The sequence below is a fragment of the Balaenoptera musculus genome, chromosome 4 (assembly GCF_009873245.2).
Source record: "Balaenoptera musculus isolate JJ_BM4_2016_0621 chromosome 4, mBalMus1.pri.v3, whole genome shotgun sequence".
In the NCBI taxonomy this organism is placed as follows: domain Eukaryota; kingdom Metazoa; phylum Chordata; class Mammalia; order Artiodactyla; family Balaenopteridae; genus Balaenoptera; species Balaenoptera musculus.
Genome location: NC_045788.1, coordinates 141535945 through 141789993, shown reverse-complemented (window position 1 = coordinate 141789993; position 254049 = coordinate 141535945). Strand labels below are relative to the sequence as shown.

Sequence of the window (254049 nt, the reverse complement as noted above, 5' to 3'; positions counted from 1 at the left end):
GGCTCATTCTGCATTCAGAATAGTAATCATCCCATAAGTATTTGGCCGACTAGGCTGCTGTCCAGTTACTCCATCCCTGAGCCAGCAGACCCTGCCTCTACCCTGCCCCCAGGAGCCGAGGTTCCATCCTTCATCAGCGCCGCCCTTGCTGTGTGTCGGTGCTGTTCTAGGCCCCGGGGAATTAAGTGGAGAATAAACAGAAATCCCTGGCCTGGAGGAGCCGGCATTTTAGTGGGAAACAGATGAGACGGTGTAAATAAGTGCAACATGTAGCACATTGGATAATAATTAGTGCAAAGGAGAAAAGTCACGTGGGGAGAGGGGTGTGCCATGGAGTGTGCAGAGCTGACGTGGGCAGGGTGGCTGGGCAGGAATGCACAGGGGCAGAGAGGGAGCAGGGGCCCCGCGTCCATGGGAGGAAAGAGCCTTCCAGCAAAGGGAGCAGCCTCAGGCCGAGGCCCCTCCCACAGGAGAGGAGGGCGGGGGCGGTACGGGGGGGCGCCTGCAGGGGGTGTGGGTCAGAGAGGTGAGGGGTGGCAGGGCCGTACCAGGGACGTGGTTCCACCCTTTCAGATGGAGCCACGCAGAAGGCTGAGCAGAGGAGAGACGCGGCCCCCTCGGGTTCAGCCGCTGCTGGGTGGGGATGCCCTAATGGGAGGGGTGGCGGGAGACCAGGAAGAGCTGCCCCCATAATCTTTGCGAAGAATGACAGTGGTTTGGGCTACTGGGGCAAGGAGAGGTTGGATTCTGCATCAGATTTGGAGATCGTTTGGCTGTTTCATTAAGGCTCAGTGCCTACGGTGACATTATTTCTGCGTTTTGCTCCCCTTCCCTTCCGCAGAGTGGGGTTCTGCCTAAATTCGTGCTCCTGCATCCTGGACGGCCCCTGGGGTTAGGCTCCAGCAGCTACCCCTCCCCTCTGCCTGCACCACATCAGCCCAGAGGCTCCCTGGCGTCCTTGACCTGCATTCCTGATCCTGGCTTGGCCACCAGAATTGCAGCCAATGTAAGTTCCCAGAACCAAGATAAAGCGGAAGGAAACTGCCTGCTTCTGCCAGGTGGGCTGGGGCCGGGATGACGCGCCCGGGTGCGGCAGGAGGCCTGGGGCCTTGTGGCAACTTGGCCACTGAGTTCAGAGCCCTGAGGGGTTCCAGGGGGCGAAGTTTCCAGCTGTCTGGGGTGTCAGGGTGTGAAACCCTGCCTGAATCTCGCGGGGCCGGGGCGGAGGTGAAGGAGCTCAGGGAAGTGCACAGCCAGCCCCTTGGGGGCTTCAGCCTCGGTCTTCGGCCTCCATGTGGGCTGAAACTTCTCCTGCTGCCGTCCGGCCTGCACACGCGCTCACCCCTGCATGCCGAGCTCACCCTTTAATTGCCATAAAGACCTCATCAGGGAAGAATTTCAAATCAAGAAATCAGAGCCAAATTGCAGAACGGAAGGGCCGAGACTGTGGCCTGAGGAGCTGGATGCTGTGTTCCCGGGTCCCACACCAGCTCTTCATCCCTGGCAAGAAGGAGCAAAGCCACGACGAGGAGGAAGAGAAGGGGCTGCCCTGCGCCCCCAGAGTGGGCGGCCTCCAGCAAGGATGCAGAGATGGGGAAGGGAGTTCTGGGTACTCAGGAAAAGTCCAGAGGCTGTATCTGTCGGTGGGAAGAGGCGTCCGTCGGGAGTGGCCGGGCCGGGCCGGGTGGAGCATCTTCCCCGCCCCCCCCCCCCCCCCCCCGCCTGCAGCGCCCCCGGACGGGGTGGGCCAGTGGGTCTGCAGGCTGATCCAGCCCCGAGGGCGTCCTCTGCCTAGTCTGTCTTGGGTCTAACTGGGGTTTTTGATGACTCTTCTGAAAATAATCCAGTTGCTTCCTGTGCTAATTCTTCTGACCTGTGGGGCGGGGGGCGGGTACCACAAAATGAATTTGTCGGACAAGCAAAATGTATTAGCGCCTACTGCATACAAGGCACTGAGCAGGCCTTGTTAGGGGGGATTGGAGTAGGTTAAAGGGGGTCTGGCAACACCACGGGAGAGGATTAACATTAACGAACTGGTCAGAGGTGAGATGCTTTATGTTCTGAAAGTTTTACCATCGGCCTCTTGGAGGAATCAGCCTGCTTTGTGCATTTATAACAAACCGAACACCCCATAAACTGCTCTAACCTTCTGGGAAAACCATCTGCCAGGAGGCACCAAGAAGGAGAGAAAGGGTGTGCCCTTTGGCCCATCTGCCCCAAGCTTTCGTGCAAGGGCAGTGTCAGTTTTAGTGGTACAATATTTGATTTATACACACATCAACTTACTTCTTTTTATGGCTTTGGTAATTACAAAATTATTACTAGTTGTAAATATTTCAAACAATGCAGAAAAAGGCACAGTCCCATCCAGGTCAGAAGGTGGAGACCCACCCCTTCTTAATGGTCATCCAAGGGGGTCGCGGAGATACATGTGTTCTTACCTGCTCTTACCTATTTATCAGGTTCCCTATATGCTGGGCATTGAGATTTCCCTCATCACTGATTTCTACTGGCTCCTTTTATATTGTACAAAGGATAGTAACCCTTTGACTGTCGTATATTTTACAAATATATTCTATAAGTCAGTGGCTTATCTTTTAATTTCATTCGCGGCATTACACACTGAAGTAATCAAAACTCTACCTCTTTTCTTGTCAGCTTTCTGGATTTCTTGTTGGCTTAGAAAGGAGATATCATTTATAATAGAAAAATTTAAAAAGAAATAAAGAAAGATGTGACCTGGATTTCCAAAGATTGGGACTGCTAATTAAATTGTGGCACGTTTGCCGGAGGGAATATCAAGGACGATGATTACGACGGGTTTATGGAGGCCGAGGGAAGTTACAACCCCGCCAGTGACAGAGCAGAATCCGCACAGGCATTTACGCCCTGGCCATTCATTCCCGCCCTGACCCGTTTGTCAGCAAGTGCCCCAGGCCAGGCGACGCAGGTCTGGCTGTGGACAGAACCAGGCCCTGCTTGACGGGTTTACATGTTAGGCTCTGTGAAACCTGGCGGAGAGTTGAACCGATTTAGGAAGAGAAAATGAAGTGGTTGGTTTAGGTTGGTAGGGTTCTAGGCATTTTATAAAAAACATTTTTTCTGACGCTGTGATGTTATTTTTGCCGTAAAACGGGGAAAAGGGGAAGAGTTAAAGTGATAAACAAGTAGTGTGCACGAAGCAACGGCCTCCTGCCTTCTTGGAAGTGGCTGGATAGGGAAGAACGGATCTGCTTCACAGATGTGGTGCCGTGAGCCTTCCAGACCCAGACAGGCACTCGAGTCTGCTGATGGCGGTGGCGTGCAGTCACGCTGCTTGCCAGGGCCCTCAGCTGGCCCCCCTTGTCCCCTTCTCGTGGACGGTGACTCCCTTTCTGGGCGGCTGGTGGGTCAAGACATTCTTCCGTCTTCTCTCGGTCCATTTTTGTGGCCTTCTCCCTGCCTCTCCTCCCTCCCCCCATCCTTCGTGAGTGTGCGTCCCTAGATCGTCCTATTGGGCCCATCTGCCCCTGTCATTTCCCTGGCTGGCCTCCTTGGGGACCTCCTGTCACCTCCAGTGTGACACACCTGGGGTCTACTGTCTGTCCTGTCCTTCTCCGTCCCCATCCCCCGAAGACAGCACTCTGCTGTGACGTTCGTGACTTTGCTCCTCGTTTCATCCGAGAATAATGTCCCTCCCTCTTTCCTCCCCTCGATCACCTCTTCCTTAAGATCCATTCAGATGTCATTTACACGGTGCCATCTTCCTGAACCCCCAGATCTCTGGACCAGGGTGGGGAGCTCCTCCCTGGGTCCCTGAAGCCTGGCATCCTGTGTGATTCCCGCCATGTAGCCCCGGATGATTTGCATGTCCTCCCAAACTTGACTCCTCGTTGATCAAAGGGGGTGACAACAGCTGGCCCGAGGTGTCCTGGAGATTGATGGGAGCGGGTGATAATGCGTGAACATGCGTTAGCCCGGGCCTGGTGCACCGTCGGAGCTCGGGGCTGTCTTGTTGTCCGGTTTGGAAGAGCAGCATTTCTGTAACCCTCACTCACCCTGTGCGTGCTCGCTGCCGCCGTGTCCCCACGAAATGATGCCCTTGCGAGGGAAAGACGGAATTGTGGGCGGGCTTCAACAGGGGTGGCCCTCCCCCTGGAGCTGAGTGGACGTCGAACAACCATCAGCAGGTGAATGCCTTTCTGTGACTGGGCAGCCCCCATTCCTCTGTACAAAGCTGATGACCTGTGCTGAATTTTTGACCTTGGCTTAATTAGCATTAAAAGCGGTACGAAGAGCCAACCGTGCATTCCCTGCCCCTTGGCTGAAATGGCTTTTCTGAGTTTCTGAGGAGGAAAGTGCTGCCTCGGGCCGACCCCGGGAGACCTCTGCCCCATCCGGCCCGTGAGAACCTGTTTCTCCGCTGCACGCCGCCGGAAGCTGGATCCCTGCACAGCCCGCGTGGGTCGAGGGCCACGGCCCAGCAGCCAGCTGTGCAGTGCCGGGGACCTGGCTCAGCCCCCCGGGGCACAGGGAGAGCCTCTGGGGCCAGGGCGCTGAGGCTGGGCCCTCCCGTCCCCTCTCATGGTGCCACGCCACTTGCCGTCTCTAACTCATCTCCCGCAGGGACTGTGGCTGCTGTCATTTCTGGACCTCTAATTGTTCTCCCACCTGCTGGCCCCTCAGGTCACTCACCTGGTAGGGGCTCCCAAGAACTGGTATCTGGGAGTGAGTGACACACACCCTGGGGGGCTCAGGCGCTGTAGCTGCACAAGGACCCCGGCTCTCTCTGGACCACGTTCCCTGCGCTCAGATGGGTGTCAGAGCCCGCGAGCTCATCCCGATGCACGGAGCTGCCCTAACTGGGAGCGGAACAGAGTGACATCATCAGAGCTAAGGAGGCTCCAATAGGGCGAAGTGGGGTGAGGCGGGGGTTGGTGTGCTTTGGGCCCAGTCACCTGGGGGTTGACGCTAAGACCTGCCACCGGCAGTGGCCGCTCACCAAGTAGCCCTCGTTCCTGTAATAATCTCGCTTTCTCCTGTCACCCCAAGTTCTTTGGCGAGGGGGGATGGCCGTCCACCAGACGCCAACTCGACAGGCTGGTTTTTTTTTGTTTGGGCCTCTGGGTGAGTGTTGGAGTCTGTTCTCAGCCTCCCCTGCATTCAGGAGTCCCAGGGTGACTGCCCCAGCAGGTGCAGGAATCTAAGTCATTGCCTAGCTGATCCCAGGACCCAGATGACCCCCTGGCTCTGGCTCGACTCAGTAGTAAGTGTGCCGTTGTGAGTAGAATCCACTGCAAACTGATGATCTCGTTTCCAGAACTAGGACACAACAGCCTAATTCGTAGGCAGACCTGTACGTGATTATCCATAACAGCTTATATCTGTAGATCCTGGCGTTCCGACTTAATTGCAAGCTCTTTAAAGAAGAGGATAGTGTCCTATTTATTTTGAGTGGCTTCCGCAGTGCCTAGGAATGCTTTAAAAAATATTCCGAATGTTAGTTTAGGGGCCAGAGCTGGTATATCCTTCAGTGAAAGAAACTCTTCTGTAAACTCAAAGTTGGACCGTGGTCATGCCTCTTGTAAATCTGTGGCTAATTTCCAAAGCACCCACCTGTGCAAATCAGCAGGAAGTTCCCTGTCCTGTATCCCGAGAGTGTCCTTCTCCCTCCCAAGTGTCCCAAACCCCAAGGGTTTACGAAGGTCAAAGGGAGGGGCCACTGAATCCTTCCCCTGGGGAGAGGGCAAGGCCCCGATCAGCCCATTTCTTCTTCTATTGCTTCCCAAGAAAGCAAGCAAATAAACCAAAAGTGCCCCTCCTCCAACGTGGGAGAAAGATTAGATTTTGAAAATTGCAGGATGATGGAAGAGAGAGATCTTAACAGCTGGAGATTCCTGTTTATCTTTTTAAAAAATTTCTTAGCAGTTGAGCCGTGACTAATATTTGCTCATTTAAATAATTTGGGTCTGATGCTCCAGGCATCCCCCTGACGGCGGCTTTAGGGAGCAGGGTCCCGGGAGACCCCGCTGTCGGCTGCCTCCCCTCAGACGGGTCCCCTCATCCGTGGAGACAGGAGACCGGCTCTCCCCACAATCCACGGCCTCTACGACCTCCCCCCTCCTCCTCTCTTCTCTCCTTCTTTTGGTTTAGTTCTTTAAACTCCATCTAACCTGTGGATTTCCCTGTTTTGCTCCTCCCCTTCCTCTGGCCCTGGGGAAAGTCTGTGGAATTCAGTCCCAGACCCTCCGGGCCCCTGGCCTTTGGGGTGAGCCCATTCTCAACACCATGACACCCTTAAATGAGGGAAAGCACTTTTCTTGAACACAGAAAAGGCTGAGTTCTAAAAAAGAAGCTTCTGCTAAGAAAAAAGGATTTGCCAAAGTTTGGAAACATGAACTTGCGATGGCCTGTTTCTGATCAGAACTTCTTAAAGGCCAACCTCAAAGCAAATGGACGGGCAGGACCTGTCAGGCCTCCCAACCTCTGAGCCCGGCCCAAATTCAGACAACTGCAAATAAACACTCACTGAGCTCAGATGAGGGTGAAGCACTGCGCCTGGAGCGGGGAGTTGGGAGCTGGGAGCAGGGATTGGGGCAAAGATATATGTGGCTGGGCCCTGCTCTCTGACAAGCTTATAGACAGACAGTGGAGGAAGATTTGTAAGCAAGAGATAGTGCCCATCTCCCCTCACCCCCACCCTGCACATACACGCAGTGTGATAAGTCCCATCTCCAGTAGACATTTGCAAAAAGCTCTATCAGTTAACAAGACAGGCAGAATTCTACCAACCTGGGACTTATATTCTAGTGGGGAGACAGACAACAAACACCTACCTGGGACTCATACTCTGGTGGGGAGATAGATAATAAACAAACAGTAGATGTATAATTCCAGCACAAAGATAAGACTTATCAAGGAAAAAATAAAGCCAAGAAGGAGGATAGAGGATTCCTCGGGCTGCTGTTTTAGATATTGTGGTCAGGGAAGGCATCATGGAGGGGGTGACATTTGAGCAGAGACACAAATCAAGTGAAGGACTTGTTTGAAGGGAGAGCTGTCGAAGAGGAGGGAACAGAAGCAGGGAAGGCCGGAGGCAGCTGGGGCTGGGGCAGGGAGGTGGTGGGGCAGAGGCAGGACAGCTGGGGATCAGAGCGGGCTGGCGTTGCAGGCTTTGGGGTTTTACTCTAGGTGTAACCAAAGCCACAAGAGGATCGAAAGCCGTGAAGTGACCCGAGTGACTTGGATGCAGGTGACATGCATGCAAGGAGGCCAGGCAGGGCCAGCAGGCCCTGGGATGTGGTCAGTTGGTGTTTGAGTCCAGCTCTTACTTGTTGGGCAACCCTGGATAGATTGCTTACCCTTCCTGAACCTCAGTTTTCTTCTCTGTGAAATGGGCGCAAGGATTGATGGTATAAAGCATGCAAAGCACTTAGCCCCACATAGCATGACTTTATCCACGCCTTTTTTCTTCCTCGTACTTCTCTGTTCTGCTTTCTGTATAACAAGCACTAGATCACTGTTGCCATGGCAGTTGTAATTTTTTTCACTTGGGAGTGTAGGTTTAAGAACTGCCGAAGAGGCCCCTTCAGAGCGTTGAACACTCTAAAGAAAACTTCTGCTCCCACATCAGGGCGGTTGGCAATCGTTTTCCTTCCTGAGATGCTCCAGGTGACGGCATCCAGCAGTGGGGAGGGATGTCCGGAGCAGCGAAGACCTTTAATGGCAATCACCTGTGGCCTCCCCTTCTCCATCTTTCCTTGCTGCCTTCCAGGAATGGATCCGGTCCTGCTGACCATCAACCAAAGCATGTGTGGGATGCTGTGCGCGCCCAGAACCACCTACTTCAAGGCTATCTCCCTGGCGACGAGCTGTCCCCATTCACACCACATTTGTACAGCAGCAGCTCTGTACCTGTGGTGATGAAACACAGCTGGGGAGTCGCTGCCGTTGCTGTTTCACATACATTTGCTGCCCCTTCCTTCTTTTAAGTGCAAAGGTAGGAGTGGCTCTAACAGCCTACCAGCAAAACTTCAAATTGCCATCATCTCAGGAAAAGCTGGTCCTGAGCCACGTAATGAACAGGGGGAAAGAACACGGGTGCTCAGGCACTGCGTGCAGGAAAGTTTGGTGCTTCGGAGGAAAATAGATTTGAGGCTTTTCATCTGTGAGGTGTCCCATAAAAACATTAATTTTTGATGATGTAAGATACGGTTCCCCAAATTTCTTTTCTTTCTAAAACGTAGGGCCAGCGAAACATGGATTACATCCAGGGCTCATTAGATGCTTCATTTGCAAGTGACAGAATCTCAACTCAAATAAATGTAAGCAAAGGCTACGCTTTGAGACTCAGAAACGAAAAGTCCAGGGGTCGATCTGGAGTTAGAGGCACGTGGGTCCGGGGTCTCCGTCCACATCCGTCTGTCTGTCTGCCCCCAACCCACAGCCACCGCAGTGGGCTTTCCCCATGTGGCCAGTGTCGTGGCTGCCTTGCTGCCCGGAGCTCACATCCTACCGGCACCGTCACCCAAGTAGAACGAGAACTTGGTGGGAACTGAGCTGGAGGGAGAACCCCATGGGGCCAAACTGGGTCCAGCATGAGTCATTTCAGCAGGGAGCCGGGCGCTCTGACTGAGGTGCCTGGTCACTTCACAACAACATCCATGAGTCACAAGCTTAATATGCTCATTATATTGTTTTAAATAAAATTTTACTTTCGATCTGTTTTAAATTTACAGAGAGATGACAAAGATAGTATGCAGAGTTCTCGTGGACCCTGCACCAGTTTCCCCCGCGATCAGCATCTTACCTTAGCGGGCTACACTTATCAGAATTAATGAACAGGTATGGATACGTTATTCTTTTTAAAAAAAATTTATTGAAGTCTAGTTGATTTACAATATTGTGTTTAATTTTTGTTATACAGCAAGTGACTCAGTAATACATATATATATTCTTTTCCATTATGGTTTATCTCAGGATATTGACTCCGGTTCCCTGTGCTCTACAGCAGGACTTTGTTGTTCATCCTTTCTGTACGTAATAGTTTGCATCTGCTAATCCCAAACTCCCACTCCATCCCTCCCCTCCCCCATACCACTGGGTAACCACAAGTCTGTTCTCTATGTCTGTGAGTCTGTTTCTGTTTCATAGATATGTTCATTTGTGTCGTGTTTTAGATTCCACATATAAGTGATATCATATGGTATTTGTCTTTCTCTTCCTGACTTACTTTGCTTAGTATGAAAATCTCTAGGTCTATCTGTGTTGCTGCAAATGGCATTACTTCATTCTTTTTTATGGCTGAGTAGTATTCCATTGCGTATATATAGACGACATCTTCTTTATCCATTCATCTGTTGATGGACATTTAGGTTGTTTCCATGTCTTGGCTATTGTGAATAGTGCTGCTATGAACATAAAGGTGCGTGTATCTTTTGGAATTGTAGTTTTGTCTGGGTATATGACCAGGAGTGGGATTGCTGGATCATATGGTAGTTCTATTTTTAGTTTTTTGAGGAACCTCCATACTGTTTTCCATAGTGGCTACACCAATTTACATTCCCACTAACAGATATTGATACATTATTCTTACCTAAAATTTGTGCTTTATTCTTGTTTTCTTTTTTCCTAATCGTTTTTTCTGTTCCAAGATCCCAGCCAGGAAACCACATAACATCAGTCATCCTGTCTCCTAGGGATCCTCTGGGCTGTGACAGCTTCTCAGACTTTCCTGGGTTTTGTTGCCCTTGAGAGTTTCGAGGAGGACTGGTCAGCTATTTTACAGGATGTCTCTCACTTGGGATCTGTCTGACGTGTTTCTGATGGAATTGGATGGGGTGTGGGTTCTGGGAGGGGGACCACGGAGGTGAAGGGCCGTGCTCATCACCTCTTACCCGGCATCCGTGCATCAACATGACGCATCCCTGCTGGTGTTTATGGTGACCCCTGGTGGAGGTGGGGCTGTCAGGTTTCTCCCCTGAGAAGTTACTCTATTTCCCCCTCCCCATGCTGCCCTCTGTGGGAGGACATCCCCGTGCACAGCCTGCCCCTTAGGAAAGGGGAGGTGTTCTCCTTCCCCCAGGGCAGAGGACCTGCATAAACCCTTCTGAATTCTTCTGCAGGGAAAATCTTCTCTTCTCACCCTGTGTATTTGTTTATTCAACCATTTATTTATCTGGACTCATGGATATTTATTTTACTCTTTGTGCTGTAATCCTTTACTACTTTGTTTTTTTGCTCAAATTGTCCCATTTTGGCCACTGGGGGCTCTTTCAGTGGGGTCCTGTGTGCCTTTGACGTTCCTCCATGCGCTATTTCTTTCCTTCTTTCTTTTATTTTTTTTCCCAGCACTTCTTTACTTTCTGAGACCACAAGACGTTGCAGCTCATCCTGTATATTTTCTGCCCTGGTCCTAGAATCAGCCATCTCTCCAAGGCACCCTGGTTCTTTTCACTGGAGAATGGTATTAAGAACCAACGTCTGGTCGAGTGTGCTCATTGCTGCTGGAGCTGCTGCAAGGGTCAGCTGTCCCTTACCGCTGACCGAGCAAGAAAATATATGTGAATCCACTGAGCCATGTATATGCGCGAATCTATAAATACATCCACGTAGAACCTCGGTATCTATGTTAAGTCGAACGTGACCGTATTGGTATCTCCCGCTCGAGTCCATTACCACGTGGATTGTTGCTGCCCCTCTTCTTGCTCATCTGTTACCTCCCACTCCCACAGTGAGAAAGCCACCGCCTACCACCCATTACTTGTTCAACTCCAGTATCTATGTGTTCGGTGTTTGCAGGGCCTGTCAGGGGTGGGCAGGCTCTCAGGGCCTGGCCATCTGGATGCAGAGGTGAGGAAGGGCTGGGGGGGGTTTCTGTCTGGCTGGGAACCCAGTCTACCCTGTGAGCTGCCTGCTCCCAGCTCCATGACCGTGGTCACCGAGCAATCCAGGCCCCCCAGGCTGGAGGCTGAGGCCCAGCAGTGTTGCAGGAGTTTATCGTCTGCTGTGGAATTCACAGATGACTGAGCTGCTTCTCTGCAGAGCGTTCGATAAGGGGCCTGGACAGATGCTCATTTCTTCCTCCCAGCCCGGGCAGAATGCGGTGGCTACAGAAAGAAAGAGGTGATAGGAAGGAGGTTTTGATGAGCGCTCACACGTGGGGGGCAGGAAGCATGCACAGCTCGGCAAAACGTCCAGGGCTGGAGGCCATAAATACAGATGCTGGGAAGGGACCTATCCGATGACCCGGAGACAATCTTAAACCCAGGAAGGATGCATAAGGAATGAGGAGTCTCCAACAAAAAAAGACCTACTGTATAGCACATGTAACTGTACTCAATACTTTTCCCTCAATAAGGGAAAAGAATCTGAAAAAGAATAGATTTATATAAATGTATAACTGAATCACTGTGCTGTACACCTGAACTAACACGACATTCTAAATCAACTATACTTCAATTAAAAGAATAAAAATAAATTAAAAAAAGACTCTCCATGTGCTGGAAGAGGAAGAACAGGAGTTAATTTTGAACTAAGCAGTGAATCTCTTGATGAGAAGCCCGAGGTTGCAATGGCAACTTCACAGCAAAATGTTGAAAGGTAGTCTTTCATCCAGAGGGACCTCCCCTTTGAAAAGTCCCCAATCCAGACCCAGGTAGCATGGGCAGGGCCTCCAGGAGCCCACCTGATGAGACTGATGGTTTCATAAGGGTTCAGCATGGGGTCTGCTCCTGGAACAGGGCTCTACTGGGGTTGGGGTTGAAGCCCTTCCTGTCACTTTGCCCTCCTTGGAGGGCATCTGAGTTTGGGGCAAGTTACCTGCCGGCTGTGGTCATCCCACGCCATGGCCAGGAGCCCCTCTGTCTGTGCTTTGTGGGTCAGCAGAGCTAGCCTGAATATTTTGCTCAAAAGTAGCGCAACACTGTCAGTGGACCCAGGAAGTCCCCTGTAACCTGACCCTGAGGACGGGTTTTTTGTAGACATTTGTAGATTGCCAAGAGAGTGAAGAAAACTTCATCTTCTCTGTTCCCCTGACACCACCCCAAATGTAGCCGGGACATTACATCAACGTCACGTGTTCCTTTCTCCATCTCTGAGACGTTGATTCTCATCAGAATTTGCAAGGGAGGTCACGGAGCTCAGAGCTCGATGGTTCTGGGAAGCAGGCGTGGGCTGTCAGGCAGCTTTCCCCCAGTGTGTGCTTGTGTGTGCGTGTGTGCCTGTGTGTGTGCCTGTGTGCCTGTGTGTGCATGTGTGCCTGTGTGTGTGCCTGTGTGTGCATGTGTGCCTGTGTGTGCGTGTGTACCTGTGTGTGTGCCTGTGTGCCTGTGTGTGCGTGTGCCTGTGTGTGTGCATGTGTGCCTGTGTGTGTGCCTGTGTGTGCGTGTGTGCCTGTGTGTGTGCGTGTGCCTGTGTGTGTGCCTGTGTGCCTGTGTGTGCGTGTGTGCCTGTGTGTGTGCCTGTGTGTGCATGTGTGCCTGTGTGTGCCTGTGTGTGTGCCTGTGTGCATGTGTACCTGTGTGTGCCTGTGTGTGTGCCTGCGTGTGCATGTGCTTTGTGTGTGTGCCTGTGTGTGCATGTGCTTTGTGTGTGTGCGTGTGTACCTGTGTGTGCCTGTGTGTGTGCCTGTGTGTGCATGTGTGCATGTGTGCCTGTGTGTGCGTGTGTGCCTGTGTGTGTGCCTGTGTGCATGTGTGCCTGTGTGTGTGCTTGTGTGTGTGCCTGTGTGCATGTGCTTTGTGTGTGTGTCTGTGTGTGTGTGTGCCTGTGTGTGCCTGTGTGTGTGCCTGTGTGTGCCTGTGTGTCTGTGTGCCTGTGTGTGTGCGCGTGCTTTGTGTGTGTGCAGGAACTCTGTAAAATTCTATTCATGAGCCAAACTCCACACGAATCCCTCTCAGGTGTGTGCTGGTTAATCTAAGCCCACCCACAAAACACAGAGCACCTCCAAGGCCAATTCCATGAAACCTCATCACGGCAGCTGACGAAAACACACAGTCTTTCGGTTTTCTAGAAATAGTCATTTTTATCATTTTGCAATCCGGATGGATTCTTTGAAGAGATGTTGTTCTCAGGCACGTGGGTTTGATGTAATTGTGTTCGTGGTAACAAAAACAACACCAACCCAGGAGCTCCCAAAATGCTATTAACCTCCCTGTTTGTCAGGAGGTTTTACACACTGGCCTTCCACCCACTTTCTAGCTTTAAAAAAGAAAAGAAAATGGTGTACAAAATGGCATAAAACTGGAAAAGGCAGACCTCTTTGGAAGCACTCCTCCGCCGAGCTGCGGCATCTGTAGGGCTTTGTTATGATACTGGTATCACCATCCACGTCAGGGGAAGAGCTAGTCAGATTGAGGATTTTTTATCACGTGTGGAATCAGTATCCAGTTGTCTGACTGCATGTAAATCTTTCCCATGATGATTTGACGTTCGGTGACAGACCTTTAATGAATTATCGTTAAATCTATTTAGCTGCCTCACAGAGAAAGGAAAAACGCTATCTCTGCGTAAACACAATGAAAACCAGAGTTCTCTGAGTTCCATTCTTTGCTTTAATTTGGGGGGAAATAAGAAAAACGGCGACAGTCAGCCAGGGCTTCCCTGCCCACCCCGTGTGGGTGTGAAAACGTCCGCCTTGGGCCCTCCGTCACTGGGAGAGCTCTTCTGCATTGGTGAGGAGGTGAGCTGTGGTGACCTTAGAGCAGGCAAAGCGCTCTCTGTCCATGGCATTTACATCTCAGGGTCACTGTGTGTGTTTCAACACGTTATCTCCGGGAAAAGAAGCCAGGGGAGGAGTTAAAGTGAGGTTACTGTCCTAAGCCACGGGCACTGGGTGGAGAGATGCTGGCGCTGAAGGAGACAGCAGAATATATCTTAAGTGGATGAATGGACAGATGGATGTTTGGACATACGAATGTATTGATATCGTGGATTCTTAGATGAATGCATGGATGGGTGGATGGATGGATGCTTGGATATATGTATGGATGACTGATGGATGGATGGATGGACGCATGGAAGCTTAGATGTATGGATGGATGAATTAATACATAAGATGCTTGGTTTGGGTTGGGCAAATGTCAGCACATTCACTCACAAGTCTAGTAGGCAGGTGGACACACACTCACTGAGCACCTGTTTTGTGACAGGCGCTGCTCCAGGTGTTGGGGGCACATGGTTCCTGCCTGCATGTGGCTTGCCTTCTAAGGAGTGGGGACAACGGGGATCTAAGAGAGTCAGCAAGGCCTCTGAGGAGGTGGCACTGACCTGGGCCCAGATGAAGAAGGGCCAGCCCTGAGCAGGTGGGGCTCGGCCTTCCAGCACAGGGGACAGCCTTGTGATGGTGGAGGGCATCACACAGGGCTGCAGGGCGGCAACACTGTGCTGTGGGCCCCGCCCCTGCAGGTCCCCTCTCCATCCTTCTCTTTGCCTGTCCTGGGCCTGACCCACGTGGGTACAGCACCAGGCCCCTATCCTCTGGCTTCTGTTGGGTTCCGCCAACAGGGAGTCCTGGCGGGAGCTTGGTGGGGGGAGGAGAGCCTCTGGCTGTTGTCTCCCTTGACTGAAGGTCACCGCTCTGCTCATGGCGGCCTGCTATCTGTGGGCTTCTTTCAGGTTCCTGGTGAGTGCTCACCCACCCACCCCATGGGCCCAGGGTGGAAACAGCTCCACCACGATGATCTCCAGATTTCCATCTCTGAGGCTCCCCTGTACCCTGCCCACACCTTTATAAAGAATCCCCCCAATCCTGACTGATAAGGTAGTCAGTACAAGGGGTGACCCAGAAAACAGATGCTCAGAGCGGGGGCTGGGATCGGGTTGGTCATAGATGCAAGGTAACCTCCTGGCCGGGGAAGCAGACCACAGGTAAACACGGGTATCACAGCATCTTGATGATTCCCATAATCAAGGGCCCAGCGTGGAAGGAGGCAAAGCGCTAGGGGAGAAGCCGGGTTGTCATGGTTTCCTAGTGGAGATGGAAGAGAGTTTAGCCTCCGGGCTTCCTCTTAACCTACACAGGAAACAAGGAAAATTCCAATTACTGGATAAGCAAGGAAGACCCAGAGGGGCAGCTGTGAAGGACCCCCGTGGCCCCTGCAGCCTCAGGACCGGGACTGGGGTCTGGCTGTGAGGCCGCCGAGTGAAAGCTCTTGAGCGTGGCCAGGTCTCTGAAGCCAAGCACAAGTGTGTTCACAACCGGGGCCATGTCACCCCCCAGGGGAAGGTTGGCAAAGTCTGAGGATATTTGGGGTTGTCACAACTGGGAAGGGTACTATCGGCATCTAGTGGGTAGAGGCCAGGGATGCAAACAGGACGGCCCCCCAGCAAAGAATGATCTGGCCCAACATCAACAGCACAGAGGCAGCTGGCATAAGGGCCCTGGGGGTAAAGACAGGGACCCTGAGACGGGGGATGAGGCCAGGTGAGTGGAACATTTTGAGCTTCCGAGTTCCCTGAGCCTCCTTCCCCCGCAGAGATAGTCTCCATCCTTGATTATTTCCCAGACCCAGGATACAGAGGGGGAATGAATGTGCTTAGCAACTGGCTGAATGCCCATCGTGGTAGAAGGGGCCGAGGAAGCCCTGGAGCCTCCACACCACAGCCCCGTGAAATAATGAACCAAGCCCAACACTGCATCCTGGGAGAAAGCAGCAGACACTGGAGAGGTGTTGGGGCAGAGATTCATACCATAAGCCCATGTGACTCACCTGTTGCTCAGGTGCAAACATCCGAAGGACCCCAGAGCATGACAGTGGGTTTTCACGAAGCTAATCAGTGGTCCAGAGGTTGCATCCTTACTGGAGGAGGTCAGCGCAGCCCCGGCAGTGGCTACGCGGCTATTGCCCGGAGAAAGCCTCTTCTCCATCCTGATCAGGAAGGAGAGGCATAAGCTGCCTGCTTTTGCAGGGCGGAGGGTCTGCACTACCTGGTCCACGTGGTCTCCCTTCCACCAAAGCCCGCCTGGCTCTCCCACCACTGAGTGCCACCCTGGACCACTGCCGAGTCACCTGTGTCCACTCGTGGGGCGGGCTGACTTCCTGGTGGCCGGAGAATTACAGTAGCCCCGTCACTCACGGGGCAGCACTCTGTCCTCACGGGGATGAATAGGTTTCCCTTCCTGCCCTTGGTCCTCCACCAGCACCACATTCTTGTACTTACAGGATCTCCTCCATCACCGTGGTCTTCACACTGCATCACCCCCGAAAGCTAAGACATTTCATAGCAAGGAAGTGCAGCCACCCCTAAAAGAGGTCTCTGGAGACCACGTGGCCCCAACCATGATACTGGAGATGCACAATGGAATTCCACAGCAGACGGAAGTTTTCGTAGGACGACCAGGCCAGAGCAGCCTGGAAGGCACTGGGAAACTGTCTGAGCAGGGAGCTAGGGCCCTGTGGTCCCGTCTGCTCCATCTCCACCTCTTCCTCAGCCCAAGCCTGGGGCCCCTTAATGGAGCAGGAGACGCATGGGCCTGGTAAAGAGAAGGTTCTGTGCATTTTGCTGCCACCAGCTGGGAGTCGTGGCCGGTGCGCTGCCATCAAAGTGTCACTGGAGGACCCTGGTGAAGGGATGCTCCCAGTGGGCAGAGCTCCGAAAGGCACAGCCAGCCGTCGTCCACCTCCTGCGAGTGTAGCGCTGGCCGGGGAGCAGATCTCGGTTGATTCATGGTGGGTGGCAAAAGGGTTAGCCTTTCGGCCAGAGACGTGGCAGGAACACAGGTGGAAAACTGGTGACGAGGTGGGCCTTAGGGAGACACTGGTGGATCTCGTGGATGGGCACGTGGAAGATGTTTGTGGCCCATGTCAATACCCACAGGGGGCGTGGGCCTGGGTGTCTCAGTATTCAGGGGACCAAGGGTGGCCCATCTTACGGATACCAGCCAGTCTTTTTCTTCAACCACCCCAGTGCTTGCTCGCTGGATCCATGTAAAAGAGGCAACATTTTTAAAAAATCAAAATTAAATTGAAAAAATGCACCATCAACAAAATATCAACATTTAAAATAAAAACCAGCGCAGCACCAAACCTTATTGAAGTGTGAGCAGGGCAGGGGGGCTGGGGGCATTGGGAGGGGACGTGAAACCTTGGTGTATTAGTTTCTTGGAGTTGCTGTGACAATTTATCACAAACTGGGTGGCTTAGAGCAAGAGGAGTGTATTCTCTCCCAGCCTGGAGGACAGAAGTGTGAACTCAAGGTGTGGGCAGGGCCGGTCCTTCTGAAGTCTCGTGAGTCCCTCCCAGCTCCTAGCTGGTGTCCTCGTGTGTCTCCTCCCCTTCTTGTCTTTTATAAAGACACTTGTCATTGGCTTCAGGGCCCACCCTAGTCTGGGACGACCTCACACTGAGACCCTAACTTGGTTACACCTCCAGAGGCACTTACTCTAAACAAGGTCACATGCATGGGTTCCGGATGGAACACCTTTTGGGCGTGTGGGGACCACCACTCAATGCACTACACCTGGCTTGCATGGAAGCGGACTTAATAATATTTTCAAAAACTACTGGTTTGCTTATCTTATTTTTTAGATTTATTATTTTTATTAAGACTTGATTTTTTTAGAGAAGTGTAAGGTTCACAGCAAAATTGAGGGGAAAATACAGCAATTTCCCACATCCCCTCTACCCCTACACATGCACAGCTCTCTCCCCCATTAACGACATCCCCTACCTGAGTGGCTCATTTGTCATAGTTGGTGACCCTACATGGATGTGTCATAATCACCCAAGTCTGTGATTTACCTTACAGCTCACTTTTGGTGTCGTATAGTCTTTGGTTCAGACTATTCTTATTTTTACTTAAGAGTTTCCATGTCTGACAGTTTTTCTTATCCAAGTAATTATCTTAAATAATTTTAAATTAACTTAAGTTGAAGTAAAATTATAATTAATTCTGTTTTGATATAAATAAAATAGTGTTGTAAGTTTTAATACATCTACTTTGTGGCTTTTTATCTTTGCAACTATTTTAATGCTCTGGCAAGGGCATGACCATATAAAACTACATAAAACAGGTGAATCGGGGTGCACATTTTTCCTTTTGTCTCAGGCTCCACTTTGGTTGGTACAACACTGCTCAGCTATCAAAATGCAGGTGGGGCAGCAGGAAATCAGGCTGGGGTCCCCAAGGGAAGGATGCCTTGAGGGGGCAAAGGGAGGTGGGTGTTGAAAGATGGAGGGAAGGAAAAGTGCCCACCTCACTGAGAAGGCGTCTTGACACCGAAAAACGAGGCAGGCAGCTACATCTAATCAATGGATCGGTTTACTATTAGGTAATTTACTGGCAGGGTGGATCGGGCAGGCAATGATGCGTATTCACAGCTGCACTCTGCACCCCTGAGGGGCCATTGGGACAGCTTTACAGTTAACCTAGGGCATGGGGGTGCATGCTTGGAAATAGGACGTGCATTCCTAAGTTAAGAAGATTGAATGGTCAGCCACTCCTCATGCTGGGAATACATCAGCATTCATCATTGTCTGGGGACTAACAAAGCATAGAAGCCACCTGGTCCTAATAATTATCAAACGATATCTATTAACCTCAGAGCCTTTGATGACAGAGAAGGATTTTCTGCACAGTACAGTCCTGGGTAGAGTCAGCGGAAGGACAGGAGGGACCTAGCGGGCCCAAGATGGCGTCACTTACGCCAACAGCCGGCGGGTGCTGGCACTGAACACGTCTGTCCGTGACCCCCAGAGTTGCAATTTGGATGAGAGGTTCAACCCCTGCTGCCCCTGGTCCAGGCGCCTCTCACAGTTTTGGTGTCTTCACTGCAGCTGGGGCACCTGATAAAGACTTCCCAGCTTGGACATCAACATGGAATCAGGATCTCAGTGCAGTCCAGGGCTTCAGGGGCTGTAGCAACAGGCTCAGTCGCCCGACTGATTCCTTGTGGCCCCGGTGGATCCCACATCGAACACACAGTGAGGCCCGGCTGTGCTCTCCGATGGACAAGCCAACACTTCCTGGGCAAGGTCCTCGGAATATCATACAGACAAGGGAGCACGTCACGGTCCTCGGTGGGGAAGGAACACGGACAATTTTACATAAAGACATGCCGGGGTGATATAATCTGAAGAACTTTCAAGTGTTCTCTGAGCTGAGTCTCTGCTGGATTTGTAAAGGCTGCTGGGTGAGTGCTTCCTTCCTGATTTTATAAACTGGGACCCAGGTGTCAGCATGAAAAGATCCTGGAAAGTGGAATAGTGCAGGTGGGGCCGGGGACCCTGCTGTGGTGATGTGCCCTGGGGTCCCCTGACTCTGGGGAAGGCCAGATTTCCGGTGGACGTTTGTCCCCCGTGACCTCACCCCCTCCCTGGGAGAGCAGGGCCCAAGGACAGGTTCAGCGTTTGGCGGCTGAATGGAACAGGAACTCCAGTCCAGTGCTCTGTGCTTGAGCATCATGAGGATTGGAGATCACGCGTATGATTCATGTGGCCCCAGGAAGAAGCACGTGTTGGGCTGGGGTGGGGTGGGGACCTGGTGTGGAGGAAGCAAGGGGAGCGCTGTCTCCTGAAGGGTCTGGGACAGAGGAGCAGAGGGTCAGCCGATGCAGGGAGGGCTGTGTGCAAGCTGGGAGGCACCACGCAGAGCTGAGGCCAGGGAGGGGCGGATGAGGAGATGGCAGAGAGATGGGCAAGCAGAGAAGTGACTTCCTGAGTCCCGATTCTCCGAGGTTAAAAGCGCCTTGCAAGACCCCCTCCAGGCCAGCAGGAACTTCACAAAGCGCCCTGGTCAGAGCACACTTGCAATTTAACAAATGTCGTAGACGGCTGGCTTCTGTCTGCCTTTTCCCTCTTGTGTTAAATGTGAGTTTTGGCACTCTCAAGGTTGGATTTTGTACAGAAAACATAACTCAGAAATTGGCTTTGGTTTTAAAAAATACTTTTCATGTTATCTAAGTTGAGAATTTGAATAACTAGTTCTTCCTTGTATTTAAGATCAGCTCATATTTATAATTTTGGTAACTGGAAGCAGTTCCATTTTTTTAAAAATAGGCTTTGATCAATGGAAGCAAATGTTAAACCCCTCTGAATATTTTAAACTGTGTGTGTAAGTTTAGCAAAGTTAATTTTCTTGGTGAGGGCTTCAGTTATTTGATTAACAAATCAAACTTTACCATTGATCTCATTAACTGAGAAATTAACTTTCTAAACATGGCGACTTCTCTTGTATGTTTCAAAACTGAAAATAAATTTAGTAAAATTTCTATTTCACATCCCAAGTCCAAATCAATTACACCTATATTAATTGAAAGGAGAAACCAGGAAGGGCTTTTATTGCAATGAACCTAATTATGAGCAGATAAAACTTCAACTGTCCATAAATTCCTTAACTTGAAAATACTATAGGCTATGAGTTTGATTTTCTTAAAATTTCTGTACCTAATTCCAAATATTTCTGATGTTGAAAGGTCCTAAGAAGTGAACCCTAAAAGGCCACTATGGAAACAATGGCTTATCCCCAAACCACCTGGGGGCAGTGGAGTCTTGTCCTGCTGCAGTTGTGTGTGACTGTCTACACTGGCCAGGATGCTAAGTGAATTATTTTTGACAGCACATTTGGACATATAGAGCCCCACTAAGTCTATAAAAGGGGGTGGTTTCATAATACAAATCCCTTCTTTTAAATCCTTGTTTTCACATCCCAAAGATTTAAGTTGTGTATGACCCAAGTTTTCTGTACACTCACAGAGTCATCAGTTCCCACCAAGACTGTTAGACCCCCTCCAGGCTTCAAGGGGACTTGCCTCTTCTTGGTGCTCAAGATATTATAATCATGAAAATTTCCAAATATGCACAAAGTAGAGAGAACAATGAACCCTCTGTTTCTACCTTTAATTTCCATTCATGTAAGATATTTAAATATTTTTTCATCTCTTTGCACTGACCTTTAACATTATGGAATCCTGCATTTTTTCACAATCTTTCTCCTTTTTCTCTTATAGATATTAAAGTGATATACAAGTCATTTCTGGATTTCCCTCCTGTTTTTTTTTTTTTTTTCCTATTTGGTTACAAATTCTACAATGAGGGGAGGAAATGATCATAGAAAATACCGGAAAAGTCTTAAAGAAGACAAGAAAGGAGAGAAAATGGTATATAAATAGTGGACACAAGGAAAACAAATAGTGCGATGGTTGTCACAGCCCAAATATATTAGAATTTATTGAATAAGGTGAAAAAATGTGTAAAAAGTTAACAGGGAAAGCGTGCATCCTATGGGCATGATGAAAACCTAAAGACAGTTTCTGCTTCCTGCTCCCCGGCAACCTGCCCTTTGGCTTTGGGCCGGTCCTTCCTCTTTGCAAACCAGCACTGTTCTCTGTGGGGAGAGCGTGGGAGGCTCGCCCGTCCGTTTCAGATGCCAGTCTGTCTAGACTGAGCTGGGAGATGCCCAAAGTGAGGCAGACACAGAGTGGCCCCGGGTACCGGAGAGGCAGGCGCAGGGCGTGGAGCCCTTTGATTGGAGCATTAGGAAGAGAAGAGCATCAGTGCGGAAAGCGTGTCTACACGTCTGTTCTTCCTAGCAACACCTGTCCAATCACATGGCACCAAAGAAGTAAAAGATGAGCCAGGAGAGCTGGAAAAAGCCGGCTCTCGTCTGTGGTCAGCTTCAGGGGAAAGTGCAGCCCAGCTCGAGGGGCCTCTTCGCAGAAACCCCACCCGAGGCCACAGCAGCAGACATCCTCCTCCAACCCACTCATGCTCATGGAGGCCAGATGGGGACACTTTTCCCTGTGTCTCCTTTTCAGAAAAGCTCTCGGGTTTCATAGATTCTCAGCAGCACCTACCTCTAGACCATGACTTTTAAAACTCACATTTCATTGCAGGGACCTTTTAAATAAGATGGGAGGGACTTCCCTGGTGGTCCAGTGGTTAAGACTCTGTGCTCCCAATGCAGGGGGCCCGGGTTCGATCCCTGGTCAGGGAACTAGATCCTGCATGTCGCAACTAAAGATCCCACATGCGGCAACGAAGATCCCGTGTGCTGCAACTAAGACCCAGCGCAGCCAAATAAATAAAATTAAAAAAAAAAAAGATGGGAAAGTTGACTGTGTCAGCCTTTCAGGAACACGAGATGGACAAGGCTGCCACCTGCATAAAGATAAAATCGCTCACTTTTGATAAAATCCTGCAGAGATTGAAAAAGCCTCTTTTGGAAGATTGTCCTTTGCTGCTGTTGTCCTGCGTTTCTTCCACATGGACCGTCAGACTCCAGGTTCTGAGTGGACAGAGACTTGTCAGCCTCCTTCGCTGCTGGATGCTGCCGCTTAAACAGTGCTGACTCAGTAAATCCTGGTTGAGTAACTGAACACATAAAATAAAAATAAATGAATAATTCAACGATCCTAGAAAGCAAAGTACAGCTCTAATGGAAACCGTGGCTCTACAGAGCAGAGGGCCACGTCCCCTGTCCCTCTCACTGGGGGATCCATGGCACACGTGACTCCCTCTGTCATCATCCCTCACTTGTCAGTATCCCTCATCTCTCAGCATCCCTCACCTGGCGTGGGGGAGAGGGAGCTGGCTCCAGGAAGGAGATGCCTGTGGGTGGAGTTCCCCCTCCTGGAACTGATGATGACCACACTTGCTCCACCCTTGGGCCCCAACTGTGTCACCATAAAAGGTGCCGAATTTGCTCCCCTCTCAGGAGCCCTCTTGACCCCTCATCCGTCTGTCTATCTGTGAGTCAGATGTCAGTTGGGCCCAGTATGGCCAGGCTGTTGAGTTTTGCAGGTGGTGGGGTGATAATACCAGAAAGGTAGCTGGAGCCAGACCTGGGGAAGCCTGAATCACCTGCCCGATGACCTTGACCTCACTAAGTAGTGAGGAGAACCATTGGCAGGAAGAGAGTAACATGGTTGGGGTGGATCTTCGTCTGCTGGGGCTGCCTTAACAAAATACCACAGGCTTAGACGACTTGAACAACAGCAGTTGATTTTCTCACAGTTCTGGAGGCTGGACGTCTGAGTTTAAGGCACCAGAAAATTCAGTTTCTGGTGAGGCTTCACTTTCTGGCTTGTAGATGGATGCTTTCCTGCTGTATCCCTGTGTCTTCATGTGGCCTTTCCTTGGTTCATATACTCAGTGGGGAGGTGTGTGGTAGAGAGAAAGTAGAAAGAAAGAAAGAAAGAAAGAAAGAAAGAAAGAAAGAAAGAAAGAAAGAAAGAAAGAAAGAAAGAAAGAAAGAAAGAAAGAAAGAAAGAGAAAGAAAGAAAGAAGGAAAGAAAGAAAGGAAGGAAGGAAGAAAGAAAGAAAGAAAGGAGGGAAGGAAGGAAGAAAGAAAGAAAGGAAGAAAGAAAGAGAGAAAGATGTAGAGAACAAATGTATAGACACCAAGGGGGGAAAGTGGGGTCTGGGAGTGGGAGGTGGGATGAACTGGGAGATTGGGATTGACATATATACACTAATATATATAAAGTAGATAACTAATGAGAACCTGCTGTATAGCACAGGAAACTCTACTCCACTTTGCTGTACAGTAGAAACTAGCACAACATTGTAAAACAACTATACCCCAATTTAAAAAAAAATGAAATAGAGACATATTTTATGATTGCAATACTCACCTTCCAAAGTAATAAGCTAACCATTATCTAAATGGTTTTATTTTCTAAATCATCATTTATTTTTATTTTCTGAAAATGATGTGAATAAATGTCATTTAAAAAAAGAAAGAAAGGAAGTAAGAAAGAGTTCGAGAGAGCGAGCTCTGGGGTCTCCTCTGATAAGGGCACTAATCCCACCAGACCAACGCCCCAGCCTGATGACCTCATTTAACCCTAATTACTTCCTTACCCCAACTACAGCCACGCTGGGGAGTTAAGGCTTCAAACTATGAATCTAGGGGGTGGACACAGCAGGGTGGTTGTTTAGGAAGATTCACTGGGGTGGCAGCGAGGGGAGCTGATGGAGAAGGAAACACATTTTTCGAGTACCTATTATATACCTGTCCGCATTAGGGATTTTATGTACCTTTCAAACCTCATCCTCCTTTACAGTCAGGGGACCGGAGGCCAGGAAGTGAAAGAACTGCCCACAGGTACACAGCCCTGGGGGTGGGACAGGAGGGGTCCTGCCCCTGAGCCCAGGCCTGGCTCTGTGGAGGCTGGGGGAAGGGTGCCTGGAGGGGAAGTGAAGGGGGCAGATGAGCTTGGAGATGCTTTGGGCTCCTGGGCACAAGGGAAGAGAAACTCTGAGAATCCCTCGAGTTCAGGGGGGCTACTTAAGGGCATGCCTATGGGGTCTGTGGGAGAACACAAGTCGGAGAGAAGGCACAGACTGAACCGGTCAGCAGTTGCCTAACAAGCCTCTGTCTGCTGGGACCAGGGCCCCAACCCGGGCCTGGGAGGGAGGAGCCTTGTGGTCCGAGCGTGGACCTGGAGCAGGACGGGGTGCAGAGGTCCTCGCAGGGGCTCTGGGGGTAGCAAGTGCTGCGGTTGACACCTCTTTACCAAAGAGGATGTGTTGGGGTGACGTCAGGGCTCCGGGGAGGGGGTGACTTTGGCAGGAGGGAAGGTACCAGGCAGAGGCGGCTGCAAGCTTCCGTGTGGGAGAGGAAGGAGAGTGAGGTGCTGCACGTGCAGAAGTGGGGCCACGGGGTGGGGGCCAGCCTTCCCCTCTGGTCTAGGGGAAGGCGCCTCAGCCTTTGAGTTGCTCTGAGCTACAGTGGGAGAGGGAGGGTGGGCTGCCCTCCGAGGCCCACCGGCTGCATTTAGGAGAAAGCGCTTCCCGAGGAGATGCAGGCAGCTCTCTCTGAGCCCAGCGGAGGAGTTTCCTTCCCTTCTCAACACAGATGTGTATTTTCAAACAAACACACACACACACACATTCCAACCCTGCTCCTCCTGGATGGGGTGGGAGGACCAGTCATTGCCCAGGGGACATCTCCCGTCCAATCACACTCTTGGGCCACAGCGACCTGCTTCCCTAGCATCTCCTGATGTACAGGGTTAAGTGCGTGACCGGGACATAGGTGTAAATTCTGCGTGGGAAGCGGGGCTGTGCAGGCAGCCCCTCAAGGCTACCCACCTTGCCTCCGCCCAGGGAGGCTGTCCAGCCCTGCGAGTGGCCACAATCACAACCTGTTTTATTCCCTTCCCTCATCCCTCCCCCACCTCTTGAAGGCGGCGGAACAGATACTCCACAGCAGGGGCGGCTCTTCGTTCGTCACCTTCGGGCTCTTCTTGCCTTTCAGGACGGGGTTGACTGGGGATCCCCTGCCCTGGACTCACTCTTGTGTGTCACACCGTGTCGGCTGGGCGCTCGGCTGCCCTGGGTTTCTGTCCCGATGGCCCCAGAGATGGGCAATTCCCCGGGCAGTCTTTCTGTCCTTGGTTGGGTCTGTTTTGTTGACGGTCCATGAAGGCTGAGCTGGAGAAGTGGAGGTGCTCCTGCGGTCCCCCCACCTGGCGCCAATCCACTTAGACTCCCGAGAGGGAGTGGGTGCGACAGCTGCTTCCAGATGAGGACCTTCTGCTCCTTCACGTGCAGCAAGAGAGACAGACGGGCCCCTTGGGATCCCACCCTGCGTGGGGTCCTCTTCAGAGGGTGCAGGGCAGACTCAGGGCACAGACACACTGGACGGAATCCCGGCGGGGTGGCCGGACTCGTCAGGGTTCTCCAGAGAACCAGATACATATAAACTTATTCTAAGGAGCTGACTTCCATGATGAGGGAGACTGAGAAGTCCTAGGACCCGCCGTCTGCAAACTGGAGGCCCGGGACGGCCGGCGGGCAGTCCCGTCTGAGAATTGGGGAAGCCAATGGTGCAAATCCCAGCCCGAGGGCAGGAGGAGACCGAGGCCCCAGCTGCACGGTCAGGCCGAGTCCCCGCCTCTAGTTCTGTTCCCGCTCCAACAGACTCAGGAGTCTAGACTCGCTGCTGGAGGTCAAGGGCGCCCCTTTGCAGTGTCCTGTGCCGACTCTGTGACCACACCAGGAGATGAGCTGGGTTTCAGCCCCACTCAGCCCTCTGGCGGCACCGCTGTGGACAGCATGACCACCTTGGTCTACACAGCAAGCCTGGTTGTGTTGCTGTGGACGAGGGGAGAGTGGGTGGGGGTGGTGCTCCCCAGAGCATACCATGTGAAGCAGGAGTTTAATGGGCGCTTCTGGAAGATGCAGGAGTTACGGAATTTCCCTCCAGGTGGCAGCTGCATGTAAAGTGGAGAAGCTCTAACAGTGAAGGGAAGAGGTTGGGGTGTTAGCACCACAATAACTGTCCGAGAGCCCGAAGGGGACGGGAGGGAATGGAAGCCGGTGTCCGAGGTCGGGATGGGGCAGCCAGTCTGCGGGAGCAACTGTCAGCTCTCTTCCTTTGGGGTCAAGTGCTGTCCGGGGAGGATGATGGGAAGGGAGGTGTGGTGGCCTTGGCAGTAGGGTCTCTGCGGGGCACGGGGTGTCTGTGCTGGGGACCTGTCCTTAGGTAACGTGGTTCGGCTTTCCTCTCCCTCTGGGTCAACCTGTGACCAGTGCCACGATCATAATGAAGGTTGACCATTATCCATGAATAACATCAACCAAAAAAAGAAAGAATAGAAACAAATAATTAGGGGGCATGGAGAAGTCTTCTCCTGGGGTAGAAGGGAATATCTCAGTCTTAGCGCCAAAAATGGCCATGATGCAAGCATCAGCGGCCTTCCAGGTTGAATACATGGTCCAGCTCAGCTCGAAGACGTGACATCGACTCCTTTCCGCTTCAAGGCCCGGCCTTGTCTGTGCTAGGAAAGTTGTGAACGTCACAGCAGCTTCTCCGCCGTGGGACTGAGGCTGTGCTGGTCTGTGTCTTGCCTCCTTGCAGAACTGGAAGGCCTGATCCTCAGATCAGGTGTCTGCAGGGTCTGTAGGAGCTTAGACCACAGTGGGTACAAGCCAGGCTCCTCTGATGCGGCAGGGGGCTGTGGAGCGTAAGTCCGACAATTACCACGTCCTGGACCCCGGCTCTGGGGAGGAATGTAGTTTCAGGTTAATTTTATGACTAGTATGGGTGTCTGTTTTACACAAAATTTCACCTTATAAATCGGTAGATACGAAAAACAGCCATTTTACTCCATTGTTTTGGAAAAGAAATAATAGCTTCTCATGTGAAATAGGCTAAAGCAGTTCAAGAATTTCAGAAGTCACTACTTTAATTCAAGCAAAGACGCTTTGAGGGATGTGCTCCAGAGCTGGGTACAAGCCAAGTCCCGGAGAAAGAAGACCCTTTGTTAGGGCTCCGAGTCCTCAGGGTAGAAAAGTTCTTCCAGCCGAGCGGGGTTCTCAACTCTGGGTGCCCTTGGGTATCTGCTGAGGAGTTTTTAAAAATGCTGATGACTGAGCCCACCCTAGACTAAGGGAATCAGCATCTCTGAGGGTGGGCCTGGGCAGATGTATTTTTAAAACAGCACCTGGGTGGGTGCTGAGAACTATTGTGCAGAGTTTCCTGATTGCCGCAAAGTCAGAATCCAACTGTTGTGGCGCCAAGGGTTTTGTGGCTGGGATTGGCTGGTGCCGGGGGCGGGGTGGGTGCTGCTGGTGAGGAAATGCGGGCCCAGTGTCCACAGCCAGGCTCCGTGGGAGGCCCCCATCCTCTTTGCCTCTTGACCAGGATCATCCAGGGGGCTGACAACCGCAGGCGAGGGTATGTGATGGGCACACAGGGAGGTTATAAGGTGGACGGATGCGCCCCATCTCGACAGCTCCTCCAGCAGGCAAGCTCTCGTCAGTTCTTCTTCTACATGAGTCGCCCTCCAGTTGCCCCTAAATTAGTCTGCGCATCTCCACGCGCATCGCAGGGAGGCAGTGACTGACAGCTTGTCCCAAAGTGGAAATGCAGATGACAGATGCTTAATCAAAATAGAATAGATAGTACTTTTAAGACCCCACACGTTGAGGCATGGCTTGCACGGGGAATGCAGTCGACGTGAACTTGAGTCAGTGAGTTGAGCCGTGGGGACGTGACTCAGCAGGGCCGAGGGGAGGCGTTGAGCCTCAGGACTTCCCCCTGCGGTGTCCCCGACTCCAGTCACGTCCCATCCCCAGGGGGCTGTACACTCCTCCAGGGCTGGGACTATGTCTCATTCACCTCGGTCATCTGCATGGCAGCCAGCGTGATGTCAGACACATAATAGAAATACTTTTCCTCTCTTTTTTTTTTGAGGAATGAGTGAGTAAAGGCAGTGACGTCTGGGAGGTAGAAGACGAAACCAGCTTCCACAAGGTGACAGGAGGCACATCTCACTGGGGACTGAGATTCCTCCTGCCCCAGGACGACCAGGGAGACAGGAAGATGCCAGCTGGTGTTTCCAACAGGGCGGTGACCCGTCCTGTTCTGAGTCCAGGCGTTGGACTCAGAATGGGTTTGGGGGAGGCGTGGAGGGGAGTCACGTCTTCAAGTCCATCAGGAGCGGGCATGTCATGGTGGCTGAACCCTGCACCCGAGACCTGTGGGCAATGCTCTCGTGAAGGGCGACAGCAAGCAGGCCAGGGCACCATTTATACGCCCATGCCTTCATCCCGCAGTGTTATTTTGAGCGTCATGATGTTGTGGGCTCTGAGCTGGGCCCCAGAGACCCAGGCTGAGGGACCACAGCTTGCCTCATAGAGTCACCGCCCAGTGTGGAGACAGCCTCTGACACAAACAATTTCAACTGCATTCGAGGGCTGGAGATGGCGCCTGGGGACCAGAGGGGCTCCGAGGAGAAGTACAGCCCCTGCCTGGAGGGAGAGCAGCCCGCTTGTCGTGGGCATTGCGGATCCAGGGGAGCTGGGGCAAAGGCGGGAGCAGGCTTCCTGCTCTCTGGTTTTCTGACCACTTAACATTCTGGGTTAACGGTGCTGATTTTGGGAGAGTGGGAAGAAGGCCTGGGGTGGGGTGTGCGTGTGTGTGTGTGTGTGTGTGTGTGTGCGCACCTTTGGAGCATCTGTGCAGAACCCCAAAGCATAGAATTGTCAAACAAGAGTATTGGAGTCTGAGTTTACGGTGAAGTAGGATAAAATGTGTACCTTCTACAAAACTCCTCAGAATGCTGTTAAACCAGTCGTCTTTGGTGACAAGAACAAGTGGTTTTGCTGATGGTCAAGTATAGAGTGAGCTGAGGATGTCGGAGTGGGTCTTTCATGACCAATTTAGTCACCTTTGTTCCCTAACCGTGTCTTGTTTACATTAAGCTCCCAGTAAATTGCTGGCGAACAATAAAAGGATGAGCTTAATACCCACGCGCATGCCCGCCCTGCATGGGGACGGTTGCAGTCGCCTTTTTAAACGTCTTTGTGTCTTAATGGTAGACATTTTCCTATTTTTAGCTTTTAATTGCGTTCATTGCAATACTAATACAAAAGAGACGGTTTACATTTCTGGACGTGCTCTCACTTGTCCATATGGAAGATAGTGTGCTTTGGAACAGATGTTTACATTTATGCCTGAGATCTGCTATTTCTACCCGTTTTCTGCTGCCAGAGCCAGTGCCTTGTAATCTTTCTGAAGTAGGGATGGAGATCAGATTTTTCGTTAGCGTTACACAGAACAGGAAAGTACTGGGATGAGAAAAGAGGATTCAGCTCAAAGGGCCCAGCTGTGCGCTCGGGCGCCATTTTCCAGGTAGCTGTGAGTTAACTCAAGTCTACTCAAGTTGGCAATTATTCCAGTGAGCATGGCCTCGTCCATCTTCACCTTTAGATGCCTGTGGACAAAGGTGGAGACTTTCTAGAATACCTGCTTGGCATGAATCCCACTCACGTTGGGTGTTCCCACCGCAGGCACCCCTGGGACAAGTTAAGTCTCAGCAGAGATGTTAAGAGAGCAGTGGACGGGGTGTCCTGCTGGCAGCGGGGACGAGGCAGGCGCCACTCCTCACAGGACAAGGGGCAGAATTTTCCAGTTTTAGAAGTCTGAGAGAGGGACTTCCCTGGTGGTCCAGTGGTTAAGACTTCGCCTTCCAAGGCAGGGGGTGAGGGTTCAATCCCTGGTTGGGGAGCTAAGATCCCACATGCCTTGCGGCCAAAAAACCAAAACATAAAACAGAAGCAATATTGTAACAAATTCAATAAAGAGTTTAAAAAATGGTCCACATCAAAAAAAAATCTTTATAAAAAAAAAAAAATCGGAAAGACAAAATGGGCCCATTTGTGATTTTTGCTCTGTGCCCTCCTGAATTCTCGATGAGGTCCTGTCTGGGTACGAGGCCCTGCTCTTTGAAGACAACCACTTAACCTAAAATGTTTGTTTTTCTGGACCCACCATGACAAGAAGGGAAGTGAGCACACGAGGGGGTTGCTGTCTGATGTGAAGGGCACCCTGGTCCCTGTGGGAGGGGTCGGTGGCCTGGGGACCCTATAGAGAGACTCCCCAGGGTGATACCCAGTTAAATCAGCCACTAACTCCTTAAGTCTCCTTTGCGACAGTTTTTCAAGAGGTAATATCTGTGGCAAACATGCGAGCCTTGGTCCCAGGATCCACCAGAGGGTGGGAGCTGCAGGGGGTCGTGAGCAGGGTGACAGTTTGTGTGTGGAAAGCAGTTCAGACACTGTCTGACCCTCCCCTTTTAGCAGACGCTGTCAGCTTCCCTCTTTCTTTGTTTTTTGTTTTTTGGCCGCACCATGTGGCCTGTGGGACCTTAGTTCCCCTACCAGGGATTGAACCCGCGCCCTCAGCAGTGAAAGCGCGGAGTCCTAACCACTGGATCACCAGGGAGTTCCCCAGTTTCCCTCTTTCTGATGAGAAAAATAATCCACCACAAGAAGGCTCCTACGTGCCAAATTTCTCTTTAATAAATGCACTGAAGGGTCAAAGATATTCACGGTGATCTTCTGGTTGGGCTGCAGCCTGGAAAGAAAAACAGAGCCAATTACTTCAGACGTCAGCAAGAACATCTGTGGTTAAAAGAGTGTGTGCTGTTGCGGGACCTGCCTGGAGTTCCAATCGTGGGTACCAGCCTGGATTCTTGTTTTGAAACAATAGAAACCCACCCTCACTGAATAATCAATGTGCACGGAATCGAGGAGAAGCTGGAGAGATGGGCTCAGAACGGGCCGGGGCCGGGCAGGGAGCGAGCAGGGCTGGCAGCTGGGAGCACAGTCAGATGATCCTTCAGACGTTGGCCCTCGTGGCAGAGCCGCCTCTGGACACACCTCTGTCCACCTCAGCACACAGGTGTAGGTAGCCAGCTCAGTGAGGCCAGCCGGTCATCCTTGAGGGTCACCATCCCCTCACCAGGCTGCGTTCGCTGTGCTTGTCTATTGACCATTTGAACTGGACATAGGAGAACAAAGATGCCCCAGGGGATTAGGTGGGTACCAAACACATTTTTACATGTCACCAGCCCTACAGCTACACGATGATCAAGGTCAGTTATCCTGGCCGGCATGGTGATACCTTTCTCTGCCCGTTGGTCTGTTGGTGTGAGGAGCCCGAGTGCTGTTGCCACCCTGCCTGTTCTTCCTGGACCCTCTTTCCTACAATTGCCAGGAAGCCCCGGGCTGAAAGAGCCTGCCCACCATCTGCCCCGTCCTACAGAGGCCGGCCACCACGGACCACTGGGATCCCCATTCTGGGTGCATTTCCAGGATACCTAGAAAAAAATCAACAACTATGGCAAAAACTTGTCAATGTTTGCAATGTGGGCAATGTCAAGAGCTTTTCAGATCCAGTGGACAAACTATACAGAGACAGGGCGAAGGCTGGGAATAAGGAATCCACTGGGACCTACGTGCACTGATGGGCATGTGAAGACATCCTCCATCGCACCAGGAATCCCATCCTTTACCTACCAAATTGGCAAAGATTAAAGAGAAGTTTGGAAACTTGGAGTTTGCAGTTGGCTTAGAAGCTTTTGAGTATATTTCCTGCTCTCACCTTTCTGTGCCGCGCTTCTGTTTCATCTTGGTCCCTCTGTTACTTTAACTGCCATCATTCAGGGAGCTTTGCTGCTTCTTGTTCACAAAACAGCTTTCATTTCATCTGGGCACTCATAATGCGTGGTGGCCAGTATTACACCCTTGATCGTGCTGCAGAGTAGGATATCATACCTGGCAGGAGGAAGATAACATTCCTGATCAAAATGATACATATTGGTGGAGCTGGAAAAATGGTTAGTGAACAATGCAGAGTTGAACTTGGCCGCGGACGAGTGTGTGTATGTGTGCACGTGTGTGTGAGAGCGATCACACCCAGCCTTGGGATGGCGAGGAGGCTAGGTGGGCTGGAGGGGGTAGAGCAGTGGATGGCGGGAAGTCTTGTCCTGGCTCTGCTCCCAGCTTCCTTGGGATTCTGAGCAAATCATTTAATCAGCTTCTGCATCTGAAGCCCCTAAAATCCCTTTCAGCTCGGGTCTTAGTTCTGTTACCTTCAGGGATGGGTCAGCGTTGGGACAAGCTTTGCCACAGAAGGGCTGTTCTGGGGGTACCTACAGAGCCTGCCCCTCGTGGGACCCCATAGGTCATGCTGGCCAGATTAGACCTCAGATGAAGTCCAAAGCAAGGTCAGTCATGAGGCCATGCCCGCTGGGAAGCACAGGCACGGTCACTGCGTACGTGGCCTCTGTCCACATGACGTCTTCCATTCTCCTAGAGTTTGCCATGTCGTTTTCAAAAACCAAACTGTTAGGGAGTAAACTCTGCCCAGACCTGCAGTGGGCCATGAATGTCAAATGTCCCCTCATCCCTGGAAAGCCTAGAGAAGTCCCTTTGGAAAAAAATATTCCAAGTTTTGCTGTCCAAAAATAGCCCCTTTGTGAATGTGGTTTTCTACTACAGACACTTTGATCAGACACCCTGTAAACCATAAGAACAGGGTTTGCAGAGAAATGCACGCAGTGCTGTAGAGCTGTCGGGGGAGGGCCCTGGGCGGCAGCCGTGACCTGCGGGGAGGCTGGCTTCCAGGAGCCTCGTTCCTTTACCTGTAAATGGGGAAAAGCCACGCTGACCATGTAGGGGGTAGGGGCCAAGCTTGGCCATCAGGAAAGAGTTGTAAACCACTCAGGTGCTCCAATGACCCTCCACCTGCTTACAGCGTGAGCTCCTCTTGTGGTTGCAACAAAAGTAGGTAGGTTTTCTGTTTTCTAGAAAAACTGAGCACAACAGAATTGTCCACTAAATAAAGCATAGGCAACCGAAACCTGCCAGGAATAAAAGCTTGATTTTGATTTGTTTTTAAACTGATAATAATAAGAAACCACCCCCCCCAAAAGCCCAGCAGCAACACTGTAGCATGTAAACCAAATTTGATTCAGTCAAGGCAAAAACCTAAAAAATGTGACTCCAGATAATCCCAGCCTTACAGATGCCCGGTTTATTAACACAAATAGCTCCAGAAGCCTCAGGGCGGCCCCTGACCTCTCCCATTCTCTGTCTCCCTGTCACTGGTCCCCTTTGATACAAGGCAGACACTGCTCTGCCCTGGAGCAGCTGAAAAAATATCCAGACTTGGAATATCCCTAGGATTCAGAATTGGAGGGAGAGAAAGTGCTGGAAAAGTAGGACCTAATTAAGGGAATTGAATAGTTGAAGTAGAGGCACCTCAGTGACTGTCTCTCCTATTGTCTCCCCCCCAGATAATTTCTCCAACTTTCTCTGCAGGTGTCCTGTCCACTCTGTTACCTCCGCTGCCTGAGATGACAGAGTCATGTGTTACAACAGGTGCCTCTTTACAAACTTGGAAGTAGTCTGAGCGGATTCCTCCCTCTGTCAGCTATGAGCTGAGACGGCCTGCAAAGGAGGAGTTTGAGATTTTATGATGAGGGAAAATGATGAGATGAATTGGGAGCGTGGAGCAGGATGGGTGGGAGACAGGATGGGTGAGGCTCTCCAGTGCGCACTGGGGACCCCAGGAAGGCACAGGGCACTGGGGACCCCAGGAAGGCACAGGGTGCTTGGAGGCTGGGTGCTCAGAACACAGAGAGGTGGGCAAACACCAAAGGCAGAGTGAGCCTATTAAACATCTTCTCCTGGGCTCACCTCCTACTTGGCAGACAGGGAGGCGGTCCCATCTTTGACTCCTGTAGTTTTCCTCCCATCTGCATCTCTGACCCTGTGACACAGAATTCATGAGGCCTCAGTGGCTCAGCCCCACGTCGGGGCTCTTGTGGGCTGGCTGTCCTACATGGGAACACACACTCTGAAATCTAGACAACCCACTGACAGGTGAACTTTGAAATGCAACCTATTCAGAATTCTAGGTCAGCTTGTCCTCAAGCTTCTGAACTTTGTACAAAGTTTGACTGCATTTTTTTCCCCATTTGTATTCAGAGTATAGAATGATGTAGTCAGGCTGACAAAGTGAGCATATTTGAAGCTTTGATCTCTTGGTGTCAGAAGACTGAATTGTTAAATTTATGCTGAGAACAACAGTGTAAAGACTTGTGCTTCCAGGAATACTGACCTAAGCAATTTGGACCAACCATCCCTCTGAGGACAACAAGATATATTTGAACAAAATATCTGAAAAAAATTCTTGACTACGATGGACTAAAAAGATAGTGAAAACCACGAGGCCAACATCAGGGAGAAGATCAATATTTGGAAAGATGAACCTAGCTTCTGGGGCAATTTTTCCACTAAGAGTGTTTGCCAATCATGGAAGAGGCCACTGAGGAGTTGAGCAGTGACTTTTGCCATCCCATAGGAAGAGAGGATGACATTTAGAGTTCAAGGTCCTCCAAGTTTGGGGGTCTTAGCCTTCTTCTTTGGGTTGGGACCCCAAAGTGTTGCACCTAAGGAAAAAAGTGAATTGGAAATAAACAAGCCCTCACGAAAAGTTCAGTCCAGTTTTCAGACATTAGGATGTCTCAGAAAATCTCACTTATTACAATTAGATAAAAATGATTCCAGATTGCTAATATAACCAGGAGCCTGGCAGTCACAAAAAGTTCTCAGAGAAAAATATTTTCATCAATTATTTCTATAAAATATTTTTTCTCCAAGTGCAATGTCCAGTACGCAATCTAGAATAACCGAACACACTAAGAGAAAAGATAGTATTGACAAGAACCAGCAGAAACAAAGGACAGTGAAATTAGACAGACCATCAGGCGCTCTAGATATTGGAATTAACCAGGCAAAATGTTAAAGTGAGTGAGAATTGAAAACTATAAAAAATGATATAACATAAATGAAAATAACCAAATACAAATTTGAGAACAGCAACATACAATTATTGAAATAAAAGCTCAATGTATTGGTTTAACAGAATGCTAGATTACCTGATGAGAAAATGAGTGAGTTTGAAACAGGTTAAAAGCAAACATCCAGAATAAAGCAAGGAGAGACACAGGACTGAACATACAAAATAGGGGGTAAAAGACATAAAGGTTACTGTGAGAAGATTTTTGTAAATATTTACAGGAGTCTGAAAAGAAAAGGGAAAAAAAGAATTGGCAGAAGCAATATTGAAGAAATATTGGCTAACAATTTTTCTCATTGATGAAAGGCATTTAAGACCCAAAATGTTTCTCTAGACACTGCTTTGTTGCATCCCATAGTATCTAAAAAGTAAGGATAAAAATGGCTTAAAACAAAATAATGAAAAAAAAAATGCCACGCAAATAGAAAAAGAAAACTAGTGTATATATACTAATTTCAGACAAAATTGACTTCAAGGTTAAAATCACTAGAAACACACATTTTCGAATGACAAAGGGGGCTACTTTGATTCACCAGGAAGACATAGCAATTCTAAATTTGTATGCACTTAATAACATGTTACCAAAATATATTTTAAAAATTGACGGAATGAAAATAAGTAGAAAAATCTACAAATGCAACGATAGTGGGAGACGTTAACACACCTGGCTGGAATGCATAAACTGTGAAAGCCCCAAACCTACGAGATGCTTCTTTTCCTTGAGAAGCCCTGCAGGTCACACCATTAACAATAGGCACGTGAAATGCGTTGGTGAGACGAGAACCAGCCTCATGAAGAAGTCAGTAGCGACCTCGTCTGTGGAACAGGCTCACGGGAGGAGGGGCCATGAGAACCAGGATCTCCAAGAGCAACAGAGACAAAGACATGAGAACCACAAGATCAGGTGTGGGTGGGGACCCGTCAGAACTCAGGTGGACAGAATCATTGCAGAGAGCAGAAAGGTCGGTGTGGCAACCTGCAGAGCTCTGAAATGGTTAATAGAGCATAGCATCCTCAGGGGCAAAATGTACATGCAGCCAACAAGGGGACCACTCAACGCAGACCGTGAGACAAAAGCAAGGATGGATATCTGGAGGGTAAAAACAGCTGCCCCATTAAAGAGTCATGATCCTTTGCCCTCTTTCCAGACCTGAGAAGCCTGGGTCCCCAGGAGAACGGACCATGTAACATGCGAGCTTGTTACAATGACTTGCAGCCATTCCCTTGGTGGGGGGCGTCTCCAAACATTTTAAGGATCGCTAGACATAGGTTAGAGTTTACTTTGGTACCTAAGGACCCAGAGCTTCACAGTGGCCTCCTGTGGAGGTGGAGGTATATAGAAGCCAGGTAGTAAGTATAGGTGGTCATGGCCAAGGACTGGCTTACAGTGGGTCCACTGGGTCCCTGACCCCCTATGGTCACGTCCCCCAACCCCAGATTATAATTAGGACAGACAAACTTGGAGCAAGCTCGCTTTGGGTCTTTAGCCTGTGGAGTAAAAACAGTCACAGTGGGACATGACAGGTGGAAGCCTCTAGAAACGCCCCTGACCCTGGTCAAGATAGTAAATTAAAAACACTCCCGGTGAGCAGATACAGGAGCAGAAGCCCCGCCCGGTCCAGGGATGCGTCCATTCCAGCCAAGACAGCACGGCTGCCACACGACAGCCTCTCTCAGGTTGCTTTAGGGAGAGTGAGGAGGGAAAATTCTCCCCATGGGCAGAGCTTTGGGCCCACCTGGTCCTCCGCTCTGCGTGGAAGGAGAAGCAGCCCCAAGGTTAGAAGGTGCTGGAATTCATGAGCGATGGGGCAGGACTTGGCCAGCTGAACAGAGGTGGGGAGGGGGGACGCGAGGGGAAGGAACAAGGAGGTGTAAGTGGAGGCGCTGGTGGGTAGACACGAGTGCGCAGGAAGCGGAGGCTTTCTGGGCAGCACGGAGCATCACCAAGGGGGAGGCAACCGGCAGCCCAGCAGGAGGACAAGGCCCGCCGTCCTGGACCTGAGGGCCGCTCTCGCTCAGATCTCCGCCCGGGCGCCCAAGGCTGTGGTCTGGTCTGCACAGCAGCTGAAGCCATGTCCTTCTCTGCCCCTCCTTTCCACCACGGCTTCGATCCCAAGGGGACTCCTGACAAACGTCCTGCGTGCTCAGCTCCAACTCAGGGTCTGCTCCCTGGGAGCCCGGCTGGACGCCTAGTGGAGAGAACCGAGGTCGTTGTGAGCAGCACGAAGGCCCACGCATCCGCTCCACTGCCCAAGGTTCCCTCTCCTCGCATTTGAAATAGCTCTGCCCTCACCACCCCCAGTTCCTGTTCAGTCCTGGACAAAGCTCTCCGGCTCTCTGGGTGGTGTGTGTGTGTGTGGGGGGTCTCTGCATTGGAGGTGATGCCCAGTGGTTCCCATGGGGTCAGAGATCTGGATGAAAAGGCAAATTATCCCGTCCACATTCAATATAAAATGTGGGAGCTGGGCTGGTCCTCACACCCATTGGAAAGGGGCAGGAGGACAGGCACACAGGAGTCACAGATCCGCGCCATCCTGGAATCCCGGTGGGGTGGGAAGAGCCCGTCCACCACGCTCTGGCTGTGGCTCTGCCCCTCGGGTGTTTTCCCTTTGCTGTTGCTGTCTTCAGCCACGTCTGAACTGGACATGGGGGAACCGCCCTCCTGGGGGCTGAGCTGCTTTCCTAGCCCGTCTGCTCCTATGAGAACAGGGTATGTTTAAGTTCCCATCAGTCTCAACCACAGCTGGTCCTGGTTATTTGCGGATTCTGTTTTTAAATTCATCTACTGGAGAAAATTTATTTGTAACCTCGAATCAATACTCGAGGAATTTAGGGGCCTTTTCTGACACGCACAGGGGGGCAAAGGATCTGAGTGGCCGGACGTGCACGTCCCCAGCTGAGGGCGACAGGGTGACTCTGCCTGCTTGTTTCAGCTCGTGCTGCGAACCAGCATCCTTTCCAGGGCCTATTTAGTGCCATGTTTTTCACATTTTTGTGCTTTTTGCTGGTGATTTTGCTTTTTAAATGGCCCCAAGCACAGCGGGAAGGGCTGTCTAGTGTCCTAAGTGCAAGAAGGCTGGGACGTGCCTCCCCGGAGAAAACACATGTTTCAGATGAGCTTCGTTACAGGAGTGAGTTATGGGGCTGCTGGCGTGGGTTCAGTGTTAAAGAATCAACAACACGTATGAAATTAGCCGTCTTTGCGCAGAAACACACACCAAACAGGCTCGTTGACTGATGAAAATGTAGTGACCAGAGGCTCGCAGGACCCTGACCCTGTGTTTTTTCCCTTTGGAGCAATGGCTCAGATTTCACTAAGTCTGGGTTCACAGCGACTTCGTGCAGTGTAACTACTGCAAATGATAAGCAATGGCTGTTTTCCTCCTGGTTTGTAGTCTCTTTGGGGGATCATCCTCTTACCCCGACGGTGGAGAGATGGCTGTGGTCTGTGAGCCTAAGAGCCGACATGGGGGACACGACCTTCTCTTTGCTTGCGTCCACCTGGAATGACTCCCTGGGAGTCGCCTTGACCCACGGAGAGGGACGTTTTAGGAATGGACGCAAGGCCGTGCCCTGATCTCACCCTCAGAAACGGCTGAGGTTCACGCAGCTGCTGCTTCAGGCATTTCTCGGTTTCACCACTTTGCCGTTGGGGTTTGAGAATCAGTAGCTTCTTTCCAATCCTGCGAGTTCCTGAATGTGTTAACTCTCTGCCTTTCATCCTGCTTACAAACCAGAGAATATTTTCCAAGCTCATCTTTTTATATAATGTCTTTCCAACAGCAACTAAACCCACACACGCTAAAATCCAATTTCCAACCGTGTCCCCTAGAGCTACGGTGCCCTAAGGTGGAGGACCTGCTTCCCACGTGTCACAGGTGACATTTTCCCTAAATGAGTGACCAAGCGCACCAGGAATGACCCTCTTCTCGCCTCTGAAGACGGCCTCTGAACGGCCCTCCTGCTAGCCCCTCAGCTGTGTAGGTTGCGCAGCGGGGAACTCGCCCCGGGGCTGTCAGGGGCTCTGCTCACATCTAAGCCAGGCTCACAGAGTAGCCGGCATCTCAATGTCACCTGCCACAAGGGCAGAGGGAAAACTGCTCTGGAGGGTCACACTCGGGCAGTTAAATGCTTCAGCCCAGAAGGGACACGCGTCACCCCTCTCACAGCACGTTGGCCGAACAGGCAGGGGGCTGGGAGCACAGCGGCTGCCTGCGCTTGGAAGGGGCGAGAATACTTGGTAGAAAATGCGAATGACTGCCACAGAGGACTGAAGAAACAGGAGGACTTTTAGGGACTCCAGGGGAACAGATGCATTACAAGCCTGCTTGATGTAACTTCAGGGCTGGGAGGACGGGCTCCGCAGGGCGGGCTTGCCAGGGTGGTTGGGGTGGGCACACAGGGTTTCATGGTCCAGCCCCTGCTCCGGGTCGTCCTGGCCGCACACAGGGCGGTGTCTGAGGTGTGGTGACTCAGCTCTCGGGGTTGGGTAACCCCCGGCACACACCCGGCATTATACCTGAAAGCCCTTTGGGGGTCCCTCCACGGGCCCTAGCTCAGGGAACAGGCCTGAAGTTTTGCTCCCACTTGACTCGGGGGCCCTAGAAGTACTGAGCCACCGCTGTTCCTCACGCTGCAGTTGCTTTGGTGGAGAGAGAGCCGATCTTTCCCGGAGGATGTCATTAACACCATCAATTTTTTGCTGAATTGCAAGCCCTCCAGTGGTTCCCGGTCCTGATCAAATCCCGCCCCCAGGCTCCTCTGAGTCATGGGTACTTGGATGGTTTCCTGGCATTTCATATGATTTGGAGGCATCGATTTATCATTTCCCCTACTTGGTATTCTAGAGACACTCATTTTTCATTTCATGCTGCAGTTTCTAAAAATGAACTTAGTGGTATCTTGAGTTTCTTACTCATTTCTCTTCCTTTTCAACCCCAGGCGATTGGGTTTATGAAATCCTGTGGCCGAGGAGGCGAGTGGAGGACCCAGTTACTCGGCACATGTGTGTCACCCTTCTGCTTCGGTCCGGGTGGCACATGTGTGATCACCTGCAGAGGTGACACCACGTCGGTGGGGCTCGCTCCTTGCCCTTGGGGTCAGGTCACCAGCAGGACCCGTGTCCCCAGGGCTCCCAGCTCTGAATCTTGTGGACGTGCTGTGGGAAGTTGCTCAGGCTCTCGGGCCGTCAGTGACTTTGTCTGGACAGTGGAGATCAGCGTCTGGTCTTTGCTCCTACAGAAGAGAGCTGAGCAAATGGCTGGTGAAGCCAGTGAAGGTGTTTGCGTGCAATGATAGGATTCCAGATTTTACCTAAAGATACGTAACATTATAAGAGGAAGATGAAAATGCAAAGGCGAAGAGGAAACAGGAAACGCGCCGGGATGGCTGTTGAGGCCGGGGACGGGAGTGTGGAGCTTATTACGTTGTCTTGTCAATTTCATGTAGGCATGAAAATTCCCTTAATAAGAAGTATTTAAAAAAAAAAACCCATAAAACAAAATCACAAGGATTTTGCTGGTTTGCTCCGGCCTCTCTGGGGAAGGACAGACGGACGGTGAGCTGCGGGCAGACACGTGGATGGTAGCCTGGCCCAGGGAGCTCGAGCAGTCAACCTGTCCAGACCTCGGCCCCTTCGTTATTTTATTAAACGAAGGGGAAGACGGGGCCTCACAAGTGTTGGGAGGAGGGGGTGGTGACTGAACGTGATGGAGCGTCCCCCCCGCGGTGGAGCTGAGCTTGACAAGGTCGGTGCCTCCCCTGGCCCCATCCCCCTGCCTCCCAGGCCCCCCTCCGCCCCCCTCCCCCGGCTGCACTGGGCCCACCCCCTCCCCGCCGCCTGCAGGTCCAACTTTCCCCTTGCCAGCCTGGCCATCTGACACACGGCGCCTGCCCTTCGGTTTCTTGTACCACATTAAATGTGACAGCGGAGCAAAGGGACCCTCTGAAAACCCAGCCCTTGAGGGAAGCCTGGGGGGTTGGCTGGGGGCCCAGGGAGCCCCTGCAGAGGAGCCCCCCAGGGACGTGGCCGTCCTTCCCCAGGTCCTTCTGTGACTCAGCGCAGGGAGGCCCTCTGGTGGCAGCAAAAGATTTGGGTTCTATTAAATCAGAACAAAAGAAAACACGTAACAGGGGTCTTGGCCTTTCAGACCCTCAGGCTTGCGGGTCCCGTGAGCCCTCCAGCCCCTTGGCTGAGGGGGAGTCACTGGTGGTCTGTCAGTGGCCGGGACCCCTGGAGCGTGGGCGGTCCCATGGGTTGGGAGGCATGAGTCACGGTAGCCGGAAGGAGCGCTGTAAAGACAAGGGCGTCTCCAGGGGTACTGGCGATCAGAGGTCAGCTGGACTCGGCATTTATAAGGGACGGTGGGCAAAGCTCAGACCAGTGGCCGGCAGGCCTGGGCTGGTCTCCATGGGGCCTCTCTTTGGGTCTCAGTGTCCTCAGTCGTCATGCGACCTCTGTCAGCTCTGAGCTTGTGATCTGTGCCCACATTGAGCCTGCTACTCTTCACGCACATCGGCTTTCCGTCTGGCCCCTCCGTCTCTAACCCTTGTCTCCCGATCAGCAACTGCCCAGCTTGGCCCGCCTCCCCCCACGTCAGCCCCCGTTTCCGCCATCACAACCTCAGCCTTGCTGTGGCCAGCCCCTTCCCGCCTCCCCCTGCACCTCCATCCCTCCCTTCCCTGGCCCTGCCAGTCCTGGTTAAGGCGGCGTCCACTGTGGATGGTGCCCGCTGGCCGTCCTGCCAGCTTGCCCGGGTCCCTGGATGGTTCACTCCGTCCCGTCACTGAGTCCTCTGCTCAGCTACCCCTTCCTCAAAGACGGCCATCCGATGTAAAATAACCTCTTCCCTCCCGTCCCCTCACGCTGGTTTAGTTTCTCCTAGGACTGGCCCCCTGACGCAGCACTGCTGGTCTGTCTGCAGCTCTGGTCTATGTCCCACAGAATCAACCCCACGGGGCAGGGGCTGCACTCACCCTGCGTGTCACTGGTCTTCTCCAGCACCGGGAGACACGTGTGTTGGATGAAAGAATGACACCAGTCTACCGATTGGGTTTGAAGTCATGACTCCAGGCACCCAAGAGGTTTCTTCACGGGTGTGGCTTTCCGGCCGGGGGTTCTGAACGTAGCGCTTGTGCAGTTGGTGACATCTGATGTCCCTGAGGGTGTGGCAGGGTCCTAGGCTCCACAGCCCTCCTGTTGCAGCCCCTGGGAGAACGTGCTGAAACACAACTGGCCCGGGAGACCACAACCCACAACAGTGGTCTTTACTTTCTCTCTAGTGTTACCCCTACTTTCAAAATTAACTTTATTACTTGTTCTGAATATAAAAATAAGACATGTCCCCTTAAAACCTGAAGACAATAGAGGAAGACATTGTACAAGTCAGGGTTCCAACAGACACACAGAACCAGTAGGGCACTACACATGCACACCCACACACAGACACACACAGACACACACCAGCCAAGCGGAAAACCAACCATCAGAGATGGGGACCAGCTCCAGGAGGTACTCTGCCAGACAGAAAGAAAAAGGCCAGCAGCCCAACAGGAAAACGGGCAAAAGCTCTCAAGAGGCTGGCGCAGGTGCCCGGGGGCCGCTGACACACGACAGGAAACACACCCTCACTCGCTGCAGTACAGGAAAACTAGTAAGGTCAGAATAATGTTGACTTTCAAGGGCAGGGAGGCCCGGGGCCCTTTCCAGGGTAGGGGTAACCTTCTACCTTTTGCCCTGGATCCCGGCTACATGGCTGTGAAGTTACAATCATTGATCAGTTGTACATGAAGGGGTGAGGGGCTCCCCTGAAACGGGGCTGGTTCTCGCTTAGGGGGTAGAGGGGAGGAAGTACTGGCCTCAGCCTTTTGGGGTCAGACACGTTTGTGGAGAGAATGCTGTAGCCCTTGCCCTCTGGAGCAAGCCACCTGCTTCTCCTGCGGCCCCCAAAGCACCCGGCTTTTCTGGTGCAAATGCAACCCACGTGGGGACCTCAGTCACATGGACTTCGACACACAAAGATATGTTTTGGCCAGGGTTATCTGTTTTTGGTTGTAAGTTTAGTTTGACTCAAAGTAGCAAAAATAGTTGTCTAAATAGATCTAGTTTCAACACTGGTGGACCCGTGCACACTTACACGCATGTGTGATGTGTCCCGGCCGGACAGTAAACCATTTGGTGCTATTGGGAAATCATCGATAAGTAAAACCAATGGGAAGAGGAGAGGAAATGGTGTTTAGGACACAGGTACCGAGGCATCCGACTGAAAAGGAAAGGGGGGACGAGCCCATCAAAAGGGGCAAACCTCTAGCAGCCTTGCCCGCCTTCTGAGCTGCGGGACACAGCCCGGCTCTGCCTGAGGGGTACCCCCTGCAATGGCTCAGCGGGGCCAGGACCCTCCGTCAAGATGTCACAAGGTCCCCAGTTGGCTCGCATTGAGTCTGGAGGAGACGCCCCTGCCCTGTCACAGAAGCATCTCAGTTGGGGTGGTGACTCACCAGTTTCAGGGTCAGGCTTTGTGCGGGTCTAGGGTGCCAGCTCCTGTGCTTTATTCGGGGTGTGGGGAAGTCCGGCTCCTGGCGTGGAACCCCTTCCCCGTGGCGGTGTCACTGCCCTTGGAGCCCCGCTCCCATGGGCCTTGGTAAAGTGGCCCTGGTCGGTTAGCACCCTCGGCAGTGGCCGGGTGGGAACAGGCCGGGGATGGGGGCACTTAACCACGCTTCCTTAGCAGCATATCAGGAAGTCTGAGCCTTCAGGGGACAGTGACACCAGGCTGACTTGGAAGGAACCGACTGGCTCAGCTGGAGAGCCAGGCCGGCCCAGGACCTGGAAGGCTGGGACCCGGGACCCTTTGCTGCAGGGCTGGCACCTGGACAAACGTCTTCTCAAGCAACAAAATACAAAGAAACTATAAGGGACTAAAAATAACTGCGTGCACGCACAGCTGGGGCAAATTAATGACAGCAAGGTACAAAAAGACCAAAACCCAACTGCCACTTCTGAAGAGCCAGGAGCAAAAGCAGGGCACTGCGCATGCCCCCTGCACCCCACACCCCCTAAAGGGTGGGCAAAGCACCTAAGCCGCCCCTCCGGCCCGACCCCTGGACACACCCCTGCCCTCACCCCATGTAAGGAGCCAGCTCGCCCCCCTCAGGGAGCGATCAAGCAAGGGGACCTGTGGTTTGTTCCCGATGCCGCCTGCTGCAGCAGGGGCCCCAGTAAAGCCCCGCCTGAATTTCTTGTCTGGCCTCTGATCAACTTCTATTGGTTAAGGAGGCCAAGAACCCTGGTCGGTAACAGGACGAGCCCAGAACCCGTGTCCGTTCCTGTGGGTGGGGGGGACATTTCAGACACCCTAGAGGAGGACGCCCACAGGCCACCCTAACCCGAACGGGCTGCATGACGTGCGGGGGCCGCACGGCGGCAGGGAGATCACGCGAGCCCCCTCCGGCTGACTCTGGCCCCGGGCCCCTTAGGACCAGCGGGCTCCCAGTCCGGCCTGCAGGTCCTGTCTAAGCCTGGGAGGAGCAGCGGCGTCGCCGCCACTGTCAGGGGCCCTGTGCTGGGGATTACTGCTCTGCCGTTGCCGTGTTCAGTCCTGCAGGGTGTTCTCTCCGGAGCTGTGGTCTGCAGTGAAGTCCGGCGGGGCAGTGTTAAGGGGCTGTAGGACTGGATCCTCAGCGGTCCCGTGATCCTGTCTCCTACCGCCCCTTCCCAGGGAAGAGGGAAAACGTTTTATATTCTAGGACTTTGAACAGCACTTTTTTCTGACTTTTGAACACGGGGCCCATGTGTTCGTTTGACACTGGGCTCTGGCTGGAGAAACAGAAGCCCGCCAGCCCGGCCAGCCAGCAGAGGAGCTGCCGGCGCTTCCCAGCCTGGCGGACCTGGGGCGCCCTGGAAGCCAGGCTGCTGAGGCTCCTTGGGGACACTCCAGGTGGCACACAGTGGGGCTCACTCACAGCAGCCCCTGCACCCCCACAGCCAGCCTCCAGCCTCCAGCCATCCACCCTGGAGCCCCCATCCCCCGGGGGGGCCACCAGCCACACCGCCACGCAGCTCCGTCCCCTGCAAGTTTCCCTCCTATTCCAGGTGTGTCTGGTGGGTCCCTGGTCACAGTTCACGGTAAGATGAGCAGATTTCGAAAACAAATGGATGGTTACCGAAGGGGAAACGTGGGTTGGGGGTGGGGGGAGGGATGAATTAGGAGTTTGGGATTCACATACACGCACTACTATATATAAAATAGATAGCCAACAAGGTCCTACTGCAGAGCACAGGAAGCTCTACTCAATACTCTGTAATAACCTATATGGGAAAAGAACCTGAAGAAGCATGAATGTATGTGTATGTATAACCGAATCACTTTGCTGTACACCTGAAACTAACGCAACGTTGTAAATCAACTCTACTCCAATAAAATTTTTTAAAAAGTGTAAGCAGAGAGGGGCGTAAGCAGTCACAAACGTCTACAGCAATGTGGCAGAGTGGTTGTATGTGTATTGAATCTAATGGTAAAAAATTATGACTTGTATTCTTTTTTCCAGTTCATTTTTTCTAGTAATTTATTTTTATTGGATTTTACAAGCTGGTGATCCGAGGGGGTTCTGGTTTTTGACTTTGAGGGGGTTCTTTATTATGGCGAGTTTCTAGGACCAGTTTCTCTTTCCTTTGTGATTGGAGGGCTGTAGCCCCGCCCTTGGCTCCTTCACTGCCCCTGTCACAAGCTTGCATTTCAATCATCCTGGGCATTTTTTATGGATTTGAATAGGAAAACCTTACTGACATATAAATTAAAGAAGGGCAAAGTTACATTTCCATATGAATACAAGCAGGCAGGCACCACGGCTGGCTATTTGCAGAAGGATAGTATCCCAGCTACTGCGCGGGATGAAACGATGATGTATTTTTATACTGAAATCATATACTTTTTTCCTTAAAAGTCAGGATGAAATCTTCCATTCATGGATAGAGAATGCTTCAGCCAAGGTGCTTTAAAAAATAGCCGTGTGTGAGCCTCCTTTTCTAAAGGGGTCCACTCTCCCCTTCAAGGGCGTTGTTTGCTGTCCCTCTGCAGGCTCAGGACGGCTGCCCCTCTTCCTCTGTGGGTTGTGGAAGATTTTCTTCTAATACCTTAGTGCCCTGGGTTGGGAAAAACAACGATCACCTCCTAAAAAGCTTTCTGTTGCTGAACCACAACAGAGGGTAGCTATTCTTCGGGGAAGGTGCAGAACTGAATTGGGTCAACTCAAGACCTCACCTGGGCATCTGACCAGCTCAGGCCCCAGACAGAACTGCGCTCTGAGGCGGGAGCTCTGAGTCTTTTCCTGCCCTGGTTGATGCAATTTAGTAACGAAAGAAGGACAGAGGCTGTATGGTAGCAAGGGGGCCACAGCCTGCAGGGCAAAGACAAACTCAGGCCACCGCGATCCCTGGGGGCCAGGAGAGAAGGATGCTTACAGCCAAGGGCAGGGAGGGAGAATGAGAAGGACGTGTGGGCCAGAGGCAGAGGATGAAACACAGGACGCCAGAGGGACAGAAGAATGAGGCTGAGTGAACCGTGTGTGCGAAACTGTATGGAATCCACTTAACATCGATGGAAATTTTATCTTTAGTAGGAGGAAACTTTCTAAGTGTGTCAGTAACTTTGGTTAATAAAAAAGCAAGCTCCCTGTGAAGACCACCATGTTCAAAAGAGCCTGCACCTCGCCTGCCCTCCCCTGGAGAGCGGGGACGACAGGACGACCGTGATCTACGGCCACACCCTGACCACGGCCCCGGGGACAGCCTTCCTTTCAGCGCACAGGTGTCAACACTCGGCACCCTGTCTGACAAAGACGTGTGTCATCTTAGAAGACGTCTGTTCTAAGAAGGACGTCTGAAAGCCTGCCCTGAACTGTGCAGTTTTCAAGGGCAGCCCCGCTCCTCCCGGTGTGTGACATTTCATCGTCAAGGACAAACCTTGGGGTGTTCCTTGCATCACATGATTTACAAAACATCCAGCCGCTGGGTTTGCTGGGGCCTGGGCACGACCTTCTGTGTAGACTGGGGACTTGTCTGCAAGCAGGTGACACCCTCTCTGCTGGAAACGGTCTCTGCTTCCAGCTGCAAAACCACGGACTGTGTCCGACCCCGAGAAAGCCAAGAGCACGGGGCTCTATTTGGAAGTTTTCTTTTTTGAACGTAATGGAGACGTGAGCAGAAATAACCAACATTCTGCCTGAGTTTCTTGTTTTTAAACATTTTATTTCAAAGATCAACAACCGAGAGGCAACACCCAAGGCAACAAGTGGCTAGAGAACAATCGGAGTTTGTCTGAATCAATAACAAGATGCCACGTATGTTCCCTAAGCTCCGGTAACACATTACCCATTTCAATAAATAAATCCGCTCCACTGCTGTGTCACCAAGGACAGGCCCTGGTCTGTGCGTGGCGTCATGGGGGAGACAGAGGGCTGGGCTGGGGGCCCGGCCTCGCCGTGTCCTCCCCACCACCCCACCCGGGGCCAGTGGCTTCGGGGCCCTTGGGGCTCCGGTGACGGGAACCCCCGGGGTTCCGGGGCGGCCGTCTGTCCTCCAGACTGTCCACAGGCTTTGACGGCTTCATCGCAGTCCACCCTGGACCGTTTCCGGTTGGGTGCAGAGCAGGGGGAAGGGCTGGGGACATCTTTTGGGTGACACGATGGGTCTGAGCTCTGTCTTGGTTTTGATGCAGGTGTCGGCTCTGTCCTTGCAGAGGCGTCTCTGCTGTCCGCACCCCGACCGCCTGCAGCATCCTGACTGGCCCCCGGCATGTTCCTGCCACCTGAGCTCCACCCGCTCCGACATCCCGCGCTGAAATACCTGAGAGAGACCGAAGTTCCCCTGGGCGCCGCACACCAGTCCCGGCCGCTGTCGCTCAGGATGCAGAGGGGCCACCCGGCGCCCCAAGGTGCCAGCTCGTGGGGCTCAGCGGGCGGCAGCCGGCACTGCCCACGAGCTGCTCCACCACTGCCGGAGCTCCACGGGCCGGCTGACATAGAACCAGGATTTCTCAAGGTGGCTTGTGTGTCTTTCCCAGGTGAATGTGCAAAAGGCAAGGGTAAATCACTCTTTTCAACACAGGATCCTTTATTTGAACTCTTCCTTGAAAGACAGTTTGTGAAGGACTGGCCCAGCCTCCCTCCACGGGACTCGAGGGGTCAGTGCTCCTTAAACCTGCAAGAGGAGGATGAAACAGCAGCTGGTACCCAGCCTGCAGCGCTCAATTCATGCCCAAAGCGCAGAGCCTGGAACTTCTCCCTTCCTGCCCTGAGGCCCTGGGGACAGAAAAGGGGAGAGGACGCAGGAAGGGGGAGCAGAGCCAGGCTGAGCCTGGGAGCTGCTGTGTTTGTCCGAAAGCTGCAGCTCAAAGAGCAGAGCAAAGGAGGCAAATTCCCCGCACGTTTTTTCACTCCATTTTGAGGAGAGATTGCCGGGATCGTATCCACACCAGGTATTTATTAGGAAAGGAAAAATGAGCGTGCATGAGGCGTGCAGTGCCAGGGACCACGGGGGAGGTGTGGTCTTTTAGGAGAAGCAGGCCTGGCAGCAGACAGGCCGGGCTGGCGCTCAGAGGCTGAGGGGCGCAGGGGGCAGGGCGCACTTACAGAGCTTGGTTTCCCGTCGCCGACCCCGGGCAGCTCAGCTCCTTGTGTATGAGGCGGAGTAGGAACTGCACCCAGAGCAAAGACAAGGCCACGGTTACTGCCAGGAGACCCTGGGGGTGGTGCCCTGCTGTCACCGGGAAGATGCCGGCGCAGCCCCGCCCCCCGGGAGCCCAACCCAGCTGGCGCTCGAGTTCCCTGTGTCTGCGGCTCTCCCGTGGGGCACTGGGGAGGCGGCTGCCCACGGAGGGGCCTCTTCCTCAGAACGTAAAGAACTTAAAAGCCTCAAGCAGAGTGGCGGGAGTGCCCCGCACAGCCGCCCAGGGGCCAGGTCCTGGGGCAGGGCTGCTGGGCACCGAGTCCCGTGTGTCCCTGCGGAGGCCGTGCTCCTGGGAATAAAGCCCTTAGGACAGATTCCAGCCAGAAGGATGTCTGTTTAAAATGAAACCAGTCCAATCATAAAGTGTCCAAATGGGAAAAAGACCGAGAGCGAGGACAAGGTGACCCATGGTCACGGAGACACCGGGGGAGATAGGGTGACTGAGGACCCGGCGAGTGTCCGCAGCCAGCGGCACCGGAGGCTGCCCGGCCATCCTGTGAGCAGCCCTGTTTCACGGGGCGGCTTCTGCGAGAGCCCCGGCCCTGCCGCCTCAGGGCCTGCTGGTCGCCCCACCAACTGCTCAGACGTGACAAAAGCGGCCGTCTGTGTGCACTGCCCAGCAGGGACAGGGCCTCTTGGCCCCAGAGCCCGCCCAGGTGGCTGCAGCCCCGTGTGACAGGGGTCAGAGGGAGAGGGGAAGGCCCGGGGCTCGGAGAGCAGGCCCCCAGGCGTGATCACAGCCGGACAGTCCGCAGGCCCCCAGGGTCACCTGCGGGTTCGTGGAGGTCCAGCCTCAGACGTGGAAGGAGGTGAAACTGGCCTACTGACCCCAGAAGAGAAGAGGCGTGTCTGGTCTTTAAGGCTGAAAAGACTGTCCTCAGTGGAACCACCGAGCCGTCTGCAGACCGTCCTTCTCGCTCTCTCTCCTGCAGCGATTTTGGCTGTAGCCTCTCATCTAATCTAGCCAGTCCCTCGGCCTCGCAGTTATTGGTTCCCTGTTACGTGTTTTCCCTTTCTTTCCCTTTCGTCCTTTCTGACATTTCAGGTGTGCTTCCTGTAAGTAACTGGAGTCACGGTTTCCAAGCTGGTCCGCCGTCCGCCGGTGACTGCAGATCCGTCTGGATCCTCTCCCACGCCCCTCACACCCAGCTCTTTTCTCTTCAACGACTGCTTCGACCTCAGGTCCTCCAGTTTCTTCCTCTGGGGCTCCTCCTGGACGGTGCTGGGCCGTCTCATCTGAACCTCCAATCTCTATCTGCTCCCTAGTATTTTCCATCTTTCTCTTTCTGGGCTGCATTCTGGATGATTTCCTTATACCTGTATCTCACCAGCTCTGTCTTTTTTAGTTCTTGTTCTTTGCTCATGAATTCAGTTCCTTTGCCATCTTTGGTAATTTTTTTTTCATCTGTTTTTAATTGGAGTCTAGTTGATTTACAAGGTGGTGCCAATCTCTGCTGTACAGCAAAGTGACTCAGTTATACACATATAGACAATCTTTTTTTATATTCTTTTCCATTATGGTTTATCCCTGGAGATTGGATATAGTTCCCTGTGCGCTACAGTAGGTCCTTGTTGCTTATCCATTCTCTGTATAATAGTTGGCATCTGCTGACCCCAAACTCCCAATCCTTCCCTCCCCCACTCCCCCTCCCCCTTGGCAACTACAGTCTGTTCTCTATGTCTGTGAGTTTATTTCTGTTTTGCAGATAGGTTCATCTGTGCCATATTTTAGATTCCATATATATAGGTGATATCATACGGTATTTGTCTTTCCCTTTCTGACTTACTTCCCTCAGTATGGTCATCTTAGTAATGTTACAAGTGTTTATTTTTACAGTTTATCCGATAACCCTTTTACCTGCCGTTTGGGGGTCTGTTTGTTGTGCCTGTCACTCCATCACAGCGGGCCATTTCCTGCCGTTTCCTGATTTGGGAGTGTGAGCTCAGCTGCAGCTGGGTGTTAGAGACCCCATGCAGCGGGGGGGGGGGGGGGGGGGTGAGGTCTGTCCCGCTCACGTGGTTTGGGATTTGCTTCTGCCGAAGAACCAGGTATATCACCGCCCCAGACCCAGCTTTACTTAATTTTCTGTGGGTGTTATGTAATATTTACATAATGTTAAGTTAAAAAACTGAAGGTTACTGTAAGCAGGTCCATGGCTACAAGTTCTCAGGGAAGACTTCCCCCCAGTCCGGTGAGTGGGCTGAGATGGCACAGATCCTGGGTGTCTTCTGTACCAGTGTGCAGACGTACATGCTTTCACTACACGCAGGGACCCCCGACGGTCCGGGCTTGATGAGGGGTCTCCACTTCCAGCTCCGCATCCTGGGCCCGCCCAGCACCTCGCCTCTGAGTCCCAGGGCTGTGGGAGGGGAGGTATGACCACCCAGCCCCTCAATTCCTGAGGCTGACGACTCACCCTGGCCGCTCCAGCATCAGCTTGGGTGCTTAGTTTAGTTATCTTTACATCCTGGGGTCCTGGGGATATCCTTTCCTTCCTTACGAGTTTAGCTGTGCTTTAAAAGGAAGTTTAGTGTATATATTACCTGGTATTTCTGAAATTGAAGTGTTTTCAGTCTTAAACAGCCATAATGATGGAAGTTTCACTGCTACTTGGTGGAAATGATCTGGGGACTTAATTGAGGAACTGCTTTTAACACCTAACAGGTTCCCAAGTTGAGAGTCGGTATTTGATTCTGTATGAAATGGGGGGAGCTGTGTCTTAGGCCTTCCGGGAATGAAAATATAAAAGTTTCATTTAATTGATGGAGTTGATATTTCCAAGATCCTCAACTCATTTGTACTGGGATCAACATTCGGTTTTCCGGGTGACGCGAGAGGAGACGGTGGCTTCAGGTCTGGGCCCCTGCGCGGGGTGACCAGTCGGGGGGCGCGGTGGCCACTCTTGCAGGTGGCAACTGCAGGGCTGTGCCGTCGGGACCGGCCTTCTCCAGCCCGGGGAAAGCCTCCGACCTTCGCATGCAGGAGGGGACAGACGCGGGGCGCAGAGACCGGAGTGCTCAGCGCTGCGTGGGCGGCCCCGGCTCCTCTTCTGAACTCCAGCCCTTTGGGTGCGGGAACCAGCTGCTTCCCCAGTGCGGCCGACTGGGGGCAGGAGGGGCGTGGGAACAGTCGTGGCACCGGGTGGGAGGCCAGCTCGGTGCACCGTTCCCTTTAATCCCCACGGTAACCCCGTCCCTGGTGCTGTTATTCTGCCCACTTCACAGGTGGACGTTTCGGAGCAGCGGGGCTCAAGAACCCGCCCGAGGCACACACGAGCCCCCTCTCAGCCTCTCCCCCATCCTGCTGGAAACCACCTGCTGCTGCTTCGGACATCTGTTTAAGCCAGAGAAAGGGCCTAGGACCACGAACATTTAGGGGTCTGTCACCAGCCCAAACTCCGCCAAGAGCCGCAGGAGTCCGTAGGAAAAAGCGCCACCGGTGTTTGGCTGACAGCCACAGAGACACTCGTGAAAGCTGCTTGGGTGAAAAGCAGGATGACTCACCACTAAGGCACAGGCGTCTGCAAACATCAGCATGTAGAACACGTTGTTCCATCCCGACGGGGAGAGGAGCCCGGCCAGCAGTGGGCCCAGCGCTGCTCCTGGAACGAGGCAAAGGGACACGCGTGTTGCCGTGTGCAGAAAACTCTGGAACGTGACTACCCAAAATACCCAGGCCCAGTAAATATAGAGGAAGGGGCTCAACACCTTACTCCTAACTTAAAAAAAGCACGTTAAGGGGACTTCCCTGGCGGTCCAGTGGTTAAGACGCCAAGCTTCCTCTTCAGGGGGCATGGGTTCGATCCTTGGTTGGGGAACTAAGATCCCGCAAGCCACGGAGCATGGCCAGAAAAAAGAAAACCACATTAAACACTAAAATTTCACTCTCACCTGTCAGATTGATAAGGGATAAAAAAGCCTGGTACTTGTACTGGTGAGGGCAGGATTGGTACAAGCTTTTTTTGGAAGCAAATCTAAAAATATGTCTTCACTTTACAATATCCATTCTTTTGACCCAACAATCCCATTAAAAATTATTATAAAGTAGTCAGAACCTAATGCACAACCTTAGATATTCTTATGCTATAAAAATATTTGGTTAAATATGAATAAGGTTTGTAGATGTTAATACTGTATCACTGTTAACTTCCTGATTCTGACCATTGTACTGTGGTTATACCAGGAATTCCTTGTTTTGGGGGAATACACGCTGAATACATAGCTATTGGTAAAAGGGGCAGCATGTCTGCAATTTACTCTTAAGTGGTTTGGGAAAAAACATTCACGTGTATATTCATAAGTATACACGCATGTGTGTATACATATGCGCCCATTTGTGGGTGTGTATGCATAGAGAGAGACAGAGAAAAGCGAGAGACAGGGAGGGAAGAAGAGGGAATGATAAAGCAAATGTGATTTCTTTGTACTATTTTTGAAACCTTTTGTAAGTCTCAAATTACGTCAAAATAATTTTTTAAAAAACGATAAAACAAAAGAAAGCAAATATTCCTCAAAATATCCAAAGATATCTGTTTAAGAATGTTTGTTGCAGCAGTTGTTTATTTTCCTAAGAGAGACTGGAATAAGTTATGAAACGCGTGTAGGATGGTTCAGTGGCTTGGAACAGGAAGAAGCATGGAGAATTCACACCAAGTTACTGACTGAGATTTAACCTCTGACAGAGGATGATGAGGGTCTTTCCTACATTAGACGTGCTAATGTTGTTTTAAGTGTCCACAAAGAGTGCTTACTACTTTTATAATCGGAGAAGCAATTGTGTCTTTTTAAAGTCACAGAAGGACTCCAGGTAGACGTGGTGGATTGTTCACACGTGCTTATCTCTTCCCTCCCGAACACCCCAGGATGAACCATAACTGAGTTAAAAAAAATTAAAACCCACAAGGAGACGGGTGGATGAGAGAAGGCACTGCTTTTGAGGATGGGATTTAAAGGGTGTGACTGGCACGGTTTTCCTTGCTCACGAGAAGGGGCCGGGGACTCCCAGCTCAGAGCCAGACTGCCCAAGTGCACGAGGCAGGGGAGGGGGGGGGCAGTAGGAGAAGACGGGATCTGGCTGAGACTCTTCTATAATGAACTGTTAGATACGACCCTCCAGCCCCTCTGATCCCAGGATTCTCCTCCTCAGCGTCACTACTCAGTGATCACTCCCCACACCCACCCCCCAGGAGAGCAGAAGCTTAATCTTGCCTCCCAGTGGCAAGAATGCTGGCAGTGAGGTCACACCCCTGTGGGTACTGGGGGGGGTGGGGTCTCCTCCTCCAGACCCCAGTCGGACCCCAAAGACCAGCAGTTGACATGCCCCCCATGCAGAAAGGGCTTCTGACGAGTTCTTAGTGGCTCCGTCTTAAATATGAATATATGATGGGATGGCCAAGGTTCACCCGTGTCAGAGGAAAGCCTCAACGTGAAAGCAAACAAGCTGGGAGGAGGGGGAATCTGGAGGAAATAAAGAAACTGTGGAGAAGAACATTCCCAGGAAAATGTCATACCCTCCGAGAACTAACAGAAAAAGAAGTTGAATCATGCGAAACTCCCACTTTTGTGTCTGAAAACCATCCAACGTCAGCAATTTCACAGGATTCAATCTCACAACACTGCATCCAAGAAGTAAGAACAGGATGCACTGAAAGGGCAGAACGACACTAATGAATATAGCATTGTGATGCCTGAAATAAAAAGTTCAGTACGGAAGTTGGAAAGGAAAGCCAAGAACATCTCTGAGAAAGTAGAGGAAAACAACGAAGACATCGTCAGGCAAGGACAAAAGAAAATTGAAGGATGAATCCAGAAAGTTAAACATCCAATGGGTTTTCTAGGAAGACAAAAACAGTAGAGGGGACTTGTCAAAGAGAAAACACAGCACACTTCCCCAGGGAGGCAGGGCATGTGTTTCCAGACTGGGTGGGCCCCAGGTGCTCAGGGCATGGGGGATGAAAAGAGGCTGCAGAGGTAAAGGGAGCCCGGGGGCCTCCAAGAGGAACGACCAGAGGTCAGAGGTGGAGGCCTGGGCTAAGGGTGACAACGGGCTTCTCTGTGGTGACAACGGGAGCTAGAAGACACCAGAATTCTGGAGAAAAAGGACTCTCAGCTAGAATTCTATACCCAGACAGACTATCCCTCAAGGGAGAGAACTGAATCCAGACCCCACAGACTCCCGAGCTCTCAAATCTGCCTCCTGCGAACTATTCCTTGGAAGCTACTAGGAGACGTTTTCCACCAAAGAGGAGAAGTAAACACGGGATCAAGGAAACAGGGGTCCACCGTGGGCAAGACATGAAAGGGGCTTGCAGGAGGGCAGTACAAGCAGCTCTGGGATGAGAGCCGTGTCCTAGGCAGAGCACAGGGGTCACGTGTCTGCAGGGCCCCTTGCAGGCTGCCGGCCATGCTGGAGAGGAAGGAACAGCCGAGACAGAAATGTAAACAAAAGGGAAAACGGGACATTTGTTACTTTGGGGAAAAACAAAAATGTGCATATTAAGGAGGTATATAGTTAAAGTTTATTTCTGGGCTCAGGAGTGAGTGATGTTAAGCAGTCAGGATGGTTGGGGAGGATGAGAGGAGGGGCTGTGGGGAGCAGGGTCCCCAGCTTCCTCACCAGGAGGACAGGAGAGAAGGTCAAAAGGTGATGGATCAAGAAACGTGTAAATGCGTATGTGGGGAAGACCGGAAAGAATGGTCAAAAGTGATGGCTTCTAGAAAGAGGGGGCGGAAGGGGCATGGGCAGGTGACTGTCATTTTGCATTATAATAAGTTTCTAAGACTACTATCTGGTTTCTAAAGTAACACTGTGTGTTACTTTGAGAAAATAAAAATTAACTTGAAGAAACTCAGGGCTCTATTTTTTTTTTTTTTTTTTTTTTTTTTTTTTTTTTTAACAATTGATCTGAGGTCAGCAATTAATTAAGAACTCAGATCTGTCTGATTCCAAAGATCCAGCTCTTTTTAATTTATTTATTTATTTATTTATTTATTTATTATTTTTAGCTGTTGGGTCTTCGTTTCTGTGCGAGGGCTTTCTCTAGTTGTGGCAAGCGGGGGCCACTCTTCATCGCGGTGCGCGGGCCTCTCACTATCGTGGCCTCTCTTGTTGCGGAGCACAGGCTCCAGACGCGCAGGCTCAGCAATTGCGGCTCACGGGCCTAGCCGCTCCGCGGCATGTGGGATCCTCCCAGACCAGGGCTCGAACCCGTGTCCCCTGCATTGGCAGGCAGATTCTCAACCACTGCGCCACCAGGGAAGCCCTCAGGGCTCTATTTAATCGCTCTGCATAAACATATAGAAACAGCCAGCCTTGCAGCCCACTGGGATGCAGTTCTCAACCCTGTGAACGCACCAAACACATGAACTGGTGTCCCTGCAACCGTCTGGCTCTGGTGAATTGCGAGAAGGCACCAGCTTGTTCACAATTAGTCAAGCTCTGTCTCCGTCGGAACCAACATTTACAACATTTAATAAATACATCAGGGTAAACGCCCTTGTGAACAGAATTTCTGCTGGAACCGTGTGAATTTCCACTTGAGCCTTGTTTGCTTCCATCTACTTGGGCAGCACTTAAGCAGAGAAACAGTGGGGGAGACACAGTGGTGGACGCGCCTGCATGCCGTTTCCATGGCGACCACCTCCTCTGTCCCGGGATGGTCTGAGTTAGCCTCTGCCCTCCTTCTGTGAGGGGTGGCAGGTGTTCAGAGCTGGGCTTTGGTTCCTCCTGCAGCTCAGAGCCTGCCCCCGATTAGAGACGCAGAGTCTCTACCCTGGGCCGAGGACTTCTGCTTTCCTCTTGCTTTGAGAAGGATATCAAGAAAAATGTGTTCTTTAGGCTACTTCATAGTTTCCTTCTTTTTAACCCCCCATCTTCTGCTTTAAAATGCAATCAGGGCTGCCGGCCAAGCTCCCAATTTGCTGTCAGAAAAGGGTGTCACAGTGGGCGCTGGACCGACTCAGACAGAGGCCTCTGTGGACAGAAGGCGGAGAGGAGGCTGCCGGGTCACACAGCCCCTCAGACCCGTGCTCAGCCCAGGAGTCCCCCGACGGCGCACCTTCCAGGCCGTGGGAAACTTCTCAGGGGCCATGTGAGCCCGGGGGGGCGTGCTGGCAGGCCGCGGACACCCGTCACACGGCACGGCCCCCTGCTCTACCTCCCTAACCCCAGACCTGTACCCCGGTTCCCAAGAGGTGCCCCCGAGGGGATGGTCTCACCGAGAACACCAGAGTGGCGGCCGCTATCATGGTGCAGCACGAGCAGGGACCGGGGAGGCCCCGTCCCAGTGAGCCGTGCGGGCTGAGGGGGGCCCGGGGCCTCTGCTACCCGGCCCCTCATCTTCGAACCCGACAGCCTGGATGGGAGACCGCCCGGCCCGCCTGCGATCTCCTGTCTTACAGCCACCGGGCAATTCCTTCCTCACCCACTTACTGAGTGCCTGCTTCGTTCCAGGCACCGTCTCGGGGCTCAGAGTACAACCGAGAACGAAACAAACTCCTGTCCTCCTGGGGCTTCCATTCAGGTGCAGGGAGAGAGGACCGTATAGACAGGTGGACGGTGCTCCAGAGGAGGGCGGGCCAGCGGGGAGAGGCCCTGAGCCTGGGCAGGGAGGGCTCCGCACGCCCCAGACAGGGTGGACCGAGGAGGGCCCACGGAGAGGCCAGTATTGGGTGGAACTGTGCTTACAGAGCCGCTTTGGTCCGGCAAGCGCTTGGTTTACTGCTACAGGGGTGTTCCAGACGCCCCAGGGCCCCTCCCCAGCTGGCCTGCCCTCTCTCTCATTGTCCCCCTACTTCAGGGGCCTGGGGCGGTAGGTGACACATCAGGATGCAACCGAGATCCTCCGCAGCAGCCGTGGGGGCCACTCCAGCCCACCTCCCAGCTTCAGTTCCCGCGTCTCCAGAAAGGGGCCCTCGCCGACGCAGGAGCCCGGGGCAGGCAGCTCTGGGGTCTTGGCAGGAGGGGTCCCGGTCTGTGTGCTCCTCCCAAGAGGCTCAACAAAGGTCAAGGACGTTGCTGTCAGCCTTCTGACTCACGGATCCGGACAGGCTTGCTGTTTACCAGCTCCTATCCGCCCAGCTCAGAGCGGTGAGTTGTTTATTTTGCTCCTCTTTCCCTCCAGAACATGCTACTGCATTCTCCCCAAGATCCTTAACGGGGCTGGTAACACTCGGAGTCTTGTGTGCCGTGGGACCCACCGGTTCACCTGTCATTTACATTGAAATAAGATTCTATCTCCCTTGAAACGACGGTGATAAACAGTCAGTGGCCCAGCGGCCCGTGGGCCATAGTCTGCCCACCACCGGCTTGGAAGAAAACCTGGGCCCACCTCCTTTCAGACCGAGGAAACCTTGTTTTGCCAGCCACATGCGCAGGTCTCCTCTGGAACCATCCGACCAAAGAGGACAGGCAGGGCCAGCTGCCTGTTTGCTCTGGGTTTGCACGTGCTTTTGATCTGCTCACATTTTAAGAAGGCCAGCTGATCCTGATATCACCAAGGCAACTGGAATCCTGGGCGTCTGTTAACTAGGATGTGACGATGTGTCTCCCCTAGGGCCACAATGACGGGCTAAAAGCATCCACGTACCTACAGACCCAGTTCCGTCAATGATGGCGGTCACGGTGGCCAGGGCGTGGGAGTTTCCCTTCAGACTTTTATGAGTCCCCTAGAAGAGAGGGAAACACAAATGTGAAACATGTCCCAGCAACAGCAGAGGCAGAAATAAACCTACACCTCCTATATGACAATTCACCCAAATCACTTTGCAAAGCAAAATGTGGGGCATTTCCATCAGAAAATTTAAGTTCTATTCCATCCCAAACTCACCTTGGAAAAAGGTGCAAAGTTTCAAGTGCTTTTAATAGTAAGAACTCATCAGAAATACCTGTCCAAATATATTCTAGTTTGAAAAAGTTCTTAAAATTCTCTTCAATAAACAAATCTTCCCTCGGCACAATCACCGAGGCACCGTATTGGCCAGTGTGGAAAATGAAAAGATGAATGGTGTTCATCTGGTCCCTAAGCTGTGCCACTGCTAATGCCCACGTCCATGTGTCTGCCTGGGGCTTTCTGTGCCGTGGGTGAGACGGCTCTGCAGTATCTAATTAATGGCAAATGCCTGGGGATGGGTAAGAGGGCAGGACCCAAGAAACCAATGTAGGGGGCACAAGTCCTAAATGAAAAACCAACAGGACCTCCGGTTTTCAAAAAGCCACACATATAAGTTTTGGGGAAAAAAATCACAAACTGAGGACAATAAAAGGAAAAAATAAAGCAGGAAAAATAGTGCCTGGAAACCTAAAACTATACAAATAAACCAAAGCTTGTAAAATACAAGTGCTTGTGTGTGTATACATACATCTATAGTATAAAATAAAGCACACACACGAAGAGTTAATCCCCCAGAATCCACGTTTTCCGGAATCTGTGAAAGTCCCTCCTCCGCCCTCTAACTCCATGAGGGCAAACACGCTGCTGGTCTGGTGTACACCCTTCCAGAATGTTCTGTGCTCACACAGACAGGAGCTTGGACACGCTTTGTAAAGGCAGTTTTAGGAGCAGTCTGTCAACGTGAGGGTGGGCCAGAGCCCTCGTGGGGACGTGGAAGAGAAAAGCACCCCCGCCCACTCCTCTCTCCTCTTCTGCTCTCGGCTGACCTGTCAGGGCAGGACTTCTGGTTCTGCCCGGAAGAAAAGAGCCTGGGATGCCGAAGACAGTGCAGAGGGCAGGCTGCTGGCTCTAAGAGGGCCGAGGGCCAGGCAGACGCACTGCCCGCGGCCCTAAGAGAAGGGGACACGGGAGCAGGCGTGGGGACTGCAGGGGCATGGGCTTGCTGTGGTTTCCAAACAGCGGAGTGAGCTGGCGGCTGGTGGGTTCTGGGTCTGGTGCAGAAAGGAGCTGAGAGATGCCAAAGTGAAGAGGGGGCCACTGGAGCTGGCAGGAAAGTTCGAGGGCGCTCGGGAGCTGGCTGGGGGAGGGGATGCAGGACCAGATGGCTGGGAGGCCCGGCCGCCCCGCCCACAAGTCTGTAAACCACTTCTGGGGAACTGCTCATGATTTTAAATAAGCTTTTAATTTTAGAATAGTCTTAGAGTCACGGAAAATTTGCAAAGAGAGAGCAGAGTGTGGTAAACCCTGCCCCCACTTGCCCCTGTGTTAACATCTTACTCCTTTATGCTGTGTTTATCACGATGAATGACCCACTACCGACGCAGTACTCACGAAAGTCTACACTGTATTCAGACCCCCTGGGTTTTTACCTAGTGTCTAATTTAATCTCTCTCTGTCCCAGGATCCCACCCAGGACACTGAATAAGATTTAGTCATTGTGTCTCCTGGGGCTCCTCTTGGCTGTGACAGCTTCTCAGACTTTATTTCTGGGACTTTCCTTGTTTCTTGTGATTGGATGGGGTGTGGGTTCTGGGAGGGGGACCACGGAGGTGAAGGGCCGTGCTCATCACCTCTTACCCGGCATCCGTGCATCAACATGACGCATCCCTGCTGGTGTTGATGGTGACCCCTGGTGGAGGTGGGGCTGTCAGGTTTCTCCCCTGAGAAGTTACTCTATTTCCCCCTCCCCACACTGCCCCTCTGTGGGAGGACATCCCTGTGCACAGCCTGCCCCTTAGGAAAGGGGGGGTGTTCTCCCTCCCCCAGGGCAGAGGACCTGCATAAACCCTTCTGTGCAGGACACTTGCCTCTCCTCTCCCGTTTATTTATGGAAACTACCTTCTAACAGGGGATTTTGTATTTCAGTGCAGTGCGTCCTTCAGATGTCTGCACGTGGCCACTGCACGAAATGACTGTCTTTCCTATCAGGTGGATGAGACAGCCCTGCTCTATCAGGGTCCCTAAGGGCAAGAGTCAAATGTCATCTGTAAGAAGCCTCCCCTCCAGGGAGAACTGGTCAGGAGCCCCCGTGGATTCCAAGGCCCTGGGTGGCCCTGCCGTGGCATTCACCACCCTGTACATGAACCATTTCTTTACCATGTTGGCCTCCTACCTGGAGTATGTCCTCCCAGGGCCAGGACCCCACCGGGCTTGTCCCTGAAGTCCCCAAGACCAGCAGGGGGTTGGGCACAGAGGGGGCACCAGGGGTGGGCTGGACTCTGCTGAGGCCCCGAGGGGGGGCTCTGGGGCACACGGCCACCAGCCTCCGGGGCTGCCAGGGCAGCTCAGAGGAGCGAGCTAGATACTGGCTTCGGACCTCGGGCCTCAGACCATCTCGGCCCACTCGTTTATGGGACGGGACTGCCATGTCCCCTTATTTGCTTCAGAAGACTCCTGGCATCCTTACTGGTCATCTGCAAAAGAGTGCTTATAGAAACAGACCATCTTACTAACAGAGACCACTGCGTCATGATGGAAGGGGTGGCCACCCCGGGCAGCATGTGGCCCCGGCTCTGCGCTGAGCTGCCCGCACTCACCAGGTCGGCGGAGACGGCGGTCGTGATCAGTGCGTACGGCCCGCTGACCAGGGCCCCGCTGAGGAGCAGCATGGCTGTGGGAAACGGAAACCGGGAGGGGGATTCAGCGGGAGAGCCTCTACCGTCTTAGCTACTCCCTAGGTGGGCATCCCGGCATCACACACGGGTCGGCGCGCAGGCCGGTGCGGGGAGTGGCCACTGCTGGGGCAAGCGTCACAAACATCTTCCTTCGAACTTGCCCTGAGATGTCTCTAAGTCCAATCACACTTTCCCAAAGATCCAAGCTCTGCTCAGAGGACCTGGTCCCCGCCTGCTCAAACCTGATGGGCAGCAGCTGTTGTCAAAAGCCAAGAGGAACTGAGAGCCCCGGAGCCCGGGCACAGACGGGACCACAGACGTGACGCGGGGGAGCGCCTGGACGCCACCACCAGCCACAGCCTCGCCTGCAGCAGACAGGGCTTCCTCTCTGCACCCAAGCTGCACAGCCCAGCTCCGCACGGACGGGACCACCGAGCTCATAACCTGTCCCCTGGGCTCCCTTTCCCGGACCATCCTCTGGTTCACATTCCTCTGTGCGGAAGCTTCTGGACCGAGGGGTCCCAGGAAACTCCATGGTCTCCTTGAATCATGAACCTGCCTTCTGGATAACTTTTAATGGGATCCCTACCAAGCCCCACTGCTGTCACGGGACAACAGAAGAAGTATTTACTCAGTGTCAGAGCCATAATTTGATAGCGCTCCTTGCAGGAAGTTAAAAATAGCGACTGTGCCCAGAATGGCAGCTGACAGAGCAGCTAAGAGGGGACAGTGCCCCTGGGCTGGTGATGCTGGAGGTGCAGGTCTCCGCAGCCCCGCCTGCTGCCTTCCGGGGGATGTGCGGCTTCTCTGAGTGCCTCCTGCACTGGGCACCCAGAGCTTCTCACCGCCCCAGCCCAGGGGCCTGCACCCTCCCACGCTGGCCCTTAAACCTGAGGCCTCAGGTCCGGGAGCAGGAGTCACTATGGGCCCCTCCCATCTGCCCCCCCATCCCCCAAAGAGGGACACGGGGAAAATTTTAGCCACATAGCACAAACTGCATGCTTCTTTGTTGATTTTTAAATTTCATTTCACAAAGCTGTGTGGACAAAAAAGAAAAATGTGTGTGAAAGAAAAGAAAGGCCTCATAGACTCACCGATGGTGGCTTCTAGACCCATTTTGCTGATGGCAGAGAACATGTAGAGCTGTGAACGGTGTCAAAACCAGAGAAAGACAAAGGTTTACCATGACTAGCTGAGAGATTACCCAGGAACCTGTATTTCTGAAAAGTGATTCTCAGGCAGCCAACCAGACAGTGGAAACCCCTAGAAAGGAAGGAAGGCCACGCCGCCCTGGCAGGCTACCCAAAGACAGGCATCCAGAGTGCTCGGCAAACTGTCCCCAGGATTGTCCCAGACACACAGGGTCTGATCACCCTGTGAGCTGGGAACCCAGGGGGGATGTCCCCACTCTGAGCTCCCAGGGGAGGGGCCTGGGTTTGGGGCAGCTCCCCCTGAGCTCTGTGTCCCCTCCCAGGCTGTCTGTCCCGAACACCAGGGCCTGGGTGGCGAGGGGGCCACACTCAGCACTTCTGAGTCAAGGTTCTTTGAGGGTCTGTGCTGGGCAGTGTCCAAGGCCCCAGGACGGCTGAAGACTGGGCTTTGTTCTGGGGACGGTCGCAGCCCAGTGGAGTGGCAGATGGGCAAATAATTAGAGTGCAGGTTGACAAGTAATAATACTATGTATGATGTTGCTGTTTGTGAAAACAGTGATGGTATAACGATGCTCCCCTTGATCCTCACGTTCACACTGTGAGGTGGTGCTACTGTCATCCTCATTTTTCAGATGAGGAAACTGAGGCTCAGAGGGAAGTCACCCGCCCAAGGTCATGCACTACTAAACGCTCGAAAAGCAGTGGAACCTGTATTATGACGGGAGGGTTGACGCTGCCTGGGGAGGCAGGTAGGGCAGCTGCAGCAGGGACCCTAAAAATGAGCAGGAGCCTGTTGGGGGAGGGGGAGGGAAAGGGGGAAGGGTGTCCCAAAGGGAACAGTCCACACGGCACACGTGAAGCCAGGGATGAGTGAGAAGCAGCGTTGTTGCACGTGTGCAGTGTGCAGGGAGAGTGTGCAGAGTGCAGGGGGGAGTGGGCAGGGGGGCAGTGTGCAGTGAGCAGGGAGAGTGAGCGGTGTGCAGGGACCAGTGTTCAGGGAGAGTGTGCAGTGTGCAGTGAGCAGGGAGAGTGTGCAGTGTGCAGGGAGTGTGCAGGGAGCAGTGAGCAGTGTGCAGGGAGCAGTGTGTAGGGAGAGTGTGCAGTGTGAAGGGAGAGTGTGCAGTGTGCAGTGAGCAGTGTGTAGGGAGAGTGTGCAGTGTGAAGGGAGAGTATGCAGTGTGCAGGGAGCAGTGTGCAGGGAGAGTGTGCAGTGTGCAGGGAGAGTGTGCAGTGTGCAGGGAGAGTGTGCAGTGTGCAGTGAGCAGTGTGCAGGGAGTGTGCAGTGTGAAGGGAGAGTATGCAGTGCGCAGGGAGCAGTGTGCAGGGAGAGTGTGCAGTGTGCAGTGAGCAGTGTGCAGGGAGTGTGCAGTGTGCAGGGAGACTGTGCAGTGCGCAGGGAGCAGTGTGCAGGGAGCGTGCAGTGTGCAGTGAGCCGTGTGCCGGGAGCAATGTGCAGTGTGCATGGGGGAGGGGGAGAGTGAGAGGGGGCGGGGGGCACTGATTGGGGTTGAGGTGATGCCACTTCCCAGGAACCAGAGCCCTGAGAGGAGGGGGCCCAGGCAGCTGGCGTGTGTGCTGGGGGGAGACAGACAAGCTGTTTCCGGAGGTGCAGGGGCCCTGCGAGGTGGGGGCTGGTCTCACCGTCGGGGCTGCGAGCAGCAGCATCAGGCCGCAGGTGGAGGCCCTTTTCTCCAGTCGATCGGAGATCACACCCGCCAGGATCCCACCTGCCAGGGAGAGGGAGGGTCCTGAGGGGCGTGTGTGTGGCCAGGGCAGGACCCCGTGGAGAGGAAGCAGGACCCGCGCTGCAGCAGCGGCAAGAAGGGAACGACCTCCTCTCCAGACCCGTTTCCGCAGCCCGTGAGCAGGAAGCTGCCCCAGCGCTGCCGACCCGCGACCCGAGGGCACCTAGGTCTAGGGGTCGGCCCTCAGGCTGGCCTCAAAGCCCCTTTGCCTGTGAGGTCCGCCCGTCTGTCGCCCACGTGAGGGGTGTCCTGGTCCCCAGGGAGCACCAGCTCACGGCCCAGGAGGGGGAGGGACCTGCCCTCAGAGGCCCGGCTCGGGGGCCTCCCAGTTGGAAGTCCACGCAAAGGGCGTGCGGGCCACGGGCGTTCACGCAGTGCCGTGGTGGCGAAGGTCTTAGTCAAAGTAGAACAAAAATGAACTCACCGAAGATCCCGCCCACATCAAACAAGGTGGAGAGCTCCCCGGCCTTCTTGACGTCAAGGTGATCTATTAACGTGACAGCAGAGCGTCACCGCAAGCAAGTCGCAGCAGCCTGTGAGCCGCACGCGACGTTCTTTTGTTTCAGAAGCATGATTTAAACCAAGCAGCAGTTATTAGATCCGTTATCGGATTAGTATCAAGGCAGTAATTCTCAGAGGAGAAGGAGGAAAAGGAGTCCACTCTGCGGGCAGACACACAGAGAGGATGGAAACCGAACGCTCCCAACCGAAAGGTGAGGGTTCCCCCGGCTCAGTCTAAGCACCGCCCCGCCTTTGCTCTGTGGCCCCCTCGGGGCAGCCGTGAAGTCAGACACGGCCCGAAGGCGAGGCAGGGCCTGTGGGGCACCACCTGGGGAAGGGGCTGGCCCGCAAGAGCACCCTGGACACGGACCATACGACCCCCAGCTTTCAGGCCGGGGAGGGGCTGGAACCTTCTCCTCCAGAGGAGGGGACCGAGGTCTCCTCACGCTCAGCTCAGGATCCGTCGCTGGACTTAGCACAAACCCTGAGCTTTAAGCTGGATTCCGGCTGGCCAGCGCCTGGAGGTTTGGGAGCCTCCGGACTGTGAATCAGGTCCTGCCCTTCCTAGAGGCCCGAATGGCACAGACCGGGAACTCGGCTCTTTTCAAACAATCCCTCAGATGGTAAATGCTGGTAACTCATGATGTGAGCCCTTCGCAGTCACAGGAGACCGCTGGGGTGGAAGGTGCCGGGCCGGCCTATCAAGGGCCCACCTGTCTACGCTGAGTGCGCCTTGCCTGCGGTAATGAGTGGAGGTCGCTAGCCCGGGAAAGAAGCTCCGAAGCCCCGCCTAGACCGGGTCCCTGCTAACATAGGGTGGTCCCCTCACCGCCTCCTCAACCTCCATCCCCAAGAAACTCAGCCCTCCGGCCTGGAGCTCCCATCCACCTCTGCTGGTCCTACGTCACTGCCAGGAATTACTGGTCTGTACTCTGGAGCCCCCGTGTCCCAAATGTCTCCTCTTTCCACGTTCGCTACAGCCCGCTCCTCCCGGGGACCCTGGTTTCTTTGCTTTGTCCTCACAATCCCTGACCCCGGGGCCCAGAGCTCGGGGCCCTCCTTGACCATCCCTGTCCCTTTAGCCGCGGCTGCAGCCCCTGCACAGGACCCCTCCTCTGAGGAGCCGCTGGTCCCTGCCCATCTTTCCGCGTGGTCACGCACAGGACAGGGAGCGGACGTTACTACGGGGCAAGTCTGCTCTGTCACAATCTAAAGCTTCAGCCCCGGCTGGACTTTGGAAATGCGAGACCAACTGTCCGCTCCCCAGAGTTCGAGCTCATCTCCAAGAAGCCATTTCCAGGTCAGTTATTCAGCCGTTATTATCTCAGATCCCTCAGGCCTCTCTGCTCCTGCCCACCAGCTGCTGTGACCCAAAGTCCGATGCAGCCTACATTTAAAAGCAGGCCGCCCTAGATAGGAAGAACCCCGTGGGATTTGTAGCCACAGCTGGGATATACCGTGTCAACCCTTTAAACCCCATCCAGGTTATCATTATGGCAGTAAAACGTTGCTGTCTGAATTCTTTTGGTCTGTACATTTCTACTAATCATGTTGTTTGATTCAAAAGCACCATGCATCCCTTTCCCTTCCAAGACTGTAGACACCAGTGGATAAAAGGGAGTCTCGATCACAGCCCCTGCGCAGAACTTCCCAGCTGTGACGCTAGTAACAGGTACTCACCTACATTTGTGATGTACAGTGGAAGCCAGAAGAGGAACGTATAGCTGACCAACTTGGCAAACAGTAGACACAGAGAGAACTCTATCACGCCCTGAAAGAGAGAGAGAGCGGGGCTTCACCCCGAAAGTGGACTCAGCAGGTTTGCTGAAATATGCAATAGAATTACACAGCACTTCATTCCCGTAAAAACAGCCCACATCTTGGGTCTGGGTTTAGCACCTCCGGATGCACGGATACTGTATCGCTGTGGAGGACGTGAGGTAACTGGAGAACTGACCGAATATGGACTCTCACCTTTTAAGGTTGAAATTCAACGTCTTTACATCAGATCAGAGTCAATAAAAATACTACTGGTTTAATTCTCACACCACATCTCTCTGAAACTTAGCTATTAAAGGGGTTCTCAAAGGGCACAGATGTTGTGCAGAGTCACCTAGTTACTGAGTATTTATTGGCTATTTCTTTTTCCCCTAAAACTGAAATCACTGCAAAGGATACAGAGATCTGGAAACACACAGCACAAACAATTCTGACTATTCTGTAAGATACACAGGCTACCTCCACCTGCCTGGGACTAAGCAGACTAGTCAGTGTTGGGGAAACACCCAAGGAACCAGGCAGAACCCTGCAACGCCACCTCCCCCTCCAAGTACAAAGGCCCCTCCATGCCCCTGCCTCTTGTTTGTAGAGAAGCTGAAGTCTCCCAGGCCTCCTTGAGTCACAAGGGAGTAGGCTCGAGCAGTTAATAACTAGGATAACAGAGTCACCGAATCTTTCAGTATCTGATGCACATTCCTGAGTTGTTCTACAGATACTGTAACTGCCACCAGAGGAAAAAGCTAACTGCTTGATGACCAGACTGTAGCCATGACATAAGCTGCTTCATCTTCAGCAGTACTGGATCTATGGTTAGCACAATTCCGAGAACTTGTCTCAAGAGAATGGGATTAACACTATTGCACATAATAACCTATGTCTTTGTGGGCATCAAAATATTGGGTTGACCAAAAAATTCATTTGGGTCTTTCCGTAAGATGTTATGGAAAAACCTGAACGAACTTTTTGGCCAACCCAATAATTGTAGCTTGTTCTGCCCATGTACATAAGCAGGCAACTAAAATTGTCAGCAAAGAGGTGCCCCATGTCAACTCCTCCCACTCTGAGAATATGGCATCCTATGTCCGCATGAAGAAGTTACAGAAGATGGACCTTCCCCCATGAACCCATAGAAATGGGATGATGTTCTGACAAGGGGGATCTGTCAGCAGCTTTTGGAAGGAAAGAGCTCTCTGCAGGAGATGCCCCTTCTCTCTTGTCACTTTAGCAGAGCTGTACTGTAACTAACCTTAAACCAGGCACCCCCATGGTCTATGTGTCCCTGGCCTAAGCACACCTGTCAAATCTTTTGATTACACAATACCCTGCCTACCCTGTTGGTTCTTTCCTAGAACAAAGAAGTAAAAATGAAGAACAAGGAATTAACATCAATGGATGACCAGATCTCTTCCTTAGCTTCCCTGTCAGTAAGGCTGTGAACAAACTGTGTGAACAACAGAGCATCTAAAGAAAGATCACAAGAAGTCAACAAGCCTGCGCACAAGCCTGCACACACTGGGGGACGGTGACAACTCTGACCCCTTATCTCAATGATTAACTGAGATTCCTTCTCCTTTTCTCTTTAAAAACTTTCATGGCTGAGCAGAAATTTTGGAGTTGGTTTTGGGGACATGAGTCTGCCTTCTCCCCAGGTTGTCAGCTTTTCTGATTAAAGCGACTTTCCCTTCTAACCAACACTTGCCTCTCGAGTATTGATTCTCGAGGGCGAACAGCAGGCCCTGAGTTTGGTAACGCCCAAAAGGGAAACGTAGATCTTGACGAGGAAGGGTACTGAGGTTTGGAGTCCCACGGCTACTGTGAAATGCTTGTTTGCGTTCCATCTTATGTCTGCGTTTAGAAAGAGGTGGCCCTTGTGAGACAATAAGTCCGGATATCACTTGGGAAACCTGCGTGAGAAATCGGGTAACACTAAGGTACTCACCCCCTCCCCTGCTCCTCCCAGGCTATACTGCAGAGTTACGAGCACCCCTCAACACTAGGCAAAGCACACAATATGCAATTCGTGTCAGTGCCTTTGAAATGAAGCAAGTTATGTTTTCACGGTCAGACCCAGTATGAGGGTGCGTGTGGGTGATGTACTGCATGCTTACCGTGTGCCTGGCGTTGTGCTTATTGTGTAGTTAATGGTCTCATTTGATCCTCAGAACAGCATTAAGTAGTAATTCAGGCCCTGAGCCTGTATTACAGGGAGGAAATGGAGGCCCAGAGTGGTTAACACCCTTGCCAGGCACACCAGGCTCATCTGCAGCAGGGCCAGGTCAGGCCAGGCCAGGGCCCTGAAGCCTGTTCTCTCCGCCACCCCACTTCTATTTATAGTGTGCACCCTACTTTTTAGCAAAAGTATTTGAGATGGCTACACAATAAGGTGCAACAGAAAAGTTACTTGTTGTTTTTAGCAACATTTAAAAGATAACTTTTTAATTTAGAACCAGCATGTCCTCTGGCCAGCCCACAGAGATCTTTTTTAGTGACCCCAGGAGTCCAGGCCTGGCCTTCAACATTCTCTTCTGGCAGGAGACCGGCAACAGGGCCCTCCACAGCCCAGTTTCATCTGGGCGCTGGCAGAAGTTTCTGTTCTGAAGCCGAAGTTCTCAGTTCTTTCATTTCTGGGCCATGATTCAAAGGCTCTGGGTGCACTGTTTAGTCTCCAGCTCCCACATGGTCGCTACGGAGCCTCTGGGTTCTCTCTGCTGGTGAGGGAAGCGGTCTTGCTGCATGAGACCCATGTCTGTCCCCCTGAATAGGACCCAAGGGCAGGAGCCCAGGTGTTTCTGCGTGTGGCCCATGGCGTTGTCCATCCCGGCCCCCAGGGGCAGGGTGTGCTCTCTCCTCTCATCCTGCCTCTGTTCTTGGCTCTGCCCTCCACGGCTCCCCGTTAGAAGAACACAGCTGCTCAAAGTCCTCTGCATAGCTCCCCAGAGGCTCTGCTGAGGGAGCCCATGAATTTCACGTACATAATATACTTATATATTTTATAACTATTAAGAGGCTAACACAACTCTGCAGCCTTATTCATTCCTGAGCTGACCTGTCTGCAACTTCTGGTTCATGCTATGGATTTCTAATTTATGGATTACAGAATCACGGATTTCTCTTTTTAAGCTTGATTATCAACAGGCCAGTTTCTGTTCATAGTAAGCATAAATGCCCCCTTTGGAAACTCTCCTGGGCACGTGTACTCACGGGAATTTTCAAGGCCCCTACGAAGCTGATGGCCGCGATGCCGCCCCCGCCGTCTGCCGGGAGAATGACCACGTGGTTCTGGTGGCCGGAGCGCTTTCCGTCCGACAGCAGTAAGCACTGCATCTCTGGGTCCTGGAGACAGATCCCGTTGAAAAGATAAAAGAAAAGAAAAGAAAAGAAAAGAAAAGGTGTCACCAGGTAGTCTATTTGGTTGAGGTGTGGTAAGCTGCTCCACTAAAGGTCTCGGGGAACGCCTTGGATAACATCCTCACTGTGGCCATTGCTTTATGACCATTAACATTCACGTGGTTTTGGGAAATACTAACTAAAAACACACAAAATCCTATGCTTTGACCCAACAATTCTTGGACTCTGTGAAAAATAATTTGAGAAGCGGAAAAATACTTATATGATAAAATTAATGTCACACCATCACTGAGAAAAATTGCTGAAGTACATCCATATAAATATCTTGCAGTTGTAAAAAAAAAAGTTTGTGAGATTTGATGACATGGGAAGGTGCTTACGATACATTAAGTAATAAGGCATCATCCAAAAGCGCATTTTCATTATGATCTCCAAGAATGTTTAAATATGTACCTATGTAAGTAGGTAACTAAAGGATCTATTTATAGGAAAAAAGAAGCTAAATTCTAAACCGACAATGGTTATCACTGAATGGTAGAATTACATGTAATTTGTATGAAATGTTGATAAATTCTTTCCATGATCCTGTATTTTTTAAGGAGTTCACAAAGGACATACATGATCAAACACAATATTATTTTAAAATTCATAAACCAATTCCACTCTTTCATAAATTCTGATTCCGGACCTCCCTAAGGGACAAAGTTTATCTCCATTAAAACAAAGAACAGTGGTCCTCAACTCTGGGGGGGATATCAAGTCAGAGCAAGGATGATCTAAAAGTGTCCTTCATGAGGGCACTCTATAGGTCAAGGATTGAAAAAGAAATGTTTCTATGTATGTTGGACTTCCCACAAAACCAAATAGGTTTTATTGTATTTATCTCACTATAATCTATGCGAGTTAGATTAAAAAATGCAGTTAAAATTTTAAAAAATGACAATGCATTGCGGTAACCCACTCTTGATACTAGAATTCTCTTCCGGTGAAAGACAGAAGTTGGGAAACGGGCTGGCAGGCTACAGCAACTGCAGCCCTGCGGGCACTGAGCACCCAGCGCTTCACCTCTCGGGCAGCAAGGGCTGCATCACGGAGAAGCCCAGCGCCCGCCATGACTCAGGCGGCGAGAACCGGCCTTTGGTGAACATGGTCGCAGGTAACCACGTGCTCTGATGTTTCAGGATGCAGACGACAAACCCCCGTGTGGAAGCAGAACATCCTCCTGACGACAATTCCGCAAAGGTCCATGAAAACAGAGAATTATGATTTGAGTTTGGAAATAAAGTTTTCTCTCGTGAATTACGCCGGCTGTCCGGTGTAGGAGACGAAATCTCCAGTTCTCAACCCTGGCATCTCCTGGGGGCTCTGAGAGACCCCGGTGCCCAGGCTGTGCCCCAGACCGAATACAGCAGTCTCAGGGGCAGGCCCCAGGACAGCCCAATGTGTAGTCAAGGCTGAGAACCACAGGACAGACTTTTTTAACACTAAGTGGTCCGACTGGTGGACCATGAAATGCAGCCAGATAAAGAGAAAAAAGAAAGTGAAAAGACTCTGCTCGGCCAGGACAGTAGTAATTCCAGGTCCAGCACGGAAACCCACCTGGTCACAGCCCGGGGTCAGCACCCGGCCCTTCCCTGTTCTGTAAACTGGGCTGGTTTAAAGCCTTGGTCCAGCCCCTCTGCTCTAAGCCACGAGCAGCCCCTCAGGCAGGCAGGGAAGGCCCTGTCTTCGTTGAGGATAGGCCTCCTGCCCACACCCGCTCATCCTTTATGTACAGTCTGGGGGGTGGGGGCCGTCCCAGCCACCCAAGTCCAGTCTTTTGCAGTGTCTGGAGGAGACAGAGGGATGCGTGAGGTCATGGCGGGTTTTCCAAAGCAAATCAGGAGAGCAAGGCTTCCTCTTCCTCGGAGCCAACAGAGACCTGCTGGGAGGACAGGGCAGGGCAAGCGGTGTGCCTGGAGCCCCCAGGGATCTGCTGGGATGGGGAGCCCTCAGTGGGCTGGGGGCTTATTCAACTGGGGACCCTCCTCTGAGGTGTATACATGCACAGAGTGAAAGGGTTCCGTGTGACGAGAGCAAACGCACACGGGGAGTTTGCACGAAAGACGGCTTAGCCCTGCCTCACCGCGTGCTGGACTCAGACGGAGTTGCACTGCCACGCTGGGTGGAGAAACCTTTAGCATCGAAACCCCCACTCAGCGCTCTTTAGTGGCCGCTGAGCCACAGCCAATCAGAAAGGCCCCCAGAGGGGTGGGAGACGGTTGGATTGGGAGGTTGGGGTTAGCAGGTGGAAACTGGTATATAGAGAACGGATAAACAACAAGGTCCTCCTGTAGAGCACAGGGTATCTAGTCAATATCCTGTGCTAAACCATAATGGAAAAGAATATGAAAAAGAATATGTATATGTGTATAACTGAGTCACTTTGCTGTACAGCAGAAACTAACACGACGTTGTAATTCAACTATATGTCAAAGAAAATAAATTTTAAAAAAAGATAAACAAAAATAAATAAAAATAAAAAATAAGAACACAAAATGGAAAGAATTTAAAAAGAAAAAAAATAAAGAAAGACCCTCAGAGAGGCCAAGGATGACATGAAGGACATGTGACTACAAGGACGACAGAGGTCGACATCCCCAAGACGACACGATAAACACCCACGAGGGCTGGACGCAGGTCCGCCGCGTGGCAAGAGACCCCGGAGCCTCTTTCTCTTTGTTCACATTCTCTGCCTTGCCCACCCCCTTCTTTATGTATTTCCCCATGAAGTCTAAGCACCATGCCTGGCGCAGAAGGGAATTAAGCAGTCCCAGCTGAAAAGCAGCCGTGATCAGGGTCCTGGGTAAGGCTCCACTCCGAGCCCATGGATCTGAGCCAGGTCACTCTGGGAAAGGTGACACCAGTGTGTCTTGCCAAACGTGTGGGACATCCTGCCTGCTGACCCAAGAGCCACCTCCAGCACGTGCACTCTCCACACTACGGAAGGGCGGGGACCAAACAAAGCCTGGTTAGCACGGAGGGGCCAGCTGAAAGGGGGACACCCATCCACTGCGGCCAACACCTGCCCGGTCATGTCCACGTCAAAGTCAGCCTGTGGTGTGGCCAGGCCTGAAACAGGACCTACGGGGGCTGCTAAATATGTAACTATCTCTTTGGTGACATGTTAGTAAATAGACTTTAAAAAAAGGAACAGAAAAAAGGAAGAGGGAAGTTATGCTCAAAAGACAGAGCTAGCTTTACTGGTCAGTAACTACATTAGAACACAGGGCCTGGCTCTTGCCTCAAGGAAAAGATAAGTCTTCAGTAACAAGTGGAGAGGAATTATAGCCATTTGGACATTGATTAAGACCTGATGCTATGGACTGACATCTGTGTTCCCCCAAAATCAGTATGTTGAACCCCCATCTCTAATATGATGGTATTAGGAGGTGGGGTCTTTGGGAGGTAATGAGGCCATGTGGGTGGAGCCCGCATGATGGGATTAGTACCCTTATAGGAAGAGACAGCGGAGAACTTGCTTCTCTCCCTGCTCCGCCACCTGAGAATCCACAGAGAAGGCAGCTGCCTACCAGCCAGGAAGGCTCTCACCAGACATCAGACCCGCTGGTGCCCTGATCTGGGACTTCCCAGCCTCCAGAAACAAAGGTTTGAAATGCGAGAAATAAATGTTTACTGTTTAAGCCACCCAGTCTAGGGTATTTTTGTTACAGCAGCCCAATCTAAGACACCTGCTTCTGATGTAAACTCAGAAGTGAGTAGAGATTTTAAAGCATTTCAGTTGAATTTCACTAAGATCTAAGAACCAAGATGTATGAGACACCATTTTTCCCTCTTCCATTATTTCAACCACCAGAAATAACTTCCTTGGGCAATAAAGAAAAAAAAGTAAGAAGCCTGTTTAGTACATCTAACTGATTCAAAAAGAAAAGAGAATATCTTATACTTTCAAGAATTAAAACCAAATCTAAAATGCCCTTGTGGCTCCATGTGGTCAGCCAGGCAGAAGCAATGGGAGGAATTTCTTGGAAGGACAGTCATCCCTTGGTACCCGGAATCTGTAGGGGATTGGTCCCAGGGATCCCCCGCGGAGACCAAAATCTGCAGATGCTCAAGTCCCTTACGTACAATGGCTTAGTACAGTCAGCCCTTGTATGGGCGGGTTTCACATCTGTGGATACGGAGTCTGACTGCATCTTGACAGTAGAGAGGAGGGTGAGCCCAGCGCTGGGGAAGAGCCCTGGACAGCATCCTGGCCTCCCCACTTGTGAAGGGGACCAGGCAGGGAACTGAGCATCTCCGTGCCTCAACTTCCTCTTCTGTATAACGGAGGGGCAGTGAAGGGGCGGAGCGCTGGAAGTCTACAACTTTCTCTGTTGCCTTTGGGTCGCTCCTCTTATTTCCAGACCACCCTATGCTCTCTCCACCTGAAACCCCCTTGGGCCAGGTGCGTGCAGACTCACTCCTCACCTGCTTGACAGCTCCACGCAAAGCCACCAGCTTAGGGAAGCTCCCAAGACCAGGCCTGAATTAGTGCCTGCTCGGTCCTCTCTGGACGGCTGTCTGCTGGTTCTCTCTCTGTACCCCACACTCGTCCTGCCCCAGGATGTGAATGAGTTCCACAGGACACTGGGACTGATGTCCGTGGCACAGGTGCTGCAACCCTGAATGCTGCAGACAGTTGTCGGATGAATGAATCGCTTACAAATTTGATTTACAAACCAACAAAGGCAAACTGAAGGAATACAAGACCCTGGATGTCTGTGACAGATGTCACTGAGGCAGGACTCTGCCTTCCTGCCAAGCGGCCTCGTGTGCAACTCACCAGAGGTTTGTTCCTCTCTTCGGTTAGCACTTGCTTCTGCAGCCGAAATCTGTGCGTGCCGTTCTCGTAGCCTTTTGGATGCTGGGAGAAAAAAAATTTAATTAGAGCAATTACTGAATCAATGGACAGAAATTACACCTAAACTCACTGCAGCAAGGACACTAAATATCTTCACAAAAATGCTATCAAGGGAAAATAAGACAAATGATTAAAACAAAACAAAGGCTAATCAGTTTACTCTCAAGGCTCCAGACCCTCAGATAACAGAGGGTGAAAATAAAATCCTTTCCTGAAGAATAATCCAAGACCGAGGAATAAAGAAACGTGAAAGTGCCGATTAAGGGAACTTAACTTTCCTTAACGGCTTTGACATTTCGAAACGACTTTTCCTCTAACCAGTGAAAAACAGAATCCCTTCCTACAACAGCAGATTGATTCAGAAGGAAGAAAACACCCTCCGTATAGAAGGAGAGCATGGCCGGACAATCAGAGCTCGACCACTGGGGCCACGGGGTGTGTGTGTGTGTGTGTGGCCACGGGGTGTGTGTGTGTGTGTGTGTGTGTGTCTGTACAATGAACATATGTTTTAATTTCTCTTGGATACACCTAGGAGTGAAATTGCTGGGTCATATGGTGACTCTCTGCTTAACCTTTTGAGGAACTGCCAGACTGTTTTCCACAGTGGTTGCACCATTTTAACATCCTCACCAGCAGTGTATGAGGGTTCCAGTTTATGATTATCTGTCTTTTTGATTCTAGCCATCTTAGTGGGTCTGAAGTGGTATCTCATTGTGATTTTGATTACATTTCCCTGATGGCTAATGATATTAAACACCTTTTCATGTGCTTACTGGCCATTTATTTATCTTCTCTGGCAAAATGTCTCTTCGGATACTTTGCCCCTTTTTAAAGTAGCTTGTCTTTTTATTACCGAGTTCTAAGTGTTCTTTATGTATTCTAGATACAAGTCTTTCATCAGATATATGGTTTGCACATATTGTCTCCCATTCTTTGGGTTGTATTTTGACTTTCTTGATGGTATCCTTTGAAGCATAAAAGTTTTAAATTCAGTGAAGTCCAATTTATCCATTTTTCCTTCCACCCCTTGTGCTTTTGGTGTCATATCTAAGAAGGCTTTGCTTAATCCAAGGTCATGAAGATGTCCTCCTATATTTTCTTCTAGGAGTTTTATAGTTTTAGCTCTCACATTTAGGTCTTTGATGCATTTAAATGTTGTGTACGCCGTGACAAACAGGTCCAAATTCACTCTTTGCCTGTGGATACCCAGCTGTCCCAGCACCACGTTAAAAAGATTATCCTTTCCCCACTGAATGGTCCTAGCGCCTTGTCAAAAAACAATTGACCGTAAGTATGAGGGTTTAATTTCTGAGTTCAGTTCTATTCCATTGATCTGTATGTCTACCCTTATGATGGTAATACAGTCTTGAATACTGCAGCTTTGTAATAAGTTTTGAAATTGGGAAGTGTGCATCCAACTTTGTTCTTTTTCAGGATTCTTTTGGCTACTCTGGATTCCTTAAATTTTCATATGAAATCAAGGATCAGCTTGTCAATTTCTGCCAAGGAGCCAGCTGGGGTTTTGATACAGATTACACTGAATCCGTAGATCAATTTTGGGCAATATTGCCATCTTGACAGTATTAAATCTTCCTGTCAGTGAACATAGGGTGTCTGTTCATTTATTTAGGTCTTCTTTCACTTCTTTCAACAATGTTTTGTAGTTTGCAATGTATCAGTCTTGTACTTCTTTGGTTAAATTTATTCCCGAGTTTTTTATTCCTTTTGATGCTGCTGTTGATAAGTTCTTTTATTTTCATTTTTGGATTGTTCATGGCTAATGTATAGAAATATAATTGATTTTTATATACTGATCTTGTATCCTGCAACCTTGCTAACTTTTTAATTAGCTCGAATAGGTTTTTGGTGGATTCCTTGGGATTTTCTATATACAAGATCATGTCATCTGCAAATAGAGGCACTTCTTCTTGTCCAATCTGCATGTCTTTTATTTCACTTTCTTGCCTAAATGCTCTGGCTAGAACCTCCTGTACAACGTTAAATAGAAATGGTGAGAGCAGGTATCTTTGTCTTGTTCCTGATGTTACGGGGAAAGGATCCAAGCTTTCACCATTAAGTATGATGTTAGCTGTGGCTTTTTATAGATATTCTTTATCTGGTTGAGGCAGTTCCTTTCTATTCCTAGTTTGTTGAGTGTTTCATTATGAAGGGGTGTTGGATTTTGTCGAATTCTTTTTCTGCTTCTATTGAAATGACCCTATGGTTTTTGTCCTGTATTCTATTCATGTGGAGTATTACGTTAATTGATTTTCAGATGTTAAACCAACTGTATATTCCTGGAATAAATTGCATTTGATCATGATATTTAATCCTTTTTATATGTTGCTGGATTAGTATTTTGTTGAGTTTTGCATGTACATTCATAAGAGAGCTTGGTCTATAGTTTTTTTGTGATGTCTCCTTACGTTATCAGGATAGTACCTCAGAGAGTGAATGGGGAGTGTTCTCTTATTTTTTGGAAGAGTTTGTGAATAGTTGGTGCTAATTTTTCTTTAAATATCTGATAGAATTCACCAATGAAGCCATCTAGTCCTGGGATTTTCTTTGTAGTCAATTTTTAAATTAATAATTCAGTTTCTTTCCTTGTTATAGATGTATTCAGATTTTCTATCTCGAGTCAGTTTTGGTAGTTTATATCTTTCTAGGAATTTTCCCATTTATTCTAAGTTATCTAATTTGTTAGCATACAGTTGTTCATAGTTATTCCTTTATAATTCTTTTTCTTTCTATGAAGTTGGTAGTAACGTCCCCTCTCTCATTCCAGATTTTGGTAATTTGAATCTTTTTTTCCTGGTCAGTCTAAAGGATTGTCAATTTTGTTGATCTTTTCGAAGAACAAATTTTGGCTTGTGGACAAAAAATGTTGTCTGCGCTGTTTCAGTAAACAAAGAATGCTGCCGCCACCAAGCTATCAGCCACTGCAGTCCCCACCTCAGCCCCTCCCAACTGTGTGCCCTGAGGGGAATTCAGGAAGGAGAGAAACAGGATACTGGCCCTAGATAGTTAAGATGCATATCTAAGGAATAATTTCAATGAGCCCAGACCCCTGCATCTTCCTATACAGAGACAAGCAATAAAATCATTAACTTGAGATGTCTGCTGTTTGTGATTAACAGTAATCTTTTGACGTTTGACTACATGGCTTTTTTTTTTTCAGCAAAACTCCTATATATCCTGGCTCCTACCTTACCTCTTTGGAACGGTTCCTCAGAGCTACTGAGAGGCTGTCTCCTGGGCCACAGTCCTCAGTAAGGTCCCTGAATAAAACATTACTCAGAACTTTTAGGTTGTGTGTTTTTTCAGTTGTCAGGCTTAATTGATTATCTCTATTTCTTTTTCTATTCTTTACTGTTGGTCTTTAGGTGTGCTAATGGTATAGTAATTTTTTTTGTTGTTTGTTTTTAATAAAAGAGTCCTTAGAGTTTAGAAACATATACTGAAATAGTCGGAGACAAAATAATATGATGATTGGTATTTGCTTACAAAATAAATCATGAGGAGAAGGAGGGAGTATTAGAAGGAGTACCGATGAAATAAGACTGGCAGGGTGATGGGTACATGAGGGTTCATGATACTATTCTTTTTACCTTTTTACGTGTTTTAAAATTTCCATAACAAAAACTTCAAAGAACTGGAAAAAATAAGAACTTGATGCTGAAAATAACACCTTCAGATGGGAAATTCCCAGGACACGGCTCTACTTAGAAGTCAGCACCTGTGAAACGTCTTGCAAGTGCATCGGGCTTTGCACAGAAGCTCTGCTTATGATAAGGGGGAGGTTCAAAAGAACAGAGCAGATAGAGAACCAGCCAAGCTTGCCCTCAGTTCCCCAGGCTCTGGGGCCCCTCGAGAAGGCCCTGTGACACGGGTCTCTCCAGGGCCCTACAGGAAGTTGAGTAGAGTTCCTGTGGGAAAGAGAACCTTGGGGCTGTGGCGGAAGCTGATGAAACGCCCCCAGAGATCAGTCCAACCTCTCCCTCTGACCGACCCCTGAGAGGAAGAAAGAGGAAGAGGAGCCCCAGCTCCGTGGGCCACCCTGCCCCATGTATCCTGGGGAGGCTCAGTGAGCTGTCAGGGAGGACTCAGCAGGGGAAGATGACACAGCTTGGGCCCCAGGTCACACACGCAAGTGCAGGAACGCCTCTAGCACAGGTACGCTTTCCCGTACGTCTGAAGCTGTGCACAAGGATGATTCCGTACACACATGTGCACGTGCACACGCGCACACACACACACGGAGCTGGCGGGCCTGGTGACGGATGGGCCCCGGGCTGATGGAAGGAGGAGCTGGGATGAGTCCTCTGAATCCAGCCTGTCCAAGGGGCGGAGAGCGGTTCCCCGACTGACACGGGGAATGCCGGGGCCTAGCAAGATTATGGGGTGAAATAGAGAGAACATTCTGGTCGCGTTAAGTCTGGGAAGACACCCAGATGCCTCTATGGGGATGTCGGGCGGGCGGTGTGACCCATGACCACGGAGCTCAGGGGAGAGGACCATGCTGGGGACTCCACATCAACGCACACAGAGGTGCTGTGAGGACGCTGAAAGCCCCAGGCCCGCGCAGGATCTCCTACGGTGAGAGCAGGAACGAGGAGAGAAGGGGCCAAGGACCAGGCCGGGGGGCTCCCACGTCTGGGGGTCTGGCAGAGGAGGGCCAGCAAAGCGCTCTGCATGTTACCAGAGAAGCAGGAGAGCGTGTTACAAGCCCCCAAAGGGAGCATCTCACGGAGGGAGGAGACGACCACGTCACACGCTGGCGACAGGTCAGGGGTGAGGCCAGAGCGCTGACCACATACGGCCAGACCATGCTGCTGGGGGCCCTGGCGGGTGGCTTTGGCAGAGCGGTGGAGGCCGGAGGGCAGGAGGGGAGCCGGGCGAGGGAAGTCAGGGAGCACGACTCGGGGGGTGTACTCTAAGGTAAGCAGGAAACCGGGTGCGAGGGCGACACCCCTGCTGGGAGCGACAGAGGAGAGAGGGCAAGCCGAAGGCCAGGGGAGGGGAGCTGGCCTGGGCAGCTCCCAGAGTTACTGCTACCTGGGGGTAGGCAGAGACCTCTGCGGACGCCGGCGGGGCAAGCGCCCTTGCAGGGCCGCGAAGACCGCAGGGTCGCTCCCCAGCTGGGCGTGAGCAGGTCAGGAAAGGGGTGGCGGTGAGCAGTGACACTGACCCAGGGAATGTGGTCCTGGTGCTGGGCGGTCCTAACGGGCCACCTGCCAGGTGTGGACGCCAGTTTCAAGTGACGCCAGCCAGCTTAGCTTTGCGTCATCCTGTAGTCACACCACGACACCCGGCCAGGAAAGGTATGATGTCCCCGCTCCTTGTGAGGCCCGGCCGGTCCCCAGCCCCTGGTGGCTCTCCGAGTCCCTAACCCAGACCGCACCAAGCTTCTCGTCTGGTTTCGGTTGTTATCATTATGATTAATCTTTTTCTAAAACTGCCGATATTTTGAGGGCAGGACCTGTGTCCATACTTCGTTACCCACTGACAGGACAGACAGGGCCAGGCTGGTGACAGTCATCAGACACCTGGCAGACGGCACACCATACTGAAGACACGAGAAGCAGGGAGCACGTCCTTACCATGGCCAGGGAAGAAGAACAGGCGATGTCCTTCGGATCTGAAACACCAAACACGGAACAGTGTGAACCAGGGCTGGGTGTTTCCTCCCACACAAGAAAGTAAACCAAAACAAGGCACCCTCTGATACTTTTACTAAATTAGCAACAATTTAAGAAAAAAGACAATGCACGAGGCAGCATGTTTGGTGGGGTGAGGGCGCAGCTCGGCCACCCCCGCAAGAACCCACACGCGCCCCTTCCCTCCCTCGGGCCCCGTGACTGCCTGATCCCCACGCGCTGAAGCCGGGAGAGTACGAAACCAGCACCGACAAACGCAAATCGTCACGAATACGAAGCCTGCTTTGCAATATGGAAAATAGTTTACAAATAAAAATAAGCAGAGCATAAGTACACTATGGTGACAAGCCATGTGAGATACATTTAAAGGATAAGTATCAGAAGGAACTAGAAAAACACGACCAGTAGATCAGAGTAGCGGGGTTCCGAATAACATTTGGGATGAGTCACTTAATGTTATGGAATTAACTAGAAGTAAAATTAGCGGGCACAAAACATCTACCTTGAAATAGAACAAAATGCCTTTTACCTAAATGCAAGGAGGTGCGAAATAAAATTCATGTTTTACGGCCAGACAAGAAAAACTTACACATAAAAATGATTCTCTGCCCTTTGGCGCCCTCTCCCCCGCAACGTGCATCATGTATCCGCGTTAGGCATCAACCAAACCTCCCCCACGAGCAGAAATACCTGCGCAGCCAAGAGGAGTAACATTCTCCAGCATCCACAAGACAACATTCCTTCCTGATCTTGTAAGGGGTCACGTGACCCACCACGATGCCCCTTAGACCTGGATTATGTAAACTGTCAATAATCCCTCTGTCTCAGAAAACTTACATAACTGTGTCTTGACTTCTAATGGGCGGAACAGTCCTCAGAGCTTTCTGAGATGCTCTTCCTGGGTTAGAATCCTCACATTTGGCTTGAATAAAATCTCCCAATTTTTTCTTACATCCACTGCTTAATTTTTTGTCGACAGAGGGGAGGACATGTGGAAGCGAACAAAACCAGAAGCTACGCTTTTTTCGTCTTCATACTTTATAATCACGCTGGTGTGACCCGGGAATGAGAGCCGGGCTTAGGGCCACGAGGAGCCCTGGCAAGCAAGCTCCACTTCTTGAGAATCTGGACAGCCGCCTTTTAACAGCTTTGCTCCTTCCCCATCACCCAGAACCCGGGTCTTTTTTATAATTTTTGGTGAGCCAGTTTAACTGCCCTGAAACACAAACCGAGCCACAGGGCTTTAAACCTCCCACAGCGGCGTTCCCTCCCGCGAGATACAGAGGGTGACACCGCAGAGGGGCCCCTGGACCACACGTGCTCCTGGGCTGGAGGCTCCTCCCCGCTCCCCTCTGCGGAGGGTGGGCCTGGGGAGCCCTGATGGTCCCGATGGCCCTGGGGAAGTGCAGTGACATCAGCAGTTCCCCAGCCCGTGGCTTTCCCCAGCTGTGCTGTGAGCCCCAGGGTCAGTCTCGATGGGGTGTGGCTGGTCCCCAGGACATGGCTTTTCCTGGGCTTTCACCCTGCAGGACATTAGCACCAGTGACCCTTGGCTGGGACACGTCTGAGGGCAGCTTCCCAGGCAGCCCTGGAGGGGCCTGTGGATGGGGTGCCCTGTCCCTTGGGCCCAGCCCCGGCAGGAAGGAGGAACAGGGGCGAGCCGGTCCCTCGCTGCTGGTCATGAGAAGGGGCGCTCCTGGGGCCTTCCCGCCCACCCTGCGGTAGGGGATTAGGGACCGGGAGGGAGCAGAAGCAGACCACCGAGATGCACGTGGATCCGGTCTCTCCTCTCTGCAGTGTCTGCCCTTGGACACAGGATGTGCTGGTCACTGCCTGCAGCTGGCTTTCATCATCACTCATACAGACGCCACCTCCTTGTCACCAGGGGGAGAACAGGTACCAATCCCCTCAGCAGAAAGAGCCCGGCGGTCTGATTCTCGTTCTGCTGTGGAGGGCCTCTGTTAGAGCAACAGGCCTGTGCCTACAGTGGACTCAGGCTGACAGGCGGCGTCGGGCCCAGGAGGAGAGGCCTTGTTCACAAGGGCCTGGCTCGGGCTGAGCGAGGAGGAGGAGTAAGGGCGTCCGAGCCTGCGAACCGGCTTCTCTCCGTTCGCTGAGACACTCGTGGACACGGGGCCGCCCTGGGTGCCGGGTCCCAGCGTGGGAGGGTTAGGGGGCCACAGAAATGCCTCCTCCCGTGAGGCCGGCTGCAGGAGCTGCCCCCAAAGGGAATTGTCATTGGCACGGTCGGCCGGCGTCCTATCACAGCCACGTGCGCTGAGCAGTGCCTCCAGAGCCCGAGCTCAAGAGGAAGACGTTCAGCGGGAAGGTGGAGAAACGCCAAGTCCAGAAGGTGGCCCAGGCCGCACAAGCTGGGCCCCGGTGACCCGGGCGCAGGCCAGGCAAGGAGAGAAGGAGCAGCCGAGGGCGGTGGGACAAAGCCGGCCAGTCCCGGGGAGAGGTGACCGGCCCAAGGCAGAGAGAGCAAGGACCAGGTGACTGGGCGATGCTCGCAGGACACCAGAGCGCCCTGCCCCGGCCATGGGGAGAGCGGGAGGAGGGGGCAGGTGTGAGGGCAGGAAAGGAGGACCAGCGAGAGGAAAGCTGGTGGCCTCATGAAGAACGGGGACACGGAACTCAACGGACGATCTTGCACAACCCTGAACATATTTACCCTGAACACCTAACGGCTAAAGGCTAAGACTCCAGGTAAAAAGAACCAGCATGGCCCAGAGGAATGTGATAGCAGAGGGAGGAGGGGAGAACAGCCTCTGTGGTCCGGACTTCAGCCCGCAGCGCCCTCCCCGCGGCCCGCGGCCCCCCAGGACCCCGTCCGTCCTCAGTGCCCGCTGAGGCCACCTCCCCACAGGCCGAGGAGGGGGCACGAGTGCTCATCTGTCCCCTGAGTCGGTACCAGTACATCTCCCAGGAACACCTTACGGGCCTGGGGGAAGCTGAGCGAGTGCATTTCATCCCAGAGTGGGCTGGGGCGGGGCAGCGGGGTGTGTGGGGGGGGGAGGCAGAGCCCCACGGTTACCATGGAAACAGGAGGGGGGTGAGAGGATGGCCAGCGGCGGGAAAGCAGCTCCAGGAGAGCCCCCCAGCCTCGCCCGCCCCCTCAGAAGCTACAGGAGCTGCGGCTCAGTGGGAGGATGCTCTCATTTTATTATAAAACCAAACCAGCGCTTCTGCGTTCTTGGAAATCCTGCCCCGCCCAGGATGACGGAGAGCCCTGGCCAGGCCAGCAAACAAGCTCCCGTCCACTGCCACGCCCTCCGCTCCTTGTCACACCGCCCCTTTCCCCAGAGCCGCCCCTTCATCAGTTGAGGAAGAGAATAAAAGCCACCGGGGACTCTGGACCTCGGGCGGAAGGCACGCGGTGGGCAGGGGGGGTGGGGTCCCTGCACTAACACAGAGGAAGCATATCGGTGTACAGGTGATGGTGTGGAAGCAGCCCCTGGAGAGTCCAGGTGACGCGATGATCCTTCCCGGAACTCCGGTGACACACAAGCGACAGTTAATGCCACAGGTCGGCATGTCGGCAAGGAAGTCACAACACCCACCCTCCCCACCGCGCCCCCATCTGTTTAACAATTCACTTGTTTGGGCCATTTCGAGATGTTGCTAACAGCTTACTGGGCCCCTGGAGAAAACGGTGACGATGGGAGCTGAGCAGCCCCGCGACCTCTGCTCACACCCAGGGGAGGGGGGCGTCTGATTCCTCATCTAACCTTGGCTTCCATGTTCACTGACAGGACAACGCTGGCCTGAGAGCCTCCCGTGTGCTCCACTAAGTGGCGGTTATTTTAAAAATGAAAAGGTTAGCATTAGCAACAAGAAAAAAGAAGTGAGAAACTTCACGTGCCTTAACCTTTTGGATGATAAAACCGGCAACTCCGAATGCAAAGCTGAAGCTACAGTTAACGCTCACCGTTGAGCTGAGTTCTGCGTCCCTGGGAGCTGACAGTGGGGAGCTATCTAGTACCATATGATTTTATGTTGCTTTAAGCCAAATCAAAGAGGTAAACGCCAAATATAACTCATCAGAATAGCTCGTGGGATTAGAGCACCCTGACATGTAACAGCTAAAGCAGCACCTGCTTCTCTATCGTTAGTGTAATTGTTAGGAATGCTTGTCCTGCCTATCTCTATTTAAAAAATTAATTTAAAATTCAATTAAAACAAAAGTCTGGGATTGAGTCTAGGATGGAACAAAGGCTTGGATTTTCTGGTAGAACACTCTTTACCTAATTAAGGTATATGATCTTAAGTCATGTCATGGTTTTAAAACACTGTCCAGGATATACCTTATCAGAAGGCAAACAAGCTGGTGAGGCACATTTCAGTTTGTGGCAGCAAGATTGGGGTGGGCCGGTGCAGCCACGTGGGCTGGGCAGTGAGCAACGTGGCAGAAGACCACGCATGCCCAACGCCACGGGGCCAGAGGACAGGGCGGGAGGAGTTTCAACACTGGTTACTCCAGAAATCGGGAAACAGCAGAAAATCCAGCAAGACCAGGAGAGCAATGGCTCATCATACCTAAGAAGGAAGTCTTCCTGGCAAGGGAGAGCTGGACAACCCCACCCCTGCCTGGGACGAAGCAGCAGCAGCCTCTTCTAAACTCGCCCCCCCCACCCCCCGCAAAGCCCTCCCGGGGAGAGGTCATCATCCACCGGTACTTACGTTCAATGAGAAAGAGAAAGCACACTATCCCCATGGCTGCCACGATGGCCCCAGGCACGATGAAGGACAGGCCCCAGCATGTGGACACCCAGTAGCCAGCAATCAAGGACCCCAGAATGTTGCCCACAGAGGTGTGGGAATTCCAGACCCCCATAATCAAACCTCGCCTGCAACACAGCAAAACACAAGGTGGCAAATGATGTCTCGGGGCTTACATGGATCAGTACGTGAGGTTACAACAGTGCCTGCACAGCGTGAGAGCTGGTGTAGAAATAAACAGGCAGTGCAACACACCACCTCTGCGAGGCTTGGGACCAGGGGTGTTTACAAGAGGACAGTATCTTCCCTTACCTCTGGCTGCATAATTACATCTCTCTGAGCTTATTCATTCTATGATTAAAAGAAGAAAGAGGCCTTTTCCTAGAATTCTTGGAAGGCCCCAAATTTAAATTTGTGCCTTTGCAATCTAAATACAATCATTTGATGGAATATCCCATTAAGCAAAGTTCACGATGAAGAACCTGCCAGATGAATGGGGCTAAATAAGACTGGATGAGTGGGTTTCCTGTTTTAGTTTCCCCATCTTGTCCAGCATCTTCGACCACTTCCTAACCGTGGGCCTGGCTGTGCTGCTGGTCACACAGATGTTACGATGGAATCTGACCGCAGTCAGGTCACCAGAGGCTGGGTACAGCTCTGCCAGCAGGCGCTGGGTGACCTGGACAGGTCACACTTCCCTGTGCCTTTCAGTCCTGTGAAAATGTAGCTTCTGCTTCGAAAGGCCTGAGGCAAGGCCCTGACTGCATTTCTCCCAGGTTCCCAGGAGGCCAGGTGAGGCCCGGGCTGCTGGATGGCTGCGCAGATGACCCAGACTCCACCCTGCCCACAACGGAGGGGCATCTCCTGGGACAGAGGCCCGCCTGAATTTTAGACCCTCAAGACCCAGACGTTTCAGTCATCTTATTTCATACAGTAGACTGATGTGTTTTTTTCTGTAATGAATCTAAAGAAAAACTAAACATAAAGCGGTCTGGTTTTTATCAGAATCTTCTGAAAACGAATGCTGCTGGAAGCAGGGCTGCCTTCCTCACCTCCCTTTTCCAAACCAGTTGCCGAGGCAGGTGACGACGCTGGGCCAGCCGGTGGTCTGTACCAGTCCGTTGACGATCTGTGACAGAGGGCAAAGGAAGAGACCGCTGAGTGGGGGACACCCACACCCGGGAGCCTGGCCTCAGGGGTTTGGGCGCCCAGCGGGGACTCTCACAAAAGGAAGGGGCAGAACCCGATGCGATACGAGCCTCGGCAGCCAGACGTGGCATTTTAACAATATACGCATATATCTTACCACGAGAGTCGTACGTGCCTATTGTGAAAATTTTAAAGTAGAGAAAAAAAAGAAAAGAAAATCTCTTGCTCGGAGATGAACTACTGTTAACAGCTTGGGGCCAGGCTGTCCACTCTCTCTCCAAGCTAAAACTTTATGAAAAGAGAAAAACCCTCTCCTTTTTATAGAACGGCGATGATACCGTAAGGGTGGCTTGTAAATTGCACGTTTTCCCTTCTTACGTCGTGAAGAAGGTACCGTTGCTGACCATCTACCGAAGGGAGCAGAACCTTGACCTAGTGCCTAGAGAGATGACTTCCCCAACTTGCCAAGCGCGCCCTGAGCTTGTGTCGGAAGCAGGGATTTAGGAAGCGTATCAGCAGCTGGCTCTGCTTTAGTCTCAGGGGCGTCAGGGGCAGCCTCCTCCAGCTGCCGCCGGGAAGGACCGGCCTCCAGAGGCGGCCTGGGAGACGCTGGTCCAGCCTCAGGGCCAGCCAGGCTCAGCCTTCCCTCCAGGAACGTGCTGGGACTCTGGGAAATAGGTTTTTCCTTCTCTCTGATTTTCTGTTATCACCATAAAGTGCGCATCGCTTTGGTAATTAAAACAGCCAAACTCTTTCAAGTCCTATGGTGAAAATTCTGAAAGCAAATTACATACGATTTGCCCTGATGACCTTGCAACATCTCCCTGGGCTGTCTGGAGAGCCTCGGAAGCTCAGCATCATTGTTCCAAGTCATTTTCCACTTCTAGCCAATATTACCCACAGGGCTGTGGGGAGGGGCAGAGCCCAGAGTTCCGGGAAGCACTGGGCCCCGCTGGAAGGGCCGGGCCGCATGCTCGTCTGGCCCTCACTCCCCTGCAGCACCCATAGGCCCTCGCCTTCCGCCCCCCCCCCCCCCCCCGCTGACTGCCCCCAACCCTGCCCGACTGCCGACCATCCCCAAGTCCCCTCAACCTCCTCCCCCACACCACGCCCCTCATCCCACCAACCCCAGAGCGGTCAAGTCTGACACAAGACAGAACATCTCAAATGCATCCAGATTAAGGCAGAAGGACTCAGAAGGGCTTCATGCTTCAATCTCCCGGCTGGGGTACCGACAAATAGGATTCTTTAGGCGGCAACTCCTGAAACTAAGAAACCCTTCACGGCTGCTGGAATTTCAGAGCAGAGGAGAGAAAAGGGGCTGGATGTGCCAGCGCCGACCCTGACCTCAGCTAGGACACAGTTCTGTGCCCACTCCCACCACCTGCCACGTGCTCTCTTGGCAGAGCTGGGGACCCGTGACATTAACACCCCGTCTGGCTCATCACGGAAATCCCATACATGGCGAGCCGTGGACCAGACCTTACCTGGGTCACCACGTAGAATCCAAAACTGTGGATGTTGTAGAAATACCCTACCCCAAACAGGGCAGTAAAAGCACCACTGGCCACCATTCCAAAAGTTAGGTAATACCTAATTGGCAGGCGTTCCCCTATTATGCCACTGAGGATGGAGAAAAAAGAAAGACAAATATGAGAAAACAAACACACCCATAATGTAAATGACCCAGCGATTTCTTTCTGGATGCTTTCATGCTGTTCTCTGAGCTTTTAGAACTTGAAAGCACTCCAATTTCCAGTAAATTTTAATCACAATTATTTTTCAATGGAGCATTTATTAACCAGAAACTGGCAACACCTTATAAGACTTTCTACTTCTAACAAAAGTCACTGTCAAATAATAAAACTGAAACACTCTGACATATATGATGCCTGCCAATTAAAAAAACAAAACCAAAAACTTGTCCTGCCAGCTAATCCTGTTTTATATAAACAATAGCCAGTGAATGTATAGAGTATTTTAAGATTTCAACTGTCGAACTGTAGACAAATATGAAAAGGGGTCCACCCGTGACCTTGAGCACGTCTCTTGGCCCTCGGGCTGGCACTAAGCCGCTGCATCAGCGGCCAGGCCAGAGGCGCTCTTGCCAACGACCCTCTGGCTGCAAGCACTGCGATCTGGTTTAAAGACAGAGCCTTGTCTTTAAGGTAAAGCCTGAAACGTGGGGCAAAGCCTCCACGCTCCCTTTGAACAGCAACGTGACGCCATAAAGAGCTAATCTCTCTGGAGAACTGCTTCCTAGAGCCGCCTGGGTGCTCAAACGAGGTAAGTTCGGTTAAGTGCCTGGCAGGTAGTGGGTGCTCAATCAAACAGATCCAGTGCTGCCGGGGAGGGTGAAAATCTCCAGTTTCACACCGGGACATACACTCAACAGGCCTTTACCACCATCACACCTCACTACCCAGTGCCATATGAAATACGTCCTTTACTGCCTTGTAGGACGTGTCACTATGGAACAGCTTGACACTGTGACTTATAAAGTGAATAGAGACCTGGAGAACAATCACAAATGACTGTGAGCCTTTGGCAATCTTTACATACACTCCGTGGGTCTCGTTTCCTTCCACGTAATCATTCTAGGAGTCAGATAAATATGGAACGTAATGAAGGATGACGCCTGCCTGCCCGGGAACCAGCTCCAAAATTCTGGTCTTTCATCTCGAGAACAAATACCCCAGAGAGATCTTCCTTCAGAATTTAGCAAAGAAAAAAGATCTACCTAGTATCACGCAAATGACCTATTAAACACTAAAGCAGAGGAAGTAATTTAAAATTAGAAACAGCATTCAGGTCAAATTTTAAGCTGAGTAGAAACTGATCACATACAAACTCGAGAGCATTCGAGACCTTCACCTTGCTCACTTCAGAGAAGAGGGAACACGTCCCAGAGGGGCTGGCTGATCTGCCCAAGGTCACGGAGTAAGTGCCAGAGTCAGACGGGCCTCCTGAGAGCTAGTGCCATCGGCTGGGGCTTACAAATATCCTCTAGTCTTGCTAGACAACACTGGGACTCAACTTGGTCTCTATTTTAAAGTTTTAAAGAAAAGGCCTAACGGAATGGACAGCATTCCACATCGTATCAGGCTCCCACAGGTAATAAGGGCCACGCCACACCTGCTTGAACCTGCTAGCGATGACCTGGGTTAACGAAGGTGCCACCACGTCTGAGTTACCTGCTACACTAACACCATCCATCTCACTAGCAATGTGTCATGACGTCGCTAAGAGGCCACGCAAGGAAGCACGCAAGGAAGCAGCGTACACCCTCATCCCCGTCACGAGTCCACTGTGGATTTCACGTTAGGTTATTATGAAATAAATCATACTATTTCATAATAAAATAAAATTATTTAATAAGAACTTTCGTTGGCGAGTTGCATAAAGAATGATCTTTGCCAATAAATAAGCAATAATAAAACCACTTTATTCAAACCAGGTTTCTTAGCCTCAGCACCCTTGGCATGTTGGGCCGGGTAATTCTTTGTGGCGAGGGGCTGTCTTGTGTCCTGTGGCACACTTAGCGGCACCCCCGGTCTCTGCCCACTAGATGCCAGCAGCACCCCCTTCTCCAGCTGAGACGACCAAAACTGTCTCCAGATATTGCTAACTGTTTCCTAGGAGACAAAATCACTCCCAGCTGGGAACCACGTTTAACTAGTGTTTTCTAGTAACTGAGAAAAACACACTCCAACCTTGGGGTCTTTTTATATTGATTATTGGTGTCCAGTAAAACTGCGGTTCTTAGAACATAAATATTTGACCCCAAGATGGAATACGGCTGGCAGCCCACGCCCTAAGGCGCCTGAGGCTTACACCGTCCTTCTCAGCAGCTGGGCTCCTGTTCTGTGCTGCACCCGTGTTATTCATTCCGCACTCAGACGAGCCCTGCAGCTCTACGCAGATGTGCAAGTTCAACAAAGGGGTGATAGCCACTCCATCAGCAGAAACCACCTGTCTGGGTACCAGACACCCAGACGGTCCTGAGCTGGGGAGGGGGTCCAGGTCTCGGTGATAACACAGTCTGGGTGGATCTCAGGGAAGAAGGTAAACACTTACAGGGATTCCAGAGATTCCCAAAGCTCTAAAACTCTGTGTCTCTGAACAAAGCCCTCTTTGGACTAAAGGCCTTAGTCCCTATACGTTTTGTTTTGTTTTTTTGTTAAACTTGGCTAGACTGCCACAATAGCAGTTTTTAACCGGCCAACTGCATGTCCTGTTATTACCCACTAATATTTACCACCTCCCTAGGCCAATTCAGAACTGGATCAAGAATGGGGTAATGATCGTATGTCACAGACGCTGGGAACACAGCACGGGCCAGGCCCCGTTCTGAGCATTCTGCATGTATTAACTCATTTAAACCTCACCACACTCCTGTGAGTTAAGAACTACTGTTTCCCCCATTTTGCAAAGGGGAAACTGAGGCCCAAGGAGGTGCGGTAACTTGTCCAGAGCCACCCAAGCGAGCAGTCAAGCCGGGACCAAATCCCAGCAACGTGCCTCTGGGGGCCACACCTCCCACCGCCAGGCAGGACGGCCTCTGGCACTCAGCGGAGGCTCTGTTCCGGCCTAGCGGGGCATCCAGGTGGACACGCCCAGCACCCGCTGTGTGAACTGCTCTGATGCCAGGCGGGGTTAGGAAAGAGACGGCGGCCCCTGAAACCAGCGAAGGGTATGCTCTGCCGTGCTCACCGGGCGGGGAGCGGCCAGGGCCCTGCTCCCGAGTGACCGGGTCCCGGCAGGGCTCACGGTGCATCCAACCCCGGGGCCGGGAAAGCCGTCCGAGGACAGCCTGCCCGATCGGCAGGACAGCCGGGCCGTGTGCGGGCGTCCACCTCATCCCTGTCTCTGAGGAGAGACCGGAGGAGCAGCCGCCTGCGGGCGGGGCGGCGTCTTCAGCGCACCGGAGCTGCGCTCTGCGCCCAGCGGACCGCCTGGGTCCTGCAGTCCAGCCCGACCTACCTCAGGTACATGCCGACAGCGTACGCGCACAGGAAGGAGTAGTCCAGGGCGCCGAGCAGCTGCTGGTAGTTACCCTCATCTGCGCGGGGCGAGAAGCAACAGGGAAGGGAGAGCATTGCTCACTTTCCACTAAATACCAACGTATGTCCGGGGGAGGTGCAATGACACACGAGACCTCTGCCCTCCACGTCCGGGCGGTGTCCTCAGAAAGGAACACAGAAAATACAGCAACTGGAGATCAAGTCACCATGTTTCCAGTAATCGCTACATAAACATCACTCCCATCAGGTCAAATCCCCATCGCTGGCGCTGAGCTTGTGGGTTCTGTTCTGCTTCACCTGTCACACCGGCTTTGGTTCGGGCCCCCCAGGCCAGCCCCACACCACAGCTCTGAGATGGCTCTCTTCTTTCCACCCACAGCTTACGCTCTGTAAGTCCTAACGTCCAGCTTGGACAAACGCAACCTGCAGATGACCTTCAGCAGGTCTGACCACTGAGCGACACCTCTGCACACGGGCACGGGAAACGTGCAGCAGCTGAAGGTGCGAGGCTGGTTTGCTGGGAGGAGAGGTTGGTTTGCACCTGGAGGCGCAGCTGCATCCGACGGCATCGTCACCGCTGCTGAGATCAGCCAGCCGGCTCGGGGACTGCCACCTGTGGAGGAGGCCTGCAGGGACGGCCAGCTTCAGCCACGGGACGAAAGCAGGGGGACGGACGGAGAACTCACCAAATGGGGCCCAGCCGCAGTCGGTCCCGTTGTCTGGGGGCTGGTGAGCGGGGCTGTCCCCGGCTTTTCGGCTCTGGCTGTTGAATCCGACCTCCCGCTCATATGAAGCTGTGCAATCTCTGTGCAGCTCACCCTGGGACATACACGGGGAGGACAGAAGCCAGAGAGAGAGAGTGCGCTCAGGTGGGGCTCAGCCACCCCTCTCCTTACAGCCGTCCTAGGGGGATACGGCACCTCTGGGGCGGTGTGTCTAGGACGGTGTCTCGGGGACGGTTCCTCGAGCTCCCTAGCGGCCGTCCCCTCCTGAGCACAGACACAGCCGACACAGCCTGTACCGGGCCACCCACAGACGACTGCTCAGAGCAGCCGGGCGGCATGGGGGACCAGCTGCCCAGAACGGAAGAATGGATTCATCTTGCTGGATTTATATCACTGACAACAAGTTACAGGTCCACCAAGGACGAGGATGAATCTCGAAACAAAATAAGCCTGACACGAAGGAGCACAAATGGGAGGACTTTGTTTACAGAGCTCAGGAGGAGGGAAGTAAATCCAGGTGGCATTGGTGAGAATGGCGGTCACCTAGAGAAGGGGAACAATGATGGGGACCAGGCACAGGGAGCCCGCGGGGAGCTGGACAGGGGCCAGACCTTAACCTAGGTGATGATTTCCTGGGTGAGCATGTAAATACTTGCCAGGCTAGACACCGCAGGTCTGTGCACTTTACTATGTGCAAATCATATGTCAACCCCCCCCCCCAAAACTAGCTCAAGGTGCTCCTTAAGGAGGCGTTCACACTTCCAGAAAAGTGCCGCAGGGCAGCCGGGGCCGCCCTGTTATGGGGACCTGAGTAACAGGTGACTTGTTCCTTAAAACACAAGGGGCAGCAGACAGGACTCCATGCGCCTGCGGTGCCACCTGGGGGTCACATGTGTCCCCTCCCAGGTGGCCCCTGGCTCCCACTTCTCCCCTGCTGGGCGCTTTCTGGGGTTTCCGCTACACGGGGCTCAGATGGACCAATCCATCAGGTGTGAGTGAGGGCAGAAAGGAGGCGTCCTCAAGGTCAAGGAGGTGGCCCTCAGGGGGAGCAGAGGTCCTGAAGGGGCGTCCTTTAGTGAGCTGCGGCCTGAGAGAGGCTGGGCCTGGGGGGCTGAGGGGAAGGCTGGTCCCGGCAGGAGCATCTACCCCGGGGTCAAGACACAGGGCAGCGGGCAGGGAGCTGCACCCCAGTCCACCAGGTGGGGGGCAGCCAGGAGGCCTGTCCACCACCTTCGCTTTGTGGGTACCCCGCCTCTTCAGGAGGGGGTCACTAAAGAGGCTGATCTCCTTTAAAAGGCCGCCTCGCTAGCACTGTGGTCAGCCACGGCGGGACAGCTGATTTTACATGGACACACGCCCCTGAGACCTGGCCTGGCACGGGGGACCCAGCCACTCTGTGGTCACGTGGCTTTGTCATCATCACTGGGCTGCTCTGCTGTAATTTAAACACAAGGTTCCGCTAAAACTAGCCAAGGTTCCGCTTTCCAAACTCAAAGTAACACTTTGCAAATAGCTTTCCTCAGCCGAGCTCACGCTCCCCAGGGGTGGAGGCCGGGCGCTGTCACCCTGGGCTGCTCGGGGCCCCTTCCCTGCCCGCCTGAGACACTGTGGACGCGGCTGCGGATTTGGGACGGGGACGCGGCTGCGGATTTGGGACGGGGACGCGGCTGCGGATTTGGGACGGGGACGCGCCTGCGGATTTGGGACGGGGACGCGCCTGCGGATTTGGGACGGGGACGCGGCTGCGGATTTGGGACGGGGACGCGCCTGCGGATTTGGGACGGGGACGCGCCTGCGGATTTGGGACGGGGACGCGGCTGCGGATTTGGGACGGGGACGCGCCTGCGGATTTGGGACGGGGACGCGCCTGCGGATTTGGGACGGGGACGCGCCTGCGGATTTGGGACGGGGACGCGCCTGCGGATTTGGGACGGGGACGCGGCTGCGGATTTGGGACGGGGACGTGGCTGCGGATTTGGGACGGGGACGCGCCTGCGGATTTGGGACGGGGACGCGGCTGTGGATTTGGGACGGGGACACGGGGGAGCCCTGCCTTTCTGCATGAAGCTGGATTCCCAGCACTTTCCCACCCGCCTGATGTGATAATTTCCCTCCCTCTTTGTCTTCAGAAGTCAGGTGTGTCCGCCCACCTTTCTCTGCTGTTTCTCTTGGAAGCCAGCCGGGCCCGGAGGCACCACTGATGCTGTCTATTCACCTTTCAATAAGGGAGCCACAGGCAGGACGCAGGGACCCCCATGGGCTGAGGGGGACCCTCGAGCGGGGCTGGCGTGGGGGTTCCTAACACACGCCTTACACAGAAGCCCGGGAAGAGGACCGTTATAGACGCGGCTCCCACCGGCAGGTCCACGTCCTCCTTCACCAGCCACGGGGGATATAAAGGATTAGAAAGCATCCCTTTTTGTTTCATAAACAAGCAGAAGAGCTTTTCTGTTTTGGTTTGTCCAGGGATGAGAGGTATCGGTCAGGGACGCAGGCTCTGAGCCGGGGTCCTGGTGCTGCTGTGCCGGTTTCCAGCCTCGGCCAACTCACGGGCACTCCCCACGGTCCCTTAAGAAGCCAGCAGAGCGCGGCCCGTCCGGCGCTGCCGTGAAGATGAGCACGTGCAGGTGTGTGCAGAAAGCTCCCCTCCGGGTCCCCAGCCCTCAGAAAGGCTCGGCGACTGGCAGCTGTGTGTTTTGGGTCCACCCACACAGGGGCACCCCAGGGCCTCCAGCTGGCCTTAATCTCACTGAGCTCCCTTTTCTCCCCAGCCCTCCTCCTTCATATGAGAAATGCAATCTCCAGCCCATCCCCCTGAAAAGCTGAAGCAAAAGCAATACAAGACTTAACATTACTCGAGCATAAAGAGTTCTGAGGGGGGGCTTCCCTGGTGGCACAGTGGTTGAGAATCTGCCTGCCAATGCAGGGGACACGGGTTCGAGCCCTGGTCTGGGAAGATCCCACATGCCGCGGAGCAACTGGGCCCGTGAGCCACAATTACTGAGCCTGCGCCTCTGGAGCCTGTGCTCCGCAACAAGAGAGGCCGCGATAGTGAGAGGCCCGCGCACTGCAATGAAGAGTGGCCCCTGCTCGCCGCAACTAGAGAAAGCCCTCGCACAGAAACGAAGGCCCAACACAGCCAAAAATAAATAAATAAATAAATAAATAATAAAAATAAAGGAATTTGTCATTAATGAATGAATTTATAAAAAAAAAAAAAGAGTTCTGAGGACATTTAAATAACCACGTTAGCTTTTAATAAGACTGCCATATTTTAACTTTTCAATGAGTTTTATTCCCCAAACCTGGTGTTTGCAGGAAAATTAAGGATTAATGAAACTAAGATAAACTTAGTTTGTCAGAAAAAAAACTCACCAGGTGAACTGATTCTTACCATGTTATAAAATCATTTCGGGGGTGGGGAGCTAGTCCTTTGCTTTCATAAAAGCAGTCTCCTTTGCAAATTTTTTACACACATGCCTTTCAACAGATAACACATAAAATTAATCAAAATACACCAGGCAGTGATTAAAAGACGATCAATCAAAAGACAATGTGGCAGCCGAGAAATACGGTTGTGAAACGCCAAGAGGGGAAGAGCAGAATGGAACATTCCAGGTGCATGGGGCTCATACGTGTTTAAAAATGTCTGTGTAATACACAAAGGGACGGCAACAACACAATAAACCGCAAGACTCCAGAGTGACTGGAAGGTGGGTGGGGGGCAGGGAGTGAGAGAAGACAGGTGTGGACATGATGGAAGGATGCAGAAAACGGCCATGACGTTACGAAGCACCATGTAGGGGGGAGGGGCAGGGACACAGGGGGGTGCACTTACCTCCCATCTACAGATCCCCTCTCTAGCACCCTCCACCCCCAGCACTGGGCAGCAGGAGCTGCAGCAGACATGTTCCCCGTAAGCTCCACACACACCGGCCCGTGCAGTCACTTAGGCACCAATGTTTTTATATAAATGTACATTAATGAAGACTCTACGTGCTAAACTCTGAACTTGAGCAGCTTCACCCTGAGAAACTCTTTATTCGTTCATTCATTCCAAAAACATGGGCTTTTTGGTCCTCTGGCCAAGGCTACAGCGAGCTACTCATTGTCTGTAACGGAGGAGACAGCCCGGTGGGAATGGGGAAGGGGTCCAGAAGATGCTGGGAGGTGACAGGGAGACGGGCAGGAGACTGAGAGCAGGGGATTCGGGCCTCATCAGGAGGAGAGGGGCTGTGTCAGCTTCGCTTCACCTTTGAACGACACACGGAGTTTAGTGTGTGCGCACGTACGTGCATGCGTGTGTCCGTGTGAGTGTGTACATAATCTATACAGAGTGCATATGTTTAGTTAATTTTCTAGGGTTCATTAGGTTGTGTGGGTCCATTTATTTTAATTAGTCCTTTAGACTCCTTTTATGAAGCTCTGGGTTAAAAGAACTCTCCAAAGCATTATGCAAAAGAAGTCCTAGAAGAGAAATGAAAGTTCTGGTGCCTGCTATGCTCTGAATGCTGGTGTTCCCACCAAATTCATATGTTGAAACCTAACCCCTGAGGTGACGGTATTAGGAGGTGGGGCCTTTAGCAGGTGATTAAGTCATGAGGGTAGAGACCTCATGAATGGGATTAATGCTCTTTTAAACGGACCCCAGAGAACCCCTCAACCTTCCACCAAGTGAAGCTACAAGGAGGCGGCCGTCTGCAAGCTGGAAGAGGGCCCTCACCAGAAACTGACCGTGCGGGCATCCACCCTGATCTGGGATGTCCAGCCTTCAGAACTGTGAGCAACAAATGTCTGCGTCTACAGCCACCCAGTCTATGGTATTTTGTTACAGCAGCAAGAGCGGATGAAGCAGTGCTCAAAACAGGAAGAACAGACAACCTGGGCCCCATTTACAACAGCACCTGGAGGTGGTCAGTTCACAGGAGCCACATGAAAATGGACCAAACACACACCTGCATATGCAAAGGTACACCCACTCACCAAGGTGTACAGAAATACATAGGGAAGTTTTTGGGTCACTGTCTATTTTTTTTAAACGGGATCATTCTACATGGACTTATGTCCACCTTGACTCTTCTTACTCAAAAATACCTGCTGGGAATCATTCTGAGTCAACTGGTTTGGCTCCAATTAATTCTTTTAAGTAGTTGCACATATCAGAATATGGATGTGCCATAATTTATTCTAACTTTCAGCTGCTGATTAAGTTCACATAATAGCCAGGTTTTTTTTTTTTTTTCCTTTAAAAAAAAAATTGCAGACAATGCTACAAACAAGATGCTTATGCAAAAACTCCTAAGTGCTGGTGCTTTCATTTTCATGGACAAGATTCCCAGAAGCAGGACTGAAGGACAAGCATTTTTAATTTCAACAGGTGTTACCCAGATGATTTCCAAAAGGCTGTAACACTTCACATCTCTATCACCCATACCTGAAAGTCTTCTCCCGCCATCACTGCCAGCAACAGGGGCTATTACTCTCTTAGGTGTTTTGCCACTTGGTGGGTATAAAGTGGTATATCCCTTGTCTGTGAACTGCCTCTTCACCCACTCCATCCATCATTCCTTTGGATTTCCCAACTTCATACCCCTAAGATGGACATCATCCTGTTCTTGGATTTTTACTTTTTATTTTTTACATTTAAATCTTTAATCTATCCATCTATTCTTTATAAGATAGGGGTTCAACTTTATTTCTTCCAGATGAATCTGCAGTTGTGTCAACACCATTTATTAGATGAACTATACTTTTCCCATCACCTCTGTCAGCCATTCTACTGTATGTTTCCACAGTATTTTCTATACTTTTCTACTGACCTCTTTGTCTATCCGCATGCAATACCATAATAATTTGATTATAGTGGCTTAAAAAATGTTCCCTTTTCCACACTTTCCTTGGTAATTAATTCTTGGTCATTCTTTTCACATAAACTCTAAGATTATTTTATTCAGTTAAAAAAGACATTGCTGAGATTTTCATTGGAGTTGTGTCCTATTTAAATACGAATACTGGGAACAGTAGAACTTTCCAGATAGCAAGTTTCCCACCCAAAGCCAAGGTATGCACTTCCAGCCTTTCAGGCTTTGTTTTCTGTCCGCCGCTGAGGATTTCACGGCTTTCTCTTCCTGGGTCCCGTGTGTGCAGAGAGGGCTGGACAGTCACAATCAGACCGGTCAATGTGACAGCTCCCCTCGGGGACCTTGGATCCCCTGCAGCTCAGGCTCTCCCTGAGAACCCTCTGCTTTCAGGCTTTTGTTCTGGCCCAGCCCGGGGGTGGGGGGGCAGGGAAGAGCCCCCCAGAGTGTCCCTCGGGCAGCGTGCAGGCCCCACATGTCCATCGGCCTCCAGTTAAGAGGCAGGGCTAGCACTGGAGCAGCTCTCAGAAGAGAGCGAGGTTGTAACCCCACCTCCTCCCAGCCCTGTTTTCATCACTATCACTTATTTTTCCTTTTTGCTATATACTAAAATCAGAGAAAAATGAAAGGTTTCATCAGTGACTAGACTAAGTCTAAACAGAGTAGCCTCACGCCACCACGACATGTCACGTCACTGTAAGTGACATTAAAGAATATGAATCATTTTATGATTCACCACCCCTGGTGATCAATTCCAGGTACACAAATATATTTTAATTTTGTTTTGCTCATAATGTGCTAATAAACATAAGTTATAGATAATTCAGACTGTTCCTTGGGTCAACAGCACCGTTACTACTTCTAGTTTTATAAATAAGATGAGCTAAATAAAGCACATGAAAGCCTTGTAAGGCATTACAAAGTAAGTTATCATATGGAGTGTGACATCTTATCTATCTCAGAAGGCAAAGAAGCCCCCGGGTTCTGCGTTAGGCCAATCCACACCCAGGCACGTCTAAGGTGCTAAGTCAGACAATCTGCGTGTTGAAGAAAATCTGGGTGTGATGCCGTGACTGTACCCAGCTTCTTACACCTGCCCTAGAGACCCTGTGGCAGGGAGGATAAGGGCAGGGACCCTGGAGTCAGCACGACCCCGTGGAATTCACCTGAGGTGGCCCTGGCCTGCACAGAGGAATTAGACTCCTGAGTCTCAGTTTCCTCAAAAGGACACTCACAGGACTGCCGTGACGATGATATTAAATAAGGGAGGCGTGCACCTTGTCAGGCGCGGGGCTCAGCCAGTGGCAGTCACCGTGACCGATGAAAACTTAACTAAGATCCGGACCCCTCGTCACTAAGCCCCAAGCCCCCAACGGGGAAGCCGGGAGAGTGGCCTGGAACAATGCCGCATCCCTTCCTGGCTAAATGGGGACCCTCGTGACCACCAGAAGGAGACCCTCCAGTGGCCAGCCCCCCTCAGCATGCTGCCTCGGTCCCAACACGGGCCCTGCGCCTGTCAGGCTGCTGCTGCACCGCGACGCCCCCAGCAGGCCAGGATTGGCCCCAGGATCCACATCTGGCCTTCCAGGATCCATCGGAGCCTCAGGAAGGCTCCCGACCCCACTGGCTCCTTCAGTTCTAGGCACTCTCTAAGGTCCCTTCAACGGTCTCTTCCCTTTTCATAACTTGCCTTTTTCTTGAGCCATATGTGTATTTCCCTAACCAGGAAGACAGGAATTAGGAGTATTTAAGTTGACAGGGGCGGGTTGGTCCTTGGTACTGGTATTAGAGACACTGGTCAAGTGGATGAAGGCCCACCCTCTCCTGTCCCATCCTTTTCTCTTTTTTGAAAACTGCATTATAAAAGGTCTGCAGGGGCTTCCCTGGTGGCGCAGTGGTTGAGAATCTGCCTGCCAACGCAGGGGACACGGGTTCGAGCCCTGGTCTGGGAAGATCCCACATGCCGCGGAGCGACTAGGCCCGTGAGCCACAATTACTGAGCCTGCGCGTCTGGAGCCTGTGCTCTGCAACAAGAGATGCCGCAATAGTGAGAGGCCCGCGCACCGCGATGAAGAGTGGCCCCCACTTGCCGCAACTAGAGAAAAGCCCTCGCACAGAAACGAAGACCCAACACAGCTATAAATAAATAAATAAATAAATAAATAAATAAATAAATAAATAAATAAATAAATAAATAAAAAAGAACAGGCATTCTTTAAAAAAAAAAAAAAAAAGGTCTGCAAAGATTGCCACAGTTATTCAAACTTGGTACATCAAAAAAGGGAGAATGTTACAAGCGACTTGAAGGGCCGGGGAAATTCCTGCTTCCTAGGGGTCAAGGAGGAATTGCTGCAGACCGGGGAACACAGAACCGTCCAGAGAAGCAACAGCCTCGGCACTGCCTCTGCCACCGGCCGGGAGCCGAGAGGACAGCTGTCCAGCACTCGGCCCCCTCCTCCCCCCGCCCCCCGACCCGGGGGGCAGAGGAAGCGGGACCACAAAGGTCAACGGAATTACAGTCCCGGACCTGCGTCCCTGCCAATGAGGAGAAAGTGAGGGGGGGGCAGTCGGGCTGTAAATGAGCCACCTTTGGCCCTGGACCATTTCCTCGTCTCTTCTATAATAAAGGCCCAGCAGCCATTCAAGCCAGTTGACGGACTGCAGGCAAAATGATGTCATTCCAGTGAGGGTAAGAAAACTACTCTGCTTTTTCCCGGGTTACAACTGGCTATTTCGTAGGATTGTCTCCTTTAATCTTCTTTTCCCCAAGTCGAGTTAAATGCCTGCCTAATAACTTCCTGCACACCCATCACTCACACAGAAACTCAGTGTTCTGAGAATAATGGAGAAACACCACCACTGCCAGACTTAGGATCAAAGCCTAATGGCCGTAGAAGCAATTTGGGGAACATTTTTAGCCTGGATGTATTCGGAGGGAAAGTTCACACAAGACAGAATAGATATTTAATTAAGCTTTAGAATTCTGGAACAGTCAACGAATATAACTGAAAGTATACTACCTCTGAAATTATAAATCCTAAAACCATTTTAAAGTTATTAATTTCAGAAAAGAGAAACTAAAAACCAAAGCAGCAAAATACCTTGCTTCTCCACAATCCATTTTCTCCATTTATCTTACTGCTCTCCCCCAAACTCCCCTTCCCCCCAACCGGCTTACTAGTTCCTTACAGAGATTACAGGCAGGAAATGAAATCGAGTGCTTTCAATGATTTCTTACCTTAACTATGCTGATAGGCTTTCGAGATAAGTGAAAACTTGCATACAGCAAAAATGTCAAAATAAAAATGAAGGCTCTGTACCTGAAACACAAAACAGTGGCAGGGATGACATAAAATTATAAGATGCCATATGATCCAGCAATCCCACTCCCGGGCATACACCCAGACAAAACCGTAATTCGAAAAGATACGTGCCCCTTATGTTCATAGCAGCACTAGTTACAATAGCCAAGACATAGAAACAGCCTAAATGTCCATCGACAGATGAATGGATACACAAGATGTGGTACATATATGCAATGGAATATTACTCATCCATAAGAAAGAATGTAATAATGCCATTTGCAGCAACATGGATGGGCCTAGAGATGATCATACTAAGTGAAGTAAGTCAGAAAGAGAAAGACAAATACCATATGATATCACTTATATGTGGAATCTAAAATACGATACAAATGAACCTATCTGCAAAACAGAAACAGACTCACAGCCATAGAGAACAGACTTGTGGTTGCCAATGGGGAGGGAAGCTGGGGGAGGGAGGGACGGGGAGTTTGGGATTAGTAGGTGCAAACTACTACATAGAGAATGGATAAACAACAAGGTCCTACTGTATAGCACAGGGAACTATATTCAATATCCTGTGATAATCCATAATGGAAAAGAATATGAAAACGAACATATATATGTATAACGAACATATACATGTATTACTTTGCTGTACAGCAGAAATTAAACACAACGTTGTAAATCAACCATACTTCAATAAAAAAAAAGGTGCATTAAGAATCCATTACAACGGTATTCTTAAATTTCCTTATGCTGTATGTTTTTTTACTCAGTCCTACATCAAAGATCAATCCTGTTTATAACACCATTACAATATTTTAAAAATGTGCCACTTTTACTTTGTTCATTGAAACTATTTAAACCATCATGAGAAAAACTAATCAAAGAGAAACCTGGGACACAGATGTACACATGGGTTTACAAAGCAGACAAAAAGGAATGATGATTTAGTTTGTAACGAAATTAACTGCAAGTGACTTATAAGCCTGCTACCCTGCGCATTTAAGATCATATTTATTTTTTACTTTTTAGAAGGACACAAGCAAGGCAGAAATATAACTATTTCACCGGCCTCAGTGAGAACAACTCAGTGACGCTGACAAGCTATGAATAAGGCCAATGACATAAAAACTATTGGCCCAAAGCCCTGCTGCTGTTCTTGGTTTATGAGAAAAGCAGTTCGAGAGGAAGTGCTGAGGTGTATGGAGACTACAGACAAGAAGATACTTCAGCAAGAAGATGAAAGTTCATTCAGGTCTAAATGTGGTTCTAAATGTTTGAACCACCCTATAGAAAAGCGGCCCTTCGGGGAAGACAACGGGTCGGGAGGAAGAAGTCCTTGGCAACAGATGGTGACAAGGAGACCCAGCAGGAAGGCAGGCCCTTGCGTCCTGAGGCCCGGCCCCTAACCCTGAAGGACCCGTCCTGTTCTGGTCTGGAAAGGCCAATGATCTTCCAACTGCGTGCGGGCTTGAACCCATGATGACACAAGGCGGAGGCAGGGGCGACAGAACAGAGAGGGGCTGCAGGGGGGCCACGGCCCCCGGGGAGGCGGCTCATTCAAGGCCCTCGATGAGGAGGGGACCTTCCTCCTGTCTCCCACCCACATTTCCAATGTTGTGATTTACTTCTCAAGGGTAGCTTTCTGGACTAACACGAAGACTCCTGAGGGTGTCTGCCTCCCTGGCCACCAGAAAAGGCAGGAGTCAAATAAATATTTCCAGCTTTTTAACAAAAGGTCATATTTCAGGTGGGAAAAAAGGCTTGGTAGTACCGTGGGACTCAAACCTTCCACCTCTGGAACACCCGTGCTTAGCGAGGGCGCACCACACCGACTTCATCAAGGAAGCATTTACTGATGGTTTTCCTAGGATTCTTTGCTCTTCGAGCCCCTGCCAATGAGCAGGTAGGAAAAAAGTAAACTATAAACAAGTGAGTGTGTCATCTATCGCAAAAAACACAGACTATGCAAGTACAGTGGACCTGTGACAAAAGTCTAGGCCTTTGTCCTTGTGTTTCTGAAAGTCATCCGTTTTGGTAGGGGGTGGAGGTCTCTCAATTCCTTGCTGGAAGCTCTCCGCATCCCACACCCTGCTCCTCTGCACCAGCTTATGAAGGTTCTAGGCCACTGGAACTTTCAACACCCGAATTTCCAGCCCATAGCTAGACTCATTGGTTGCTTGATGCCCACTTGCTAGGGCTAGTGTGGACTGTCAGGGACCCCCATCGGACCCCATCTGGGTACAGAGCTCCCTTTTCCCATCTCCACAAGGAGTAAGAAAATATTCTCAGTCTGAGTTACCTCCAGCCCCTCCCAAATCAGAGCCTGAGAGAAGGATTTGGAGCCCTCAAGGACGCTACATACAACCAGCTTGCAGGTGTGCCATCGGCCAGGAGACTCTGGATTTCATCATCACCCAGCTCAGAAGGATTTGGAAAGAGCAGGTCTACTTAAATGGGCCTTGGGGGGCTTCCCTGGTGGCACAGTGGTTAAGAATCCACCTGCCAATGCAGGGGACATGGGTTCGAGCCCTGGTCCGGGAAGATCCCACATGCCGCGGAGCAACTGAGCCCGTGCACCACAGCTACTGAGCCTGCGCTCTAGAGCCCGTGAGCCACAACTACTGAGCCCGTGCGCCTAGAGCCCGAGAGCCACAGCTACTGATGTCCGCGTGCCTAGAGCCCGTGCTCCACAACAAGAGAAGCCACCGCAATGAGAAGCCCGTGCACCGCAACGAAGAGTAGCCCCCGCTCGCCGCAACTAGAGAAAGCCCGCGCGCAGCAACGAAGACGCAACGCAGCCAAAAATAAAATAAATAAAATAAATAAATTAAAAAAGAAAATGGGCCTTGGGTTCATGGTCTCCACTCTCTACCCAGAACATTCCACTTATAAATATTCTAGTTTTATTAAGTGCATTTAATATATTTATTAAATAGAATAAATAAATCCAGAAATAAAGAGCTCGTCCGTATGCCTCGATCAGGTCTGAAGAGCCCTGGGGCCCTAACACACCTGCATTCATTCCTAGGCTGTCAAGCTGTCTAGGTTATGGGAACCCAGCAGCCATTCCTGGGCCCTTGCCTTCTTCTCTAGCGGGCGGTCTTGCATGCGATGCTCACCTGCCCAGAGCCTGCAGGGGCGGAAGTAGTTGCCATGACCGCCCCGTGCTGGGAGATGCCATGCTGGAGCACAGCCATGGAAGCCCCGAGAACACCGAGGGCTACAGAGCGGAGAACTTGCCTCCAGACATTTTCAGTTCAGTTTTGGGTGGAGGTGAAACACCTTGATGAATCAGCCCCTTTGGGAAGAGTACCGGCCTGCCGGTTAGCAGGGCTCTCGGAGGGAACCTGCTCTGCAGAATCAGGGCAAAGGGTCAACCTAGCCTGCAAACCGGGAGTTTCCTAGACACAGAATGTATGTCTCCTAAAGAGGAAGCCGATCTTTCATTTTGCCCGTATCAGGCCAACTCTACTCCGTTTTCAAATCCTTCCTCTCTCTTTCCTCATCTTATTACGTAGGATTTGAGGAGAGGGGAAGAGCCAGCAGCTAGAGGCTGAGTTCTCCACTTCTGGAAGGCCTAAACACAGCCCCACTGGTCACTTTTAAACCACTGTGGGGCTGCTGCCTTCCTAGTGGCCATGGCAATACCCCCGTCCTGGAGAGCGAGCAGACTTCTTACTTCTGCAGGATTATCCTGGGTTGTGGGGACTAAACAATCCTCCAGAAGTCCTTTCCCATTTTGTAATTCTATCCTCGTCCACCTTCTTCCTTTATCACTTGTGAAGCAAGGACTTTGGATAATATTTGTTTCCTTTTATCCATCTTGTAGTGGGTTGAATACTGTCCCCCCAAAAATTGATGTCCACCATAAATCTTAGAATGTGGCCTCATTTGGAAATCGGGTCTTGCAGATGTAATTAGTTACGTTGAGGTCATACTTAACTCACGTATGACCTACAATCCACTAAGATCCTAAATCCAGCTCCGTGTCCTTATAAAAGGCCATGGGGAGACACAGAGACAGACAGGGAGGAAGGCCACGTGGTGATGCAGGTACAGCAGGACAAGGAACGCTAGGACAGCCAGCAGCCGGCAGAAACGGGAAGAGGCAAGGAAGCGTGCTTCCCTCGAGCCTTCTGTGGGAGCCCGGCCCTACCGACACCTTGATCTCAGACGTCTGCCTTCCAGAACCATGAGAAAATTAATTTCTGTCCTTTTAAGCCAACCAGTTTGTGGACTTGTTTTAGCAGCCCCAGGAAACGAATATAATCCGATACTTTAATTTCTGCTTTGTGTTACATTTAGGCTTGTGAATATTAAGCAAATACAATTAAAAATGAATTACTTAAACCTTTACTTCATCAGTGTTCCACTTACTTTCTGTAACAATAGATAGCATTCTCTGTATCCACCAATACTACAAAAATAGTGTTTGAGTTAACCCCAAGTTTCTAGCAAAAAAAGCCTATCTCAGCAAGGTGCCTTCAAAGCTTCCTCAGAAATGTTCCAGAATGCCGCAGGCATTCCCAGACAATTCAGAGACTCAAGGGAGAATATCGTTTCCTTATTTGAGTGTTATTTATCTCGGTCATATGCAAATAAGAAGTAAAAAATTCTTTAGACGAGAGTTACTGAACAGTATCCTTTGGCACAGAAATTAGTAAGAAGACATCCCTAATTTAGGAACAAGGAAACGAGGCATACTGTGACATGAGCCTCTCCAGAGCACCCTAAAGGAGGGCCACGATGTCAGTGACGTTATCACTGACCCCTTGGTTTAGGGGCTCTCTGCCTGGTCGCCCCTCAGAGAAGCTACAGTTTTTCCCTCTAGTAGTCAATCAGGAGTTTGTGGGAACCTACTTTGAGGTTACATAGATATCCTGTTCCTCCAACCTTCCCCCCGTCGTGTGTGTCCACTGATGATCCTTGCCTAAACCAAGCATCCCTGATGGTTTCGGATGGCGATGTTCCAGCTTGGACACTCCTGCTCTACTTAGCGGCTGGCATTCTACTGCGGGAGAGAGCTTTCCTTCCTCCCATTTCTGCATTATTTAGTTATAGCAGAATGGACTCACTGGATTCTTGTTTTATTCAATGGGCTATAATCCATTACTGGCATCGTTTATTTAAAATCTCATCCCAGATTGGGCCAGTGAGCGCCCCTTCATTTTTAAGCACTTCCTTATTTTTTGGCACAAGATATTCCAGGCTCATCTCACTTTCCCTGCCCAGTGCTGACCCAGCCTCCAAGGATGTCTGACTGGCTCCTTCAGTGGAAAACGTTACGTAGAAACTGAGATCCAGCACTGGGTGTGCTCACTGCTGCGGGGTGTTACTATTCCCAGGGCCTGTCAGCGGGCAGAGAGAGGGCATTTTACACACACGCGCACACGACCCATACATACACAACACACACACACACCCACTACCTACACACACGTCACACACACACACATATTTCTCCCCCTGCTTCCTCTCCAGTTCTTCTCGATATCTTTAATTCCAACCCAACACCACGTGATTCATTCTGTCCCTCCTCCCCCCGCCACCAATATTCGTAACTTCTTTACCGTCAGCGAGAAGCTGTCTCTCTTCCGTGTTATTCCTGACAAAGATGCATAATCTGAATCTAACCATGAAGAAATACCAGACACACACAAAACAAGGGACAGTCTATAAAACAAATGGCTTGTATCCTTCAGAAATGGCAAGCTCATGAAAGACAAAGGAAGGCCAAGAAACAGTTCCAAATTAAAGGAGACTAAACCCACAGGACAACTAAATGCAAAGTGTGGGCCCAGACTAGATCCTGGCCCAGGGGAAAAAAATCTATAAAAGACATTATTGGACATTTGATATAATTTTGAATATGGACTGTGGATTAGATAATAGCATTATATCTGTGTTAAACTTGCTTATTTTGATTTTTGTGTGCAGTTATATGAAAATGTCTTGTTCACGGGAAGTACATACTGAAGTATTTAGAAATAAAAGGGCATAATGTCTTTAACTTGCTTTCAAATGGTTCAGGAAAAAAATGTATGTGCGTGTATACGTACATCTACACACACACACACACACACACACACACAGATGAGAGAAGGTAGGGGGAGAAGCAAATGAGGACAAATGTTAAGAATTTGTCTGCCAGTTGAACCTGGCCCCCCACGGCTGGACCAGAGGCGATTCACCATTTCCTCTGCCCTAGGTTCACTCAACTCAAGACGGAAAGTCCCAGGAGAGAGAGGCCCGTAGCCCACCTTAGGTCCTCTCCTGCCTCCTGCTGGACCTGGGCTATGGCGGAAGGTCACGGGGCTGCCATAACGGGATGGAAAATCCTGAGACTCACCTACCTATCACACCTGCACACGAAGGAGGGAAGTCAATTCCCCAAAGGAAATCAAAGTGCTGTTAGGAAGAGGCAATGCATGCTGGGTAGAAAAACATAAGAAATGTCCTTCACAGGAATGTTAGAAGAAAAGCTAATTCTCTTCTTTTACAGCTAAGGAAGCTGAGATCTAGAAAGGTTAAATACCCTTTCAAGGTCAAGGAGCAAGTTTGAGGTAGAGATGGAATAGAAATGAAGACAAATACGCTATCTCCTTGCAACTCAACAGTGTGGTCTATGGACGCAAAGCACCGCATCACCTGGGAAATGCAGACTCTCAGGCATCACCCAGATCTACTGAGTCAGAATCTGCATTTTAACAAGTTTCAGGTGATTCCCATGCACACTAAAGCATGAGAAGCACTGTTCTACCTCTGTAGGTCTCAACTTTAAAAAAAGATAAAAAATAGAATTTGTGATTATAAGAGTTCTACAGGAGCTCCTGGTAACATTCTTATTTTCTTCTGTGAGTCTGAAATTGTATCAAAATAAAGTTCCAAAACAAGGGAAAGATAAACACCCACTAAATAAAAGGGAACCACTTGTGGCTAGTTTAGCAGTAGATGGGAGATGAGTGGACAAGCGAACTGCTGTGGAAAGAGCCAGATGTCTGAAGCCACACCTGAGACCCTGTGGGCGCTCCCCCCACCAGCCTGGGCCTGAGACGCTGCAAAAGGTGCGGAGGCCAAGAGTGCCCTGGTGAGACGGAGCTGAAGGGATTCAGAACACGCTGCCGCAGCATCAACGTTATTTTGAGCGGAAGGCACGTGAGTCCTGAAATCTCTTATCTGCCTAAAAGCAGAGCCTCTGAGAAAGAACTCAGCTGTCATAAATCCTCCCCTGGGAGCAGCCAGGAGAGACTGAGTCTTAATACCAGAAACGGGATATGCCCACATCACACCTAAACAGACATTGTCACAACGGTATCCTAGCTCCCAACTAGTCTCCTAAGGGCCCATTTACCTTTCCAAAAAGTTACCTGTTTTCCCAAAAGTGCCCTTCCCTTGCTCCTCTTCCCCTATTAAGATGGTATACGATCCCCAAATTCTAAGGCCGCCTGGAGTCACGTTTTTTTGTGAACTCCCACACGTACGTGGTTAAATCTGTCTATTCTCTTGTCAATCTGTTTTTTGTCAGTTTAATTCACATGCCCCCAGTCATTCAACCTAAGAGGGTAGAGGAACAATTCTTCCTTCCCAACAGAGATCAGCAGGGGAGAAAACCCACTGAGAGTGTGGGTTAGAGACTACACAGTCCAGCTCTGCACTCCGCCCTCACCATCCGCCTGCTCCAAGGAGTGTGGGGTTCACGAATCTCCTGTGAGAAAGATTCTCAGAGCGCACCAGGTGCTCTCAGAACAGAAAGGCATCTGCATTTAACTTGTTCAGATCTCATTTTCTCTCTGAAAGTCCTGACCCAGCGAGGCCACTCACTAAGCTCAGAGTTAACATACTTATTTCACCCACAGCCATTTTATCGTCCTGTCGGTAGTCAGTGGTCATTTTTCTGTGGGTGGGGACCAGGATTATCTTCAGTGGACCAGAAACCACGGAAAACCTCGAAGGTTTTCAGTCTGTCTGTCACTGCCAGAACCAAAGATGGACAACTTGGCCGTGTTCCTGGTCACCGCTTCCACCACCAATAAACCATTCAACACTTATGGGGAGGCTGGCCATCCACATGCATTTTATCATGAAACTGGGGGCAGGGGGCACTGGCTGCACGGAGGCACCGTGCCCAAGGACTTACCACTGATCCCTGGAGAACGAGACGATGAAGCGAATGCCGGGGGGAAGTCGGGCCATTTACGTCTCACTGACCGTGGAGCTTCGGTCACGAAATAAGATGCTTCATAAATAGGTTCTTGATCCTGGGAAGCACGCAGGGGTGTCCTGTGGGGTCTCGCCTGCCCTCTTCCTTCCAGCAGAGGCTCGGCTCTCTACAAGGAGAGGGAGGGGTGGAAAGGTCAAGTGTGCTGACAATGGCACCGTCGGAAGCTCTGGCAGAAGTAACCGCACGTGGTGTGGTCACCCAGCCCAGAGCAGAGCTGGACTTCCCTGCAACAGGACGCTCCCACCACGAGAGCCACCAGGTAGGGGTAGAGCATCCGTCCTGGGGGGGGGGGCAGCTTGTTCAAAGGTCACTGAAATGAACTTCACATGTTGTTCTGAGGATGTGTAGGAAAGAACCGCTGAACTCCTCTTTATCTGGAAGCCCTCCTGAGATCAACCTGTTCACTCTCAATCACAACACTCTGCAAAGCTAACACTGACATTCACAGGAGGCCCATATGTGCCCAGGGGTCACACCAGGTGCCCAATCACCAGAGCGCCAGGGAACTGGCCGTGCTCCGTTCCCCCAAGCTGTGTCCCGGGCTACGTCTGAGCCACAGTAACAGACAGGAACATAGGCCTGGACAAGGAGGCAGGTCATCAAGCCCATCATTTGACTGTGGCTTTGCAATGGAGTCTAAATGCACGTAATGCCGTGGGAATGAACTTCAGCTCGTCTGTGCCACCTCATTTCTCACACCTGTGGTCACCTCAGAGGCCTTGGAAAATGGCCCCATTCTGCAGTCAGGGCTGAAGGCAGAGCCAGATGGGAAGGAAGGCGCAGGGAGGCCTGGTCTCCTGTCCCAAAGCCAACCTCACGACCTGTGCTATTTTTCAGTTTTTCTCCTATGTTCGGTGACGAGGAATCTTTGGGACCCATGCATTAAATCACACAGTACACAGTGCATGCAGGAGCATTCACTGTTCTACCTTAATACTTATCGAAAAGTCACAGGTTATATAACGTTTTTAAAGAAAGCTACTTTTGACTAAACATTAATCTCGATTTAAAGCTGAAATGTATTCAGTGTCTTTAAACCACTTCCTTGCGATAACAGGTAAGAAATAGCAAATAGTTCCGATTTAGAAGATATTCCTCAGTGCCTGCGTCTTCCCAATTAAAAGAGGTTCCCCATGTTCATTCCCGCTCTCCCTCCAGAGTGAGTTTTCAAAATGCACCTTGCCAAGCTTTCACACCCTCCCCACTCCCCCCATCTCTTCTCAGTGAGGCACTGAGGCCCCTCTGCTCCAGCCAGGGGAGCTACACCTTCGCTCCTGACAGCCAGCCTGGCCACTCGGCCTGCACACACACCCCACCGGGGCCCTAACGATGACACAGCCTCAGCTCTCCATCTCATCAGAGTGCCACCTGCCCCGACAGCTGACCCTGGGCTGGGTAATCCCAGGCATGCCACAAACTTTCTGCTCCCTCACCTTCCCCAGCTAAAAAATAGGGATGATGGCACCTACTTAGGGTTGTTATAAAGATGAAATGAGTGATCTGAGGACAGCCCTCAGCGCGGAGGAGATGCTCAGTAAACAGCAGCTGGTATCGTTCTCGGTAGAAATCAGGGGAGGAAGGCCCAGGGCTGCAGGCAACCACCCCGTCCCCATCCCCTGGTTCAGAACCCAGCACAGGGCAAGCGGTCAAGAGATGCGCTGAACCAAGCTCCACAAGTGCTTCGCAATGTTTCTGCTCAAATCTCTAGATTTAAAAAAACCGTTTTACTAAAATTCTGCTCAAAATGAGTGGGCCTAAATATACTTCGAGAAACAATCTTTGAGTGATTCCTTTAGAGTAAAGGATTTGGTCTAAGTTTTACAGCACCTGAAGATGGATGGTTAGAGTCAAGTTCCCTCCTCTGTCCAGACGCTGCTTCTCTAGGTACCTACAGCTCATCTGGAAATATTCTATTGCCATCTATTACATCAACTAATCAATAAACCTCAATTCAATTCTGGTAAAACCTGTAATGTTAAAAAAAAAAAAATCCAGAAGACATTGGAAAAGTCAGCAGGAAAAAAAAAAAATCTTGATTTCCTTTTAAAACCATGGTTCTTACCTCTGTAAAATGGGTGAACTCAAGTGCTATAAGTTTTCACCGTAAGTTTAATTAAGATGTGTAAACATAGAGATTTTACATGTAGGACATTAAGAGCTCGATTTAATGAGGCCCTTTCCTCCAAAGCCTGGACGGTGTCCACTGAAAATCATTCCAGCGAGAGCCGGTCAAGACCTCCAAGGTCATCAGTGACAAATTCCGTGCTCTTCTGTGAGCCCCACGGCCTTGTCGAGGAAGAGGCCCGGAGGCTGGTCCGGGTTGGCTGGACGCTGTGGGGCAAATTCAGGTTGGTCCAGTTTCCCTCAGTCCCCTCCTCCCTCCAACCTGCTTCCTCCCGGCAGGTCTCCTCCAAAGAGAGGGCGGCAGAACTGGAGCAGATCACTTGGTTTAAGCCCCCTTTTTGGCACACAATCCAAGCACATAAAAAAGAAAACGTACTTTAAAAAAAACGGCTCTTAATAGGCACCCTTGGAACTCACCACTCCAGTAGGGAAAAGTGTCAGAATACCCAGTTTCATTCTACTGTCAAAGACAGCAACTTCAGAAACACCCCATTAGAGCATCTCTCTTACTATCTAAAATGCACATTTTTATACCCATGTTCCGGAAGTGCCCCACCTAGTCTATAAACTACATAACTATAAAATGGGATGACCTGAGGGCAATACGCATTCTGGAGCCCCGCCCTCAGACGCACTACCTGGGGAACAGTTCCGTGTACTCGCTGGAGACGAAAATGAGTCTCAAAAGCAACGATGGGCAGAACACAGAAAGGGTCTTCCCACAACTGAAGCGCTGTGGTCAGTAATCAAAGCAGCCCCAGGCGCATCTTAAAGAATCTACTTAAAGGCAAGGTTTTAAAAAGTAGATCTTATTTTAAGGCAAATGCAGGGGGTGGGGGGAATGAATGTCCCCCAAACAAGTTTTCAGACATTTTTCTTTTAGGAGAGAGAAAGGAAAACACAACTTCCTTTTCAGAGAAAACACTTTCTATGGTCTGTGCTTTAAAGGCTGTAAGCAATATTAAAAATGAATGACAATAGCCAGTATTTCTTTCCTGGGCTTAAATACAAAAAGGAATCCTCTACTTGTACCACTTTCTTCCACCAACAAACAGAACCTCAAGGTGGCGGGTACAACACAGAACCTGCAAATGCCGTTCCAAAGCCACATGGTGAGACACTGGAGGTCTAGAGCCCTGGGTTCTCAAGGTTGACCTTAAAAGACATTAAAGAAGGAGCAATGGGGGGAGGGGGAGATCTAACCTAGTTACCAACTCGAACACCCTCACACAATTCAGATTCAAGGGCAGGTGGGCACTTCCCAGACAGAAAGCTCAGGGAGACTAAAGGAAAGGCGGGCTTTGCAATTCCACCCGGAGAAATTCAAACCTGGCGGTGTGCAGAGGGGCCTTCCAGGACCCTGGTCGCAGCCCTAGGTCGCCAGGTCCCCAGGGTCAGCAGCGTGGCTGCAGAGGCTGGGAGGGCCGGCGGGTGCGGGGGGTTGGAAAAAAGAGCCTGACGGTTGGGGCCCCGAGGCCGGGTGACTTTCCGGGGCTTTGAGTCCAGTAAAATCCCTCCAGGAGGCTCACCGGCTCCGGGAACCAGCCGCTCAGACGAACAACCCGAAGGCCCAGGGAGCGGCGCCCCGAGCCTCCCGCGCCTCCCGCGGGCTTGGGCGCCGGCTCCTCCCCGGCGGCCCGTCCCGGAGGAGACTGGCGGGCACGCCCACGTCCCGCCGCGCCGCCCACCCCGCGCGGGGCTCCGCTCTCGAGCCCCGGGCTGGGCTGTCACCGCGGCCGCGCGGGCCGGGGAGAGGGCCCGGAGGACGGCTGGGCTCGCCCCCGCCCGGGGCTCCGGTGGGCGGCTGCCGGCCCGGCACCGGCTCCCCCGGCTCCGCTCGCCGGGTCCCGGGGCGCCCGGCCGCCCCACCAGCCCCGCCCCCGCCCGCTGCAAGGGCCGCCCCGGGCCCGGAGCCCGCCGGCCGCCTCCGCCCCGGACGAGCACAAAGACGCGCGCCCGGCGCAGGGACCCCGGGCCTCCCCGCCCGTCGTCCGCGCTGGCAGGTGTCGCTCGGCCGCGGCGCCGAGTCCCGCGGCCCGGCCGGCGCGGGCGGTGGGGAGGGGGTCCCCGCGCCGCCCGCTCCCCCCCACCCCGGCCCCGTCCCGGTCCCCGCGTCTCACCTGCGCCCCCAGGCCCGCGCCCCGCCGCCCGGCCCGGCCGCCGCCGGCGCTTCCTGCTCGCGACTTCCTGGGGCGGCGCGCGGAGGCCCGGGCGGCCCTTTCACTTTCCTGAGGCCGCGGGGCGCCCGGCCGGGCGGCGGCGGCGGCGGCGGCTCGGCCCCTCCCCCTCCGACTCATCCCCTCCCCGGAGCGCACCCGGGGGCCCAGCCAGCCCCGGGGAGGCCGGGCGGGGACGCCCCCACGAGGAGAGCCCGGGCCACCGCCGCCCAGGAGTCCTCCCCGCGGTCCCCGCTCCATGCACCTGCCTGCGGGGGCCCGGGCTTGAGTTCAAAACTGACCAAAGAGGAGCTCCCCAAGGACCCTTTGTCCTCAAGGTAAGTCCTCCCCGACAGCAGCGGAGCCGGGCTTCCCGAGAAAGGACCGGCACTAAAGGGGGCCAGCCTTGGTCTCCTGAGCATTATTCTTATTACCTCCTCTCAGGGGTCAGACTCATGAGACTAGCCTCGTATTAAGTGAAAATGGGGCCCACGATCGGCCGTGGTGAACCATCTTTGATCACACCTGTGTGTGTGTGTGACACGCCCCTCACGTGGCTGTGCTGGAGAACCTCACTGGGTCTCAGTCACCTGAACCAGACGGACCCTCCCCGGCGCCATAACAGGCTTCCCACCTCACCCAGGAACAGTGTTCTGCGAATCCCACGCTCACTTCTTGCCCAAAATTGACCTCGGGCACCACCCCCCACAAGCCTGATTATTCTCCTGGGGTACCTGCAAAGCACCCGCGGTAGACACATGGCATCTAAATCCAACCCAGGTGCCCAGCTCCCAGGAAAGCACCTCCCTGGAAGGGCCCAGTGAGGCAGAAAGCATGTTTTGCAGAAGAAATTCCAGGAAGAAGTCTCCCCCTGATTAAAACAATGCTTAAAGTTAAAACCAATCCAAGCAGGAATAAAGACGCAGATGTAGAGAATGGACTTGAGAACACGGGGAGGGGCAAGGGTAAGCTGGGACGAAGTAAGAGTGGCATACACATATACACACTACCAAATGTAAAATAGATAGCTAGTGGGAAGCAGCCGCATAGCACAGGGAGATCAGCTCTGTGCTTTGTGACCACCTAGAGGGGTGGGATGGGGAGGGTGGGTGGGAGGGAGGGAGACGCAAGAGGGAGGAGATATGGGAACATATGTATATGTATAACTGATTCACTTTGTTATAAAGCAGAAACTAAAACCACTGTAAAGCAATTATACTCCAATAAAGATGTTAATAAATAAATAAATAAATAAATAAATAAATAAATAAAACCAATCCAAGGCCCGGCAGTAACTGCCCAAAGAGGTCAGGAGAGCGCGCACAGCCTCCTGGCAAGTACCCACCTCCCCTGCCAGGCCTTCCAGTGTCCCCCGGGGCCCTGCTGTGTTTGGGGACACCCTGCTATCCTTTCCCGTTGGCTGAGTTGGGCGTCGAATGCATCGCTTCTGTAGGCCTCTGAGAAGCGTTCTCAGCTCAAGAAGGAGACCAGCCCGCCTCCCTGTAGCCCTGAGGTTCAGCCGCAGGGTGGCTACTGGCCCCTCATCCTGCAAGGGAGGTGGCCCGCGCCTTCTGATTTCTCCCTCCCCTTGGCGAGGTCTCTTTCCGCAGACCTCCTCTCTCAGACAGTCCTCCTCCCTTCCCTACCTCTCCGTTCATGGTGATCCAAGCCTGCCCAGCCTGGCACACCTCTCTCTCCAAATCACCCTGCTCTGCACCCGCCCCAGGCTCTGCTCCGGGCTCCTGCTCTCCCCCTGAGCTTCTGCATCAGCCTCCCTGCCTGCAAGCTCTCCCTCCCCAAATCCACTCCTCCACCCCTTCAAATTGCCCTCCTAAAGCAGATGGGACCCTGGCGTTCCTGATGAGAGCCCTTCAAGATCCCCCTCCAGATCAGGAAAGAGCCTCAGTCCTTAGTAGCTGGAAAACAAGACCCTAACCCACTCTTGACTTCACGACCAAAGCTCAGGACCGCTCTTTTAGTTTCCAGGACTTTCTCACACGTTGAGTGGCTATTTCTGCCTTAGCCCTCCAGACCCCGGCTCTTCCTAGTGAGCTCAAAGTTCAAGACCCAGGTCAAGTGTTTGTCTGTTCTCTCAGGCCATCTTCACTGCTTTCCCAGGGCACTGTAGATACCTCTTGCTCCTGACTTAGCACAACAAACTGGTACTGGTTATTTCTAAATCCATCTCCTGGCGCCTAGCCTGGGACTGGAGGGGTTCTCGGGGCCCTGCCCGACTCAGAAGGTCTCATCCACGTTTGCCAACTGCATGAACGGGTGCGGAAGGACTCAGCACAGGGACGCTCCACGTTTCCACACCATTTCTCACCTAGAAAATGACAATGTTTGTTCGGCGCACTGGGGAAAACCAGGCGGACCTGAGGTGGTCTGTATAATATTTGCCGAAAATATTCATCTATTAATTTTACAAAGATTAAAATATTAATCTTTTAGAAAATATTAATTTCTATATTAATCTTTTGTATGATTGTAAGAAATACCTAAAAATGGATTAGGGAAGTTAGTAAATTTGTATGAAATCTCCAAATAAAACAGTTCCCATTTTGAAACGAAAACGTGTGATTGCTTTGATGATCGTATCAGGTGTTAATGCTTGAAATGGCTGCACACAAGCTCAGGACGGGGGCACAGCTGGGGTGTCACCCTGGAGACACTTTCTTGGTGCAGGTAGATGATAACTTTAGAGTCTTTTTTAACAATCACACAAATTTCACAAAAGTTGAAATTATTTTTAAGAATCTGACACTCTTCCTTTTCTTTCTACATGTAATATTGACATTTCTTGTGCAAATCAATAAATGAATTTCCAACCCAGTTGAACTTTTCATATCCAGCATTTCGAACTCATGACACAGCGTGGGGACCGGTGGCGGTGTGCCCTCCGGCTGCCGCTGCCACAGCCCATGGCCAGGCTTCCAGAGAGATGAGTCCAGGGTGCCCAGACCTGGGGCTGCCCGCTCAACACACCTGCCTGGCCGGGCCTCTGCTTTAACTCGAGACTTCCACGCTTGCTTTGAATTTATTTTGATTTTTATTTCAGAACAAGAGGAACAGACCAAATGAGAGGCACATTCACTCTTATCCAACAGATGTGTCTTGGGTGCCTACTGGGGCCAGAGCGTGCCAGGCACTGAGGCCTCAGTCAACAGGGGCCTTGCCTTTGCAGAATCCACAGAGCAAGAGGCCTGCGGCAAGAGTGGGCCGTCGCTGATGCGAGCGTGAGGAAGGGACTTGGGTTCACTTCCTGGGGCGGCCATAACAAAAGACCTCAGACTGGGGGGCTTAAGACAATGGACGTTTACGGTCTCACAGGTCTGGAGGCCACAGGTCTAGATCAAGATGCTGGCGGGGCCGTGCTCCTTCTGAAGCCTCCAGGGGAGAATGGGTTTTGTGCCCTTCTCTCAGCTTGCGGCGTCGCTGGCAATTCTGGGTGTTTCTTAGCTTGTAGGTGCATCGCTCTAATCGGCCTCTGTTGTCACCTGGCCTGTCTGTGTTCACATCATCTCTTCTCCGTGTGTCTGTGTCTCTGTGTCCCCCCTCTTGTAAGGACACCAGTCATGTTGGACTTAGGCTGTACCCTACTCCGGGAGGACTTCAACGGAACTGACTGTATCCGCAATGATCCTATTTCCAAGTAAGGTCACGTTCAGAGCTTCAGGGAGGGACCTGAGTTTGTGGGGCGTGGCAGGGCGGGGCAGGAGGGGGACATTATTTAACCCACTACGATGCTAAATAAGTCTGAGCAGGTGGTGGAGAAGGCACTCCCAGGACAGGGGCATCAGGAGGTTGGCACCCGAGGCCTGAAGAGGCCAGGGGAGTGAGCCATTACTGGAACCCAGGGCGCTGAGGCTGTAGAGGGACCCCCTGGACCAGGGCGGTGCTTTGGTAGAGGCGCAGCAGCGGGGAAGAAGCAGGGAGTCCACAGCCCCACTTCCCCTCCTGCCCTCCAACTGCCCTGATCTAGGAGGGGGGGCGGAGGCCGGGGGAGCCCCCCTGACGCAGTGCAGCCCAGGACAGATGTGGTCGTTCCCCGCCAGGAGCTCCCAGCTAGTGGAGAGGTCAGACGACAGGTCACCAGCGATCATCACAAGGCTGTGTCACACAGTGCAGTAGGGGACACGGGGTGCAAAAGAGGGTCACCTGACCCAGGCTTGATGGTCACAGGAGGTGACATCTCAACAGCATACAAGGAGTTGGTCAAGCGCTCGGGGAAGAGAAGGGACATGGTCTGTGCAGAGGGAGCACAGCGTGGACAAAAGCCCTCAGGCTGGTATGGGGAGCGGGGAATGGAGCAGGGAAAGGGAGCGGGGAGGGCTGAGGACCCTGGCAGCGATCTGGGCCCAAGATGATGGTTGTCTGGGAGCGCAGACTTAAGGAAGGCCCAAGAGGTGAGAGAAAGCAGAAGAAGGAGCTGGGATGACACCCAGCTGTCTGGCTTGGGCAGCTAGCTGGATGGCGGCATCTTCGTGGAGAGAGGCGACAGACAAAGGACAGACAGACTTGAGGGGCAGGGTGCGGGCAAGGAATTAATTTATACTTGTTGAGCGTTTGGTTTCCGTGGGGTGTCTCAGTGGGGCTGTTGACTGGGGTTGGATGTGTGAGTCTGGAGTCTCCGGAAGAATCCTAGGTGGGTGAGAGAGGCCTGATACAGACAGCAGGGGAGGAGAAAGCTTGCCTGGGCAGCAGGGGAGGGGGGTGGGGGGGGGTGGGGGGTGTGCGGGCGGGCGGAGGCCTGGGTGGTGGGGAGGAAGGAGAGCAGAAAACCATTTCAGGAAGGTTGGCTGCGCTGGGGAGAAGTGAAGGGCCCAAAGCTGGAGAAGGACTCAGGGGGGAGGAAGGACATTTCTTAAATGCAAGGACATTTTCTTTTTCTTTTCTTTTTTTTTTTTTTTACTATTTCTTTCTTTCTTTAGGCTGTGCCGGGTCTTAGTTGCGGCGTGCATGTGGGATCTAGTTCCCCCTTCAGGGATCGAACCCGGGCCCCCTGTGTTGGGAGTGCGGAGTCTTACCCACTGGACCACCAGGGAAGTGCATGGACATTCTCAAGCATAGACAGAAGTGGAGAGAACATTATAATGAAGCCCCAGGTACCCATCGCCTGGCTTCATCAATGATCAATGCACCACCAATTTTGTTTCCTGTCTGTCTTGACCCACTTCCTGCCCCAGGATATTTTGCAGAAAATCCCAGAGGTTATATTTCACCTGTAAAGTTTCAGTGTATATCTCTAAAAGATACAGTTTTAAACATAATCACTCTACCGTCATCAGGGCTCCCCAAGCAAGAATAATTCCATAATAGCGTCAAATACCCAGCCCGTGTTCTCACTCCCCTGAGTGCCCTATAAATGGTCTCACTCTGTCAGTTTATTTTCAGATGGGGACCCAAACAGTCCACACGTGTATTGTCTGATGTGTCTCCTAGGTCTCTCCATCTGGAGATTCCCCTGCATCTTTGTCCTAAGCAATTTCTTGCTGTTGTCACAGAGGCCAGGCCATTCTTCTTGCAGAGTTTCCTACACTCTGCATTGTGCTGACCCCATCTTTATGATATGGTCGAACATATTCTTTATGTACTTCCTGTGTACTACCTGAAATTGGCAAGGAGCTCCCGAGGCTTGATCAGATTTGGGTCGATTCAAGCCAGTGAGGCATCTGGCATCTGGTCATCTTCTGCCGTACTTAGACGTTCCTTGCCTAAGTTCATTAATTCATTAGAAGTAGAATTCATAGTTGTGAAATGGTGACATCATAATTCCGTTGTTTCTTTTTTATTTGCTAGCCTACTTCTATAAAGAGAAACTTCCCCTCATCAGTTATTTAGTTAACTCTGAAGCACAGTTCATATAGGAAAGGCAGGATACATGTGGAATTCCTTTATTTGCCACTTGTCAAAATAATGAGCTGGCTTTCTACTATTCTTCAAAAGTTAGCCATGAGTTTTCCTTTGTTCTGCTTTTTTATTCTCCGCACTAGTGGGCTGAGCCACAGTTACTGTACTTGCATCCATTCCAGTTACTCTCCTTGTTGAATCGCATTGGCCAGGGAGTCCTTCTGACATGACCCGGGTACCTTTGATAGTGTCCTTGCTTTCTAGGGTGACAAGATGTCCTCACAAGCTCATTCCATGCACCTCCTGCCCCAGACCTGGAAATCAGCCCCTTCTCCCGGGAAGTCCAGGTCCCAGAGCAGCCAGAAGGGAGGGTGGGCGTGGACACATCCAGGAAAGGGGACTGCGTGCTTGAATGACACATGTCCCTCCAGAGGCGGAAAGACAAGGAATCCAGAATATGTGAGGAGGAATGAGCCTCGGGTTGGAGAAGAGACGATGGAAAAAGGGCAGAGAGCCGTCACTTTGCGGGTGGGCAGGCACGAGGGGAGGGTTCTTCCCTCTGTCTCCTTTGTTGCAGAAGGGAGTCAGTTGTGAAAGTGAAGAGGGAGGTGTTTTGGGGAAATCGAGAGGGTTCCGGGGAACCATTGGGAACCCTGGGCAGGTGTGGCCCGGAGACGAGACGGAAGGTCACGAGACAATGAACTTCTCTCAGCGCCGATCTGAGAGGTGGTGCGAGCGTGTCTGTGAGCCCCAGCGGCGCTGAGAGAGGACAGACAGGTGGACAGCTCCACTTGGAAGGGTTGGCTTTCGCCGCCCCCAACTCGCAGGGAAGACTCACTCCTTTTCCCTGTCTTAAGAAAGAGGTAACTCTGACATCTGCTGGAGGGTTGGGTCATCCATGGTAGAGAGGCACTAGGAATGCAAACCTACTATGTGCAAAACAAGCTCTGTGCTAGTAGTGGGCGTTGCAAGGAGAAATAAGACTGGAAAAAAGGACCTTCTGCCCAGAAGCTCTGTCTCTGCAGGGAAAGCACGAGGCGTGTGCATCCAGGGAGGAGCAGACATTGCCTGGGGAGGGCGAAGCGGGCCGAGGGCTCCCTGTAGGGAGCTTTGAGGATACGGGGCTTCAGAGCTCATGAAAATGCCTCCAGCTTCGAAAGCGGAAAAGCATGAAATATTATTACAGAGATAAGGAAACAGAACCTGTTTCCTGACCGTGAAGGAGTTTCATTTTATCTCCACTGATGAAAAAGCAAGAATTTTAGCAGTACGGGGCGCTCAACCGGTGAGCCGGGGAGACTTTTGGTTCCATTGCTAATGTGGTTGGTAAAGAACAGAATGAAGCGCCTCCCACTAGAAGCACGTCTTGTATTCCAGGCAGACAAGAGTCCACACGCCAAGGAGCCGTAGCCTGACCAAGAATGGAGGAGCAGGTCTGCTGGGTCCCCAGGGGCCCAGAGAGGAGACGGCCAGGCCTCCGGCCGCCTGGGGCTGCAGATCTCTTGATTCGACCCTAGTTGACTCACGTATTCTGTGAGTCACCCCTTCTGTCCCCACCCAAGGCTCTCCTCCTGGATGGGAAAAGCCCAGGCAGCAGCCTTAACAGCACTTAGAATTATCCTCGGGGATGTCAGAGAGCTAGATCTCATCTGCAAAGCAAGAGGTCTAAGCTGAACAGTAAAGTCGCAGTGTACTCGTCGTCTTTAGAAACGTGGAGAAAAGGCTAAGAGTGGAAAGCAGTTGCCTCTGGGCTGTGAGAAGAGGCACAAAAAGGACAAAGCCGTGTATTTTCAAACAAACAGAATAAAAATAAACATTAATGTTAAAAAAAAAAAGAACGATGTGCTTAGCCTAGGCAATGGCTTGTTAGCGCTAGGATTTTAGACCCCGTGATACCCGAGTTAGGACGCATTTGGGGGAGAGGAGCTTTGTAAGTCCTATGATAACACCTAACACTTGAGGCAACTGCCATTTGCGAGGGCGGTCCTTGGCAAACTGCTCGTGTAAGACAGGTGGGCAAATGCCCCTGCTTCCAGGGCCCTGGCAGTTTTTCCTAGTTGAGAGCTTTCTTGCTTTTCTTCTGTATTGGGGTGAGGGGAGTGGTCGCTGGAAGATGCCTGAGTGCCTTGGGCGTAGCTGGACCCTGACTCCAGCGGGGCTGCTAGAGAGGCTTGCACTGAACGCAGGGACTTTCGCTTCCATCAGCCAAGTGTTCCTGGCAGTGGAGCTCCCCTCTGGAGCTCACGTGTTGCCCGAGCCCATCCGCTGTAAATTCCTCCTAGTTTTACGCCTATAAGGTCTTAACAGGTCAGGGACAGGGAAATAGGAAGCTGGTCCATCAACTAGGGAGTCACCCCTCAGCTGAGCTAGTGCAGATAAATAGGATAACCAAGTTGGAATATTTTTATAAGGTCTTCAGCAAGGCTCAATACCTTTCAGCCTAGGTGTGGTTTGGTAAAATATGTGTTATAAACCAAGGGGCTGTACTTTAAAGCTCCCTCTGGGCCTGTATTTGGTGCTTTACGCAGAGAGGGTACTTTTACGTGAAACAACATGTTAACAGCCTGGTGGGAGAATGCAATTACAGTGGGCCCTCTGTATCCTTGGGTTCTGCATCTGTGGATTCAACCAACCGTGGATGGAAAACATTCAAAAAAAAAAAAAAAATTCCAGAAAGCTCCAAAAAGCAAAACTTGAAGTTGCCGCACACCAATGACTATTGACACAGCACTGACATTGTATTAGGTATTAGAAGTCATCTAGAGATGATTCAAAGTATACGGGAGGATGTGTGTAGGTTATATGCAAATAGGCCATTTTATATAAGGAACTTGAGCATCATTGGAGTTTGGTATCTGCGGGGTGGGCATGGGGGGGAGGGTACTGGAACCCCAACAGAAACCGAGGGACAATTGTACTCCTGTTCTCTCTACCAAACCTTAGCGGTCCGGCCTACCCATCTTTTCCCAGCCAACGTGGAGCCTGGGAAAGTCCGACCTTGCACGGCGAAGGTCTTTGCCCAGTCAGCTGAGTCTACCAGGGGGTAGACGGGGTGACCGTCCACAGAGGCAACTCCCCCTCACAGCCTCCACTAATGACCTCGGCTCTTGCTGTGGTCACAGGAAGGCTTGGCCCTGGGCTCCTCCAGTTGCTACATTTTCTAGTTCACCCATTGTTTAACTCCTGCAGCTGAAACCATTAGTTTTTAATCTTTATAATCAAAATCCTTTCTAAAAATAGACTCATGTAACTCAATCATAAATGCAATTTATTGGCTATGGTATTTTTTCTTTATTGTCACTCGGGATCATCTTTCTGAACACCAGCCATGATCCCGCAGTGTACGGTGGCCTGGCAGGAATCTGGAATCTGGGGCTCTGGAATCTGAAGATGCAGGTGCAAATCTTGACTCCACACGTAGTGCTGGGGGACCCTGGGGACACCACTGCACCCCCCTGAGCACCAGAACTTCCCGGGGCTGACTTGAGGGTGAAGGAGGTCACGTGTTAGGATGTGGGCTCCACGAAGGCAGAGATTTTTTACCTTTTTTGCGCAACGGTGAAACCTTATCCCCTAGAACACCTGGCACAGCGAAGGCACTCAATAAACCTTGGTTGTTGAATGACGAGTCACAAGTGTGAGTCAGAGCACAGAAGCTGTGGCAGCACAGCAAATTAGTGTGAATAATTATCAATCGAGGACATAGGTTGGGGGTTGAGGGTGAGAGAGAAGTACAGAGTCCCTTTCCTCAGCTTAATTTGTTGATTTGCCATTTTGTCCTAAAGAAATGGAGTTTGTTTCACCGCTTCCTCATCTTCGGTATGAATCTGGTTAAGGTTTGGTTATGTGGCATAAAGTTAATAGAGGTTTTAAAGCCAAATATGCCTTCAAAGTTCCTATGGATCACTTCACAGCCATCCTTCTGCCGGCAAAGCAGGAGCCTCGGTGGGGGGACATAGTGCTGCTTCTGTACCCGGGAGAGTCAAACTGGAGCCCAGCCCCCAACGGCCATGTGCCCCCCGCACATGGATGGCAGAATTCCCGGCCTGTCCGCGGCCGCGGCTGTGCCCACGCTGGCGCTATGAGGTGTGTCACGTCAGGAATGCTCTTCCTCTAATGTCGTGGCACTGAGTCCTCCAACCCGTAAGACGCTGTCCCTGTTACAAAGATGACCAGGACGGTCCCAGGAGCTCACTATCAAGTTGGTACAAAACCACGGAGAACCTCAAGCCACAGAACCTGAAAATCCCCCCAAATCCTTAACAGGTCACAACTTTTCTGGTTTTAACTTAAACAACAATTTAAAAACTTGGGGAAAAAAAATCATGCTTTTATAATTTTTATGAACCGAACAATATTTTGAACATAAAGGAACAAATCAAAGGAATGCAGTGGTGAAATGATCCTTACCTAACTGATTTTGCTTAACAAACGCATATTTTTACATTTCCATTCTTTTCGATGGGGAAACTTTTGGGGTCCCTGCACAGAGACCCTGTACCCAGTGTGATAGATGAGCAGCTCCAGGCGATGAGTTCCAGCACCGCCTGGCGGTGGTGGCCGGGGGCCTATTGTGGTCCAAAGTGGGTCCCAGCCAGGTTCTTTTTGGTGCTGGATCTCAGTGCTTAGCTAGCGTGGATGCCAGTCTAGGAAACCTGAAACTACCAGCCTGGTTTATGACCTTCCTGACTCTCCTCTCTGTAGAGGGGGAAGGAAATGACTTCTTCATCTCTCCTGACGACTGTGTTTGGTCCTCAATTGCCTAGAGGCTTGTCCTAGCAGCTAGAGCATGAAAAACTGGGCCTGGGGAGGAGAGGAAGACATACAGACAAGCAGGTACGCCAGAGCCATAGAGGAGAGGCCAGCACCCAGAGCTGAGAAAGGGCTTTTGGGGGTCATCCCAGAGCAGGGGGGAATGAGGTACCCAGAAAAGACACCTGAAACGGTATTTTCTTAGTAACACAATGGAGTACAATTTCCTTAAGTAACGCCCCCTACATCCTTCAAACTTGTATTAAACATTCCCGTTCATTCTTTTATCAAATCTTGATTGAGTCAAGATAATTTTGGTATATCCTTAAGGTGACATACTTTTCAGTCTTTTAAACACTTTTGAAGAAGTTTGGATATGTCACCCCGTAATGGTAAGTGATAATGGCAAGTGATAAATAAAACGACTTCAATTAAATACAAACATTATATATACTCATTCAAAAAACCTGGGAGGGCGCGCACCAGATGCCAGCAGTGGCATCTCTCTCTGCGAGGCGGGGTTAGTGGTCGTCTTTACTTTCTTCTTTATACTTTACTGTATTTCCCCAACTTGCCAAGAGTGTTTAGTAATTTTTAATAATCCGAGCCTAGGCTCTGCACTAGACTGCGGGGGTCAAGGCCCTGGGGCCCTTAGGTAGGCTGACCCCGAAACACAAGTCACAACTATGCAAGGAGGGCAACAGGCACAGCCAGAGGGGTGGTCAGAAGGGGCCTGAAGCAGTCGGGAAAGGCGTCCCCAGGAGGTGACATCTGGGTAAGATATTAAAGTTGAAGAACTATTCCCCAGGTAGAGAAAAAAGACCCAGGTAGGCCTTGCATTTCAGGAAGAGAGAACGACATACACGGATCTCTGAGGGTGTCCTGGAGAAATGCGATCTAAATAGTTAACAACAGCTAATGTAGATGGAGAATGAGCCTTAGGGGAAAGCACTTATCTTCACAAATAATCAAGGAAGTACAAAGTAAAGGCACCAGGAGATGCCGTTTTGCCCATCAAATTAGCAAAGAAGAGAAATGACTTACAGCAAACCAGGAAGCAGCAGGAATCAGTCACTCTGCTGGCGAGAGCGGGCCCAGGCCGGCCGTTCTAAAAGGCAATGTGGTAGTAGGTATTCAGTCTTAAGGTTCCTTCCCACCGGCCCAGTAGCTCTTCATTCTCTATAACCAAATTCTACAGAGTGGGATTTGAGATGTGCACAGAGATCTCTGCACTCAGGTGTCCAAGGTGATTCTCTTTATGTCTTCATTCATTCCTTTATTTGGGGAAGTAGGTTCCCAGGTATTTGTGTGTGACTTTGCCACATCACCGACACATATGAATGTGTATTCTTCTGTGTGCATCAAATATTGTACAATCGGTGAATTAAAGATGTGAGTTAAACTGACACATTACATTTCTCCAGCATCTGGCGTTTCCAGAGCATTCTCATTCTCACCGTCTTATTTGATCCTTACGACCTCCCGCAGGTTGGGTAGGGTGAGCCTGATTCTGGGAAGAGTGGATGTGTCACTCAGCCTGCAGCCTCCTCTCCTGCTCCTTGCTCAGAGAGACTGATCTATCCTTAGGCCTAGAAGGTGCAGCCCCTTGTACCATGGGATCTCCCACCACCACTACCACTGGCCAGAGCAAGGTGACAGGTAATATGAAAACATAGAAGCAACTTTCCTATCCACTAGTCGGAAAGGACATCCATTCTAGATTGAGGCACTAACATGTAGCCAACAGATATCATAGTTTTGGTAATTTTTTAAATAGCTTGGATTAATGTCAAATTTGCCCCAAATGGGTCTATACTTTTTCTTCCCTCATTTCCTCATAACCCCTAGTATATGACCAGGGACCCAGCACACACTAAGCCATAGTTATTTAACTGACATACTGAGAGAGCCCCTGGAAAATGGAATCTGATTTAAGGAGAATAAAAAAAACAAGATATGAGCTAGAAGAAAAAAAGAATGAGAAATTGATATACTTTACCTTTTTTTTTTCTTTCCCAAGGGTTGCATAAAGTACAACTCTGTTACAAAATGCTACCTAACACCACTATCACAAGCTTCTTTGATTGAGGGCTTACTGTGTGCCGGGTACTGCTATGGTGGGGGGGGGGGGAGCACAGGTGAGCACAGTCTGTGCCCTCAAGTTGTTGCCCAACATGAACGCGAGCCGGCCCAACTTCCTGATGTCTCTTGGCTCCACCTGTCTGACTGCATGAACCCATCCGCCCACTGCTGATGATGAATTACTGAATACTCCCACTACCTGGATGGAAAAGAATTTACTTCCTTTCTGGACTACAGCATTCTCAATATCCTTCCATGAAACCGCATACCTCACGTAGGTGTGTAGGGGTGTGTGTGTGTGTGTGTGTGTGTGTGTGTATCTGTTTATTTCCTCCTTGTCAGTTGTCACCTTTATAAGAGACATAACCTCAAACAGTTAAATGAGTTCCTTTTACGTAAGGATCTACTCGTCTATATCTTTCTAGAAACTTCGGTCTCTTCCCACCCTCATGTGTATCAGTGCTAATGGATATAAGCATTAAACATAATCTGTTTTTCACAGACTAACTTCTGATTGTCACGATTACTTGGTTGAACCATCTTTGGCAGTTTGATCCTCTCCGGGAAGACACAATTGAAAATGACCAACACAACCTGAAGTCAGAACTTCCCCAAAGACCCATGGATAGACAGAACGTGCTTGGTTACTATATGAGTAACCACAGTGTAATTATTAACAATAATAGCTAACATTTACTAAGTACTGAGTAACAATAATACAATTATTAATAATAATAGCTAATATTTACTAGGTGTTTTACTGTGTGCTAGGCCCGTGCTAAGCTCATTATAGACATCTTATTTAGACCTCACAACAGCCCTAAAAGGGCAGTGAACTATTACCTCCGTTTTACAGATGGGTATAAATTGGCTTCAGAAAGAAGCAAACAGAGCTAGGATTTCAAACCTGGGTCTGACTCCTACCCACTAAATGCCGTAAAAACTCCATTTTAAAAAAGAAGTTACAAGGCCTGTGTTTTTATATCTACCTATAGATATACCTAAAAGTGTATGTTTATAAATGTGCATATATATATATATATATATATATATATATATATATAAAATAGTTCAATTCTCAAGAACACAAGTATTTTAATAAACAACCACACATTTCCACACTGAAGATGGGCCTGAATTCATTTGGTTAAAAGTCCCTGGTTTTTACCTGAGCAGTTTGTAAACATACACAGAAACAACCCTGTTTGCATTCTGCCGACTCCCCTCTGCCTTGTCCTCCACGGTCCAAAAGGGACAGGCTCAGGGCCTCAGCCAGTCGCCATGGCAACTGCCAGGCAGCCCCGACCCAGCTCGGAGGTGGGTCAGAAAGGTGTGGAACACGGGAAGCGGACCCCCAGGAGACCTCCAAGTCCCCTTCCTCCCCCGGGGCGGTCCCACCGTAGAAGCCAAAGCCACGATCCCCAGCCCCTCTGGCAGAACCATGGATCCGGTTTCCTTCACTCCTTCTTTTGGCGGGGGTGGGAGAAGTAGAGAGAGGAGGGTCTCATTTATATTTAAGAAAAGCAAGAAGATAATTTCTGCGTGAGGGAATGGAGTTGGGAGGAACCGTGGTCCTTCACCTTCTCCGCTCACCTGAAGCCCTGCCGCCTCGCCCCTCCCTTCTCCACGGAGGGCTCATCTGCGCACGCTCCCTGCGGTGGAGGGAGGGGGGAGGGGGAGAGGGAGGGGGAGGGGGAAAGGAGAGGATGGGAACCCCCTCCCGGGGGGTGATGGGAAGGGCCGGCTGGGGGATTAGGGGAAGTGCCTCCCTGTCAAGGTTGAGAAGTAGGATTTCCTCCTTTCTCCAGTGAAGAAACTCCTCCTAGGGAGGCCTCACCTTTTTGTCTCTGGGGAAGGACGAGGATGAGCTATGCCGCAGTTTCGCAGGCCTTCGGATTTTGAAATCGCTGCTTCTGTGATCACCAAGTACTTGCGTGTCACGTGGGGCTTAAGGGTCAGGGAGTTTGGGGCTGCCCCGCCTCAGGTTGGCCTAATGAGGTGTTTCTGGACTACGCAGGTCTCATAGGGAGAGGGTAGGTGGGGCTTTCTACTTGCCCTGAGCGGGGAGCAGCCTCTTTCTGGAAGGAGTTTCTGGGCTCTTTGCTGCAGGAGGCTGGGAGGCCGGTCCTGATGTTTACCTGATCTTGCCTTATTTGGGCGATTGCTAAACCTGCAGGGTAGTGAAATTACTATAGATTGACTGAAAGATTTGGGTGGGTGGGGAGGATTCTGACTAATTTGCATAAGCCATAAATCAAGTTGTAAATTTTAGGATCTAATAATTCAATGGCTAGGCACCCAGCTGCTTATGATGTGATCCAGGGCAGGGTGTGCTTAAACCACTTTCTGAGTCTTTTAATCTAAGGCTCTTTGAGCCAGTGGTTCTCTGCTTGGTAGATGGTTAAAGTCACTCCCAGAAAAGCATAGTTATTCCTTTAAATCAGAGATCTGGGGGGCAGTAGAGTGTAGTGATTTACAGCAATAGCTTGAGTCAGATGGCATGGTTTGAATCCCACTGGCTGTGTGATTTTGAGCAATGTCTTTACCTCTCTGTGGCTCCCTTTCCTTAGCTGTACAATGGAGAAATGACAGTGAGGATTTGTTAAGATAATTCATATATAAAACTCTTCAAACACTGCCAGCACAGAGTCAGAACTTAGCAAACATTACTCACTGGCATTTTTAGAGAAAATTTGAAAGTTGAATTTCTGACATTTATTTTTATATGCAAAAAAGCTAACATCTGGTTGCATATTCTTGATGGTATTACCACTCCAGGTCTCTAATATTTAACATATTTTGAGGTATTATTATAAAAAGACACACCCCACTGTAGTAAATGTGGCAACTGACAAGTATAAAGAAGAAAATCATAGTCATCTGTCCTTCTAAAGTCCCCACTTTTTCCCACAAGGAAAACTGTTAATTTGGGGTGTTTACAATCTTTTTATCTTTGCAACTAACAAACAATATAATTGTAGGGTCTTGTGTGTTAATTTGCTTGTACATTGTTTATTTTTTCAGTAAGTGATGGATTTGGGCCTGAGATGTGGTTAAGATTGTAACCTTCCATTATGCTATTGTTTCAGAGGGAAAGGTTGGCATGCTATGTGTTCTGGAAGATCTGTCGATTATTCAGCTATTCACCTCATGGATTTGGCCTTTGTGTTTACTCAGGCACTGCTACCCTCCCCCATCTCCCCATCCCCCAGCAACATCACACAACACACCTGGGAGGGGGCTGGGTGGGTGTGAGGAGAACTTTCTACTAATGATATGTGATTTCTTTGTTAGATCTTCATTGATGTCATTATATAGCTATCATAATAAATAACCATACATTAATAAAATACCATTTTTGATCCCCAGGGCAGCTCTTTGAGTTTGGAAGGGTTTACTCCCCTCAGTTTACAGAATAGGAAACTGAGGCTCAGGGCAGGTGAGTTGCCTGAGGTCACCGAAACTAATAGGCCATGGGAACCCAGAATTTGAAGTTGGGCATTCTGGCTCTAGGTGAGTAATATTTCCACTAAATGATGACTTTAAGACCTGTTTTCCCTCCATTTAGATCGATTTTAAAAAATACTTAAATATTAGATTTAAATAAATAAAAAGTTGGGGTTATTATTATTGTTGAAGGTATTAAATCTCAAAAGCAACTAAGAGCACCATGCAATATTTAGATTTAAGATGAAACACAGTTATTTGTATAATTTGCAAAAACACATTAAAATTGGATATACAAATGTACGATGGCCAAACCATATATAGAAATAGAACTCTGACCCACAAGTTGCAGCAACAAGCCCAGGAAACCAACCCACTATCTACAGTAACCATCTCAAGAAGCCAGCCTACTGTGGGCCAGACTGGCAGGAAGTCAGTTGCTAGCTCTACTAACTGATCCAGGAACAAACAATAACCCCTTTAACAATCGGCTCCAAATGGCCAGGACTTGATTATAACTGGGAGGCACCCTAATTTTTGCCCCCCCTTCCCCCTTAGGACCAACCAGAGAAAGCTGAGGTTTTTTTTTTTTTTTTTTTTTTTTAAAGGGAACGCTATTTATTTATTTATTTATTTGGCTGTGTTGGGTCTTCATTTCTGCGCGAGGGCTTTCTCTAGTTGCGGCAAGCGGGGGCCACTCTTCATCGCGGTGCGCGGGCCTCTCACTATCGCGGCCTCTCTTGTTGCGGAGCACAAGCTCCGGACGCGCAGGCTCAGTAGTTGTGGCTCACGGGCCTAGTTGCTCCGCGGCATGTGGGATCCTCCCAGACCAGGGCTCGAACCCATGTCCCCTGCATTGGCAGGCAGATTCTCAACCACTGCGCCACCAGGGAAGCCCCAGAAAGCTGAGTTTTTACCGTAACCAAACACATGGGATGTCTCGGTTCTCGTGAGCCCTCTGGCAGCTTTCCCACACCCACAGCCTGCAATCAGGGCACCAACCCCTTTCCTTTTTCCCACTATAAAGCTTTCCCACTCCTCTGCCTGCCTTTGAGTCTCTGCCAAAATGCAAGTGATGGTGGCTGAATCCCTTGCTATAGCAAGCCGCGAATAAATGGTCTTTGCTTGTTCTCATTGGGTGGTCTTTGTTTATTTCCACACACAAAATAGAGATTCTTTTAAGTAAAAGTGATAAAGGAAAAACATATTTCCATCTCACCAGGGGATCTAAAGGCCCATATTGACTGGATTTCCTTGGCTTGGTTGAGCATCCACTGTGTGCAAAACATGAGGTGCTGAGGGGGAAACGAAGATGAGGGCGGCATGGCTCCTGATACCCGGAAATCAGACAACCACCCAGATGACTGTCACATGAGACAGAACTTGTCTTGTGAATTTGATGAAGATGGTTAAAGGTACGATGGGAATTAAGAGAGAGACAGTGAGCACAGCTAACTTGAAGGATCAATAGAAACTGCAGGAGGGAGGTGTCCAACATTTAGAGCAAAAAATTAAAAATACAGAGAAATATGGTTAATATATACTAATAAAAACTCACTACTTAAAATTAAATTTTGCGTGTTGTCACACTCAGACCTTTAAAATATATAGGTAGATGGATGGATGGTAGCCAGATAGATGATACAGAGAGCTGAAGTCCTTTCCTCTTTCTCTAAGCCCCATTCCCCTCTTCCTCCACGAGGGCATCCTTACCATGAATTTGGAGCTTTTTCTGGAAGTGGTCTCTTATCCAGTCTTTGATGAATGGCTATGACTTTTGATAGGCAAGGCTGGGGGAAGGAAGACTTTCCAGGGAGAGAGTCTGGCACAGGCAAAGGCATAGAAGTGGGGAAGTGAAGGAGGTACTGGGGCAAGTGCCTGTGGTTTTCTTTTGTCTGAAGCATCTAAACCAGTATAGGAAGGGGATGGTGGGCCGTGAGGCTGAGAGGATGACTTAGGGCTTGAACATGGAGGGACTGAACACCAGTGGATAAGGCTGGTCTGCATTTGGGCTTCGGGGTAGAGGAGGAACGTGAGGTGGCTAAGAGTACCAAAGGCTGGAGATAGAGAGGCTGAATTAGAGGCCATTGCTAGAGCTTACAGGCTGGGATCAGGGCTGGTGACAGACGAGTCGGGAAGGAGATCATGAGGGGCCCTGGGCAGGCCAAGGGTCAGATGACCGGAGGGAAGCTAGGAGGAGGGGCCCATTAACGAGTGGGAGTGAGTGTGAATGTGCAGGTGTATGTGTGCACGTGCGCGTGTGAGTGACTGTCTAGGTGTGTGTGAGGGAGCGAGCTCCATATGGGAACCCCAGGGGGCTGGACTCACACCCAGGGTGGAGGAGAGACGTCAAACCCTGATGGGCATCAAGGTAGACTGCATCTGCTAATAGGTCGGAGCTGACTCCTTGAGTCAGGAGGAGATGTTTACAGACACGAGAAAAGATCTCGAAGAACACATCTCTGTGGACCGCCAACACCGAAGGATCAGAAGAGCCCAGAAAGGTGAGGAGGGGCGGGAAGGGCCTGCCGAGGGACCCGAGGAACCAGTGGCCGGGGCTGGGAAGGGGCAGTGCCCAGCTCTAGGCAGGGGTGAAGGCCTCAAGAGAACTGGCCCGACGCGCTTCCTGCACCTCTCCTCGTTGCAGCACCACCCAGCAGCTGGTTAAAGGGGGCCAGCCACGTGGTGTCCAGGTTAGCGAGCAGGTGGGTTACCCAGTACGCCTCAGGCCCCGCCCCCTCCCTCCTCTTGCGCGACGATTGGCCGAGACGCCCCTTCTCGTTGCTATGACAGCCCCGAAGGCTGCCATTGGCTTCTCCCCACGCCTTCCCGCCCCAGGCCTCGCCTCTCTCCCGTCCCAAGCGGCGATTGGTGGATGCATCCCGTTGCTATGACAGCATGAGACGGTTAACAGTGACTCCTACCCCCGCCTTCCGGCTTCTACGCCTCCCTACGTTGAGAGGGAGGCGGGCCTGGCCGCGTCTCCATGGCTACGGCGGACGCGGTGCAGGCAGCTGGTACCTGCCGACTAGAAAGGCTCAGGCGGCAGCCGGGATCCAGACTGGGGTGGGATCATGTCGGACCTGGGCTCGGAAGAGTTGGAGGAGGAGGGAGAGAATGATCTTGGGGTGAGATCTCCGGGTAAGGGAGGGGCTCCCAGGGGTGCGCGGACCCTTGGAAGCCGGTTTCGGAGAGTGGGGTGGCCTGGAGGCCAGCCACAGTCCCACTGGGAGGCCCAGCCAAGAGCGAGGAGCACGCAGGCCACAGCGGGCGCTGCGTCCTGCAAGATGGCTGTGCAAGGTGAAACGTTATGACGTCCGCCTGCCGAATCCCTTCTCTCTCCCCCCTCCACCAATTCCTCCTCTCGTTAAAGGCAAAGATTTCCAAATCCAAGGCTTTGGAAGCGTCCTCCTCCCGGCTGTTACCCTCCATCGAGGCAGTTTCCTTGGGTGGCTGGGTCATCCCAAGCTACCATACTATTCTTGAATGTATTTTGTATATTATTCTGAAACTATTTCTGTAATGGAGCTTGGCTCCTCGGGGTTAAAGGAAGATGAAGGAAAGCTGCTTCCTGGCAGCCTTCAAGAAATGCTAAGGAGGTCCCAGGCTCAGCGAAGGCTTCCTGAAGTATTACCATACAGGCCTGTAATCACATGTGCTTCCTTCACTCTTGCTGGAACTGACCCGGGTCGTTGGAAATATTTCCTGGTTTAGACAGCAGAGAGGAGGTAAGGGATACACGTTCAGTGATGTGAGCTGGGCTCCACGTGGGCATATTTGTCCTGCCCGAAGCCAGAGCGTGACTGTTGCCTGGCTGGCAGGTTGGGAACCTCATCCGCTGTGTGTGTGCAGGGTACAGAGTTGAAATAGTTTCAGAATTACCTGAAAATTCTAGCACCCCTGCTGAGATAGATGTGCTTGCTCAGACCTTTTTACTAGCTCTGCACACCCATCTTCCAGCTTCTCCCTGATTGGTTTGCTGCTCAAGACAAGCACCTCTGTGCACTGGAGCCACCTGGCCAGTAGGGAGCGGCAGAAGTGCCTGGGATGTACGCATCCCGGGGCAGCCAGCAGCTAGTGCTAAAAGGCAGGACAAACTGCAAAGATCTACACTCCAGAACCCCCTGTGCGATGAGGCTGAGTCTGGGACATCACCCGACATCACCCATGCTTGGCAGCCGCCTCTTTCACGTCTGTTTTCGCACCCCCTTTGCTGGTTTCTCCTGGGAGCACTTAAAAAAAAATCTCTCTCCAAGGTCTGCTTCTGGGGAACCCAAGCTACATCACCTTCCCAGTAAGCTTTCTAGTTTGTCCCCTCAAATGGCCCTACTGATCTGTAACTTTTTAGTGCCCATAATTTTCATGTTCGATTCACAGTTGGGGTCATTTTCAAGGGTTCTCTTCCTGTTCAGGCGCCCCAGCATCTCAGTATTGGGTGTATTGAGAGGTCTTTGGGGCAGGAAGAAGAGCCTTTTGTACATTTTGATTTAGAGCAACCCTGAAACAAGTCTGTAAGGTTGTAAAATTCTGTCTTATAATCTGAGCATGAATTTCTGAGCCAAACAGTGCTAGAAAAGGCACAAGAACTGCAAAAATGTTTGTTTCTGAAGCTCTTGACTTAATGTGTCTGAGCTTGTGTGTAATGTCTACCCAGATCCAATGCCGTGTCAAATCATTGCTCTATGCCCTTGCCATTTCATTATTCATTATTTGCACTCTACACTCATGTATTACGTGCTTGAGAAACGTTTATTTTATGAAGGATCGAGAAAATAGGGAAGCGACAAGCTTGTATTATGTTTTTTATTGATTTACTTTTAAGATAGATTAATTAGCGATCTTAGCTATGAGTGTTTGAACCTTAAGTCTCTTGATAAGGAGCTTAAAAATAAGATAACCTAAATTGAGTTAGGAGACTCAAGTTGACAACTGAGCCCAGTTTATTCCTCAGTTCCCCCTGCCCCTCTCCCGCCATCAGAGCTTCCTTGAAGGTCAAAGCTGTCTTCAGGCCACAGACACCCCAGGGATGATTTGCATTTTAAGTTCTGTATTATTGGAGGAAGGTGGGTTTAGGACATGTTCCACCTGCAAATGCTACTTCAAACGTGTTCCTATAAAGAATACAACTTGGAGCACCTCACATTTTCCTCAAAATGATCAGTTTTGTTTACAGTGTAAAGGATTATCATAATCATAATAAATTGGAGGGAGAGAGCGGAAGTCCCACCATGGACACGTACCAGCTGTGTGACCTTGGACTGATGGTCCCTGTCACCCAGGTCTGGTACCTACCTCACCTGTAAGACAAGGTCAAGGATTGGGAGGATGCAATGGAATACTGTTTATAAAATGCCTAACACATAGTTAGTGCTTTTATTTATTTTAGTCATTTTTTAAAAAATTTATTTTGGCTGCGCTGGGTCTTCGTTTTGGCACATGGGATCTTCCTTGCAGCGTGCAGGATCTTTAGTTGCAGCATGCAGGATCTAGTTCCCCACCCAGGGTTCAAACCCGGGTCCCCTGCTTTGGGAGCGCAGAGTCTTACCCACTGGACCACCAGGGAGGTCCCTGGTTAGCGCTTAATAAATGGTAACTGTGATCATCTTGCTTTCTTCGGTCCAGGAATACGAAGGGGAGCGGAACGAGGCCGGTGAGCGGCATGGACACGGGAAAGCGAGGCTGCCCAATGGGGACACGTACGACGGGAAATACGAGCATGGCAAAAGACACGGCCAGGTCAGGACCGGTGACTTGAGTGGGTGGTTTACCCAATTTAATACTCTGTTAGCAATTATTAAATTCAGGATTGATATGACTTATCTAATCAATGTGTTTCAGGGGACCTACAAATTTAAAAGTGGTGCGCGGTACATTGGAGAATATGTTAAAAATAAAAAACACGGTCAAGGCACTTTTATCTATCCAGACGGATCAAGATATGAAGGTAAAATATTACCACAAAGCAGACTTCCGTGTTGTGGAGGACTTGGGGATGGAACTTCTCTGTGGATGCTGAGACACACATGAAAGCTTCAAGTTCCCCAGTCATTCAACAAATACGAACTGTGTTCCTGTGTTCACAGGGTTGATGCAGAAACCAGAAAGCCTTGTAATTAGTGAAGTGGTCCACAGGGGGACATGTGACTGTCCCTGTGACCCGCACATTCCCTCCTGGGGGCCCATGTGCTGAGAGAGGCTGCTGGACGAGCCCGGACCTCGGGGAGTGGGTTGGACCCGGGTCAACTGGTGCTCAGTGGTGTTCTTCTCCTTGGAACTGTCCTTGCTCTCTTCCATTTCTGACCAGCCCCTCTTCTGATGAACACACTGTTGGTTTAGATGGTGGTTCTTTCACTGAAGGCTTCTGATCGGGGAGGCGTTCTGCCTCGTTAAACTGGCATTCTTACCTCTGCCGCAGTGCGTTACATGCCAGTGTTATAGCTCAGGAAGATTCTTGTCCCCTTATTTCCAAGAACCGCACTGCCGCCCCACCCACCATTGTCACCTGGTGTGACGACAGTGTGACGTCTCACCCCAAAGACTGGTGAAGGCAGTTCCTAACCCAGGGAGAGAGACGAGCGGGGGTGGGTTGTGAGCCTCGCAAACGGTGTGCAAAGGTTATGTTCTGGGCTGCTTTTCTGGAAGAAGTTATCTAGTTTTCATCAGATTTCCAGAAAGGTCTGTGAGCCCAACCCTGGAACTGGTGTGACAGTAGGCGTGACCTGGTTCAAGGGACCCCATCCCCCCTTGCCTCAGCCTTCGCCCCTGCAGTGCGAGGATCAGAGGAGTGAACACGCGTGAGATGCTCAGAACCAGACGGGACGGATCGTGTGTGTTCAGTAAATGTCGGCGGGCGGCAACGTAGCTTGTGTGATAGCAGCGCTTCTTAGCACGGATTCCACCCTCTGAGGGTGTGGGCTGGAGCTGCCTGTCCGGTGGCCACATAAACCAGAACCGAGGCAGCCTCAAACGGGGCTTCTGCTGGAATCCGACACCTGGGTGGGCAGTGCCACTGCTGTTCCTACTGGAGATGGAATTTCTCTTTGGTTTTGTTTCATAAATCTTAGAAGCCTGGCTGCAGACGTAGGACCCATCTGCTTTTTAAATCAACTTGACACGATCTAATTTAGGAGTTAATTCTTTCCAGATTCTGATGACCCTAATCTCATTATTGTCATTTTGATTTCAGCGTAGATGTTAATCTAATTTGAACAACATATATATTTATATATTATATATGTTATGTATGATAAGATATATGCGTATGTGGAGATACATATATACACACTCAGAATAGGCGATTGAAGGAATTTTTACTGTGAAGGTTAGCTAACATATACAACTTGTTTGGAGGCAGTTGTAAGTTGTCGTGTCTCCTTATGGTTTTGTATCTTAATGGGTGCAGGGCGCAGTCACTGCCCAGGGATTTCTTCTCTGAGGTCGGAGGCTAAGTACTCATTTTAGCTCAGTAAGGCAACAGTCTTCCAGCCCAAAGCCCAAGTTAACGTGAGACTTCCTCGCCACTGCTTTGGCCGAAGGGGGCGCAGACGGGCCCCCGGCCGCTCGGTGAGGATGCTCGCCTCAGGTGTGCAGGTGGGGCGGCCCCAGGCGCTGGAGCAGCTGCGAGGCGGGAAACATTGAAATGCTGGCAAGTGGCTGAGAATAGACCACCGAGGCTCCAGGTTGTTGCTGGATCGCTGAACGCACACAAGGCAGCAGGACTGTGGAGCTGGGGCCACTGTCCCTAGGGCAGCAAACCCTGGCTTGAAGCCCTGCTGTGCCGCCGGCCAAGTGGGAAAGGTGCTGTTAGCACATGCAGGCGACAGTGGCCCGGTACATACACCTGCCAGCCCGTCCCCCTGGAGGCCCGGCTCAGCCTCCCTCCGCCGGCTCCCCGCTCCATGTGTCCATCGGTCCGGCCGAGAGGCAGGGGCGGAGGGGGGTCAGAGTGGGCAGGGCAGCGGTGAAGGGCGGAGCTGTCTCCTCCTGACCCCCGCTTTCGTGTGGTCCTTCCAGGGGAGTGGGCGGACGACCTGAGGCATGGCCACGGCGTGTACTACTACGTCAACAATGACAGCTACACCGGGGAGTGGTTTGCTCACCAAAGGTTCGGTTCTCTCCCTGGGCCCACAGATCAGTTCATGTCATGAGCACATGACGGTGACTAAGCAACAGAATCATGACCGGAGAGCCCACTGGCCAGCTCTGCCCCGCGGTTCATGGCTTTACGGCCAGCGTGGGAGCAACGTACTGCTGCGCAGGTGCAGATTCCCGGGAACCCACCCAAGGGCCCCAGGCCACGGAGGGCACAGGAGAACCTTCTGGGGGCTTCGTTGCAGCTCCCAGGAGCCCTGCCTTTTCCCCGAGGCAACCAGCTGACAGGCAGGAGACCGCCGCTGTCCAGCAGGGATGCGTGCTCTGAGCTTGGGCCACGAGCAGGAGGTGTGCTTCGATTGGGCCCAGATATAGAAGCCACTTGTGAGCGGGCCTCAGCCTAGGCCCCCCTTGATTTAAATGTGTGTCTCATAAACCTGGAAGGGTTTTCACTGCAGCGGAACCAAGTGCATCGCTCTCCTCATCTTCCCCAGGCACGGGCAAGGCACCTACTTCTACGCGGGGACGGGCAGCAAGTACGTGGGTACCTGGGTGAACGGCCAGCAGAAGGGCACGGCCGAGCTCATCCACCTGAACCACAGGTACCAGGGCAAGTTCTTGAACAAAAATGTAAGTCGACGGGCAGCGATGTTTGCCCATGAAATAAGCAATACCGTCCTCCCTGAGCCTGTGTAAATGTGTGAGCAGAAAATAGGACAAACCCAGGCAAACCCTCCCACCCCCTCCAGACAGGGAAACAGGGCAGCCGTGCTGAGCTCCAAGCCTCACTGATGCCCACAGAGGGCAGGGCGGGGGCGGGGGAAGCTCAGCCGGTTTCTCTGCATCTCAGTAATATCCATGCTCTCTCCCAGCAGCGGGAATCATTATAGCCCTGGGGGCACCTTGACCTTGGTCTCATGAGTAAATGGGATATGAAAAACGTATTTGTCTGGAACAACTGAGCATTTCCTGCAGTTGAGCCTGTGGGTGTTTTGACTTTCTTTCCCCTGGGAGGCCCACAGCCAGAGCCGCCGGGAGGGAGACCCACCAGCTCCTCCCTGGAGCCCCACGCCCACTCACCTGCTCCAGTTGGTGGTGGGATTGGAGGCCTTGGGTCTGAAGGTTTCTGGTTCACAGTACCCGTGATGGGTCATTTCTGTTTGGAGGACTCTGTGGCCTTGCTCGTCCTTCTTGCCCGAGCCCTGATGGGATGCAGAGAAACCCTGAATAATTTGGAACCTACCTACCACCCTGCATTTGCCACGTAGCCTTGATCAGGGGTTGAGCAGAAACTTTCCCTGAAGAAAGAGTTTGCTGAGCAAATGAAAGATGTTAAGAGTTTGACAGAGGAACATTTAACTGATTTAACAAAGTAGCCTCAGACCCTTAAAACTCAGTTTTCATTTCCATATAATTCACGCCCTAATTGCAGACTCTACTTTTAGTCTTTGTAAGTGTAGGCACGTTCTCCTTAAATCTGTACATGGAATATGCCATTCCCAGCAAAATCTCATGAGATATTTTTCGGCACACGGAGGTGGGTGGAAGAAAGAGAATTTGATACAAGTTAATTGGAAGGAACCAATGAATGTTGCAAAGCTAGACTCATCTGAGGAATAAGAGCAGACGTGGGGCTTTGTTCTGCTAGTTAGAAAAAGACTTTAAAGTTGTGCAAGAGCTTCCAACTGTGAAATGCCCTGACTCTGGATCCTCCCCGCCCAGCTCAAGCATCGCGAAGGCACAGACTTATACATACAACTTATACAGAATTACAGCATGGGGATTTTAATTACATAAATAGAACCACACTATATCAGAACACAAAAATATACCCCAAGAAACAGCTATCTTTTTGTGCATTCAGAAGTTTTTATATAGGTTAGTTACTGGAATTGCGAAATCTACAGATATTGATATTTTAAATGATGATTGATACTCCAATTGTCCTGAAAAGCTAAGCCAGTTTATACTCTGGTCAGCAGGATGTGGGAGTCTCTTCATCACTTCTTCCATCAACATTGGATAGTATTAGTCTTTAACATTTTCTTTTCAAATCTGATGGGTAAAAAATGTTATCTCATAGTTTTAATGTGCAATTCCCTGATTCCTGGTGAGGCCCAGCACCTTTACACACTTTTATTGCTGGCTTGACTTTCTTCCTCAGACAATTACCTGTTCACATCCTTGCTGACAAGTTATGAAAACACACTATAAAGCTTCAATAATGAAAACAGTGTGATACTAGGATAGAGAAACAGAGATCAGTGAAGCAGGTTAGAGAGTCCACAGACAGATCGAAGTATATAAAATAATTCAGCACTTGAAAGGATATCACTTCCAGTTAAAAGGAATGGTGGGGAGAAGTCAAGAAATGGTGCTGGGACAGCTTGATGACCATTTGGGAGAAAAAATAAAACCAAAGTTTGTCCTCCAGCATGTAGATGAAGATACTTACTAGAAGAAATAAAGATTTAAATGCAAACAAGAAAGTCACAGATAGAAGAATAAGTATTTATGACCTTTGGAATGAGGAAGAGGACTTTCTATACAGAAATAGAAAGGAAAAACCAAGAGATTTCACTTGATAAAAATAATCCAATATAGATTAGAGAACACCATAAAGAAAATTTAGAAGTTATCTGACAAATGGGGTTGGGATATTTGTAACATTTAATTTGTAAAGCACTTAATCAATGTGATTTAAATTTCAAAAATGTTGAAAAAAATTTCAGCCTTACTAATAACTTAAAAGGTGTGACTTAAAATGATGAGGTCCTGTTTTTTACATATATATAAAAAATGTAAAAGTATAACAAATGTTAAGTCCAGAAAAAATAAGGGTTTGCGGACGAGAGGCTCTTAAGTGCTGTTGTGGGAAAGAAAATTATTAGAGCCTTATTCTGGTTAAAAAAAAATATATATATATGTATATATAAAACACATACTTTTGTCCAGAAATTCAACTTCTGAAAATTTACCCCGAGGAAAATGTCAAGGGTGGACGTAAAGATTTAACTCAGAATATGTTTACCATAGCATTTTTTGTCAAAGTATCAGCATACCAAATATCAACAATAGTAAGTGAGTAAAACAGATTATAATTATTTGATGAAATAACATACCAGGTTGAAAACTGATGTTATGGAAGAATATCTGTGATATGGGAGGTCATTCATGCCCTATATCTAAGTAAAAATAGAATAAGAGTCAGCACGTGTAGTTACGGTCAGATTTTTATTTTTTTAAAAAAATCTCTGTATTAGAAATAAGGTTACAGAGACTACATCAAAATATTAGTAGTTCTAACACAATATTGTAAATCAACTATATTTAGATAAAAATTTAAAAAATATCAGTAGTACTATTTTTAGCTAGTTTGACTGTGAGGGTCAACTAAGTGAAATTTTTGTCATAAATACATTACTTTTATAAAGAGATAAAATGTAGTTAAAGTTTTTTTTAAAATAAACAAAAGGGGACCTATACTTTGCATTCCATTAGTCATTAGTTCACAAAAGCATCTTTAATCTGTACTGAATTTTCCCCAGTTCCATGATTTGGGGTAGGTTTTATGAAAGTCACATTTATAAAGCATTTTGTTCTTTCTACTGGGTGTTGACACTCAAGAGTGAAGTATTTCTTGGTTTCTCTTTGCTCGTAGCCCGTTGGCCCTGGAAAGTACGTGTTTGATATTGGCTGTGAACAGCACGGGGAATATCGCTTAACAGACGTGGTAGGTTGCAGAGTCTATATCACTCCTACGTTCACAGGCAAATGAGCTGCTCGGTGATACTGATCCTACAGATCTGTGTCAGGACCAATTGCCCTAAGGGAGTATAGGAAAGGGGGTTGGGCAGAAGGGGAAGCTGGGTTCTGACGGGACCCCATGGGAGCTCTGAAATGGGATGACCCTTCAAAGTGTCCTGAATGGAGGCCAGGACCTTTGACCCGCATGTGGACCAGTCACTGGCTGTGGGCTGCCCGTGGACAGGGGCATGAAACCTGGACGATGTGGCCTCCTTTGATGGAGGGCAGTTCCTGGGAGGAACTCTGTTATGAGCAACCAGCTGCCAACACCCCCAGGAGCTGGAGGAGTGAGTGCCTGATGGGGGGGGGGTGTGCGTGGGAGATCACGTGATCACACAGGCACCAATGAGAGAGCAGACACCCCTGGCGGCGGTTCTCAAAGTGCAGTCCCGGTGTGCAGCTTTGACCCTACCTGGGAATCTGTTTGAAATGCAGTTTTGGGCCCCACCCCATTCTTCCTGAATCAGAAACTCAGGCTGAGGCCAGTGATCTGGACTTCAACAACCCCTCCAGGGGATTCTGGTGCAGTTCAAGTTTGAGCACCACTGTCCTGGAGAAACTCAGACATTTGGACACGGAGGAGAGCAGTGTATTTCTGAGTGACTCAACGGAAGTAATAGGCAGGGGTCTGTCACTCTTTGTCACAGGTATTATCATCTTTGCGACAGTGAAGTTTTCCATATTTATAGATTGATGTTCCATCTTTGGAGTTTTGTGATAGTTACAAAACTGAGAAGTAGACCAATATGCTTGGTAAGATTGACACGTGTTGGCTGTTAACCTTTGTCGGAATTATTCACTATTATAAATTATTCCACATTTGGAACTGATTAACTTTGTCTACTTTCACTGCATTTTATTTTTCTCTGCATAATCCTTGAGACTAGAGCTTCAGGGTTTATGCCCTTCCATGTCATTACATGGATGTCTTTGGGTGTTTTTAGGCCTTTTCTTACAATGATGTTGATACCGAAACTTGGCCTCTGTACACCTGTGCTGAATCGAATCTCAGAGACAGAGTTTTGGGTGAAGCAGAAAAGAACAGCTTTACTGCTTTGCCAGGCAAAGGGGGACACAGTGGGCTAATGCCCTCAAAACTGTGTGTCCCAACCTGCTGGAATTTGGTGAGGAGTTTTATAGGATTGGTTCAAGGGTGGGGTTGCTGATAAAGATCAGGGTGTGTGCAGGGCCTGCGCTCCTTTAATCTGGCCTCAGGTGGTATCCTGATGAGCTTCTCAAGGTCATCAAACTGTGACCTTCTCTCTGGAATGAACAATGTTTCATCAACTAGTTAACATCTTCCATTTCTTGGGGGTTTTAGTTCTGCAGAAGAGCTCAAAGACACTGTTTTGTGTATCCCTTGAGGCAGAACCAGGACCCTGCCCCAAGGCTGCACCACTGTTTCTTGGCTCCTCCCCCCTTATCTCTGCATCCCCTCCCTTTCCTGATTAGTAACTGCTTGAACCTGCCCTTTGGAACTCAGGGAAGGTCATGGAGGCTGGGGCCTATTCCCTAAAACAGGAAACGGGGGACACAGGAAGGCTTGCATGTCCAGGAGCCCCACAAGGTCCTGCTCAGTTTCAATGTTTGTTTTGTTATGTTTAGAGAAGCTTAGAGCTGAAATGTGGCTGAGCGGTTGCAAAGGGCACTTAGTCCTGGTCATTTCTTAACTGGGAAGCGTTAGGTCTGAAAGCCTTTTGTGCCGGCAGTGGAATGAGTACGGGAGCTATGTTGCCCTCACCTTCGTGTCTCATCCTCGTTCTTTCAAGATCCATTTTCAGCCCTTGGATTATACTATGGAGAGTTGGCAATTACTCCGATCACTGAATCCTGTTATAAAAATGCCCAAATGCAATTCAAAACCCGTCCCGTCTCCCCTCACTTTAAATATCCCATACATGTTGGTCAAGTTACATTTTTTAACTTAGGAAAGAGGAGAAGAGGAAGAGGAGGAGGAGACGCTGGTAACTGTCGTTCCAAAATGGAAAGTGACCAAAATCACAGAATTGGCCTTGTGGACCCCGACCCTCCCCCAGGAGCAGCCCGCTGCAGATGGACCAGGCCAGGGGGAGGCCCCAGGAGCTGAGGGTATGGGCAGATGGAGTAGGACTCCCTGGGAAGCAGGCTCTGAGTCCCACCCCTTGGTCAGTGATTGGCCGTTGGTGTGACCTGGGCAAGGCTCTGACAGCAGCTGGGGTGACAGGTCCTTCCTAAAGGGGATCTGGACAGCATTTCTCTGTGACCCTCACCCTGGGGGCTTCCTAAGAAGTCCTCAGGGGGCCATGGAGTGTCGAAGGTTACACTGGGCAGGAGCCCTTCTGTTGCAAGTGATTGAAGACCAATTCCAATTGGCCTAAGTGGAAAAATACTGATACTGATTCATTGGTTCCTACAACTGGAGTGGTGGGGGTGAGACAGCCTCAGGTGTGGCTGGATCAGGCCTCCACGCTCGGATCTCCACTCTCCTGTGCACTGGCTCTGCTTGCCAGCACCCTCTTCCCTTTGGCAACCAAAGCTCAGTGACTTTATCAGATTGCCACCCAATCCGCTCAAGAACCCTGGGAACAGAGAGCTTCTTTCTCCACATGCTCATCAAAACCTTGGGATATATATTGTACACTTAAAATAACAAGCCCTTGGGAATTAGCGTTTCAGACCAGTGATGCCCATCCCTGAACCTGTCACTGTGATGGGGATGAGGGAGCAGATGCCAGGCCTGGGTGGAGCTGTGACTCTGAGTTGGGGGGTGGTCCCCTGATGGAGAAGCGGGCACTGCTGTCAGCAGGGTGGGTGCGGCAAGGCGCCTGCTGATACCCTTTCCCTTTGTTCCATCTCAGGCGGGGGAGAGCCGGCCGAGGAGGTCCAGCCTCTGACCGACGTGTCAGAGGGGGAATTAGATTCAATGCAGCCCGGAGAGGAGGAGGGAGACACCAGCAGGGAGGACGGAGAGGAGTTCCGCTACGACAGCTTAGACCAGGGTGAGCCTGTGCTCTGGGGGCCCGGAGGGCGGGAGGGAGGGAGGCACCAGGCACACTGGGGTGGGCGCAGGGTTTTCTCTGCCTTTGACCGAGGCTGTCCTTGGGCCAGGCCTGAGGGATGGGACGTCTCAGAGGACCCGCCTTGGGAATGTCGCTCCTTCTTAGGTGTCCTGGTAGGGACAGCCGTGTGATGCATGTTCTCTCTAACTTGGTCCTTGCTAATCTGCATTTCACCAATACGGCACGCCTTGGGCTGCAGGTCCCAGTCGATTGATCCCATGGCTTCATTTTACTGCATGTTTTTCACCTTTGTAACGCTTTATAATAAAGCATGTATAATAATATAGAGCAAGCACCTTCAAATTTTAAACGCTTTTACCATTTAATTTTTCAGCATTAATACACACAAATGGTCTTACGGGGGTGTGGGAGGAGGGTGGGAAGCGTGGAATACAGCTTCCATAGAGATCAGAGTTCCAACAGTGTTACTTATAAGTTATAGCCCAGCAATTTAACTTACTGAGCAGTGTGCGCAGGCAAAAGATAATGCTGGACCTTACTCTCACTTACATGGATATTCTTTGTCTTAGCATTTACTCTGAATAAACCTTTTGCTTAGTTTATTACTGGTACCAAAAGAAAAACTATAAAAGTCTGTATAAGATAAAATTTAACATTCCATGATTTTGCCTGATAAATAGAAATGTTTAATATTCATAATACCTATTGCAAAAGATCTGCTAGCAAATCATGCGTTTTTAAATAGAAAAAAGCTAATACACTCACATTTCCTTTTTCTTCCCAGGAAACGTTAGTTTTGAAGAAGAGGAAGTCAGACAGCCAGAACTGCTGGATTAAGATGAAGCAAAAGCCAGAATGGTAGGAGATTGAGTCTTAAAGATGCTTCTGTTACCAGGGTAGTTATTACTAATCTATCACTAATCTTTCTTACTTAGTTGTTTGTTAAGATGTTTTACAATTGCGAATAAATTTCTTCATTATCCTTAGTTTATGAAATAGCCTCTGCTTCCAGTTCTTTAAAAGTTACCAGGTTGGGACTTCCCTGGTGTCACAGTGGTAAAGAATCTGCCTGCCAATGCAGGGGACACGGGTTCGATCCCTTGTCCAGGAAGATCCCACATGCTGTGGAGCACCTAAGCCTGTGTGCCATAACTACTGAGCCCACGTGCCACAACTAATGAAGCCCGCACGCCTAGAGCTCGTGCTCCGCAACAAGAGAAGCCACCAGCCCCTGCTAGCCGCAACTAGAGAAAGGCCGTGTGCAGCAATGAAGACCCAACGCAGCCAAAAAAAAAAAAAAGTTGCCAGGTTATTTTGCCATGATTTTTTTAGTGCTGTTTTCTCCTAGGAGAAAGAAAAATATCATATGACTGTAACTCTGCTGAAGATGGTTAATGGAAATGGATTCTGGCTAAGTTAGCTGAGTGACTAGATAGTGAAGTCCCTCTCTCAAATTACCCTCAAGTGAACCAGGAAAACACCTAGAAAATAAGAATTCCTGTGTGCAATGCTCATAAAACACAACGTAATAAATGCACGTCAGGCTTGGGTAAGAAACCCTCAGGTGCCTCTGGAGGGGGCACTCCCGTCCGTTCTGCGCCTTCGGCATCCTGGGGTGGGCTTTGGGGCTCCCTGCCGGGAGGTCCCCACAAAAGGCTAAGGGGCAGGGCTGACCACAGGGGTGGCTTTGGCCTGTGTGTACACTCTTCAGGCCTCCTGGTGGGCTGTGGGCTGACACCTAGGTCACATCCAAGATCCTTGAGTACGGGCCCAGCTTGTTTTATTGTGTTTTGCTTTATTGCATTTTGCAGATACTGTGTTTTTTTACAGATTGAAGGTTTGGGGCAACCCTGTGTCAAGCAAGTCTACTGTCACCATCTTTCCAAGAGCACTTGCTCACTTCACGTCTCTGGGTCACATTTTGGTAATTCTCACAATATTTCAAACTTTTTCATTATTTTTATATTTGTTGTGGTGATCTGTGATCTTACTTTTTTTAAATGAGTACAGCAAAGTGATTCAGATATATATATATATATATACATATATATATATATATATATATATATATATACATACATATATATATATATGCTTTTTCAAATTCTTTTCCCATATAGCTTATTACAAAATTTTGAGTAGAGTTCCCTGTGCTCTACCGTAGGTCCTTGTTGGTTACCTATTTTATATATAGCAGTGTGTATCTGCTAAGCCCACACTCCTAATTTGTCCCTCCCTGCACCTTTCCGCTTTGGTAACCATCAGTTTGTTTCGTATGTCCGTGAGGAGTCTATTTCTGTTTTGTAAATAAGTTCATTTGTATCCTTTTTTTTTGGATTCCACATATAAGCGATATCATATGATATTTGTCTTTCTCTGTCTGACTTACTTCACTTAGCATGATAAGCTCTAGGTCCATCCATTGCTACAAATGGCATGATTTCATTCTTTTCTTATGGCTGAGTGATAGTTCCGGTGATCAGTGATCTCTGACGTGACTATTGCCACTGTTTTGGGACACCATGAGCTGCACCCATGTAAGACGGCCAACTAAATGGATCAATGTTGTGTGTGTTCTGACTGCTCCACTGACCAGCTTTCGTCCCATCCCTCCCTCTCTCTGGGCCTCCCTGTTCCCTGAGACACAACAACATTGAAATTAGGCCATTTAATAACCCTACAGTGGCCTCTAAGTGTTCAAGAGAAATAAGAGTCACATGTCTCTCACTTTAAATCAAAAGCTAGAAATGATGACGCTTAGTGAGGAAGGCATGTTGAAAGCCGAGACAGGCCAAAAGCTAGATCTCTTGCACCAAACAGCCAAGTGGTGGATGCAAAGGAAAAGTTCTTGGAGGAGATGAAAAGTGCTGCCCCAGTGAACACACGAATGATGAGAAAGCGAAACAGCTTTATTGCCGGTATGGAGAAAGTTTTACTCGTTTGGATAGAAGATCAAACCAGCCACAACATTCCCTTAAGCCAGAGCCTAATCTAGAGCCAGGCCCTAACTCTCAATTCTGTGAAGGCTAAAAGAGGCGAGCAAGCTGCAGAGGAAAAGTTTGAAGCCAGCAGAGGTTGGTTCATGAGTGTTAAGGAAGAAGCCGTCTCCTGACATAGAAGCAGGAGATAAAGCAGCAAGTGCTGATGTGGAAGCTGCAGCAGGTTATCCAGAAGGTCTAGCTAAGTAATCAATGAAGGCGGCTACATCTGTTATCCAGCGTAGACAGAACAGCCTGCATTGGAAGAAGATGCCATCTAGGAGTTTCATACTAGAGAGAAGTCAGTGACCGGCTTCAAAGCTTCAGAGGACAGGCTGACTCTCTCGTTAGGGGCTAATGCAGTTAGTGACTTGCAGTTGAAGCCATTGCTTGTTTCACATTCTGAAAATCCTAGGACCCTTAAGAATTATGCTAAATCTACTCTGCCTGTGCTCTGTAAATGCAATGACAAAACCTGGATGACAGCACACCTGTTTACAACGTGGGTTACCGAAGATTTTAAGCCCACTGTTTTTTTTATTTTTTATTTTTTTATTTTTTATTTTTATGGCTGTGTTGGGTCTTTGTTTCTGTGCGAGGGCTTTCTCTAGTTGCGGCGAGCGGGGGCCACTCTTCATCGCGGTGCGCGGGCCTCTCACTATCGTGGCCTCTCTTGTTGCGGAGTACAGGCTCCAGACGCGCAGGCTCAGCAGTTGTGGCTCACGGGCCCAGTTGCTCCGCGGCATGTGGGATTTTCCCAGACCAGGGCTTGAACCCATGTCCCCTGCATTGGCAGGCAGATTCTCAACCACTGCGCCACCAGGGAAGCCCAAGCCCACTGTTGAGACCTACTGCTCAGAGAAAAAGATTCCTTTCAAAATATTACTGCTTATTGACAAGGCACCTGGTCACCCGAGAGCTCTGATGGAGATGGAAAATGAGATGAATGTTGTTTTCATGACTACTAACACAACATCCATTCTTCAGTCCATAGATTAAGGAGTAATTTCAGCTTTCAAGTCTTATTATTTAAGAAATACATTTCGGAAGGCCGTAGTTGCCATAGATGCTAGTTCCTCTGATGGATCTGGGCAAAGGAAATCGCAAACCTTCTGGAAAGGGTTCACCATCCTAGATGCCATTAATAACATTCGTGATTCATGGGAAGAGGTCAAAGCATCAGCATTAACAGGAGTTTGGAAGAAGTTGATTCCAACCCTCATGGATGACTTTGAGGAGTTCAAGACCTCAGTGGACGAAGTAACTGCAGATGTGGTGGAAACAGCAAGAGAAGTAGAATTAGAAGTGGAGCCTGAAGATGGGACTGAATTGCTGCAATTTCATGATAGAACTTAATCAGTCGAGGAGTTGCTTCTTGTGGACGAGCAAAGAAAGTGGTTCCTTGAGATGGAATCTTACTCCTGGTGAAGATACTGTGGAGACTGTTGAAACGACGACAAAGGATTTAGAATGTGACATAAACTTGGCTGATGAGGGCAGCTGCAGGATTTGAGAGGACTGACTCCAACTTTGAAAGAAGTTCTACTGCGGGCAAAATGCTATCACACAGCACTGCTGCTACAGAGAAATCACTCGTGAAAGGAAGAGTCAACTGACGTGGCAAACGTCATTGGCGTCTTACTTTAAAAACTGCCACAGCTGCTCCAAATTTCAGCTGCCGCCACCCCGATCAGCCAGCAGCCGTCAACATCCAAGCAAGACCCTCCACCAGCAACAAGATTTTGACCCGTGGAAGGCTCAGATGACGGTGAGCAATAAAATATTTTAAAATTAGGGTACGTACACTGATTTTTATTTTTAAAAATTTTTTATTGGAGCAGAGTTGATTTACAACGTTGTGTTCGTTTCTGCTGTACAGCAAAGTGAGTCAGTTATACACATACATCTATCCACTCTTTTTTAGCTTCTTTTCCCATATAGCTCATTACAGAGTATGGAGTAGAGTTCCCTGTGCTCTACATGGTTGACCCTGGTTCCCTGTGCTATAATCAGCGTCCTTATTACTTACCTGTTTTATATGTAGTGGTGTGTATATGTCAGTCCCAACCTCCCAGTTTATCCCTCCCTGCCCCTCTCCCCCACCTTCCCCCCCCAGTAACCATAAGTTTGTTTTTCACATCTGTGACTCTATTTCTGTTCTGTAAATAAGTTCATTTGTACCAGTTTTTTTCGATTCCAGATATAAGCATATCATATTTGTCTGTGTCTGGCTGACTTCACTCAGTATGACAATCTCTAGGTCCATCCATGTTGCTGCAAATGGCATTATTCATTCTTTTTTTATGGCTGAGTAATATTCCATCGTATATATGTACCACATCTACTTTATCCATTCCTCCTTTGATGGACATTTAGGTTGCTTCCATGTCCAGGCTATCGTAAATAGTGCTGCAATGAACACTGGGGTGCATGTATCTTTTCAAATTGTAGTTTTCTCTGGATATACGCCCAGGTGTGGGATTGCTAATTTTAGTTTTTTTAAGGAAACTCTGTACTGTTCTCCATAATGTTTGTACCAATTTACATTCCCAGCAACATAAATTGTTTTTCTAGGGCTATTGCACACTTAATAGACTGCAGTATAGTGTAAACGTAACTTTTATATGCACTGGGAAACCAAAAAATTCACGTGACCAGCTTTACCTCGATGTTCGCTTTATTGCTGTCATCTGGAACCAAACCTGCAGTGTCTCTGAGGTCTGCCTGCGTTGGTCCCTCCCGGCCCTGCCTTTCTCTCCCAGCACCAGTTCAGGCCCCACTGCTCTGAAATCATGAACTCTGGAGCAGCCCCCGCCTCCCATTTCTCCAGCTCGGCTTCACCCATCCTCCCCTGTTCCCAGAGTCACTCAGAGGGCAAGAGTCTCCAGCTCACCACAAAATGTCATTGGGAGCTGGTCTGCCCAACCCCAGGTCATGCACTGCATCTGGTGGTTATGCCCCTGAACGTGGGGCCTCTGTAAGAAAAAGCACACAGCGCTATGGGTATAAAGTTACATGAAGCAAATATTTATCCAGAATGAGGAATTTCAAAATGATTATACGCCAAAAGGTGACAAATCCACATACAGCACAACTAGGAAACTGTCGACTACTGTTACTAATTCATTGCCTAATACAATTCTCTAGTATTTCTTTTCCTACATTTTTTTAAAATGGGAATTATTATTATTTTTTTTTAATACTTGCATTTATTTTATTTTATTTATTTATTTATTTATTTATTTATTTATTTATTTATGGCTATGTTGGGTCTCCGTTTCTGTGCAAGGGCTTTCTCCAGTTGTGGCGAGCGGGGGCCACTCTTCATCGCGGTGCGCGGGCCTCTCACTATTGCGGCCTCTCTTGTTGCGGAGCACAGGCTCCAGACGCGCAGGCTCAGTAGTTGTGGCTCACGGGCCCAGTCGCTCCGCGGCATGTGGGATCTTCCCAGACCAGGGCTCGAACCCGTGTCCCCTGCATTGGCAGGCAGATTCCCAGCCACTGCGCCACCAGGGAAGCCCGAAATGGGAATTATTTATTTATTTATTTTTGGCTGTGTTGGGTCTTCGTTTCTGTGCGAGGGCTTTCTCTAGTTGTGGCGAGCGGGGGCCACTCTTCATTGCGGTGCGCGGGCCTCTCATCATCGCGGCCTCTCTTCCTGCGGAGCACAGGCTCCAGACGCACAGGCTCAGTAGTTGTGGCTCACGGGCCCAGTTGCTCCGCGGCATGTGGGATCTTCCCAGACCAGGGCTCGAACCTGTGTCCCCTGCATTGGCAGGCAGATTCCCAACCACTGCGCCACCAGGGAAGCCCTCTTTTCCTACATTTTTTTCGCCAGCATGTTCTTTGATTGCCTCTTCTTACGACAGTAATTTTGTAAGGTTTTCTATAGGGACATTAGCAAGAAAATTAGTTGTTCCTTGAGTGTGGTTTATGAAATACCAGTGGTTGAGGGGCACAAAACACTTATCTTCCCCTGCGGGCATGTTGCTGCTCACGAAATTGCTCCAACTTGTCATTTCAAACAAGCACTCTGATAAACTGCATTGCACGTGGGTCCCTCAAAAATTGTATACGTTGCGATTAACATACATACACTACTATACATAAAATAGGTAAACAACAAGGACCTACTGTATAGCACAGGGAACCATAGTCAATATTTTGTAACAACCTACAAAGGAAAAGAATCTGAAAAAGAATATATATATATATGTATAATCACTGAATCAGTTTGCTGTATACTTGAAACTAGCACATTGTAAATTACCAATACTTCAATTAAAAAAAAAAAAAGAAAAAGAAATTGTATACGTTGTATCATCATATTCCCCACGGGAGATACTCTGTTTTGATCTGGCATCAGTAATAACCTCCCTTACAGCTTTGCACATCTGATGATTGAAATAATTTCCCATAGCCTGGAGCCTGTACTCCTTCTCCACTCCCACATCTATGGCGCTGGACTCACCAGACAAGTTCAGACTGAGACTTGACCTTTGACCCCACACCCTGGGGTGTCAGAAGCCTGGGTAAGTTATCAAAATGGCTGGCAGGAGTGTTTCTGGAAGCTTTTCCAGAACAGCTAGCAATGACAGAACTACACGTGGAAGTTACTGCAAACCTGTCACAGATACATATATTCTACCAAACCCAAACTCCTAAGTCTATCCTTAATTCAGCTCACTCAATGCTCCCTTAAATGGATTCTAAAAATGCCCCTGATTGTTCAAGTGACCCCATCGTGAGGACGTGTCTGAATGAGCCGGGAGAAAAAGAGACGGAGGATGCAGGAGATTATGGTTAAAATACTTCGCTTCTGCAACTACACAAAAAAAGTCACCACATGAATGCACAGTCAGGGTCTCGGAAGGGCCCAGGTTGGTGAGCTTCATGATAAATCCCCTCTGCCCTTCACACTCTATTTTGTACAGTCCCTCTCACATCACTGGGGTTTTTTGGTTTTGTTTTTTATAATTTTTTTTAGCATCACTGGTTTTGAAGAAACTGATCCACTCCCTGGCAGAATATCTGACCTTCTCCATGTGTCTAGATTCTCTTAGCTTGTTCTTCTGTCCCCATATTTCTTATATTCTAGAAGTTACAGCTAAAGGCGTGATGATTCAGCGTTTGTGGTCGTGTGTACTCCCCACTTCATTCATCAGAAGGTGTGGTGAACCTGGTTGACCACTGTCATGGCTGACCCTGGTCTAGCACAGTGGCCGATACCTCTCTGGTCCCCTTGCTGCTCAAAGTTGTGTGCCTGGTGGGACTCTGGCTCTGTGTGCACGTCCAATTCCCCATCAGTCACTTACCTGACAGTTCCAACACTAGTTGATAACCTTTGTCTGAGTTAATTTCATTATTGTCTTGGTTTCCTAGGGCTGCTGTACAAATTACCACAAACTGGGTGGCTTTAAACAACTAAAACTTATTCTCCCACAGTTCTGGAGGCCAGACATTCAAAACTGAGGTCTCGGCAGGGCCGTGCTCCCTCAGAGGCCCCGGGGGAGGATCCTTCCTGCCGCTTCAGCTTCTGGTGGCTCCCATGTCCCTTGACTCGTGGCCACGTCACCGCGTCGATGCCTCCTTTCACATCTGTATCAAACCTCCCTCTGTCTCTCTTACAAGGACACGTGTGATTAGGTTTAGGGCTCTCCTGGATGATCCAAGATAATCTCAAAATCTTTAATCACATCTGCAGAGATCCTTTTTCCGAAAGAGGTAACATTCACAGGTTCCAGGGATTAGGACCTGCTATCTTTGGGGCCACCATTCAGCCCACTACAATTACGGTTTAAAAAAATGGTTTTTCTAACTACTGTTCCTTCTGCATTTATCAGGCTGTAAAATATGCGTTTATTTGGTTCCCATGAAATACAGTCCTCCTGGGAAGCCAGGGTAAATACTTAATTTCTTCCTTTGAATTACCAATTTTAAAAGCAAGACATTAGTTCAATAAATGCTTCAAATGGTAACAGATTAGTTTGTTCTGGACCTCTCTTTTTTGAGCAGTCATCATGGACTCATGGATTTTCATTGACTCCATGTGTTTTAATCCACTACAATTCTTATTCTTTATCATGCTGAAACAGATACAACTTTGGCCAGTTGTAGCTCTTCATGCTAGCTTCTGGTCCTTTGGGCACAATTCTGTTAGTCCTTGAAAATTTCATTACATTTTCCTCAGTGTTTTTATAATTTATTTTTATATAATTTCAAATTTACAAAAACATTGCAAGAATAGTAAAAGGAACTCCCGTATACTCCTTAACCAGGCTCAGCAATTACTTAGTTACTTACATCTTTGCCCCATTTGCTTTAGAGACAGAAGAAGAGAGAGAATAGTATGTATAGTATCTATATAGTATATATACTATATATTATAGTGTATATATACTATAGATATACTATATATATCTATACACATACTATTTTATATGTATATACATACTATTATATATATTATATATAGTATATATTATATACTATAATAGTATATTAATAATATAATAGTATATTATAGTATATTATATACTATTATTTGTATATATATTATATATATATACTATATACATGTGTATATATATACATGTATATATACATACTGTGTATACAGTATATATACATATATAGTATATATATACACTATTTCTTCAGAACCATTTGAATGTAAGATATGTCTAAGTTTTTCAGTGTAGTTTTTAGAAACAAGGACATTCTCTTACATAACCACAGTATAATTATCCAAATCAGGAAACTTCACCTTGATGTAATTTGATATGATTCCCCCAATCCCCACTCCTTATGTAAATTTCATCAATTTTCCCCTTAATGTCCTTTTTAGCTAATATTAACGACTCTGGGCATTTATTCGTGTGCTTATTGGATATTTGCATAACATTCTTTGTGAAATGTTTGTTCAATATTTTTTCTAGTTTTTAACTGGCTTGTCTTATCTTTTGATTTGTGGAAGTTCTCGATCTCTTCTGGATGTAATTCCTTCATCAGACACATGTTTGCTTTCCGTCTGTGGCTTGCCTCTTTTCTTGACAGTGTCCTTGACGAGAAGAAGTTTGAAATTCTGATGATGTAATTTGGGCAGATTTATCCACAGAATTTGAGGCTCCTCCTTTCTGGCTTTTTCTGCTCCTGGATTTTCTGCTCACTTTCCAGCAGCTGTGGTGGCCCTGAACCCGGTCCCCTGGCTCTTCAGATCACAGACGTGCCGTTTTCTATCGGCATCTAGTCACTCTGTGTGGCTACCACTGACCCAGGCTAAAGTCATAATCATGGAAACTCACCCTTATATCTCTTCTCCAGGTGTCAGCTCTCTGTCAGGTCCTGGCCAGTTTTTGTTCACTCCGCTGGCATCAGATAGTTGTTTTGTAACTTCTCCAGAGTTTATCTCCTGTTATCTGCAGGAGGGCTAGGTCTGGAAGGAGCTTACCGAATTTGGAACCTTCAGTGCGTAATGCTGGGTAGAGGAGAGTTTTGTTCACCAAATATCTTTACCATAAATGAAATGAGTAAGACATTCATCTTGATCTCAAGATGTGAGTGATCCGTATTTCGGGATTTCTGACACCCAGGGCTGTTCCCGGCCTCGGCCAGCTCCATGGGTTCTGGTGTCCTGGGCCTCAGCCCAGAGCACCTTCTCAGAGCTGCCCCCTCTGCTGGAGCCCATCCCGGGGCTCTGGCCCTTCCCTACATAATTGCCTTCCTGAGTGAGGTGTCTGGGAGCCCACCTCAGAGAAGGCCCTCCACTCTACCCATTCTTCTCTGCGCCAACCCAGAGGGGAGGTCTGGATACTAGCTCACCTCTCCTCTCTAGCCGGGGGTCCAGCTTCCCGGGCTCTCCTGCCAGGTGCCTGCACACTGGTTCTTGGCTGTTGATTTGGTTTGGTCCCGGTTTGGGGTGGGCAGGCAGGGGGACAGGGGAAGAGGAGGGCCTCCAGCAAGGCTGTTGTGAATGAGCAGGAAGCAGAGAAGGGAAAGAGGGTGGAAAGGATTGGAGAAAGAGACGCATGGAGGGTGAATGGAGCTGCTGCTGGATGTCTAAAATAATGGAATCTCACCAGCAAAAAGCATCTATTTCTGTACCTAAAAAGAGCATGCAGCACCGGAATTCTGGAAAATTCCAGCAAGGTTGCAGACCCTGGATGCTGCATGATCTTTCAGCCACTCTCTTCGGGCAGCATGTGAACCCAGGGGTGCGGGGCTGGTTCAGAGGGTGCAACGTGTTTGTTCCCTGTCTCCTCTGCCATCATGCGAGTTACAGAGACAAACGCCACCAGGGTACCTCACCAGCGGAGCCTGAGCCTCCCGTCTCCCCTTCGTACCCGCTGAATCTTGACCCTTCAGCCCCTGCCACGCCCCCTCTGAAGCCACACGTGTTAGGAAAAGCTCCATCTACCTCCTGCATTTCTCCTTTACTCTCCAATGACTGCCACACTCACAGCACTTCTGACACAGATGTGTGGGTTTCTCCACACCTGGCACTTCTGTGACCCCAGCTGGGTGTCCTATGACTGAACTCAGTTCTGACACTACCTACCTGGAGGTGGCATCAGATCCCACAGGCTAAGGGCTCAGTCCCATGAGACTGCCCCCCACACACTTCAGATGCCAATGGCAAGGAGTGGGTCCCCAGGTGACCCACAACTTCTGTCCGACTTGGCTACAGATAGGAGGTTCCCATGACTGCCTCCCTTTTGGATGCAGTAATTTGCAAGAACAACTCATAGAATTCAGGGGAACACTTACTTAAATTTACCAGTTTATTAAAGGATGAGATAGGGGATATGGATAAACACCCAGATGAAGAGGTACAAAGGCGAGGTCTGGGAGGTTCCTGAGTGCAGAAGCTTCCGTCCCCATGGAATTGGGGTGCCTCACCCTCCAAATGCACCAACTGGAAGCTCCTCAAACCTCACACTGTTGGGATTTTATGGAGTCTTCCTCACAAAGGCATGATCAATTATTAACTCCATTTCCATCCCCTGTCCCATCTCTGGAGAATGTTGAGGAGAAGGGGCTGAAAATTCCGAGGTTCTAATCATGGCTTGGTCCTTCTGGCGAGACCAGCCCCCATTCAGGAGCCCAGAGTCACCTCATTAGAACAAAAGACACTCCTATCACCCAGGATATTCCAAGGGATTTAGGAGCTCTGGGGTCAAAGACCAAATATAAGAACAAATTCTAATTGTCTTACAAACTGTCAACAAATTCAACTTGTCTTATCACCCAGAAAATGACTAGGGTTTCAGGAGCTCTGTGCCAGGAGCAGAGACCAATTTATATATTTTCTATTATTTCACACCACCCTTACCTTTCACCTCTTCACAAAGGCCTTCTTTGACCCAGTCTCTTTTAGGCCCCTCCTAATGTCCTATCTCCTAGCACTCTTTTGTTTTTCTTTATGCCATTTCTCATAATTTTCAATTCATTCATTCAACAAATACTTCCTGAAAGCCAGCTGCTTGCCAGGTAGTGTGTTGGAGGTGGGGCTTAGAGTGGGATGCTTGTTCCTAGGACCCCCTGGTACACAGTGAAGCAAAAGGGGTCTGGCTTCCTTAACTGTACTTGCCACTGCACTGGCCACTTCCAAAACGCATCCTCACTCAACACCCAGCCCTGGTCAGTGCATCTTTCTGTCCTTGACCATCATGGCCACACTTCTGGCAATCAGTTTTTCTGATTGTCAGATTTTCCACAATACAATACAAGTCTATTACCAACAGATGGCAAAGTGAAAATTTGAATCTTGCAAAAGATGTAGGATTTCATGGAATTGATTAAATTTATGTTGAATGACTGCTCAAATCAAATACAAAGCTACTGGGAGAGGTTCTGGCAAAGTTAGACTGAATAACAATAGGGTATAAAAACGTCAACAAAGGAGACCTAACAAGGCCTTCAAAACACAGCAGCTTAATTCGAAGGACTATGAAGAGCTCTTGGGAAAATTACAGGCCATGAATATTCCTGCGAAAACGATCACCTTGGTGCATGTACTGTGTAGGTCAACCATGAGATCTATGATGTCCCATGATGCTCTAATAAAACTTTGCCAGAAACATTATGAGAACTCCACGGCCATCATTAACATTGGTTTATTCTTTATTCCAAGAATTTGAGCAGAAAGGCAATTTTGCATAATTTACCTTCTGGTAAAAACCAGATGAAACTAACCCATGTTCATAATTTTTAGTTTAATTTATCAAGCCAGAGTCTAAATCAAACCCTATCTTTTTCACTCTTTACTTGAATTTTGGTTTCCATTTTAGCTGGATTGTCTTTGTGGTCAGGAGAACTTCCTGATGAACTTTTAAATAATTGCCCGTGTAATGACCATCGGCCCCACAGAGATGAAAGGCACACGTGTGCACTGCCCTCTGAGATCAGGATGCCAGTGAGAAACAGAGGCTCTTTCAAAACAGGGGAGTTCAAGGGCAAACTTAATGAACTATCTTGAGGGGTGCAGGGAAGTGGCTTAGGGCTGGGAACCCCGCAGCGGCCACGAGCCGGGTTCCTTCGTAGCAGACGTGGGATTTCCACAGCTTAATCTGCCGAGCAGCGCTTAGTAGGCCTCTCTTCCCTGTCCAGGCACCCCATGAGCAAGGAGCCAGCAAACGGCTCTTTCCCTGTCCAGGGACACCTGGGCCTCGCCCCTGGTGGTTGGGCTCTACTCCCTCTCTGGGGTCCCATCATTCCCACCGAGATGGGGAATTCAGTACCAGTGCTGAGCCCCCAACTTCACCTTCAGCCCTGAGAGGACAGTCCCCCAGAGCTCCTTAAGGACCCACTGATGCAATTTTACTGTCGTCTGGCCCCCCTCCGGGGAGAGGGCTGTGATTAGGGGGTGGCCGTGTCAGCTGCAAACAGTAGACCCATTTCTACGGTTCTATTTCCCTGAGCCTTTGACCTCTGTCCCATACAGCAGGCCAGGAATTTCAAGCAGTTTCACCTCATTAATTCTAAACCATCGTTGTTCAGGCGTCCATGAGTCAACCTGGTAGATTATTAACCACCCTCTCAGGGCTTGAGCCAAATGTAAACCGCAGGTGAGAGCACCTATGTCAGAAATTTCAGCCGAATCTAGATTTTTTCCCATCCATTCGGTCTAGTAGTCCTGGAATCCCCTCCCACGTTGCCCCCAGGCTCTGCTGGTGGCACCGGGTGGACCTGTAATCCTCTCCCTGGGGGCGCCATCTCCTGGGGGGAGGAGTCTTCTGCCTCATTCCCTGGACTCTGCTGGTCTCAACTCTTTTCTGGGGCTGGGGCGGTGAGAGGTGGGTGGGCCCTAGGCAGAACGGGCATCAGATCACGAGGCCACTTCCTCGGGAGCAGGTGTTGAAAGACTTTTATAACAGAGGTTGGTTTCCTTGCAGGAGGCAGGGAGAGGAGTGGAGGAGAAAGGAAGGGAGGGGTAGAAGGGGGAGAAAGGAGAGGAGGGGAGAAGAAGGGGAGGGGACCCTCCTGTGGGGTCCACACAGGTCAGCCTAGGGACAGGGGGCAATCAAAGACACCCAGCTCGATCCCTGCGCACCCAGCCCTCAGCACAGAGCCTGGCACCATGTGGGCACGCAACAATGAGCCTTAAAAGACCACTTCCGGAAGGTGAGGTTTGGGCAAGTATTGCCAGTTTTAGGAGCCCCATCGCGCACGCACCGCACCACCCAGGCCCGGCCCCCAAAAGCTGCGCTGCGCATGCGCTCTTTGGGCTCCTTGCTGCTGCTTGAGCCACGCCCTGGACGGGCGTCTGTCCTGCTGTCTTCTTCTCCCGCCATCTGGAGGACGATAAGAAAATGACCATTAGTTGAAATGCTATCTATGCCTCTAGCTTCCCTAAATTCAGGGTCTGACTTTGCCGAGAGCTTAAAAAAAAAAAAAAAAAGGAATAAGTGGTTTGCTCAGGACCCCACCGAAGCAGCCCCACTTTCCATTGCGTCCCTGGGAGTCCCTTCCGGGAGCAGAAAGCTCTGCACCCCGCACGTCCACATGTGGGAAGTCCCCTAGGGGCCTGCCGCCAAGACCGTGACCACCTGGCGGAGCAGGCGACCTGCAGGCAGAGGTGTTCACCAAACACTGCTTGTGCAATTCCCATGTTGCCTCTGGGGAATTCTGTGGTTTATTTTCCCACAACTGAATTTCGGCAGCAAGAACTTACCGCTCAGAGGCCTTAGTGAGCTCCCGCGCAGAGCCCCAAAACAGTCAGGAGCCCCTGTAAAGGATGGGGTCCCAGGAGCTACTGTGGGGAGAGGGTCACTGCTATGCAGAGCCTCAGACTGCGAGGTGGTGTGTGGGTTTCTCAATTTCTGTGTAGTGAAGGACTTGCTATTTCTTCAACAAAATTGTAAGATGGAGAAGATACATACATATTTATACATACAGGAATGAATGCATAAAGTCATGGGATCATCTTCCTCTCCTATGGGTGTCCTGCCTTTGAGCAATCCTGAAAAGAACAGCTGATCATCACCAACTTCAAAGGGCCATCCTTCCTAATGGACTTGCAGTGCGATTCCTTTACAAAGCTCAGTTCCTTTACAGCAGTGGTTCTCAAACTTGAGCATGTCCTGGAGGATCACCTGGAGGGCCTGTGGAAACAGATTGCTGGGCTCCACCGTAGAGTTTCTGATCCAGTGAGTCTAGGGTGGGACCCCAGTGCGTGCATTTGTCATAAGTTCCCAGGGATTGCAGGTGCTGCTGGTGCAGGAACCGCACTTGGAGAATCGCTGGCTTGGAGCGCTTATACCACGGCTCCGAGTCACCGTGGTCAGGACCGAAGGTGGATGAGTCCCACGTGCCAGGATTCAGGCACTAGCTTCGCAGTCAGCTGGTTTCGTGATTGCTGCGTGTTATGTCATTTCTTCATTGTAGATCTCAGAGCGTTGCCTTGAGGATTGAATGAGATAATGTAGGTAATGTAGTTATGTACAGTGATGGACGGCGCTTACTGCTGCTGTGTGATTAAGTCCACTCAGATTCCTTTTTTACACCAGTGATTCAGAACACATCGGATGAATAAAATAGATTTATTTGAAAACAATATCTAGAATTTGGATTGTTAAGAGTATGTAAAACAGATTACACTAAATTACTGGATTGTATTGCCTTTTGCAAGTGCAATATAAATATATTTTTCATAAATCCCACAAAGTTATGAACTTTGACAAGTCACAGGATATGTTAAAGTCATAAACTGAATTATAACTGGGCTGTATTAGGTTTATCACCACAATAAAAACAACTCCTGAAATAAAATTATGAGCCGTTTTACTCCAGGGATTCTTTTATTCATTTTTTGTGTGACCACGATTTATGGAACAGGGTCTGGGTTCAAAACATTGCTCGGAGTAGGGCTTGGGCAGGAGTGGGGGCGGGTGGTGGATGCAGCACAGGGTGGGTAGCTCGTGTCCACCCCTACCACATGACAGCGATGTGTACACGTGTCAGAATAACCCTAAGGTGCAGAGTGAAGCAGGGTGTGTGCAAGTGGGGCTGGAGAGGAAGGGGTGGGTGGCGGCCGAGGGGCTGTTGAGGGGTGGGCTGAGGATGGAGTAACCCACCTGAAGCTCAGGTGATTACAACCTGGACTCCTGGTGCCACTCCAGAATCTGGTTCCTACATCGTGGGCACCTGGAGACAGTGTCGCTCCCAACTGCTGCCCAAATAGACACCTCAGAAAGAGAGAAAATCATTCGAATACTGTAATCACCCTAAAGACCCAAGGCACACTGCTCCATCAGGGAGCGCTAACCTCTCTGCACCTTCCCCAGAGGGCAGCTCGGAGCTGTGTGACAAGAGCTGCACCCAGCTTGGCCCAGGGTTAGCCCTTGGGGCTGTTACTACAAGTCCTTACCCTAACATGTATCCCAATTTCATTTTAAAAAATTAAAATATTTGATATCAGCTTCCTTGAGGTATATTTTATAGAAAATAAAATACACCCATTTTAAGTGAACAGTTCAATGAGCTTTGAGAAATGTACACAACCATGAGACCCCCACTGCAGTGAACATGCAGAATATTTCTGTTACCCCAAAAAGGTTTCACGACCATTAGCAGCCAGTTTCCCCCTCACCCGGAGCCCCACACAGACACTGTTCTGCTTTCTGTCACCGTAGATTAGATTTATGTTTTCTAAAGTTTTATATAAATGGAATCAGGAGGTATATACCGATTTGGCTTCTTTGGCTCAGCGTAATGTTTTCATTCACATCATTGTGCGTGTCAGTGGTTCTTTCCTTTCTGCTGCTGGGCCAGTAGTATTTCATTGTATGTAAAACTTTTACAACTTTTTGCTTCTCTGTTCACATGTTGATGAACATTTGGGCTGTTTCCAGTTTGGTGCAATTTTGAATAAAGTATGGATTGAAGTCTTCTCTTTTCCCATATGGATATTCAATTTTTTTCAGCACCATTTGTTGAAAAGACTATCTTTTCTCCAATGGATTGCCTGATACCTTTGTGAAAAATCAGTTTTCCAAATGTGTGTGTGGGTAATTTCTGGACTAGCTATTTTGTTCCATTATTCTGTTTATCTACTTGGGTGCCAACAAACTATCTCAATTACCACAGCTTTATAATACATCTTGAAATCAGGCAGCGTTAAGTCCCTCAACTTTGTTGTCCTCTTTCAAAGTTGTTTTGGATGTTCTAGGTCCTTCACATTTTCGTGAGTCTTAGGATCATCTTGTCAATTTCTGCACACACATACAAGAGCCCTGCTGGCAATTTGATTGGGATTGCTTTAAATCTACAGAACAAGTTGGGAAGAATTGACATTTTATCAATATTGAGTCTTACAGCCAATGAATATGGCATATTTATCCGTTTAGTTAGGTCTTCTAAAATTTCCCTGAGCACTGTTTTGCAGCTGCAGTATACAGACAGGTCTTGCATGTTTTTTGTCAGATTTGTCTTGTGAATGAATAATGTCGCCTGCCATACTAGTAAACAAAGGATGTTGTGGCCATCAGGCCGTCAGCCACTGCAGCCACCGGAGACTGTGCACCCTGAGGGGATTAGGGCGGAGAAAAGCAGGATACTGGCCCTAGATAGTTAAGGTGCGTATCAAAGGAATGATTTCCATGAGCCCCGACTCTTGCATCTTCTCATACATAGAAAAGTGCTAAATTCGATAACTTGAGACGTCTGGCTTTCTTTAATTAACAGTAATCTTTTGATGTTCTGACTACCTGGTTTTTGTTGCAAAAATTCCTATATACCCTTGATCCCCCCTGACCTCTTCAGAACAGTCCTTCAGAGCTATCTGAGACCCTGTCCCCTGGGCTTAAGTCCTCAGTAAGTCTGCTGAATAAAACATAACTCTCAACTTTGAGGTTGTGCATTTTTTTTTCAGTCAACAGTCTCTAATTATTCCATTTTTTCTTAATGCTAAGTGATATTATTTTAAATTTTAACTACTTATTATTCATTGCTAGTATATAGAAATATAACTGATTTTTGATTATTGATCTTATATTCTTCAACCTTGCTAAACTCACTTATTAATTCTAAGAGATTTTTTGGTGGATTCCATTGGATTTTCTACACAGATGATTACTTCATCTATGAATAGAGTAAATCTTACTACTTCCTTTCTAATCTGAATGCCTTTTACTATTATTTTTCTTGCCATATTGAACTGGCTAGAATCTCCTGTCCCATGTTGCATATTGTTCCTGATCTTATGGGAAGAGCATTTAGTATTTCATCATCAAGTATTGTGACAGCTCTAGGGTTTTTTGTAGATGTCCTTTATCAAGTTGATAAATTCCCTTCTCAGTTTGCTCAGAGCTCTTGGCATATAAGGATGTTGGATTTTTGTTGAAAATTTGTTTCCTTCTCTATTGAGATGATCATACAGTTTTTCTTTTTAAGTTGTTCACATGGTGAGTTATAGATTTTTATTTTTGAATATTTGCAGTTTCTGGGATAAACCTCACTTGGTCAGGATATATCACCTTTTTATATATTGTTATATTTGATTTGCTAAAATTTTGTTAATACGTTTTGCAACTATGTTTATGAGGGATATTTATTTGTAGTTTTCTGTTTTTGAAATGTCTTTCTCTAGTTTTGTTGTCAGGGTAATGTGGCCTCATGGAATATGTTGGTAAGCATTCCCTTCTCTTCAATTTTCTGGAAGGGTTTGTTTAGAATTGGTATTATTTCTTCCTTCATTGTTTGGTAGAATTCACCAGTGAAGTCTTCTGGACCTGTACTTTTCTTTGTGGAAAAGTTTTTAACTACAAATTCAATTTTGTTATTAGATATAAGACTGTTCAGATTATTTTTTCTTGATTGAGCTTTGATAGTTTGCGTCTTTAAGAAATTTTCTATTTAAGTTTTTGAAATTGTTGGCACAAAATTGTTCATAATGTTGTCTTTTAATATCTGCCAACTCAGTAGTGATGTCACCTCTCCTGATACTGGTAATTTGTCTTTTCTTGCTCTTTTTTCCCCTCTGGTTAGTCTGTTGGAGGCTTATACATTTTCTTGAATGTGTTCAAAGAGCCAGCTTTTGGTTTCATTGATTCTATTAGTTTTTCTGTTTTCTATTTCATTGATAAATCCTTGGATCTTTATCATTTCCTTTCTTTTGCTTATGTTGGGTTTAATTTGCTCTTATATTTCTAGTTTTTAGGGTGGAAGCTAAGCTCATAGCTTTTAGACTTTACTTCTCTTCTAATAATGGCATTTAATGTGCTATAAATTTCTTTCCAAATTGTGCCTTAATGGCATCTAATAAGTTCTGATACTTTGTATTCTCATTTTAACTCAGTTCAAAACTTTCCAATTACCCTTTTGATTCATCTTTAATCCATGCAGTATTTAGAGATGTGTTATTTAGTTTCCAAATATTCTAGATATTTTACTGTTATCAATTTCCATTTAATTCCTTTTTGGTAAGAAAACATACATTTAATGACTTGAGTACTTTTAAATTTACCAGGACTTGTTTTTTAGCCTAGAGTATGGTCTATCTTAGTAAATGGCCCATGCACACTTGAAAAAAATATGAACTCTGCTGTTGCTTGGTGGAGTGTTCTATAAATATTGATTAGGCCAAGTTGGTTGATAGTGTTGTCAAACTTCTATGTACTTACTTATTTTCTGTCTACTAGTTTTTATCAATTATTGTGAGAGAGATTGAAATCCATGACTAGAATTGTGGATTTTTCCACAGTTGCAGTTCTATCAGTTTTTGTTTCATGTTTTTGAAACTCTGTTATTTGGAGCACAAATGTTTGGGGTTGCTATATTCTTTGGATGAATTGACTCATTAATTATTATGATGAAATAACTTCTTTATCTCTGGCAATAATCTTTGCTCTGAAATGTTTAACATCAACATAGCCATTCCAGCTTTATTCTGAATAGAGTTAGCAGGGTATATCTTTCTCCATTCTTTTACTTCTAATAATTTTAAAAAATAGGCAAAAGAGGGTTCAAGTAGGTAGCATACAGTTAGGTCTTGATTATTTATCTTATCTGTTGATCTATGCTGTTTAATAGGTATGTTTAGACTATTGATATTTAATGGTATCATCGATATGACTAGGTTTAAATACCAACTGTTATTTTATTACCCTCTCCCTCCTTTTTGTCTTCTTTTAGATTGTTTTTATGGTTCCCTTTATCTCTGTTCTTGGATTATTAGATATAAATCTTTGTCTTATTTTTTTAGTAATTGTTTTAGGGTCTATAGTACACATATTTAGTTCTTCACACTCTGCTTTCAAGTGATAGTATACCAGTTCTTGTGTAGTATAAGAACCCTATTTCTATTTCTCTGTTCCCAGGCTATTGTTGTCTTATGTTTTAATTTACAGATATTACAAAACCCATCCTACATTGTTATTATTTTTGTTTATATATCCCATGGTCTCTTAAAAATAACAATAAGAATAAATATTATATACTTATCCATGCAGTTAACATTGTAGATGCTCTTTATTCCTTTGTGTACATTCGGATTTCCATCTGTCATCATTTTCCTTCTGATGAAGAATTTTCTTAATATTTCTTGTAATGTGAGTTTGCTGGTGATAAATTTCTTTAGCCTTTTATATTTGAAAAAGTTTCTGTTTCACTTTTATTTTTGATGCACATTTTCCCTGGGTACAGAACGTTATGTTGGCAGTTTTTTCCTTCAGTACTTAAAGATGTTTCTCCACATTACTTGTATTGTTTCTGACAAAAAGTCTGCTGCAATTCTTAAATTTGTGTCTCTGTATGTTCTGTATATTTTTACTCTCTCTGCTTTTAAGATTTCTCCTAATTCCTGGTTTTGAACAATCTGATTATATTTTTTTCTCATGTAATTTTCATTCTATTTCTTGTGCTTGGAGTTTGTTGAGATTCTTGGCTGGGGGTTTGTAGTTTTCATCAGATTTTAAAACGTTTTGGCTATTGCTTTTCAAAAATATTTTTTCTTCCCCCGTCCGTTTCAGGGACTCCAGTTCTTCATGTACTAGCCTGCTCAATATTTTCCTACAGGTCACTGATGTTTTGTTTATTTCATTGTCAGTCATTTTTCTCTCTGTTTCAATTTGGTTAGTTTTTATTGTTACGTGCTCATATTCACCAATCTTTTCTTCTGCAGTTCTATCCAGTGTGTTTTTAAGTCTCAGTCATTATAGTTTTCATCTCAAGGAATTTGATTTAAGTAAGTGCTCTGCTGAATAATTGAAGTTTACCATCCACATGTCCCTGGAGCTCTCTCTGTGCCACTCTCTTGTCTGGTACTGGTGAATCCCTGCTGCCTTGTCTCTACAAACTCTCACCCCTCCTCATCTACTCAGGCAGCCTAATGGGCTTACCTAGGTTCTCCCTCTCTGTACTCTGACCTGGAAACCCTCTCTTCAGGCAGTAAGGTGGACAATTGTTGCACTGCCCGTTGTCCAACATCTGAAAAAAACCTGTTTCATATATTTTTGATGAGCTTTCTAATTGTTCATGGTGAGAAGGCAAGTGCCATAGCAATTACTTCCAGGACCCAATTTCACTTTTGATACCGGATCTAAATGTTTCTAAACCTGTACCCATCTCTTCTCACCTGGGCTCCATCACTTACAAGGTATTTGACTTGAGAAGCCACACCTTTTCGCTAATACTGAGATAGTATTACTCACTCCTCTTATAAAGTGTTAAAAGCATAAACTGAAAGAATAGAAAATGATTCAAGAAAATAAAAAGCATTCTGTAGAAGCTACTGTTATTTGGCATCTGGCTCTCTTCGGGAGCCATTTTTTGAATTGCTTTTCTCTTCTAAATTGCTCTAACTTTCTGATTACAACAAATTACTACTTTACCTTTTTGTATATAATTCTTTTAAATCCAAGTGCATAGAAAAATTGATTTAAATCAATTTTCTCAAGTTCTAGGTCCTGCTTCCCTCTCCGTTCACAATGCCCCATGTAAATATCCCTTAAACACTCCACATCTATGCTCACAGGGCCAGAGTGGAGGAGGGAATCTTGAAAAAACCTGAATGGTTTTTTTGGTAATCAAAGCTACAATATAAAAAATAACAGAGCTTCCAACACAAATTGAGATCACTGTGTTCTAGGCATTAAGCTAAATATTTTATGTAAAGAACATTGGTTAGCTTCACCTCACAATAATCCTATGAAGGAGGTACTAACATATGTCCATTTTTTAGGTGAGAAAATACAAGTTTAGAGTATTAAATGACTCCAGGTCACAAAGTAGGTGAGTGTCGAGTCTGGGATTAACTCAGAGTTTTCTGACTTGAAACGTGTGCTCTTTTTAGCTCCTCTGCACCACAGCGACCTAATGACCAGATTGGGCCACTTCACATGCTCTGACGTCACCCACACCAGTCACGGCTGCAAACAGTCCACAGAGGTTCCCCAGATCCAGTGTCCTGCTCCATGCTCTATACAAGCCAGATGGAACGGGAAAATCAAGAAGCATAGACATGGCAAGATGAGTTATGTCCTCCCCAGATGAGGTCCTGGCCGGGCCGTGGCTCTGCTTCCCTCCCTTGTCCCCTGGGCCTGCTGGCAGGGTGGCTGGTGGCCTGGATTGTTGCGGGGCAAGAGCCCAGGGTAAGCGCTCCAGCCCCGGAGCAGGCCTGGCCCGGCTCATCCACCCCCCCAGCCCACAGATTCCAGTGTGTCCTTCTTCCTGAGCCTCTACAGGTGACTGTCAGGTGTTAAAACCAAGCCCCCACCCCCTGCACTGCTCCTGAAAGATGAGTCCATCCACCCAGCAGGGCCCAGGACCAGGCTGGGTTTACATCCTGAGTCGAGAGCCAGTCTGCTGTGAACAAGGACTGCCTGGTCCATTTTTCTTTCTTTATAACCCCTGGGGGGGGACAGCTGTACTCAGTTCATCGGGGATCAATTTGGGGCCCGACTCTCTTTTTGAGCTTCATTTCATCTCTAGCTCATATGAAGTGACCAGTGTTTCCTCTCAGCCTTGTGGTTGGCCATCTTCCCGCTGCTTCTCAGACCTCCTCGGTGGGGCTGGGCTGCAGAGCCAGAGGACACGACCGGGATGACGTTTATGTGACAGTGAATGGGCACTGGAGATGAAGGCAGACTTGATCAGGTGAGGCAGTCTCCTTGGGGCTCCCCAGACCCCCGCACGCCCTGACTATGTCCCATCGCTCGCTCATCCACACATGTCCTGTGCACGGCAGGAGCTTCTACGGGGCGGGGACTGAGTCTAAGTTTCTGTCTCCAGGGCCTCCAGCTGCCCATGTAGATGATGCCCATGTTCATCTCACATAAACTCTGAGGCTTCCGAGGAGGTCTTAAGGGCGGAAGAAAGCTTTCCCTCTAGTGGTAAAATATGGGTTCACTTATCTTTTTTTTTTTATTGAAGTATAGTTGATTTACAATGTTGTGTTAGTTTCAGGTGTACAGCAAAGTGATTCATTTATACATATATTCTTTTCAGATTCTTTTCCATTATGGGTTATTACAAGATATTGAATATAGTTCCCCGTGCTACACAGTGGGTCCTTGTTGTTTATCTATTTTATATATAGTAGTGTGTATCTGCTAATCCTAAACTCCTAATTTATCCCTCCACCCCTTTCCCCTTTGGTAACCATACGCTTGTTTTCTATGTCTGTGAGTCTCTTTCTGTTCTGTAAATAAGTTCATTTGTATCGTTTTTTTAGATTCCACATATAAGTGATACCACATGATATTTGTCTTTCTCTGTCTGACTTACTTCACTTAGTATGATCATCTCCAGGTCCATCCATGTTGCTGCAAATGGCATTATTTCATTCTTTTTTGTGGCTGAGTAGTATTCCATTGTGTACATGCACCACATCTTCTTTGGGTTCACTTATCTTAAGGAATAAACAAAGGAAGAGAACTAGTTAGGAAGATGTTAGAGTAGTCAACTGGGACCTCAGAGGGTCAGGACGTGGGGATGGTGGCACATTTCTATCACAAATGCTGTGTCACCATCTCTGCTGTGTCCCTCTTCATCTTCTCATGGCACGTGACATAATATATTTTCTTCAAGGCAGACAGCACCTCTTCACGTTCACTTCATGCAGACCCGCTGGGGACTGAGTCAAAATGCAGCTTCTGAGCCAGCAGGTGAGCAAGGGGCCTGAGACTCTGCATTTCTAACACGCTCCCAGGTGATGCCCATCCCACTGCATGTTTGAGAAGCAAGCTGATAGATGGCTTATTCAGGGTTCCTTGCTTTTCCTCAAAGGCTGGTTGTGTTTTCCCAGATAATAAGCTCTGGGACCCCCATTTTTAATATGTCAACGTGAGCCAGGGTACAGGGTCCACCCTTCCGTCAGCACCCCGAGCAAGGAGAGCAAAATGGTCCAAGAATCACTGAAGGCAGTAAAACGTGTACTTTCCAGAATCAACCACTAAAATCAGATGGGCTGCCTTTCTGGGAAGGGTTTTGGGGGAGAGCCTACCTGCAGCTCACTCAGAGCATTTCTCCTTTGGGACTTATGTGCTGTAGCTTCTTTGGAAAACAGTTTGGCTTATTGCACTAGCAGATTCTCATCTTATTGTGAGTGGAACAGAATGAAACGTAATGAGGTACTAGTTGAAAGAAACACTTTTGGAGGGAGAAGGAGAAATCTGACATTTCCAGATCATTCATTTTTGGAATGATTTCTTCAAGAACGTCTTTGCTTCACTGAGAAGATCATGTGTATGTGTGTGTGTGTCTAATTCTTAGCTTTTTTGGGGGCTTCAGCTTTAGAAGCAAATGGTATTCAACAGCTGGAAGTGGCATTTACTTGGAACCAAACAGGGATGAGAAGCTAAGGATTCTGGAAATTTTCTGCGGGAACTTGCAAAGACCTTTCGACACAGCTGAGTTCTTACTACCCTTTGTGATGGAGCATCCTGTAAAATCTGTGAAGTCTGTAAAAGTCAAGTTCAGCTTGGTAGTTTGCCACCTCCACCCCCAAGACTTTACTCAGTGCGTGGAGTGTGCAGGCTTTGTCTTGCCTTGGAGGAAGTGTGTGGTTTTCTCGTGTGTGTGTGTGGGGGAGCAGCAGGTCAGGAGGGGGTGGAAGCAGGTGGTGCCCAGTTGAACAGGGAGACTGGGTACAGGCAAGCGGTGGGGCTCCCTCCAGGCAGGGTCCAGGTGCCAGAGTCGCTGGTTGGACCCGGAACCCGGAAGAGACACAACCTTGGAGGGATCCTAGGAGCCAAACGTCTGTCCAGAGCCCAGCACACAGCATCTCACTTGATACCCCCTGGACCGGCTCTTCTGCCAAGTCTTTCCTCCCAGCCCAGGGCCATGGTCTCCTCACTCTCCTGATCTGGCCCCCTCCTCCTGCCCTTCCCCCTCTTTATGAAAGAGGCTTGTTTTCTTTAGCAGGAAGTGGGCACCAGCCCGAAGCACATGGCTGCGATGGTGCCCGCAGGCCAGTCGAAGCCCCTCTCACTAAACCTGACCTCTCCCCACAGAGCAGTGGTGGGCTGGAGCCGGCTCACACCAGCTCAGGAGAGCGGCGTTTGAAATGCTCAGGCATTTTGTGAATCAACTGTTAAAACGCTGATGGCTCAGAATCAGCCACGGTGGGAGGAGCATTTGCATCATGGAAATTGGCAAATGCCGCAGACACCCCAGCTCAGCCCCCCAGTGCTCACTGCTAAGAGGGTGACATTTCCTCCAGAATAGAGGGTAGGATGCTGTTACCCAACGCCAGGTCACAGTGGCGCACCCAAAACACACAGAAATGGTACCCGAGGTCACATGAGTAAAGGACAGAATTGGAGCACAAACCCAGGTCTCCCAAACCCAATTTAATTCCTTTGGACAATGCTGGTGGTGACGTTGAATAATTAATGTCTCCTTCATTATTGGAAACTATTTCTTGCAATTCTATTTACTTTTTGTGTATCCATTGTCTGCTGGCCCTTGGGGTCTGGGGGAGGGAGGAAGTACGGGATAGGGATTGAGGAGATTACTCTGATTTGGGACCATGCACTGTGTCCAAAGACTCTACAGCCATTGGGTGTTCATGGCAGACTTTCATATAGTATCACTTGTACGTGGAATCTAAAAAAATGATACAAAGGAGCTTATTTACAAAACAAACAGACTTAGGAAACAAACTGATGGTTACCAAAGGGGAAAGGTGGGGGGTGGAATAAATTAGGAGGTTGGGATTAACATACACAACTACTATATATAAAATAAATAAATCAATGAGGATCTACTGTATAGCACAGGGGACTCAATACTCTGTAACAACCTATATGGGAGAAGAATCTGAAAAAGAATAGATATATGTATATGTATAACTGAATCACTTTGCTGTACACCTGAAACTAACACAACATTGTAAATCAACTATACTCCAATATAAAGTAAAAATTAAAAAAAACAAAAACAAAAACAGACTTTCAAGTTCTAGAATTTGGTTGGGGGACTCGGTCAAATGGACTAAAAGACTAGAAACAAGGCTGGGTTGCCACCAGGTCTCGGCCACCAGGACAGAAAGACCCATTTGACAGAGCTCTCCCCTGTTGGTCTTGGCCACCCCTCAGTGCAGCTCCCCAGGCTCACACAGCTGTTCACAGGTACCCCCGGGCTTCCTCTGTCCTGTAATGCACAAAGTCCTGCCCTTCAGAGCAACACAGGCTGCTCAGCTCAAGATAGGGACCTATTGGTTAAGGTATTTGTCTCCATAATAGCACGTGTACCCAGCAGGGGTTCCACCGGCACACCTGTGCGGGTCCTGGGGAGCCCGAGTGACTTCACGTGTCATCACCTGGGGACAGGGCTCTCAGCATCTCTGGGAAGGGATACATCAGTGGTTCTCAACTGGGGTGATTTTGCTCCCCCAGACACATTTGGCGATGTCCAGAGACGTTTCTGGTTATCATAATGGGGAGGAGGGGTGCTTCTGGCATCTTACTGGGTCCAGACCAAGGATGCTGCTGGATGCCCACAATGCACAGGACAGTCCCCACAAGAAACAATTATCCCTCCCCAGTGTCAACAGTGCCGAGGTTGGGAAACCCTGGACCATGTAAATGGAGCAGGTTTGCAGGTGAATCACGGTCACAGAGGTGACCGGGTGCCACTCCCTGCCCAGGTCCTGGGCTTGTGGTGAACTTGGCATGTGGTCGCCGTTGCACCCTTTGAAATAAGCAATGTCTACACAAACAAGTGACAGTAAACAGCAGAGCGAGGCAGAGCATGGCTAAGGGCATCAGGGTCCCTGGGGTGCAGAGGGAAGAGGCTGGGTGGGCTGGGGGTCGGGTTACGCTTGTAGTACTTTTAAATTTTGTACTTTCCCAGCTTGTACTTTTAAACTTTGTTGAAGGTGCTTTTTAAAGCAGATTTGAAAAATATTTTAGTTGAATTTATCTATTTTTCCATTTATAGTTCCAGATTTCTGTGTCATGGTTACAAAGGCCTTCCCCCCCACCCCCCACCCTGAGATACTTTTAAAAAGTTCTCACATGGTGTCTTCTAGTACTTCTACAATTTCACTTTTTACATTTAAACCTTTGATTTTTTCTTTTCTTTTCTTTTTTTTTTTGCAATGAGTGAGGAACGACTCCAACCTTCTCTTCCCTGGATGGCGACCCTACTGTCCCAACATCACTGACTTAATCATCTGCCCCCCACCCCCACCCCGGTCATTCCATTACCCAGTTTAACATACCTAAACGCCTATGTTTCAGGGCTGATTCCTGTCTTTCTATTTATACCTCTGATCGCTCTGCCTAAAATCCAGCGCTTCTGCCACACTGTTTTAACTACAGTAGCTTTATAATGGGTTTAATATCTGTTGGGGTTACTTCCACTCTTATCCCAACACTCCCTTTTGGATTTTGTTAGTTATTCCTCCTGGAAGTTTGTTTTTCCTCATGAACTTCAGAATCCACTCATTTCTCCCTCAAAAGTCATTTTCATGATTTGAATTTGATTGTGGTCACCCTGTGGCTGAATTTAGGAGACGGCATCCTTGTGATGTTGAGTCTTGCTTTCTATGGGGGAACATGGCGTGCCTTTCCAACCATTCCAGCCTTCTTCTGTGCCCCTCAGTGGTATGTTAAGTTCTCATGAATCCTGTAAGTGCATTCCTAGACGTTTCATGTTGTGCTGTCATGGTCATGCAAACGGGACATTCTCTGTGCCGTATCTCCTAAGGATGTGGCCCTAAACAAAAGCTATTGATGCTTGAACTTACCCATGAGCTCAGCCATGCTGCTGAATTCTCTTCCTGGGGTATGAGGATTTCAGTCCATTTCTTGGGGTTCCAGGCTTATGGTCCCAGCATCTGCAAGTACTGACAACTGGCTTTCGATGCATGGCCAGAGGGTGCAGGGTCTCTGCACGTGGGTGGGAGGGACACCTCTGTTCCCCACTTCCTCTGCCACAGCTCCTTGGACCGATCTGGGGGTCTGATGGAGTGGGAGGGGCAGTTAGGGCTGTTTGTAGGCCTTTGTGAGCCCCGGAGCCCAGGTGACAAAGGGACTTGGAGAGGATGAGACCCCCAGCCTGGCTCTGTGTAGGAGGTTCTGGGAGCGTGGGCCGTGACCCTAGGTGGGTGCCTTCCTCCAGACGGTAGGATGGCAAAGCCACTAGGGGCTCTTGAACTTGGGGGCTGAGAAAGGCAGTGTCCCACAGATCACTTCCCGAGCACCCATGCTCCCCAGAGGGCCCCCAGAAATAACTGGGGTGGGAAGAGGGGGTCAGCACAAATGTCCCCGGACCTCATTCTTCCCCAAGGCCAGGGAGGGAGGACCTTTAGGTGACCCAGGTTCCGGCCTTTACTCCTCACAAGACCTGCCCACAGGGAGTTAGATTTTTATGTTAACTGTTTGAAAATAAGTACAGAAAAAGTCGGGAGGGGTCGTGTGTGGATCTGGACGCTTTAAACAGGCTCAGTTGATGGTAACATTTATTTTTATTTTATTTTATTTTTTAAAATTCCTGTGTTAGCAGTGGTCTTTTTTTTTTTTTTTTAATTTATTTAGTTATTTTATTTTTGGCTGTTTTGGGTCTTCGTTTCTGTGCGAGGGCTTTCTCTAGTTGCGGCAAGCGGGGGCCACTCTTCATCGCGGTGCGCGGGCCTCTCACTATCGTGGCCTCTCTTGTTGCAGAGCACAGGCTCCAGACGCGCAGGCTCAGTAATTGTGGCTCACGGGCCCGGTTGCTCTGTAGCATGTGGGATCTTCCCAGACCAGGGCTCGAACCCGTATCCCTTGCATTGGCAGGCAGATTCTCAACCACTGCACCACCAGGGAAGCCCCAATGGTAACATTTATTATGGGCCCTGTGCTGAGCTGCATGCCCTGGCCCGTAACCAGCCCTTCGGAAGTATCCATTTTTGGTGTTTGTATCAATGTTTTTTATGCTCTGTAGTAGTGTCTTGGGGCTGCCTTGACAAAGTGCCACAGGCTGGGTGGCTCAAAAAATAGTTGTTTATTTTAGTCTTATACTCTGGAGGTTCGAAGTCCAAGACTGAGGTGTGGGCAGGGCTGGTCCCTCTGAGGCCTCTCTCCTGGGCATGTAGATGGCCTTCTTCTCCCTGTGTCCTCACATGATTGTCCCTCTGTATGTCTGTGTTCTAATCTCCTCTTCTTATAAGGACTCCAGTCATCTTGGATTAGGGCCTACCCCAATGACCTCATTTTAGTTTTATCACCTCTTTAAAGACCCATCTCCAATAGAAGTCACATTCTGAAGTGCTGTGGGTTAGGACTTCAACTTATAAAATTTGGGGGGACATGATTCAACCCATAAAATTCAGCAACATGACTCATACCTAAAGCATCTCAAATTTGGTGCTAAAATAAGACTTGCTTCAGTGGAAAATCATGATGGCTCTTTCTTCTCAGAGAAACTTAGCAGTGTTTGCAGGGATGGGTGGCCCCAGACCTGTGGCTGAGGGCTTCTCCGTCACAGGCATGAGCTCAGGCTCCTCAATTCCTTCGCAGCCCAAGGCCAGCTCCTCCTCCCCCTTTCAGCCTCCTCTCATCTTCCGAAAGAGCCAAGTACTGGCCAGGAGCAACCCCAGTCATTGTGCCACAAAGATCTTAAACAACGTTAACCTCCACCGTGTGGGGGGCAGCAGGCAAAACACGGTGGAGGGCTCCTTTCCAGGTTTGTTTTTTCAAGCTCACAGGTGAGGAAATCAAAGAGATAATGTGGGCGGGGTCGGAGGTGGGCGCCGGTGGGCACAGGACATCTATTTCCAGATGAGGTCAGCAGGGCTCAGACTAGGCTTGTAAACACCCGAGGACCAGCAGGGCCAAAGGAAAGAGGAAAGAGAGGAGTGCTCAGAAACCTTTCTTTCCTTCTTTTTTGGTTCCTTATTAGTTCATAGAGTTGAAAACTTACACCAAATAATGAAAAGCTTCCAAAGGCACCTCCATCCTTGCCCCTCCGCAGGACAGCTCTGTGCCCAAGGAAGCCCCGCACAGTGAGGGTCATTCTGGAAGCCGAGAATGACAGAAGTGGGCTTTTCTATCTTTGCAGCAGAAGTGGGGGGCTAGTCAGAAGAATTAGAGAATATAAAGAAAACAGTGTTTCTTGCACACTTGACTTCGAGCTCCGAGATTCAAACCCATCTTGTCATCCCGTGTAAACCCCCATCAGCAGCCCAGTGAAGAGGAGGTGGTTGTCTGCCCCCTTCATCACCCAGGGGCGTGAGACCCAGAAGCCTCCCCCCCGAGAGGGTGAACCCGGATATCTTGTGGACCACCCCAAAGCAGTGACCACTATGTAAACCCCATTTGCTTGATTGGTGAAGTTTTTATCATCATCGTGATTAAGAAGATCCGTGTGGCACTGGGATATCCAGGAGCGAACCCAGAGGGATTGCGAGGTGGTGGTGTAGCACATCCAACCACGACTGTCCCCTCCCTCTGAGCACTTGGAGGACTTTTTCTTTTTCTTCAGCAAGGATGGGGTGAGAGGACACCGCTGGGGGCCCCCCATCGACTGCCTGGACCAGCTTCTTCAAAGTCAGAGCACCGTTGGATACACCATCTCTGGATACTTCATTGTGCCTGGTGGGCTTGGGGGTTCTCTGGTTTTTCCTTCCTGATAGTCAGGGCAGGACCCACTGCCTCCATTTGCAAAGCTCTCCTCCCCCCTCCACTTGATCAAAGGGAGAAAAAGAGAAGCTGAATAAGACCTGCACCAAGGGGGGATGTCACAAATCCTTACACACTGGCCTCTGTATAAGCAGCTGGAAGTGCTTAGAAGGATTGGGGGTGGGGTGGGCTGAAGACTGAGCGGCCCCAGAGATGTGCATATCGTAATCCCTGGACCTGTGACTACGTTACATCACATGGCAAAGGGGACTTTGCAGGTGAGATTAAGTTATGGGTCTTGAGATGGGGAGATATTCCCAGATTATTGGGATTATTGGGTGGGTTCAATGTAATCCCAGGGGAATTTACAAAAGGGAGACAGGAAGGTCAGAAGCAGAAGGCAATGTGACTGTAAGTAGAGGAACAGGGAGATCTGAAGAGGCACCACTGCTGCCTTTGAAGACAGAGGAAGGTGCCGTGAGCCAAGGAATGCAGGCGCCTCTAAAGCCTGGAGAAGCAGGGAAGCAGATTCTCCCCAGGGCCGCGGAAGGAAAGGAACCCGCTGGCCTATTTCAGAACTGCTGACCTGCAGGACTGTAACAGAGTAAACACGTGTGTGTTTAAAAAAGTTGTGTCTCTAATCAGCGCTGTGCAGTTACTTGTTACAGCAGCAACAGGAAACTAATACCTGGTCTGTGGTCACCAAGCCTGTTTCCCGGTTTTGATCTGGTAGGTGGTTTTCCTGCACCATTTTTTTAAAATTTATTTATTTATTTATTTATTTTTGGCTGTGTTGGGTCTTTGTTTCTGTGCGAGAGCTTTCTCTAGTTGTGGCAAGTGGGGGCCACTCCATCATGGTGCGCGGGCCTCTCACTATCGCGGCCTCTCTTGCTGTGGAGCACAGGCTCCAGACGCGCAGGTTCAGTAGTTGTGGCTCACGGGCTTAGTTGCTCCATGGCATGTGGGATCCTCCCAGACCAGGGCTCGAACCCGTGTCCCCTGCATTGGCAGGCAGATTCTCAACCACTGCGCCACCAGGGAAGCCCTCTTGCACCATTTTATTCAATATTCCACCTCTTTTGGCCTATGTGGACATAGCCAAAGAGTGATTGAAACAGAAAAAGAAAAAAACAATTGGGGACTTGATGAATAAAGACATATAAAGTAAAGTAGAATTTTCTGTGGGGTCAGTGTAATGGTTCCTCATTCCCCTCCAAGCCACACGGCCATTGCACATGGTACAAGGTGGCATCCCCACAGCTAAGCTCACAGGATGACGGTCCGCAGAGGGCAAACACTCTGGTATCTAAAAGTGCCTTTTGTGCTTTTACAAGTCATATTAGGGGAGACTATGATCTTTTCAAATAACAGTATCTTACAGCCACTGCGAAGCGTTTCCCCTCTTCATCATTGTGAATTATGCAAACATAGAGGTGGCTCTTAGTTGCCTGGGATCCAGTTACTCCAGTTAAACGCTGAGTTTGAGCCATGAGTCAGCGTCTTCACGGGAGGGTTCACCAACTCCCACTTTCCTTCCTCTTTGTTTTCTTCGCAGAAGCACATACCCAGAGAAGGGATCTGGAACAGAGTTAAATCACTTATTATTATTTTATACCAGGTCCATGGATTTCAGACTTGTTCCAAAGCCAACAGCCTTGGAGGCTGGCGTGACGTACCCACGATGCCTTGAACGCAGCACCAGCATCCAACACAGCAGCCCTCAGTGGAGGCTCCCCACCCCTCCCACGGGCAGTGGGAAATGTCTGCAGACCTCACTCTTTGTCACAGCTGGGGGTGCTACGGCATCTCAGGAGTAGAGGCCAGAGATGCTGCTAAACATCCCACAATGCACAGGACAGTCCCCACAGCACAGCGCCGTCCTGCCCAAACGTCAACAATGTTGAGGCTGAGAACCCCTTCTGTCTACCCTACTGCTTCAAGAGGGGCTTCCATCCTCGAATTCAGCAGCACAAAAAGATACAGGTATTGTGTTTTTAAACCCAAGATTAAAGGACAAAGCGAAACTTTAGACCTCAATTCCCTGTAAAATAAATGGTTTGGAGCAGATCTTTGTTTTTAAGGCTTTGTTTGTTTACGTGTTCTGCTTTCCTTTTTTTCCCCTCTCTTTTCAATGTCCGGAAATTGCTTGGTTAGAAGAAACGTGCAAAAATTCCAACCTGGGGGGCAGGATCCAATTGGGGGCTGGCGTTGACTCAGGGATACTCTCGCCTTCTGTTTGTAGAGACTGGGGGCAGGGTTCGGGGATGAGTGTGATGGGGGTGGGCTCCTGAATGTCCGTTTTCAGCTGCCCCTGACTTTAAGGCCCATCCTTGGTTGGTAAAGCCCTTGATGAATTTCTGATATTAACTGGCAAGTCTAGCTAACTTGGGGATGGGGTGGGGGGTGGACACCAAATCCTCAGTGTAAGAAAGTGGCGGGAGTTTGGAAGTTCAAGGCTGGCATCTCGAGAGGGGAGGCCAAGGGTCAGGGGAGTGGGTGGGGATTTGGCCACAAAGACTAGTGGGATTTTGGAACCGTGTCAACATGCAATTGACATGCAATCTCAGTCAGCGTCTGGCGTGTGCAGCGCTGCTGTCTGCCTGGATGACGAGGACCCCCAGGGGGCCCCGGGGTGGGAAGGGATGCAAGAATAGGAGCGGCCACGTAGGAGTACGCGGGGATGGGAGACATGGCGATGTCAGCAGGAGCAAGGCCCTGCGTAGATTTAGGGGGCAGGGATGGGGGGGCGGGGTCTGAGCCCCGAGTTTCCCGCCTCCATTCACCTTGCCATCTGGATAAAAGCCACCTCTGCTTTGCCAGGTGGTGCTCCACAGGTTGGTCCAAAGTACCCGTTATCCTTCTCTACACATCCGTCACCTGCTTGCTTTTTCAGTATGTGTTTATACGGCCCCGGCCCGGCACCAGGCACCCCAGCAGCTTTGACCAGCTCGTGCGTTCCGAGGCTGGATGACTCCAAAGGCAAGAGGGAGGGGCTCCCTTCTGTCCGTCAGCCCCCCAGTCCCCAGAGCGAGTCAGCCCAGCAACCGCCCTTTCTCTTCTTATCCAAATGTCTCACCCCCCACTGGACCAAGTGCTCAACTACGGAGTGACAAGGGATTATCATGTGACCTGATAATAAAAGTTCTCTGTCTTGTTTTTTATATTATGTTGGTAGCAAACGGCCACAGTTGCCATCATGAGAAAGATGACAAACCTCCCCCGTCAGCTCCCTGCCCAAGGCTGCCCTTTGCGTCAGAGCAGGCGGGCACGTTCTCAGGTGACAGGTGGGTCCCTGCTGCCCTTGTCTTCGTTCTGAGAGGGGCGTGTGGTGACGCCGCATTGTCGGGCTGCCTGTTTCTGCGGCAGAAAGAGAAACGGGGGGGCACGTACCTTCCTCACTAGCTGGGTGAAGTCTGTGCAGTCCCGGGGCGGCAGCCCAAGGAGTGGGCGGGTGCAGGAGTCCAGCGCCGAGCCATGGCCCACGACCAGGATGACGCCCACTGTGGGAGGAAGGACACCCCGAGGTCAGAGCAGGCACAGAGAACGCCTCTTATTAGACGGGGAGGGGGGCCGAAAGTTGTCGGGTGGAACAAGCTCGTGGTGCCCCGAGGCCTCGAGGGACCCCGGGTAGGAGGGAGGCGTGGTTGGTAAGAGCTGAACAACACTGGCAGGCGGCCTCTGGTTTGTGTGGAAGTTCTGAGCCCGTCGCATCCTGTGCGGGGCTCAGGTGGCTGCGCCGGCCCGCAAGCTCCAGGGATGCGAGGGCGCCGTGCGCTGAGCAGCCTCGTCCAGGCCTCGCCTGTGAGCCTGAGAAAGATCAGCTGCTCAATCCCAAAGGGGCCGCGGGTGACTCTCGCTTTACAGAAAGACCCCCAGAGTCCAGCGCCGAGTGAGTCTCCTGAAGGTGACAGGCGCGGGCAAGGCTGGGAGTCAGACCCGCGGGTGAGCCAGGGAGGCCCCGCGGCCGGACCCAGCCCACCACCTGAGGACGAAATCAGAACCCGAGCCTCCCTGGAAAGCTGCGAGTCACAGAGCGATCTATTCATTTGCCCCTAACGTGGCTATAGATTCTCCGGTGTGACACCCAGAGCCAAGCCCCCACCTGCTTCTCCTGTGTTATTTCTGAGTAATTTCACACTCATTTCTTTGGCCTCCAAGGTCATGGTGAGGTTGCCGGACATGCAGGTTTGACCCCTGGCTTGTGCTCTCCAGCCGGGCTGCCTGGGCACGGCGGTCTCCTAGACCCTCTGAGCTTCCAAGTCACATGGTGTCAGTGGAGGTGATACTTCAGACCACACGGGAGGGTGAGGACCTAACAGGTAAAGGCTGTGAAGGGCCACGAGTGCCGGGGGATTGGCAGGTGTGAGCTTTTTCCCTCCAGCCCCGCTGGACTTTCCATTGCTCTGTCCACTGATCCACACGCCCCTCGTCTTCCTGGCCTGCTCACACCCTCTGCCTCCTCCTGGCCCAGCCTTTGCCTTCCAAACCCTACTCATTCCACTGCTCAGGTGCTGCATCCTGGGTGCCTCAGCCAATTGCCACAGCCATGGGTGATGGGTCTGCATCCCTGCAGCAGGCAGCGGCCACCTGTGTCACAGGCAGGGGTCAGTAGACCCCAGGGGTGATGAAGCAATGGTCCTGCATCCGCTTCCAGAAGCCCTCAGGACCGTAGCGAGATGCTTGGAAGGAAGGTCATCCGTGGACACTGAATTTCAGCCTGGGTCAGGTGGAGACAGGTGGACCAGGGCGGGGCCTGGGTGCAGGAAAGGCCCTCATTTCATTCTGTCCTCTGATGGCCTGTGGCAATAATTGTGAGCAACGTGAGACTGATAATGAATCAAAGGCCACTAAGGTGTGGTTTCCAAAAGCACCTTCCCCAGGGTGCCCATCAGTCAAAACAGGTCACATAGACCGGTCTCGTGGCCGGGTGTGCATGGGGTGCTGGACACAGCAAGGTTGAGGTCTCAGAGCACGTGCTCCACGGTGCACTGGGGACTCCGGGGGGAGGGCAGGGGCTCAGCTGTCCCCGAGGTCCTGGTCATCAGAGTCTTTGGTCCCCTGAGCTCCTTTGGACGAGGGATGGAAAGAACGATGGTGGGGCAAGTGGGCCGGGTGGTCCCTTATCAACTCCTTCTGAGCTCTTTTTCATGTTATTTAATATTCCTAATATTCCAGATGTTTGCGCCTTTTCCTCCAACAATATTCATACCCTTTGAGGGTAGAACGTGTGTCTTCTTTGCTTAGATTTTTCCCATGATGCTTTATTTGGTACCTGACACATTGCTGATGTTCAATACGCACTTGCTAACTTAAATCTTATAGGATTTGTTTTTCGAGTTTCACTATGGACATTTTGATATATACCCCAAAAGCGGGTCTGATGAATCCCCGTGTTCCCATCAGGGAGCTCCAACGGTTGTTGACATTTTGCCCACCTTGTATCATCTGTCTGCTACCCCACCCCCTTTTCTGTGAAGTATTTTTATTTTATTTTTACTGAAGTATAGTTTATGTACCATATTATACTGTATAAGTTACAATATTATATAAGGTGTACCATACAGTGATTCAAAATTTTTAAAGGTTATACGCCATTTAGTTGCTATAAAATATTGGCTATGTTCCCTATGTTGTACAATAGATCCTTGCAACTTATTTTATACCTAACAGCTTGTACCTCTTAATCCCCGACCCCTATCTTGCCCCTCCCCGTTTCCTCTCCCCACTGGTACTCCTCGTTTGTTTTCAATATCTGTGAGTCTGCCTCTTTTTTGTTATATTCACTAGTTTGTTGTATTTTTTAGATTCCACATATAAGTAAAGTGTTTGTCTTTCTCCGTCTGACTAATTTCACTTGGCATAACGCCCTTCAAGTCCATCCATGTTGCTGCAAATGTCAAAATTTCATTCTTTTTTTATGGCTGAGTAATATTCCATTGTATATATGCACCACATCTTCTTAATCCATTCATCGGTTGATGGACACTTAGTGAAGTATTTTAAAGCATATCCCAAACATCACACAATTTCACAGGATGTACCTCGGTTTGCATCTCCAAAGGAGGACTTTTCATTCTTACACACAACCATGCTATTATCACACCTCACAAAATTAGCATTAATATTTCTTTTTTTTTTTTAAAGATTGATTGATTGGTTGATTGCTATGTTGGGTCTTCGTTTCTGTGCTAGAGCTTTCTCTAGTTGCGGCAAGCGGGGGCCACTCTTCATCGCGTTGCGCGGGCCTCTCACTATCGTGGCCTCTCTTGTTGCGGAGCACAGGCTCCAGACGCACAGGCTCAGTAGTTATGGCTCACAGACCTAGTTGCTCCACGGCATGTGGGATCTTCCCGGACCAGGGCTCGAACCCGTGTCTCCTGCATTAGCAGGCAGATTCTCAACCACTGCGCCACCAGGGAAGCCCTAATATTTCTTAAATACTTCCATATTCAGATTCCAGATTTAAATTCCATGTTCAAATTTCTTTAATGGTCTCGACCATCAACTTAAACAGATGCTTTGTCCGAATTGTCATTTAAACATGACCCAACATTTGGCTGCTTGATTCTTAGATTCTTTTGTTTCCTAGGAAGTGGGCGTGGGTGGTCTGTGTCGACCCTTCTGTCTTGGATCCCATCAGCTCTTGGTTCCGGAATCAGGGGCCCCAGGGCCTGGGTCGGGGGGGGGGGCGTGTGTCTATGCAGAGGCAGCGATGTAGCACTCCAGTGGTAGGGAAATGGGGCAGGGGAGATTGGGGCATCCCTCGGTTCAAAAATCAATCATTTCCATCCCAGAGGTGAGAACCCAACCCCCAGGGCGGCTGGTACCCGAGGACGATGGGGCCACTTACCGTCCTGCGGGCGGGTGCTGACGATCTGTTCCATGCTCACTGCACACCTGTGCAAGTAATCCTCGTAGGGCTCGGCGGGCAGGAGGGAGGGGAGGGGGAAGGCGGGCCTGGAGGAGGGGGAGGGGAGCAGAAGGAGGGCGACGGCTCGCCTCTAGCCAGGGCTCACGGTCAGCCCCGAGCCTCCAGTTCTGTGCTCAAAACCAGCAAAGAGCTGGCGTTGGGCCTCCAGTGAGCCTTCTCCCTGAGCACCCGCACACAGGCTTGTGATGGCGCCGCCAGCCACGGGCAGTGGGAGATGCAGGTTCTCTGGCTGACGAACTCTAGCCAGACTGACTGACCCTCTTCTCAACAGGCCCGACCTGTGGGCTTCACATCCAACCTTGTGCACTCAGTTTAGCCAGAATCGCCCACCCCCATATCTGACCACTCTGGATATCTGAGCAAACTCGACTTCCCCTCCAACCCCAGGAGGCGTCTGATCCCCTGGCCTGCCTGCAGCAAGGATCCTTTTAGGTTCCGTTTAGCAAGAATCACCCTGTTCTCTTAAGAATCTCCCATCACCTCACCCTGCTCCTGGGAGGAAGAATCCCCACTTGGCCTTATATTCGGAGGGGAATCTGATCTTCCTTCCCTTCTGCAAACCCCCCACTGCAGTGGTCCCTCTTGAATAAAGCCTTCCTTATTACCTTTAACCAGTGTCGTGAGTAATTTTTCTTTAACAAGAACGAGAAAACCCCAGCAGCAGACAACGTGAGGCGGCTCACCTATAATCCATGCTGACGTTGAAATCCGCCTCTCTCAGCTCTTCCAGGGTCATGAGGGTCGGGGTGGTTTTGCCAGTCTCCCATTTGGTCCATTCAAAGATTCCGGGCTCCACTCTTATCTTAATTTTCTTCTCCAGTTTGAGCTCTGGATTCAACAGAATACAAGTGTTTATCATCTTCGGTGTCTATTTTGGCTTTCTGTAAATGAGTCTCTTCCTAGGTCTAAATCAAACCTTTGGAAAAAAATCTGACTTTTTTTTTTTTTTTTGCTTGCTGAATATTGTCCTGTGATTAGGCACAGACACACTATTTCTCAGACAAAAGCCACCGGGCAGTTGGAGGGTATGAGAGGAGTGATGACCCTCTGCTCATCAGGAAGGGCCAGAGTCTCTTGGGATCTGGGAGGTGCCACTGGCAGCGACCTCCCTGGTGCTCATCCTGATGACCCGATGCAGCCCCATAGCACGCGGCACCCGGACTCCTCCTTGGGTCAAGAAGGAGCCTGCACCTATGAGGACTTGGCTGGTCCAATGATCTGAGGAAAAGACGAGGGCAATCATGGAGCTTGTTAGCCACACGGAAGCGCCATCCTGGTAAACACTTACCCCAGACTGAGCTGAAGCGAAGGGTGGATGGGAGTCACCTTCTGGAACATTCTATCTCTCACAACTTGCCCTTCCCTAGGATTTTTTTTTTTAACGAGAAAAAACCTCCACTTTCTATTGTAAATTAAAAAAACTGGAAATGGAAGTCATGAATTCAGTAAAATCTAACTGGTGAAGTTGTTTTGGACAAAACTTCATATAATCATATTTGCATCTAAGTATACTTCATCTGTTTTGCCAAAAATAGTACATACGTTTGCTACAGAAAAGCACATTCCATAAACTGACATTTTTTTTTATACCTTCAGTAAGAGACCTGTAAACTAAGGCCACCTCTTTTTGAGTGGGGGAAAAACAAGACCTTAATGTTTTTATTCGAAATGGAGAAAATGACATTAAACGGAAATGCTGGCAATCAAATCCATTCCCAAAATGTATTTCAGGCCCATGAAATGGGTTCCTTTGCAAAGCACATTTAGAAAAGAGAGTTAAGCCTGGTTGATGGGGCTCCTGGGCTCTCCCGCAGCCTGTGAGGAACTCGTGTCCACCGGGAATAGGTGACACGAAGAAAGAGTTTGGAGAGGGATGGATTGGGAGTTTGAGATTAGCAGATGCAAACTATTATATATAGGCTGGATAAACAAAAAGGTCCTACTGTAGAGCGCAGGGAATTACATTCAATATCCTGTGATAAACCATAATGGAAAAAAATATGAAAAAGAGTATATATATGCGTGTAACTGAGTCACTTTGCTGTACAGCAGAAATTAACACAACATTGTAATTCAACTATACTTCAATAAAAAATAAATTGATAAAAGAAAAATAATACTCTACAAAATTAAAAAAAAAAAAAAAAGAGTCTGGAGAGTGTCCCAAATGGCGTTGGGCCCTCTTCCTGTTCTGTGGGTCACACTTTGGGAAATGGTCCATCTGGACATTCACTGACATGGTGGTGAGATAAAGCTTAGCATTCTGGAAAACAGGATGGTCATGTTTGAGGACATATGAAGAAGGCTGAGCATACTGCTTTTCTTGATTAACACAGGATTTATGAATTTATGTTCTTTAAACTGACTTTGTCCTCCTCCTCATCTGCATATAGAGTAAAAGTCAATGAGAGATCATGTTAAAGACATTGACATGATCGTTGTCAGAAAACATTTTGGGGAGCTTTTATTTTAAATGCAAGAGACCCACATAATAGAAGTCAGAGAAATTGGAACAGATATGTTCATAATGAGGAAACATGAATGATAACAAAAAGGGGATAAAGTTACAAAAAATGTTTTTGAAGCTCTCAGTTATATTCGTTTAAGGCCAAAAGAATATTCCTTATCTTTTTTTTTTTTCATATGTTGTGACCATGGCTGGGAGGCTGGGTGGGGAAAGGGAGCCTGAGAGCATCACTAGGAAAGGGCCTGGCGACTTGGAGGAAGTCACCGTCAGAGGTATCCATGTGCTGGCCTGGCTGGACACAGGCAATCTGCAGGTGTCACCCCCGCTCACCTGTGGGCTGCCAGCCTCAGATGGAGATTCAAGTGTTTTTTTAGGTTAGTGGAAAAGTATCAGCCTCTTGGATGGGTTAAAACAAAATAAGCTCAATTAAATGGCGGGTTTAAAGGCGGGTGGGGGGCACAGGAGAATCCGGGGTGAGCCTGTCACCTTTTATCCTGTATTTGTGCGTGTTTCTTGCTTTCTTCACATCTGATTGCTATAGTTGTTGGATTAATTACACATATATTGATCCTAAGCTATCCGGGCATAAAATGACTTCATATCTATTTTGCTTTCTTCTGTCCTATTTGTTAAGAGTTATCAAATGGAAACACTTAGAGCAAACACGGTGGGGTCCTGGGCCCCTCCCGGGTTTGCTTAGCAGCTGACATCGTGCTTTAACCTGCCCTCGGCTCCATGGGTCCAGAGCCCAGAGCTGCAGGGAAGCAAAGCAATGAACATGCAAATCTCAACAGCGGGGGAAACCACGGGCATTTCTCGGTCTCAGGGACCCCAGAAACCGTGCAGGGGAGTCCAGGGTCCCCTGTTACGCTCGGATGAGAAATGACAAACGGAGGGCGTCTGCAGGGCTGACGATGCACAGAGACGGCCTCCGAGTTTTAAATGTGTGGAAAGCGGACAGTGATGAAATGGGTTTCTACCCTCACAACTTAGCGAGTGGATCAAGAAACAGCACGTTAATGAGAAGGTAGGAAAGGACTGGATTGGCCACGAGCCCACACGGGTCCTGTGCAAGGATCAGGTCCATCCCTGGGAGGGATTCCCAGCTGCATGGCAGAATCGGGAAGGCACTTTGTCAGAGCTTCTCTGATCTACGTGGAGGAGATACTGGGGTGGTGCTCGGGCTGGCGGACCCGCCATCATTTCAACAGCTGCTCCCGTGAAGGTCTGCTCGCCGCCCTCTTTCTGACACCGCGCCAGGCACGATGCCGTTATCTGCAAGACGGCTTGTCCAGCAGCAGCCTCTTTGCTCTTTGTCCCCCTCCTCCACTGATGTCCTTCCTCCCTGACCTTGATCTGGTAGGTCATTCCCAGCAGCTGCAACCCTCGCTAAGCTCAGTGCCATCCTCTTCTCTATCTCCAGCCAGCCTTCCTTTCTCTGTAGGCTCCTGTCCCTCGTATCTGATTCCAACCCTCCAGCCACCTCCCGGGATTTCACTCCACGGAGCTGACTCTTTGCTTGGTATCGTTCGCCTCCCCCAGCCCCTAACTCCCTACCTTACACAGCTTAAAATCTCCACTCAATCTCCATGGCCCTCCCCCGTGCACCTTCAGCTCCTCGCACCCTTTCTTGCTTCATCATACTTACTTCTCAAACCCGCCCGGGGTTAGCCCCAGTTCCGCCTGCTCCTCCTGGGGCAACCTGGGGGCAGCCCCAGCACCGTTGATGGGTCTCCGTGTAAAGCCGTGCCCATGATCTCAAGTGGCCTTTGTGCTGCCCAATGGTCACCTTGTACTTCCCCGTCCCTGTCCTGGCCCCTCTCCCCAGTAAGCATGTCACACATTCAGTGCTGCCCTTTCTCATGCTCACCTGGTCACCTGACTTCCTGTGTCTCTGAGAAAGCAGAGGCAAGCCCCCTCCTCCACACGTGCCCACCTGCTGCACCTGTGTCCACACACTCTGCCCTCAGTCCCATCACTATGGAGGACCGGCCGTGCGTGCATGGTGACCTAGGTCTTGTGTCCCCTTCCCCACACTGGGAGAGGCGGAACCAGGACCTCCAGGGCAGGCTGCCCATCTCTGGCAGGAACTTGCTTCTTCCTGTAGGTGGACGCTCGCTCAGAAGGGTCTGCCACTGGCTTCCCATCACACAGCAGCTTTTGATGGTGCTGAACAGCTCCCAGGAGCCGATTCCCTTGCCCAGGGAGTCCTGCATTTTGGACTTAAGAAGGGACCACAGCAGTTCTCAGCTCTCTGGGAACACCCTCACCCCCAGCTTTTTAAAAAACACATGGCAGAAGCAGGCCAAAGGCGAATTACAATCCTGACCTTCCAGAAATGCTAACTGGCTCAGTGCCTCCTAACAGTTCTCGAGGGCTGGTTCACAACTGTCTTGTGACTTTGTGTGGCCATTCATGGCCACCCACCCCAGTCTCACCTCTGCTCACTATCTTCTCCCCCCGGAGAAGAGTCATGAGGTCAAGGCCACATGAGAAGCTAGCTGCAGTTCTCACTGACCTTCCAGGATGTGTTTGGCTGTCTGCACACAGCGGAGGGCTGGGGAGGTGAAGACGGAGATGATCCTGATGCCACTGCCCAGCAGAGCTTCCCCTGGAAGACAGCAGGTGGAGAAGTGCCCTCTTCATAACTGTAGCTGCCCATGGTGGCAACTCCAACAGGTGGCTTACTACCCGTGGCAGGCAGGGTCTTAAGTGGCCCCAAGAATCCCCACCACCACCCCGTATACACACCCTGTATAATCCCCTGGTGTGTGGGTGGAAGCTGTGAACACGGTGAGCTAGCTCCCCTATGACCAGGTTATGTTATAAGGCAGAAGGGAGATTATTGCAGGTGGGCCAGACCCATTCAGGTGAGCCCATTAAAAGCAGAGATTTCTCCAGCCAGTCACGGAAAAGAAGTCAGATAACATATACACACTACTATGTATAAAATAGACAACCAACAAGGTCCTTCTGCAGAGCACAGGGAACTAGACTCAATATTTTGTAATAACCTATAAGGGAAAAGAATCTGATAAAGAACATCTATCTATCTATCTATCTAAAACTGAACCACTTTGCTGTATACCTGAAACTTATTTGATACTGTAAATCAACTATACTTTAATAAAAATTTTTTTAAAAACCAAAGGTAGAGGGATTTGACATGCAATAAATTCTCTACTGTTGGCTTCCAAGATGGAGGGGGCCATGTTGCAAGGAATGTGGGTGGGCTCTAGGAATCCAGCAGGCCCTGTGCTGGCACCAGGCAAGGAAGTGAGGACTTCAGTCCTACAACCACAAGGAACTGAATTCTCCCACCAGCCCGATGAATGTGGAACTGCTTCCAGGAGGCTCCAGGTGGGAAGTCAGCCCAGCCAGCAGCTTGAAATCAGAGTTGAGACCCTGAACAGAGAACCCAGCCATGCTGTGTTTGTGTTTCTGACCCACAGAACTGTGAGCTATCAAGTGGGTGCTGTTTCAAGTTCATGGTCACCTGCAGTAATGGAAACTCAAGCCCCCTGAGGCTCATGGAAGGACAAGCCTGTAAATCACATTTCTTCTTGCAAAATTAGAGGACCTGGTCTTTGGGAAAGAAGAAGATCTCTTCAGTAGAAAATCTGCATGGTACCAACACCAGTGAGGTTTCTGTGGATGTTGTGATGGGCTGATTTCTGTTCCCTAAATTCATATGTTGGAGTCCTAACCCCATGCCTCACAGTGTGACCTTCTTTGAATGTAGGGTCTTTATAGAGGTGATCAAGTTAAGACGAGCAATTTATGAGGACTGGTGCCCTTATATAAAGGGGAGATCTGGCCTCAAAGGGCACGTAGCAAGGGCTCAATACACGTGAGTGATAATCACTGCTACAACTATTGTTACTATTCCTACTAGAATGATCCTCAAACATACCTGCCATTCTGGACTGGAAAATTCCACAGGACGATAAAGGTGGATCGTTTTCAAAGTCTTTGATACCGCGGCTCCGTCTGGGCAGACTGCGAGGGAAGTTCAGGTCTGGCCGGTAGTATTTCCCTAAAGCATAAATAAGCACCAGATGCTCAGTTCCACTGAGTTAGTGCATATTTGTCCCACTAAACTCTTAAGATCAAGACCCACATTTGAAGCACGGTAATTATTTACATTGTGGTCAACTGTGTTTTTTCTTGAGCATGCTCTGTGATGTGGATTCAATTCCAGGAGGAAGTCCTACTCTCACCACCCATTCCCTCAAACACAGAAAACGTATGTTTCAGCCATAGGAACCATGAGACCTTCTTTGTCCTCTCAAAACCCCCCCGAAGAGTCATTCATACAATTTTCCTGATTAAGAACCAAGACTGATTTAGCTTAACTTGATAAGAGTCTCAAATTGGTATTAATTAATTAGATGAAACTCAACCCATCCCCATAGCTTGAAGATGTCCCATTGCCTACGGGACAGAATACAGATGGCGGGAGAGGGTCCTGCATTGTGTATTATTAGTCAGCTGCTTGAGGCAGGACTGGACATCAGGGGGCTCCACTGGGACTCCCCACCACCACCACCCATTCAGAGGCTCAGAGCACCTTGGTTCACTTTGAGTTTGACCTTGGGCTCGAAGATTGGACGATCTGGTGCAAATCCTGGCACCACCAGTTACTAGTTGTGTGTGTAGAGGCAACTGACTAATCTCCCTTATCAATAAAAATCGGGAAACAACAGAGTTGTCTGGACGAATCAGCAAGATAATGCTTGGAGCCCAGAGCCTGGCTCAGAGGTAGTGGCCAATAGGGGCAGGTTTGATCTCATCCTCAGATTATCCATTTATCCCTGCAGATAAATGGATAATCACGCCACGCCACACCAAGCCCTCTCATCCTCCCAAGCGGCCCCCAAACCTCCTGGCTACAACAGATTCTAGCAGCCAAACTGCCTCTCCTGAGACCTGCCATACGTCACATGGCTGGCCTGTCACTTGCACCTGAACATGCCACCCCAGCCTCCCAGCAGTTCACCAAGGGGAGGCAGGCAGCGGCTATTTGCATGCCTTGCGTTTTTAGGTTCCATGCAAGATATTTCTGGAAGCTACCTCCCTGGAATTTCCACTGGCAGAGACTTTGTTTGAACCGTAAGCTTTACAGACCTTTATTAAATGCCAAAGTGTTAGGTGTGTCCGCAGGGAAAGCTGGTATTTGTTTTTCATTCAAAGCGAAGGTCCGTCACTTGTGTCATATTCTCAAGGACATCTGTCATCCCCAAATGTGAAACTACTCCACTGAGGTCTTTTGCCCTCATTGATGTTTTATCTGTGATCACTTTGTGAGGCAGAGGGCAGAGCTCAGAAGAAGCCGAGGACCTGGGGGGTGGTTGGGTTCTGACGGGAGGACAGTCTGAGCGAATAGGGGTGCCCTGGGCCAGCGCCGCTGGGAAGTGAGGGGCCATAGAGGATGTGGGTCCTTCGTGCAGAAGTGAGCAGAAACCAGGAGGGACGCCGGAATGCAAGGGGAGGCCAGCAGTGTCCCCAAATACCTGTCATTGTAATTGATCAAACACTGCAACTTGAAGAATTCAGACCAAGTAGACTATCACAACGCACTTTACCAGGGCTTCCTTACCTGGTAAAAAGATCCATCAGCAGTTTCCTCTAAGCTGGGAATTTCCAGTGCCTTTAAAATATTTTCCCTTATAGGTGACTTGATCTTTTGTGTAGATGACCAAATATTTTCCCTCTTTTTATGAAGTCCAGTCACTCTTTTTGATGTTGGTTGTTTGGTCTGGTTCTCACACCACCACCACCATCATATACATACTGACATGTGTGCCATTTCAGTCTGTAGTTTCAGTAATTGTTTTACTGCAAGAAGTGTCTTATAATTCTTTGAACGTCAATGCATCTTCAGAGCCACCTATTTCTTCCTTGAGCCTTTGTGCCTCTACTTGGTCTTGTTTTGTAGAGACAAGCGTAGCATTAGTTCTATGGGTTCTTGGAGATAGGTGTAGTCATGACGTCATTTGCTCAGGAATTTTCTTGTGCATTCAGGTCATCTGCCAATGCGTCCCCTATTCCCTTCCCCCTTTCTTGGCCTGTTGGGCTCCTGGAGGGATCCCCAAGGGCTCAGCAAGTCCAGCCACTGTGAATGGATTTTATCACTAGGTTCATTCAATACTTTCATTTATATAATTATCCATGGCTTAGAAATAGTGGCACTCTGGGCTTTCCATTAGGGCATGTGTGTGATACAATTGTGGATCAGTACAGAGACTGTGGGTATTTTGTATCTACAAGCCCTGTTCTCAGTTCTTGGCATCCAGAGGGGTGAAGTTGGGGTAAGCACCCAACACGTTAAAAAATATGCCCTTCAGTTGAGTATAGCACGGCCAAACGTTGTAGGGAAGCGACCACCGCAGGGAAGATGACCTCAGAAAGATGCAGCTGTGAGATTGCAAGTTGGGGTATGTGTGAGGGTCAGTGACTGTGGCCAGAGTGACTTGCTCTCAAGGCAGTGCCTCACCCACTAACCAAGTGCCATGTGTGTGCTGCCAGGACACACAGGGCTGTCCATGTGTCACTCCAGCAGACTTGCTTACTATTGAAAACCATTCCTCCATCTTCCCCAAAGCGTTTGAGGTAAGATACTTACAGATGCATACACGCTCACATGCACACATGTAATGCCTGTGGAGAGAGATGGAGCGTGTGTCCATCCCACATAAACAGTCTATGCATGGTCATTCTGAAGAATGGTGCCCCAGGGGCTCTGGCTAAGAAAACCGAGACATGATCTCATCTGTTAGCTCCGTCTAATTCCTGCATCTGGATTCTGCCAGGACTGTACCTACCGTCGGAAGTGGAACATTGCTGCAGCCAGGACTTCCCGAAGATTTGGTCCACTCTCTCCCCATGGCGCACCACCAGGACGCTTTTCCTCATTATGGTGGCCTGGAATGGTGGAAAGAAAGGCACGTGAGAGTTAACACCCACCTTATGAGACTTGTTCCAGCAGCTTCTCCCCCTCATCCAGTGGTGGCCTGGACACCACGTCTCTTCCTTCCTTGCTCAGTAGTTACAGCCCGTTTTACCAGGACCATTATGATGAGAAGGGGCTAGGAATTGCAGGTGATCTCTGTAATTTCTTGCAACTTTTAATTTTCTGGGCACTATAGCACACATAGGAAATGAAAAGAAAGTGGAACGAATGACCCACATCATGGCACATCAACTGTCTACTTTCTGTCTCTTCCAAGTCCTTATCCCTTGTCTTGGTCCCTTCAGGCTGCTGTAATAAAATACCCTGGGTGGCTTATAAACAACAGAAATTTGTGTCTCACGCTTCCAGGGGCTGGAAGTCTCAGGGTGCCAGAGATCAGGCACCAGCACAGTTAGGTGAGGGCCCTCTTTTGGGCTAACATCTCACTGTGTCCTCACACGGTGGAGGGTAAGGGAGCTCTCTGGGGTCTTTTCCATAAGGTCACTAACCCCTTTCATGAGAGCTCCACCCACATGACCTAAGCCCCACCTCCAAACACCATCACATTGATCAACAAGATTTCAACATAGGAATTTGTTGGGGAACACAAATATTCACCCCTTCATAGTGACTTCTTAGGAAATGATCTGAATCTATCTAAATATAATAATATATACATTTATTACTTTATAATATGATATATAATTGTAATTCAATTATATAATATAATTATAATCTTTATAATATACTATATTATAATATAATATCTATCATAATGTACTATATTATAATATACTATTATAATATTATAGATTATATAATATCTATTATATATAATAGATATATATAATAGATGTATGTATATACTATGTAGATATGTACAAATCTTCCTCAACGTAGGATGGGGTTACATCCCAATAAACCCATCATAAATTGAAAATATCTTAAGTAAAAAATGCATTTAATATCATTTGATATCTGCCCAATATCAGAGAGAGGATTGGACCACATGTCACTTGTCTGGGAAAATTCAAAATTCAAGTATTCAAAATTCTACTGAATGCATATTGCTTTTGCACCATCGTAAAGTCAAACAACTGTAAGTCGAACCATTGTAAGTTGGGGACCATCTGTGTGTGTGTATCTGTATCTATATCTATATCTATATATCTATATCTATAAAATCTATCTATTATCTACTGTCTATCTATCATCTATCTATCTATCTATCTATCTATCTATCTATCTATCTATCTATCTATCTATCTATCTATCTATCTAATCTATCTATCATTTAACCATCCGTCCATCCATCCTAGTCTCCTCTGTTGCTGGCACTCGTTTTCCTCCGAGGGGGCCTCCGGGACCACCCCAGTGTTGGCGTGTTAAATGTGGTTCTCTGCTTAAATGTGAATCACCCTGTTCTCCAGGCTGCCAGGGCGTGTGTTCAGCTCTGGGCACCCAGGGGAGAAGCCCCGCATCTATCCCTTCTTTCTCCTTTCTTGCTGGCCCTTCTTTCCCGTAGCTGGTGTTTTTCTGTTTGGCTGAGTGCTAGGGGAAAACAGCACTTTAGTTTACTTTATTTTGGGGAGAGAAAGGCGTCGACAGGAGGTTATCAGGGTCCAGCCGTGGAAACAGCAGAGCTCTCTAGAGCTCTCCCCCTTTGCTTTGGGCAGGGGCTCAGACGGCCTTTGGGCCTCACAACTGCAGGGCTGACGTCCACCTTTGCTCTTGGGGAGGTCAGTGCTTCGGGGAATTAACCCAAGGGCTGCATTCCAGGCCGTGGTGTGGGGTGTCTTTGAGGAGGGGGCTCCTATGTGCGGGGTGGCTGGGGGTTTCCTCAGGGGAGCTGGGGCTGGCCCTTCTCCTCGCTGTGCTGTGTCGGAGGGAGAGGCTGACCTCGAGAGGAAGCCTGAGCACATTTTCTGCATAAAAGGATGGAGAGAATGAGGGAGAGCCGAGATGGCCAGAGAGGTGAGAGTGACCTGTAGAGGCTGAGGGTGGAGCCGACGTGGAGTCACCAGGACAGCTGTGTGGGGCACAGGCCTCCCCCGGGAGCCCCAGAGATGACAGAGAACCTCTCGAGGGAGGCGCTGAGGCTGGGCCGGGACCCTGAAGGAGCTCGCGTCCCAGCCCCAGGGGCAGGGGCGGTGTTGCCCAGCGCCAGGCCCAGACCGTTCGGGGGACTCGACTCTGGAGCAGCATGGGAAATTCCACATCAACACAGGCCCGCTGCCTCTGGGGACTCGTGCCGTCAGGGTCTGGGGGCACGCGTGCCAGATGCTGGGACACAAGGTGTCGTCCAAAGATGCCCCACTTAGGGGGCCTCGGATCTCACTGGGGCCTCTGGACCAACATGGAAAGATGAGTCACAGATGGCAGAGGACGAGGGGCAGAGCTGACAGTGCCTGCCGCAGGAGGTGGGCTGGGGGGACTCCAGGGAAGACATGGGACTTGGTCATGCCTGGAGCCAAGGTCACCAGGGATGGACGGGCTAAGATCACTGGGGATGGTCAGGCCAAGGTCATCAGGGACGGTCAGAAGGGGGAGGGCATCTGGACAGGAGACAGCTCCAGCCAGAGGTCTGCTTTGCCCTGACCACTCCTTTTCCTGAGGTGGACCCTTTCTCTCCCTCCCCATCTTTGGCCTCACATCCCTCTGAAGGTGGGCTTCTGGGTGAAAATGAGAGAGCTGATATTTTGGTATCTGCTATTTTTTTCTTTTGGCTGCTCTGCGCAGCTTGTGGGATCTTAGTTCCCCGACCAGAGATCGAACTCTTGTCCCCCTGCATTGGAAGTGTGGAGTCTTAACCACTGGACCGCCAGGGAAGTCCCTGTATCTTTGCTATTGAGTAGGGTGAGGAAGAGGTGACAAGATGTGGCCCTCCTCAGTGTGAACTGCCATCACCAGACCCAGAATCACACTCTGGTTTCCCCCAAATCCTGGAGAGGAGAATGTAGGTATTTTTCACAGGTAAACACCCTGAGAGACACAGCATTCATTTGAAACGTAGCCAGTGCTGTTGACCACACCCTTGGGACTGATTCTGCCGACAGGGGTGGGGCCTCAAGGGTCTGCACCTCTGGCTGCTCCCCCAGCACTTCTTCAAGTTCATCAAGAAGGACGAAGGGGCCCCAGTGGAATCCCCGCATGTTGGAAAGTGGTTGGGAATTGCTGAGGAGGGCAAACACCAGAAAGTAGGGTCTCGGGCAAACTGCACCTGCCTCACAAGCGCTCTTGGGTCCGGCACCATGGGCAGCCCCAGCCAGACCCTCCCAACCCCTCGTGGGGCCCACCCACCCCCGGGGGATGCAGAATCTCCAGCCGCTTGACGCACAGGGCTCTTCTCATTGGACCTGACTACGTTCTGATTGGCGCATGAAATGTGTTTGTGAGCCGATGGGACGGTCAAGGTCTCCATATGTAGCTTCTCAGGGCCTTGGGGCCGAGTCTTCAAAATGGGCACATGGTCAAGGTGAAGTGAATACTGTGGTGGAGGGCGCTGATATTTGGTTCAGGATGTAAACACCGACCTCCGGCAGCTCCAAGGGGAAGGTCGTCTTGCTGTCTTACTTTTTTTTTTTTAATTGTGTATTTGGTTGCACTGGGTCTTAGTTGCAGCAGGTGGGCTTCTTAGTTGCGGCACGTGGGCTCCTTAGTTGTGGCATGCATGTGGGATCTAGTTCCCTGACCGAGGATCGAACCCGTGCCCCCTGCATTTGGAGCACGGAGTCCCAGCCACTGTGCCACCAGGGAAGTCCCGTTGCTGTCTTACATATTGAAGTATGGCTGTGGGATTGCCCGCACTGACACCAGGACCCCTTTTCTATTCCATTCCCCCTGCCGAGGACAGATCTTCCCAGTAGGTCACAGGACACACACGTGTTCCCAACCTGGATCTGCTCACTGATGGTCTCAAAGCACCATCACTGCCTTGGGCTGAGGTTTTGGATCGGGGGCATTTTCTTCCCTGGAAGAGCACAGAGGGGTTGAACTATGAAATCAGGAATATTTGCATCAGGAATATTATGATAAAGTGAAAGGTCCGCGGGGAATGGAATGGACCAACCGCTGGGTCCACACAATGGCAGGGCTGCATCAGATCTTTTGACAGAAGGTGCTGGATGCCTTTCCTGGGACTGCTGAAACAAAGCGCCGACTGCGGGGGGTGAAAACAAACGAAGCTTATTCTCTTCCAGTTCTGAAGGTTGGAAGTCCAAAATCAAGGTGTCGCAGGGCCAGGCCCCCTCAGAGGCTCTAGGGGAGGGTCCCTCCTGCCTCTTCCAGCTCCCGGTGGCCCCAGCATCCTTGACGTGTGGCCATGTGGCTCCAGTTTCTGCCCCGAGGTCACATGGCTTCTCTCTGTGTGCCTTGCCTCCTCGTCTGTGAGCATCACATCCCCTGTTTCCTGTGATTAGGTTTAGGGCCTGCAGGATAATCCAGGATAATCTCCCCATCAAGACCCTTATCTCAGTCCCACATGCAAAGACCATTTTCCTCGCAAGAGGTGGCAGGAATTGGGACCTTACCTCTTTGGAGCTGTTCTTCAGCCCACTATGCGACCATAGCAAAACTACGGCCAGTTTTCCTTTCTCACTACCTGGATGGAGTGACCTCAGGCCAGGGGAGGGTTCTGTTATCGGGGACGGGTGTCAGGTTCTCCTCCATTTCAAGCACCAGCGTTCAGACAGAGGCCGAGCTGGGCTGAGCCTTGCAAGTCAGCTCCTCCCCTCGTTCAATCTGGAAAGGGGGGCTCAGCCTCACGGAGCCCATGGCCCCAGTCCAGGCCGGCTCCCCTCATTCCCAGAGAGTCTGGGGCGGGGACCCCATTTTCGTCGGTCTGAGGCTGGCAGGCCTCTGGCTCCCAGTCCGAAGCTCCTCCACCCGGGCTGTTCACCCCCGAAGGCCCAGCTAAAGAGGTCACCCCTTGTCCTCCCAGGCTCCCAGTGTCCCCTGCCCTGGGCTCAGCTCTTGTCTGAACTGGAGGCAAGCTCTGGGGGCCGGTGGGCTCTTGGGGAAGGAGCCATCCGGCCGACGGCAGAGTTAGGGTAAGAGTGTGGCCTCCCAGGAGGGCTGGGTCCCTGCCCCTTTCCTGCCCCGTGACCTAGTGCCATGATGACACGGGCCAGGCTCACAGTGTGTGCGTGTGCGCGGGGCTCACCCTCTGCCCGGGGTGGACGGAGCTGGGGGACCTGGGAGCAGAGAGATGGGCCCCTTGCTGGCCCACCCGGGTCTGAGCTCAGGGCAGCAGCGTCTGAGTGAAAGCTGCCCCGGAGGAGTCGAGTCTACCCGGAGTCGGCACAGAGTGGGGCTGAGAGCGGCTCATTTGACATCAGGGCCCCGTCACCTGTAGGGACTGCAGGCTACTGATACTCCGGGACATGGGCGGAGGCTGAGGGTCCCCGTTCCGTCTGCTGCTGGCTTCACCGTCCTTCCCGGAGCTCAGGTCGGGGGCTACGCTGAAGGTGTACGTCCTGTGCGAGAGGAAAGAGGCCAGTGTCACGACGAGCCTGGGAAGCATCCGGTCGTCACGTGATGGAGAGAGAGCATGCATGCGACACGACGGGTGGGTTGGGTCATCGTGAGGGTGAAACGAAACAATGGTTCAGCGTGACTCAGTGCCCAGCACACAGCAGCTCCTGAGCCGGTGGTGGTGGTTCATGTTCTCCATCACCACCTGCTACAGACTGAACTGTGTGCCCTCAGACGTATAGTCCTGGCCCCCAGCACCTCCGAATGGGACCCTACTTGGAGGTAGGACCTTTAAAGAGCTGATGAAGGTAAAATGAGGTCACTAGGGTGGGTGCTAATTCAATCTGACTGGGTCCTTTTGAGAAGAGGAGATCAGGACACGGGGACGACAATGTGGGGACACTGGGAGGAGACGGCCACCTACACACCCAGGAGAGAGGCCTCAGGAGGGACCAGCTTGAGCTTGGACTTCCAGCCTCCAGGGCTGCAAGAGAAGGGACACCTGCTGTTTAAGTCACCATGTCTGTGCTATCTCGTTACGAGGCCCGAGCAAACCAGTGCATCACCCTCTAAGAATCGCCTTCTGAAATAACCAAAGGTGTGAAGATGCTTGTGGTTGGGAACAGGGATAAGGGAGCAGAACAGACACATTAAATTCCATGGCAACACACAGGAAAGGCACAGATGCATTAGTGGGCGGGTGGGTGACCACGGTGCCTGAGCAGGTGCAGGCGGAGAGGAAACTGCTGCTCGTCTAGGGGATCAAGAAAGGTGCCCCTGGTGGGCAGCCGTTTGGGAGCTCTGAGGACCACTGAGGGCGAAGGTCATGGCACACCAGAGCTGTGAGAACTCCAGAAGGTGAGCGAGTGCCGGTGCCGAGGTGAGGAACAGGGGAGGGGCCCGAGGAGGAGTGAGAATGCGGAACCAAGAGCCGACGGTCATGGAAATCCTCCAAGAGCAAGAAAGGGCCAGGTTGCCAGGGGAAATTCTTTTTAGAAAGCGAAAGGTCATCTTTGTAAACTCTAGTTAAAAACAATTTACAAGCACCTCTGGTTCCCTTTCTGGGGGGATCTGAACACCTGTCCCGGTGGTCGTAAAAGGAGGACTAGTTATACTGAAGCTGTCCTCACGAGGCTTGTAGTCTGCTTTATAGCATGCGGGCTAGTTTCAAACAAGGCTGGGTGAAAAAGGTACATACAATCAGAGGAGAGAAATGGACAGCAGCTAGAGAGGGAAATGGGGAAAAAAGAGAGCTTGTGCTTGATTTTGTTTTTAAGATAACAGCATGTTCGCTTGCTGGTGGGAGCCATTGGGGAGGGCCTTGGGATGACAGATGATGCTGGCGTGATGCCCTTGGAGGGCATGGGATGCCCAGGAGGGATGGGCTGCAACGCGCCATGAACAGGTGGCCTTGGCTAGGAGTTTGGACCGAGCATCACAATGTGCTGGGGGGAGAAGGGCACGTGGGCCCAGAGGCTGTAGGCAACTGGAGCTGGTGGACACTCTTCCGACGTTCACCTGTCCCGGTGGATAAGAGTGAGGAATGCAGTAGGTGGCCTCTGGGTTAGATGAAAAAATCAGACACAAATCAGCTGGTGGGCAGATTGTCCAGGGATGCCTGGGCCTCCAGTTTACGGGGGAAGAGAAGGAGGCAGACGGTCCGCTCACGTGAGTGACTGGTAAGGGAACATCATCTTTATTACTATTTTCTGAAAAGCATGTTCTCATCTTGCTTTTTAAATTGTAGTATTCTTTATGATTTTTAACATACAGAAGGCTTACATTTTAAGCATTTAATAATCAGTATTAAAGACACATCTGTTAAGTCTCACCTTAAGATCCATTCCACTGCTTCTCTGCTTTCAAAGCTCTCCCCGGTCCAGAAATCAGAAATACAGTCATTTAAACTGCCTTCTATTTTAAAATGATTTTCTGTTTAATTCTTGACTCAGAATTAAATTGGTATCAGTGTCTGCTGTGAGGTCATACAGAATACCTTTTATTTTACACCCATTTATTTTCCTATTTCTGATGCATTCATCAGATAGGAACCTCCTAATATACCAGGTCTCCTGATCTGTTAGCTAGTCTGTTCCATGGATCTATTTTTTCTCTTTCCCTCAAGCCAGTACCATATTATAGATTTATAACATGCTTTTAATACCTGGTAGGGTAAATATCTCCTCTCATCACTTTTATTTTTCAAAGTGTTCTCAGCTCTTCTATTTATTCTCCCAGATAAACTTTTCAATCACTCAGTGAAGTTCCAACAAACGATCCCATTGGGATTTTCCCTGGAATTTCATTAAACCTGGAAATGGCTCTGGGAGGATTCATTTTGCTCCATCACGAACGTGGTGTGTTTCTACTTATTCGGCCCATTTGTAAATGTTTGCCTTTCTCTCCCACAGTGGCCCCAAGTCCCCCAATTTTCGTAAAGCTGATGGCTCCCAGGCCTCCATCCTGAGACCCTAACCGGGTCCTGAGCTGGGAGTGGCGTCATTTCTCCTGCATCTCAGGGGCCCACAGGCTCAGGCCACCTGCCTTTCACCATCACAACCGCACGCCCGGGACCCTCAGTGCCCACGCGGTGTTTCGATGTAGTTAACTCACTTCTGAAACTGTCTGCAAGTCGTACCTTCTCTTCCCATCTTGTTGCCTGTCCTGTCTTGAGCAGTAAATCCTACTGGTGGTGAGACAGGCTGGGACCTGGGACCTTTTGCTGGGACCTGGGACCCTTTGCTGCAGGGCTTGCACCTGGACACACTTCTCCTCCAGCAACAGAATACAAAGAAACTGTACAGGACTAAAAATAACTGCGTGCCTGCCCAGTTGGGTCAAATTCTGGACCCAAAAGATACAAAGAGACCAAAAAACCCAACTGCCACTTTTGAAGAGCCTGGAGCAAAAGCAGGGCACTGAGCATGCCCCCTGCACTCAACACCACCTAGGGGCTGGGCAGGCCACCTAAGTCACCCCTCCGGCCTGACGCCTGGACACACCCCTGCCCTCACCCCATGTAAGGAGCCAGCTCAAGCCCCCTCGGGGAGTGGGCAGGCAAGGGAACCTGTTGTTGGTTCTCGCTCCCCCCTGTTGCAGCAGTGGTCCCAACAAAGCCCTGCCTGAATTTCTTGTCTGGCCTCTGATCAATATCTATTGATTAAGGAAGCCAAGGACCCTGGTCAGTAACAGCGGGATCCAGGTCAAATAGATTTACACAGCTCATAGTCTCACAGCGTCAGATGTCAGCACATTCGACGTCTCTAACTGGTCATAAATAGACAAGAACATGATCCCCATATTCAGACCATTGACATTTCCCTCTGCAAATGAGCACGCTCTCAGTATTTGCAGAGTCTCACCTTGACACAGGAAATGCTGGTGGGTTTCCCCTTCCTGAGGGCGAGGTGTGGCCCTCCCGCACCCTGCTCCCGGCCCACGGGGCAGATAGTGAAGCCTCGTTATCTATAAATAACATCTGTGAAGTTTACAGTTGGAGAGAAAAATTGAATTTTTTTTTTTTTTGCTACTCTTTCAAATGAAATACAACCTTGATTACCATGGGGATGTTGGTGATGAGAAGAGAAAGGAAAGAACGTAGCATTTTAATATTTCTGTTTTTCTCTTAAACTTCGGAGACCCACTTACTGCTTAACTTACACCATAGAAATAGATGTATTTAAATTCTCCCTGGCTTTTAAAAGGGGCACCGCTGCCGTCTGTGGGGTTGTGTGGACTGTGTCTGCTAGGGATGCCATAGCGAGGTACCACAGACGGGGCAGCTTAAGTAACAGATACTTGTTCTCATACAGTCTGGGGGCTGAGTCCAAGATCGAGGTATGGGCGGGGTTAGTTCCTCCAGAGGCCTCTCTCCTTGGTGTGTACACGGCCGTCTTCTCCCTGTGTCCTCACATGATCGTCCTTCTGTGTGTGTCTGCCCGGATCTCCTCTTCTTATAAGGACACCAGACAAATTGGATTAGGGCCCACCCTGTGATCTCATTTTACCTTGGTCACCTCTTTAAAGACCCATCTCTAAATACAATCACATTGTGAGGTGCTGGGGCTTCAGACATCAACATATGAATTTGGGGGACACAATGCAGCCCATGACAATATCTCTATTATGTCTGAGCTACTTGCCAGGAACTTGCTCTGTGGTTTTGGAAAGTTACTGAGCATGTATTGCTCCAGGGTTGGTACTCTCATCTTGGCTGAAAGAGGACAAAGTGTTCTCTAAGCTCTAACATTCATGGCTCTTTGTTCGAGATTATGCTACATACATTCTTGTCTGTGGAGCGTTGAAATCTGCTGTGATTCATGAATATGCTCCATCAATATCACAGTGGTCACCTCTGATCTTTTTCTTCAAAGTAACAGGCAAATAATGTGGGGTCATTTTGTTGCTGAGTAAATCCAGAGACCCTGAACTATTGGCACAAAGGCTGAATTGTCGCATGGGTGATGGGTCACTGATGTAAGGCCAATAATTTTTCCTGCTTGGGTTGCACGTCCCAAGTGTGAATTCTGTGCTGACACTGTCAGAGATATTTATCCACTGTCTATAAACAACAGTTTGTCTGCCCACAGCTAAAGTAGCCTTGGGACAGTATCATCTGACGGCATATCTGCTCAGCCGATTAGTAACGTGTCCAGACATTCTAGGCCCATTTTCTGAATTTAAAAGTTTGAACGTTTAATAAAGTACACTTTTGGCCATTTTAAAAGACTTAGCCAGGACAGCTGAGTCCGACAACAGTGCTGGTTCTCTGTCCTTCTGACCCATAATCACATGTCACAGTTTGTCTTACTTCTTCCCCAGCACAGCTGGGTTGCTTCCAAAACACGGCCAATCAGACACCCCACAGCCCAGCCCAGTACTTAGTTTTCTCTTCTTTTGCTATAATTCTTGTTAATACTTATGAATTCCTAGGGGAAACTTGTTTCTAGAAGGAATAGTCCCAGAAATGTTCAGCTTAAAACCTGGAACCGTTATTTTGGTGACAGGTGACTAACAGATTAACTGTGAGGTGAAAGATGTAATAGCCATAAACTCATTTTCTCCAGAATATTAGCTGCATAGTTCTAGAAACATCCAGTTTGCCGACTGCCTGGCGACGGTGATGCTCTCTCGTCCTGAGCAAGGATTGGAGGACTTGCTAAAGGACAGGGACCAGATGGGAGCCCACACCACCTGGACCTCAGATGGTCAGTTGGGGTGGAACCAGCATCTGCTCCCTTGTTACTCCTTAAATGGTTCATTGGACCGGGCGATGGACTGAGCTGGTTCTAAAAGGAACCAAGTGCTTCCTTGATTGCGTGATGTCATCTGGCCCCACCACCTCCCTGGGCCCAAGTGTTCTCAGCTCTCAGGGATGATGATCTACCTGATTATCTCTGCAGTCCCTCGTGGCACCAATGTCCTGTGACTTTGTTGTGGCCACTGGACACATGGCCATGCCCACACCCATAAAACTGTGCTTCTCCGGGATGACTGGTCTACCCACACCTGGGATGGCTGTGATCTTTTCGTGGAAGCCATATCCCTTTCCACGTTGGGTGTGGGAGAGCTCGGAGCCTGGGGCCCACAGCGTGCATGGTGTGTACAGAGCTTGGCCCTGGGTTTGTCTGACTTCTCTCCCTTTATTCTCCCTTTGACCCAATTTCCTTATATTCTTTTCTTTAAACTTAAAATTGATTAATTTAGATTTTGAATAAGTAATGCATTTCTATGGTTCACAAATTTAAAAATTATGCAGTGGTAGAGGGTGAAAAGTCTCCCTCCCATTCCTATTCCATTCTCCCAACTCCCACCTTCAACCCTGCAGGTAGCCACTGTTAGAAGTTTATAGACGTCTTCCCTTCCAGGGAACTTTTACGCATGAACGTGCATATAAATACATATTGTGCATATATAAGTACAGATGATAATGTTTTAATGCATCTGTTCCCCACAGTTAGTACTATCCTATACACATTGTTCTGCAACTTCTCTTGGATTTTTTTATATCAGTACATAAAATACTTCCTCGTGATCATTTTTAAAAACCTCAAGTATTCTATTGTATGGATGTATCATCATTTATTTCACTGCCTTATCTTTAATTGAATTATCTCTTCTACGGTGCTTGTATGCTTCTATAATTTGTTATGTTCATAATAAGGAAGTGGTATTTTGTAGTCCTTTTGGGATTATGATCTCAGAAAAGTTTTGTAGAGTAATTGATGTTTTCTGAATGTTTTCAGTGGAAAACCACAAATCAACCAAGATATTTACCATATACCTGCAGGGATAATGTTGCCAGTATGGAGAAGGCAATTTTTACCAACAATGGAACTGTCTAGAAGCATACAAGCACCATGGCCACTGTTTCCAAAAAGTCGCTCTCAGACACTAAGTCTGAGGGAGGCGTCTGGGCTGCAGGGGCAGAGCGGCACTCACCTGTGCTTCACCCACGTGTCACACTCGCTAGCTCGCTCCGTGTAGTTCTCGGGCAGGAAGCCCCGGCAGCCGGTCTGCTGCGAGATCCCAATCACCCAGCCCTCGCTGATCTCCTCCTGCTGGGTGGGGTCCACGAAGATGTAGTCTCCGGGACTGAGTGTGAGCTCATCCATGTTCTGGGGTTTGTACTGGAACCGGACCTTCAGGGTCTAGAATGGAGGACAGTGTCTTCGTGTCTCAAGCAAGGATGGGTTCTGTGTCTCCATGACACATCCAAGCCTCTGTCTGATGACAGTAGGATATGACAAAAGGATGTATACACTTGTCCAGATACATTCAGAAATGAATTTTGGTATCTATCTATCATCTGTCTCTCTAGTTATTATCTATTTGTCTATCTATTTATCTATCATCTTTCTCTCTAGTTATTATCTATTTATCTATCTGTTTATCTATCTATCATCTATCTATTATCTCTCTATCATCTATCTATACATATCAATCATCTATCATCTATCTACCTATCTGTATCTATCAATCACCTATCTAATCTATTATCTATCTATCTAACTCTTATCTACCTATCAATTTATCTATCTACCTATCTATCATCTGTCTATCTATCTCTATCATCTATCTACCTATTTTATCAATCCACCTATCTACCTACCTATTTATCTCTGTTTACTTATTTCTTATATGAAAATCTCAAAGCATAACCGGATGTTCACATCCGCCCCCCTTGGAGTGAGGTTATTTACAGCTTCTCCCACACCACAGAACACGGTGGATTCATTCATACTTGTTCCATGGGTCTGAAAGGAGCATAACAAGCTTTCTATCTAAAGCAATCAATCCCATGGGGAGGGAGTCCTGAACTGAGACTTCACTCAAATCATTATCTAAACAAATTAGCAAGCAGCACATGTATTCATAAATCTTTGCAACCGTCCATTTTTGATACCTGAAATGTTTCCACTTTTCCCCCAAATTTCTGTGTCTGCGACTCACATACAAAAGAATGTTAATTCCAAAATGCAGGCCACAGCATTATTTTAGGGAAGGGAGAGAAGTTCGCCCTTCTGCTGAAAAACCTCCATCCGAGGGCTCCTGCGGGTCAGGGCTCCGTCAGGAGGGCAGCCGTTCACCTGTTCCCATGGCGGGGTCCAGTCCAGCCGTCCGCCTGCGTTCGCTCACCTGGTAGTGTACAAAGCGCATGTCCCGCGAGTAGAGTGCGGCCGTCCACTGGCAGCCGTGGCCCGGGTGGACGGCTCTGGCCAGCTGCTCCAGCGTCCTCTGGTGGTGGGGATAGAACTTGTGGGCCAGGGTGAGATGCAGCTGCTTGGTGCAGGGCTTCACGGTGCAGTCTGTGAAATCAGGCAAACGGGGCACCTTGACCCAGATGTCCGCACTGCACGCCCGGGTCTCCGCATCCGGGGTGGTCACGAGCCCGGGTTGGAGGTGCAAACGCCTTTACACACGTGCCTCCTGCCTCTGCCCACTCCCCTCCCCACACCAGCGCTCCTCCGACAAGGCAAGGAGTTGGCCCAGACAGGCCACCACACAGAGGTCACCTCGTTAAGGAGGTGGTTGGGTACTTGAAGATTCTACGAAGAAGCAGGAAAGCAGAGGGTATAGGGACACAGGTTTTGGGGTGGGGTGTTTGTGGCCCATCAGTTTGCAAGTTAATTGCCCCAACAATTGATTCCAATCTCCTTCATCCCCCAGGGTGTGCATGTCACACAGTGGCCTGCATGGGTGGGCTCATGCTGCAGTCAATGGCTTTTTGTTCAGTTGCAGAGTCTCTGGAAGAAAATGCCCTAAGCAATGCGATTCCATCAGACGTCGCAGTGCCTCTAATATTCTGCTGACTTTGGTGAAGCAGGAAGCCCTTGGAGCGGCCAAGGCCCTGGTCTTTTTGAGTGACCTCTGCCTTCACGGCCCCAGCCCTCCTGGACCTCATCCCAGGGCCCTCAGGTCAGTGGGCAGCAGGGTCCCCGAAGCAGCCAGGATCCGATTTCAGCCGGGTCACAAAGCAGCTTTGTTCCGGGGAGGCGGCGATTAATGGAACTGCACAGACTCTGGAATCTGATAGACCTGACTTTAGACCCAGCTGCCCCGTTTGGCAGCTGACTTTGGGGACCGTCTTGGTCTGACTCAGCTTCAGTTTCGACACCAACAACTTGAGGATTGGACAGCCTTGTCCTGGGAAACCGGCCTCTCAACTGTAAGGTCCCCGGGAAACTTTCAGTAAATCTTAGTTACCTGCTACCTTTCTCACGGGCAACACTTAGCAACACACAGGATCCGCCCTCCCCCTGAAAAACGTCAAGGGTGATGCACCCACTTCCTGGAGCCCAGACTTGGCAACCCCATCGATGTCTCCCGTCCTCTATCTGAGCCTTTGGTAGCAAAAGAGAAACCGGCGAGGTCTCCAGGCCCTGAGCTGCGGGGGTGAGGAGCTCAAAGCAAGAGAGCATGTGGGTGGCAGGGAAATTCCTTTTCTCGGGTGTTCCAGACGAGGTGGGGGGACGGCCTTGCCGTGGATGAGTCAGCGTGGCCTGGGAAAGGCCCGCTGAGGTCGTCATCAGAGAGATCACCGAGTCACCTGATCTGAACGGGCGCTTGTCTTTTTCTCTGTGTGGCCCATGCCCCTGGGGACTGTGAGCTGGCCAGGAACACGCTTGCTGGCTGAGCTGTGACTGGTCCCTCCCGACCCATCAGGGTCAGGCCCAGGGTGCCGGCCGTGGAGGGCAGGGTGGAGCCTGCTGAGGGGTGGGCGATGGATGTGAGGTCAAAGCCGGTTTCCCAGGGTGCGGAGCGGGTCAGCACGAAGCCCAGGAGGCATGGAGCAGGACATGGCTGGACTCCAGTGCCAGCTCCACCACCCACTGGCTTGGGGACTCTGTTGGTTTCCTGGGCTGTTGTCACAAATGGCCACACCCTGGGTGGCCTAGAACAACAGAAATTTGTTCTCATGCGTCTGGAGGCTGGAAGTCCAAAGCCAAGGTGTTACAGGGCAGCGCCCCCCACTGAAGGCTCCCGGGGAGGGTCCCTCCCTGCCTCCTCCAGCTCCTGTGGCCCCAGCATTCCTTTGCTTTTGGACGCATCCCTTCAATGCCTGCCTCCGTGGTCACATGGCCTCTCCTCTGTGTCTCTGTGTCTTCTCGTCATACAAGGACACCAGTCACTGGACTTAGGGCCTGTCCTACTCCACTGTGACCTCAACTAATTACATCTACAGAGACCCTATTTCCAAATAAGGTCCTTTTCTGAGGTTTTGGTGGATGTGAATTTTAGGGGACACTTTTCAACCCATGACAGTGACCTTGGGCAGGCACTTTACCCTGCACAGCCCTCGGTTACTCTATTTTAAAAATGAGTGGTCATTAAGAGCCACTTTTTGGGGGCATGGGAGTAAGTGAGGTGCTAGGCCTGCTCGGAGGCAAGCGGCTGATACACTGCATCAGGACAAGAGCCATGTCCGTCATCCTTTTAGAGACAAGGAGATTTAAGATCATGCCCTGAACTCATGTTTACATAAAGGAGGCAATCCGCAAGGACATGGGGTAAGGTTATCGTTATCTAGCAAATACGATCCCAGACTCGACAAACGAGCCTCCAAATGGAAATCTGGGACTAAGGAAATTATTCATGTGACTGGCATCTGCATTCATACATGTCTGCAGGGGGCAGGGAGGGGTCCCGCTACCAGGGTGCTGTGGCCTCTTCGAGTTTCAGACTCAGCAAAGCACAGCAGTGCGGAGCACCTCTGAGTACCAGGACCACGGGGAAGTTCCCCAAACAGCCCAAACTGTTTAAAGGGCGAGACCCCCAGCCATTTGCAGAGAAAGAAGACGACTCAGGGGTCAGAGGACATGATTCAGGTCACACCACCAACCAGAGATGAGGGAAAATTCACACCTGAGGTCAAGTCTGGAATTCTTCTCACTAAACCCCAGCCGGAGCCTCAGTCTCCAGACCGGGGCTGGTGTCTGAGGAAAGTGAATTTGGCTGATTCTCAAAGTGAGTCTAGATAATTTTCCCCCCAAGAGGCCAAGGAGACAAGACTACGCTCATACCTAAAACATTAAAATGAATCAGCTAGGACTTGTGTTTTACATACAGCACTGGCCTGTTGAGGAGGGATGCCCCTGGTGGGCGTGGGGCTGGGGGAGGTGCCCCCGCCTACAATCCCCTGTCATCATGTGGCCACACACCGTCCCTCCTGGGACAGTTTCCCAGCAGCTGGAACACGGCTGAGTGTTTTGAAAAACCACATTGGTGCAGACAAGGCTATTTCCACTTAGAGAAGAGCCCTCTGCTAGTTCTGAGTCTTTCTATTCGCTCACTCTTTTTTGTTTTTAATTAATTTTTATTGGAGTACAATTGATGTACAACGTTGTGTTAGTTTCTGCTGTACAGCAAAGTGAATCAGCTTTACATATACATATATCCACTCTTTTTTAGATTCTATTCCCATACAGGTTATGACAGAGTATTGAGTAGATTTCCCTGTGCTATACAGCAGGTTCTTATTAGTTATCTATTTTGTGTATAGTAGTGTGTCTATGTCAGTCCCAATCTCCCAATTTATCCCTCGCACCCCTTTCCTCCTTGGTAACCGTAAGTTTGTTTTCTACATCCGTGACTCTACTTCTGTTTTGGAAATAGGTTCATCTGTACCATTTTTTTAATTCCACGTATAAGCGATATCATATGGTATTTGTCTTTCTCTGTCTGACTTAGCTCACATTTTTGAAGGACATCCTGGCCCGTTACGGAGGTTCTAGCTAATTGTTCAGCCTCAGGTTAAGGCCATGTCATAGTTGCTGGCTGTAAGGGCCAGGTGGGTGTGGAAGTGACCGGTGAGGGTGCAGACAACCCTGTGCCTGGCCAGCCAGGCCAGCGCGACCACCCCGCAGGACGACCGTCGCTGCATCGGGGAAACAGCCTCACTCTTGCTGCCCTGGGGTCTGCCCATCGCACCCGAGTGTGGCGAGCTCAGCCCCAGGCACAAAGGGACCACTTTCTATTAACCGGGCCCTGCGTGTGCTTCTGCCTGGGGCTGCCTACCTGCTAAGATGGAAGCTTCCGTGGCGAACATCACAGCAAATTCCTGGATGATATCTGCGGGGCTGTCGTTCACGAAGAAGCCCAGGTAGCTGACGGAAGAATGGAGAACCAGAGGCACAGCCGAGGGGAAGGCGCCCAGGGTCCTATCCCCGGCTCTCTTCAGTGCTTCATACAGACACTCCACCTTCTGGTCCTCGCACTGAGGGACAGAGACAGGACAGTCACCTGTTACCTTAACTAATAACAATCAGGCAGCCTCGGGAGCCTCTTTTCTGGTCACGATGCTGTAACATAATTAACCTGGTCCTGGTGTTTGGGGTGATGGATCCGTTCTGTAGCTGGCCCCCAGTTTCTTATAGAATTCAGGTCAAGTTCTTTTTGGAATAGAATAGCCTTTGAATGCCCAGGTCAAAAATCCCTTGTCCCTCTAAATGTGTGCCTCGCCCCACGCTGAGTTGACCCAACCCTGCATCCCATCCTGAACCCCCTCCTCCAGTCCTGTGGCCCACAGCTGGGCTCAGGGCTGCATTATTGGCTTCTGGAGGTTTCCCGTAGACGCCAAGGCGGCCCTGGGGTGCACTGCTCAGAACCTACCCTACTGAGGAGGGTTGTAGCCTACCCCTCGGCTGCTGACCTTCAGACCCGGCAGCAGGCCACACGCTCGGCCAGTGATCGAGCCGTCCTTGCCCCCAGCAGGGTCTCCTCTGACGTGGTCTTGGCTCACAAGCTCCCCCTCAACCCTGCTGTCACCCACTCACCTGCCCTCTGGCCACACAGCTCTTGGCTCCTTGCTCAGTGAGAAAGACTCCATGCTCCCGTGTGGGACCCCAGTGGAGGCCTGACAGAGCCACCCCCTTCGGGGAGCCGGCCAAATCCTCCTCTCCCCAGCAGCTGGCTCCCTCTGGGCTTCCCACAGCCCTCTTTATTCTCTGAGTTGTGAACCTTATCATCGTTGCTAATGCGCACCCTCAGCTCCCCTGCTAACCAGGAGCGCCCTAAATTCACCCCGTCTGTGGTATCTTTGCAGTCCTCGTAGGGCCTGGAAAGCACGTGGTGCCTGGAGGGCACTCACCTCACGTAATCTGGGAGCATGGAGGCACGTTATACACCGACCTGTAGACGACGGCACTAGTTGGTGGCTGAGCGTTCCTATTTTACAGAATCAAAGGCAAAGAGTGAATCCCTATTTCACTCTTCTGCTGGAAAGGGGCACGCAGCCACCAGGGCAGGGTGGGACGTGGGGTGGGCGTGAGGGGGCAGCTACCTCGAGAGAAGGGAAATGTGTGTGTGTGTATCTACGTGTGTGGTGTGTCTGTGTGTCATGCTGTGTGTGTCTCTGTGTAGCTGTGTGCATATCTGTGTGTGTGACATGGTGTCTGTGTGTGGTGTGTCTGTGTGTCATGCTGTGTGTGTCTCTGTGTATCTGTGTGTATATCTGTGTGTGTGACATGGTGTCTGTGTGTGGTGTGTCTGTGTGTCATGCTGTGTGTGTCTCTGTGTAGCTGTGTGCATATCTGTGTGTGTGACATGGTGTCTGTGTGTGGTGTGTCTGTGTGTCATGCTGTGTGTGTCTCTGTGTATCTGTGTGTATATCTGTGTGTGTGACATGGTGTCTGTGTGTGGTGTGTCTGTGTGTGATGCTGTGTGTGTCTCTGTGTATCTGTGTGTATATCTGTGTGTGTGACATGGTGTCTGTGTGTGGTGTGTCTGTGTGTGATGCTGTGTGTGTCTCTGTGTATGTGTGTATGTGTGCACAAATGGACATGCCTCGACAGGCTGGGAGGAGGAGTTGGAGGCCCCGGTCAGCTCTCTGGCTGTCAGGACCAGGCGTGTCCATTTCTAAGGTCATGTTCGTTGCTGGCTTCACTGCCTCTCCTTTCCCTGATGAGCTCCTAGGACAAGCCAGGAAGGAGCCTGTCACAAATGCCATCAATGTGCAAGTAGGGTGACCAACTCACCCTGGTTTGCCTGGGACTTTCTTGGTTTCAGCACCTGGGAATCCCTCCCCACTGGCCCTGGCAAATGAGGATGATTGTCAAGGGCTTTGGAAGATGCTGCTTCTTCTGGGCATCTTCTGGAAGCCTTCCTGCACAGGTTTGCGTCCCCCTTTCCATGCAGCGCAAAGGAGCCTGGGACAGAGGGCTCCTTGGGCCCTGGTGGGACCCTTAGAGTTTGCTGGCAGTAGAGCCGGGGCGGGGCCAGGGTGTGCCCTCTGTACTTTTCTCTGGTCGGGAGCCACAGTGGTGTCTGCCCCTCCTTCCCTCATTCTCATGCCTCCCTCTTGTCTTTTGAGCATCCCAGGTCCTTCTCACCTCCCAGGACCCCATCCTGGGAGCTGAAGCTGGCTCTCTGAACATCTTTCGAATCAGGGGGCTGGTCCCCCAGGCAGGGAGAAGTCCTACATCTGTGGCTGGCCAACCCGTTCTTCAATTGATCCATCACACATCTGTGAAGCACCCACTCTGTTTGAGGCATGGTGCTGGTCTCTGGGGGCAATGGTAAGTGAATTATCCTCCTTCACTTGAGCGGTTCAGTCCAGTGAGGGATGCAGAACTGCACCAGACACATGGCCATGCAACAGGGAAATAGTGCCACTAGACTTAGAAACAAGAGGATGGTGGGAGCACAAAGGTCGGCAACCTCTTCTGCCTGGGGAGCTGGGGAAGACTCAAAATGGGAGGGGATAAATGAGTTGGGTTCTGAAGGATGAATAGAAGTTGACCAGACAAAGATGAGGAGGAAAGTAAAGGATATCTCACACAAAGAATCCAGGTAACACCACCATTGTGGACCACCCTGTGAAAGTAAACCCCTCAATTTTGCCCCATCACCACCTAGTTATGGCAGAAAATGACTCAGCTGCTGTGTTAATGAGCATTAAAAACTCCTTGGACTGACTCACCGTGAAGAAGTCACAGAGCGTTATGTGAGGGAAGACCTCATGGGCTCTGTTCTTTGCGCACTGACGCCTGCTCTCTCTCCAGAACTCTTGAAGTTTGTCCAGCAGGGGTCCCGTGGGACAGAGGAAAAGGGCGTACTCCTGGGGGATGGGGTCGTCGAGAGAAGGGTCATTGCAATGGCAGTGCAGCCTGCAACAGAGAACGGGACGCTTTTACCTGGCGTCGTGGCCAAAAGAGTCTTTCCCCATGGAGGACACAGGACAGTGGTGACAGCAACTCAGAACAGCAGGCCGTGCAGAGCAGAGGTGTCCGTGCCCGGGCGGGACTTGCCGACCACGGGGCTGAGTGTGGCCGCAGAGCAGGTCAGCGTCCAGCCAGGTCTCAGATCCTGGCTAGTCTGATTCCCAGGCCAAAGAGCCAGAAAAGGAGAGAAAGGTGACAGAAACACTCAAAACCTGGTCTTCTAATGGCCTTTGTGGGCCAGGCATCTCCTTAGGGTTGAAAATCTTGTGGAAAAAAACTCACACTTTAATTTCATCTCCAACTTCAAATTAAGTGTAAAAATCAAAGCCACAAGGAACTAGACAGAACTTAGGTGGCTACTATATTTTCTTTCAATTCAGAAAGTTATTTTAAATACTAAAAAAAGAAATACTAGGAAAAATGACATAGAGCCCCCAATTCAAGTTCATTCTCACCAATAATAAAAAAAAATTGAGACAACCACGAGACGCTTATTTTCTCACTTGTCAAATTAACAGAATGTCTTTGAGAGGGTAAAAGTTATGCTTAATTGTGTCAAAGGTGCGTGAGACTTAAGGATGAATTTCTGCAAACCTGACACATAGCAATTTGCTAAGATGTGTCAATAGCCTTAAAATACCCATTCCATTTGAACTAATAATTCCACTTCCAGCAATTTATCCGAAGCAGAAAGCAAAAAGTATAGATAAGACTGCATATAACATATTTATTGTACGGTTATTTATAATAGGAAAGAAGGAAAAAATGAGAAAAAAGATAATAACTTTATCATGCAGTCATTGGAAATTATGGATTTGAATAATTTTTGATGACTCAGAGAAGTGCTTGTGACATAATATTGAATTCAGGAATCAGGGTACAACCACTGGAGAAAACATAAGATATACACAAATACCTTCTCCTTAATAAAAAAAATACCAATAGAGGAAGCTATACCCCTTCCATTGTAGCTCACTTCCCCTTTTCTAGAGGAAACCTCAAGTCTTAATCTGCTCTGTTTTCTTCTAGACATTTAGGTAACAAATCCACAGATAGCACTTGTGTGTGTTTTATATAAATCATAAGCTATTGTTCAAATTATTCTGCAACTTGCATTTTTTACTCAAACCTGTGTTTTTGTAATCTCTCCACATTAATGCACATACATCTGGGGAAGTTTGTCAGAATGAACCTTCTAAGGGCTGTATAACAGTGTATCATCTACGTAGGTAATATCTCATCCACCCATGCCACTGATGGACATTTAAATTGTTTTCTTTTCTTAAAATTTCATAGTACTGTGATCAAGATCTTTGTACATGTCTTTTTAGGTCCTCTGTGTTTCTCCAGGGAATGTACTTGGACATGAACTTCTGGGTGGCAGCTACACATTTTCAGTGTGGATATTCACCGCTATTGCAGCTGAGAAAGTGAGAGACCGTCTTCCCCTCATCCCCACCAACACTTGAAGCCACCTTTTGTTGTTAACGGCATCCTAATTTGCAGCCCCCCGCCCCCGATTAGGAGTGAGGTTGGGCCCACTCTCACAGAATCTAGGGGACCCACCACCTCCCTGTTCTTCGGTGGGTCTGCTGGGCTTTCTGGCTGAGTCACCACTAGCACGACCCTCAGGACAGTGGGTCTGGTTTTTAATTCCAATTCTGCAATTGACTTTAGGGTTAGCCTAGCCCAGAGGGTCCCGGGTGCTTCCCTTTGTCCTGTACGGGGCTGGCATTTTTGCCCTTGGCCTAGAGTTTTTGGAGGCGGAGGGGGTTCCCGCTGAGGACACGCTGAGTCCTCAGAGACCTGGTGCCAGTGTCTGCCATCCTGCTCTGGGGAGGGCACCCCAGCCTGGCGGGACCTGGGATTTTTGTTTGATTTTCACTGCAGCTACTCCGGGGCGGAGCATGAGGGGACTTCCCACCAGGGGCAGAATGATGGCATCATGCCACACGCGGTCGGGACTGAGTTTTAGAGAACAGGGTGTCCTCTTTGATTCCCAGGGCAGGAAACCGAGGCCCGTAGCAGCAGGAGGCTGGCAGAGCCGCAGAGCTGAGGGCTGGCTGAGCCTCCTGGAACCCAGAGCTCCCCACAGCCCCCAGGCACCTGGCACCCTGAGGGGCAACGTGCGAGGCCTTGGGGGGCATTCAGCACCACCTGCAAGTTCTCGCCCCATCAGAGGCGGAGAGAGTGGCAAACTCGCCTTCCTATCAGCAAAAATGGCTCTCCCCTATTTACTAAACAAATCACGTGGATATTGTTCTTCACTGACAGGCACATTTGGATTAAATCAGACTTTTAAGTGAAGAAAACATTGTTCAAAGTTCTCTCTCTTTTGTTTTCCATTTTAACCGGGGCCTCTTTATTCCTTTCCCTGGGGGCTGGGTGGGCGGCATGGAGCTTCCCCGCCCCCCGGAGTGTCCTGGGCACTTCCCAGCGCCCACCCTGCAGAGACCTCACCGCACCCACCAGTCTGACGCCTCCGCCGCTGTCTTCCTTCCAGTGGCCGCCAACGCCTTGAGCCTGTGGGGAGGGAGAACGCGAGGAGCTCTCAGAACCTGCCTTCTGTTCTTTGGGAAAGGTCAGAGAGACAGGAGTGTCCCTGCAACACATGGGCCCTTAGGGGGTCCCCCCCAGGGGCTGGACGGCCAGACCTCACAGTGGGATGCAGCGCCCAGGTCTCCGCCCTCCGCGTGGCACCACTGCGGTTTTGGAAACGCAGACGCCCTGCATCTCAGCCCATCATTTTCCTTCCCTGGCCCCCACCCCCAGTCCCTGGCACGGAGTCCAAGGGCTCCTGTCCTGAGGTCCACCCACACCCGAATCCCGCGTCCCCATCCCTCCCCAACGCACCTGCTCCCAAGACAGGTGGACCCGCTCTTGGACCCTCGAGTCGGCTGTGCAGGGCCATGTCCCAGGCTTGCACACGTGCCTCCCTGCCAAGATTAGGCCTGGTGCCAACATGCCCTGGGGGAAATGGCACTGGGTCTTCCAGGCTCGGCTCAGATGTTCCTCTTCCAGGAAGCCCTCCGCAAACCACCCAAGCAGGATGCCCGTGCAGCTCCCCTGCACTTCCCCACCGCACACATGGCCACCTTGCCCCTCATCTCAATGGACTTGAGTCCATCTCCCTGATCGACTGGACCGCGAGGTCCCTGGGCCTAACCAAGTCTTACTCATCCTTGAATGAATGTACCCTGAATGGAGTTTAACTGCAGGGGACTGAACTGGACAGAATGGAGTTTGGTGAAGGTAATTCATGCAGGAATTCAGCCTGGAAATAGCCGGAGCTGACCAGGCACCCAAGGTGGCCAGTGCCCAGCACTGCTGTTTCAGAGGATACCGGCGGGGATGAGGCTGCCTGGAGAGGTTAACAGGAGCCTTACCTGGGTGCTCTCGCCTAAGGGAGACGTTTAAAACACGTTTCTCCACCTCCAACACAGAGCTATTTAAACTGGAAGGAATTTTGAGCATGTCCCCAATGGTGGCTTCAGTCACGTAATAAAGCGTGAGTGTTACAAGCACCGGGAGTGGGGTTCCAGCCCTGCCCCTCCAGAATCTGCCCTCTCCGGCCTCGGTGTCCCCGTCTGCCCCTGACGGACGGTGCCCGGCCCACGGCAAGCACCCTGCACACGCCTGGTTCTCTTCCCGTCTCACAGACCCCCGGTTCACTATGAGCATAACATGACAACAAAGTCCTGATTTGGGTTGGGGAGGAAAGGGGTCCAGCCTCAGTCATTCCACGCAATTGGGCAAGGGTTTGTCATCTCTTTAAGGAGAGTTTGCCCCCTCCCAAATCCAAGGTTACCTAAGGGGACTTATGATGTATTTCCCACATGAATAAACACGTGAAAAGCACCAGATCTAAGAACACTGTGGAAGCTGCAACCTGATGTCGGTCTCAAGCTCATTGTTTTGGGGGACCCCGTCCTCTCCCGGAGGGTAACCTTCAAGGTGGAGTCATCTCTGTGTGGCCCTTCTCCTTGGATAAGTAGGACTATGTCCACCCTGCTCGGGGAGTTCCTTAACCATTTCGCTCCATTATCAGACATTCAAGAGAGTCCCCCCTAAGGACAAGGGGTTTCCCTGCATATTTAGAACTACGTTCTTGTGTATTTTAAGAGGTCCCAGCATCAGAGACCCACCCGGCTTTGAGGCTTTCAAATTCGAGTCTAAAAAGCTGTCTCAGATTCCCTGAGCTGCCCACAGAGGGGGTACAGCCAGGCCCCTCCAAACCCTGCTTCCAATTTTCACAAATTTCAAGGTCCCTCCATCACCGGCCAGCAGAGTTTGTCTTTAAAAGGCAAAGATCGTGTCATTTATAAAAGCAGAAAAGGCCTCATTTTGAGCCGGTCTCTGGCCCTGCATGGTGCACCCCTTGACAGGAAGTAAGCGCTCTGAGCCACCTGCAGCTTTGTGGCCACAGAGGGGCCAGCTCAGGGTCCAGGGCACACGGCCAGGCAGGGCGGTACTCACGCGGTGTGTGCCGGGAAGCCCATGCTCAGGAGGGGGTCCAGGAGCGAGGTGGTGCTGCGGCCCTTGAGCTTGTTGGAAACCTTGGCATAGATCTGAGTCTCACCCGCTGCCATCGCTTCCTGATGCCGACTGAAGCAAGCAGATAAAGCAGGGAGGGAGAGGCAGGGGAGGCTGGGGCTGAGAAGAGAAACCTCAAGCCCTTTTTGATCTTTCTGACAAAAGCTAATATCCTGTTTGCATGAGCTATTGGTTTTCAGAATTCTCTTTGCAGAGTGTGGTTGTAAGGTCCACCAAGCCCCTTCCACAGTGGGGTTTGGGGTCCACAGGTCCAACCGAGTACCTGCATGGGATCGGCCTTGGCTCTGACTTGGGCTGTATTTGGGAGCGAGTCGGCCTGGGAGGGAGGGGGCAGGGTGTGGGAGGGGAAGCCGGTGTGGGGTTAACCCCGAGCCACTGGATCTTAGCTTCCTTACCTGCAAGACACTGCATCTAGTGTCCCTGCTAGCTCTAAAAGTTTTGGCTCTTTTAGTTATTCACTGACTTTTTTTTTTTTAATTTAAAAAACTTTTAAAGTTTAATATGCATGCAGAAAAGCTGATGAATCCTACATGTACAGCTCAATGCATTTTCATAAAGTGAGCTCACTAAACTAATCCTCCAAGACCAGCAATAAAACAAAGGTCCTCAACCAGGGGAATTTTGGCCCCCATCCCCAGGGACCACTGGCAATGTTTGTGACAATTTTTGGTTGTCACAGGTGGAGGAGGGGGTGTTTGCTACCTGCACCCAGTGGGTTGAGGCCAGGAATGCTGCAGCATACATGACAGCAAAGAAGGGTCCAGACCAAGATGTCAACAGTGCCAAGGTTGAGAAACCCTGTTCTAGAACATCACCAGAACCTCAGAAACCCCCTGGCCCCCAGCGTCATTCCCCCAGCCTCCTAGTTTTCTCCTCCCTACCCCAAAATGTAGCTGCTGTGCTCACTTGTATATTAATTTTGCTCATCTTTGAATCTGACATAAACAGAACCATATAGCATGTATTCTTTCACGTCTGATTCCTTTTGCCCAAAATTATGAGTGTGAAATTTATCCACGTTATTGAGCGTAGCCATGGTTCGCTGTATTGCTGTGAACTATCAGATAAATGCACCATAATTTATTTCTCTAGTTCTCAGTTGATGTACATTTGGGGGGTTTTCAGTTTTGCTGCTGCACACATTCTTGTATATGTGTTTGAGTGCCCCATGCATGCATTTCTGTTAGGCACCCATCTAGATGTGGGATAGGGAGGTCATAGGACATGTGCATCCTTCATTAGAAACTGCCAAGCAATTTTATAAAGCAGTTGAACCAACTTGCCCCCTCGCCAGCAGTGGATGAAAGTTCCTGCTGCTCTACATCCTTGCCCACACTTGATGTTATCAGTCTTTCAGCCAGTCTGGGGGTGTGTCGTTGTATCTCACTCTGGTTCTAACTTGCATTTCCCCAAATGTCAGTGACACTGAGCACCATGAGACAGGCTATTGACCATCTGAACTTTCTCTTTGGGGATGGGCCTCTTCTAGTTGTCTGCCATTTTTAAATTGGATTGTTTGTGCTTGCTTATCAATTTGTGGAAACTCTAGAGATGAGTCTTTTGTTGGATGCCTTTACAGGTAAATTCTTCCAGGCTTTGGTTTGCTTTTTTAATCTCTTAGTAATGTCTCTGGGCGAAACAAAAGTTCTTAATTTGAATAAAAATTAATTTAGCAATCTTTTCTTTTAGGGTTAGAACTTCCTACATCTTATTTAAGAAATCGTTGTTAATCCAACATTGATGAAGATAGTCTCCTATGTTTTCTTCTTGGAGCTTTACCATGTTTGTGGTTCATATTTAGTTCTATGATCCCCTTGAATTAATTCTCTATATGGTAGGAGGTAGGCGTAAAAGTTCATTTATTTCCCTATACCTTTATTCATTGAAAAGACCATCCTCTGCCCAGTGAATTGCAGTAGAATGTTTATTATAAGTCAGTTGACTGAATATGTATTAGTCTGTTTCTGACTCTATTATGTTTTCCTGTTTGATTTGTTCATTTTTGTGTCCACACTACACTATTTTAATTACTATAATGCTAAGGCCTCTGATTTGTGTCTTCTACTTCAAGATTGTCTTGCTCTTCTGGGCCCTTTGATTTTTCTTATAAATTTAAAAATCAGGTTGCCATAGTGAGCCATTGGAGAGTGCAGAAAGACCCTCATATGTAGCCAAACTGATTCTCAACAAAGGGATCAATGTAATTCATGCGGGAAGGGGTAATATTTTCAACAAATAGTGCTGGAAAACTGCATATTGATATGGGAAAAGCATGAACCTCAACCCTTTCTCCACATCATGCCCCCAAATTAACCCAAAATGCATGATAAACCTAAATGTAAAAGCTAAAACTGTGAAACTTCTAAAAGGAAAAGACTTTGCTATGTTGGAGTTTGCAAAGTTTTCTTAGTACATAAAAAGCATGAATCGTACAAGAAGAAAATTGATAAATAGGACTTCATCAAAATTGAAAACATCTGCTCTTGAAAAGACATCATAAAGAAAATACAAAGGCCAGGCACAGACTGGGAGAGAATATCATCATATATACACCTGACAAAGGACTTATATCCAGAATATAGAGAGAATATAATATAATATACCGCAAGTCCCCTACATACGAGCGAGTTCCGTTCCGAGAGCACGTTCATTAAGTCCAGTTTGTTAGTAAGTCCAACAAAGTTAGCCTAGGTACTCGACTAACACAATCGGCTATATACCGCTGCTTTTACACTTGCTTCCAGACATCCTGGGCTTGAAATAAAGACACTGTACTGCTGTACTCTATACAGTACTGTACAGTAAAGTACACAAAAGCACAACCACTTGTAGAGGATGCACGCACGTGACAATGTACGCTAGACACGTGAACTAACTTACGTGATTGGACATGCGAACGCACGTTTGCATCTTTGACAGTTCACAACTTGAAGGTTCATATGTAGGGGACTTACTGTAATTGCATATGTATCTATTGTGTGTATTTATATTATTATAATCAATAATAAGAAAACAAACAGTCCAGTTTAAAGATAGTCATAAGATCTAAATGGACACTTAACAATAGAAGATACATGAATGGCTAATGAGGTTGTGAAAAGACATTCAATATCATTAGTCATCGGGGAAATGTAAATTAAAACCACAACGTGACACCACAACACATTTACTAGAAGAGCTAAAATTGAAAAGACAGACAATACCAAGTTTTGACAAGACTGTGGAATAACTGGAACTCTCATAACGTTGTTGGTGGGAATACAAATTTGTCCAACCAGTTTGGAAAACATTTTGACAGTTTCTTATAGTTAAACATACATTTGCTATATGACCAATCCATTCTTAGCAATCTGCCACAGAGAAATGAAGATGTATGTCCACAGTAAGACTTGTATATGAATGTCCATGATGGTTTTATTCACAAGAGACCCAAACTATAAAGAGTCCAAATGTCCATCAACTGGAGAATGGATACACAAATTATGGTATATTCAATCAATGGGATAACATTTATCAATAATAAGGAACACACCACTGATTCACGCAACAGCATGGATGAATTTAAAAGAACATTTTGTTGGCTGAAAGAAGCCAGACACAAGATCATGCATACTATATGATTTTATTTAAATGAAATCCTAAAAACGGTAAAACTAATCTATAGAAACAGAAAGCAGATAACGTGGTTGACCAAGACTAGTGTATGCAGGGGTTTGGGGGGATAATGGAAATGTCCTATTTCCTGATTTGGTGGTGACTATATGGGTGCATAGATGGTCAAGACTGACTGAACTAACCACTTAGGATGGGTGCATTTTATAGTGTGTAAACTAAACTTCAATAAAATTGATTTTAAAAAAGGAAAGGGAAGGAATCCAGAGGAAAATAAAAGCATTATGCCAATTTCCACCAATAAAAAGGCCTGCTGGGATTTTGTTGGAGATTTCATTGACTCCATAGATCAATTTCAACAATGTTGAGTCTTTCATTTCATGAGTATGGTATATCTCTCTATTTATTTAATTTCTTGTAGTAATGCTTTGTAGTTTTCAGGGTCTTGTACTTCTGTCATTAAGTTTATTCCTACATGTTGTATGTTTTTGATGCCATGGTTTAAAAATAATTTCAGTTTCCATTTGCTTGCTGCCAGTGTATAGAAATACAATTGATTTTTACGTATTGACATCACATCCAATAATCTGGCTGAGATCACTTATTAGTTCTAATATTTGGTAGATGCTTTTGGATTTTCTATGTACACAATTATGTAATCTTCAAATAATGACACTTTTCCCCTCACTTTCTAATACTTATCAACCTTATTTCCTCTTCTTGCCATATTGTCTGGCAAAGACCTCCAATGCCATGTTGAATAAAAGTGGCTTTTTGGTAGATACTCTTTATCAAATAAAAGAAATTCCTTTTCACTCCTAGTTTACTGAAGTGTTTTAAAATTTCATTAATGGATATTAAATTTTATCTTATGCTTCTTCTGCGTCTATTGAGGCGATCATGTTGTTTTCCTTCTTTACTCAATGAATGAGGTAACTTACACCAATTGACTTTTGAATGTTAAATCGATCTTGTTTTCCAAAGATAAAACCTCCTTGTCTATAATATGTTATCCTTTTTATATATCGCTGGAATCAATTTGTTAATGTTTTGTTTAAAATCTTTGCATCAATATTTGTAAGTTAGCTTGGCCTTTTGTTTTCCCTTCTTGTAATTTCCTTGTCAGGTTTTGGTATCGGCAGTGATCAACTCATTCTGACTTACCTGTGACTTTCTTGGTCTTAGCACTGAAAGTTCCCATCCTAGGAAAACCCTCTCAGTCCTAGGAAAACCCTCTCAGTCCCAGGAAAACAAGGACAGTTGGTCACCCTAGCATCAGCCTTATTCTGGCCTCATAGATGTGTTGGGAAGTGTTAACTCTTTCTAAATTCTCTGAGTTTTTGTAAGTTTGGTATAATTTCTTTCTTAAATATTTGAAAAGATTTATCAGTGAAGTCATCTGAGCCTAGAATTTTCTTTTTGGGGAAGTTTTAAACTATGGATTTACTTTATTTAAGCGATATAGGACTATTTTTCTTGTATGTGTTTGATTAAATTGTTTTTCAAGGAATTTGACCATCTTATGTAAGTTGCCAAATTCCCAGGCACTTCCAATTCTGTTACATAGTTTCTGTATCCAGATTGTTATCCTAAAAAATAAAAGTCAGTTATTTTACCAGCAAAAATGGGTTTATTCGAGAATAACAGAGAATTGCAATTCAGGACAAGCAAGTCACAGTAAAACCAACAGGCAAGTCTAATAAACAAAGGAGAGGAACATTATTTTATAGTAAAAAGGAGGAAGCTGGGAGGGCTTATTTTGAACTAAGTCCATTGGATAAAAGTGAGAGTTCAGGGTGATGATGGTTTTTCACTGGCTGAGTTACCGGGGTGGTCAATTTCTTGTAGGAGATGTAATGTGCATCTTTTCCTGTTGGGGCTGCATAGTTTGTGATTCTTTCCTTTTGGTGATCCTTCTGCTGGGGTCTGTAATTGACAATTCTTCCTGTAATTGACAATTCTTCATGTAATTGATGTCTACCTGTGTGTCTGTGAGAACTCCCACTTCTGGCCTTCCAATTCCATTTTAGTGAGGTTTCCCTCTTAATTTTCACAAGGTTTTACAATATTGGTTTTATTATTCTTAGATATTTGATTATTATTGACGCACTGTAAAGTATATCTTTTAAAAATTTCATGTTCCTACTCTCTGTTGCTGGTAAATCAAAATACTGTTGATTTCACATTATTTTACACTCAACTTATATCCACAAGTCTTACTTGACTTACTTATTAATTCTAAAAGTTTATCTTTAGAATTTTAAAGATATTCTTTGTGCAGAAATAATTTTGTCCATGAATAATACTAGCTTTATTTCTTTTTTTTTTAACCAGTACATATTCTTTTCTTTTAAAAATTCTCCCTTCCTTCCTTCCTTCCCTCCTTCTTCCCTTCCTTCCTTTATTCCTTTCTTTTTCTTTCGTCTTTTTTCCTTTTTTTTTTCCTTTCTTTTTCCTCCTCCTCCTCCTCCTTCTTTTTTCAGTTTTATTGCACTGGTTTGGACACCAAATATTGAATACATATGACATATACCTATATAGTGCATCTCCTTATATTTTTGTCCACCTCAGAGGAAAAAGTTTCAATATTTCACCTTTAAATGTGAAAAGTAAAAATTATATTTTAAAGTAATATCTTTTTCCTTTGAGAATTTCAAAAGATGAAATAATTTCAAAATCAAATGAATTATAGATCTTAAATTTGAATGTCTGAAAATAGGCAAAGCTTGTTACCCAAAGGGAAAAAAGTAGATCTGGGGTCTGCAATAGAGCCTCTCCTCAAACATACTTTTCTCTTCTAATAGTAAACCACTTTTTGAACAATGGTGCTTATAACACATTAAAATGTAAATTTCTTTTTTTTTTTTTTTAAATATCTTATCTGTGTAAACCAGGAAGTGCCCTATCTAGCTTAATTCCTTTCTCTTAGACTGAAAAGTTATCTTCAAAGGCCAACAGTGAAAAGACTAAAGCTTCCTGATCAACGATTTCTACTGTGGCTGACCCCCAAAGCCTCCCTTCACTCGCTAAAGGAATCAAGGTGGAAACAGACCACACCTGTAACTCAAGCTGTGTGAAGATGGTCACTAAGGCTTCACAGCTTCTAGAGGAGTCCTCAGGGGAGGATGTCCCTTCTCATACCTTCAAACCGAGACCTCTGAAGACATTAGCTTGGTGAATATCAGATGCCAGCCCTACGTATGCTGATTTCTGTCTCCTTAACATTTTATTTTGAGTTTGGTGGAATTGAATTGTAGGTAACCTTTCTGAAAAGCTACTTGATGGTGGTAGAAGTCCAGCTACCTTCATGGGTTCTTTCCCTAATACCCCCTGGTGAATTGGCTCAATCTTTGACTTCATCTGACACACATGCCAACATGTGGACACATGGTAATATGACCTCGTGGTTGCTTTTGGTTTTCTGCATGTCTACTCGGTATTGTCCATCCACCTAGGTTTACAATCAGCTCGTATACACGGAGGCCCATCATACACTCACCATTGTGCTGGACACCCAAAGAGTACATTCTAGACTCTGTCCTTCGAGAGCTGTACCACACTTGGGAGCGCCAGCTATGACACTCAGGTAAAAGCAAAGAAAGAACTAAGTTCTAAGTTTCCTGTCGCTGCCTTTGAGAGCAAATACTCCTTCAGGGACTGGGGAGGGTAGTTAGGACAGATGTAAAGAAGGGATGCATGGGCTTGGGGACACCTGGTGTTAAATGCAAAAGACACTGAGAGATATGTGGGCAGGTGCTCAGAGGTGGGAAAACAAGACTGAAGTAAATCACGATTGGCTGCATATAGCTCTTTGGCTACTGTTGCCATTGGCAAATTCCACCAATACGACCTTCAAAATCAATCCCAAACCCTGCCCTTGATCTCCACCTGCACCACCAGCACCCTGGTCGCAGTCGTGGTGGCCCAGGGTTTCAGTAGCCTCCTCCTGGTTCTCTGTACACACAAACCTGCCCCTATACTTGGTGCACACAGGTAGATCCCCACCACACCTGGGGATCTACCACATCAGCTCCTCCGCCCTTTCCCTCACGTGGATGCCAAACCAGAGTCCTTCCAGGAGCCTGGGCCCTCCAAGCTCTGCCCATTGGCCTCTCCAGGCACATAGGCTTTCCTGAGTTTCTCCAACACTCCTAACTCATCCTCTCCACTGGGCCTTTGGCATTGATGGTCCCATGCTTGGAGCAAGCTCCCCTCTTAGCTGGAGACAGGCTGGGACCTGGGACACTTTGCTGCAGTGCTTGCACCTGGACAAACGTCTCCTAGAGAAACAAAATGCAAAGAAACTATAAAGGACTGAAAATAACTTCGTGCATGCACAGTTAGGGCAAATTCTGGACAACAAGATTCAAAAAATACAAAAAGACCAAAAAAAAAAAAAAAAAACCCCAACTGCCACTTCTGAAGAGCCGGGAGCAAAAGCAGGGCACTGTGCATGCCCCCTGCACTCAACACCACCAAAGGGGTGGGCAGACCACCTAAGTCACCCCTCTGGCCTGACCCCTGGACACACCCCTACCCTCACCCCATATCAGGAACCAGCTCAACCCCCCTTGGGGAGCGATCAGGGGGACCTGTTACTTGCTTTTGCTCCTTCCTCGGCTGCAGGAGCCCCAGTACAGCCTTGCCTGAATTTCTTGTCTGGCCTCTTATCAATTTCTATTGGTTAAGGAGGCCAAGAATCCTGGTTAGTATCAAGCTCACAAGACCCACTTTATCACATCATCAAGGGCTCTACTAAAACATCACTTCCTTCCTGGAGGCCTTCCTCCACCACACTGTCCCATCATTATCTAAACCTCTCCCAGCCTCGTCTCTTTGTAGTGTTTGTCATCACCTGAGGCCACAGGTGAGCGCTTTGTCCCCTCTGCCACCTGCTCTGAGTCTAGATGGCTGGCTTATGGCAGATGGCCCATCAATATTTGCTGAATCAATGAATGCACGATTCTCACCTAGCTCACATTCACCCTGGCCTTCCAAAGGGGCCCCTAGTCCCCTGCCCACAGCAGCAGGGCTCTGTGCTTTCCCTGATAACACATCTTTAAGCCGTATTGTATGCAGAAGCCTCTTGGGACGCAGAGGACTCTGCGGAGTGGCACGGGCAAGGTGTCTCTGTAGAGTGCTGGCTGCGGGTCCCCTGTCTTTTGTCTGCAGAACGCTGCAAGTCTAAACCTGAGCTCAGGCCCACGGGGGGCTAGAAAGCCCCACCAAAGCGTTTCCCTGCCCTGCTGGGTGAGCTTGCTCAGCACCGGGCAGGACCTGCCTGTTCTTTTAAATAAAAGGAGTGCCTGTGTCCCAAAGCCTCTCTTATGAGAAGTTTCTGAAAAGGTTTGCTTACCTTACTTAACTAATTAAAGGCGAGCCACATTTCCCCCTCTCTGGTCTCTGCAGTCAACCACCAGTGGCTACTTGATAGTCACTGCCAGGTAGGGTTACCCAGAGGCCCGTGATCAAGCCATTTGCGCGATGATTGAGTCGACAAGGCTGAGTGCCTCGGTGGAAATATTTCCCGGTTGGACTATCCTGTTGGCAGCCTGCTTACCATCACGCTTGCTTTTATAATGAGAAAGGAAATTGTTTCTGCTTTTAATGATGGCAGCTCCAGAAATGGTGAGTGAAGTGGGCGGGGGGCGGGGGGGGGGGGGCGGGGTGGTGGAGGGGAGAGAAGCCGCTTCTAAAAGATGACTTCTCAACATTTCTGGATGTGAAACCTCCCAACCACGACCTGCTGGGAAGGGATTCCCTTACCTAGGTTCCCTGTTTCAGAAAGCATTTTGCTGTTGCTTCTTATTCTTGTTCTAAAGCTAGGCTGTGGAATTTGCCACAGGCTGATAGTAAGCAGCAGTTACGAGCAAGAATCAAGGTAAAAAATGCTGAATGTGAATTATTAGTTTCCTAAGCTATTCTTCAAAGCTACTCTTGCAATGGAAATGAAATAAACGTTTTTAGCGCATAACTCTTGCTTAGATTTTCCCATGACCACGTGAAACAGCATGAAGACAGAGATTGTTTTAAGTGGCTTAATAGTTCCCTTTTGAATTTCAAACATTACAAGTAAATGGAGAGAAAATAACAATGGGTGATCTAAGTATCCATGTTTATATGACTGCTGGAATGTCTAGGTTTTAGCGCTTTGCAGAAGCAGCTTCCTGGGGTGCTCATGCCTGATTCCTCGGAGAGTGAGCTGGAATTTAGTTGGGAACATTTGGACTGTTTCCTTGCTCCCTCTGCCACTCTTTTGAGTTATTGGAAATGACTTCCAAAGGCTTCTGACCTGTCCGGCATCGCGATAGGTGGAATTCTCTTGGAGGAAACAGATCCCCCGTGTAGCTTTTGGGTGAGCCCGCAGTCCCCAGCCACTCCTCCCTTTGCGAGGTAAGGGGGGCACTGGGCACCCAGAGGGCGAGGATACTTTCATCCTTAATTAGGTCAAGCCTGTGCGAGCCAGGAAAAGGTTGTGTTTACGGGAAGCTCCAAATACTGTGGGTGAGCGTCCCTTCCTTGGTGCTATCTGCATTTTGGGGGCACGGACATTATGTGAGTATCCAGACTTCTTATAGTATGGGAGGTGTATCACCTGCACAGGCAAAGGGTCAAGTTTAAGTGGGACAAAAGAGAGAAGGAAAGTGTTTGAAAGTAATTTATCTTCTGAAAAATAATGGTAACTAACTTCTAAATGGTAAAAGGGCATATCTCTAGAGACATGCTATTCAATTGATTTGAAGATTGGTTGAACAAATAATGGGAAAGTCATACGTTTGGCAGAATTACATTCGTAGTTTCGCTCACTCTAGACGTTTCTCTGTTATCTGCTGTGGCTCAGAAAGAAAAAAATGCGTTCTCCCTGGACAAATAGTTTTGATTTATTGGCACTGAATGCTCTTTATGTGGATTGTCAGATTTCAAAGATTTCACACGACAAAGATTCGTTGGATGCTAAAACTATACATAGGGAAGCAAACGCTCTCTATTCTTTCCTGCGAAGGACGTGGAGGTGGAGCCTGGTCTCCGAGGTCCTGAAATAGTCACCATGGGGGAAAATGACCCACCTGCTGCCGAAGCCCCCTTCTCCTTCAGGTCGCTTTTCGGCCTTGACGATTTGAAAATAAGTCCTGTTGCACCAGGTAGGTGGCACCAGGTATCATTTCTGCCCCACCTCCCCTCCCCCATAGAGATGATCGATGTGGCTGAGTGTTCCCCTGGAGAAATGTCTCCCCAGGAGCCCTCACACCCACAGGCCGCTTCCTCGTGTTTGCAGAATCCTGGAGAGAAGGGGCGTTAGGGGTCCGTCACTTTGTTCAGCCTCTTGCCAACTCCCGGGAGACAGGTGTTGGTATTCTCTGGATGGAGGCTTTCAGAAATCGAGGCTCCAGCTGCCCCTGGGAGTTAGGGGTCAGATCCTGGCCAGGAAATCTCTGAGCCCTCCAGGAATTCCTGACAATCAGTGGTCACCAGCCCCTCCAGAAAACTTAAAATAAGCTGGTTGCCCTAACGGTATCAGATGCCTAGATTAAAATTCAGCAGCAGGTGACGGAGTTGCTCCTAGCAACTAAAGGAAGGAAAGTTGGTTTTGGAAATGGGTCATAAATGCTTGGAGAAATGGCGGACTTCTTCATGCCTGGATAGGATCTTTTTGGCAAAGACCCTATCAGGACTTGTCACAGGAAGCTGTGGCTCCCTGGTCCCGGCCGCAGTCAGGAAGACTGAACCCAGGGGCTGGGCAGAGGGACATCTGGGGCCCCTGGCTAGGGTTCCAGAAAGCACGGCATGGGGGCCGCACTAACGATCCCTTTTAAACCACCTGGAAAACTGATATGGACCTATGGGAGGTGGAAGAAGAGGTTTCAAGTAAGGGAAAAGACACACAATTTACAAACGCTTTTCAAAAATTAGCATCAGTGGAAATGAAAGAAAAAACATCCTGCAGTTACCTAACCACCCAAACTTAGCTAGTTTTTACATCTTCTTTATTCTCTCTGTGTCCTTGCCCATAAGTATACACTCACAGGCAGTGCAGATGCAGACAGGCGTTTTTCCATGTGCTTTTTGGTTTTCTAAATGCCCTTTTTTATAGGATCAGGTAGGTGTGTAATTTACATAGCCATTTTTGTCATCATTTGACATATAATTGTTTCTAATATTTTATAATATAAATCATAACACGAATAGCACTATACATATTCTTTTCTGCTAATTTTTGATCATTTCTTCATGATTAATTCCTAGTCATGGGAAGGAATAAAAACTTTTTTAAACTTTTCTTTTTAAATAAACCAATGCATTGTTTATGATAGAAATTTAGAAAATACAGTTAATCAAAGTTTATTTAAGATGACCCACAATTTTACTCTTACTCAGAGATAAACCTATTAGCACTTTATTATTTATTTCTTGCCTTTTTCCTATCAACATATCTGTATTTCTCTTTGGAAGTGAAATATGAAGGTAGACCCCAGAGATATTTTGGGTTTGGTTCCAGACCACTGCAATAAGCAAATATTGCAATAAAATGAGTCACACTAATTTTTTAGTTTCCCCATACATATAAAAGTCAAGTTTATTCAACAGCATAGTCTATTCAGTGTGCAATAGCCTTATGACCCAAAACAATGTACATACCCTAATTAAAAAATTAAGTTTTAACTTAGTTAAACAATTAACTTCATTGCTAAAAAATGCTAGCCTTTATCTGACTACACAGTGTTGCTACAAACCTTCAATTTAGGAAAACTGCAATATCAGCAAAGCGTGATAAATGAGGTCTGCCTGTACTATTTGTATGATTTTGAAGCTTTTTTTTTTTAACTTAAAAATATCATGTTCACCTTTCCATGACATTAAATAATTAAATAGCCTTTAAGGGTTGGCAAACTATGGCCCCTGGGCCAAATCTGGCCCACTGTCTGTTTTTATAAATAAAGTTTTATTGGAACACAGATATACCCATTTATTCACATTTTGTCTGGCTGCTTTCAGGCCATAGCTGCAGAGTTGAGAAGTTGTGACAGGGACCACTTACGGCCCATAAAGTTTAAAACATTTACTATCAGATCCTTCACAGAAGAACGTTGCCGACCCCTCTCCTCTATCATTTTAGATATTTCTATACCATTTGTTATTTCACCACCTCCCTTTTGTTGGTCCCTTAGGCTGTTTCCATATGTCCGTGCATCAATATTATCAAGGTCACTCCTTTAAGTGTCCTTTACATAGAGATTTGTGTACATCTATGATGACTTTTTAGGATAAATTCCTAGAAGTGGAATTAATAGGTCAAAAATTCTATCCATTTTTTAGCTTTTTGGTACCTATATCCAATTTGACTGTCAAAAAGTTTACACAATTTATACTCTTATTGACTGTTAAGTGGAGATCCATTTCCTTTCACTTTGGACTGCAGTGGGAATAGTAGTAGTAGTAGTAATAATAATAATACATTGCAAAGGTGATATGTAATTATGTCTAATTTGTGGCGTTTTATTTGTTTCCGGAGAGGTTGAAGGTTTTTTGTGTGTGTGCTTGTTTATCATTTGCATTCCTTCTTTGAAGAGATGCTATACATTTTGCTTTTTATTCCAAGCATGCCCTCAAAGACAGGGCAAGGATGAGGGGGTCCACGGTGGGACCACAGGGCACGCGGCCGAGGAGCCATGAGGTGGCAAATGTGAGCTGATACAAAGGTGCTAACTGAAGGACAATCTTTGGATCTACAACTGGGGCTTACTTCCTAAATCTCACTCTTAGATACAGAACAGCTAGAATGATGAGAAGTCATTCTGGGGTTCCTGCTGAGTTTTAAAGTGTGACTGGAGAGCCGGCATCTCAGTAGGGAGAGTGACTGATGGGGGCAGGCTTCCGGAGGCGGGGGAGGTGGAGGGGAGGGGTCCGCTTTGCTGACTCTAAGTTGGTCATCCTGAAAGGAACTGGTCTCTGGCCTTGAGATAAAACCACGTTCATTATCCCGAAATCATCCATCCATTCCTTCAATCTACTAACATTTACTGAGGACTGTGGAATGGCCAGTGCTGTTCTAGGTGTTGAGAGCGCAGCCTGGAACAAGCCGCCCGCTCCTCCATCCAAGGCTAAACAAGGACCGTGCGGATGGTCCCTCCGCCCCGCTCCACACTCACGGCACAGAGTCTGATGTGAATCTCCTATCCCCCCATTCTTCCCTTTCTGCTCCTGCTTTTTCCTTCTTTATTCTTTTCTCCTTTTCCTCCCATTTCATCACTTTCTTTTTTTCCATTTTTGTTTTCCAATTCACTTCTGTTTTGGGCAACCGGGAAGGGTACTGACCATTTTATAATCACAGTCTTTATAGCCAGAGGATGAAGTTGTAGGTTTCCAAAGACAGACAGGGAGCCTCTTTTTGGCTCTTCCATGGGAGACTCTCGGCCCAACATCTCCAAGAGCAGGAGAAGAGAGGCCAAGGCAGTCTCCGTCCTGTGTCGTCATGTGAGACCTGGAAAGCTTCCTCCCCTTCCTACATTCTAACCTTCCTAATTATAAGAGAGGACAACTTCAGCATAGATGTATTTTCAGGACTGATGAGATAATTTGCATGAAATGGCCTGTTCTCCTGAGAGTTAACGTTGCCAGTGGAAATCCTCCTGTTGTCCAGAGAGGCTTGCAATTTTGGGTATCTTAAGCTCTTCACATCTTCTTTTCTACCAAATCAGCCTCGTTCTATAGGCAAGAACTGGGAAGGGTCTGGGGCTTTACCCTACTTGCAAGCTAACAAGTCAGCCTGCCCCAGTCCCACAGATGCTGGCAGGAGACACAGCCCTCCCGTCAGACACGTGTACACACAGCACAGGTGGCACGAGCATCCTGTTGGAGTAGGTCACGCTCGCCCGCCAAGTCCCTCGGCAGCAATGTGGAGCAGCCCAGGTGCACGCTGTACACACAGTGGGTCTGCATCACAGCTGAGGAACCCTGAGCTGAGGGAATCCACATCTTTTATAATGGGCTTCAAACAGACCTGCACAAGCTTTGTCCCAAAGGAAGAGGTGGTATTTATTAAGCCAGACAGTAAATAATAACCTGTCCCTTGCTCTGGAGAAAGACACTATCTCTGTCTTCTAAGGCTGTTTGCTCTGCCAGCATCCTCCAAGAGATGGTCTGTAATAAAGGCCTTCGGTGTCTATGCCCAGGACTGGTGGAGAATGACCTGCACATCATCTGGTGACCCTCTCAGAGATCCCAGCTCTCTCTCTCCTGAAAGCACCCTGTTTGTGTTTTACGTGTTGCCTTCCTCTGTAGGAAAACATCCTTGGGAGTTGGGGTTCTACCTCCCCTCTGTATTAGTTTCCTAGGGCCACCAAAACATCACAAACTCGGTGGCCTAAAACAGCAGAAATCTATTGTCTCTGGAGACTGGAAGTCTGAGACTAAGGTGATGGCAAGGACTTGCTCCCTCTGACACCTGCAGCGGAATCCTTCCTTGCCTCATCTTAGATGTTGGAGTTTGCTGATAATCATGGGTTCCTTGGCTTATAGATGAATCACCCCAATCTCTGCTTTCATCTTCACATGGTCTTCTGCCCATGTCTCTTCACATCATCTTCCCTCTGTGTGTGTCCGTCTCTGTGTCTGAATTTCCCCTTTTTATAAGGACACCGGTCATTTTAGATTAAGGCCCACATTAATGACCTTGATTTAACTTGATCACCTCTGTAAAGACTCTATCTCCAAATAAGATGATATTTTGAATTCTGAGGGTTTGAACATAAACATGTCTCTTGGGGGACACAATTCAACCCGTCACACCATCCCCTAACCGAGGACAGATGGAGCTGGGCTGGTGTTGGGGAGCTTGGGGCTCAACTTTTAGAGAATGTGCCCCCAGGTAGGCGGCCATTTCTCTAAGTCAACTCTCTTTGGGCTGGAACATTCTCTGCACTGAGGGCAGGGGGGATGAATAGCTAAGTTTTGTCTTATTTCATTCAGATTCGCTGTTCCGTGGCCTTTTGCTCTCCCCGCTTTTTGGTTTCTAGATGCCGACGCGGTAGCTGCCCAGATCCTGTCTCTGCTGCCACTGAAGTTCTTTCCCATCATTGTCATCGGGATAATTGCATTGATATTAGCGCTGGCCATTGGTCTGGGCAGTGAGTACGATCCATTATTTAGTAGGTTCTCAAATACCTGTTCAGGCGTTTAGACTTTCACGGGCTCCCCCCTCACACCAACCTGGGCCCGCCACACAGCCCTAATTACTAAGGCAAACAACCTCTGGGTTTGCTGATTTGAGCTTTATTTGCCTGCAGGATTGTGAAGCCGACCTGGGCCCCAGCGGGGGCCTTTGGCTGTGCTGGAGGTTTTGTCACCAAAGAGCCTGCCCAGTTAAAAGTGGCCAAAGGCAGCTGATGAAACTGAACCCACAGGCAGGAGGGGGTGGGAGCTGGTGGAGGAGACAAGGAGGCCATTCATGCCAGGCCAAGCTGGGTTTCAAATAAGGTGCAAGTGGCTTTTGAGAAAGAGAGTCAATTGAATGGTCTCTGATAGGGAACAATTTCGCATTTACTCTTCAAATAGGCGGATCTCAGATCAGTTTAACTCTCCACGTGCTCGGCTTTGGGGTCCACAGTTCCCTCACTTCTCGCCCAGGGTCAGAGAAGACAGGAGGTAGATTGGGGGCCAGGGGTCCTCACTCAGGGCTCCTTGCTCAGCCAGCTTAGCCAGTCGGCCACAGCCATGCACTTTCTCTCTGGACCTTGAGCCACCGGAGTCTAAATTCATCTTGAGTTGTGGCTTGAGGTCACTTAGGGAGACACGGTGGGGTGCAGCTGCCCCACCCATTGGAATCTGGAACAGAAACTGGGCTGAGGGAAACAGGCTGCTGGCAGTGGTGCCGTTTCAACGTAGCTTTCATGACGCTTGGGCAAGCTCAAGGCTGCGTGGCAGGTGTACGGTTGTCAGTGCTGCGCACTGAAGCAGCCCTTCCTCGACCCCCTCCCTCCTTTCCTCAGTCCACTTTGACTGCTCCGGGAAGTACAGGTGTCGGTCGTCTTTTAAGTGTATTGAGCTGACGGCTCGATGCGACGGAGTGTCAGACTGCAAAGACGGGGAAGATGAGTACCGATGTGGTAAGGTCATGCCTTTTCACTGCAGAAGCAGGAGGATGTCAGTACAACCCGACCCTGACCTTCCCCATCTGAGAAATGGGTCCAAGGCTATGCCTTTGTTAAGTCATGGGATCCAACTGGCATTCACCCCAGGAGACCCTGGGCTGGGTATTAAGGGAGGGCCCTTACATGGAGCTAAAATTGGGTTGGGGAGACTCCGTAAGCAAGCAGAAGAGAACTCCAAGAGAGCTCAGGGGTCCAGACGATAAGAACTGTGGCCGCCCTGCGTGGGTGGGGCACTGACCCGGGGCAGGTCAGACTCAGCACGGGAGGGTCTAGGCTGGCTGCAGAGAAACTCTGCCGGGTCTCAGGGTCCCTCAGGCCACTAACGACCTGTCTTCCTGTGCATTGGCCAGTCCGCGTGAGCGGTCAGAATGCCGCGCTCCAGGTGTTCACGGCTGCCACCTGGAGGACCGTGTGCTCTGAGGACTGGAAGAGTCACCACGCTACCGTTGCCTGTGCCCAGCTGGGGTTTCCAAGGTAATTCAAAGAGTGCCCAGCAGTGGGCAGGACATGAGCAGTGATCACGATGAGGGCAGACAGCTGCCGTTTAGCTGGGCACGCACAAGGCACCTCGACATCCCCATGGCAACCCCGCGATGCCTGACATCCCAGGTGCGCAAACCAAGGTCCCAACATGCTAAGTGACTTGCTCAAGGTCACATGGGACCTAGCGTGTTTGGGGGTGTCTCAGGCCAGGACCCTAGATGCAAATATTCAATAAAGAGCTTCAGAGCTGAGGACTGAGCCCCCGGTTCCTCAGGCCACAGCTTTTGGGTGGCTTCCCGACACCACCCATCTTGGTCCCACTTCCCAAGGAGCCCCAGAGAGCCAAGTTCGAAAAATCAGCAATTTAGTGAATGTCCAGTTATTCAAAACAGTTGATTAGCAACAAGTGGAAGAAAGAAACAGGTGGAAGAAAGAACTATTGCAGTGGAATCTCCACGTTTCAGCGTTCTGTGTTGCCTATGTGACTTTTTGCACTGGGGCGACACATTTTGGCCCTGACACGGCCCCTTCCTTCGGGCCCCTGGCAGCTGCCATCTTCCTTGGGTGCCCAGGACTGCACTCCTGCTCCTCTTTGTTCCGGATTCTTGGAGTTCAAAACCAGCAAGCTCTGAGTACCCACACTCTCCTCAGGAAGTGGGCATTCCTGTTTGCGCCCAAGGAAACGGGCGTTAAAACCTCCACGCTCTGAGCCCAGGGAGCCCTGACTCGCAAACCTGATGCATCATATTCTCAACTCTTTTCTCCAAAGCCAGTGAAACCCACCCTCCAGCCTGTATCCCTGAGATCTGCCTCCTTCTCACCCGTGACAACCTGGATTCAGAAATCAGCTGCCCAACGACAATAGCAAAAGCACTCACACAATTGCCTTCAGGAACTATGTAGACTTGACTCCTCATAGGCAAGGAGGAAGTTTACACACCACACACACACAGACCACATCACACACCACAAACACACACATGCCACAGACACACCACACACCATGCACACACATCACATCACACACACACCAATTACACAGACGCACACACAAACCCCACCACCACGGCTCACAGCTGAAAGCTTCCCTTGGGCATTTCTCCTCCATAGGACGTAGTTCCTTGGACTCACTAGGGGGCGTCCCTTCTTCTTCCCGTCTGCCTCCCCTGCTTCTCCCTCCTGGACCACCTCCCCGCCCTGAATCCTTGGCCTCCCCTCTGTCCTGCAGAAGGACCCAGCGGCCCCTCTCTCCTCCCCCAACCCTTCCCGGCAGTACTCAGGCATCGCTGCACCCCAGCCGTCTGCTGAGACGGTCCTTCCTTGCTCCGTCTCAGGGCAAGTCTGAAGGATGCAATTTTCCAGTCTGTCCCCTCAACATTGTCCATTTTCTTCCCTCTAAACTTGCTCTGTTCTTCCCTGTTTCTTCAGTTCTAAGGTTTACTTCTGTATCCTTTCTCGTTTATTCTTCCTATTTGTCTCTTGAAAGCCCTCCTTTGATCCCCTCTGCTCTGCAGCATCCTGTGTCAGAGGTCTGTGATAAAGAAAAAAAGATAGACTGGCAACTCAGATTGCCTGGGTCCAAATCCCAGCACACGTGCAGCCCCGTCACATGACTGAGGCCTCAAAAATAAGGCGAATAATAGCACCAGCTTTAAAGGGTCGCTGTGAGCTTCAAGTGATCTTGGGGCTTCGAAGCCAGCCTGGACCACAGGGACGCCCTAGAAGAGTCTGTGGTCCTGGTTGCTGTTACCACTGAGGCTTTGACAACTTATGGGGCTCCGGTTGCAGCCTTCGGGGTCCCTTTGCGTCACCCCCACCGCCCCACTGGTAGCCCAGCCCACCTGTATCAGGATCTCCGTCTCGGTATCAGCTGGCTCTTTCATCTGGTGCCTGACGTATCAGTAGGTTGAGCAATACCTGGGGAGGCTGGGAGGGTCATTGCTGCTGCCTGGATTACATTCTTCTCAAAACTCAAACCTGGCTGGACTTTGTATACCACGTAGACTGCCCGCGCCGCCCCCCAGCGTTTACAATCACCTGATGAAATCACGCTTGATAAGCTGGTGAGCTCGCCGGTGAAGCCAGCCAGCGACTCTGTCTGTTGTTCATTCCACGACCTCCCATCTCATAACTCTTTGAACGCCTGATTTGGAAAATATTATGCCCTCTTTTCCATCATTCCCCAGACCTGTCTCCTGACCCTTTAAACACTGGCTTGTCCTGGTGCCCCCGAATCTCTCCGTCTAGGTGCTCATGTCTCTGTAACGGGAGCCCTGCCAGCTCTGGGCAGTCTGGGAAAGTCTTTCATCCTCCCCACCCCCAGCCTATCGTACCTGGGGCGCTCAGCACCCCCACTTTGGTGCTCACCTGAAAACACTCCACCCAATTCTGTGTTCTGTTCCCTCTGAGGCTTGCTTCAGGCCAAGCAAAGTTCAGTTCAGCTGAATGCATCAAGGAGTGTCCACCCAGCTACGTCAGGAAGTGGTCCTCCCTCGCATGTGGCTGGAGCCCGCGGTGGGTGGATGGGCTGTGGGGAGAGGGCCGTCCCAGACTATTCCAGGTCTGGAATACCTTGCTAAGTTGGCAGAAGGAAGCCATTGATGGTTTGGGGGCTTAAAATGACTCCCCTCCCAGTATGATACCTGTATCATTGTGACTTGAGCCCAGGTAGATTTGCAGCAGAGTGAATTCCACACATCGGGTCTGCGTTTCCATTGTGTTTGCAGCTATGTGAGTTCGGACACGCTCAGAGTGGATTCACTCGAGGAGCAGTTCCGAGAGGACTTCGTTTCCATCAATCACCTCTTGCCAGATGACAAAGTGACCGCTTTACACCACTCGGTGTACGTGAGGTAAGCGGCCAGGTGGTGCTGTGTCCACTTATGTCCAGTCATCCGCTGGACTTGTGCATGAGGTTGTGTTCTCCAAGGGCAAGGTGCGGGTTTGGCCACTTTGGTTAGATGGGTGGACACACCAGGCTGGGGTACAAGAACTTAATCCCGAACCAGGCAAATACAGCCCAACAGAGAGAGGGAGGAAGGACGGTAAAGGGGTCCCGTGATGCGTGTGTCGTAAATGCATCATTGCACGGTGCACACAGTGGGCGCTGCTGATGTGTTTGGGGAAAGGAAGCGAGGGAGGGAGGAGAAAAAATATTAGAAGGAAAGAAATTAAGAAAGAAACGTATCCTTCTTTACTTACAAAGTACTTTAATGTTCACCATTTGTATTACATGTTTCCCCAAAGAAGTCATAAGGAAGGTAAAACGAGGTATCCTTAAGTGACAGTCAGGTACCTGAAGCTTACAGGGGTCACCTGTCTGGTGCACGGAGGTACGTCAGGCTTTCTGAACCCACGTTCCATATGCTCTTCCTGACTCCTTGGACCAAACCCCAACAGGAGTGCTCTCTCTGCTCCAGGAAACAACTGCCTGTCTGCCTATTTTGTAACTGACAATTGCTCCTGAACCCACATGCAATCTGCAGGGACGGCCCCTCTCTTGGGCCCTAAAACCTCAGTCTGGTGACACTAGCTTTTTCTTGCATGATCATGTGACAGGACTGGGGCTCTAAAGGCAGGAAAGTTACAAAGGGATCCCAGGGTGGATTGTACGTGAGCACCCACCCACGCAGGGGAGGGTGTGTGTCATTTCCCGGGCAATCACATCTCAGCTCTGGAGGTGGGGGAGAAGTCTTCTTGGACATGCGTGTGTCCCAGGCTGCAAGGACTTTGTGGCAGGAGAGCCTGCCACGCCTTCCGATGGACACTGTGTCCAGCAGGGGCCAGTGAAGAACATCGGGGTAAAACTGGCATGCAAATGACACCAGTGTACATTTATATAATATAGCTCATTATGCATCTCTTATCACTAGCTATACAAAGCCTAGAAATACTCAACACCTGCTCACACACACCATACCTCACTGTAGTCACGTGTTTTATAATGACTTGTGTGACCTCACTCTCGTGGTGTTTTTTCTTTATAGACTAAAATTGTAATCTGTATTCAAGAGCAGGGGAGTAAAGTTTATTTTTCTTTTACCCCAAGATTTAAGTTAAAAAAAAAGAAGCGTTCAGTTCACAGGCCTCGGGTATTTATCATTAAGCGCACTCTTTTTCCACTTTAGGGAGGGATGCGCCTCGGGTCACGTGGTTACCTTGAAGTGCTCAGGTGAGAGTTACAGAAGCGCAGAGAGAATCGGAAGGAAGCCCTGGCTCACAGGCTCCTGTCCCCCCTCCCCGCTCCTCGGACCGCTCTGCTGGCAGCCCCTTCCTCCCAGGGGCCAGGTGGGAACTCTGTGACCCCCATCTGCCAGGTGGGTGAAGAGAGCCCTGGGCGACTTCTCAGCAGCAGACAGGACCACGGCGCACGGTGTCCTGTCCTTCCGTGGTGGCTCCAATAGCCTGACTCTCTGTCACCTTCTCTTCCCCGCCCCTCCTGCCAGAAAAGTGTGCCCGGGCTGCTTAGGGCCCGCCCCCAGCCTGGGCAGGCACCCAGGCAAGGCGTTGCCATACCTGGCTCTGTGTCCGGACGGGCTTCTCCCACTGCACCCCTACCGCACCCTGCTTGTCCCATGCCGCAGGTGACCTGCCCCCCCATCCCTCACCCTGTGCTCCCACCAAAGCTCCCGCCCCTGACCCTCCCCCTCCCTCTGCAGTCTGCGGTCTGAGGACGGGCTCCAGCCCACGCATCGTGGGTGGCAACGTGTCCTTGCTGGCGCAGTGGCCCTGGCAGGCCAGCCTGCAGTTCCAGGGCTACCACCTGTGCGGAGGGTCTGTCATCACCCCCGTGTGGGTCGTCACTGCTGCCCACTGTGTTTATGAGTGAGTTCTCCTGACCTCCTTGCGGGGGGTCCTCATCTTCTGCAGACCCCCATCCCAGTCCGGGCCATGTTGAGACAGGGCTAATTTGGGTGGTCTACAGCAGGGCAGGTCCAGAAAGCAGGAAAACAGACCGGATGGTCACAAAGTAATGTCCACGTGGCGGGACACCTTCCTTCTTCACTGTGGATCCAGCTCCATCAGCTGGGTGACACTGGTGACCCCGGGCTCATTTTAAGGACCTCTGGCCTGCAGCTCTTACAGAAAAGAGAGAAAGAAGAGGAAGGAAGCTCTCGCAGGAGGGAACCCAGCAATGTAAAGGCCCTAGGCCTCCCCGTAGCTCATCACAGTGGACCACGCTGTGGCCGAGAGGGAGAGGGATGGTGCAGGGTAGGCAGGGGTCTCCCCAGAGCCACCCCCCCTTGAGTCTCTCTCAAGGGGTGTGGCGTGGAAGAAAACCACAGAAAATACTTCCAAACACAGTGGCAATTGTCCCCGTTATTTCCACCTCCTTCTGTTTTGGTTTCTGGTGGAGAACAGACCCTGATGGACCCTCACAGGGAGCAAAGTTCAGCTCACTTCTCAAATGCCCAGAGGTGCAAAGAGCAAGGCCTGTCTAGGAAATGCATAGGGTGGTCTGTGCTTCTGCAGGGCTTGGTGGGGGGGGACGTCTGCTGGCATCTCCTTGGCACTGGCTCTCGGGACACCTGAGGGGTCTGTGGGTTAACGTGCTTGGGGCTTTCTCATTTTAGTCTCTACCTCCCCAAGTCATGGACCATCCAGGTGGGCCTCGTTTCCCTGCTGGACAGTCCAGCCCCTTCCCATCTGGTGGAAAAAATCATCTACCACAGCAAATACAAGCCAAAGAGGTTGGGCAATGACATCGCCCTCATGAAGCTGGCCAGGCCTGTCACTTTCAACGGTACGTCTGGGTCTCTGTCATTTTGTTGCTATCCTTTGTTTCAAGAGAATTTGAATTGCTTGTTGAAGCATGTTGATGAAGGCTGCCTTACAGTCTCTGCCAGATAATTCCAATATGTGATTAATTTCCATGTTGGCCTCAGTTGACCGTCTCTTTGCATTAAAGTTGTGATTTTCCTGGTTCTTGGTATGATAAGAAATTTTCAATCACATTCTGGACATTTGGGCCATCGTGTTAGGAGACATACATCTTCAATTTTAGCAGACGGTCACCCTGTTCAGGTGCACTATGCAGGTCCTGGCCTGCTTTTGTGGGCTGTGGTTCTGATGATTATTTGATTTCAGAGCCTTTGTGGTTCTACTTTGGTCAACTTGGTTTGGCTGGGGCCACTGGGGCCCTCACTTGTGCTACTTTCTTTCTGCTGGTGCCACCTGGAGATTAAAGGGACTTCCCCAGGCCAGACCACCTGGTGCTTGTGGGTGGTAGAAGGGGGTCTCAGGCCCATGGGAACAAAGAGCTTTTTCTTGTTTCGTGCTTATTGTGGTGAGGTCCCCACCTACCTGCCTGGTGTCTCTACCTTGGCTGAGAAAGAGAGGGCCTCCCAGGCCAGCCAGCTGGTTGTGGTGGGATCTTCCCTGCAGCCCTTTCTTTACAAGTTAGAAGACACTGGGAATCTCCAGCTCCTGGAAATACTCAGAAACGTTCTCTCCCAGCCAGCTGCTGAGTTCAGAGGCTCTGTTTCTCCACAGAAATGTCAAGTCCTGACCCCCGGAGGTTTCAAAAACACCAGAAAAGCCACACAGGACAGAACTTTCCAAGATGTTGCAGATGCAACAAAGCATATGAGCCTACTGCTAAATAAGTAAAAGCCCCCTTCTGCTTCCCAAGGATTAGAGCAGCTCAGAGAGCAGCAGAGTATAATAAACAAGGCCCCTTGTTGGAGCAGAATCCTGGCTCAGGACCAGCAGCAGGTTGGACCTGGCAGAATCAACAGGGTGTTTATCACACAGCACACAGAATTCTCTACACATCACACCTGGAAACAAATATTTCTAGAGAAACAAAGAGAAATTGTAAAGGTGGTGTTTGTTTGTTAATTATGATTAATGACCCTTGGTTATAAAAAAGGAGGTGCTAACACTTGCACTTGGACAAAAATTAAAATGAGTGCCTTTATCCCTTCTCTACCTTTCCATTATTGTCCTACCCCAAAAGCTTAGCGTGTCTCAGAATGCAGTCACGTGAAGGCCCCGTGACAGTCTTTGGTGGAGGGCTTACGTGACACAGCCCACGTGGGCAGGCAGGCTCGTCGCCTCCAGATGTGTCAGGAGGGGTGGGAACATTCACGCGGTGTTGGTCCATAAAGCAGCGTGCCCATGGTCTAGAACAAGAGCAGGCAGACTATGGCCCGTAGGCTGAATCGGACCCTTTGCCTACTTTTGTAAATAAAGTTTTATTGGCCCACGGCCTGGCCCATTTGTTCACCACTGCCCGTAGCTGCTTTCATGCTACTGTGGCAGAGGTGAGGGTTGAAACAGAGACCACGTGGCCTGCCAAGCCTAAAATATAAACTATTTGGCCTTTTATAGAAAATATGCTGACCCCTGGTCTAGACTCCCTCATGTTGCCACGGTCTAGGGTTGTTTTAAAGTTTCAGGGCTCTGGTGGGCGAGGGGTCCCTGCTCTGAGCAAATTGCTTCCAAACGACCAGGGACCTGGCCTTTCTCTGGGAGCCGGCTTGAGCTGCCGGAGCGGTAGGCACTGAGAAGACGGTTTTCTCAGACCACAGCTGCCACGGGCTTGAAAGCTCTTGTTTCCTCTCCAGAGATGATCCAGCCAGTCTGTCTGCCCAACTCCGAAGAGCACTTTCCTGATGGGAAAATGTGCTGGACGTCAGGCTGGGGGGCCACAGAGGATGGAGGTCAGTGTTCTGAAATCAAGATTCTGAGTCCAGGGTGCCTAGAACCGAGAGGACTGTGGGCCTGCTCCCCAGGGTCCCAGTGCAATGTCCCCGCCCACGGGTCCCGGTCGGGGTGTAGCGCAGACCCCCAGCCGGCCACTGGGACATGAGAGGAATGGGAGGCGGGTGTGCCCTGTGGTGAGCCTGTAAGACATGAAGGTCACAGTTTACAAGCAGGTGAAGTTAGAGGGTGTCGATCCGTTCGGGTGGGGGGCGAGGCTGACCCGCCGCAGATGTGTTAGTTTCTTGTCGCTGCTGTAACAAATGACCCCAAATTTAGTGGCTTAAAGCAACGCACGTGTATTACCCTACAGTTACGGGGGTCGGAAGTCATAAATCAGTGTGTCAGCAGGGCTGCCATCCTCCCGGAAGCTCTGGGGGAGGATCCGTTCCCACGTGTTCCAGCCTCCAAGGCCCCTGCATCTCGTGCTTCTGCCCTCACCTCCGCCTTCACGCCAGCAGCACAGCATCTTCCAATCTCTCTCCCCTCTGACCTCTGCTTCTTCTATCATCACATCTCCTTCTCTGACCCTTTGAAGGACCCTTGTGATTACACTTAAGGTCCACCCAGAGAGCCCGACATCGTGTCCCCATCTCAAGGTCTTATCACATCTGCAAAGTCCCTTTTAGGAGGTGACACGGTCCCTGGTTCCAGGGGTTGGGATGTAGATGCCTTTGGGAGTACAAGTTTCTGCTGACCAGCCCCAGGTTCCACCCCAAAGCTGTGAGTGGGACCTTCGCGTGCCTCAGTTTCCCTGCTGTCACCTGGGTTATTTTGGGAACTAAACAGACTGGTGTGGGTCAAGTGCTTGGCCCAGGACAGGCTCTGGCGGGGCGGGGGGGGGGGTCCCTGCTGGCTACAGTTGCCCCCTCCTCCCACACTGGCGACCTTAGGGAAGTGAGTGGCCTTAACATGAAGCAGCGGGGTCCCCCAGCCCACTCCCCAGGGGGCAGAGCTCTAAGGCCGTCCACCTCCAGGCTTCCCCGCCCCCACGCAGGCCCCCTGAGTTCCCGGTGGGGGCCCCCCGCACCACACGGACCGCCCCCTGCTCTGACCCAGGCGATGCCTCCCCGGTCCTCAACCATGCGGCTGTGCCTCTGATCTCCAACAAGATCTGCAACCACAGGGACGTGTACGGCGGCATCATCTCCCCCTCCATGCTCTGTGCTGGCTACCTGAAAGGCGGTGTGGACAGCTGCCAGGTAGGGGCCCCCGGTGACCTCTGGGGGCCACGCTGCGGGCAAGGCGAGGCTCTGCTGTGGCGACCCAGCCTGCGGGAGAGGCCACCACCAGCACGTCCCTGTGACTGACTGAAAAGCAAATTTACAGGGCGTGGGAAGAAGTTTGCTCAGGATATCAGCGTTTACCCAGCGCTCCCCTCTGCCTGGGTGCTGGGCAGTGGGAGGGGTCTCGGAGTTTGCAGAGGGAACAGAGGGGCAGAGGGCAGGTGGGAACCAGTGCATCCAGTCTGCAAAGCTACAGTGGGCGAGACTCCAGCACCGCCTGGTCCAGCCAAAGCCCCTGGCCGGGCAGACCCTCCCTCTGCTCCCCCAGCTGCCTTGACCTTCGTGGGTTCAGGGTCCCGAGATCTGGCAGGGAGACGGCTGGAGGGGGACCGTCCCCAAAGGATAAGGACCCCACTATTAGGAGTGCACGTCAGTTCCAGAAGGGCTGGGGGGTGAATGCAGAGCCATCTTCGTGCTGTATTTTGTGCTACAGTGAAGGGGGGGATCCTGCCACCAGGACAAGGGACACACCATGGCAGTGCCTGTTGTGTGCCCTTTGCTCTTTCCTTGTCATCTAGGGAGACAGTGGGGGGCCCCTGGTGTGTCAAGAGAGGAGGGTGTGGAAGTTGGTGGGAGCCACGAGCTTTGGCATTGGCTGCGCCGAGGTGAACAAGCCCGGAGTCTACACCCGCATCACCTCCTTCCTGGACTGGATTCACGAGCAGATGGAGGTGGGTGCAGCGCTCCCCCTGCCCTGGAGGCTCGTGCTGGTGCCCGTCAGTCATTTCACCTCTAGCCTCCCTTCCGTGGGACCCCAGTCCTGCTGTCTGGAGCCAGGAAGTGACCGATTAGTTATCGATTTGTCAAGCAGTGACTCTGTGCTCCTGGGTGTCAGGCTGAGCGTGGCTAATCCCACAGACAAGGCCCTGGCAGGGTGGGCATGGCGGGTGGGCACACACAGGGTGAGTGTTGCCTGGACGTGAAGGAAACGTGCTTCCACCAACTGGGGAAAGGAGGAGGGGCAGCCGAGGAAGAGCCCTGGGGGATGGGAACCAGTCAGGTGGGCACGTGTGGGTGTGGAGACGGGGGGGGATGGTCTGGACTGGAGACCCCCAATGCCCACCGGGGAGTTTGGACCTTGCCAGGAGCCAGGGTGGGATGGAGAGTCTCCAATCAGGAGGGGTCTGGGCGGTTCTGTGCCTTGCGGGGGCCTCCCTGTGGGCGGTCGGGGGTGGTGCTGGAGGACAGAGATGGGTCAGTGAGGCTAGCTTGGCAGGACCAGGGTGGGCAGGGGGAGCCCTGGTGATGGCGGGAGGAAGAATGGGACCCCCAGGGACAAGGAATGCCCCAGCCTACTCCAGGCCCCAGCGCAATGGCTTGGAGGACAGGGGGAGACACCCACCTAGGGAGCAGGAGCCTGGACAGCCCGGCCTTCCACCCCATGGGCGCGCAGCAAATGTTTGCGGACCTGATCACGGGCTCTGAGTCCCATGTCAGGCCTTGGACCAATTTCAAAGAACTTTTTTTTTTTTTGGTGTATTTTGTTGTTGTTGTTTTTGTTGGTTTTTTTTGAGGCAAAATTTACACAGAGTGAAACTGACCATTCTAAAGTGAAAATCTGGGGGCATTTAGCCCATTCATGATGTTGGGCTGCTGCCGTCTCTACCTAGTTTCAGAATATTTTCATTTCCTGGAAATAAGACTTCATTAAGCAGTCACTCCCTGTTCCCTGTCCCCCGGCCTCCAGTGACCAGTAATCTGCTTTCTGTCCTGGTAGATCAAGACCTTTAAAATGCTCCTTTTAATTTAAAGCAATTGGCTAAGAAGGACCAAACTCCTCAAGTGCCTTGGTGTTAATTTCCACTTCTTCCTCCTTGAATATTTGCCTTAAATCAGGAGCTACGAGCAGGGCTGAGGCCCCAAGACTGGGACTGGACCTGGTTGGAATTCCAGCCCTGCTGTCGTATAGCTGTGTGTCCTCTGCAGGTACATAGTGCCAGCCCATTGCAGGGCAAGGCTAGGAGATAGGCCTGCCGGGGACTTCTGCTGGGGCTCACTTTGCTGTTAGCTGACTGCCTGGCCCAGCGCTGAGGGCTGTGCAATGCTCTTCAGCACAAAATTCAGCCCAAATCCCTCACCCCCTCAGAAAACAGACGCTTGAAAGAGCAGCCTCCGTGCTGCAGTGGCTGCAGACAGCCCGTGAGCAGGATTGAGAGGGGTGAGGGTCATGTGGGCCGGGGTGGGGGGTATCACGTGGGCACAGGGAGTGCAGGACCCTCTGCATTTGCCCAGAGAGCCTCGGAGGTGCAGCTCCACGACGCTGCTCGCAGGGTCAGAGGGTCCATGTGACCAGGCTTGCTGCAGGGGTAGGTTGAAGAAGCCCGGCCCAGTCCTGAGCTGTTGGGGAGGACCAGGTTCCCAAATCAGTCTGGGAGGTTCTGACAGAGGGGTCCTGACATCTCAGCCCATTTCCCCCCAGCACCGCCCTGGCTGTTGGACCCTAGGACCATCCCCATATCAGAGGTGAGGGGACCCACATAAGCCCCCTGCCGAGGCTAATGAGGGCAGAGCGTGAGCCCAACCAGCTCCGTGAGCCCAGCCCCGCACCCTGCAAAGCCCAGTGATGGATCTCCAAGCCGGGGTGCAGACACTCCCCCTGGCTGCTCGCTACCGTTGAGGGTCCAGAGGGTCTGATCGGACGCCCTGGCAATTCCGATGCAGGAGTCTCCAGGGCACACTCTGAGGACGTGGGAGGATTTTAGAAAGGGCTCCTCCTCCTCCCAGAGCTTGAGAAGCAGGCTCTTCTGGATAGGTGGACGGCTCCCCTGAGGCCCGGGAGAGCATCTCAGCCACGGCAGCCTCTGGCATCTGAAGGCCTGTGTGAGTCATGCCTCTCTTCAAATGTCTCCGGGACGACCCAGAAGAGGCTTCCCTCCGATGAGAGTTTTCCAGCGGGCCTGCATTTTTAGTTGTTTCTTTTGAACATTGGTGTGAGGGCCTTCCAATAGCTCTCACATCTCGAGGGGAATCACCCCATTTTTTAGCTGATGCTAAAGCTTGCTGCATCACCTTCATTTTCATCCAGTAGTTTTCTCTCTCTGCTGGGAGCTTAAAACAAAATTGTTGCAACTCAAAGAGAGACACAGGAACACTGATACTAAGAGCTGGAAACGATGGAAAGGTCTCAGGTTGTTGACGGAGACGGCGGGGGTGTGGCAGGTTGGAGGTGTGGCACAGGGAAGGGGAGCTATTTCACACTTACCTGGGATCCGCATGGAGCAGAGGCCAACTTTGTCCCCATCAATCGTGAACTGCTGAAGCTCCACTCAGGGTAAAATCAGGTGCTCACTCCATCTTAATATCAGAGAGATGGCTTGAAGCGCTGAAAAAGATAATGCTTATGTTTTCATTTCTAGAGGGACCTGAAAACTTGAAGAGAAAGAGGCAGGTTACCACCTTGAGTTCCTGCCAGGATGGAGACATCCCTGTCCTTCCATGGATTCTAACAGCAGAGCCAAAAGAAGGAGCATCTTTTCGTTCCTCTACATCTAGAGCAATTTTCTTCTATCACCTCTAACAAGCCAGAGGGGCATTGGACTAAAAGGACCCTGAACCTCCTTTCTGATCTTCACTAAGAACAGAAGCAGGAATGCCTCCGAAGTGCTACATTTTCCTTGTCCATCTGGTTTCCTCCCCTGCAAAGCGATCCACAGCTTAGCCCCTCAACAAAGACACGGCAGCCTGGACCTGCAGGAGTGCGGTCAGTGTAGATGCATCTGTCTGCACCTTTCTATCCGGGCACCAGAACCTAACCAATTTTCTACCAGGATCTCCTTTGACATATGGGAACTTAAGATTATAGTTTGAGGTTTATTTCTAGTATTTTTTGTAGGCTTTGGTGCTTGATGTATCATTGTCCCTTGCTTCCAGAGGACGTACCCTTTCTTAGCGCATTCATCACTCCGAGCTTGTCTGAATGAATCCTGACTGCTCGTATAAGCTTAATTCAAGAGGCTCAATTAATTTGATCTCTTCTATATTCATCGTGGGTTTTGTATTTTCTGTTAGAACAGGTTTCTCGGCAGATCAGAATTATCTGCTATTACATCACAGCACTCAGAAGCAGAGTAAGAAAAGAAAGTACTAAGTCAAGACCACCTAAACCTCACACAACGGTACTGAGGCAGACTAGACAGTCTCAAGTCATCAAGAGGCCAGAGGCTTCCCTACCTCTCCGTATGGGCCCATTAATCTCCCACGTAGCTGCAGGATTAGAGACCCCTCCTGGTACCCACACACCTTCTGCAGTCCGCATAACACACTCATAACAGAGGAAGGTTACTTGGTAAGTAATCACTGTCCAGTGGTGCTTTATCACAAATGACTTCATCAGAATATGAATCCGTTGCTTTGCCTTGAGGTAACAGTGGGAAAGATGGGTGAGTTTCAAAGGGATCAGAGATGGGTCCAGGTACCTGGGGAAGGGCCGGCTCCAGGGAACCTCCATGTGTGAGAAGGGGATGGGGAAAATAGGGAGGGAGAGCTAAGGGCAAACTTTATTTGGATGCACCTCACTGTATCATAGTCACTGCACAGATCTCTGTACCTGTCAGAAAGTGACAAGACCATTTTTACTTTAAGTGTTTCTGCCCAGCTCTCTTTGAAAGCAGTAGTAGCTCACCAAAGCATCTTGAGAAAGAGGAACAAAGCTGGAGGTATCACTTTCCTGATATCAAACTATCCTACAAAATTTCAGTCATCAAAACAGTATGGTACTGGCACAAAAACAGACACACAGATTAATGGAACAGGATAGAGAGCCCAGAAATAAACCCACACTTATATAGGCAATTAATCTACACCAAAGGAGGCAAGAATATACAATGGAGGAAAAGACAATCTCTTCAGCTACATGCAAAAGAATGAAACTGGCCTACTTTGCTACACCATACACAAAAGTAAACTCAACATGGATTAAAGACTTAAATTAAGACCTGAAACCACAAAATTTGTAGAAGAAAACATAGGCAGTAAACTCTTTGACATTGGTATTAGTATTATTTTTTGGATCTGTCTCCTCAGGCAAGGGCAAGAAAAGCAAAAATAAACAAATAGGACTATATCATACTAAAAAACATTTTGCACAGTGAAGGAAACCATCAACAAAACGAAAAGTCTGCCTACTGAATGGGAGAAGATATTTGCAAATGATATATCCAATAAGGGGTTAATATCCAAAATATATAAAGAACTCATACAACTCAATAGCCAAAAACCAAACAATCCAATTTTAAAAGTAGGCAGAGGACCTGAATAGACATTTTTTCCAAAGAAGACATAGAGATGGTGGACGACACATGAAAAGATGTTCAACATCAATAATCACTAGGAAAATGCAAATCAAAACCATCATGAGGTATTACCTCACACCTGTCAGAATGGCTATTATCAAAAAGAACACAAATAACAAATGTTGGTGAAGGTGTGGAGAAAAGGGAACCCTTGTGCACTGTTGGTGGGAATGTAAATTGGTGCAGCCACTATGGAAAACAGTGTGGAGGTTCCTCAAAAAATTAAAAATAGAACTACCATTTGATCCAGCAATTCTGCTTCTGGGTATTTATCCAAAGAAAACAAAAACACTAACTGGAAAAAATATATGCACTCCTGTGTTCGTTGCAGCATTGTTTACAATAGCCAAGATATGGAAGCAACTTATGTGTCCATCAACAGATGAATGGGTAAAGAAGATGCTGTGTATATATACAATGGAATATTATTCAGCCATAAAAAAGAATGGAATCTTGCCATTTGTGACAACATGGATGGACCTTGAGGATATTATGCTAAGTAAAATAAGTCAGACAGAGAAAGACAAACACAAAAAATGAAAGAAATATTTCACTTTTATGTGGAATCTAAAAAACAAAACAAATGAGCAAACATAACAAAACAGAAAAAGACTCATAGATACAGAGAACACATGGGTGGTTGCCAGAGGGGAGGGGGGGTGAAGGTTGGGTGAAATGGGTGAAGGAGATTAACGTGTACAAACTTCCAGTTGTAAAATAAATAAGGCATGGGGATGTAACGTACAGCACAAACATAGTCAATAATACAGTAATAAGTTTGTATGGGAACAGATGGTAACTAGACCTATCCCAGTGATTGTTTCATAATATATTTAAATGTCGAATCACTCTGTTGTACACCTGAAACTAACATAATATTGTACCTCTGCTATACTTCAATAAAAAAAAAATGTTCTGTAGGAAAAAAGAATGAGAAATCATCCAGTTCTTCAGATTTCAGTCTATAATGGTATCATGGCACATAATCATTTGTTAGTTTAAATAAACCTGTATAACTTCACTAAATTTACCCTGTTATACATAAAATAATACTCCAACTTAAAAAAAAAAAGTAGTGGTAACTCAGGTATTGAAGATCCAAGTTGTGAAAAGTTGAAAGATTTCATATGTGATAATCTCAGTTTTGAAAACTTGACTTTGGGGTCACCGGAAATGCGCTTTAGCCTGTTGTGGTTTCCTTCTGCTATTTTGTTGGGAAAGACTTGCTGTCTTACATCTTTCAAAAGGTCCTGGGTAATGCTAATGGTGGGGAGTTACTCGGTGTGTGCAGGGTCCTGACCCTGTTCTAAACCTGTTCCCTACGCTTACTTGCTTCATCGTTACAGCACCCCTATGACACAGGGTTTACCACTAGTCCCAGTGGCAGATGAGGAAACCGACTTGTGAAAGTGACGAGATTTTCCCAAGACCACACATCGGGCCAGTGGGGCACGGCATACCAGCAGGAATTAAAGCAATTAACTAATTGCAAAGCTACATTCTTTCACATTTGAGTCCAAAGGGACTTTGTGCCACCAGTTTGAACCCATTTGAGATGTAGTAGTGATTCAAAGTCGTGATCGACTTTGTCCTCTAGAAACGTTTGGTTCCCATGGAGACGTTTGCTGGCTTAAGGTTCTCGAGTAAAGCGGTTTGCCATCTTGTTCCTTTTCTCCTGTGGGTACAACAACTTGACACCTACCTCACACCTGGCAGCCAAGCCAGAGCAGGAGCCGGGAGAGAAGGCCATGGCTGGAGCACCCCTAACCTGCAGCCCAGCCACAGCCGGAGGAACACACCATAGATGAGGTGGGCTGCCTCCCCTGACGGCTCAGACCTGAAGAAGCAGCTGTGGGGCATCCGTGTGCCGAGGTAGTAAATGAGGGAGCCCCACCTGCGCCCAGACGTCCAGGACAGTGTCTGGGAAGTAGCTCCTCTCCCTCTCTCTCTCTTTCTCTGTCTCTTTCTCTCTCCCTCTCTTTCTGGTACTTTAGTATTTGATATGGCTGTATTTAAATATGTTTATAAGAATTGCAGAAGACCTAACAATATTATAGAAAGCTTGGAAACAGAGTATTAAAAATTGGTCCGGGGCTTCCCTGGTGGCGCAGTGGTTAAGAATCCACCTGCCAATGCAGGGGACACAGGTTCGATCCCTGGTCTAGGAAGATCCCACATACCGCGGAGCAACTAAGCCCGTGCACCACAAGTACTGAAGCCCGTGAGCCTAGAGCCCGTGCTCCACAACAAGAGAAGCCACCACAATGAGAAGCCCGCTCACTGCAACAAAGAGTAGCCCACGCTCGCCGCAACTAGAGAAAGCCCACGTGCAGCAGCGAAGACCCAACACAGCCAAAAATAAATAAACAAAATAAATAAATTTATTAAAAAAATAAAAATTGGTCAACAACTTGAATACTGAAATTGGCCACAAAATCTGTCAGTTGCCTCCCTCTTCTAATAGGAGGGCTTCTGGCCGGGAGCTGAGGAATCTGCTGAAGTCTGTCTCCTCCAATTCTCACCTGGAGAGACCACCTGGGCTGTGCAGGAAGATGCCAGGGAGGTCTGGCTGTGGATCCCCTGCCCTGTCACCCTGTCCCACAGCCCAGCCTGGGAGCCACTGCTCGTGGAAGACGTTCCAGGTGTGGGCGCAGCTGTACTGGTCTCAATGTCCAAAGGCTTCTCTGTGAGAATTTCCCAACAGCAACAGTGGGGCTGGGATACTTGTGGAGGAGCCAAGCCCTGATCTAACGGGCAGGTGCATTTTCTGATGGCCTGGCCACCAGCACCGGGGTGGCAAAGGACGTGCCAGTGGTGACCAAGAAGAATCCAGTTTCTGCTGCAGAATCGTAAACAACACTGGCTTCCAATCAATTAATTTAGACTATTTACTCACTGGGCCACGTTTTCCCCACAGCGTGAAAAAGCCTGGCTGGCTTGTTGAGTCTCAGTGACTTGCGACACAACGTCCTCTGTGTCTGGCCCAGCTCCGCACCAAGAACTGTGGCCTGTCCCACCTGCTTGGGAGCAACTTCTGGAGACTGGCTGCCTTCTGGTTCATGTGCCTCTTCTGGGTTCCTAAATGGTCTGTATGGACCTGTAGAGAAAGGTCATTCGTTGGGCTCCTGTAGCACTTGGGGTATGTGTGTGTGTGTGTGTGTGTGTGTGTACACAGAGATGGTAGCACACTTATATGGCAACAAACTCACTTGTTTCTGAACCTGTGTCTCATGTAGGCTGAGGCTCCCGAGGATGGGCTGTGTTTTATTCACCTGCACATCCCAACATCCAGCCCAGGACCCAGAAGCTGCTCATGGACACGAGTGGAGTGACCGAATGATGACTATGAAATAAATGCACCACCTCCATGGACTATACCTGAATGCCACTGTTTCATAAACCAGCACATATTATGTATGGAAGTAGGTGGAAATCAACCTAACGATAACATTTATAATTTAAAATTATGACGTATTTTAAAAAAACATCCATATTTCTCCCCTTAAAAGTACAAAATAACTGCCTGATGTGTGAAAACCAAATCCTGCTACATGTCTACACTGTATTCTGGTCTGCCGTAGAGTGATCAAAATTCTGTAAAAAATTATGACTCAGAGTCTAGTTCACAGAAAAATGGTCAAAGTGATATCACTAAGGGGTGAGAAATGGCAAAAGAGAGAATTTATTTTAAGAATGAAAAGAGAACAATAGTGATGGCCTTTAAAATCCATCCACTAAGCACTGATATCATATTTTCAGAGTTGGGGAAATGGACTCTTAAGACATAATTTTTATATCAGGGTTTTTTTTTTGTTTTTTTTTTTTACTGTTTTCCCCTTTCTTTCCTTTTCATCTTAGGTACAAATTAGAAGCTTCCACTTCTAGTGGAAGCTTCTTTGCTGGGGTCAGAGCGGCGAGGGAGGTTTGCAGGAAGAGCTGGGGTCTACCGTCTGCCCCACACGTGCCTTGGCCTCTTGCCGACATCCCTCCTCTCCAGGAGCGGCTGGTGTGGGGATGCAGCTGCCGCATCTGCACGATTCCCTGCATTCTCTCCTCAGGCCTCGGGGGTGGGGGGGAGGCCCGGCCCCAGGCAGGAGGCTCCCAGGTTGGTACATTAAAATGTGTATAATATCACTGGTTCCCAGCACAGTATTAAAACTCAGTGCTCATTTCCTGCAGACCCCGGAGGACAAGGCAATGAAAGGGAAGGGATGGAGCGGGGGACCGTCCCTGGGTCCAGACAGCTGCTTGTTTATCACACCCGCCCTCAGAGAACTTCAAGGGAAACCTAGGAGCTTCCCAGGCATGGCCACCAGGGGGGGCTCTGGGGAGGGCATCCACTCCCACCCCTTCCGCCTGGTCACTGGAAAATTCCAGATTCTCTCCCAGGTCCCGGACGGACAGCTGTCTGCTGGGCCTGTGACGTTGGGGCCACAGCTCACCTTCCTCCTGGCTTGTGAGAGGGCTGCCTGCTGCCAGGCCAGAGCCAGAGCTTGCTCCTGTCCCCAGCCCCGGGGTGCTCACTGTGACTCAGTGATGGCCACAGGGCAGGACGGATGCCAGACGGGCGGCAGGGCCCAGGGCGAGATTCCAGAGTCTGTACCCATTTCAACCAGAGCAGGAGTCAGGCCTTCAGCTGTGAAATTGTGAGGACACCCCTGCAGTCCCCAGCTTCCCTGAGGCTGAGGCCAGAGTGCCTCCATGGGCTTTTGTAGGGGGGGGCGCTGTTATCTTCTGGGTGCAGTCACGTCCGGGAGGGGCGGGGGGCTGGGGTTTCCGTTTAACCACTTTCCCATCACCAACCACACAGAGGGCTGCTGAGAAAAGGAACCATGAAAATGATTTTTAAAGTTATGTTTGGTTTATGAAGCCCAAAGAACTATGATTTCAGAAACATTCTTATTGGGCTAATATATATGTTTTTTAACATCTTTATTGGAGTATAACTGCTTTACAATAGTGTGTTAGTTTCTGCTGTATAACAAAGTGAATCAGCTATACATATACATATATCCCCATATCCCCTCCCTCTTGGTGTGTCCCTCCAATCCTCCCTATCCCACCCCTCTAGGGGGTCACAAAGCACCAAGCTGATCTCCCTGTGCTATGCGGCTACTTCCCACTAGCTATCTATTTTACATTTGGTAGTGTGTATATGTCCATGCCACTCTCTCACTTGATCCCAGCTTCCCCTTCCCCTTCCCCGTGTCCTCAAGTCCATTCTCTACGTCTGCGTCTTTATTCCTGTCCTGTCCCTA

The 254049-nt window shown here is 49.7% G+C and overlaps 4 protein-coding genes and 1 non-coding gene across 12 annotated transcripts; 3 read left to right on the top strand and 2 right to left on the bottom strand.

Moving 5' to 3' along the window:
- Nucleotides 1-47343: 47343 nt before the first annotated feature.
- SLC37A1 (solute carrier family 37 member 1) lies at nucleotides 47344-128282 on the bottom strand. 4 transcript variants are annotated; one of them, XM_036851767.1, is made up of 21 exons: nucleotides 128203-128282; nucleotides 125328-125391; nucleotides 109318-109507; nucleotides 101108-101189; nucleotides 91973-92105; nucleotides 91246-91324; nucleotides 87750-87885; nucleotides 86166-86242; nucleotides 85075-85241; nucleotides 80335-80372; nucleotides 74657-74737; nucleotides 69685-69816; nucleotides 66385-66475; nucleotides 64628-64690; nucleotides 64100-64185; nucleotides 62402-62450; nucleotides 61230-61303; nucleotides 58390-58468; nucleotides 52307-52404; nucleotides 48706-48770; nucleotides 47344-48274 (listed from the first exon to the last, which is right to left on the bottom strand). In XM_036851767.1, exons 3-21 carry the CDS (start codon nucleotides 109371-109373, stop codon nucleotides 48259-48261), a joined length of 1602 nt encoding a protein of 533 aa, XP_036707662.1. In that variant the 5' UTR covers nucleotides 109374-109507; nucleotides 125328-125391; nucleotides 128203-128282; the 3' UTR covers nucleotides 47344-48258. The 4 variants fall into 4 exon arrangements, with proteins under 4 accessions (XP_036707662.1, XP_036707664.1, XP_036707665.1 ...); XM_036851769.1 differs by lacking the exons at nucleotides 125328-125391; nucleotides 128203-128282 and adding an exon at nucleotides 113646-113748; XM_036851770.1 differs by lacking the exons at nucleotides 125328-125391; nucleotides 128203-128282 and adding an exon at nucleotides 113055-113324.
- Nucleotides 128283-132794: 4512 nt separating this feature from the next.
- RSPH1 (radial spoke head component 1) lies at nucleotides 132795-177917 on the top strand. Of its 3 annotated transcripts, none has more exons than XM_036850690.1 (10): nucleotides 132795-132940; nucleotides 135435-135548; nucleotides 135651-135756; nucleotides 137826-137916; nucleotides 138398-138533; nucleotides 141565-141636; nucleotides 143639-143798; nucleotides 144548-144688; nucleotides 145494-145567; nucleotides 177850-177917. In XM_036850690.1, exons 1-9 carry the CDS (start codon nucleotides 132887-132889, stop codon nucleotides 145544-145546), a joined length of 927 nt encoding a protein of 308 aa, XP_036706585.1. In that variant the 5' UTR covers nucleotides 132795-132886; the 3' UTR covers nucleotides 145547-145567; nucleotides 177850-177917. The 3 variants fall into 3 exon arrangements, with proteins under 3 accessions (XP_036706585.1, XP_036706586.1, XP_036706584.1); XM_036850691.1 differs by lacking the exon at nucleotides 177850-177917 and adding an exon at nucleotides 145709-145744; XM_036850689.1 differs by lacking the exon at nucleotides 177850-177917 and having other exon boundaries at nucleotides 145494-145705.
- On the bottom strand, nucleotides 177289-217572 carry UBASH3A (ubiquitin associated and SH3 domain containing A). 2 transcript variants are annotated; one of them, XM_036850687.1, is made up of 14 exons: nucleotides 217190-217572; nucleotides 215183-215236; nucleotides 212473-212659; nucleotides 209571-209769; nucleotides 205692-205861; nucleotides 204495-204703; nucleotides 197929-198055; nucleotides 192454-192553; nucleotides 189543-189665; nucleotides 188148-188240; nucleotides 183846-183990; nucleotides 183082-183188; nucleotides 179622-179731; nucleotides 177289-177809 (listed from the first exon to the last, which is right to left on the bottom strand). In XM_036850687.1, exons 1-14 carry the CDS (start codon nucleotides 217300-217302, stop codon nucleotides 177672-177674), a joined length of 1875 nt encoding a protein of 624 aa, XP_036706582.1. In that variant the 5' UTR covers nucleotides 217303-217572; the 3' UTR covers nucleotides 177289-177671. The 2 variants fall into 2 exon arrangements, with proteins under 2 accessions (XP_036706582.1, XP_036706583.1); XM_036850688.1 differs by lacking the exons at nucleotides 179622-179731; nucleotides 183082-183188 and having other exon boundaries at nucleotides 177677-177809; nucleotides 217190-217302.
- LOC118895056 lies at nucleotides 199098-199230 on the top strand. The gene has a single exon (XR_005019832.1). It is a non-coding gene; the product is annotated as a small nucleolar RNA SNORA61 (small nucleolar RNA).
- Nucleotides 217573-226489: 8917 nt separating the features above from the next.
- TMPRSS3 (transmembrane serine protease 3) lies at nucleotides 226490-246874 on the top strand. Of its 2 annotated transcripts, XM_036851087.1 has the most exons (14): nucleotides 227306-227434; nucleotides 227883-228021; nucleotides 232894-233004; nucleotides 233866-233982; nucleotides 234378-234501; nucleotides 237237-237362; nucleotides 238638-238681; nucleotides 239169-239334; nucleotides 240084-240253; nucleotides 242079-242174; nucleotides 242388-242390; nucleotides 243274-243416; nucleotides 244019-244171; nucleotides 246857-246874. In XM_036851087.1, exons 2-14 carry the CDS (start codon nucleotides 227928-227930, stop codon nucleotides 246872-246874), a joined length of 1365 nt encoding a protein of 454 aa, XP_036706982.1. In that variant the 5' UTR covers nucleotides 227306-227434; nucleotides 227883-227927. The 2 variants fall into 2 exon arrangements, with proteins under 2 accessions (XP_036706981.1, XP_036706982.1); XM_036851086.1 differs by lacking the exons at nucleotides 227306-227434; nucleotides 242388-242390 and adding an exon at nucleotides 226490-226516.
- The last annotated feature ends 7175 nt before the right edge of the window (nucleotides 246875-254049 follow it).

Coding starts and splice junctions, on each gene's coding strand:
- SLC37A1 (XM_036851767.1), bottom strand. CDS start 109,373: ATGGCCCGACTTCCCCCCGGCATTCGCTTCATCGTCTCGTTCTCCAGG. Junction 74,738..80,334: donor GTTCTTCTTCCCTGGCCATG/GTAAGGACGTGC, acceptor TTTTTCTCCCAG/CATCCAAAAGGCTACGAGAA. Junction 58,469..61,229: donor CCGCCGTCTCCGCCGACCTG/GTGAGTGCGGGC, acceptor CCTCTCTTCTAG/GGGACTCATAAAAGTCTGAA.
- RSPH1 (XM_036850690.1), top strand. CDS start 132,887: ATGTCGGACCTGGGCTCGGAAGAGTTGGAGGAGGAGGGAGAGAATGAT. Junction 132,941..135,434: donor AGGGAGAGAATGATCTTGGG/GTGAGATCTCCG, acceptor TCTTCGGTCCAG/GAATACGAAGGGGAGCGGAA. Junction 135,549..135,650: donor ATGGCAAAAGACACGGCCAG/GTCAGGACCGGT, acceptor AATGTGTTTCAG/GGGACCTACAAATTTAAAAG.
- UBASH3A (XM_036850687.1), bottom strand. CDS start 217,302: ATGGCAGCGGGTGAGACTCAGATCTATGCCAAGGTTTCCAACAAGCTC. Junction 212,660..215,182: donor GCGGCGGAGGCGTCAGACTG/GTGGGTGCGGTG, acceptor TCTCTGTTGCAG/GCTGCACTGCCATTGCAATG. Junction 179,732..183,081: donor CAGCACCCGCCCGCAGGACG/GTAAGTGGCCCC, acceptor TTCCTCCCACAG/TGGGCGTCATCCTGGTCGTG.
- TMPRSS3 (XM_036851086.1), top strand. CDS start 226,490: ATGGCAGCTCCAGAAATGGTGAGTGAA. Junction 226,517..227,882: donor CTCCAGAAATGGTGAGTGAA/GTGGGCGGGGGG, acceptor TTTCCTGCGAAG/GACGTGGAGGTGGAGCCTGG. Junction 233,005..233,865: donor GCTGGCCATTGGTCTGGGCA/GTGAGTACGATC, acceptor TCCTTTCCTCAG/TCCACTTTGACTGCTCCGGG.